This window comes from Arvicola amphibius, chromosome 9 (assembly GCF_903992535.2).
Source record: "Arvicola amphibius chromosome 9, mArvAmp1.2, whole genome shotgun sequence".
In the NCBI taxonomy this organism is placed as follows: domain Eukaryota; kingdom Metazoa; phylum Chordata; class Mammalia; order Rodentia; family Cricetidae; genus Arvicola; species Arvicola amphibius.
Window position 1 is genome coordinate 56,005,137 of NC_052055.2, and position 283,393 is coordinate 56,288,529.

The following is a 283,393-nucleotide window of genomic DNA, read 5'->3' on the forward strand; positions in this document are numbered from 1 at the left end:
AGGCATACATACAGACAGAATATTGTATACATAGTAAATAAATAAATAAATAAATAAATAAATAAATATTAAAAAAAATAAAAATAACATGTCTTATTCCATATGATATAAATATACAAATAACATTGCTAATTTCACATTGATAGTAGCTTTCTCATGTTACTGTTGAAGATGCTGATCTGAACAAGAAATTTGTCCATGTGGTCAGACCCTGGCTAGACACACACAACCTGACTTCAGTATCTGCACCTTGACCACTATGTCCCACTAACTCTTCTCTTGCCCAGGAACACTCCTGGGGAGGGCAGGATAACCTGCTTTATCCATCCAGGTCTGTACTACTAGGAGTTAGTCCTGCCTGATATCTTCCTCAAACTGTGGCCTAAATAATCTGCGAGAAGTCGCTCAGGAATCTCCTCCCCTTCCGTAGTCACAGACGCTGTTTCCCAGTGTTCTTCTTCTCCTCCCATGTGTGATCAAGGGGACTGGTACTGGGGCCAAAGCTCCCAGTCCCCATTCTTCCCCCACCCCACGTGTGATGCTCTTTATTCATGTTACAGGTACCAGGAAGACTTCTTCCTCCTCCTGGCTACAGAGTCTTCTGAGCCCCAGTGGCTTCACCCAAGCCCACACTCTGTGATCCAGGCTGCAAAGACCTCCACTCCTGCTCCAGGGAGGAGGCCAGAAGACCGACAGAGTCAACATATACAAGGATGAAACACATTCAGGTTTTCTCCAGTGCCTTTAATTGGAAACATGATGTCTCTAAGCTTTGGTACAAGGCTGGTGCTGTGGGGCCACACCTGGCTCCTGAGCATCAGGGGTCAATAAATATATCATAGAGATGGAAACAGGAGCCCCAGGGTCCCTCTTCTACCAGCCTAGGATGTTCCAAATTATGGCAGCTGGATAAACCTTAGTATAATTGCCAGTGACACCAAGTGAGAGAGTCTTTTCTTTTTTGGATGCCCAATCTTCCTCCTATGAGGGCTGTTCTTTTGAAACAAAACAAAGCTCTATGTGGGATCAAAACACGTGTCTGTTACTGCACTAAATGTCTGCAAGTGGGAAACGTCTAGAAGCAGATGCTGATGTGGCCATACAGACATCTAGGATCGAAGAGGCCACCTGCCCTAGCCCACTTACAACCGCGCAACCCCTGACTCCACACGCTCACAGATTTGACTCTCTGAGACTTTCCTGCTTGGGTCTAAGACCTGCTTCTTTGGGGCCCAGCACAAGGCTGAGTCTCAGTTGCAGAGACAGCCATTTGGAAACCCCGAATTTCTACCACTGGTTCTTCCTACAAACACCAGAAGACACCTCACAGTCATAATACTGTCTGCATCACCCTCTCCCCAAGCCCCATGCAGGAAAAAAGGGAAGACCCTCCCCTTCACATTAAAGGGAATATGAGGCCAAGGACTTGCTCATGGCCCCACTACACTTTAAAGAACTCTTGAGGGCTGCTACCTTTGCCAGACAGAGAGGGGCTCTATTTCTTAGATCATGTTACTAAAATATAAGACAACAAAGATTTGGCTGATTCTCTACATTTTTCCAATTGTATCCTTTCTTCTCTCTCCCACATGGGCATTTCTAGAGTTGAGATCTCTTTCATAAAACTGGGGTTTGGGGTTCCTCCAAGACTAGTCTCTCCCCTCCCCAGTAAAGGGCAAATAGCACCTGGATCTGGCTTGGCCCCCTGCCCTCATTGCCCATCTGGCTGCAAACTCTATTGGGTAGACGACACTATGTAGGCTGTCGCAATGTACTTCTTGCCATTTCCGTAGGTGGTCTTATCCCACGTGTAGGTCTGGATGCTCAGAGGATAGCCACCCAGGCTTAAGTGGCACCTGTAGGGAAAGATCATGAATCGAGTCAGAAGAGCCCACCACTTCACCCATCTCTGTTCCAGATGGAAAAGACCTCGTCATCCCCAGCAGAAGCGTTTCAGCCTCCCAGACAGAGTGGCCCGCATTCCGAAGCCTCTGTCCCAACTCCCTGAGCTTGGCCAGCTTTCCAAATCTGGACTTTGGTGTCTCTCTGCCTATGGGACAGTGCTCCCTGTCCTTCCCAGAGAAATACTCTGAATGCCTCGAGCTGAATGCTTTGGAAATTAGGTGTTTGCTTTCTGCTTCAAAAATAATAGGACCAGAGCAAGGCACTTGGGCACATGTCCATAAACTCAGGATTCAGAGAATCTACAACCCCAGCTACATAGTGAGACAAAGCCCCCAAAAAATAAATAAATGAAAACAAAACGTATTAGGACCCAAACAAATTCTCAAGTGACAGAGGCCAGTTATTATCAACTGCTCTCTTTGGGACTCTGTGGTTCTCCCAAACAGCCAATCAGGGTTCAGGGATCCGGGACAACCGCACTACTGACGTCTTGGTAGATTATGATACTGAATGCTTCACTCGAGGAGGGAAGAAAGGAGCTACATGGTGCTGCTGCTAGGGTGAAGACTGGCAGCGACCAGTCTAATCTGACCACTTCACTGTGGAAGGGAAGAGCAATAGTTTCTCCAACCTTTCCAGCCAGAGTGGAAGCCCTAATGTCTCCTGACGCCACCCTAGATGGTGATGTACAGTCAGACTCCCATGCTGCTCTTGTCTCTCGGTCGCCCCAGTACTCACTTTCTGCCTGGCCTGGTGATGAAGCACAAAGAATAGAGGGCAAACTCGAACTCGGGGCTGCTGCCAATGAAAGCTGAGCCCACTTCCTTGTAGTAGCCATCCCAGTTGAACTGCATGGCTAGCACATCAGGGTAGGAATCCCACTGCAGAAGAAAGGACAGCAAAAGTCACGTGATAGAACCGGGCACCGTCAGTCAGCTAGTATTTATGGGAATTCTTGAGGAGCCTTCTAGAGACACTTGCTTTAAACAGACAGAAGGGACAGCCTACCGTGCAAAGTGCCCGAGTCCCACTCAGACCCACTGTCTGAAGCTACCAGTGGCAATGGGGCCAGAATGACACCCACGTGATCAACCAGAGTGAAGGGAAACAAACAGGTACTCCCTATGGCCCTCCACATGCAAGAGACCAGTTTATTACCCCAAATCATTTTCTGGCCTAGGGCAGCAAAAGTTTCTTATAAAACATGGAGTTTAGCTCAGTTAGCCAGGGTGGACATCACTGCCACCCTCTGAGGATGACATTCAGGCAGGGAGTAAATGCACAGCTTTGTTCTATGGTCTAAGAATCAGGCCTTGGCCCCCAGCTGAATGTGGTACCCTCTATCTCCTGTCCCTGGCAGTTTTGCAGGCTTCACTGTTGGGACTTGGGGTGGAAATCTGCTCTCTAGCAGATGAGAACATGGTTTCTGTTGGGTGGCTGTCTGTTGGGTGGCAGTGAGAAGCAAGTCTGATGGCTTGACAGCCAGAGGAAGAGCAGGAGGTCTGGGCACCCACCAGGCCCCTCCAGCCCAGGGACTTACAGGCCCATCATAGTTGTGACTGTAATAGTCAAGCAGACCCTCCTTCTCCTGCAGGTAGAAGCGGATCCAGTTGTGGAAGCCAGTGACCTTGCCCTTTTTCACTTCGCCTGTAATAAAGAGCCCAAAGTGGGTGTCCGGGCTGCCTTCCCATCCCCTTCCCCTCCAGTTTATCTCTACCATTCCACGCCAAGCCTGTCTCCCATCTCCAGGCTCTCTTACTTAGCCCCTTGCCTGATACCCTCATATGACTGTTCTCTCTGGCTCAAGACTCCAGAAGACTTCCTCCTAGACAATCCTCTGCTCTGACATACTCTTCTGACTGCTTTCGCAGGATCAAGCCAGGCTCAGTGAGAACCACAAGGATGAGGGTGCACAGTAGCCTCTGTAGGAAGCCCCTAACCAAGCCACAAAGCAGAGGATCATTCAGAGGCAGACATACCAGCCAACAGTCGCTCATGGAATCCTGGGAGCGCCTGGACTGGTTTTCTTTCCCACCTAGATATTCTAGATGAACTGTCATCCCTCAGCGTGGCTTCTCAGATGCCCCTCACACTTGACCTGGGAGTCCCTCCCTGCCAGCGGCTTGACTACCTGTTAACCAATGCTCAGGGCTGACCTGCCCCTAAGCAGAGCCATTCTCCTTCATCTTCATCTCTCCCACTCTTTCTCTGCCAAGCAGAGTGAGCCTACCTGAGAAGACATGTTCAAAGCCACTCGAATCCCTTTCTTCATTGCCTCTTGAGTACAGCCCAAACCACATGTTCTTCAAATCATCCACAAACTCTTGTTCGGAGCTGTAGCGGTCTGTGGAGAGAAAAACAAAGGACTCTTCAGCAAGGAGCTAGAGCAGTCCTGGGAAGCAAGGAAGGGTATCTGCTCCAGTGCATCAGGAGGCATTCACCAAATGTGACCAGACTTTCATTCTACATGGTCAAGGGTCTCAGGAGTACACACACACACACAGAGAGAGAGAGAGAGAGAGAGAGAGAGAGAGAGAGAGAGAGAGAGAGAGAGAGAGAGAGAGAGAGAGAGAGACAGAGAGAGAGAGACAGAGACAGAGTCACAGAGAGAGACACACAGAGAGAGAGACACACACAGAGAGAGAGTCTCTACAGCTTGCATTCCAGGGAAAGACTTGAATAATAAACAGAAATTATAAATAATATCTCAGATAAGTATGAAGGGCACCCATAACAACTAGAGGATGATGTGGGAGCAAGGAGTACTATGTGTTTGGGGATTTGGGGTATTGTTTTTAGACAGGGTTTTACTAAGTAGTCCTGGCTGTTCCAGAATAGAATACATAAACCAAACTGGCCTTGAGCTCACAGAGCTCTGACTATTTCTGCCTCCCAAATGCTGGAATCTGAGATATATGTCATCACACCTGGCAGAAGTACTTTGTCTTGAATGCGCCTCTCAGAAGTTTGTAAGACACTTGATACCTCCTTCAAAATGAAGATGTAGTGTCTCCAGAGGTAGTTAGGGTGATGGATGTGGTGGCTCACGCTTTTAATCTCTGCACTCAGGAGGCAGAGACAGGTGGATCTCTGTGAGTGTGAGGCCAGCCTGGTCTACACAGTGAGTTCTAGTACAGCCAGGGTTATATAGAGAGTCCCCATCTCAAAAAAAATAAATAAAAAGGATAATTGGGCTATGAAGTTCTGTCCAATGAGTGAATTGATGCCATTCTGTGGGGGTCCACACTGAGTGGATGGTTTCCTTTCAATTTTAAAGTTTAGAAAGATGAGTTTAGAGCTGGGTGTGGTAGTAAAAGCCTGTAGTCACATGAAAGTTGAAAGTCACCCTCAAGATAAAATGAGTTCAGGGCCAGCATGGGTTACATGAAACTTTGTCTCAAAATAAGTAATAACAAAAATAAATTCAGCTCTCTCCTTAGCCTTTCTCACTCAATCGATCTCTGCATTATGGGATGTCACAACACAGCACGAAGGCCCTCGTGAGATGCTGCCCTACCATTTCTAGAACTGTGAACAGTATTTCTATTCATACTTAGACACACACACACAAACACAGAAAGATACACATACACAAACATACAAACAAACATATACACAGAGATTCACACACACAAGACCCTCAGACTCATATGCACACATACACACAGAGACACACACACATACATACACATATACATACAGGCACACACACATACAGGCACACACATAGACACACACAGACACACACAGAGGCATACACACATATGCAAACACAGAAAGATACACACACACAAACATATACAAACACACAAACAAGCATACACACACAGACTCACACACACAAGACCCTCACAGACACATGTACAATATGCACGCATACACACAGAGACACACACATACATGCACATATAAATACAGGCACACACACAAATGCACACATACACACTTACAGAGACACCAGACACACACACACACACAGAGACACATACACATAGAGGCACACACAATACACAAACATAAACACACAGAGACATTCACACAAACATACACAAACACACACACAAGCATACACACAGAGACTCACACAAATAAGACCCTCACAGACGCACATACACATATGCACACATACAAAGACACACACACATACACGCAAAAATGCATACAGGTACACACAGAGACATACACACACTCACAGAGACACACACATACACACACTCACAGAGACACACGCACACATTCCTAACTCCTGGACTTTATGCACAAGAACTGGATGAATTGTGGTGATGATCAGGAGATGAGGTGACCTAGAGAGGAGCAGGTATGGGGAATAGAAGGAACAGTGAGTTCCTCTATGCTGTGTTATGTAAATAACAGATAGCCAAGTGGAGCTGTTGAAAAGGCCACTGGGCCCCAAGGGAAAAGTCAGAGCTGGAGTTTTAAATCAGGGACTTCCAGAATTGTGTGGAGGATCCAAAACAGATACCAGGAATATTCTTTCCTTTCAAGGACTTAAAACACTGTTGGAAAACAAGACTGAGTAGACATGAACAGAATGGTTTCACAGACCAAATAGTTACCCTTATTAGTACTTGCTGGGTGTCCCCTTTTGATGTTTTGCAAGCATCAACCTTCAAAGACCTTAAGGCACAGATAAGACCAGGAGAGGTCACAACAGCACTGTGCAGGTGTTTAACTTGCCTCATGTTGCTAAAACCAAATCCCTGCAACTGCAGTTTATAATTTTTTTTAGATTTATTTATTTATTATGTAGGCAACATTCTGCCTGCATGTATGCCCACATGCCAGAAAAGGGCATCAGATCTCATTACAGATGGTTGTAAGCCACCATATGGTTGCTGGGAATTGAACTCAAGACCTCTGGAAAAGCAGCTGCTGCTCTTAACCACTGAGCCATCTCTCCAGACCCCTGCAGTTTATAATTAATAGAAGTTTAGCTGCCTCACATTCTGGAGTCTAGGAAATCAAACAAGTCCCGGCATGTGAGAAGGGCCAGGCAAAGCAAGCATACTACAGAGTCAGATTCTCTAATAGCGTATTCTCAGTGGTCCACGGATCCACAGTTGGAGTCGCCTCCCAAAGTTCTCACCTCTAGACATCATCAACATACGGCACTAGAGATTACATTTTTAATACGCGAAATTTGGGAGATGCCCTTAAACTATAAGACCAGAATTGCACCTCTGGTAACAGACCCAACTGTCAAACCAAGTCTGTCTGGCTGAGCTATTCTGGGCTGTATTCTGATCTCTCAAAGGCTGAAGAGATGTGGCAGGAGCTGCTGGTGCCTTTGTAAATGTAGCAGGCTAGTGGGAGCTGGAATGCGGGAGCTGGGGTGAGTTCCGGGACGTCTGTTCTGAGTACTGGAAGGCTGTTTCTGGCTACTTGTTCACTTAGGTCTTCCAGCCTGGCTAGACTTCTGATTCTCTTACTGAAAAAAAAAAAAAAAACTACGGGTTTAGTTCAGTGGTTCTCAACATGTGGGTTGCAACCCCTTTGGCAAACCTTTTTCTCCAAAAATACTTACATTACGATTCATAACAGTAGCAAAATAACAGTTATGAAGTAGCAAGAAAAATAATTCTATGGTTGGGGGTCACCACTATGTGAGGAACTGTATTCAAGAGTCCCGGCATTAGGAAGCCTGACAGAGCATTAGCATGCCTCTGTCTCTCGTGTGTTTACCACAGAGCAGACACCAGGGGGCATCATAGGATTGCATGTATCTTAGAGAACCACTCCGGTGTTTCACCTCTAACAACAGAGTTAGTAAGTTACTCTGCTGTAGTCTAAGGCTGCAGACCAAAAGCAGCAGGTCTGCCTGGACACGGTCCCCGGGGGACAGCAAAGGAGACCTGTACGGATCCGCCTCCGAGACCGTCCAGCTTGCCAGAGTTCAGAAAAGGAATCTGGAGGATACTAACAAACAGAACCAGAGCCAAGAAGTCCCAAAGCCTAAACCTTTTTTGGTCTGATTTGCATGTATCTGTTTCTGGAGGTGGTCCAGTCAGACCACTTCCTAATCAGCCTTTGCTGATTCTCTGTTGCCGTCCAGGAGAAGGAGGTATGGACAGCCCCACTTACCCAAACGTAAGGCTTCTGACATGACTCTGGGATCCATGGGGTGGCTGAAAAGTGCCCAGAGTATGGATAGAGTTGGGGTGGGGAGCTCATTCCCTTCAGAAGGTAGGAAACTCACAAGATGACTGACGTTCAGTCTAAAGATGGGTGATCTAAGCAACAAGCCAGTCAGAAGGTCGTTCAGCTCCTGCTAGGGTCCCCAATCTCTATAGATTCTAGCCATGTCTTTGATACCTTCAGGCTGATACTGGTCTCCATGCAGAGTCTCTTTGCTCTATTACCCGTTCTCACACCACCACCACCACCGCCACTGCAGCGGCCACCAGAGACCTCAGCAATGTCTGGCTTTCCTGGAGTCACACCTCATCCCATAGCTTTGTGGCTCACTCACTCTGCTGATGGAGAAAACCATAGAGCTCCTTCATGACAGCTGTCTTCATGACCTCCCTGAGGAAGAGAGCCTGCTCCTGCAGCTCTTGGGCACTGAAGTGCTCCCCGTGGCCGGTGGCCCGCTGGTAATTGTTGAGCAGGTTGATGAAAGCTGCGTAGGTAGGCTTGGTGAACAACTGCTCGTTGACGTAAGTGAAAAGCCTGCAGCAAGCGGATGGAGAGCCATTAGGGGGCTTGCACATGCCGTAGACACTCTCCCAGAATCTTCCAAACAGGCCAGGGGCAGCACATAGAGATGGACGGGTTCAGGGTTCAGAAGCAAAGGCAATGTGAGGGGCTTTTGAAAGGCAACTCTGAGGTCTGTCTTAGTCTACCTCACTGATTGTAAGATCAGCATTATCTCAGCCTGGCCAGCCACAGAAACCTTTTGGCTATCCACCCACCTACCCTCAAGGTGATTTCTTTGTTTCTGGAAATTAAATTGTCTCCCTCTCCCTTTGAGCTTGCTTGACTTGTGGAGCAAGACCTGAAAGTGAGGGCGGAGGACAGATAGAGTGAGGGTTGTGAGGGGTGAGGGGCACTCACGGCTCCGGACAGCGGTCCACTTGGTTCCCTGTCTCTGATGGGGAGACACGGTTTTGACTGTTGAGGACAATGTCTTCCTTGTGGGCTTTATTGGTGTCTACCCTGTAGATGGTCTCAGAGATACTCTGAAGGTCCTCGTTGGTTACAGCATCACTGCGGTGGGAGAAGCCCTCTAAGAGGAATTGGGAGAGGGGTGGTCTGAGAGCTGGAGGAAGGCAGGGCACTGTCTGAAGACCAATAGCATCCCCCTCTTGGCCCCTTCTGGAAGGAAGCTTGCTCTAGTGAGGGGGAACACCACCCAATACTCTGCAGTTAGAGGGCAAGATAGAAACAGACCGCTAAGGTCAGCACGTATCATTGCCACGATGCGCACAGAAAGCCCACATCAGGTTCCAAACTGAAGCAGGCATCGGAATCCCCTGGAAGATTTAATCAGAGGGGTGAACCCAGTCCAGAGTTTCTGAGCAGTTGGTCTGGGGCACAGGCCTAGGGCTGGTCGCCTCGCCTAAGGATTCTCAGATGCTCCTGATGTCGTGGGTCCAAGGACCACACTGGGAGAACTCTAGAGAGTTCCCGTGTGTGGGGGGCTATGCTGCCAGAGCAGACTGACCATGGTCACCACACAAGCTGTAAAAATCTTCACAGCAGTTCCCAAACTCTTGGCATCGGTCATTGCAGTGGCAAGGCTGGTGCTTGTCGTAGGCTTCCCGGCAGCGGCCCTGGCAGGAGTTTGGTGCAGCGTACAGGTCTAAGAGGACAGAGAAGAGAGTGTGTGTGGTGTGTGTGTGTGTGTGTGTGTGTGTGTGTGTGTGTGTGTCCCTGGCAACCTCGAGAGGGTGTGCTAGGAGCCTAAGGACCAATTCTTCTACCCACACCCGTAGCTGGGTTCCTTGCTAAAGGTCTCCTGGGGGCAGGGGACTAATCACTTGCACACCCTGCAGTCAGGAAGTTCTTTGCTTTCTGATGTAGGACTCTACTCTCTGGCCTGTTGTTTTTATAATCTTCCCACCCTAAAAATAAAACCTCTTCTACTCCATCCCCCCCCCCCAGGCCTCAGACGTTTTCCTGGTCACCCTCCCACTTGGTTGCTTGGATCACACCAGGGTCTCCTCTGGTCAGATGCAGCCTCATTCTTCTGGCTTGGGTCTAGTTCCTTGCCTCTGTTGTGGCACCCTCTCCCTTTGTCACCCCCTGTACTATCTGGAGTTCATGCTTACGGCTGACTGGGATCTCATCCTCTGGATCCAGGAACTCCTTTGGCTCCGGAGGGTCTTCTTCAGCTGTAACGTAGGAAAATAATGTCACCAACCATCCTGGCATTTCCAGCCTCAAAGCAATTGTGTATGGACAAACCCCTCACATTGAAGGCTCAGGACGGGAAATGTGAGGTATTTCCAAGGTCAGATTACTGAAAACTTAGGGGGAAAACAAAACTATTTCCCCCAGGTGACAAAGGTCCTCCCATTTTGGCATTTGGGGCCCCGCTGTGCTCAGAAGGACTAAAAAGAAAAGTCCATAAAAAGCGGAGGAAGAGGCGGGCGAGTCCCACCAGGACTGCAAACCAATTCAAGTTACCACATATGAATAGAGCATTTCAGCATTCTCCAAATGACAAGGCTGTCGGTTCAGAACATCCTGTTCCTATTAAGAGAGCTGGGGAGGGGAGGGACCCACGACTCCCTGGGGGTGGGCTGGGCAGGTGTTAAGTATTGTTGAAGCACTGTTAAAATCTGTTTAGAATCAGTTAATGGTCGGGATTTGTTCTTCTAGTTCTTACTGTAAGCACTCCTTCGGATGTTTTCCTGTAAGCCAGCGGGGGATGGGCAGCTTGACTCCCTAACTGCCAGCTATTGGACTCTCTTGCTGTCTCAGATGCCCGGGTTAAGCAGCTAGCCATTCTAGCCACCTGCCAGCTCCAGTGTGTGACGGGAACTACTTGATGGTGGCAGCTGCTTACCCCGAAGCCACAGTCCCAGGCACGACCATTTCAAAGAGTTTACACCACAACTTGGTTCAATCGCCAGCGTCTGTGAACTCTAGCTGACTCTGCCACAATTGCCACCCAAGCCAGAGGCCGAGCATTTCCCCTGCGGGCCCAACCTAGCTTTACTGTGGGTCCCAGCCTCATAGGGGGGTCGTATAACTGAATGTGTCACGAAGAATTTGCCAACAGTAAAATGTTTCTGAACTGGAAATGGCTGAAAATTAAACCCCCAAATCAAACATAATGAATCTGAGGTGTTTCTGGCAGGATCCAATCATGTGTCGTGTGACCTCTCTGCATCTTTGGTTCTGAACATACAACATACATCACGCGTGTCATCACACCACCCAAAGCCACCAATCACACAGGTCTGCTCTGGTGCAGAACTGCAGTATGTTGTGAATTACAATGTCCTTTGTTTGTTTGTTTTAATGTTGTGTGAGACAGGCCCTCAGGTAGCCCAGGCGGGCTCTGAACTCACTAGGTAGCTGAGGATGGTCTTGAACTACTGGGCCTTCTGTTTCTACCTCCCAAGTGCTAAGGGTTACAGGCATGCACCACCGTATGTGGCTATAACAGCAAATGTTTGATATGCATACCTGTTGTATATAGATAGCTATGTAACATAGGCATAGGCTCTTGGGCATAAAGGAGTCCCAAGCAGAGGGAGGAGGGATTGTAAGAATCTCAAAAGGACAATGCCATGACTGGAGTAAACACCGAGCTTCGCAGCGTGGGCGGTTTGCTGTGCCTGGACACCTCTTCTCTAGCTACAACATCAGGTTTTGGGAGCTAGGGAGAGAGAGAGTCGCCCATCCCGCTGTTGTGATTAAACCCAACAAAATGTTTCTCTGAGCATTTTCTTTTCCGCTTTCAGGAGAGTGAGCTGAGCTGAACCCAAATTAAAAAGGCAGCAACTGGACTGGAAAAAGACATAATCTGCAGCAACCACCAGCACCGGAGCACCTCAGCAGCAGCTGCCACCACCACAGCAGCAGCAGCAGCAGGCAGCAGCAAGAGAACAGGTTAAGCTGCAGAAGTGGTGGGCAGAAGGGAATCATGGGAAATGTGCAACCCTTGAGACGGGCACTAGCTCCCGGAGGTAAGGGCAGGGCCCATTGTGGATCAGGAGACCTGTGACCATTCCTTTGACTGGACCATTAACACAGGATTACCTTTCCTGTGGAGCTCAAGAGCCATGCATAAGGTATGTGAACTTCTCGCTGGCTAGCCAGCCCTGCCATGTGCTCAGAATTACCAGTCTTAATAAAAATGACCTCAGTTCTAAGTTATTTCCCACCCTAAGTCTCATAAAACGTCACCAATAGGGCAACAAGGCAACCTGGCAGTATCCTTGATCCTTGGAACCCCTCCCACTTTCTATTTCCTTTCTTGCTTTTTCTTAATAAATCCACATTAATTTAACTTAATAAGTCCACATTAATTTACGTTGCTGGCTCCTTCTCAGCCTTTCCTTACTCCTCTTAAATGCGAAACAATGAACTAAACAAGGAGTCTATTAAAAAGTGGTTTTTCAAGGTCTGGAGAGATGGCTCAACAGTGAAGAGCAATTGCACTTCCAGGGGAAGTTGGATTTTCCCAGCACATGCGTCAGGTGGCTCTCAACTGCCAAGACTCCAGCTCCAGGGGGCCCGAGGCCTTCTTCAGAACTCCCAAGCTACAAGTACATACACACCACACACAGACACACACACACACACACACACACACAGAGAGAGAGAGAGAGAGAGAGAGAGAGAGAGAGACGTGCATGCACACACTTGCACATGCACACAAATAAAATAAATATTAAAAAAATGATTTGTCAAGAAGTATTTCCATAGCTGGGCCTGGGCATAAGGGTCTGCAATCCTAGCTACTTAGCAGACTGAAGTAGGAGGATCACAAGTTCAAGGTCAACTTGTGTTACATAGTGAGTTCAAAGCTTACCTTGGACACTTAGTTATATCCTGTGTCAGAATAAAAAGTAGAAAATGAGCTGAGAATACAATTCAGTGGGTGAGCACCTGCCTCATATATCTGAGACCTATGATTCGATCCTAGTACAGAGGGAGAAATGCCTTTAAATCTGTATCGATGGAGAAACAAATGACCCTTTGGGGATGGGCATATGTTGTGGGAATTTCTTTCTGCCAACAGTTTTTGGGTACCAGCCTTAGTGGCTTCTGTGTGTGGACATGATCTCTTTAATCAGATATCCGATTGCAGCTTCCAGCTGCCCCTCAGGGCAGAGGACCACAGTGGCTCCAGTGGCTCTCTGCCTTGTTATTTGTGAATGTCCCCCAATAAACATTTCATATCCCTATATTTCAGACTCTCATGGACTCACCCACGCGTACAGGCATGCCTTTGTTTTTTGTTTTGTTTTGTTTTGTTGCTATTTTGAGACAGGTTCTCACTATGTAGCCCTGGCTGTCCTGGAACTCACTATGTACACCAAGCTGGCCTCCAACTCACAGAGATCCACCTGCCTCTGTCCCCTAGAGTGCTAGGAATAAAGGTGTGTACCACCACGTCCCACATGGGAAGGACAGTCTAAAGCAGTGGTTGCTTATTTCACTCCCGGGAGAAGAGTGCTCTGTGCTTTGACAGCCACAGAGGCCAAACGGTCTTCCTCATGTCATGTAGACTGTGAGTGCTGCCTACCACTTATGCGTGTGCTTCCCAGTGTGACTAATAGTGAACAATATCATATATACTAAAGTGTTGTTTTGTGGCTTAAACTTTCAAGACTCTGTTTTTGGGTTTTTTTTTTAAGATTTATTTATTTATTATGTATATGATGTTCTGTCTGCGTATATGCCTGCAGGCCAGAAGAGGGCACTGGATCTCATATAGATGGTTGTGAGGCACCATGTGATTACTGGGAATTGAACTCAGAACCTCTGGAAGAGCAGCCGATGCTCAACCTGAGTCGTCTCTCCAGCCTTCCCCACCCCAAGATATTGTTAATCCTGGTTGTTCCCTCAGATCTTCCAGGTGCTCTACTTTAATTTAGGAACTTCCTAGAAAAGCCGAGACTAGTGATGAGCCAATCTCTGACCCTCGTCCCTGCCCTCCACACTCTGCTCCTTTGCCCTGAAGCCCTCTCCTCCGTCTCCAGCCTTGCTCTGGACTTCTGGACACTAGCCCAGACTTGCACACAGGCTGAGATGACATGTGTCCCAACCCTTCATCCCACATGCTGCCTCACCAGTGCACAGATGTTCATAGTCGTCACAGCAATCGTCATGTTGGGGACACCGACGATCACACTGGCAGTCTGCATCCCGGTTAAATTTCTCGTTACAGCGAGACGCACATGACTCCAGGTTTCCTACAACAGTCAAGATGACCAGTTCAGTGCTTCAGGGATCCTATGCTTTTCTTAAATTGTCCCTGCACGAGGGCTCAGGGAGGAACAAGGAAGGCCATCGCTGCCTACAGGACAGCCATGTTTATAGCCTCCTAGCTCAGTGTAGGCCTTTCCCACACTTAGGTGCCCTGCATGACCTAGGTTCAGAGTACCAACCAGCGGCTCAGACTCAGGTGCCTGTTGGAGGGACCAGTGACAGAAACAAGCAAAGAAGCAGTGTGTGAGAAGTAAGATTGTCACAAATTGAACAGGGAGAGTTTGACTGGAGTCTACCATCACTTTCCAGCAGCAGGAGACATAGCCGGAGCCTCCAGATTGCCCAAAGAACACCTCATTTGGGAGTGAAAATTTCTCAGATTTTAAACTTCCAGCAGGCTGAAGAAAGAGGTCAGTGGCCAAGACAAGTTTTGTGGGCCTGTCCCGTGGCTGAGGGAGAGTCGCCACTGCCACAGTGGTGCCTCCTGCCACTCCTGAGCCACCCCTCACTCTGCTCCTACCCTGTTTCTATTCTTTGTTCTCCCCTCCTTCAGCCTCTCTTCTGCACCCTGTTTCCCCATGTCACTCTCTGCTTCTTCCAGCCTCTGGAATGCATTCTGTGCTTGGGTGGGGAATGAGGCCAATGTGGGTGAGAATTGGGCTTTGGGACAGGATTCTGTTATGCAACCACAGACCACATCCCTTGCTCCAGACAAACCATTTACAGAAGCAAGCTTTTGGTCACAAGGGGCATATGACCAGAACTTTTGTTTTCTTTTGTTTTGTTTTGTTTTCTGAGGCAGGATTTCTCTGTGTAGCTCTGCTGTCCTGGAACTTGCTCTGTAGACCAGGCTGTCTTCAAACTCAGAGATCCTGCCCCTGCCTCCCAAGTGCTGGAATTAAAGGAGTGTGCAACCATGCCTGGCAATGACCAGAACTTTTGCAAAGAACAATACAAACACACTGCTACTATGAAAGAGAAACCAGGCCTCACCATGCCCACAACAGCTAAGAGTGCAGGGTAGAGGGTAGGAGAGGAGTCTTCTCACGCTTGACTTAGGGGTGTTTTCATGGGGGCGTCTGAGGCTTGGGTGTCAGGAACACTGGGTTTCGGAGTCAGGCTGAAGACTACACAGAAGTCAGGGCCAGAGTCAGAAGCCAGGCATGTTTGTAATGCCAAGATTTGTGAGGTAGAAGCAGGAGGATCAGGTGTTCAAGGCCAGCTTTAGTAGAAAAACAAGTTCAAAGTCAGCCTGGGCTACATCAAATTTTGTCTCAAAAAAAGCAAAAACAAAACAGCCACAAGAAGCCAGGCAGTGGTGGCACATGCCTTTAATTCCAGCACTGGGGAGGTAGAGACAAGCAGATCTGTGAGTTCGAGGCCAGCTTGGTCTACAGAATGAGTTCCAGAACAGCCAGGAAACCTTGTCTCGAAAAAACAGCCACAAGAGTCAAAGTTGCCATGAGCATCTGGATAGGGCCAGTGAGGAAATATAACCCTGACTTAGACCAGGGCTGCTATTAGCCTTCAACTTAGAGCTACAGTGAGGAGAAACTTGCACTAAGTTGATCGATAAACAGTTTTGTATTAATTGCTATTGGGTAGGGAATGGAGTAAGATTAAACTTGATTTAGGACTGAGCATGTACCAGCTCTAGAAAGGGAGAAATAATCTGAGTTTTGTCTCAGGTTAGACTTGGGGCTGGGATTACATCACACCTAATGGGGGTACGTAGCGGAGCGATGCTGGCCTCTGGTACCCAGCCGCCTGAGTTGGAATCCTAGCCAGGATGCTTCCCAGCTGTGTGATCTTGGGCAAGTTATTTCACTTTCTATGCCTCTGTTGGCTTATCTGTAAAAATAAGAAAAAACCAGAGTCTATCTCATAGAACGTGCATAAGAAGTAAATGAGTTAAGCTTGGCAAAGCGCTTCCTGTGGTGTATGACACAGAACGGGGCCACTTCAGTCTTTGTTATATAAATAAACAATGGCCACATTCCATGTCCATACCGGAGACCGCAAATATCCAGACTGGTTTCAGCAATCATCCCTGGTTAGGGAACCTGCCCACAAACGACTTGCCTGACTCCCTCCCCCAGTTCAGCTGGGCCATCCTGTGAGGAGCTGGGTTGTTTGCAGGTGTGCGTTCTGGGATGTTTTACCAGCTGATGTCATTGTCACTATGAGTCTATTTGCAGCAGAGAGGTGTCAGGTCAAGGTTAAATCAGGTCCTGAGGCCATTGCCTATTGTGTGCAGGGCCTCTAACACATCCAAGAAGGCAGGGTATTAGTCTGGGAGATTGTCCTAAAGAAGGCCAAGCCCAAGGCCACTTTTCCATCTGAGCACACAGGGAACCCTTCGTGAATCTTAAGTCATCTCACTTGGCACCTAAACGCTAAGGTCTTGAGAAAAAGTGTTCAGCTCAGGAGGAAGGCTGGGCCAGCTGCTTGCCCCACCAGCCTGGCAGAACACCCAGAGTCCAGAGGGAAAGTAAGTGAGTGGGGGCCTTGCTCTTAATGGGCCACTGAGACAGAGTCCAAGGGTGGAATTCACTGTTCTAGGGCTGGCAGGAGCTGAGAGAGAGGGAGAGAGTGTGTGTGAATAGCTGGCCGTGGAGCTCAGGAGAGCACTCCCCCTGGCCCCTGCTGTGTGGATTTGTCATCTGCTTCAGAACTTTGTCTCCAGTAAGAACTCAATGCCACCAGGTCTCACATTCCTCTGTGAGTGTCTTTTGCTTCAGAGTAACCTTGGGACATGGGGGTGGCTGGCATGGAGTTTTTCCTACAGGAACCTCACTGTGCTGTCCTGGGGACACTAAATGACTCCTCGTTCTGACTTCAGGTTCCCACCCTTTGATAAAAAGTCTTTGTATAAGTCTCACTCACCAAGCTAGGGCCCGTATGACTACTTCAGCAGCCTCTGCCCCTTGCTTCTCTGCCCAGTCTCTTCTTCTCCTCGGCCTTTCTTCATTTTACCTTTTCTCTTAGCCTCGGATTTTCCTACCACTCCTCATTTGGAATTCTGATTCCTTCCCCTGTAAAAAACTAGGTTTCTCTGCATCTTCAAAGACCGTAAGCCCGATACAACCTTAATACTCTTTCCCCACTGACCATTAAAAAGCTTAGCACCAAGCCTGGATGGTTACAGGATCCCTGTATGTCAGCCCTCAGGCCTTTTGACAACTGAAACATCCTCACATATTTTCTCTCAGGGAAGCCCAGATGTTATTTCCATGGAAACCTAGTGAGCTAAAAACCTTCATTTCCAAGACCAGCTTCCTGCCTCTGTTCACTTGAAAAAGCCAAGGCCTTGGAAGGCACCTGGCTGATAGGCCATGACCTGTGCCCCCATGACTCCTGGTGTGGCTCATACTTGGGTACCCAAGTCTGAAAATGCTGGATGCTAGGACAGAACTAACAGGAGTGTTGTTTTTTAGCAAAATTTCAATCATTCAATTTTTATCAATAAAGACTCGGCAGTCAGATGTTGGGGTGAAAGCCTGCTAGCTCGTAGAAGCAGATAAAGCACCCAGCTGACCTTCCTCCTCCACCAACATGCCAGAAGCCTTCCCTTTTTCTCTATTTCATCTCAAACAAGACTTCTTACACAGAACTGGCTTCCAGGTCCTTATTGTTAAAAACAAACGATTGGGATTTTGGTTAAAACAACACAGGAGCAGAGACTCGCCCCTACCTTCTGGGGTCTTTCCACTGTACCCTCGCTTCCCGTCCGCCGACAGCAGAGGCTAACCAAGGCAGTCCAGAGCTGCCTGCGCCTCTGAAACCGCAAAAGCCATGCCCTCAGGGACCTCCTGCAAGGACCAGATGTCTCCTGTGCCATCTTCTCCTAGAGCTGGCGTGTCCCAACCCTCTGATCACCCTAACACTGGTTAGTCCCACACGCTCTCCTTCATCCCTACAATGATCAGACCTGAGGTAAGGTCCCGTGCCTACCTACCCTTCCCTCTCTTTCTCTCCCTCTCCAGCCCCAGGACCCGGGCAGAGCGGAGTCCTCAAAGAGGCACATATAGTGTCATGGGAACAGCTTTTCTCATCCATTGCTTTTGTGTTTAGAAATCACACTCAGGGTCCCCCTCTACACACCCGGATGGAGAATGACACCAAAAGTCAGCACCTCCTGGAAAGATCCATGCTAAAACCCTGATAAGTTCCAAGGGGCTGAGCCCTTGCTCGCTTGCTCGGTCCTCCTGCTCTGATCCTGTAGATAGTCCGAGGCAGGAACACCCCGGGAGGGTGGAACTGCAGGAACTCTGACTCTCCTGGGGCAGAGGAGGATGCTGCCCACACCCCTCAGCTCAGCCCCCTCCCTTGGCCCTCCTCCCTACCACCCACTAATCACTAATTAACACCGCAGCAGCTTTTTGCACAGTTACTGAAGCTGTTGGGGGGGGGGGGGACTCTATTCCTCTAATCATTTGTGTAGTCCCAAGTGGGACAGGCCTCACTGCTGAGTCAGGAACTTAAGTTTCCTCCCGAGACCACCCATCTTCTAAGGCTCATCTATCACCTGGCGGCAGAGGAGGGAGTGACCTGAGACAATCAGGCAATCCCAACTCAGAAACCTCCTTCCCTTTTACACTGTGTGGTGGCCGTGGGAAAATAAAACCTGGGCCAAGTATGGAGTCTGGTTATTCCAGTGATGGTAGAGGTGATCCCCGAAGGCTTCAGCTCTGCAATTCCTCCACATCACCAGCCGACTTCAGAGACACAGATCCCAGAACCTCAACCAAGGCAGGCTCTCTATTCTCTAAGCAACCCATCCGACTCCCATGCCCACCAGAGCATGACTTACCAGCCCAGGCCAAGCCACAGAGCATGGCCACTATCAGGGAGACGGAGGCCTTCATGATGCCAGCTGCGGCAGACTGACCGCTGGACTTCCCACTACAATCAAGGTGAATGTCACAGTCCTCAGATGAGCCTTAGTCCGCAGGCAGATCCTTTTAAAGACACCAGGACTTGTGGATCTGGTGTGTCTAGATCCTTCCAGGAAGGAAAGGGGGAGGGAATGGATCGCAGATGGATGGGAGATGGAAAGGGGGTGGGGCCCCACAGCTGTTTGAAGCCAGAGAGAAGGTGACTAAGCAGACAGGTCACGTCAGATGTTGAAAACAGGTAATGCTGGCTATCTGTAGCTAGAAAATAGGCCACACTAGCAGACGCAGCAAGATGAGCCTAGTTTGGCAGGTTCTTTACTCAAGTTAGGGACACTGATGTGCTCATCTTCAGGTGACCTACACCCACCTACCCGCAGTCACAGACCTGGCCTTCCTGGAACTGCAAGCCTAGACCCAAGCTGGGATTCAAGGGACTACTGCGGTCACATTGTTTCATTTCACATGCATGTAGAAACCCCTTCCATGCTTGTTGAATTTACACTTGAATGTCTTCACCGCTGGCAAGGTTGGGGCACATCCTCTTTGGACAGCTCACCTCCTCTCACAGATCTCCTTCCCAACCCTTAGGACTTTTATAACCTAAGACGTGCTGGTAGAGACAAAAACTGATAAGGAATATTGGGGGTGGAATATCAAGTCCCTAAGGGAGCATTCATCAACCCATTCACGACTAGTGGAGGAACTTAGATTCTGTACTGGCTAGTTTTTATGTCAACTTGACACAAGCTGAGGTCACCTGGGAAGAAGGAATCTTAATTAAGAAAATGTCACCCCAGGACTGGCCTGTAGGCAAGTCTGTAAGGCGTTTTTTCTTGGTTGATGATGGATGTGGGAGGGTCCTGCCCACTGTGGGCAGTGCCACACTTGGGAAAGTGGTCCTAGGTTGTATAAGAAAGCAGGCTGAAGCCGGGCGGTGGTGGCGCACGCCTTTAATCCCAGCACTCGGGAGGCAGAGGCAGGCGGATCTCTGTGAGTTCGAGACCAGCCTGGTCTACAAGAGCTAGTTCCAGGACAGGCTCCAAAGCTACAGAGAAACCCTGTCTCAAAAAACCAAAAAAAGAAAAAAAAAAGAAAGAAAGCGGGCTGAAGCTGGGTGGTGGTGGCTCATGCCTTTAATCCCAGCACTCAGGAGGCAGAGACAGGTGGATCTCTATGAGTTTGAGGCCAGTCTGGTCTACAGAGCAAGTTCCAGGCCAGGCTCCAAAGCTACAGAGAAACCCTGTCTTGAAAGAAAGGAAGGAAGAAAAGAAAGGAGCGAAGGAAGGAAGAAAGGAAGGAGCGAAGGAAGGAAGGAAGGAAGGAAGGAAGGAAGGAAGGAAGGAAGGAAGGAAAGAAGGAAGGAAGGAAGGAAGGAAACAGACTGAAAACATCATGGAGAGCAAGCCAGTGAGCAGTGTTCCTCCATGGCTTCTGCTTCAGTTCCTACCTTCAGGTTCCGACTTTGAGTTTCTGTCCTGACTTCCCTCAAAGATAAAACCTGAGAATCTTAAGATGAAATAAACCCTTACCTCTTCAAGTTGCTTTCGGTTGTGGTGTTTTATCATAGCAATGGAAACCCTAACTAATCATATACAAGCACACAGAAAAAGCAGAACGTGTCTCCAACACTTTATCTACTGGCCCATCTAGACACAAACCCCAGTGTTCCTCATCTTTGGTTCTCCTTCGAATCCATGCTAACGTAGGCTTCCATCTTGACGAGTTCTTTTCAGGGAGCCCTCATGGAAATTTCACAAGACCGGGATCCAAGTGGGGAAGGGGCACAGGAAGATGCACAATGAAGGGTGATGGGAAAGGGGGGCCAACAGAGATGCTGAAGTTGGAGGTGGCGGACTGTGTCCTTTGTGGTGATGTGGAAGAGGAGGAAGAGGCTGAGTCTGCTAGAGCCAGCGCCAGGGGCCAGCCAGCTGCAGGGATGTGGGAAGTGGATATTCTGCCAAGTGATTTTTTATTTTATATTTATTTATTTTTATCTTATATGCATTGGTGGTTTGCTATGAATGTTGGGTTCCCTGGAACTGGAGTTACAAACAGTTGTGAGCTGCCATGTGGGTGCTGGAAATTGACCCCTGGTCCTCTGGAAGAGCAGTCAGTGCTCTTAACCTCTGAGCCATTTCTCCAGCCCCATGTATTTATTGAGCTGCCATTTTATGCTAAGAGCTATGCTGTAACTGGGTTTAGGCCATAGAAAATTCTGTATCATCCTTCCACCCGTCTGTCTGTCTGTCTATCTATCTATCTATCTATCTATCTATCTATCTATCTATCTATCTATCTATCTATCTCTGTCTCTCTCTGACTCTGTTTCTCTTTCTGTGTATGTGTATGTGTGTGTATGTTTTCATGTATGAATGCCAGCACATGCATGCCATAGTACACATGTGTAGTCAGAGGACAACTTGGGAGCTGGTTTTTGTCTAATAGTTTCCCCACTGTGTTCACCAGGATGACCAGTCCATGAGCTTCCAGGGATTTCCCATCTGCACCACCTCCCAATATCCTCAAAGGAGTTCTGGAACTGCAAACTCAGGTACTGTACTTGGCCTTTACATGCATCCTGGGGATCCAAACTAAGGTTCTTGGGCCGGGCGGTGGTGGCGCACGCCTTTAATCCCAGCACTCGGGAGGCAGAGGCAGGCAGATCTCTGTGAGTTCGAGACCATCCTGGTCTACAAGAGCTAGTTCCAGGACAGGCTCCAAAGCCACAGAGAAACCCTGTCTCGAAAAACCAAAAAAAAAAAAAAAAAAAAAAAAAAAAAACCTAAGGTTCTTATGTTTCCACAGCAAGTCATCTCCCAATCCATGGGCTCAGGCCTTCCTGAAACTATTGACTTCTGCTGGTACAGAGGACACACGATCTCAGATGTTGTTCCCTCGTCATTGGACTCATTGAGCTACCACTGGGAGCCACAGCCTGCCAGGATCAGAGTGCTGAGAGAGACTGGCTCCAGGAATATAAATGAGATACATGCACCTAGGCCCGCCTACTCCACCATGTTGGTCTTGTGAAACCAAGACCAAATAATGTCAACAGGGAGCAGAGCCTGGAAGAACTTCCAGCTGGCCCAGCTCCGGGAGATCTGGATTACATTTTTAAGGACACTCCAGATTCAGCTTCCAAAGGGATCCAAATAACCTAAAGATGCTGGCTTTCTAAGCTGCAGCCCGAGAGTGCCCTGGCGCTAGAGGAAGGCCCAGCACAGCCATCCACATCTGGTCTCACCATGTATCACAACTGGGCACATGTGGTTTCTCTCCTCCAGCAGTTTGAATGTTACACAGCACACTCGGCTTCCCACTTTTCCCTTTGAAGTTTGGGGGCAGCCTGACTTTCCGCAGCAAGCTTATTGCCTGGGCACACACATCTCAGAGTCCTGGGCTGTGCATGCGGCTTAACCAACCACACCCACGACTGACCTCTGCCTAAAACGCCCTCTGCTCACTAATGTCCATCTACCAGCCATCCTCCAGTCTCCAGGAACCCTCCCGCCACAGACTCTGTCCCAGATACCACCCGGTGCCTTTGGCACACTCTGGTCCCCTCTTCCAGGTACCAGTTAACGTCTGCAGTACCACTTAACCCTTTACCCACCCAACTGTTTCTGTAGCTCATCTCTGAAAGTCCTTCAGATGGGAATCTCATGTCTCCTCGGCTGTTGTATTAGAGAACTGTCGCTACGTGTCAGGAATTAACATAAGAACTCAGGAGGGGACTGGGCCACCTTCCACTTTGACCCTTGTCACTAAGGACTTGAGGGAAGACCCTGGTAAAACAGAGGTAGCAGGTGGAGTGTCCTGTGCCGTGAATTCGACAGAGTTTGTCCTGGAAGGGATTAGGTGGAAGTGGGGTCCAGGGATCCATGCTGAGGTTGTATTTTTATAAAAGAAAGAACTAGTTTTTGCTATTGTGTGTACATTTGTGTCTGTTTCTGACACAGAGTCTCTTGTAGCCCAGGCTGACCTTGAACTCACTATGAAGCCAAGGGTGACCTTGAATTCCTGATCTCCCATCTCCCAAGTGCTGGGTTATATATACCAAGTGAGAGCCTCCTGACATATGTATTTATGACCAATTGAAACTGTGGGTGGAATCTAAACCCTCAAGCACCCCCCCCCCCACACACACACACACACTGCCTTCGCAATGGCTCGGTTGTGATGTGTCCCTTGAGAGCTTGTGGTTTGGAGGTTTCTTCCAGGTGTGTTGATGGGGAGGTGGTGGGCCTTTGCGAGGTAGAGCATGGGAGGTCACTGGGATGGTGTCAGCTGTCAGCAGAAGGGACTAGGGAGTTCCCAGAGGACCCCCACGATTACTCTCCCTAGGGGGCTGTGATGCAGAAGGCAAGCGCAGCCTTTCCTCCTCTTCTAGAGCACAGGTATCTGGTTCCTACAAGGACTTCCTTATGATGCCATACACCACCTGCTCCTCCCCAAAGACTGAAACAACGGACCCACTCCATCTTGCACATCTAGCCTCCTGCTTTTTTCCTAAGCCAGACATAGCATGCCTAAAATCTCAGTACTCTGGAGGGTGAGGTAAGAAAATATACATATCAAGATGAATGTTTGTTAAACGATTCATAGCAAAACCAATAACGACAGCAAAAAAATTTTCCACTTCTTTTCTTTATAAACATATTCATTGTCCAGCGCTTTGCTGGAGCAGCATCAAACCAACACACCACCAGGGCATTAGTTTAGGCACTATGACTTCAAGGAGAGGTCAACACAGGGATAGACAGAACCCAGGATTCTATCGGCTTCTAAATTTATGACATAGCTTTGTACTCTTTTGGGTTCCAGAGTAATGACTTGAAACACTTGCAGAATGGTAGTCAACTGTGCCAATGTTTTTTTTTTCTGCCTCTCAACAGTGATGATGAAGTAAAATTACTATTGCAGGCTCCACCCGCTTTGGAAAGCACCTAGGCTCAGCAACACACAAAAACGAGGATGGGCCTGGCAGACAGAGATAAGGAGCCTCCAGGAGCCAGCAGGGCTGTGAGCAAAGGTGAGACAAAGAGAGAAATAGACGTGCCCTAGGCTGACCAGGAGCCAGGTGCTGGCAGGAGGCACCTTACCAGCTTCTTGCCCCAGGTGTGTTGGCACAGTAGACCTGCTCTGGCTTCTTAAGGATGGTGACGGTACACAGGACTGGCAGGAGCAGTTCCTGACCCACACATGAAGACTCACTCTGTTAAAATGACCGTGATTATTATGCTAGGGAGTTAGGTTATGAAGAATCTCGCCTCTCTCATGGATTCATTCATTCATTCATTCATTCATTCATGCAGATGGTAAGAATGAAGTGTCACTGTGCCAGACATGACAGCATAGCAGCTACAAAGTGAGCTAGCTGGCGTCTGAGAGATGGAGGACACTGGGAAAACATATCTGAAGCTCTGGTTTGGGCCACTGGGGTACAGTGTGAGGACACTGGTCACAAAGCTGAAACACCTCTGCCATCCCAGCTCTGCCGCCTTTCACGGCCTTGTCCAACCCTGCGCAGCTTTCCTGATCTTCCCGTCCTCAGTTTCCCTTACAGACGCAAAAGAAAGGAGGCAAGAGACCCTGGCAAGGCTGCCATAAGGACTGAGGGACTTCATACTTGAACCTATGGAACAGTGCCTCGTGTGTAACAAAACTAGGTTAAGTAAAATTAAAGAATAAAGTAGGGCCAGGGATGTAGCTCCGTAGGCACATGAGCCTGCCCTAAGCACTTCTTAAGCTGAGTGCCTGGGAGCCCAGCACTTTGGAGGCAGCAGCAGGAGAATCAGAAGTTGTTAGTGGAAGTGAGAGGGGAACAAGACCAGGTTATGGGGGTGATTATGATTTAAAAAAAACCATTTCATATATATGAATGAAAATTCCACAATGAAACCAGTTGTGTATAAGTAATGTATGCTAAGAAAAATGTTTTTTAAAAAAGTGCTTACTGATCTTGCAAAGGACCTGGGCTTGGTTGCTGGTCCTCACAACTGCCCATGACTCACCCCAGTTCCAGGGGATCGCATGCCCTCTTCTGACCTCGATGAATTCCTCTGGGCACAAAACTCACACAAGTGAATGTATATACAAATAATAAACACACAAACAAATCAATCCTTAAAAGAAATTTGAAATCATCCTCAGCTATGTATCAAGTTCAAGGCCAGTCTAGAACATATGAGACCTCGTCTCAAGTGAGAGGAGGCTCAATTTAGACAGGATGACTAGAGGTAACCTCTTTTTGAGAGAAGTAGAGATAGATAGATAGATAGATAGATAGATAGATAGATAGATAGATAGACAGACAGACAGACAGAAAGACAGAAGATGGATGATAAATAGACAGATAGGAGAGAGATTTAAAATAGAGTCACAAAGCATGATATGTATTAAAAATAAATATGAATTTTAAATGTAAAACAAGGACCCTCCATATTTGGTGTTCGGGTTCAACAGCCCTTCAGTGAGTCTCACTGCCTGACTCTCCTGGTTAGAGCCTTCCTTCCGACTTCTGAGGTGCAGCCTGCAGCCATTGCTTACTCCTTGGAAGTCCAATGTCCCTAACACTGCTGTGGCAGCACTGACTGTTTTCACCTGCAGCTGCTTGGTGTGAAGACAGGACACAGGAGGCACACGAGGAGCCTTTCCACCCACGGGCTCTCTGTGCTGGATGCTGGGTGCATCTCAGGTCTTCCTGGCAGAGTCAGGGGAGACTGGCTCTGCCTTGCCCCACCCCCACCCCCATCCTGTTAGTCCCCAGAGCTGCAGAAGCACTCCATCTCTCCAAGTGACACCCTGGGCCTTGCCCCAGGACCCCTCTACTGCTATTGCCTAGGAGCAACTCTGTTTGTCCCCAAGTGACCACTGGAAATATTCATTAGAATGTTCCTAGGCTAAATATCTACATATTAAGTCTTTCTCTGGACAACCTGATTGAAGAGTAGAAAAGCAAGCAAGCCGTCATCCATCCCTGCCCACTAATGCAGGCTTTGGGGAATATGATACCTAAGAGGTAGCAAAGGATGAGGGTCCTTTAAACACCATATCTTGCAGGAGACAAATGACACTTTGCTTATCAACCGCATCACTTTTAAGTTAGCAGATCGTGTAAGAATGTGAGGCTGGGGGCTGGAGAGATGGCTCAGAGGTTAAGAGCATTGACAGCTCTTCCAGAGGTCCTGAGTTCAATTCCTAGCAACCACATGGCAGTTCATTACCATCTATAATGAGATCTGATACCTTCTTCTGATGTGCAAACAAACATGAAGACAGAACACTGTATACATAATAAATAAAATAAATCTTTAAAAAAATGTCTTGGCTTTTAAAAAAAGAATGTGTGGCTGAGCTCTGATCTCTCAGAGAAAGGTGCAGGATCCCTTTCTGGGAATGAAAACTCAGCAGGACTCCCACTCAGAGTGCTCACAAGCTTGATGTGGGGCTATGCACGCTTCTGCACAAGTATACCGTTTTCTCTTTGCCAAATACTTTGAATTATGTGGTCACTGTTCTGAGACCCCCCAACCCATCTCTACCAACTGATCTGAGGGCCACACTGGCCCATCTCCGTCTGTACAGCAACCAGAATCCTTAGCACCCAGCACACCGAGCTATTTTCCCGCTTCCAGGGTTCCAAAGCCCCCCACTCTATGTTCCCTCCATCCCTCCTACCCTATCAAGACTCCTGCAAGGAAGTCCCCTCAGGCCTGAGAGAGAAAATGCTCCCGAGCAGCTGAGCCAGTGTGGCTTCCCACCATAGTCCAGCTTCGTCACCAATACAAGGGACACAACTCCTGCCCTGGGTTGCAAGCCCTTCAGCCTCAGGTGCCACCAAACTAGGCTAGGGAAGAACTACAGTTCATGGAGAGGGTCCAGGATCTGAAAGAGGGATCCCTGAATCAATTGGCATACAGACAGGTCTGGTTGAACAGGTCCACAGTCCCAGCAAACATGAGACCAACTCTTTGTCTGTGGGGCAGAACTTTAAAATACATATGTGGTTTCAGGTCTGTGGATGTGTGGAAGAGGGGACTTATGAACAAGAGCAGAGCTGGCACCAGCCACCGACAGCCACATCGGTCTGAAATTCAGGCAGATCCCACTAGTGGTGAACTGGGAGCATCTTCGATAAGAGGCAGGGCTCTGCAGGCTGATCCGGGGAGGGTTTCCATGCAAGAGCAGTTCCAGGCCTCAAGTCTTCTGGTGGGCGAGAGGTGAAGTAGGCAGTATAGGGCTTTTATTACCCTCTAAGTTCCTCTTCTGATAGGTGTGGGGGAATTGATCTATGAAGGTAGGGGCAACTGACCCCACTCACAGGCTCCCACTGCAGCCTTGAAAACCAGATCCCAGCAACAGAGACAGGAGAAAGGGCTCTACATCTGGGCTACTCCTACAGAAGACAATGGGATCCAGGGAGGTGACACTGGACACGCCAGGGACATGGCTGATACTTATGCAGTTACTTGACGCAGCCACCCTGTCATTGAGCTGTTAAGTGACCGTAGGCAAATCTCTCCGTGCCTCAGTTCCTCTGACTATGAAACAGGGTAAAAAAAAAATAACCTGTAGTTCCTATTCTGTCATCAGGATAAAAATAAGACCGTAGATGTGAAAGTGTGATGGAGAGAGGCCAGCGGCACTATTCAAATCTCAGACTATTATTACCCTGACAAATCTTACCGACAGCAGCGGCGACATCAAAATGTCTAATTTTTGCCACCTGGGAAGCAGAGTGCTCTTCCTTTCAGGACTGTTGGGGACACAAAGCCAATAAACCTGTGGAAGCAGACCCGTTCCCACCCAGCTGAATTCTGAGCTGGCTCACAGGTTTGTGCCAATCTTCCTGTGATGGGCAATAAGGCTTGAAGGACAGGGGAGGGCTGGCTCCAACCCCTCTGCCCTCTCACCAGGCACTGTGCACGGCTAGAGAAGCACAACCTCCCCTGGTGAAGTCCAAGCCTGGCCTAGCCCATGACTGTAGCCCTTACAGGGGACCACACGGGAGAGGAGGAGGGCCACAGGCATGTGCAATGACCACTCATGCTGCTTTCCCTCACAAGAAACACACACACACAAACACACACACACACACACACGCCTCTGTTCTACCTCTTTAGGTAACAAGTTTTTTCAAAGGCTAGAACTCAGGCCCCCTCCCTGTTCAGTCTCTCTTAAGCAGCCTGTGATCTTCCCCTCCTATTTTGGCCTCAGGTGCCTCCACCACCCACAGATAAACACAGTCTGGGAAGCCAGGGAGCAGGAGCAGCTTCCCACCCTCTGCCCGAACATCAGGAGACTGCCACCAGGAGCCTGGACTCTTCCTCAGCCCCCTGTGCCCTAGGCAGTGACCTGGCTCATACATCCACTCCCAAGGCTATGTCCCCTGTGTGTCCAGGGCATTGTTCTCCTGCCAGAATCTTTCCCAGCAGGGTCAAAGAGGTCCAGCTGACGTAGGTTGGCTGGAAGCTGCAGCTTGTCTCAGTTGGAAGACCCATATGGAGCCCAGGATGTTGGAGCCCAGAAGGTAACTGTGACCAGGGAGGAGAAATGAAAGCAGGTGAAGGAGGCTGGGTTGGTTTCACCCTGCAGTCTGTGGAGATGGCAAAGGGCCGAGACTGACTGGCACAGCCTCCACCGAAAACACTGACAATGGGCTTAGAAGACAAGAAAGCTTCAGGGACTCCTGACTCATTGGAGGCTTGGGCTCGGATCACGATTGCTCAGCTCAGGATGCTTCCCTCAGATTCTCCCTCCCTGCCCACGGGCAACGGAACTGGTTTGGTCATCCCACCAGTTGGTTCTAACCCCGAGAGCTGTCTTGGATTCCACTCCGGGAGATGCGGCTTGTCCTCCAGGTCACAGACACAGAACCGTGACAGTCACTCTGGAGGAGGCGAGACCTGCTGCCTTGTTTGTCACTGGTGACTGTACCATGTCCACCTTACAGCTGGGCAAATGAAGGCAAAGAATGCACACTGGTGTGCTCAGGCTCATAAGACCCGGGGGTGATGTCCCTGCGCTGTCTGTCTCCTTGCCAACAGCTTGGACCTCTCCTGGGATCAGCTGACATAGCCTCCGTGGCCTCTGGCTGAAGAGTCTGGCGTGTGCAGAGGCCAAAGGGAGGAGGAGTACGTCAAGTCTGAGCTGGCTGCTACACTGCAGGATGCAAGACAAGTGCGGGGCTGCCCTAGCAGCCTCCGGCCCTTCTATAAGCACACCTCCTCCAGATGCCTGAGAGTCCTGGCTGCCCTGGAGTTTACTCGGGGTCATGGTGGAGGCTGTGGGGTTTCTTTCAGATTGGCCTAGCACTTCCAGGCTCCCAACAAGGAGAGCAGAGAGGGCAGCATCCTGGAATGAAGTTTCCAGGCATGAAACTTTGCCTAGGCAGGTGCGGTTATGCCTTCATGTCTTCTGCCTAATGTCTCTTCCCTCACCCTCTTAAGGCCTCTGCTTAGCATACACAGCACCCAACAGGATCAAGGGCAGATGAGGGAGCAGAGCCGGGAAGAAGGAGGTAGAGGATGCTAGCTGCATCTGGACTTTTATAGTCTTTTTTGGCAGAGAGCTGATGATCCCCCAGAGTGCCCAAGACAGCACCGTAGCCCATCTGGGTAACAGTCGGCTTTCCTGGAGCCCAGCCCTAGGTGGTGGGGCTGCTTTCTGTACCCAGGGAACAAATTCCTCCTCCACCGGCTTTCCCTGTCACACGCCCAGGCCATAGAACACACATTATCTTTGTTAATTTATGGGAACAAGGCTGCTCCACAGGGACCACCACTCTAGGCCACAGCCCTGCCTACACCCAGCTGTTTATCTCAGATGTGTGGAGAGAAAAGCCAAACTCCCCCACCCTCTCCTAGGCAAGACCCCACCCAGTGCACACACATGGTACAGATGTGAGCTCTCTGACCCCTGTGGAAAACAAGCACGGGGCCTGGCGACCACTGGGCGGCACAGCTGTATGGACAGATGGTGTAAAAAGCCTGGTGGGAGAGCTCTCTATTGAACCTCGGAGTCCTTGCACCTCCCAGCTCCCCTACCCACTCCAGGGCCTCCATGTCCCCTTTTCCTTGGCCTTGTGGCCAGCTCAGTTCCACATCAAAGATCTCCTTAGCTGACAGTCCTCACAGGGGCCAGCTGCCTCTAGACTGCCCACTGCAGGGCCTTCAGTCCGCTCCACGGAGAGCCCTGCCCAGCTGTGGCTGGCCTCTGGACCTCTCGGGGCCCAACAGCTCGGGCCTTCTCTGAGAGAAGTGCCTGCTCTGTCCAGTCCCTCCTCATGGCTCCAGCTCCCGGGAGAGGCGGGACAGTTCCCGCTGGTTGTCGATGACCTTCAGCTGCTGGACGTAAGCCCAGGTGCTGGCTGGACTCCGGGTGCTCAGGGACTGCTCAGAGCCTGGGGGAAAGGAGAGCCATCAGGGGGGGCACCATTGCCACCTCACCAAACCCACGGCTGCCCTCTCCAGGGAGCAGCGTCAGCTCTCGGGCTTCCATTCCCAACCCTACCTCCTCTTAACACTAGTCCCCACAACCACCACCATTGGATTCCAAGGATATAGTACCCGTTCTCTAGTTCAAAGGGAACTAAAACAGGTTGAATGTGGTGGTGCATGTTTATAATCCCGAGCTTCAGAAGCTGAGACAGGAGGATGGACAGTTCCAGGCCCCATTTCAAAAAGATAAGAAAAAAAAAAATGGCCACAAATAGTGGTATGTGCCTTTACTCCAGAACCAAGGAGGTAGAGACAAGGGGATCTTTAAGAGTTTGAAGCCAACCTGGACTACATAGCAAGTTCTAGGCCAGCAAAGACTTTGGCTCAAAAAGGTCAAGAAAACAAAAACAAACCAATCAAACAAAGGCTGGATGGCTAGCTCAGGGTGTGAACTGTTTGTCTTGCAAGCACGAAGACCTGAGCCCAAACCTCAAAACCGGCAAGAGTCTATGATCCCCATGCTGGTGAGGTAGAAGGAAGCAGATCTCTGGGGCCAGTTAGCCAACCTCGACTACTTGGTAAATCTCAGGCCAATGAGAGGGCTTGTCTCACAAAAAGGAAAGGGTGGGTACCTGAGGAATAACCCCCCAAGGCTGTCCTCTGACCACTGTATACATATGTATACATATACATGTGCATATGTGCATACATGAATAAGTAAAATAAAACCTGAACGAAGTTTATTATAATATGTATGAAGCATGTGGGTGTGAGATAAGGCTATTTTAAAAAGCAAAAGCACAGGTTATGGCACAAACTTGGAATCCTGGCCTGGGCTACAAGGTAAGACTGTCTCAAATATCAATCGATCGATCAACAAATAAAATATAAAACACAAGACAGAGAGAGTAACTCCAAATTCACCAGAGTGGCAGCTGTGTGGGGCAAGGGAGTGGACAGTGGAGAACCAAGCTGTCATCCGTGTTCTACCTGGACTGAGCCACAGGCTCAGTTTATTATCAGCAGGAGTATCTGTGAACACGGGATGGGCATCATGATACGAACCGTATGCTATGACTATTCTTTAACCACATACAACTCATATCAGATAAATACACAGGCCAGAGGTAGCACCTGTCCCATACAGTGCCAATGGACTGTACAAAAGCAGCCGGCTCCATCCCTGGCTATGCCAACTACTGCCAGTACCCCTGACCCTTCACTTACATGTGGAAATCCTTGATGCCTGGCTGTCCTCATGGATGTGGGAAACTCGGCTTCTGAGTGGTGACAGAGGCACTGGGTAGGATGAAAAGGGCAAGTCAGGGAGAGAGCCATGCTGAGCCTCCCTGGGAGCACTGAGGGACCACTTCTTACCCGTGCTGTGGCTCCGGCAGTGGTGGAGCATCCGCATGGCTCTGGCCATCATTCGCTGTGGGTGACACAAAGACATGAGATCTGCCTGTGAGCCCAGAGCGTGGCCTGCATATGGGAAGCTGGGAGTCAAGCCCCCTTTAAACCGTGTTCCTAGGGACTAGGGGTCTATAAAAGACAGGGTGAAGGCTGCTTCAGCCCAACACACCCAGATGCTCAAAAGCAACAAGGCAGCAGCTGGAAGACAGAGAAGCAGATGGTGATTAGGGAAGGCTAAGCGATAAGGGTTAGAAGGGACTCTCTTATTGAACAGTGTGATGTTTGGGACTGTCATCCCACTAGTTCCAATAGGAAGGCAGACCCTCCCTCCCATGTGCAGTAGAATAAGGGAGGAGTGATTTAATAATAAGTACTCTGTTCTAAGAAAACCAGCCTACAATTCACAATCCCAGAGAACCCAGACAACAATGAGGACCCTAAGAGAGACATACATGGATCTAATCTACATGGGATGTAGAAAAAGACAAGATTTCCTGAGTAAATTGGGAGCATGGGGACCATGGGAGAGCGCTAAAGGGAGGGGAGCAGAGAAAAATGTATAGCTCAATAAAATCAATAAAAAAGTTAAAAAATAAATATTCTGTTCTAATTTATTTTTTTGAGACAGGATTTCCCTGTGTAACAATCGTGGCTCTCCTGGAACTCTCTTGGTAGACCAGGCTGGTCTCTAATTCATGGAGATCTGCCTGCCTCTGCCTCCCAAATGCTGGGATTAAAGGCATGTGCCACCACCGCCTGGCAAAGATTTATTTATTATGTATATAGTGTTCTGTCTGCATGTATGCCTACACACCAAAAGAAGGCACCAAATTGGCATTATAGATGGTTGTGAGCCACCATGTGGTTGCTGAGAATTGAACTCAGAACCTCTGGAAGAGCAGCCAGTGCTCTTAACCGCTGAGCCATCTCTCTGGCCCCTTTAATTTTTTTGTGAAACAAGGTCTCTCTATAGCCCAGGCTGTTCTTAAACACTGAATCCCCCTGGCTCAGCCTCCTGTGTACTGGGATCACTTGCATGCACACCTGGGTTCACACTCTATCAGCTGACCCCTACCCCGACCCTTCTTGGGCAATTGTCATGCTGCCAACCTACAATGGAAGTGGAAGCCCACTTTCTTCACACTCACCATCTTCTCAAAGTTGATGAGGTTCTCTACGAGCGTGTGGTTTCCCTCGTGGATGAAGGTCATGTCTGCAAAGGGATGACTTCACTTACAGCTTCTCCCCAGGAAAGGTGAGGGGCCAACCACAGGGATTACAGGGATCACAGGGCCTGTCCCACCCACATCCTCGGCCTCCAGCAACCTCCACGTCATCCCCAATGCGCTGACGTCTCTTGGGATTTCAACCACAGCCCTCGGTGCAGCCCTACTATGCTCCTGTCCTACCTCCTAACTTAGCTCGGTGCTCCCCGTATACCAGCCCCTCAGCTGTCATCACCAGACAGTGCTGAGGGAACATGAATGTTCCCGGGATGGAAGCAGAGAAGAGAGCACGGGTCCTACCTTTGAGTAGCAGGGGCATGAAGGGGATGACAGGAGGGGAGAGCTTGGTGAGTGCCAATCGATACACTCGGTGGTTCCATGACGGGTCCTGTGAGGAGAAAACGTTTCCCTGAGGGAGACCTGTGCATGAGGGCCTACCACAGATCCATCCTCTCCTGGGTCCCAGGCCACATAGGAGAGGCCCCAAGCCAGCTTCCCCCTCCTACAGGGTCTCACTGAGGCAGGGTCTGTGGTAGGACAAAGGGAGACAAGGACTGGCTTTCTAAGTTCCAAATGCTCCCAGGGAATCTTCATGGTGATTAGTCAGAGGCCTGGAGGTTTCTGGGAAACATCTCCCAGCCTCTCTGTCTCTCTGGTGGCTGTACTCTTCTGAACCCCTTGGATTCCATGAGGTGACCAGTTTTGTAGAGAACTCGTAAGACTTAAAACACCTTGGCGCTCTTCTCTCTAGACTCTACAAAACCTTCAAAGGTTCCAGGAAGCTCAGCAGACGTCATTCCTCACTTTCGTCTTAAAGGTTCCGCCAGCAAGCCCTTCGAGGGTCCTGAAGGGGACAGCGACCCTCCTACCTGACATACAGTGGGTGTCCTGCTCACAGCCTCAAGGAACAGAAGACCACAGTCCTGTCTTTGCTGTCATGCTTGGCCATCAGTCTGAACCCACGGACAGAGGAGCTAGTCTGGCATCCAGTGATCCCCTCTCCCCCACCCCACACCTGAATCTTAGACCCAGGACATCTCTGGACCTGCCGTAGTCTCATATCCAGGGCAAATGCCCTTAGGTGAATACCAAGGGGTACAGTATATCACAAGGCCCCCCATCACTATGCCACACACCCTCCGCCAGCCGCCAGCTTCCACAACCACAGGCCAGAGGGATCCAGGCCCTCGGTGGGCACTTAAAGCTGTGGAAGGCCAAGAGTCAGTGTTCAGAGATGGCAGAGATGGGCCCAGCACGTACCAGCAGCCTCTCCAAGGCAGAGTACAGCTTCCGTACTTTATGGGGTAGACGCTGTAAAGGTAAGACAGATGAGGGGCCATGACTGGGAAGAAAGAGACACCCTAGACATCCCCCAGGAAGGCAGAGGCCTGGCCTTGGCATCGGATCTTCCTGGGCACCTACCTCCCAGGTGTGGGCCAGGCGGCTGATTGCAGAGTTGCTGAGGCCAAACATGACGGCAAAGAAAGAGTTGAGATTCTTCTGCTCCTTGAGGCTGTGAGCACAAGACCCAGGCACCCTCAGAGGAAACAGCCATGTCCCCAGCGCTGCCTTCGCAGGGTGGGTGGCTTAGGAAGCAAAGGCTCTCGGGGACCCAGGAACAAAGAGAAGGCAGATTGGGCAACACAGTGGGCAAGGAAGGGGGTTAAGAAAGGGCAGCCACAAGACTGGCAACACAGGGCCACTGTTTCCACACATCCCATTATCCCTCTATACCCGTCATCTCTCCACACAGCACACTGTCCCAACAGGCACTCACTGGGCCGCCAGCTTGATGAACTTCCGGAGCAGCTGAGCCCGGGACCCAGGAACGGAGCAGAGACAGAGCTCGGTGGCCACCCAGTACTGCAGCTCATTGAAGCGGCGCATGAAGCGCTCCAGGTTTGCGGTGGTGACATCCCGCAGGTGCTGGGGCCCCAGCACATAATGGATCAGCTCCACCTGGATGGGGTAGAGGCCTGGTCAGCATGCTAGGCCTGGCGTCCTGGCCACGCCCCCTCCTGGTCTCCACCTCCTGCACCTGGTGGATCCTGTTGAAGAGGCTCCAGTCAAGCTCTGTCAGCTGGCCTGCCAGGTCCTTGGCGCTCACTAGGTCCAGCATTTCAGAAGAACCCAGAGTGGGCCCCAGCTGCTCAGGATGTGGCGTCTGCCGGGGGAAAGAGTGCTCAGATAGGACCTGGGACAAAGGCTTTACCTGTGGTCAGAGGGGCAGTGGACAGACAGGGCACTTGAAGTGTAGGGGCTTCTTGGGTCTGGAAATGGGGGTCTCCTGGGGGGTCACTGTACTGACAACTCCCTCATGCTGGAGTTAGGGTAGCCCCTCTTCTCCTCGGACTCTCCACAGATGCTGAGGCCTTCCTTCTCTCTTCCCCGTGATGACATAGGAGCAGGCAGAGCCAAACACCTCCCTCTCTCCTCTGCGGCCCTCCCCCAGAACCCACCCTGCCTCCCACAGCTCCCCGGGCTCTGGCAACCTGCCCGTCCCTACCAGCTCATGAACTTCCTGTGGGTCGACAACAAAGAGCCGCTCGTTGAGCCCCAGGGATGTGGCCACACCACGGGCATCTGGCTGCAGGCCAACGACATCTGCCAAGGCAAGGGCAGTGTTGAGGGGAGGCGGTTGGGAGGGAGGCCAGCTGGAGGCCCCTGCCTATCTGAGAGTTTTCTTCTGGCCATGGCTGAGTAGAGACTCCAGACTTACAGGTGCACAGGCCTACACCTCAACACTGCCTGCAACACCAGAGACTGATCAGTCTTAGGGGAGGCTTCAACTTCCCGGACCCTCAGCTTCTTCTTTCCTTAATCAAAGATGGTAGGACTCACTCCAGCTACATCCTAGGTCACGTTTTTAAAAATTATTTTTATTTTATTTGCATTGGTGTTTTGCCTGCTTTTATGTCTGTGTAAGGGTGTCAGATCTTGGAGTTACAGAGTTGTTAGTGTGGGTGCTGGGAATCGAACCTGGGTCCTCTGTAGAGCAGTTAGTGCTCTTAGCCACTGAGCCATCTCTCCAGCCCCGGGTCAGTTTTAGAAGCATGGCTATTGCAAGTAAATGATGTGTATAAAAAGGCCCTCTGAGAGTTAGGAAACGCCCTATACACCTCTTGGTGTTGTTTTCATCAATTGTGGACTGGACAAGGTGTTGAGTCTTCGAGTCTCCAGGCCCTTGGCCAGTGGCTTCCCATACAAGACTACCCATGTGTCCAGAGAAGAAGCAGCTCCTCTATTTAATTAATCCATTTTCTCACCTGTTCTGCATTTCTAGTTTGTGTACAGTTTTATAATCACCGGTCGATGATGTGGGGTTTTTTTAGAATTTTTTTTTTAGATTTTATTTATTATGTATACAGAATTCTGTGTGCCTACGGGCTGGCAGAGGGCACCAGATCTCATTTTGGATGGTTGTGAGCCACCATGTGGTTGTTGGGAATTGAACTCAGGACCTTCGCAAGAGCAGGCAATGCTCTTAACCTCTGAGCCATCTCTCCAGCCCCTGATGTGGTTTTTATATGTGACTTATAAGCAAATGTACACTTAGGGAGATTTGTAATAGAGCATTGGTTACTGGATAGGTGTTCATCAGTGATCTGAAAATGACTGCCACACAGTAGGGTCTCAATACACTAGACTTTAGCCAGCGGTAATTCACCAGGTAACCACGAGGGGGCAGTGCTTCCTAGAGCTGCGCACACAGGTGTGCTACAGAGTCTGCTCACTCTGGAAGGGAGAGGACTTTTATCCTTACCTGCCACAGTTCCCTGAGGACCTCAGTTTCTAACTGCTGGGCTCTGGCCATCAGGCCCAGGCTACACTTTTCAAGGATAACAGTGGCTTTTTAACATACCAAATTCTCCAAAACAGGTCCTAATAACCTAGGTGACTGTCTAGGCAGAGATGCACTAGGTTCTGGGTGACATGCCTTATGGGTATCTGTAGTATAACAACTCCAGCTATCTCTCATAACAGTACAGGGATAGTGCCCACTGGACAGATAAGGAATGGAGACTCAGAGAGGCCAGGGTCCCCCAGCTGATTAGAGGTTAAATTGGAATTCTCACATCGCTCTGGGAGTCCAGTCTGTTGTCACCATCCGGCTGGTTGGTTGTGGTTTCTGTAGTAATCTGAGCACCTAACACATTGTGGCTACATAGCTGATTCTCAGAAATGTTTGTTGTGGGGGCTGAAGAGGAGGCTCAGAGTTTAAACACACTGGTTACTCTTCCAGAGGACCTGGGTTCGATTCCCAGCACCCACTTGGTGTCTCACAACTGTCTGTACCTCCATCTTCAGGAGATCCAACCCCCTCTTCTTACTTTCATGGGACTCAAACACATGTACGGTGGTGCACAGACCATACATTTAGGCAAAACACCCACACACATAAAATAAAAATTATAAAAAAGAAACTAATTTTTTAAATGTTTGCTATGCTAGTTGGTTTGTCACCTTGACACAAGCTAGGCCCATCTTAGAAGAGGGAACCTCATTTGGGAAAATGCCTGTGTCAGAGTGGCCTGTAGCAAGTCTGGGGGAGCATTTTCTTGATTAATGATTGATCTGGGAGGACCCAGCCTGCTGTGGGCAGTGCTACCCTGGGCAGGTGGTTCTGGGCGGTGTAAGAAAGGCTGAGCAAGCCAGGGGGAGCAAGCCAGTAAGCAGCACTCCTCTGTGGCCTCTGCTTTGGTTTCTGCCTTGAGTCTCTTCATTTCCCTTCACGATGGGCTGTAAAATGAAGTGTACATTTGCCTCCCCGAATTTATTTTGATCATGCTCTTTATTGCAAAAGAAAGGAAGAAAGAAAAGAAAAAAAACAAGAAGGCAAAATAGGAAGTCTGCTGAATGACTTAATGAATGAGGACTATCTAAAACCAAAGACTAGCCACATGCTCACTAATGCTATTAGCTCAGGGAATACGCCAAATTCTCTGAACTCTGGTTTCCATGGTTAAAAAATGGGATGAAATTTCCCCTTGAGAGATGGTGATTAGGAATAAATGAGTGTCCGAGAGTGACACATATCAGACACCGTTCTAAACACGTTCCTCATTCAAGCTTCACAGATGCTCTGAGAGGCACAGCATCTCACTATCTGTGCTTTACAGGTGATGAGCTCAGAGAGCTCACACTCCCTGTGCAGGGAGTCACAGCCAGAGGAGATGTGGTAATCTTACAAGCGCAAGGCATGAATATAACGGTCTGAATTCAAGGGTGTTGGTGTGGATCTGAGGGCGCCCTCCCAGGGTGGAGAGTCGATCCAGAGACACAACTTACCACCTGCGGAATTGACCTTGACCAGAACCTGCCCCTTGGTCCAGTGGTCCTCATGGGCCAGAGCTGCCATCACCTCTCTCACGGAGGCCGTCACAGGCAGCTGCAGAGTCAGCACCGAGTGGTCGGGTTTGCAGATGTCGTAGGGGACTGGAGAAGAGGAAGGACTGAGATGGGTCAGCAGGTGCCTGGTCTCCCCACCCCATGAGGAGCAGGGCCGTAGATCAGTAGCAGGACTCCCATAGGCCAGAAAAGAGAATTTAAGAAGTCCACTAGGCTAGTGGGAGGGCCCAGTGGGGTGCCCCGGGCCTAGAGAAGGAGCAGAGGTCCCCACCTGCTTGGCAGCTATAGCAAAGGTCCTGAGGAAGACCACATTCCTTGCCACCCCTCATGATAGGCAAGGGAGGCAGAGACAGCAGTGCTGACGTCAGTCCACGCCTGGCTTGCTCAGTCACCCACCTTTGTCCCCAACTCGAATGGCACCACCAGTGCTGCTTGGGAGGGGTTCCTCCTGGCCAGGGAGCCAAACAGGTGTGTTCCGGGCCTGGGACAAAAATAAAAAAAGGACAAGGCTCCAGCATTCAGAAACAACATGCAGGAAGAGACAGGGAGGGCCTTTGTCACCACCTGCAGTGACCCCAAAGCGTCCTAAGGCTAAAGGGGCTCTGCAGTTCGGTCATCTGAATCCAAGCAGAGGGAGGGCAGGGAGCCAGCCTGAAGGAGACACAGAGGTCAAATGCAGGCCAGTCATCCATGGGACGGGGCAGGGGAGGGGGACGATTCAGCCATCTCTATAAACAGGGACAGAGCTGTTCTGGGATAAAAATGCCTGGACCCAGTTTCTTCTCTCCTTTCCTCACTTAGCATCTGCTACAAAGTGGGCATTGTTCTGGGCACTGAAATAGTCACAGTAGCCCTTGGAGAAAAGTATTTTTAATCCTCATTTTATGGATGTGATAAATGAGACCCAGAGAAGTTAAATAATATGTCAAAGGCCACATAGCAACTGTTACGGGTTTCGAAACTTGCTATGCTCCCTCTGTGCCCTTGTCCTCCAGACAGAGTGGGCTGCAAAGACCAGATACCCTTTCTGATGGGCCAGCCTACGGTGAGTTCATCTGGCCTCGACACTCTCTCCAAATCCGGTACTTCCTCTCTGTCTCTAAATGGAGCTGGTCCCCTGCTCCCTGTCCCTTCCTAGACAGCTTCCTCGAGTCCCCACAGCGAGTGCCACCTGACCACAGACAGTGTTCAAAATGCTATCACCTGTGGGTTCACCAGGGCTCTGGCCTTAAAGTTATATTCCCATTCCTGCCCCCAAACTTCTTGCACCCAGGGTTCCCACATCCTGCCTTCACTACTTTCTGCAATTCTGGGTTCAGGCTCCTCCCTGCTCCCCAGACCTTGTCACTTCCTTCTGGGTTCTTCATTTAGAGTCGCCAGTGCCCTCTCTCCCACCCAGAATTTATTGAATATATGTGAGTGCTCCATCTGCATGCATGCCTGCACACCAAAAGAGGGCATCAGATCTCACTACAGATAGCTGAGCTGCTGTGGTTGCTGGGAATTCAACTCTGGACCTCTGGAAGAGCAGTCAGAGCTCTTAATCACTGAGCCATCTCTCCAGCTCCCAGGATGATCTCTTAACTACTACAATAGTTCACTAAACTCCCCCCAGCCCTCAGGTCCAGCCACTAACCCCCTGAGCAGAGAGAGGTACAGAAGTCATCACTGTCTCCTCCAACCTCTCAACGGTTCACAGCTGGGACCCTGGGAGGAGACAATCTGGCCTCTGCCCACCATCCTGGCTTCCTCAACTATCTCCAGTGCTGCCCTGGGGCCCTATCTCTCCTCAGCTCAGCTCCCGGGACACTTCTCTAAGCCCTCATGGTAAGTCAGTAAGTCGGATTTCTCCTCTTGCCTTCTCAGGCTCCATTGACTTCACACATCGGGAGACTGCTTCACAGCTCTGGCCCCTAAGACTGTGACTAAGTGACTGTGAACCCATGGCCACACCACCCAGCATCTCGTATAGTGTCTGACATGCTGGATGACTGACATTGACTCCCGGGTGTAAGTCACATGCCGTATGTAAAGCAAGTAGAGATTCTGACAGGATGTGACAGACAGGAACACACAGCACATTACGAGTTCTGCAGTGTGAGAGGAGCCTAGTAAAGAGTAGGATGAGGGGGCCCCTGGGTATAAGGAGTTTGAGGTAACAGTCAAGGTCCCTTAGCAAACAAAGGAAACAATCCACAGGTAAGAATACTTGGAAGGAACCAGAGAGGACACACATGTTCTGACTCTGTTCAGAACAAAGAGTGAGAAGGCAAAGGAGCAACCAAAGAAAGGTTTGTGCAAAGGCTAAATGCAAAGGTCCTGAGGTGAGGCCAGCTTTGACCAGAGCAGACATGAGCCAGTGAGAGCCTCTGGCTGACGGGGCTGGCTGAAGCCAAGGTACTGACTTTGTTCTCCTCCAATGCATCATTCCCCATTACCAACCCCTCCTTTCTTCTCCCCGGTCCTTTCTCCCACTAGTCTTCAACAAAATCTTAGCACCAGCCACAACTTCTCATCTGGGAGTGGGCTGGCCACCTGGACCCCAGAACGGGCCATCATACTTTCTAAGCTCCTACAATACCACCCACCAGAAACCCTTGTTCACCCAGGGGTGAATGCAACCTCCTGTCTCATCTCCCAGCTACAAATGCAGGCACAAACCATCTCCCAAAGGAATAAAATCCCCTTAGGGAAGGGATGAAAGTGTCCCCCTAAGCTTGTAGCTCTCTAACAGGACCTCCCCTGATGCACCCACCCATCACAGGTCAAGGACCCTCTGGGCATGGAGGCAGGAGGGGCAGAGGGAAGAAGCTAGACCAGGCAGAGGGAAAAACAAGAGGCAGGGCAGGTACCTTGATCTGAGGAGATGCATTCCCACAGCCATTCTCCAACCTGCAGAAAGGAGTGAGAGAGGAGGTGAGAGGGCCCCTAAGAACCCCTCAGGCAGGATGCCTCTCGGGGTCAGTGGCCACAGTGGTCTGGGTCCCATCTCGCCTTCCCCAGAAGCTCAGAGGGATGCAGAGGGGAGGGTACACAGGGCGGGGGCAAGATGCACTTAAGACCTGGATTAGCCTTTGTGATTTCCAGGAGAGAGAGGGAAGCAGGAGGGAGACACAGACTTCAGGAATCTGAATGAGCTCTTGCCCTTGAACCCCAGTTGCCCCCATAGGTGTCTGGGGAAGCAAGGTAAATAAATGCAAAGGAGTCGATGGGCAGGATAGGTAGAAATTGGTGCCATTGTCCATAGCAACTGGTCAGATGGAAGACGTGAACATGTGGGTGCATTCAACGTATAGATGAGCCTATGAATGACTGTAGCGTGTGCGGGAATAGAAAGGGGCTGACATAAGCCAGGTGGCCTAGACTGAAGGCCCGGACGGACCAGTGCCAGCCACTCAGCCCGGGCTGCATAAAGAGGACAGACAGACTTCAGTCAGAGGGTCACCTGTGATGCCGCCTCCTCTCTGGACACTGCTCCCTCAGCAAGTTGCTAAGTCGGGCATCCCTGCTCACCAGGTCTGAGAGTTTCTGTGAAAGGCTGAGCATTAGCCCCTGGGGTGGCTGCTGCTGTATCTTCACGGGCATCCCAGCCAGCCCAGCTGCACTCCCAGGTACCTGGAGGAAGCTGGTGGCCACGGGGTCTGAGTGGAGCATGGGGCTGTACAGGGCCACCCACCGGCTGACTAGCCGCAGAATCTGCTGCCTTTTGTTGCAGACGTAGGTGCTTCGTTCCTGTTCGCTGCCTCCAGCAGGCTCTGCCGGCTCCACATGGAAGGTGGGCACCAGTCAAGGGAACCACACCGTGCCACTAAGGCCACCCATCACCCCTGAGAAGAGGAGGGGCAGAACCAGACTGGGACAGGTATGTGCAGGGCATTGGGGAAGGATGACAACAGTCACGTGGTTGGGGATTCCTTCCCTCACCGCCACACACCATCCCATCCCCTACCCACATCGCCCTGGGGCTGGAAGGATATTGATGCAAGAGGGCAGTGAAGAGCTGGGTGCTGGGCATGAAGACACTGTGGGTCAGCAGGAAGTCACTGAGGAATGTCTCTGTTGGGCAGGGTTAGGGATGGGAAGGAACTTCAGAAGCCAAGTCATAGCACAGCTATAGGAGCAGCGGGAGCACACATCCTCAAGTACGGCACAAGCAAGGGAATCAATGCCCAGCCCCTATTACAGCGTTCTCCACCCAGACCAAGAGCACTTCCTGCCAACTGCCTACATAGGCCAATCCAGCCCCTGATGAGGTCAGGCCACAGTGACCTCCTGATGACTCAGAGAAAGGCAGTGTGTTCTGACTCTACCTGTTGGGTCATGAGCACTGGAATCTGGTCGCATAGCTTCCAACAGGAGTTCTAGGATCTTCTCTGGGGTGCCAGACATTACTGTATACCTAGAGGAAAACTAGTCCGACTATGGCACGTGCCCTTCCGCCATCACTCCGTCCGCATAGACATCAATCACTGATCCCATCCTGCCTCCTGATTGGCCAGCCCTATTCCATCTTGGAGAGGGGGCATTGATACACTCCCCCCCCAGTCCTTCAGTGCCTCCTACCGGCAGAACACAGCATGAGAAAGAAGCAAAGGCTGAAGGTGGGGGAGGTGTGTAAGTGGGGAGCAGTGGGGAGCGGTGTAGGGGGAGATACGGCGGGCTTGTTACCGATTCCTGCCTGGGGTCGGGGGGCGGGAAGGGCCGGTGCCCTGAGAGCTCCTCTCCAGAACCAGCACCACTTTGCCATGCTCTTCCAGTCTCATGGTTTTTGCTTCCACATCCTGGAGAAGGAGCCACACAGGAGTCCAATGCCCTAGGCTCCTTTCCTGACCTCCTATACCACCTCCCTTCCAAACCCTGAGCCTGCAGGCTCCTGAGGCCCCTCTGATCTTCTCAAGACTCCCCTTTATCAGACTTTCCAACCTCAACCCCTCCACAGACCCAAATCCCAGCCTCTGCCACCCACCAGTCCCTGGTCTCTCACACCACACTGAGCTGGATCCCAAGTCTGCTTACAAGCTCTCGCAGACATCAGTGACCCTGGGCCACACTACACCATGTCCTCACCCCCCGCCCCCACGGCACCTTGATGATGCGGTTGAAGTCCTGCTTGTCCACACGCAGAAAATGACAGTTATTTTCTCGGAGGATGATGGTGGCTGCCCGAGGTGCGTCGTTCACCAGAGCCAGCTGTCCAAAGTCGTCTCCCTCGTGCAATGTGGTCACCAGCCCCTGAAGCCAGGACTCAGTCACAGCCCACCCTACCACCAGCCCCTGTTGGGACAGACTCAGACACATCTGTGGGATCAGTAGCCTTGGGACTATCAAGAGGAGTGTCCATGAGGATTGACATTCCAGGGGACTGTGCTGGGCTGGAGGGAGAGCTTACCTTGCCGTGGGTCACCACATTGACAGATCCCTTCCAGATAATGTACCACGAGGTGCCCTTGTCCCCCTGGCTAAACACTGACGGAAGCACAGTTCACATCAGTTCTCTTCTGTCACCCACCACTGCCCCATGGCCCCTGACCTTGTGGCCAACCCGACTTACACACAGTCCCTGCCTTGCTGTGTGGTTCAAAGAGCAGAACGGCAGCTAATTCCCGCTTCACCTAGGGGTGGGAGAAGGAAGATCAATAGTGTCAACCTGGGGAGAAGAGAGACAGGCTGAGAGAGAAGGTAAGTCCAAAGACAAGGGACTGAAGGATGGCATGGGCCAGGCTGCTTATCTCTGGGATGTGCCAGAGACAACGTAAAGAAAAAAAATGGCCAAAGAGGTGGGGAAAGATTCAGACTGAAGGCTAACGGTAAGAAATTAGGTAGAGAGACTGGAGGGACGGCTCAATGGCTAAGAGCACTGGATGCTCTTCCAGAGGATCCGTGTTCAATTCCCAGCATCCAGATGGCAGCTCACAACGATCTGTAACTAGCCATTTCCAGGGAATCCAATGCTCTTTTCTAGACTCCATAGGCACCAGGCATGCATGGTTTATACAGACATACATGAGAGCAAAATATCCATACACATAAAACATAAAATAATTTAAAATTGTAATAAAAGGTGGGGGGGGGAGAAGCCAAGGTGTATGGCACATGCCTGCTATCCATGCACTCTGAGTTGGAGGCCAGGCTGAACTACAAAACATGTTCCAGGACAGCCAGAGTTGTTACACAGAGAAACTCTGACTCAAAAAAACAAACAAAAAACCAAAACCAAAACAAAACCAAAACAAAAAGTGGGGTAATTTTAAAAAAAGAAAAAAAAAAGCCAGGCGGTGGTATTGCATGCCTTTAATCCCAGCACTTAGGAGGCAGAGGCAGGCGGATCTCTGTGAGTTTGAGGTCAGCCTGATCTACAGAGCAAGTTCCAGGACAGGCTCCAAAGCTACAGAGAAACCCTGTCTCGAAAAAAACAAAACCAACCAAATAAATAAAATGAGAGAGAGAGAGAGAGAAATTAGGTGGAAATCTTCAAGCCACAGACTTGAAAAGGTGGGAACTGTTCACACACACACACACACACACACACACACACACACACACGCACACGCACACGCACACGCACGCACGCACGCACGCACGCAAGCACGCCCCCTCCAGCAGTAGGCGGTAGGAGCCCGGGGGCTTCCAGAGGAAGAGGTCTAGCTAAGGGCAAGCCCGTGTGTGTACTGACGGAGTTGGAGAGGTGGGCCACTGCCTTGATGTGCAGCAGCTCTTCGAAGATGAGGTCCAGCTCTTCATCTGTCCGCTGACCTGGGCTGAAGGAGCAGAGGAAGTCCTGAGAACTGGGGCCAGAGCCAGAGAGGAGCTACCCCACCTGCCTTCTGGGGCCTGGGACCTGGAGCCAGATGGCAACTCCGCAACTATCAGTCAATCCGCCGTTATCAATAACAGGCTTTGTGGGTGAGGCCCAGGTCCTGGGCACTGTGCTAAGCACCTTTCACGCACTATTTCATTCCATGCTCAGACTATGATGAGGGCACTGTTATCCTCACTTGACAGAAGAGGAAGCTGGCTGAAGAGGCCCAAGGTCACCTGTTGAGTAGCCGGTTGGGCTAGAAGCTGAACCCTGCGGACTCAAAACTCCTCACCCTCTGTCAGTGGGGAGGGGGTCTTTAGACCCTCTGGCCCAACACCCGCAGAAATAGGAGAAACAGCCTGGGATGTGGGGGCTGAAGTCACATGGCAAGTCCAAGGCAGAATGAGAGTTGAGTTCAGGCTTCTACTCCTTCCCCCAGGTGAAAGTGAGTGCCTTTGGGGTATAACTGAAGGCCACGTGAAAGTGGGGACAGAGGTCAGGGCTCTTCACTCACGGCTTCCGGAGGGCCACGGTGAGTAAGGCATCAGGCCCTCGCTGCGAGAGTAGAGCCATTGCCTCAACAAGCTCCTCTTCTACATCATGAGTTCCCGCAGGTTCTGGCTCTGATCCAGGGAACCTATAGAATTGGGCATCTCGGTCCTGGAAGGTCCAGTCATGTTTCACTGGGAAGCCAAAGCCCAGGCAAGGCAGAGAAGAGAAAATGAGGCCGGGTATTGGACTTCATACGAAAACCCTCAGCATGCCTTATAGCCCCTCCAAAATTCCCAACAGAGTCCAGTCCTCAGGTCAGCCCTCCCTACCCCCACCTAGTCCTAGTGCCCAATCTGAGCTCAGCTCACCATGGCAAAGGGCACCCTCATCCAGCAACACCTGGCAGACACCCACAGCTTGGCTCCGTGAATGGACGCCAAGCCCCAGAGACAAGATCACATCCACCAGCTCCCGGCCAGAGCAGCACTGCCTGTGGGAAATGGAAAGAGGCCAGAAAATCAAAGTGGGAGTGAGCAGGATCTCTATCCAAAGTCACTGTCCGGGCCCAAGCCCAGTTCTTCCCCTACAAAGCAGGGCTGGGCCCCAATGCATGGAGGAGAGCAGGGACAGAAACTGCTAGGGTAACCATCAAGGGCAGGCAGGAGTCACACTTGCCACTCACCGATATAGTCGGAGATGGTATTTTCTGTCTCGGATGAGGGAAGGGTAGGTGGCCAGGAGATGACGGTGGAGGAGCTTCCCAGCCTTGAGCACGCGCTCTGTGGTGGCCTGGGATGAAGTGGGGGCATGGCAAACTTAGGCCTGAACCCCACAGCCTGTTGCCCCCTCCCAGTTCTGCTTTCCTCTACTCATACCTGCTCCAGGCTCACACTGAAGTCCAGGGACTCCTCGCTGTTGTTGAGTGGTGTCTGAGGGCAGCAGGGAGAATTTGCAGATCAGAGAGAGGGAGGTAGGACCCGTTCCTGCCTTACTCCCTTCTTCCCTTGCCCGAGTCTTGGCCTCAATGTATCCAAGAACCTTTACGCCATAAATAAGCAGATGTTGTTTGCCCAGTGTGCAAGACACTGCCTGCTCCCATGCTGCTGTCTCTCTCAGAAGACAGTTTTATCCCACACCGGTGTGCTGCGGATGATAGCCCCCAAGACCCCCTACGCTGCTCACCCAGAGTCCACCCATGCTCAGGCTACCAGGCAAACAGGCCCTGTGTGTGGTTGGTGGGAGTGGCACTGGAGGAAGTTGGAACACACGATACAAGATTCATGAGAGGCCAGGGCAGGAACATCTTGGGAGGCCTGGGAACACCAGCTCCCAGCTGGGACTATAGGCTTGACCCCAAGCTCAGCTCTGTGCCCAAACACAGGGCACTCTGGAGGGCTGTGGATTATGTGTTAATGAACACATAAACCCTGGAGCCAGACTCTGCACTGATGGTGTGATCCTGAACAATAACTCTATGTACGAAATCTCTAAAGAGCAAATCGCAGAAACCCACGAGCTTTCGGCAGGCCCCGTCAGTCGCTACAGATTGCTTGTTTAACCATTGCTGTGCCTATGGCTGTGCATACGGTAGCTTCCATTATTCAGTGAGGCCCAGGTGGGGCTGTGGCTGGAAGGCTTGTTTCTTTCTAGGAGATACTGCGAGCCACAGCCCTCTAAGGGTGGGTAAAGCCTTGGCAGCCCATAAGACTGGTTTCCCATGGAAACATTGGTTAACAAGGGTCTTGGTAGCAATGTTGCCACCAGAGACTCCAGGGCATCTGTACCCTGGCATATCACCACGAAGACCCCTCACAACCCTCTTTTCCAACCATCTGAAAATGGAGAGTTTATGAACAGCTCTGTGCAGGCTGCCCTGCTCTCTATGAGCCCTCAAAGGCACCCTGTCAGCTCACAAAGCATATCTACCTCCCTGATAGCACTGCATCCTAGGTGTGGTAGGCAGAGTAGGGACTGTCTGCTCCTTGTGATTTACAGGTAAACAGTCTTGAGGTGAATTTGAGTAGCCCACAGAAGGCAGCCATGCACGTATAGGACTGCTAGCCAGTCACAGGTAGGCTGGAGCTCCCACCCAAATGGTTTCCTTACTAGTCCCATTCCAGCCACCTTATCTGCCAGCACCCAAGGATCTGGAAAAGCACTGGCTAGGGAGCTGGAGTCCAAGTCCTCTCCCAGAGACTAGCAGGTCTTAGGCACAGACATTTTGTCACTAGACCCAGACAAAGGCCTGGAGGTCTGGCATGGGTGCCTAGCCCAGCATGGAGCGGAAGTCACTAGGTGTCCCAAGGGTAGCCCTGCCCGGGTCATGGGGCCCAGACCAATGCCAGACACACAGCCCTAGAGACTTAAGGACAGGAAATGCGGAGGAGGAGCCAGGAAGGGAGGAAGGGCAGGAATGCTATCCAGCCAGGCTCTGTGTTGGAACAAACAGTGCCCGAGTGCTAATGACTTCTTGTTATTCATGTCAAAATGCCCAAGTCACCCTCGTTCCTGCCCCAGCTCCCTTCGGTGCCTACGGCCCAGGCTCTAGCGTGAGCTCCGTTACTGCTGTTAGATTTATTTGTGTGTGTTTGTGTGTGTGCATGCATGTATGTGTATGCATGTGCTCATAGAAGGTAGAAGAGGGTATTCGAGCCCCTGGAACTAACTGGAGTTACAGTAATTGTGAGATGCCTGACATGGTTGCTCGGGATCAAACTCAGGGCCTCTGCATGATGAGCAGATGCTCTTATCCACAGAGCCATCTCTTCAGTCTCAGGTGGTTGTTGTTCTTGTTGTATCTCTTCAATCTCTGGTCATTGTTGTTGTTGTTTTGTGGCAAGGTCACTTGTAGCCCAGGCTGAAGTCACTAAGTAGCTGCGGATAACCTTGAACTTCTGATCTCCTGGCCTCACTTCCTCAGTGCTAGGAAATCAAGAATTGCCACTATACAGGCTCCTGCCATGCTAAGCCCACACTCTACCCACTAAGCTCCATCCCTTAGCCAACCCTTCCTGGAATTATCTGACCTAGGAGGCCACATGACCAAGCTGGTCACTTCCTGCCCTACCCCAAGGGATGGGCATGGGAGTCTGAGGGCAGTAGCCTGAGAGTGCAACCGTAAGGCATGTGATCTTACTTAAAAAGCTGAAGCCCTCGGAGCCTAGGGTCACACAGTTGCTCAGAAAGGGGTGGTTCAGGTGTTGTCTCCATGTGAAGCAGGTGTTTGCACTCTATTTCACAGCCAGAAAAAGGTTGCATAACCCACGCTAACAGGTGGCAGACAGCATTCACACCAGAGCCTGAGTCCACAGCCTCCCCCCCACCCCTACCGTAATCTCTCGTGAGTTCAACCCCTGGACTTCCTCAGGGCAGGTCCCAGCCACAGAAACGGCAGAGGCATTCTGCCCTCAGGAACAAGGGACACTCTTGTTAACATAGCCCGTCTGTGCCCCTTCAATGCTCTTGTGAATGGGGACCTTGGGAACAGGCAGGGAGAGGACTGTTAATGAGCAGTAGTGGGCACCTGTGTGGCCATTGGAGCCAGATGCCTGGGTTCAAATGCTGCTTTCTGCACGGCAGCCAGGGTGTATGTGACCTTAGGCTGACTTAAGTTCTATGTGGACCAACTCCTTTTCCGTGAAGGAGAAACCTTTCCCAGAGAGTTATTGTATTATTGAAATAGGCTAATAATCTCAAGGCCATGGAATGGTCCCCGCCTTGCAGCCACTGCTCAGCATAAGTTAATGCAGTAATCCAGCATTCTACTTCTTCTGTGTACCTTCCTACTAACGTGGGATTCCCTGCTGTATGCTGTGAATATGTTTTATTAACATTGGTTAATAAAGAAGCTACTTTGGGCCTGTGGCAGGGTAGACTAGAGCAAGGCGGGAAAAACAAAACTGAATACTGAGAGAAAGAAGGTGGAGTCAGAGAGACGTCATGTAGCTGCCGAAGGAGACAGATGCCAGACAGAACTTTACCTGGTAAGCCACAACCTTGTGGTGATACACAAAGTAATAGAAATGGCTTAATATAAGATGTAAGAGTTAGCTAGAACTATGCATAAGCTATTGGCCAAGCAGTGTTGTAATTAATATAGTTTCTGCATAATTATTTCGGGTCTGGGTGGTTGGGAAACAAACACGCAGCCTCTGCCAACATCCTACTGCCTTGACATATGGGCTATGGCTGGCCCTGGTCTTGATCTCATGACCCTTGAGTATCATTTTGAGGTTCTCAGTTGGAAAGTAATGACTGGCGTGGGTCAAGTGATGACCCTCGGCCCTTGCCTATTAACGTTTCTCAGCTGAGAGCAGGAAGGATTTGAGGTGGCAGAAGGGTGCTGGCACTAGTCTGATGGCCAGCCCCATCCTCCCTCTCTGTCACTAAGAATCAGAGCTTGGCTGGAAGGACAGTCAGGGAACCAGACAGCGTGGAAATCCACCAGACTAGTTCCTTTGGACATGGCTAAAGACCTAGGCCAGGTGGTGTACGGGGCAGGGACACAGAGCGGGTCAGAACTATTCTGTAGGTGGCTCTTGGGTATGAAGCCCAGTTCAGCCACTCGGCAGCTGTGCAGCCCTTCTCCTGCTGCTTGACCTCTCTGTGCCTCCCTTTTCACATCTGTAAGACGAAACCATTAGCATTGACCCCACCAGGCTGTTGTGAGCATATTGAATGCAGCAACAATGAGCTGTTAAAGGGCATGGGGCATAAGTATTGTGATCTTACACTATCTTTATTTGGATGGATTTGTTTTGGGATCAGAGACACTTACCCCCAAACTGTCATATGAATGGAAGAAACATTCCAGGCTTGCTTGAGTCTGTGGGGCCCACCCATGGTCACCCCAATCTTTCTCCTATTCCCACATATAGTACAAGACCTCATCTCGCCCTCGTATTTTTCAAAAGTGCTCTTTACCCTCTGGCTGTACTGACTTAGCCATAGTTGATAAGTCCTTTCTGCGTTAACCGTGGCCTGGTCTCCGATGAACTCTTCTTCAGGCTAACCCACTTTCCCCTGGGCTTTTTGAAGAGGTGGGTGTAGCCTGAACAACCCAGCCCTGTCTTCTTGGGCTCTGGGCTCACCTTCTTCACCCTGTACATGCACACACCCTGCTGGGACTTGTTCCCTCACAGGAACACTTCATGAGTCAAAGGAGCCTCAAGAGCGTCAAGAGGTGCAGCCGCAGAGACAGCCAAGGAGCTCCGGAACACACGCGGTAGACTGGACCTACCTCACTCCACCCCTCAAGGACAAGCATGGTAGAGAGCTGGGGACAGCAGTCTCTAGTCCTAAACACTTTAGTCAACAGCCCTCTCCCACTTCTTCCGTGAAAGGCAGAGGTGGGTCTGCTTCTGAACCTTGACACTGTTTACAGTCCAGCAACCCTTATTTTTATGTTTTCAGCCTCCCGTGCAAGCTGGTCCTTCCTTTCTGAGGTCTTAGGGGAGCTAGGAGACTGACCAGCGACTTCCTCCACCCTCTCCCTGACTTTGGATCCCAAGAGAGTCCCCAGTGACCTCATTGTCCTGGCAACTGACCTTCTCCTACCTCCTACCTAGCTTCTCCAAGCTGGGAAGGGGACAGGAAATGCACAAGTAATTATAGCCTGAAGGGGAAGGCTGGAGGGAGGTTCCAGAGGCTAGATCCCAGCAGGAACTACCGCCCTGCAGTGACCCAGAGCTTGAGCTGGGGACGTGGGGTAGAACCAGTGCCCCTCCCACCCTATTTGAAAAATCCAGGGAGAGAAGGGCAAGTAGGGACTGGGCTCCAGTGCAGGGTATCTTCTCCTCTAGACACACCTGGGGCTTTCTCAACCCCGGCCCCCTTTATTAGAGAGTAGTGTTTGAACAAGTTAGGGAAAGGGGGCAGGGGTGATGATTTTACTCAAATGGACTTGTTGGTGAGAAATGATCCTTTCCAAGTTTGTCATCCTCTCCTGCTTTCTTTCCACCCTCTACTCTGTACCCCTTGCCCCTACAAACACACACACACACACACACACACACACACACACACACGTGCGCGCGTGCGCACATACACACACATACACGCACACACACACAGTGCCCTCCACCCAGTACCCTCTGCCCCTACACACATACACACACACACCACCCTCCACTCAGTACCCTCTGCCACACACACATACACACACACACACCACCCTCCACCCAGTACCCTCTGCCCCTACACACACACACACACACACACACACACACACTCAGATATACACAGCTTACAGACAGGACTGTCAAGCCTGGTGGTTGGGAAGAGAGAAGAGTATCCTGGGGACTGGCTTCTCTACCATGCCACCCCTCCGGCTCCCATCCTTCCCACTCCCTTCCTTCAGCAGACATTCTCCTCTCTGAAACCTCTTCAGTCTCCTATGGCCAGGTGCCAAGCTTTAGCTACACAAATGTCTCACCCCAGGAGCAAAAAACAGAATCAGCCCGGTTAAATTGTTCACCAAAGGAGACCGTTGCCACAGCGATGTGTCAAGAACAGTAACCGAGCTAATTTCACCCCCACTTGACCTGGCCCCACATCTCCCACTGCCACACAGAAAGAAATCACAACACATAAGTCCATGCCTGGTACAAGGAGGTGATGGATAAAGGATAAAGCCCTAATGGGGGGCAGATCAGCACACCACACACAAGGCTCTGATTATGTGGTCTGCCACACATACCAACTCCAAGCTGCCCTGCCTTCTCTCTACCCAAATGTTTTACTCGGCACCCCTAGAGCAAGCTGCCTGGCCCACCAGCACTGCAGTGCGGACTCTTCCAGCCCTGGTCCTGACTGGTAGATGGAGGGTACTCACCCAGCGAAGTCCCTGGATGCAGCTGGGCCGCCTGTGCTCAAACACCAGCTGGTAAGAGCAGCACCGGGGACGGTGCATTCTTTTCAGGACCATATTGAGCAGCGTGCCCTCTGGAACCACGTCAGGGAGACTTCCCACCTGCGGTGCCCCCACAGCTGGACTCTCCACCACAGCTGGGCCCACCTGCCAGTGGTTCTCACCTGGCCAGCTGACCTGTGATGTAAAGGAAAAAGTAGACAGCCATCGGCTGGAGGAGCTGGATCTCCACACTACACCACGTTTAGCGTGCTCCGCACTTGGACTGGTCAGGCGGAGATGCAGCAAGCCTGCCAGGAGCCGGGGGAGGGACAGGAAGACCTGCCCCGGGTCCTGCTGGCTTGGCGCACCTAGGGGTCTCCAGCTGGCTCACAAAGATGGGGCCCTTCTCAGTCCTTCCTGGAATCCTGCCTCGCCTCACTGCCCATGTCCTGCAGGCATGACCACCTCTCCCGGCTTGAGGCTGTACACACACTAGATCTTCAGAAGCAGCTTAGCCTCAAACTCTCCTCCCCACCACCTTCTCCCACCCAAACTCCCCACGTGTCGGCTTCCTCTCCCGCCCTTTCCAGCAGCTTTCCTTGGCCCTGACCCGGGCTCCACCTTACCCACCTTCATGTTTTTTCTCCAGCTCACACAGCGGTGCACGCTCTAGCAAGAGGCTGGAGGATCCCTGGCGCGCTCCAGCGCAGCTCCAACCTGGAATCCTGGAGGGGTGTGGGTGCGAGCGACACCCGGGCGGCAGCGAAGGGCCAGTTCCCAGCAGGACAGGTTGTCTGGAGGAGCAAGATGCAGGGCTAGGCAAAGGGGCTCGACCTGGGTGAGTAGAGGTCTGAGGGGAGTGGGGGAACCCTCACCCCTCCCCAAAGACTAAGAACTCCGAGCCTTCGCCTCGGTTCCAGATGTAAGCGCCAGCTGGCACAGGGCGCTCAAGCGAAGCTGCAGCTGGCACTGATCCGGGCGGGAGCTGTCACACCCCCTGCGCTGCCCGCCCCTTCCCCTCCCCTGGACAGGCCGAGGGGGCGGGGAAGAGGCACAGGCTTTACGGTAGGGGTGCTCATAGGGGAAGGGGCCGGACCCACAGTTGATGGAGTCCCTACCCGGGACTACGTCAGTGGGTTCAGCCTCCGGACCCGAAGCCCCAGCGGGTAGGAAGTGCTTTAGGGTGAATGCCCCGGTCTCGGCCCGGGCGCCGGTTTAGGGGCAGTAAAGGCTGCACCCGCCGCCACGTGGCCAGGAGGAGAAATGCAAACAAGGAAACTAGGGAAGGGGGAGAGAGTGAGTCATGGCCGCCCCACCCGAGAGGGAAATCCGGGCTGGGGCTGCTTCCTGACCAGGGGCATCCGGCCTCCCGTTTGGGTTCAGGGTCTTCAGCAATCTTCTTGTGGGGAATCCCGCTGTCTGGCTTCCCACCTTTGCCCTTCCAATCGCCCGGGTTGGGAAGTTGAGGCTGGAGGGGAGGGACCACATTCCAGATGGAGAGAGGGACGAGCAGATGCACTGATTGTGCCAGGGTTTAGATTTATGGTAGAGTTTCAAAGACAGGCTGGACTTTAGAGGGTCACGCCTCTCACTCCCTACCCACCCCCACCGGGCTCCCCTTTGCCGGGCTAGGTGAAAAACAAGCCTAGGCCCCACACCTCCCTGGGCCTCGTTTCCAGTGCCACACAGATGGCGGGCACTTCGTCTCACTCATGCCTGCTTCCGAGTGGACAGGGACTGTGACCTGGAACGGCGATTTCCGTGGCGCCCGATAATTGCTCAGGACATTAATGAGGATTTAGAAGGCACAGGCCCCGCCCCCAGCGTTCAAGGACTCTTCTCTTAGTCCATGCTCTTCTCCTTTCCCACTGCTGGGGGGTGGGGGGGGGTGCTAAATCCAGCACAGCTAAATCCATTTCCACCCAGAACTGCTTTCTTGATGCGAGAATTTTAATCATCATTAAAAAACCCGAATTTTAATGCGTGTGTGCCTCAACAGTTTTTCTCTCCCAGAGGCGTTTTAACACGAACGTTTTGACTCCTCCAATTCCGATACCATCTGACTGGCACGAAATGGAAAATCCGTACTTTGAACAAACACCCCAGGTCATCTGTGGCTCCCACCCTTCGAGACGCGCGAGTGAAGGTTTCACTGCTCCTCCGAGGAAAGAAGGGAACCTGGGAAGGAGTCCTGCCCACCACTCAAGTTCCTAGAACTTGGAATAATGACTTGGAAACTTGGCCTGAAAGGATAAGAAATAGATAGTCTCGGGAATGTTGGGGGGCAGGAATTGTGGTTGGGGGTGCCATGGTGGCACTCAGGATACCGGATCTGGCTTAGAAGGTCTTGCAGAAGAGGTCCCTGGAACTGGCTGTGGAGTAGGAAAGCCCCTGTTTCCTACTCCCGTTGCAGCACTTAGGGCAGGAGGGAACGATGCCGAGAGATGAGGCAGGACGCCTGCTTACCTGTTGATCTAACCATGTGCCTGACCCTGCTTCCTATCTAGTGACGATCCCATCTAGGTTGTCTGACTCTGCTTTACCTAAGGGGAAAAGCTCTGGGTACCTTTGGAGGTATTTTAGAGACAAGATGAACCTTGAAGGAGGACACCATGATCCCCATAGACCATGGTCCCTCAGTGAATGAAAAGTGGCCTGAGAGTCACATTCACCCTTCCTGACTGGCGTGCAATGTGACAGCTAATGCTCCTGTCGCCACGCCTTCTCCTTCGCAGCCTGGACTTTCAGACTGGGACTCCAACCGTTTCCTACGCTGCTTTTGTTTGTCATGGCAGTGAGGAAAGTAGTTAATACACAGGAAGCACCTGAGAAAGTCATTCAAACGGCAGCAATGACTGTCCCAAACACACTGGCCCCATCTTGCTCTCATTCCCTCTGTCCTAGGAAGCCACAATGCTGTTTTTTGTGCTTACCTAGTCAGCAGCGACCTGAGCCACCAAAAATAATTAAATAGCCCTTCTTGGCAGGAGTCAGGTTTCCTGTCGCCTACCCGTGCAGTGGGTCTTCCCGGGACTGATAGACGGAACCTAGCCAGTGCAATTACTGCTCGTTAGGTGTTCCACTAAGGCTGAGGACCACGGGACAGGGAAGGATGTCTGAAGAAGACATCCAGGCAGATGGGCCATATTGGAGGTGAGCATGCCATGTCCTGTTGCAGCATCCACCCTCCCCAACTGCCATTACATGCCTGGTAGGTGTCTTAGACAGAGAAATAATAATTATAGTTAACAGGCACTAGGTCCTGTTTTTTTAATACTTCATTTATATTCTCCTAATTGTCACAACAACCCTGTGAAATGACATTACCTTATCCCATTTTTCAGATGAGGAAGCTGGCGCTCCAAGATGTTAAATAATGTGCTCAAGACCTTCCGTCTCGAAAGTGCTGGAGCCCTGAGGGATTCTACCCAAAGGGTCATTGAATCTGTGTAGTTCCTACTCTAGAAACACTAGAAAAGCTCCTACAAAGACAAAAGCCTGCATCAGAAGCCATGCTCCCAACCCTGTCCATTCTGGCTCTTCTGGTGGTCAGAGAGGACCAGACAAGGGATGTGAGAGGCACATCAAATCCACTTGATACAGGCTGTCCCTTCAAGTGAGCTTCTGCCAGAATACAGGTCCCCTAGGACCCGCTGTCTCTCAGGTATGTGGTGGTTCTCCTGGTGACTAGGCATGGAGGTAGGAAAGCTTGGGGGGGGGAGGGGGACTGAGAACCAGGCTTTGACTCTGGACTGTGTCTCTTCCAGCTAGGCCTCTTGGCTGATCTTGCACACATTGAGCCCACAGCTTCCTGGATTTCTGCTGGAACCTTAAACGTGCCCAACACTTTCCTCCTGCCCCAAGGGGGCTCCACGTGTCCAACACTCTCTTCCTGCCCCAGGGAGCTCCTCCTCCAGCCAGCTTTGCCTCCTAGCTCAGGGAGTCCTGCCAGCGTCTAAGCAAGAAACCTGTAAGATAGTGCCCTTCTCCTACAGCCAATCAGGCACCTAGGCGGTTGGTTCAGCCAATAGCAGGCCTCTCCTTTCCCCACTGCTGCTGCTACCACCCAGCGGTGGCAGCCCACTTCTTCGTGTTCCTCTCTCGGAAAAACCACTTTTCTTTCCTTACACCTTTGATTTGCAGCTGAGGGAATTGGAGCACAGAAAGGTGAAGTAATCTGCCCAAGGTCACACTGACAGCAAATTGTAGAGCCATACTTGGGCGCGTAATGACAGCCCGTGTTCCTATCTACTGTCAACCACCTCTCCCAGCCCTGATTGTTACCTCTGCCTCACCTCCCATCATCCTCTCAGTGTGATGCCTCAGCATCATTAATGAAAATCTTGAATTCGTTTGACATTTACCGGAGTTGTCAGGAACTGTGCTGTAAAACCTGGTAGCTGATGCCACCCCCAAATTCTGGGCGCAGGCTGGTGAGGTAGCCCAGCTGATAGAGTGCTGGCCTTGCATGTACAAAGCTCCAGAATCCACTGCCAGCAGCAAATAAATGAGTGGTGGTACATGCCTGTAATTCCAGCCCTGGAGACGTGGGGGCAAGAGAATGAGGAGGCCAAAGTTGTCATCAGCTATATAGCAAGTTCAAGGTCAGCCTGGACTACAAGAGACTGCCAGAGAGAGGGTGGAAGAAACAGAGAGAGAGAGAGAGAGAGAGAGAGAGAGAGAGAGAGAGAGAGAGAGAGAGAGAGAGAGAGAGAGTCAGATAAAACCCAACCAACCAAGACTTTGGGAACATAACGTCCATTGGGGTTATCTTTCTGTCTCCCTCGCCAGCACAGTATGTGGCATAAATAGTTGCTTGCGTCGTGATTCTGGATGGAGATGAAGTCAAGGGGAACGCTGGAAATCAGATGCCGCCTGCTGCGGACCCACGCTGTGCAGATGTGGGTCAGTGAGAAATGTTGATCCTGTCGGTTTGTTTTCAAGGTGTCGCCTTCCTCCCCATTCCTTATTTCTTCCTCTTGTCCTGTCACAGCATTGGAGGTGGAAGAAGCTGCTAACGCGTGGCCTTCAGTGGAACTGCAGAAAAGAGGCAGCTTGGAGAGTGACCCTAAATAAGCAGCAGAGGAGTTAAGGTCCGATGCCAGCCCTCTCCCAGGGTCCCTGAACTTCTACCTTGGCTAGAACTAAGCAGTCATGGGGAAAGATTAAGACAAGCACCCAGCCTGCCCCACCCCCTTGTCTGGACTCTGCCTCTGGGCTCCGGAAAGTCCTCTAAATCTTTTCCTAGGCTTCTTCTCCAAGTAGTGGTTCCAGTTCAGTTACTCCTCTCCTCTCCTGCCCATTCCTGGGGTGGGGGCAGAGGCAGGGAGCTGGAATGTTGATGGGCACGAAGCCAAACCTTCCTAGGACTAACAGGTCAGAACCGGTCACTCATGGGCCACTTTGGACAGGGACGTGAGCAGAAGAAGGCTGGTCCCTGCCTTCCCTAAGTTGGGGAAATGAGCAAGCAGGGTTTACAGGCAGGTCTGAGGACTAGCAGGGAGCTTGCTGGAACAAGAATAGGGACGACATGTTTCCTGCTGGTGCTCAAGATCCCGGTGGGTGGCAGAGGGGCAAGGAAACACTCGCTGAAAAGACCTGAGGTGATGACCAAAGGGTGGAGAGCTGGCGGGAGAAGACAGGCTCACAGAAGGCATAAGGCTAGGTATAGAGGGGCCTGCGGTGGAGAGCAGGCCAGTTACTCAGAAAATGTGTGTTACACTAAAACACATCAGATAGCCTGGCTTCTGCTTCTCAGGGAGGAGGGAAGACAAAGGGATGGACACACAAACACATGCACATGAGCATGAGCGAGTGTCAAATGTCCAGGAGACATCCCATTTGACCTTGAATGGTCAGTACTCAGAAATGGCTACTCCAATTGGAACTCGCTTTCCCCTCCTTCCAGTACCTTTTGCCTTCCTCAGCTAACATCTCCTCACGGAAGACCACCTGGCTATCTGCACACCACTACTCCTCCCAGGGACCCTCTTCCAGTGTTTCCAGACTTTATTAACCTGTTCCCATCCTCACCTATGCTGAGCCTTTGGACTCTGTCCAGCCCTCCCTGATGCTTCTTTTGGATACTGGCAAGGTGGTGGCCGCAGGAGCCTGGGAAAGAAGTCCTGTTGGATAGGCCTCCTGCGTCCCAGGCCTGACTTCTGGCTTGCCCCAGCTGTCCTGAGTACTGGCTAGGGTGGAGGAGGGGAGGAATAGGGGAAGGAGTGCAGCTTTGCATTTAGGCCAGGAATAGAATCTCTTTCCAGCATCAGACCTGCCCCAATCCTGCCCCCAAATCCTGCTCAGGAAATGCTGGGGCCAGAGAGGAAGCTGCACAGTCCAAGACTTCCTGGCACCAGATCCACTGCCCGTTTCCTCCCTTCAGAGAGGCCCTGATCAGAGACCAGGGGAGGTGCAAAGATGGAAACCAGAGAAGGAAGCAGAGAACCAAAGGGATGTCCACAAATCCAACTGAGAGACCGCCATAGACGACTTTGCCTGGGACGGAGAGCGCCCTCAGTTATTCAGACTGCTTCCTGCTCCCCAGCCTCTCCCTCTTCCTCCTCCTCTTCCTCAGGATTTGTTACCTTCGGGGGAAGGGGGTGTGCCAGTCTGATGCTCTGCATAGACACATTGCAGGAGTAGCCAGAATTCTGGCCTGATCCCTTGACTATCCAGACGCTTCAAGCCTCCATGGAAGCGCCCTCCCAAATGGGCCTGGGAGTCATTACAAACTGCAGCCACTGCCCAGTTGCTTTCCCTGCAGGTGTTCTACCTGCAGTTTTTGTACTGACTGGTTTTCCTGTGTCAACTTGACACAAGCTAGAGTCATAAGAGAGGAAGGAGCCTCAGTTGAGGAAATGCCGACTTGAGATCCAGCCATAAGGCATTTTCTCAATTAATGATCAATGGGGGAGGGTGTAGCCCATGGTGGGTGGTGCCATCCCTGGGCTGGTGGTCCTGGGTTCTATAAACATGCAAGTTGAGGAAGGCATGGGGAGCAAGCCAATAAGCACTCCCCTCCACGGCCTCTGCATTAGCTCCTTCCCTTCAGATTCCTGCCCTGTTTGAGTTCTTTTTATCCTGACTTCCTTCAGTGATGAACAGCAATTCAGAAGTGTAAGCTGAATAAACCCTTTCCTCCCCAACTTGCTTTTTGCCCATGGTGTTTCATCGCGGCAATAGAAACCCTAATTAAGACAGACTTCCCTTGGAGTTCCATATTCCCTGCCCCATTCCTGACACTCACCGTGCTCACTATTCCAAAAGCCCTCTGTGGGAGAAATCCGTGGCCACTGAGCAGGAAATGGCCTTGGGATCCCTGTAAACCTCTCACCCACTACACTGGCTCTGCTTCAATCAGGTTGTGTCCCTCCCATACTCAGAGCAGCGTGTGGGGGGGATGCCCTGAGGTGAGAGGGGTCAGTGAGGTTCCCCTTTCCTTCCACTGGTTCTTTCCCCCTCCCTTTGGCTCCCGCAGAGATCTATCTTTGTGCCTTTCCACCCTGCCCATGGCTTAGCTGCGCTTCTACTGCCTTCCCGCATCGCTGATGCAACCTTTCCTCCTCCAGAAGGGGTCATCAAGCATGGCCACCTAGACATCCCTCGGGTGCCATGTTTGGGTCCCTACTCTGGAAGAAGCCAGAGATCAACCAGTTTTTAGGTTTTACTCACCACTGCCCTCATGACCAGGTATCTGCCTGCTTTGGAGGAAGCCTCCGGGGGAGTTCCTCGCGTAATGAACCCATCCCAAATTCCAGTCTCAGCGTGAGTCTTCATCATTCCTTGTGCCAGGCTTTAGTGGCTGCCCTTCCACCTCATAGCTGCAGCCTGACGCAGCCTGACTCTTCCTCCGCCCGCTTCAGCGAGCGACTCACCCAAGTGAATCAGCACCATAGGCCCGAGGCTGCAGTCCTGCTGAGGTAAACACAGGATGTACCTGACCTCTGTTTCCCATACACCAACACTCCCCACTCCCCAGGAGAGGAGAAGGAGAGATTCAAATAGGTCCTATGACTGGGGCCTCACCCTGCTCTCCCTGGGCTGTTACAATGGTAACATCATCCCCTTCCTTCTAATGTCCTTTTAGATTTTGTCAAAATAACCGTGGCTTCTGCCTGACATCTTCTCACCCATCATCCTGGCCTCTGAAAGAACCTTTAGGCCAGTGGTTCTCAACCTGTGGGCTGTGACCCTTTTTTTGGGGGGGGGGGTCAAATGACCCTTTCATAGGGGTCGCCTAAAGAGCATCAGAAAACTGATATTTACATTAGGATTCACAACGGTAGCAAAATTGCAGTTTTGAAGAAACAATAAAAATAATTTTATGGTGGGGGTCACCACAACATGAGGCACTGTATTAAAGGGTCGTAGCATTAGGAAGGTTGAGAACCACTGCTCTAGGCTCTCAGGTAAGCAGAGAAATGGGGGCTAGCTGTGAAGGGAGACTTCAAATAATTCTATTCCAGCACTAAGACCCTGTTCTAGGGGCAGAAGGTCACCCCAGACCTGGGGATCAGATTTCTAGGGCCAAGATAATCCCTGTGATGTGGGATTTCCCTCTTTATGCTATGAATATGTTTTATTACCATTGGTTAATAAAGTGGCTGCTTCAGCCTATAGCAGGGCAGAATATAGTCAGACTAGAAGAGATAGAGAGAGAGAGTAGGTAGAGTCAAAGAGAGATGCCATGTAGCTGCTGAAGGAGAAAGACTCCAGAATAGAAACTTACTCTGTAAGCCACAGCCTCGTGATGATATACAAGTTAATAGAAATGGGTTAATTTAAGATGTAAGTTAGTTAATAAGAAGTCTGAGCTAATAGGTCAAACAGTGATATAATTAATACAGTTTCTCTGTGATTATTTGGGTCTTGGCGGCTGGGAAATGAAGGAGCAGTCTCCTTCAACACCTTGAATATGGAGCCTCAAAACCTCAGTGATTGGGGCCCTTCTTGCAGCCAGGTACCTGCAGCTCACCTTCTAGATCAGTTCTTTCTGAAGTTTTCTAGTCCTTAGACCTGACCTCAGGATGAAGATGGAGATGCAGAAGTGGAGAGAGATAGCTGGGCAGTGGTGTCGCATACCTTTAATCCCAGAATTTGGGAGGCAGAGACAGGCAGATCTCTGTGAGTTTGAGGCCAGCCTGGTCTACAGAGGGAGTTCCAGGACAGCCAGGGCTACACAGGGAAACCCTGTCTCAAACAAATAAAAACAGAAGTAGAAAGAGAAATTTAGGTCCTCTCCCCTGTGTCAGACACAGCCTTGGGCTGCCACTACCAAGGGCTTCAGTTCTGAACTCCTTGGGGATAGGGGAGGAAGGGGTGATGAGGTAAGATCTGGACAGAAGAAGCTAAGAAAACTCACAAGCTAAATTTAGGTCTACAGGTTTTAGTGGACCTGCATAGCTGAATATGAGGGTTCAAGGCTGCTGGGGAAGGTTGCCCCCTAGAGCCAGGATGGAATAATTCTGTATGAACAGCTAGCTTTTCTTTCCCTTAATTATTGCTGAGTTCTTCCTCCCTGGGCCCCTGGAAAACAGGAGGACTTATCATAGGACTTGCTCTAGACCAGTGGTCCGTAACCTTCCTAATGGGGCAACACTTTAATACAGTTCCTCATGCTGTGGTGATCCCCAACCATAAAATTATTTTTGTTGCTACTTCATAACTATAATTTCGATACTGTTATGAATCATAATGTAAATATCTGTGTTTTCTGATGTTCTTAGGTGACCCCTGTGAAAAGGTTGTTTGACGCCCCCCCACAAGGGATCATAACCCACAGGTTGAGAACTACCTTTCTAGACTGAGGGGCTTCCTGGGTTGTATGGCTTTTACTTGTAAAGCAGGAAAAGTCAGTCATCAAGATGGCTTACAGATTAAAGATATTTGCTGCCTTGCCTCCTGATGAATGAACAAAGTTCAATTCTGGAACCCACACAATGAAAAGAGAGAACGAAGTTTATTCTCTGATTTAGGTGCACATGCCTAATCTCGCTCTCTCTCTCTCTCTCTCTCTCTCTCTCTCGCACACACACACGGTTAGACTGTATAGAAAGAACTTAATAGACTGGCAAGTGTTATGGGAATGTCCTGTTTTAGAGAGGGGGTCCAAAATAGCCTTTCTGAAGAAGAAACATTTGAGCTGAGACTTGTACACATTAATCCCAAAGATGGGAAAAGAAAGATCACTAACTCATGATGGCCAATTAATTAAAGGAAGCTTCTTTTTATTATTCATGTACAAAGACTGCCTCCCCCTAAGGCAGGGTTGGAGAGGTCAGTATTGGATGTGAGGGAGACAAGGTTTTTATAGCTCAGGGATAGGGGGTTTCTGTCGTTGGGGGGAGCTGCTTGTTTGTCCCAGCTGCTTAGCTCCAAAATAATCACACAAAAACTGTATTAATTAAATCACTGCTTGGCCCATTAGCTCTAGCTTCTTATTGGCTAACTCTTACATCTTAATTTAACCCATTTCTATTAATCTGTACGTCACCACAAGGTTGTGGCCTACCAGCAAAGTTTCAGCACGTATATCTCCAGCAGCGGATCCATGGTGTCCCTGATTCCACCCCTCCTTCTCCCAGCATTCAGTTTAGTCCTCCCCACCTACATAAGTTCTGCCCTATCAACAGGCCAAGGCAGTTTCTTTACTCATTAACAGTAATCACAGCACACAGAGGGGACTCTCACATCAGGTTTCCAGATGGGTGGTTTAGCTGGCAAAATAGGAGGGGTTACAGGAGCAGAACATAAGCAGAGCAAGTGAGTCCTAATGACCTCCTGAAACAAGGGCATGGTTGCAAGGTGAGTATGACAAGGTAGTCATGACAACAGGTAGTCATAGCAAGATAGTCATAGGTGGAAAAATAATGTAAACAAAGATATAGTTGCAAGATGGTTATAAACAACTTTTTGAAACAAAGACATGGTTGTTATTCCTGGAAAAGACACTACAGGGCCATTCTAGTTAAGGTTACAGGTGGGGCATAGCCCAGTCCTTGAGAAACAGATTTAATGATAAAAAAAAATGATAAAACAGGAATGAACATAGTTTTCCTTTACTATAAAATGGCTTTTAAGCCTAAAATAGGAGGCAGGCTGGCTCTTCAGAATGATGGCAGAACAAACTTAGAGGCATTCAAAGAGCTTTCTGGATACACTGAGCAAAGGCTCAGGGCTGGGAACAAACGCAATGCTTGAAAGAAACCTCAGTGAGCAAATGAGGCTGGTAGGAGCTGACATGGTGCTAACCGGTTTATTGATGAGCTATGGGAAGCTATGCAAGGAGTGAAGCTGGGAGGACTATCCTGTGGTGTGGGGTAGAAGCAGAGTTAAAGGGAAATGACCAAATGGGGTTAGCTAAGTGGTCGTGGTGGGTGGTCGTGAGAGTGGCTGGGATGCAGACAGAGAACAAGGTGGATTCAACTGGATTTGCTAAGGTGTTGCACAAGAGGCGGAGGGGAAAGGGAGACTCAAGGTGCGGAACCTCAGTAAACAAGGATGAGCCCTCAGAGAGCATCTGAGGTTCCTCTGTGAGGAACTAAGGAACAAAGAGGAGGCCCTCAGAAGACCGTGAACTCAGTAGTCTCGAAGATAGCTCAGTGGGTGTAGCCCTAGCTCTGTGGAGAATGAAAAATGTCTGGTATGTGCCTTGGGAGTGGGTAAGGAAGGAATTTCTTAGGAGGCAGGGATGTCTGCAGAAGGGAGTTGCCAACATTGGTGGGAAAGTTCAAAAGTGACTTTAGAGCCAAAACAAGTGTTTAGGATCAAAACAAGTGTTCTTTAGATGGCTGAAGTGTAATGATGATAAAGCCGGAGGTAAAGGCAAGGCCCCAGTCTCAGAGGTGTCACTCAGTAAAGATGCACCCCAGCCATTGTTAGGCTCCAGTGACGACCTGGGGAGGCAGAGGGGCTGCATCTGCCCTATTCGTTTACTCCTGCCCGGCAGAGTCAGACTTTCAACACCCCGCTTTTGCACAGCCTCTGGGCTCATCACAACAGAAGGAGGGATTCAGGGCGTAGAGGAGATTTTTCTGAGTCTTGCCTAGAAATGACATGTGCTGTTTCTGCCTGAAGTCCATTGCTCAAGAATCCGTTGCATTCATTAATTCAACTCAGTTGCACATAGCAGGTGGGGGTAGAAGGGCCTTGGTGGGCCTGGAAATATAAACATGCCTTTACCAGAGTCAGCTGCAATGATGACTTTTAAAATTTAAATAAGTGTATATTTAAATATATATTTAATTTAATTAATATATATTTAATAAATATATATTAATGTATTTTTATTATATTTCGTTTAATTAATTTAATATTATTTAGAAATATATTTTAAATATATACATAAATAAATAGACAGACAGACAGACAGACAGAGAGAGAGAGAGAGATAGAGATAGATAGATAGATAGATAGATAGATAGATAGATAGATAGATAGATATTTAAGACAGTGTCTTTATGTATCCCTAGTTATCTTGAAACCTGTTATATAGGCTAGGCTGGCCTGGAACTCATAGAGACCTGCCTGCTTCTGCCTCTGCCTGCTGAGTTCTGGTATTAAAAAGTAGGTGATGTGTCCTGAAGAGGCATATGGATATTGGTGGTCTCTGCTTTAGATGAGGAGAATGACTGTCTTATAGGGGACCAGGGTATCTGTCCTAGTTAGGATTGGCATCTGCTCTCTGAATGACACAGAAAAAAAGTTGATGTGAGAAGTGTGTGTATGTGCGCGTGTGTGTGTGTATGTGTGTGTGTGTGTGTGTGTCTGTGTGTGTGCGAAAGAGAGAGAGAGAGGGAGAGAGAGAGAGAGAGCGAGAGCGAGAGCGAGAGCGAGAGAGAGAGAGAGAGAGAGAGAGAGAGAGAGAGACCCATCAATGTGCTCTGAGGTTCCACGGGCCTTCTTGTTTTCCTACTTCACGGTCTCTCTCCAGAGCTGATCTCAATTATCCTACACTTTACTACTCTTGCTAGGACGAAACACCAGGACCAAAAGCAAGTTGGGGAGGAAAAGTTTATTTGGCTTACAATTACACATCACTGTTCATCACCGAAGAAAAATAAGGACAGGAACTAAAAACAGTACAGGAACCTGGAAGCAGGAGCTGATGTGGAGACCATGGAGGAGTGCTGCTTACTGGCTTGCTCATCAGGGCTTGCTCAGCCTGCTTTCTTACAGAACCCAGGACCATCAGCAGGGATGGCTCCATGCACCATGGGCTGGACCATCCCCATCAATCACTAATTAAGAAATTGACCTGGAGCCGGGTCTTATGGAGACATTTTCTCAGTTGTGATTCCCTTCTTTCAGATGGCTCTAGTTTGTGTCAAGTTAGCATAAATCTAGACAACACACCATATAAATGGCCGTGCAAGTGTTTCTCCTCTACAAGACGGCTTCTGTAATCTAGACACGGCGGTCTAATTTATCTCCTCACGGCACAGCTCACGTCATGTGACCCCTTTTAAATAGTGACAACAGGCAGTCTTCGTGGCAGCATTAGTGACTTGCTACATTACTGTGGTGAGCTCCTGAACAAGTGCTTAGGAGGGGTCATCGTCCCCTCTAGAAGCACAGAGCCACAGGAGTCCTGAGCGCTACAAGCCACGCTGTCTAAAGTTGTGACCCCTCAGCCATATGCAGCTATTTTAATTAGGCATAAGTAAGAAAAACTCAGCCGCGTATCTCCCACTCAAAGGCAAGGTGTGACCAGGGCCCCAGTGCACAGCACAGATAGAGACTGGCTTTCTTTGTGGCCGAAAGTTATTTTGGGTAGCTTTGAGTTATCAGAAGGACCCAGCTTGGGAAACCGTGAAGCTAGACCTCTGACTCTACCCGAGTCTCCAGACTTTTAACAGCCCCTTGCTTTCTCCACATTTCTCTACACACGTACATTTCAGCCTCGCCTAGTCCCCTTCGGAGAGCCCGGGGCCCAGGACTCTGTTACATAATCATCTCGTTATTTTCTTGCACAACCCCACTTTCTACACAAGCTCCTCTCCAGTCCGATACTCACGGTACATTTGCCATCCTCATTCCTGCCTACCGTGCAAAAGAGTTAACACCTGATCGTTCAGGTTAAAATGACTTTAAATATTTCTAGAATCAGTTCCTTCTTTCCCTTCTTCTCTGCCCGAACCAGCTCTTGCCAGGGCAGCTGTTGGCTGCTACTAATTACACTTTCTGGCTTTTACTGAGAACCCATGGTGCGCCAGGAAGTTAGCCAAGCACCGACGGCTCCTCAGAACTCTTTGAAGTGGGTATGGCGGCTGTCTGTCTCCATTTCATAGCCACAGTAAGCACTGTACCGAAGTGGGAAGGACACGTCCCACTGACCTTTCTGCTTCTAGGCTTTCCCAGGCGGTCCCTTTTCACATTACTACCGGGCTGTATCACTCCAGGCCATGGGAAAGGAGGTAGATGCCGCAAGGCCCTGGATACTCAGACTCAAAGCTCAAAATCCACCCTCAAATCCAACAGTCCAGCTACAAAAAGCTGCTGCTGTTTTCAGAACATTCCCTTGTGCATTTTCCCTAGGGTTGTCTTCACGCAGACGGCTCCTGATTCCTAGGATATTGTCCATCCTTGCCAGCCCTGTGGGTATTTACAATGGTGCCCTGGGCCTCTAGGCGCTGTTCCTGAGTGACTAGCACTTCATCTCCACCGGCCTTCCACAAGAGGACTGAAATGAACCCTACGTCAAAATCACTCCTTGTTAAAAATATACGCCGAGCCAGGAATGATGGATCACTCTACCACTTTGGAGGCCAGGCTGGAGGTTTTGACTTTGAAGCCAGCCTAGGCTACAAAGCAGTGTCAAACCCAGCCTCGGCTATATAGTGAGACCTTGCCCCAAAGTTCGAAAGGCACCTAAAACCAATCAATCAAAACGAACAAACACTTCAGCATTCAGATCTGAGTAAGCAAGAGTGGCACTGGAATTAGTTTGGATATTTTTAAAGATGCACCTCCCCCTCCTCTCCCCAGATTATTTAGAAATAAGGCAAATGCGGTTTACACCACTTGCTTGGCAGTTACGCAGTCCTCCTTAGGCTGCCTGTGTGTAATGCATCGCTCTTTACCGCTCACCTCCGTCCTTCAGCATCATCTGTTCGACAGATGTTCATTAAGGGAGTTTGGGGATGTCTGACACGCCGCTTGGTGTTGATGCCGAGGAAACTGGCACCGCCACTGTTCATGGAGTTGAGATTCTAGACGGGCGGGCGAGTCAGGCAGAACAGCAGTCCTCGAGACATATCTGAGCCCCTGTGAGCGGCGAGTACCTTACAGGAGTTTTGCTGAAGTAAGGACATTAAGGATCTAGAGATGGAGAGATTAGTTTGGATTACTGTGGTCCTTGCGGGAGAAAGGGAGAAGGCGGTCTGGAGTCTTAGCATGCCTGCACCGCCCAGAAGCTGGAATAGCCTGCAAACAGCAGCTCCCTGCAGCCTCCCTGGGGAGGCTGCCCTGGTTCCCCTTGCTTTCCGTCCAGAGATACTTCTCTTTGGACCCTTGACCTCTAGCTTGTAATACATTTGTGCTGCTTTAGACCTCAAAATTTGTAGTAATGAACGGAAATAAGCGCGCGGAATTCTAGATACTGACGTTGTGGGGTGTGGGGGTGTGGTTGGCCCTGCTAGAGGATTCTTGGTCCTGGGATGCAGAACCTGGCTTCAGTTTTGGCGTTCCCTGTTAGCTGTTCACACTTAGGAAGCTGGGCTAGTCGGAACAGTGAAATTCTGCCATGGATTCTCTGCAGAGACTGGGACATGCATGCAAGGGATTTGGGGGTGGGGAAGCGGGTTGTGGACATGAAACGGAAGGAGACGGGTGTGTGGTACATCTTGTGTGATGTGTATAACTCTTGGAGGGAAGGCATTCACTGGTTAGGAATATGGGTAGAAAGAATTTTTTGGTTTTGTTTTGTTTTTCAAGACAGGGTTTCTCTGTATAGCCTTGGCTGTACTATAATTCATTCTATAGACCAGGCTGGCCTTCAACTCACAGAGATCCACCTGCCTCTGCCTCTTGAGTGCTGGGATTAAAGGCCTGCGCCACCACCGCCCGGTTCATGGAAAGGATTAATATATTAGTTGTATATTGTATTATTTTAGGTTTTTCTACTTTTTAATTTTACTTAATTAGTGTGGGGGGAGCCAGAGAATCAAACCAACTCTGTTCAGGTTTTTTTTTTTTTTTCCATCTCCTTATCTTGGTCACTTCCCAAGTGCCAGGACTATATGTGTGAGCCATCATACCTAATCTATGCTTTTTCCTTATTTTTTTGTTTCTGTTTTGTGACCGTATCTTATTGTCTAGCTTTGGTTGCCCTCAAACTCACAGCGCTCTGCCCGCCTCTGCCCCTGCCACTTTAAAGGCATTTGCCACTACACCTAGCTAGATTTTGTAGTTGTAACTAGAAATTTTAATCTTAAATTTTATATGCTGATGAGTTTCCCATTCAAAATTTAATCCCGGAACTCGGGAGGCAGAGGCAGGAGGGTCTCTATGAGTTCCAAACCAGCCTGCTGGTCTACATAGCGAACTCCAAGACAGCCAAGGCTACATAGAGAGACTCTACGTCAGAAAATTCAAAGATATTTTAAAATTAAAAAAATAACCATTGCAGTTACCTGGGGGTAAAGACTGATTTCCAGGCACGCCGAGGACCCACTAAGTAGATGGAGTCTGGGGATGATGAGCCCAAGACCTTGCCCTTCCACTAGGGGTCGCCCGCCTTTGCAAAGCCTCGGTGGCCGGGTCAAACTTGTGTCGCGAGCGGCCTCCGGCCGAGGAGGGCGCTGTGCCTACGGCACCGGGGGGGGGGGGGGGGGGGGGGGGAGGAGGCGGGGAGGAGGACGGGCTGGGGGCGGAGCGCGGGACGCCGGCGGCTCAAGCTCGGGCTCGGGCTGGGGCTGGGGCTTGGGCTCCAGCTCGGGCCCTGCACCTGTGACTCGGCGGCGTCGCTGGTCCTCCGCTGCGGCGCTTGCTGCCCCATGGCCCCGTCCCGGCTGCAGCTCGGCCTCCGCGCCGCCTACTCCGGCATCAGCTCGGTGGCCGGCTTCTCCATCTTCTTCGTCTGGACGGTGGTCTACCAACAGCCCGGGACTGCGGCAATGGGGGGTCTCGCAGGTATCCTGGGGGGCGCGGGGCGGGCTGGGGTGGGGTGGGGTGGAGTTGTCAGTTGCTGCGCACGGCGGCTGGGGCGGCGCTGTCCCCGGGGCAGGAGCGTTGTTTACCCCAAGAGGCCACTGGCAGCGCAGGCCCGGGTTCCTGGGCATTGCTCGGGCCTCTGGGACTTGATGCCTTCTGAACGTGGCGCGACTTAGGGTGCCGACTGCCGGACTCCGTCGTTTTCACAGTTGTCGCGTCCCGGCACCCTGTCGATCTACCCTTTGCCCAGGGGACACTACAGCGTCCTCAGCGCGCCCACTCCCTGGCCACCCTCGCTCCTGCAACAAACACACCGCTTCTGCGGGATTCCCGCGCCTCTTATAACAAGTGGGGGTTCGTGGGGAAGCCCATCAGCCAGCCCCAGAGGTCCTCAGCGGAGGCCAGGACTGTGCTATGGGACCTAGTGTTATTGGACGTTTCCTCTGCATCCGCGTCCATCTGCCGAGGTTCCTCAGTGGGAATTTGCTAATCCCCCAAGGAGGGAACAGGAGGCATGAGTGACGAAGGCCCAGTGTTAGCAGTGTTCAGTTCCTGACGTGCAGTTTTGGTCATGTCATTAAACCTCTGTGCCATAGAACTGGTGTGAATGCCAAGTATGTTACCTGTACTTATTAACATAATTTAATAAATTATGCTGCGCGAAGCAGTCTACTCCCTTATTTCACTTAATCCTTATATTAGTCCTCTGAAGTAGGCATCATGGTACCCGTTTTACGGTTAGAGAAATAGAGGCTTAAGGTAAATAATTTGTCCCGGGTTACAACAGTCACACGATGGGCTCTAAGATGGCCTAGCTTTGAAAGCCTGCCCATCTGAGTTCGGAACTTTGAAGTCAGATGGAGATTTGAATCCCTGAGAGTTGTTAAAATTCAACCTCGCTTGCTAAAGACATTAAAATTCCTGCTAAGAAAATTAACCCACCAGGTGGTGGTGGTGGCACACACCTTTAATCCCAGCACTCACCCAGGAGGCAGAGGCAGGTGGATCTCTGTGTGTTCGAGGTCAGCCTGGTCTACAGAATGAATTTCAGGACTGGCTCCATAACTACTGAGAAACGCTGTTAAAAAAAAAAAGAAAAAAGAAAAAAGAAAATTAAGCCAATTGTATAATAGCCACATGAAGCAATAGTATGGGTAAGGATAACATTTTAGTGCACAATGATCTTATTCCATGACTAAAGTCCTTGGCAAAAAGATCCGTAAATGGAATAACTAAAAATAACTAATTCACACCAGGCACGCTGGTACTCCTCTTTAATCCCGGCATTTGGGAGGCAGAGGCAGGTGGATCTCTGAGTTCAAGGACAGCCTGGTCTGCAGAGTGAGTCCCAGGACAGCCAGTGCCACACGGAGAAACCCTGTCTCAGAAAAACAAAACAAAACCAAAAATCAAAACCAACCAAACAAACCAACAACAACAAAAACCAAACCAAAAAACCACTCATTTCCCCTGTATACGCTGAGTGCCATCCTGAGGTCGGGGAACCATGGGTGTTTGTTTTATCAGAGGGCATGCATGGCTCCTAAGCCGAAGCCATGCCAAGCAAGGAACTGGGGTCACCAAGAAGGTTCAGTGTGATGTCCTGACTGGGAGTTCCCAGGCCTGCCACCTGTGACCTTCCGGGGACAGCCAACACTGCTGGCTGATTTGTGTACACTTCCTATTGGCTCTGTTGCTCCTGGGTTTGGAAGGCACTGCCAGGGCCCGAGGCTGGATGCTGAGACTTGAGATAAGTTCTTTGGTTGCGGGGAGGAGGGAGGGCATTCCTGGGATCAGCTGGCTAAGTAAGAGTCTGCCCTGTGGAAGCAGGGGTGATCTCTACCTAGCTGTGCGAGGCGGGGCAATGCCTGCTGGACTTCGGCTTCCTCTTCTAGGCGTTGGAGGAGATGCCACTTCTCCTCTAGGTCTGTAGGGCTGTGTGCTGCTGTCCCCTCTCTCAGGCTTTGTTTCTAGCTGCTTATTAAAGGGCAGGGGAAGGTTCCAGCCCCCCACTCCAGGCAGCCACCGGGGCCTCCCTCCCACCCGTTTTTTTCTCTTTAATGGCCTTTTCTCACCTTGATGGCCTTGCTTGACCTGAAGCAGGCTATCTGTGGAGCTGCCTTGAGAGGCAGGCACTTGGCATCAGCTAGCTGGAGCAGAGGCTTATCTTCCAGCTAGTCTGCCTCTGGCAACCACCATCATGGAAGAGCCAAAACTGATTGGTAGTGGCTGGTGGGGGAAGAGTTGTCAGGCCAAGGCCGTACTTTCCCCACCCAGCATGGGATGTAATGAAGGGGTCCACGGCCATACTTCTTCCTCTTTTGGGGTGAAGTGTCAGCTGGCTTCTGACTTGCAAGCACTCCACTGCTGACTCAGCATTTTGCAGCCCAGAAATTGCTGAGTCACAGAGGTCCATCCCAGTGGGTTTTGTACAAGTTGATCAATTGTGGCTGTTGGGCACGCTGACTTCTGGAACAGGGTATGTATGAGCGTTTGGGGTGGGGACACCCTTATCCTGGCTGGAATCTGAGAGGAAGTGACTTTGCAAAAAGGCAGTGACCTAAAACAGGGTGGATTCACCAGAGAGACCTCATTGAATGCCCTCCCACCCCGACTCTGCACTGGGAGCCCTAGCTAACATGCCTGTTCTATGTCTGGAAAACCATGGAAAATAGGGTATTCGTACCCCACATCCAAACAGCACCATATTCGTTGTAATTGAGCTTTGACAGAGAGGAGCTCTGGTATCTTGGATCTTCTGTGTCCTGTGGGCTGGGCAACAGGACTAGAGTGTGTCCTCAGAGCCACATACCAGTGTCTGTAGTATTTATTCCACAGGCGTCCTCGGGTACCGCCAAGCCTCTCATCCAGCCCAGCATCTGGAGATGCTTTCCCTAACCAGGCCTATGAACCCAGAGGTTCATAGCCCTGGAGTGGCAGAGTGGAGCCAAGATGAGGCTGTGCTTGCTCCTGCAGCCGGGTCAGGCTGGGGACCAGTCCATGCTGCTCCAAGTTGTATAGACCAGGCATCCTGGAGCCCTTGAGTATCCTAGGAAAGGGAACAGAGCAAGACAAGGTAGAGTTGCTTTCCTGGAGTATAGGAAGGGGTGGGGGAGGGACTCTTCATCGGTAATCCCTTGCGGAGGAAGCATCTCTCCCAGGAGGCCAGGGTGGGAAGTGGCCTCCCTCCTGAGTGTGTTTCACTGGCGTGAGTCTTGGAGCTGGGTTCGGAGGAAGGGTTTAGCTACTACCTGGGACACCTTGAGCCACCCACTTCCTTCTCTTCTCGTTCCCAACGCTTGTGAGCAGAAGTGGAGGCGAGCGTTTGGGGGAACCCCTGGGTCACGCTGGTGGTCTGAGATGACGTCTACACACTTCCTAGTTCAGCGTTTTCTAACCAGACATTGCTGAGTCACAGGAATTGCTTTGACCTTCTTTTTCTACTTTAAGCTGACTTCTAGAATCTTCAAGTGGGAAAGGATCGTAGAACTCAGTTATTCGTGAGAAGAGGAGGGTGGACAAGCCACTGGAAGGATCTGGTCTGTCCCCGAAATACTCAGTGACAAAGGCTTCATCTCTTGGGGCCCTTTACGAAACCACATGCAAGTCGTAGGGGTGGAGCTCACTGTGGTAGAGCAAACCCTATGCTCAGAGCCCTGGGCTTTAATCCCAGTGCCCCTAACGTGAGAATCCAACCAACTCCCTGCAGGTGAAAACTTTCCTTCAGGTGAAAACTTCAGAAGGAGCGGGGAGACTGGTGTGGAGGTTACTGGGGTAAAATCCGGACCACTAAGGGCAGAGCAGAGATTAGTATTCTGGCTACCTCTGGCCCGCTGCAGCTTCCTGCCAAGACAGAGATGGGAGCATGTTTGTTTCCATCCACCCAGACAGAGCCCAGGAGTTATGGGAACCCATTCCAAGGAGGAAGACTGAAGGCCAGATCAGGCTGAACTGAAAGAATGGGAGTGAAGGAGATGAGTGTCAGCTTGGTGGGGCTGGGGGAGGGGTAAGCAGGGTGAGATAGGTTAGTGGGCTCATGCTCACACAGGGAGGAGTCCAGGTTTCCCTGCTTGGCCAGGCTGCAGGACCACAGGGCACAACCATTTTTACATTTGGCAGCCTAACAGTGCCTGTCCCGAAGTCTCCGGTTTGTACTATCCCGGTTTAGTTTTTGTCCTGATTGTGATAATTAAGCTGGTCACCATAGCCCCATGATAACCAGATTCCTCGGCTTGCCGCCCCAAGCCCATGTCTCATAACTTTATGCCAAGAGGAGGAACAATTTAACAAACACTTGTTCTCACTACCCAGCCTAAGAGATGAATGCTTGGTGGCTGTCAAAGAGTCAGAGTCCCTTTGCTTCCCTCTGTCCCTGCGACCTCCTGCCCAGTCAGATGTCTGTCCTCTGAGAGGTCACAGCACTTGTGCTATAATGCAGCTGATGATTTGAAAGGGCTCCCACTTTCTGGATGCTGGCAGCCTGAGGGGCCAGCCTGCACCCCATGGCTGTACTGAGAGCTTACAGCTGGCCATCTCTCTTCTCTTTCATCCCTTGCCTGGCTTCAAGGCCCTGCTCTACGTCCTTGCCAGCGGAATTGGTATTTGTTTCATTCTTTTTCTGTACCAGCAGGCACTGCCTGGTACTGAGGGTTGTATTGTGTTCTGTTGTATTGACTGAGAGTATCATAGGAGAGTTGCCCACCAAACCCAGAAGGGTCTGGGATGGTAGCCTGCCCTTTGCCTCAGCCTGGAGGGATGGCATCAGGCCTAGCCCAAAGCAAGTAGGGCATGTGGGTGCTGGGTGGCCTTGGGGGCCTCATGACAAGGCTTTCTTTTTCTGCAAGGCCAATGTAGAGTTGCAAAGAGCCTGATGCCCAAGAGTTAAGCTGCAGGCTCCAGGACCCAGAGGATCAGACAGAGGAGGAATGCAGGAGGGGGCATGCTTCTCTGCGTCTATGCCTTTGGATAGGTGGCAGGAAGTCTCATTTCAGGAGCCTTAAATGTAAAGTTCTCAGAGTGAACGCCAAGTAAACTCTGTTTGGGTAGATTCTACCTATAGACATGTGCCATATGAGAAACTAAAACTGAGAACCTTTTGAGCATTTTATCATTTATTTTGGTTTATATAAATATGTAAATTACTCATGTGTTAAACCTTTTGTTTCTTTATTTGTTTTTTTTTGAGACCCCTGTGTAGCCCTGGTTTCTCTGTGTAGCCCTCCCTGGCTGTCCTGAAACTCATTCTGTAGACCAGGCTGGCCTCGAACTCAGATATTCGTGTGCCTCTGCCTCCCAAGTGCTGGGATTAAAGGCATGCACCACCACTGCCCAGCTAATATATTTCCAAGCTGAATATGGTGGCACTTGGGAGGCTGAGGCAGAAGGATCACAAATTCAAAGCTAGCCTGGGCTATATAGGACTTTGTCTCAGACTTATGGCGGTGCACACCTTTAATCCCAGCACTCAGGAGACAGAGGCAGGTGGATCTCTGAGTTCGAGGTCAACCTGGTCTACATAGTACCTGGACAGCCACAGCTATACAAAGAAAACCTGTTTCAAAAAAACAAAAGGAAAAGAAAAAAGGACCTTGTCCCCCTCAGAAGAAGTAGAAGAGGAGGAGAAGGGGGAGATGAGGAAAAGAAGGGTTGACAAAAGTAAAAATGACAAAGGGCGGCATGGTTGTGTTTTCCACGAATCTCTTTAATGCCTGGCTTTCTGGAAGGCAGCTTAAGTCCTGTGCTTCCATGTTCAAGTAGTAACATCACATCCCATAGACATCACATCATTGCCATAAGGACCAGTCTTCTCTGCATCACGGTCTGAATAGATCTGGCCTGGTGGATGTAAGGGTCCTAGTATCAGTGCCACCGGGCTAGAGGCCAAGCAAGAGGGAGCTGCAATGTGACAGGCAGGTGCCTGGGTCCTGCTGACCGACTCTGTCCCTGCAGGTGTCCTGGCACTGTGGGTCTTGGTGACTCATGTGATGTACCTGCAGGATTACTGGAGGACCTGGCTCAAAGGGCTGCGCGGCTTCTTCTTCGTGGGTGTTCTCTTCTCGACTGTCTCCATCTCTGCCTTCTGCACCTTCCTGGCATTGGCCATCACCCAGCACCAGAGTGAGGACGGTCCAGGGAAAGGAGGAAGGGAGAGGGCTCGGGGGTAGGGAGCAACCTGGGAATATACCCTGCCTGGGACTCCTGTCTAGTTTCTATAAGTGTGATTCCAAATGGCTACAGGGACTGAATGGGTCACTTGGCTTCCCCTGTCCGGCTTCCTTACTGTTAAAGTAGGGAGAATGAGATCCCCCACCTCCTTAGGGGCAGGAGGATTCCAGACTGGTATGAAGTATTTGACAAGCCTGGCCCACATGAACACCTCCCACCCCAGAGTTGCTGGGGTCCTTTAGTCTCTGCCTAGCTCCAGGAGGGCAGCACCCCCTGGTGGCTCTAGTAAGAAGTAGCCAGAGGCCATCTCTGTTTGATGCAGGTTAGAAGTGGCCTGTGTGTCACAAAAGGGGAGTGGACGTCAAGGACCTGCTGGCCAACTCTGACCTCTTCTCACGCCTCAGCTTTCTGATAACACATGCAGGAATGCTCTAAACACGCGCCACACACCAGTCTTTAATAGCACTGGTTCAATACTCAGAGGCTATAGGGATGTGGAGTGGAAAGGAAAGGGGGTGGTTCTAGTCTTGGCTGGTGGTGGTGCTTTGGGTAAATCTCTCAAGTTATCATTGGTTCCTCTCCCCTGCAGGTCTCAAAGACCCAACCAGCTACTACCTCTCCTGCGTCTGGAGCTTCATCTCCTTCAAGTGGGCCTTCCTGCTCAGCCTCTACGCCCACCGCTACCGGGCTGACTTCGCTGATATCAGCATTCTCAGTGATTTCTGACCCAGGGAATGAGGTCACTCCAGCCTGGGGGCCCTCAGAACCTGTACTCAGCTTCCGAGTCAGCATGTGAGCCTGCCCCAGACCCTGGGGACTCCAGAACTGTGGCAGAGCATATACGGCTGGGGCCAGCTCAGTTTCCCAGGAACTATGGAAGGGGCACTGCCAACCTGCCCATCAGCCTTTCCAAATGGATCTATTTTTCTTAGTACTCTGAGGAATCTTTGTAAGTACGGCCATGATAATGAACTCAAGGTGTCAAGGGGTAGGGTCTGAACACATGACTAGTGGCAGGGTTAGGGACAGGCGTCTTTGCTGCCCCAGACTTCATTAAAGCCATGGGGATGGGGCAAAGCATTTGGAAAGGTTTGATCAAATGAGGAATCTCTAATAGAGATCTCCAGTCCCATTCCAACACCTCCATCCTGTTGTCTCAAGGGTCAGGTATCTGAACTCACTAGTCCCTGGGGAAGTGACATGTTGGCTTTTTTCCCCACGCTGCAAAACTGAACAGAATTCAGTGTCTCTCCTCCTACCTTCCCATCCGGAGTTTGTTTCCCATGAGGGTGCTAGAGCCACCAACCATTCCTGTGTGTCACACATGCACACATGACCACACATCACCAGAGCCGGACTCCTCGGATGAGGCTGGACCCGAGGACCACAGGAAACACACCCCTGCACCTAGAAGGGCTTCGGGAGAGGGGGCAAGCTGGTGGGAGCCAGAGAGCTCTCCTTCTGTACTCCTGAGTCTCTAACCTTGCTCTTCACCTGCCCTTTACTGCACAAGACACACCCAGCCATGAGGACCTTCTCCCATTGATCTTCTTTATCTCTCTGCTGAATGGATACAGGCTAAGGCCTTACCTAAGCACAGAGGCAGGGCCGGGGCTGCTACATATATCCTTTATGTTAGGTTGCCATTTTGCACGTCCACTCTTCCACCAGGGTCCTGCCCCTTGCTCTCTGACTTACCTGTGTCACTGTCACGGTAGCAGAAATACAGCGGCCGTTTTATCAGCCTCAGGGTGTTTCATTGTGGGGGCTCTTGAGAGGGGACTGTAAGAGTGGGCAAGGAGGGGGCTCTACCTATCTAATTGTTTCTTTAAGGTAAGCTCTGGGCTAGTGGGCAGCCTGCCCTCTTGGCATGAGACCACTAACTCAGACCTCCCCTTTCCTTTCCCAGTCCTGCCCTATGTGACTAGGATGCCCACAGTCCCAGCATCCCCTGCAATCTCACCTCCACCCCTTAGCCCGGAGAAAGGGATTTTTTTTTTCTCTCCTAAGCCTAGACTGCTCAGGGCTCCAAAGTATATGGTGACCAGGCTGGGCAGACTTTAAAGCAGAAAGGCAGGAGCTGGCACCCCTCTGCTTGTTCTGGGCACACTTTTTCTGGCCTGCCGCCTCACCCATCCTTTTTCCCTTACAGTAATGCTCACGATACCATGGTGCTTTAAAGCAGGAAGGAGCCAGAAACCATGTCCCCATCTAGAATCTTTCCCTGAAGGATATAGGAGGCAGCAGCGACTCAACTGAGTCCCAGCTAGGACCTAAGCCCAGGTGTGTTTGCGTCAAGATCTTTTGGGGTATCTTGGCAAATTGAGCCTGAGAGCTTGTCCCCGTATCCCACAGGCCCCAGTGTGTAGGGCTCAGCCCAGGGTCATCGCCCTTTTCTCCTGGGTTGGTAAGCTGTATCTAGAGTGGGCCCTTCCTGCATGCGGCAGCCATGGGAGGGCAAGGGACTGGAGGGCCTGAGTTCGGCCCACACTTGCCCCTTTTCTTAGCCCATTGCAGGGTGCGGGGTGCACACCCCTGCACTGATGATCTCTCACTAACATCCAAGAGGCGTACTCACAAGAACTTTAAAGCAAATAAAACATTTATTGTTCAGTTTTTTTTTTCCATTTTTTTCTTTTTTACAAAAACATGCATACATACACAAGGTATGGCAGGTCTTGGGGAAGACACACACGCGCACACTCTTACACGCACGCACGCATACACACAAACACTTTCATGGCCCCAGGCCTGACCTCAAAAGTCATGAAGACTTCTGGGGTGGCCTCCCCTCCCCCACGTCTGTCTATTCTCCCACCTTATCTCCCCTCAGCCAAGCTAGTCCTATGTGGGGCAGCAGTCATAGTTGAGGTGGGGGAACCCCAGAAACAGAAGGCAGGCTCATTCTGGGGGCAGTGACCAGGCATCCCTGGGCTTGTGTTGTGCTTCTAAGGGGAGATGAAGGTTTGGCACCATTGGGTCAGGAAGCACAGGACTCAGCACCTGTCTGCTGCACCAAGGCACTGAGATGGTCCACATAGGGTGGCCTCTGGCAGGGCGGTGACCAGATGGGAGGCTTGCTGGTGACTGCTCACAGAGAGAGCAGCTCAGAGTGGCTCTCAGAGCCCGGGGCTGCCAGGAGACAACTGAGGAAGCAGGTGAGAGGAACTCTCCTGTCCTCAGGGATAGGGGACCCCTTGGCTCCTCCTACTCCCTTAGCCCTACAGAACCTGGGAAGGGCCACCCTGGCTGAGGCCAAGTTCACATTTCTGTATGGAGCCTGGGGTGGTGTGCAAAATCTGGGGCCTTCGGAGTTAAGAATAGTGGTAGTTACAGGTCCACCTGAACCAGTCCTCCGCTGTGCAGTCCTGAGGGCTGGAGGCCACAGCTAGGGGACTGGGTCCATTCTGGAAGAGCCCAGCTGGGCCCTAGTGCCCAGCCTGCCTCTTCCCAGGATCCTTCCTGGTCCCCATCCCAGACTCAGTGGCCTTCTCAGTTCCCTGGGCTAGCTGTCAGGGTAGCTGTGCTCTGGACCTGACTACCTGCCCAGAGGATCTCTGCAGACCCAGGAACAGGGCTGACAGCAGAGGTGAAGAGACGTCTGAAGGGCAGGTAATCTGCTCTGAAGCCCTAGAGATTCATAGGTTCTTCCTCTTCCACCAGCTGCTCTGAGGGCCTGGGAGTGGAACAAGGGCAGGATGTCGGAAAGCCAGAGGGCTGTGTCAGCGTTACCCTCATAGCCATAACCCTACTTCAAAGGCCTGAGACTATTAGTTACATGAGTCTGGGCTCCTCCAGTTGGGAGGATCCAAGGGGATTTGAAGGCATGGGCCTAGGATTGGGGGTCTGGGAGTACCTGTCTTCAGCCAGGATGCCCACAGAGAGGGATGCCAGTGCAGTCACGGCTTCCACTTCTGCATCAGCCCCTGGTACTCTGGGCAGCCAAGAATCTGGACAGGAGGCCAAGCGCTGCATGCAGCCCCAGTATTTCCCTAGGACAAGAGGCTGGGTCAGTAGGGGAAAGACAAGCTGTTTGAGCTATATCCTAGATTGATCCCATGGCTAGGGACACAGGTCCAGAGCCCAAGAATAGTGGTCATGTCATCAGTTTGAGGTGAGTGCCCCTTCCTGCCCTCACCTTCCAACTTACCCCTTCCCTACAGCCCTGGGTAACAGAGCAGATTCAACATGGCTATAAGGACATCTTCACAGATAACCAAGCCCCTCTCGCATCCTTCTTGGCATTCTATCCTAGTGGGCTAGCAAGATAGATCAGCAGCCTCACTGGTTGCTCTTCCAGTGAGGACCTCAGCATACAATAATCTGAAACTTGGGTTCCAGGGATTCTGATGCCCTCTTCTGACCTATAAGGGCATTGTATGCTGGTGTACAGCCATACATGCCGACAACATACCCATACACATAAAGAATAATTTCAAAATAAACCAGACACCTTTAATCCTAGCACTCAGAATGCTGAGGCAGTTTGATTACTGAGTTCAAGGCCAGCCTAGTCTACATAATGAGTTCCAGGAGAGCCAGGGGTTACATAGACCCTGTCTCAAAAAATCAAAAATAAAGACCACTCCATAGATGTGTGGATTCTAAAAGCACCAGGAGGGTTCACTCGACCCTACATCAGGTTTATGACAAGATTTGCCCACATATACCTGTGCCTTGGCTTCCTAGAGCAACAGGGTACCCCTCATGTGACCTCCATAGTGCTTAGCCTACCCCTAGGAGGCCAGGCATGGTAGTAAATTCCTGTAATTCCAGCAGACAGAGACTGATGTAGGAGGATCCCACACACACTGGAAGGTAGCCTGGGCTACTTAGTGAGACCCTGTAAAACTAAATAACCCAGAAACTGGGTTATTTAGCAGCAGAGTGAGCCTAGCACATGCAAGACCCTGGGTTCAATCACCAGTATTGATGGGGGGGATTAGCGGTAGGTAAGACAATCGTGGTACAGAGCCAGGGCAAGCATCTCCACACCTGCTCTGCACAGCTAGCTCTGGTCCACGGAACACTCATCATCCTGCCGTTGTGAGACAGGGATGGACATGGACCAGCTCAGTGCAGAACCGGGCCCATGAGAGGTTCTACAGGTAGCTATGCTGTGGGTATATGTCTGTTTCCCCAACCAAGCCCCGGATATGAGGAAATCTACTTTATTCATCTTTGTATACCAATGGAGATCCAGGGCCTTCACAGAAAGTGCTCAACTTAATTGAAGTTGAATCTTTAACATGTTCTCCAAATGTGAGCTCTTCAATATGGTTATATTCTGAGACCCAGGTCAGCCCTCCCCACAGCTCTCCAGTCACTGAGGAGGCTAGGCCAAGCCTTTATAGCAAACAAGGCCTGAGTGCTGTTGTCAGCCTGGCCTCTGGCCCGAGATTATAGCTAGAGATGGAGGCCAGTCCCAACCATAAGGAAGCCACTGTTGTGTCCATGCTGGGTCTAAACTGGAGGGTTAAGAGGTCACCCACTCATGGGGATATGACCACCATTACTCCTGGCATGGTTCCTGGGAATCCTATTTGAGACCGTCAGTATGCCTCTGGCCTGGCAGGCACTGGGCCTCTGAGACTTTGCCAGTGGGATGGTGAACCCTGGAGGCATTCCCAGGTTTGGATCCAGCAAGTACCCCAGGTCATAACTCACTGTGCACCCTGATCACAGCTTCCAGAGAGCGGAGGGCATTTAGGTTGGGCTTCTGTTTCCAGCCTTCTTCTGAAAGGGGATCCACCTACAGAAACATTCCATCAGGGACCCCAGGCTCAACCTGCGTGAACAGGCATGAGCTGCTGACCCTAAACCTAACCCGAGAAGGTTTCCAGCCCCACCCCTTCCCCTCTTATCTACCTACTCTTTGTCTTGAACTGTGAGAGCCAGGGGTGTATAGATAGCTGGGGGCCGAGCTTACCTTGTTGCCCAGAAGAGCAGCCACACAGGCTTCAGAGGCGTCACAGATGGCTGTGAGGTCATGGCCACCCTCTAAGGCCAACACCACGGCACCTCCTGCCAAGTTCATCAGCTGCTGTGTCATGTACCCAAAACCTACATGGTTGAGGTGGGAAAAACTGTAGAGGGCGAGAGGAGAGGGAGCCCCATTCCCTACACTGTCGTTTCCCTGCTTGCTTCCTCCTTCGTAGACAGTGTCTTAAAGATGCAAATCCCATCTGTACGCTTCACTCCAAGGTCTGAAAAGTCAAGGGTCTTCTATACAAGGCCCCTCAACTAGCAGGTGGCAGGGGTGAGACTTGAATCCCAGCATCACCTCCGGCCCGAGTCTCTCTCACTGGGCCACCAGCTCTTTGTTCCCAGGCCCCATGGCATAGTGGATGGCACTGACATTCTTTTCTGAGAATGCTGCTCTTCGAAGTTCCGCTGAAGCAGCCGATGGCCCAGCCTGGAAGCCTGGCTTCTACAGCTGGCAGACCTAAGTCTCCAGGGGTCCGGTCCTGGGAAGTAGGCTGTGCTGTGCTAGGCTGGGAAAACCCAGGGAATTCCAGGGCCTACAGCCCTGCTCCTGACCTTACACGTGGCCCTGGACTGTGGCCGCTTCCTACCCCTTTCATTCTGGCAGGTGCATTCCTGTCCCCACACAGCCTGCTCCTACTCCCCACGTCTCCCCCATAGCTAGGGCCCCCTTACATTTGGCAGAAACATGGTAGCCACCCAGCGGAGCTGGGTGACCCTCGGCAGCATCAAATCCAGCGGACACCAGGACCAGGTCTGGAGCAAACTCTCGGGCAATGGGCATCACCACTATCCTGAAGTTGCAAGAGGAGGCGTTAATCCACCCGGGGCCCAGCACAGCCCAGCCTCACCCCTCCTGCCAATTTCACTGAAGGCACCTATCCTTATGGGATGCCCCGATCTCCTTCACCCTGGCTGTGGCTCTGGTCCACCAGCCTCAGAACTCAGCCATACAGAGAATTTAGCCAGCAAGGGGCAGAATGGAGACAAAGATCCTATGATGGGATGAGAGAAGTGCATGTGTGCATGCTTGGTGTGTGGTTTGCACAGCCAGCTGCATTCGAGCTTGCTCTGGTCACTAAGCCTCAGGGACTCTGGCTAAAGTTGAGCACACTATGTTTAGAGCTGACCTGGGCAACTTGCCCCCTAAAAGTACACCAGGGTGACCAGACCTGAAGTCCTGGGCTGCCAAGCTCCATCCTTCATCTTCTTCCCCCTGCCTGCCCCTAATGCCCCAACTCAATGCTGGTGTCCACTTAGGCATTTAGCTCGACATAGACACCAGGGAGTAAAGAATTAATTCTCATGGGAGACCTCCAGAAAAGGACTTCCAGGTTTAATTGTAGAGTTCCATTTTCCCTACAAACAGACACAGGGGTCCGGAATGAAGGAGACAAAGACGCCTTACAAGAGTCCAAAGCTCTTCCAAGAACAGTTTTCTAAAGTAAGCCCATCCCTCCATGTGGACAGCACTTAAGGACACCAAGTTTCTACTCTCGCCAGAGACCCCACCACCTCCAGGCAGTCTTTGACTAAATGTGGCAGCTTTGTTCTCCCCAAATCTCTCCAGATGTGTGGCTCTGACTTTCTCATTCTTGTGTGTGTCCTGTTTCCTTATTGGAGCTTGCTTCCAGTGTCGCGTAACCAAATGTGAGCTGATTGATAACTGGTCGCTTCTAACCTAGGGCTGTGGGAAAGGGAGGAGAGACAGTCTTGCAGGACTGACTTCCTCTAGACCCCAGAGTGCTTACCTGAAGGCAGCAAGGTACTCAGGATCCCCCATGGGTGGATCCAAGCCCCCAGCCCAAGCCACATTGACATTGAAGCCTTCACCATTGCCAGTCCCCACCTGGAAAACAAGCCGCAAGGAAGACGTGAGAAGAACAGAGTCCCAAGCTCATCCAGGTTCTTCACTTCCAGACTGGGGAGTTGAGGCTCAGAAAACATAAGCCACTGCTCAGAACCACACAAGACAGGGGCAGAGAGGGTCCAGGAGGAAAATCAGTACGTGCCGGAAGATGCTGAGCCAGCAGTTACCTCATCCACAGCCCCACTGCCTGGGAAGAAGTTGCCGTCATCATGGCGGTGTAGGGAAATGTACAGCACGCTGGGGTCCTGGTAGAACGTTTGCTGTGTGCCGTTGCCATGGTGAACATCCTGCACAACACAGCAGACAGATGGTTAGGGTGGTCCAGAAGCAGAAGGACTTCAAGGCCTGGCACACTAGGCTGGTGGAGTCAGGAAACTACAGTTTCTAGGCTCATATGACTGAGTTGCCCCAAGTAATCTACTGTCTGGCAGTGATCTCCATCTCCACATGGAAAGACTTCCTGTCTTGAGATAGGATCTCAATATGCAGACCAGGCTGGCCTTGAGTTCACAGAGACCCACCTGCCTCGGCCTCCTGAGTGCTGGGATTATTGTGCCATCATATCTGGCAAAAATTCTATATATAGACTGCGTGTGTGTGTGTGTGAGAGAGAGAGGGGGGAGGTATAAATCATCTCTGTGGACATAAACTCTTCCCACTGTGCCTTGTGAGTGAATGAGTGAGTAAGTGTGTGTGTGTGTGGGGGGGGGGTATAAATCATCTCTGTGGACATAAACTCTTCCCACTGTGCCTTGTGAGTGAGTGTGTGTGTGTGTGTGTGTGTGTGTGTGTATGAAAGTGGGGGAGGAGAGGCAGAAATCATCTCTGTGAACATAAACACTTCCCACTGTGCCTTGCACAAAGTCATGAGGCATAGCATGTGGCCAGTGATCAAGTTTAAAGGGACCCAGGCCTCTAGGAAGTGCTGGACTCTGCCCCTGACTCACAAGACCACACACAGGTTCCCATGTGCGAAATCCCCCAGTGTTCTCAATGTCTGCTTAGAAACGCTCCTTTCACACCTGTCCACGCAGCTGAGACATGGTAGTTAGAGACGCACACCGAGAGCTAACTGGCCTGGGCTCCAATCTTGGTCTCCTATCTCCTGAGGTGAGTGACTATTAAAGGCAGTAATCTCTGTATGTACTTTCCTCATCTGTGAAATGGGCTAGAGTCAGGACCAGATAGAAAAGAGTCAGCCTCTAGATATGACTGATGATATGCTGATGCCATCAGATATGGCTGCTATGGTTACAGTGTGGAGGGGAAATGGCTCACTCTGCCGAAAAGAAGCCAACAACAAATTCAGACATGCAACCCCATCTCTAATGCAAGGTTTAGGGTTCTGCCGGCAGGCATGGGTCCCGTGTCACCAGGAACCAGGACCTACCCAGTCAACAATGAGGATCTTGCTGGCCTTGCCTTGTTGCTGAAGCTGTCTGCAGGCGATGGCCACGGAGTTGAAGAAGCAAAAGCCCCTGGAGGAAGAAGAGATGGTCCTGCCAGCCCATACCCACCCTTCTCGGCCTATAGGGAGGCTCTGGAGGCTGCCCCCACCTCATACCACATAGGCCCGCCTCCCTGACGCCTTACATGGCTGTGGAATGATCGGCGTGGTGTCCTGGGGGCCGCACTACAGCAAAACCATTCTGAAAGAGCAAAAGACACTTATCACTCCAACAGCCATCTCTAGCCCACATCTGCCTGAGCCCATTCTTATCCTGGCCTCTCTCTCGAAGGAGTGAAAGGTGTGAGTGGCAGCATGTCGCACCCCAGTGTCCAGATGCATCATATACAGGGCAGGCCTCTCGCAGTGACTCTAGATCATAAACGTCATCGCCCCAATTTACAGATGAGAAATCAAACGGCAGTGAATTAACCCAAGTTATATGGCTGCAAACGGTAGTGCCGAGAGCCCTTATGATGCCAAGGGCACACTGATCGCCTTGGGCTATGAGCGCTCAGACGCTGGAGCTGTGTGCTTCAGGCAGATGACCCCGAGGCACCTGTCTGAGAGCAGTGAGCATAACCCCAACCTAAAATGCAGGATCCCATCACTAAAATGAGTCAACCGGCCTGTGGTACTCAAGAGTGGCCATGATGCACCCACAGCTGTAAAACAAGTCTTAAGAGGTCTCGGATGGTCAGGACTGTCTAAGACACCAAGGTGCTAGTGCCCGGTGGCTTGAGTACCTGCGACATGAACTTAGGGGTCAAGCCTTACCTTGGTTTCAGCCCCGATCTCCCTTTCAAAATCTTGTAGCAGTATCCACAAGGAATGAGAGGTCTGAGGCTGGAATCCAGAAGCCCCACCCCACCATCACCCGGGCACCTTCTCCAGAGTTTAGCAGCCTCTAATCTAAACGTCCTACCTTCAGCTCTCTGGAAGCAACTCTGAAGGCGAGGTCAGTGACGCTGCCTGCGGCCCAGCGGGCTGCATTGGAGGAGTGCAGCTCGTTCCAGATGGTGTCAGTATCTACCTGTGGAGGCCAGGGTCAGGGATTGCGTCATCCTATGCTTTCCACAGGAGACAGGGCCCCGTGAGGCAGTGCCCACCCCATGGCCAGGACCCCAGGGGCAGGGAGCTGGGCAGACAAAGCTGCCTCCCCAGTGCCCCACCGCCCAAAGGCAAGGCCTCCTGAGTCCCCAGTCCCAGCAGGACTTCTTCCCAGCACCAACTCGTGTGTGGCCAGCACTCTGCCTCCCCACTCAGGGGAGGGGGCATGGCGTTACCTGGGCGGGATTGGGGTATGGGCCGGGAGGGGTTTTAAGCCCCAGCTGACTCTGCTCAGGCCCTGCGGGACGGTCGGAGCTGGAGGGGCCGTCTGCACCACTGTCTTCCACTCAGGGCCCCTAGCCCAGGCTGGGAGGCCCCCCAAACCCAGTCCCTGGGCCTCAAGGCTAGGGAGGGGCCGGGGGCCATGATGGGGAGATGGGAAGGGCGAGGCGGACCGAGAGAGGCCAGGAAGGCAGAAAGAGTCGCAAGAGGCTGGAGAGAGAGAGAGAGAAAGGACAGAGAGGGAGAGGAGGGAAGGGAGAAGAGAAGCAACAACAGTTGGAAAAACCAGAAAGTGGCAAGAAATGGGGAGTTGTGAACAGGGCACTGACTGTCTCCCCAACAGCCCCCCTGGCAGTTCCCACTGCCCTCCTTGCTCAGCCTCCATCTCATTTCCACACACCTTGCCTGGCACCATGACAGGGACATTCTGAGGCAGGGAGGCCATGCCAGAGGAAGCAGAAAGACCTCCGACAGGTGAGGGAGAAACTAGCAAAGCTGGAAGGCTGTGTCCTGGGCAGGGACGTTTGAAACCTCTAAGTACATGGGAGGCACCCCACAGCCCCACACTAGGCCATCCAAAATCTGGAGGTCAAGTAGGGGTACACCTGGAGCAAGCACCTGAGACCTGAGAGAGACCCACTCCTGGGCAGGCAGAGCTGCCAACTCCTGGGACACAATCTCAAGCCCCAATGTGAGCCTGTCTTGAGCCTCACTCAACATCTACCAAATACCTTCTAACTGTGAGGCACTGGGCTCCACACTCACAGGACACTAATGGGACTGGGACCTATCTATCTATCTATCTATCTAATCTTATCTATCTATCAATCAATCACATGGAGCTTCCAGCCAGCAGGACATACTGGGAAAGGCCCTGACCTACCCAGTCTGGCAGAACCACAAGTCCCAGGTAGCAGAGGGGTGGGAGTGGGCCAAGAGAACCGAACAGAAGGCTGAAAACCCTTGGCAATGCCCACTTGAGATCTCTGGGCATACTTACCCCAACCCCGCCACAGGGTAGCATCACGAACATCCGCTGTGCCAGGAGGCCTGTGGGGAGAGGATCCAGGTCACATGAGTGGGGAGCACAGAGGCCTTAAGTGTAAATATGGAGGGAAAAGCAGTACAGGGAGATATGGCGATGGGCAGCAGGGTGGGGGATGGCGGGCAGACGACACACGGACAACAGCAGGGCAGCACACTGGCATGGCGGTAGCTAGGCAGCTGGGCACAGCTGGGGCACGAGTGCAGAGGTGAGTGAGGTGGGTAAGCACGGGATGATTCGGGGCCGACATCACCTGTCTCCCTCTCCTACCTGTCAGTTTCCCGTTATCCAGTTTGAGGCGGCTGAGGGGGTTGGTGCCATAGAGAAGCACGTGCCTTTCAGAATGGACTGACTGCAGCTCCTCTAGGGAGGCCTTTCTACCCCGGAGACACTGAGGGAGGGTCCACAGAGCTCCTGAGGTCTGCTCACCCCGCCCTTCCACCACTCCTCATCCCTTGCTGACCTCAAGGCCTCTCACCCCCTTCCCGTGCACAACCCCACCGCCTCACCTCACACTGGCTGCGGAGACCCCTCTCCTGCAGCCGGGACCAGATGCTCTGGATGCGGCCTGCGTGCTCAGGGTGCTTGCTGTTGTCTCCACAGGAGCACTGGTGCTTCAGCATCAGTGAGTCATAGACCAGCCCTGCGAGAAACAGCTGTCAGGGCCGGCGGCGGGGGAGGGGCGGCCCACCATGGCTACAGATGGAGAAGAGCCCATTCCCACAGAGCCAGGCATGTACACATCCCTTGCATTCCCTGTGTGCATTCCCTGCCCAGTCCTCATGTGGAGAGCCAGCCCTGTTTCCCTACGCACACGTCTAAATGCCTCAGACAGCCTGATGTACACACCAGGGCAGTACTAGCCTACCTTGCTCTGTATGATCCCTGCCTTCTTGGTCCTCTTACTCCTTCCTCACAAGGCCCAACATATCTCCTGTGCACTTGAGAGTTCATGCCTTAAACCGGAGACTTAATACAGGACATCTCCCTCTGGGTGTCCCGACACAGAGAGGAAAAGCAATTCCAAGGAAACCTCAAGACTGGGAGATGGGATACCCACAATGCTACTGGCCATGTGGTCAGTCTCCCAACTGCATATGGAAAACACTCAGAAAACTGGTTCACCTTGTAAGCAATATGCAAACAGCATGAAAACTATTTACATAGCATCTACATTGTAGGAGGTATTAAAAGCAAAACAGAAGTGATTTAAATATGTGGAAAAATATGCACAGGTTAAACGCAAATGCCATTTTACATGACAAACTAAAGCATCTGTGGTTCTGGTACCTTTATAAGGTGGGCTGGGGTCCTAGAATCACCTCTCGGAGGGACTAAGAAACTGTATTTCAGCCTATGCCAAGGGAAGTCTCCAGAAACAGACCCTGTCCATGCACACTGATGTGGGACGGTCAGTGTCTGCACATCTCAAGATACCAGAGACTTTCAAAATGTTCACACCATTTGACCCAGGAATGCTACTCCTTAAGAATGACCCTCAAGAGACAATCCTAGACAGAAAACGTAAGAAAATTAAAGGTCAGGTGTGGTGGCACACACCTTTAATCCCAGCACACAGGAGGCAGAGGCAGGTGAATCTTGTGAGTTCCAGGCCAGACAGAACGTCAAAGTAAGAGTCTATCTCAAAAGCTAACAAACAAAGCAAATTAAAACTACAGCCAGGTGGTGTGGCACATGCCTTTGATCACAGCACTCAGGAGGCAGAAAAAGGAGGATCTCTATGAGTTCAAGGCCAGCCTGATCTGGACAGCCAGGGCAACACAGAGAAACCCTGTCTCAAAAAGAAAACAGGAAAAAAAAAAAAAAAAAACCAAAAAAAAAAAAACCAAAAAAAAAGAAAGAAAGAAAGAGAAAAAAGAAAAAAATAGAATTAAAACAAAAATAAAATAAAATTAATACTGAACTGGGCATGGTAAGTCACACCTACAATTCTAGTACTTGAATACCTGGCACCATTAGCAAAAAATAAAAAGGACTCAGTCAAACAGGATGCAAAATATAGCTGGCACGTCTGTGACATTAGACAGGTACGGAGGCTAACTTAAACCTATAATGAAATACACAGACCTTAGGGCAACAAGACTCTAGGTGATTTTTTTATTCCTCTATTTCCTTGAATTTCTCAAAATGTTTGAAATACTTCTGAGCTCTTTTTACAAGTACAAGTAAGTGATGTTTCGGCTTTTGTTTTAAAAGGGCTGGTCATGGTAGAAGGAGACCAAATTCCTTCCTGGCCCAACTGCTGGTTCTGTCACTTAACCATAAGCCAGTCACTGTCAACTTAGGTTTCCTGAGTCGTGATGTGCTCACCTGCCTCACGGGCACCACGGAGCTCAAACAAGATTGAGGCGTGCTCTATGGTCTCTGGAACTGTCTGAAAACTGGCTACAGACATGGACACACACCCCAGCCTCTTCCTTCTGCCTCCCCGAGAGTCCCCTTTCGGTCTTACCTGTGGCAGGTGTCTCTGAGCTGTTGAGGACTTGGGTCTGACAGGTGGGCTCTGGGCTCAGCAGGGAGACAGGAGCTGCTGGGGAAGACTGGGTTCTGGACAGGGGCCGGTGTCCGACCTGGGCCAGAGGTAGCAACACAGAGTCGCCGGAGCTTCCCTGGAAGAGCCGCCCAGTTAGATGCTGCTGCTCCCAGGGCGGCACCTGAAAGAAACATGGCCAGTCTCCAGTTTCTCAGATTTGACCACCCAAGGACTAAGCACTCTCCAGAGAGACCCCCTTTCTAGAAAAATTCCAGATATGCACTCTGGCCTTTCAACTCTCCAGCTCCCTGAAGACCAGCACACAGACCAATGCCCTGATTTCACAAGAGCTCCTCGGCTCTGAGTCTATGCTGACCAAGATCACCTCTCCTGGACTGTGCTACTAATCACACAGAGACCTGCCTGAGACACTAAATGCATGTGAACTGTCACCACCAAGTGCCGCCGGTAGAATCCCATTTTCCAAATTCATAAAGTCTTAAGCCCCCGTCTTTGGAGGTAAGGTCTTTGCAGGGGGAATCAAATCATCATTGAAGAGGCTTGCCATCCCTCTAAGGAGGAAATCTGAGCAGAGGCCTACAGACAAGCCTTCCTCCACAGCTCAGAGTACGCACTCCCACCCCACCCAACACACACACACCTTGATTTCACCCTGTCAGCCTTCAGAGCTTCAAGGTGATCAGTATCTGCCTTTCAAAAAACCTGTGTGTGTAGCTCCTGCTGCAGTGGTCCTGGCAAATGAACACTGCCTTGACCCCCATGCTATTAATCTAAAGCCCAGATGACTACTGTTATCCGCTTTTTGCCCCAGCTACCTTAGGATAAAAGACAGCCAGTTGTAGGGAGAAGTGTAAAGGGGGAGAAAGTGTGGCTCTGTGAAAGGCCAAGAAGCAGGCAAAAGAGTAGGGTCTACTGGGGCTGGAGAGATGGCTCAGAGGTTAAGAGCATTGCCTGCTCTTCCAAAGGTCCTGAGTTCAATTCCCAGCAACTACATGGTGGCTCACAACCATCTGTAATGGGGTCTGGTGCCCTCTTCTGGCCGGCAGGCATATACACAGACAGAATATTGTATACACAATAAATAAATAAATAAATAAATATTTTTTTAAAAAAGAAGAAGAGGGTCTACTTGGGAAAGCAGGATACTGGTGTGTATGTGCACATGAACACACACGTGCACACACGCACACATGTGGGCATCTGCACCTTGGTGTGGGTCTTATGCTATCCCCCTTCTTTCCCCATTATGTCAAGCCTTCTGACTGAGCTTTGCAGAGCCCTTGGGCCCAGCCATACCTGCTGGTGCTGTTGCAGAGAAACAGGGCCTCTGCCCTCAGGAGGCCCGTGGCCTGACTCCCTATGTTCCCGGCCATTGTTCACCACAGGTCCCACTCCCCCACCGTCTGTCTCGAGGTCCTCAGCGGAGGGTATCTGCCGCAGTCGGGGCTTCTCACTTGGCTTGCCGGGCCTCTGGGGAGGGGAGATGGCTGGCTGAGAAGTGGGATAGAGAGGAGGGTGGGTGGCAGGGCATGGGTTGGGTGAGGTCCCATTCATCTGGCTAGGTCTCCAGCAGCCACCTCTCTTGTCTGCCAGGCCTTTCCTCCTCCTAAGCACCCTTCTTCCAACCCACAGGGGCTCACTTAGGCATGCCCTTAGCACTTCCCCTACCCAGTTCCTCTCACCTTGATCAGCTGGACGTGAGGTTTGAGCCGATCCTGGCGGGGTTGCAGGGGACCCAGCAGAGGGGAGGCAGTGGTGCTGGGGGGCAGGGGTTCTGAGCGGGTCCGGTTAAGTGGCCGGTGGAGGCCTGAGCCGGAGAGCCGCTCGGTGGTCAGTAAGGGCTGGGCAAATTGGAAGGGCAAGGGCCCAAGCCCAGGCACTGTAAAGAATAGATGTATGTAAGGAAGGGATTCTGGGAGCCAGGAAAGAGATGGGGGGGGGGGAGCACAGAGTGGAGGTAGGGCTTGTGAAGAAGATATAGACAATAAGGGACTAGAAGGTGGGTCTTTCCCAGAACTTGGCCTCTTGGCAGGGTGCATAAATCCTGCCCATTCTGGGAGAAGCAGCAAGACTCACCAGTCCACAGTGGGGCATGGGAGACTGAGGGATCCAGCAGGAGAATGGGCTGCAGGCGAGAGGGTAAGGTGCCCCCAGCCTCTGGCTCCAGACTATGGTGCAAGAAGAGGGGAGCATGGGGGTTCCCCAGGACAGGACCCCGAGGGCCCAAAGTCGAATGGGTCCTGCGGTCACCATCAGCCTGAAAGAAAGGAAAGAAGTCAGAGTTGGACGGGATTCTGGGAAAGGAAGGTAAAGGAGAGGCAACAGGACACAGGCAGGAAAGAGGCTGGAGAAGCGCGGAGTGGGGGCAGGTTGCCCCAGCCACTCACCCTGGCAGGGGCAGGCAGCCCCAGTGTGATTGCGGGCAGCAAGGACATTGTCGGCAAAGCGAACGGGGCCAGAGAAGTCTCCTGCAGCCGCAGCCGCTGGCCCAAGAGCGCCTGCCATGGGGAGCAGGGTGACGGGTCACCAGTCCTGGAACTCTAACCCTGGTCTGCCTGTCCCCAGAACACCCAAGAGGCCCTGCTAGGGACTCCCCAGACCCTGAAGCCTCAGGCCAGGCCACATGCCGGAAAAAGGCCAAGACTCAGAACTGCCCCCCCAGGAAAGCCCAGTCCCACTAAGGCCTTACCTCTGAGCCCAGGGCAGGGTTAGGGCCATGCTCGCTGTCATTGGGGGAGCTGCACCCTGAGGCAGGTGTGCTGCTACTACCGGGGGAGGAGTCTGAGGGGAGAGAAAAAAGAAAGGCATAGTCAGGGTCAGGATTCCTGGCCACAGTTCCTCTCTTCCGGGATGTGTTTCTGCTTTCTTCCTGGAGGAACAGAAAGCCTCCAGACCGCCACCAGCCTGCGGCATCTCTGGGCAGCTGTTTTCATGCAGCTCCCAATTCCCCTGCAAATGCCAACTTAGCAGACCCAACAAGGTTAGGGCTTAGCCTCAACTTGCCCTCTCCCAGGCAGGTGTGTGGGATACACCCTGGACAACACTTAGCAGTCCCACTGGGTGGAACCTGGCCCAAAGGAAGAACCCCTGCCCAAAGGGTAAGGAGGGCAACTCCACGGCCCGATGGGACCCTACCTCCAAGGGTCTCGGCAGGCCGCCTCCGAAGGCTGGGTGGGGCACTCTCCTTTCTGAGCAGGGGATTCTTGCGCCGCTCCAGGGACTTCTTGGGCTTATAGCGCAGCTTCAGGTTGGGCTCAGACACTGCAGAGGAACCAGCATCACTCCATCGCTATGCCAGCTACCCCGCTCCTCTCCACTCTTTTTTCTTAAAGGGCCTCACTACATAGACCAGACTGGCCTTAAACTCACAGAGCTCCGCCTGCCTCTGCCTACTGAGTGCAGGGACTAATGGCATGCACTACCGACAGGCCTGCGTTTTCTGTGCCCTTTACCTTCCCTTTAGGCCACCTTTATGGGTTAAAGAGAAAAAAGGCAAAGCCAGAAGGAAAAAAAAAGTAGTGTGCTAACTGCCCCAGCAGCCCTCCCTCAACCCCATACTCCTGACCTAAATCTAAGGCCCTTCACCTGCTCTGATCCTCACAAAGGTCTGCCCTGCTCACCTGTTTTACGCAGGGGAAAGTGTTCCGGGGCTTCAGTGGGCAGGCTGGGAACCGCAGGCAGGAAGCTGCTAAGCACCGAGCGGGCAGCACCCTCTGTGTCCAAGGGCTCAAGAGTTCTGCAGGGTGAGCATCAAGGCTACTTCAGAAGCCCAGGATGCCCAAAGGCCCTGAAATCTCACTGTGCACAGATGCCTTCCTGAGCACAGCTGCCAGGAAAGCAACCACCAACAAAACAGAGTTGGGCAGTGTGGAGCCAGCACGACAGGCGTCGTCTCCAGGTGGCAGTAGTGGGTCACCCGTGCTAATATAGCTGGTCGGCTCCAGGAATAAAACCCAGGCCTTGGAGCTTAGGGCCCCCTGGAGACTAAGTGCCTCCTGTGGTAGGAACCTTTTCTAGGAACCAGGGCTTCCAGAGCCTCAGGTGAGACACGGGGAGAAAACTGAAGGGGAGAGGACGACAGGTCCTTGAGGGAGACTTGGGGGGATCATATTAGGGGTGGAGTAAGAAGCAGGTGGTAGATATTAGGGAGGAAGGGGCTATGAGCCAGGTAACTCACAGGTGAGTATGTAGGGCAGAGGGGGCACAGAAAGGACCAGAGGGACAGTGAGCTGCTACCTGTAGGGAATACTGGGGCTGCTGGGATGGACTGTTCTCTCAAGGGCTGCCTGCTGTTTTTTCAGGATCACCTCAGCCAGCTTCTGCTTGACCACACTGCTGGCTACAGCACCTGCAGAGGCAGAGAAACAAGAAGGCTGGCAATGGGGAGACAGGAAGCCTCTCGGGTTCATTCTCTGCCCTCTGTCCAGGTCCCACTTTCAGCGCACCACGTCTCAGGGGCTCCTCAGGCAAGAAAGGTAGGCCCGAGCCCCCAGCCCTCATGTGAAACCTCTAGACACTTCTGCCCCCACTTCCGTTCACAGGCAGAGCAGAAGGCATCCTAGAAAATGGTGACCCTTCGACGCACCCCTTCCAGACCTATGGGGGACCCTGAACAGCAACCAGAGAACAGGGGAGACAACCCCCACTCTTACTTCGCTTGCTCTTGTCTTTATTGAGAAGTTGCCGAAGTTCTTGTTCCTGCTGTCCCCCCTGCAGCTCTGGCACTGGCGCGTCCATGGAGAGCTGTGGACAGAGCAGAGCGGGCAGCTCAGGGAGGGCGGAGAAAAGGACAGAGCTAAGGTCCGGGGAGGCTGGGGTGTGTCTAGGGAGTTCTGTCTTTACCCTCATCGGCTCCGCTGAGCGCTGTTGCTGTTGCAGGCCTGCCAGGAAGAGATGGCGGTGCAGGCGCTGGGGGTGCTGCAGGGCCAGTAGTGCAGGCTCTGGTACAGGCTCCACTGTGGGCCGCTGGCCCACGCGCAGATCCATGGGCTGGGACTGGCAGCCTGGTGTGTCTGGCGGGAGGGCAGGGCAGCCTGGGGACACACAGCAGGATCAGGTGGATGGTTAGTCTGCAGGAACACGGTCACAGAAGACTGAACCCTCAGGGGCAGATTCGACATCGGTAAAATCACCCTGAGGGGGCCTTTTCCTCACAGAAGCCTATCAGTGAGCTACAGGTGGGATCCTGTAGATTCCAATCTATCTATGAGGAAAGAGGTCTACAAACTACAGACATGCTCCCTTTCGATTGCAGATGGCTAGCACTGAGCCATAGGACTGCAAGCATGGTGTCTTCCCCCTAGAATGCTTTTCCACTGGCTTGGGGCTAAATCTATAGTGTTTTCTGAGATGGTTATGCAGTTCTAGGCTCTATACTCTGCTTCCCTTTGTCTTTCTAGGAATGAGGCCAGGCCAGCTCAGGATAGGAGAGACCAGGGAGGTAACCAGGCCCACTCAACTCAGTCTCTTAAACCCTCAGCTGCCACTCTCTTATCCCCATGATCTCTCTGTACCACTCGGGTCCTTGGGATCAGACATCGTGCCTGGAGCTCACAAGCAGCCCTGGCTGGTTCCTCTGCTCACCAGGCCCATGAGCTGTGGTACAGACTCCTGCCTCCCATTGGAGCCAGCTGTGGGCCTGGCAAGGCCAGCAGGCTCAGCTGCTGCTTCTCCAGTGTCCTCTGCACCCACGCCAGGAGCACCTTGCCAAGACCGTGGGTGCAGGAGCTATTTATAGCTCGCCAGCAGACCAGGGACTGTGCCAACATAGCCAGCTGGCCAGGCTGGGCTGAGCAGTCAGGGGTGCTGAGATGCTGGGAGGTGGGGCTGCTGCAGGGGAGGGGGTCCTAGGGAAGGGAAGGATAAGAGCACAAGAGAGGGAGAATCTCTCCACAGGGGCCTTTTTCAGGCATCCCCTCACAGCAGCCACAGCTATCCTTAGGGGCTGGCACTGATGAGGAACGGGAAGATTCCCCAATGAAGCACCAATGGGACAGTCAGGAAATGTAGTCTGTGGTCTGAGGCAGCCAGAGGCATCATGACCTTAACATCTGTGGTGCATGCATGCAACAAAACCCACTCAGCTCTCAGGCTACCTGCCCTGGATGCTAGTTATTGCTATCCTTTATCCCAGAATGAGCCAAGTGAGATCCCGGTGTGAGGGGGATAACAAGGGGCAGAGAGAAGCTGGAGTCCAGTCCTCTTAACGCCAATGCTACATTTCCCCACCAACGCTCAGGAAATCACCTCCCTCTGGAAGGGGCTCCCACTGGGCGAGGGAAGAAAGAACTCATGGGACACTGTCACTAAGAGGTGTCACTCCAGCACTGTGAGATGGCATGAAGAGTTGAGCTGGGCCTACTGTGGCCCTCCAGTTACTTAGCAATTTGAGAGGGTGACTGTGTATCCAGATGCCCCCACAGTAAGCAAACACCAAGATTTGGTGCCCTCACTCCTGTTCACATGGCTACCCAAGAAATCATTCCGGTTGAGGATGGGCCTCCATTGGCAGTTATTCCCGACCCATGAGAGGCCTGTCTTCTCAAGTTCTGGTGTACTGGCTTCCTCAGGCAACTCCCTTGGTGGTGTAGGGATCAGGAGCACCTGAGGCAGGGCACTATACCTGAGGCTTGCAGCTTCAGCCACAGCAAATTAGGAGCAGCCACCTAAGGGCCACCAGCATCTTCACCCAGCATCACTTCCACCAGCGCAAAAGGATGCCAGGACAGAGGCTGGACTCTGGTCAGAGCTTTGGGAATGCCTGTCGGGGTGCCTTAGCATTTTGCGGGGGAGGGGATGCTCCATACGGCAGCTACAAGACAGGGAAAGTTCTCTGGGAAGCCTTATTCAGGCATTTCCCAATGAACACCCACCTCAACTTGGTCTTCTCCATGTGAACAGAGCCACCAAGAAAGACAGTGACCTCCCCCCCCCCATAATAGACCCAGAACTTCTTATCCCCTGGTCTTTGGCTCGCAATGTCTCCTGCCAGTGCTGTCCTCTACTTCCCACTTTCCCAAACCAACTGCTCAAAGCCCAGCTGGACCTAGGTCAGCGCACAGCACCCCTTCCTCCTGGACTCCATGTTGGCTGCTCATAGCACTGTAAGCTGTCCAAGGTCAAGCCTGGGTTAAGCTCCAGAGGTTGGCTTTGGTTTGCCATTGCTCACCATTCCGGGACTTAGGATACTGTAACCGGACATAAGGTAGAAAATAAACACCGACTCGGAAGGAAATCTTGATATTTCTCCTCAGTGACTTAGGACGGTGGTTCTCATTTATGCAGTTCATTAACGATTCGGAGCGATAGGATAAACTCATGAGTCAAGTGCTCTCATTAGCACAGGTCATGTGTTACTACCTACCCACCCCCCTTTTCTGTCTTGTCTCCTTTTGTGTGTCCTGTCTTCCCGAGCTTTGGGACAGCTGAACTAAGATCCTCTGCTCCCTTCCAGTTCTCCCTGCTATGTGCTACGTGGTGGAATCCCTACATACATCATTACCCGTGGGAAGTCAGGGAAAGGACAGCTTCAGACCTCCATTTGAGACCTAGGTAACAACAGGAAGTCCACTGCAACCCAGGCTTCCAGGAAGAGCGAGTGACAGCAGAGGCGGTCCAGGCCAGTAGGGAGGACCCAGAGAAAATCATCTAACCAATAAGAGACCTCACTCTTCCCTGAAGGGCCCATGAGAGGACAGAATGACTTGAAAACAGGAACACGTCTCCTAACCTGGATCCAAAGATGCCTCTCCTGTCCTTATTCTTCTGGAGGCCCAACTTTGTCCCTTCCTTAGGACCCCCATTTTCTAACTCTCTGGTCCAGCAACATCCCCACTTGTTCACACCCTTGGGGTCTCACCTTTCTCAGGTAGTTTCTATTCTTCATCCTCATCTCCCACCTATCTCTCTCAGGCCTGACTTTTACCTGTGCCAGGGTGAGTGGGGCATCTGTAGAAAGGAGAGAGCTGAAGGTGTATTGGCGGGGGGGGGGGCAAAGAAAGAGGGCTACTGTCCCTGGAGAGGGCAAGCTCCCTGCTGCTCCAGGCTGACCAAGTGGGATCTCCAGCTTCTGCAGCCAGCTACCGAGTGCCTTAGCTAGTTACTCCACTGCTTGGGCACAGTGCACAACAAGAACTCAAGGAAGCCCCAGTTCACCCAACAATGCCCTCAGCCCTTCCTGATGTGGTCAGATACCATCTTCCCTGGGCAGCCAAAGCACATTCCCAACAGCCTGAGGGGGAAAAAGCAGGTTCGGGGGTGTGGGACCAGACGTGGGAGCATGAGGCTGGGGAGGGCAAGAGCGAGCTGGGGAGAGCAGGCCTTGAGAAGCAGTAAATGTCAGGAACAGGAAGAGTCTTCAAAGCAGGAAAGGACTGAGCTGTGACTGCAGGCAAGGGAGAGCTGGTCGGAGCTGTGAAGTAGGGGAGATAGGCACCCCAAGGACCCCAGTGTAGGGCCCCCTCATCTAGCTGGCCCCATTCTTGATTGTCCAAGAAAAAGTCCCATTAAGCCTTTCTGAGATAACCTGGGTTAGAAATCTTTTCTTTGGAAATGGCAACCTCTCCCAGGCTTCCAAGCTCACTTAGAATCCACAAAACTACGAAAGGAACGTGGGTTGGTTGGTTCAGAAAGACCCAGACATGCTAGGAGCGGGGAGCAGACATGAGTTCTCACACTACCTGTTCACAGTGCCATCCCAGCTCGGGGCCAAGGGACTGAAGGCTCTCCCAGAAGGGTCAAGGAAACTGAGGGCTTTCTAGAGGCAGTATTTAGTGGCTACGCTCCTCAGACCAGACCCAGTGCACAAGGTTGCTCCCTGGAGGGGGCTGGGTGCTCCTTTTTGGACCCATGCTTAGTGGGCGGCTCCATGCATAAGGGACTCAAACCGACGGCCCATCATACCATCCATGCCTTGGTACACAGTTCTGTGAGGACATGCTGCCCCACCCATTAATTCAGTCACCTCTGGAGGTCTGTCTGAACCCCCATGTCGGGGCGGGACTGGTCCTATCTGCTCTCCTCACTTCTCATGCACTCCTAGTGTCCCCACATCTCAGCACAGCATTGATAATGGGATCAGTGGTGGCATTTATCAGCCATCCTCACCTGCAGTAACACCTTCTGAGACACAGGAGGCCCTGTTGGTACTGATGAGTCACACAGTGATCATCTCCAGACTCCCTGCCTAAAACATAAATATTTCTCAAGTTTTGTAATCCCCAAGAAACAACTACCCCAGAAGCTGCCTCCTCTTTCTAGGGCTAATCTTTATTCTGGATGTCTTATGACCCTCTTTTTCTGGGGGCTCTGGTCCTGGAAGGTTTTTGCACTGACACTTAGTGTGTTCCCTGTATAACAGTTAATCTTGGTTGTCAACCTGACATATGGGAAAAGACACCTCAGCAGAAGAATTACCGCCATCAGACTGGCCCGGTCTGCTCCATGAGGCTTTTTTGGTTTTAATTGCTAACTGACAGAGGGGAGCAGTGGGACCCCAGGCAGGTGGTCCTGGGTTGTACAAGGAAGGTAGCTGAGAGAGGCAGAGAGCAAGCCGGGAAGCAGCACTCCTTCATGGTTTCTGCTTCCACATTCCTGCTTGAACTCCTTCCCTGACTTCCCTTAATGACAGCTGTACTATGATGTGGAACCATAATCCAAACAAACCCTTTCCTCCTCCAAGTTGCTTTTGGTCATGGTGTTTACCACAGCAACAGAAACCAGATTTTGCCCTTTTTTTTTTTTTTTTTTTTTTTTTTGAGACAGGGTTTCCTTGTGTAGCTTTGGAGCCTGGAGCCTGTCCTGGATTTCACTCTATAGACCAAGCTGGCCTCAAACTCACAGAGATCTGCCTGCTCCTGCCTCCAGAGTGCTGGGATTAAAGGTGTGCATCACCATAACCCAGCTCAGAAACCACGCTGTCAGGTCCAGAGGTCCCCTCTATCCTGGGAATTAACTTGCACTTCCCCTCGGCCCTTGCCTTCACCATGCCCCTGGTAACCACAGGTCTGGACACTGTGCACTCTGTGGAAAGGAGAAGAACTAATAACCTTGGGCCTTGTGGCTTGTGACGACGACTACAGGAATAGTTTGTGGCGGTGACCTATGACATAAGCTCTATTCACTTTAGCCACATGGATGTGTGTGCCTGCAGGCAGGCAAGGAGGCTGAATCCAAAAGCACTTTCTAGAAAAAAACCTCTCTATTCCCTAACTCTCTGCTAAGAGCCATGGAGTTCAAAACACCTGGGATAGTTCTCTGAGTGAAGATGGATGGCATCTCATGGTGCCATGAAGAGGTCTGAGCTGAGATGAGAAAGGGGATATCCTGTACCCCAGTTCTTGCCTGAATTTGGGGACCCCCCGTCAGTGACCTTACTACCTTTCTCAGAGGCTGGCTATAGGGTCAAACCACATGGAAAAACAAGGAGAAAATTGACCCGAGGGACCAAGTACACTGTCCAGGGCTGGACCTTTTACCCTTCACAAGGCTCTTGGTTGGGAGCTCCTTAGGAGCCAGCCTTCCCCCCACCCACCTCTACCACCGTTTCCACCTTTTTGGGAAGCAATCGTAATCAGGCTTAAGGAGTTCACTCAGTGTGGGGAACTTGGACTAACAAGTTTCCTTCCTGATCCCGAGCATCTAATCTCACCCAGAACCAAGAGCCTCAGCTACCTGCTCCTGTGGGCACATCACAACCCTGAGCATCTAATCTCACCCAGAACCAAGAGCCTCAGCTACCTGCTCCTGTGGGCACATCACAACCCCGAGCATCTAATCTCACCCAGAACCAAGAGCCTCAGCTACCCTGCTCCCGTGGGCAAATCACAACCCTGAGCAATTTCCAGACTAGGCCCGAATACCGTGAGGTTCCACCCTGGGCCCCCAAGACAGCTGGGTTTCTGGGCCTTACATCACTAACTCAGGCCCCAGTTTTGACCTCATCTGTCTCACAAGGTGACAAGAAGCCTGAGCCCAAGTTACACTCAGCTCCTGGTCCCCTGCTATTGGCTAAAAGGAAGCTGCAGGAAGATCAGGCCTTAGCTGCAAGGGGAAAGCAGAGAGAGGCTGCAGGCCAAGGTCCTGGGTTCCAGGCTGAGCCCCCTATACTCCAGGTTGCAGACTCAGAGTCTCTGGCCATGACACAGGAAGAACAAAACTTGACTACTTGTAGGGACTGGCAGAGGAGGGAAAAGGACCTCAAGAGAGTACAAAATAGCAAGGAGACGGCCCATGGTGTCAGGCCTCTAAGGCCAGTGAGAGCCAAAGGAAGACAGCTCTTCTTCCAGGCATCTGGCTGAACCTAGGACCGCTCAGGCCGATGCTGTCGTGGCAGAGGGAGGTGACAGGGCACTACATCACCAGCAGGAACCCAGACAGACCAAACAGGTGCTGACACCCTCCAGAGGCCACCGAGTTGGGGGGCTCGGGGCCATAGCTTCTGAGCACCCTGTTTCCTGCTTTCAAACAGTGAGCAGGGTAAACAAGAGGACACGAGCTGACTCTCCAGCATCCACGTAAAAAGCTGGGTATAAGGGCTGGAGAGATGACTCCATGGATAAGAACACTGGCTGCTTTTTCAGAGGACCTGGGTTGAATTCTCAGCACCCACATACTGGCTTACAACTGTAACTGTTTCAGGGGATTAGACTCCTTCTTCTGGCCTCTGGAGGCACTGTACACACATGGCACATACATGCCAAACATTCATACGTATAAAATAATATAAAAATTTAAAAAGCCGGCTGGGCACAGTGGCCTGCGTTTACAGTTCAGCAGTAGGGAGGCAGAGACAAGAGGATCCCAGGGACTCACTGGCCATCCAGCCTGGCCTAACCAGCCCCTAGTAAGAGACTGTCTCAAAATGACACCCAAGTTGGCTCTTGCCTCTACGCACATGTATAACCCATACACATAAAAACACTCACACACCTGCACATGTACATACACATGCCATCATGTGTACACACACATGAATACATACACACCTGCTATGCACACACAACTTTTTTTTTTTCTGAGACAGGGTTTCTCTGTGTAGCCTTGGCTATCCTAGAATTCATGCTGTAGACCAGGCTGACCTTGAACTCACAGAGATCCCTCTGACTCTGCCTCCTGAGTGCTGGATTAAAGGAGTGCACCAACACTACCCAGCATACACACCATTTTTTAAAAATGTATTACTACTCTATAATCTAAAACATACTCTATAATCTAAAATATAATCTAAAAAAATTTTAAAATGTATACTAGTTACAGTTACTAAAAAATTCAAACAGCCTAAAATGTGTGACAGAATATAATTTTTCATTCACCCCAGACCCCCCCAAAATTCCCTTGAATCAGACCTTTCTTAAACAGTTTCTTGAATCCACCCCCCATCCTTTCAAAACTTTATAGTCTTGGCTCTGATCTGCTTCTTGCTCGGATTTATTCAGAGCCTAGGGGACAGAGAGTGGGCTCTTAAATGAAGCCTATGAGGCAAATGAGGCTCCATAGCATTAAGGACCTTGGCTAGGAGGTCAGGTGGGGAGAGCCAGCTACATGACAACATCCGGTAGAGTTTCACCTGCCCCATCTGAGATCAAAAGAAAGGCCAGCTGTGGTCAGCCATACACCGTCACAGCTGCCCATTATTCCCGTCCGCTCCGAACCTGGAAGAGCCCCCATCCTGGCACTAACAAATAAGTATCTAATCCCAGTACACCCTTCCTCTTCAACCACAGGCGGCTGCCTCGTACTCATCCTCGGCTCCATTCCTTTTCCCTGCCAGTCCCAACAACAGAGGCTTCCCTTTCCCTCCCTCCCAAACTGTTGTGAGGGAGCACTAGTTGCTCCAAGTGCCTTTCATCTGCTAACTGACCCAGAGCTCATGCAAAGCCCCACGAGATTACTGCTTTTATCTCTAGTATAAAGATGGGTAGACTAAGACCCAGCAGCATTAAATATCCTGAGGTTAGGGACTGGAGGGATGGCTCAGGGGTAAGGAGCACTTACTGCTCTTGCAGATCACCACTGTCTGTAACACCAGTTCCAGGGGATCCCATGCCTCTTCTGACCTTCACGGGTTCCTATACTCACACTGTGCGCATACATACACTGAGGCACATTTTGCATGTGAAAAACACCTGAGGTCACATAGCATGATGACTCTAGAATCCTGCACTCAACACACGCCTCTCAGCTGGCTAGCGCAGGGCAAACATAAGGTAAAGAAAGCTCTTCGTCTCCAGGATGTGCCAGAGGCAATCCCAGCTCTGCGCAGTCCAGAGACCAGAGGCTGTCTCATTTACCTGTGGGTACCCATGAAGACAGTCCCAAGGAGTCACCTGCAGAAACTGAACTTGGTAGAAGCAAGGACTGTTAGCCACAGGTTTGGGGGCTCAGGGGGAACCCTGCCCCATCACATTTCTTCTCCAGAGCATCAGTTCTCAACCTTCCTAATGCTGCGATCCCTTAATACAGCTCCTCATGTTGTGGTGACCCCCCCAACCATAAAATGATTTTCATTACTACTTCACAATTGTAATTTTGTTACTGTTATGAATCATAATGCCGATATCTGTGTCTTCCAATGGTCTTAGGCGACCCCTGTGAAAGGATCATTCAACCCCCCCGGTCGTGACCCATAGGTTGAGAACCCCTCTGCTCTAGAGGCTCCTAAGCCCTCCCATACCTTCTTACGGGAGGCCCCAAACAAACCGCACAGATCCTCTGAGGACACAGGCTCAGCTGGCAGAGCAGCAGCTTGGGATTGGTGCCTACCCAGATGGAGGTCCGGGGGTAGCTGCAAGGGGACAGGGAGATGGCAATGGCTGGCATGGCAGCTGGACACCCAGAGATCAGAGGGCTTGAGATGCAGGGTTCGGGCTGCCTCTGCCCCCGCAGTGAACAGGCCCTTTCCCCTCCATCTCTGGGTGGCTGGGGCTCTAGGGCAGTTATTTTTAGCTCTTGACACCTGGGTATTTTGCAGCCACAGGATGTCCGGTTTGGAGTCCCTTTCTGGGAATCCCACATGAGGCTGTTGTAAACAGCCCCACACAGTGGTAGCCTGAGCCAGGAGCCAGTCGTTGTCCCCCCCCCCCCACCGCCACCCCCGTTTGAAAATAATCAAACAGGAAGTAGATGTAACCGTGTCATTGGCAGCTCAAGTAACCCAGGAGTGGCAGTGTCCCCTCTTTAGCTCTCGGTCACATACCCAGCTCTTCATCCCATTTTTGGTGGACTCTCTCACAAATCCTGAGGCAGGAGTCCAGAGTCATTTCTGTGAAGGCATGGCACTCTTTAGAGCCTTGCTGCTCCCTGCTAAAGAACAGGGAGATCCTGCAGCCTCTGCCACCTCCTAGGGCCCCCTGGACCACTCCTTAGCCTTTCTGAACTCCCTCTGTGGAGCAAGAGCACACACCTCCGCAGGGTGGCTCTCCAGCCTTGCCACCACTCCCTATTTTCAGGGCCTGTCTTGCAGCCTGGCCTGCTCCGAAAGGCCCTGTCCACCTAGGGAATTTCTGAGCAGACGGGTTGCCCCGTCCAGACTGCCCTGCCATTTCTAGGCACTGAAAGCCCTCAGGCATGTAAGTTCTACGTTCCCCGGCAACCCCCTTGATCCGGTAGCTCTAATCTTATTGGCAGTTCACTATAAAGTCTACTCACTACTTATTTTGTTACCTAAGCAGGCAAGATCTGAGGCCCTGTCTGTGGGGCTACAATGTGGGGGCTACAAGTTTAGCATCTGTCAGCCTCTGCCTTGCCCCCCCCCCCGCACCAACACCCTGTGCCCACTTCACCCAGCAGCCAGTCCCAGCCAGCCTTTCTCAACTGCTTGCCCCAACAGGAAGCACAGTCACCACCCCAGTGCTGCCTCTGGGGGCGGTGACTTTTCCCCCTTGAGGGTTGCTGTTGGGTTGGGTCTATCTGTGCACCCCACTCCTGTTTGCTCCTAAGTCCTGCTTCTCCTTGCTGTTCCTGTACCCGGAGAAGTACTTTCTTAGAACCCCCACCCGCGCCACCCAGAGGTCTCCCAGCCTCGTTCTGAGAGGGCAGGGGAGAGGTCCAAGCTATTTGATATATTATTCTAACCATTAATATTAATCATTTTAACCACTGATATTAATAATGGTCAGCAGGCATATATTAATGCTGACAATGCATTCCTACCACAGCCTCACAAAGTCAGTGCTATCACAAAAGAAACTGAGGCTTCAGGGATTAAAGAAACATGCAAAGGGTAGTGTGGCTTAGCCATGGAGAGCTTGTCTACCAGGGGAGAGGCCCTGGACTTATCTCCAATACCACAAAAGACAGAAGAGAAAGGGGAGAGAGCAAAAGAGGGGAGGGGGAGAAGGGCAGGGAGGGAAGAGGGGAGAAAAGAAACTTGTCTGAGCTTGCAAAGTCTAAGTTCATGATCAGCACACTGGCATGGACACCTCCTAATAGGTGGTGAAGGGAGGCCACCAAGGGACACAAAGGACAGTAGAGTGGCTCCCAGCATTGGCATGCTTCCACAAAGCATGGGATGCTTTATCCAAAACATACCAAATAACAAACACCATCTCTGCCAAGTCCCTCCCGCGCCTTGTCTCTAGGAGGCTCATCTTCACTTCCTTGTTCATCTGTTATTTCCCCAGTTCCTTCAATGTGCATTTTACCATTTTATTGGCTTCCTGTAAGCTGCCTCCAGCTGGGTATAACTGAACAAGCAGACCTCTCAGGGTGCCTGGGAGGATCACATGCTGTGAGAGCACTCTGGAAACTGTCAAGTCCTGTAGAAAATTCCTGTTGCATAACCAGAGCAAGTCACCCTAAGACTGGTACTCAGACAAAATTCTTTTGGAAGGATACAGCTTCTCCCGCAATCCCAAGCCTCTGCCCTGGGCAGACATCGGCAGGTGGAAGGGCTGATGAGGTGCAGAGAGGAGCACCCTCACTCAGGACAGCCAGATTAACCCCAGCTTTGGGCAAGGTGGAGGGCATTGGTCACAGACCCTGTCCTCCCACTGGCCTGGGGGTGGACTCTTAGTACTAACCAAGCAAATGGGAGGCATCTGGAGTCTGTGAATAGCAACAAGCTATGAATGCTGGCACTCACTGAGATGCCACATTAATATTAATGACTGTAAATACCCCAGACATCCCCAAATCCAGTCATGTCCTAGTAGTCTCTTTTTGCCTGTTATTTTTAGAAAATGGCAGAAGTCTATCAGGCAGATTCTCCTGGTGATTCCCATTCCCTTCTGTGGCCAGGACTGCCCTTGACACTTATCAAAGATCTTTCCGGACCACAAATTCAGCTAGGGTGCTTACACAGCCTTCACGGAGTTCAACAGCCAGATGTATGTTCCTGAGCACCTGGTGTGAACAAAGTCACTTCAAGGGCAATTTCTAGCTAAACGGGGACTGGATGAGATGAGGATAGCTCACAGGGAGGTCGAGATGGCTGACCGAAAAATCCAGCATGCATGGTGCCATCTCGTGTTAGAAAAAAAAAAAGACAGCTTTAAGGGGCACACAAGAAAGAGAGAAGGCATGTGCTGAGGGCTCAGGGACACCTCATGTAGAGCTTACACCATGTGCTGTGTCCATTAATGCTGCTGTCCTGTGTTGTCTGTTACTGCAGAAGTTCCTTCATGGTAACAATTCATACATGTGCACACCCTGGAAGCAAAGTCTACACATGACCCAGGGCCCCCTGGAACTAGGCTACAGGGCTTTCAAGAATGCCACATATTCTCGGGCCCCATATCCTCAGGGAATCCATGTGATCTACATGCTCTGGGTATCTGCCTCTTGTGAATCACGCCAAGGGCCTAGCCCAGGCTAGGCAAAGTCAGGCCTTGCTTAGCGAATGCCTGTTGGCTGAATAATGATATTTCCTGAAAGCAATGCCTCATGTCTCCTCCAGGCCCAGTGCGCTGGGAATACTGCTGATGTCACTGACCTGCCCACCCCTCCTCTGCTTCACCCTCCTCCTAAGGGCTGTCAGGGAGGAGCTAAAGGAAAGGTCACCAACAGCAGATGTTGGGCAAGGTACTCACAGAGGAGGTTATTAAAGGGCCTATCTGCCCGGCATGTCCCTTTGACAAGCCAGCTGGCTATGAAGCCTGGGGTCCCCTCTCACCCTTCTTCTCTGGGAAGAGAGTGAAGAGAGAAGCAGGGGTCCACCCCATGACTGTTGGCTATAGACGCCTGCTGTTCCAGGCCCACAAGGGTGGAGGAATCTAGAGCAGGGAATTTGGCCTGGTTTTTCATGTGAATTGGGGCTGGGCCCCCGCTCTGTCATGTCTCCAACATTCTCTATTTCTGACCTTCAAAAATATGAACAATAACAATAATAAGGATGAGTATGCAGCGTGCACTGGTTTCCTACCAGACATGGCATAAGTCACGTACACTATCTCCTTTAATCTCTATAGCAACTCTGTGAGACTGAAAACATAATTATCTTCACATAGCAATAAAGAAACTGAGTCTCAGAGAAGGAGGTGCCCAAGCTTAGCCTGCTGCCGGAGGAAGAGTCAGCCCAGACCAGCCATTCTTTCCTCTTGTCCCTACTGGAAGCACCTCTTGCTGGGTTTTGACACTGGCACAGGGCAATAGGAACTGACATCTGGGGGATGCTTTAAGTTTACACCGCAGGTGAGGACAACTCCGGAACAGACAGGAGGAAACAGACTTCGTCACACTAGCCCTCACAGCTACCCCATTAGCACTCAAACCCAGATCTTGGGCCTCAGTTTTTCTTCATTTCATACAACCCTCTGGCCCAGAGCCTTATCTCCTCTGAGCGCTGGGCTCCCTGCGTGCAACCCTGTGCTGAGCGCCTGGTAAGGGTGCTCAGTCTGCTGCCTCACCAGCTCTGACTCACTTCGGGACCCAGGGGAAGCACAGCCCGGTTTGCCGCGCCTCCAGCTCCCCGCCTCCACATTTGCTAACCGAAACCCGACTGCTGCTATTTTTAACCCTCCAGCTCCCCCTTGCTTGGGGCTCCCCCCTTTACCCCCACCCCCTTGCCCCAACCCGGTGGCACCAGTCTGTCATTCTGAGAGCACTTCTACAACCTGAAGGCCCCGGAGGGCGCAGCGGATGCCCCGGACGTGCAGGTTTGTGGGGCAAGCAAAACAAGTCGGTTACAGCCCAGTCTCCGAATTCCCCCACCCCGACTCTTTCCGAACTTGTACCTCCCAGCCTGCCCTACTCTTCCCTACCATCCATCCAGAGGGCTGCAGAAGGGGAACCGGACTTCTGGGTTGAGGGCTACTGTAGGAAAAAGGATGGGATCCAGCTCCGCAGGGAGCAGAGCTGACGGCAAGAGCAATGGGAGTTCCCTGGTTAGTCCCAGCTTTTGAAGCCGAGAGTTTCGGACCGCCAGAGTTTCCCATCTCAGGGTGGCAATGTAAGGACAAGGAAAGTGGCCTGGGAATAGGGTAGGGACACTGAGTCCGATCTGCCTCCTCCACTCCCCCAACCCCAACAGGAGCCTGCAGCTGGGGCAGGCAACGGCTGGGAGGCAAGGGCCAAGGAACTAAGGCACTTGAGGTGCCTGAAGAGAGGACTAAGCCAAAGGGGGAGGGAAGCAGACCTCTTTCTTCTAGGCTCCTCCAATCCCTCGGGGCTGCACTTTCTTGTGCCAGCTGCCAGTGGGAAGCTCTGGGTCTCCCAGGGAAAACCCTCTACTGAGGAGACCGAAGAGATCTGAAGGCTACCAGCCGACAGCAGGAAGGTGAAAGCGAACCCCTTGAGAGAGGGGTGCAGGGGCAGGCCTGCAGGTGGACCCAAGAGGGTACTTCCTTCTGGCGGAAGTAGAGCAGGTGGCTTGAACCAGACCCCTCTGCCCCTCTGGTCGAAGAGTCATCCAGCTTAGGGCACAGATGTGAGGGCACAGATGAACCTCTTAAGCTCAGGTCTTCTACACACTCTTCTGGACTGGGTACTGCTGGGCAGCTTTCTCCTGAGTATCTCCTAAGTGTCTTCCCTGCACATGGCCCCTCCCCTTATTTCTAGTTCTGTTATCTCCCAGGACCCAGGCTGCCTCTGAGCGTTGACCAGCCCCCTCTCCTTGGTGACCCTGAACTAGATAAATAAATCCCAGTGGCCACAGAGGCAGCCAGCTACACCCAAAGGGGAGGGACCTGGCACAGTGGTTCCCCAGGTTGGGAAGGTAGGAAGAGAAGGAGGTGGGAGGAAAGTGAAGCAGGAGGGTCAGGAATGGAGCTCCTGACAGTCTGCCATGTTCTTAACCTTAGCCTGAGCCCTATTTGGCTGCTCCTACTTCTCTGCCCCTCGGTCAACCTGTGGGGGGTTCAGTTCCAACCCTCAGCTAGAGCTCAGGCCAGATCCCTCGCCTGGCTCCAGGGAGCTTCATGTGTGGTTTAGCAGACTGTGGACTCACTTTGAGTCTGGGAAGAAAAGGTGTCAATGTTGCTCAGGCCTCCCAAGGCCACCTTGTCTGAGGAAGTCCCACCTTGTTGTTTGTTATTGCTTCACCCAGTTCATTTCCTTCACAGGACTTATCAGCCCAAGCTTTTTTGCTCTCCAGCGGAGTGGCGGTGCCCTGAGGTCAGATGCGTTCACCTTTGTGCTCACTGCACATCTGTGTCCAGTGCACAGCACCGAGCTCCGCAAGTCCGTGGCAAATGGATGCACTGTTGAGTGACCAGCTTGGCAAATGAGTGTCTCTGGCTGTCAGTGTGATTCTTGAGGGTTTCAAGGTAAAAAGAACAAGGCCAGAAAGGCTGGAACCCCCCAAAAAAGTCAGTGCCCCTCTGAGGCAGCATCTACACCAGACGGCACCACCTGGTTCCCTTCACCATGCCAGGCATGAGTGTACACACAGGTACCCACATTAAACCATGGACCAGTCTTAGGAGGCTTGCACTGTGTCTGAGTTCTTCCTCTAAATATCCCGGTGACCTCAGACATGCCACACACCTGCACGTCTGTCTCTCCCACAGAAATAAATGAAAAGGTTGGCCCAGGTCTGTGCCTGAAGAGAGCACAGCTTGGCACCTGAATCACCCCACACATAAACAGAAATGCAGGTTCCTCACCCCACTCCTGCAGACTCTGACAGATGGTGGGGATGGGCCGGAGGATGTTCCTAACATATTCATCACATGATCCCGACGCATATGGTCCAGTAACCAGCATTTACTGACCGACCATGGACGGATGGGAGACCAGACATGGTGGCACATGCCTTTAATCCCAGCACTCAGGAAGCAGAGGCAGGCAGATCTCTGTGAGTTCGAGGTTTACAGAACTAGTTCCAGGACAGCCCGGGTTACAGGGAACAACCCTGTCTTGCAGAAAGGAAGGAAGGAAGAAAGGAAGGAAGGAAGGAAGGAAGGAAGGAAGGAAGGAAGGAAGGAAGAAAAAGATACAGAGAGAAAAGAGAAAAACCATGGACAGTGCTTTATAGGTTAACATCTGGACACCTGTGGAAAAGCAGCTCCTACATAGGTCCGCATCCCCTAAAACCCGCCCATAGGCTCTATATACCCCACACAGTGCCATAACTCACAAAGGTGCACAAGACACAGAAGACACACATCTGTGCCACATGTGTGCATACCCCCAAACAGCCAGCGGAGCCAGCACACGGATCACAGATTGCTACAGAGCCACCACATCGACATCTACAGCCCTTGGGCAAACACAGACACCCACCACACACCCAGCGCATACACACATATCACAGGGAGACTCACACTAAACAGATGCTAGCCTGAATTTATTTTGCCTCTGGGAACAAGTCCAGAACCAAAGGAGCTATGCTCTGCTGATGAAAACATCCCTCCCCCTGCCTCTGCCATCCCCACCCCTTGCCCCAGGCAGCTTGCTGTCCACCACCCCTTGAATGACTGGAGGAGGGCATGCAGAGAAAGAGCCCCATGAGAGGAGGCAGCCTTTTCACTGAAAGTCAGTGTTTTCAATCTGCTTGGAGCTTTCCCCAAGTCCACCCTACTTCTCTTTCCTTGCCTGCCAAGAGATACTGTGGGACCACTACTCAGCCCCCCAGTCAGCGCTTGGTCAGGCCCCTTGTCTGGATTCCCAGGCCCTGGTCCTACAAAGCCAAAAGGATTAGGGAGTAGCTAGACCAGGGGACTCCCAGTACGTGAGCCACTAAGGAAAAGGGCTGTCTGGAGCGCCTTCCTGAAGCCCTAAGGCCTAAGGCCCTCATGGAACGTTACCACAGAAACAGGGAAAATATTATAAGGAACACAATACCCGGCAGGGTCACCTGCTGACCATGCTTCCTGCTGGGCTGCCCACCCCCATCTCATGGCACTCAGAGCCTTCTCCAGCCTCAGTCTGGGCCTCCTAGCCAGACCTCTCCTTCCTGCTGCCCCTGGATGAGGGAAACAGCCCTAAGCAAAAGCTCTGCCCTCCTGTGGTTCCAAACAACATCAGGGATGGCCCAGTGGGCCCCCCACTCCTAGTCCCTACTCCCCCAACACAGGAAATCAAGGCTTCCTGCCCCAGAGGAAGTGCCCCATCTAGTGAACAAATCCAACATATACAAATTTGCAATCCTGGAGCTGGTGCCTCCAGGGGGACATGCCCTGGAGCCTTGCAATACCCCACACTCCTCTGGAGGCTCCAGACCACATCTGACTAAGGAAGAGCTTGGGCAAGAATAAGTACTGGCAGGGACAGAAGGTCTGATGGGTGCCATTCCCTGGCTGGGTGACCCTGTGTCTTGCTCATCTTTCTCTCAGGCCTCTGCCAGCTTCAAACTACTGGTTCTCAAAGAAAGGCCACGGGGAAGAAGGCAGAAGGGATGATGGGTTTCGAAGTTTTCGTCTCCCCACTCCTAGGATGTATGCCTATAAAAGGTTCCTCATTCCCCATCCCATGGCAACCAGGCCACCAGTCACTATAGGTGACAGCCATTATTCCCAAGGCAAGGACATAATACTCCCCACCTGTCCCCCTACTCCCTAAAGGACACTGACTGGTTACTTGGGGTTTGTCCCTCTGGTTCTGAGCTCTGGAAAGAGGACTCAGGATTCCCTCCACCCCCATGATGTGAATTGTGGGGGACAGTGAGCATAAGTGGGTTAAACTTAGGTGCAAAATCTTCTTCAGTTCAAAACCTCAGTTTATCCCGATATGCAGACAGTGCCCATCCAAGGCTGAATGAGCGACAGAGGGTGCAGGTACACAGTTCCCAGCCTTTCCAAAGCACAGCTCTAGCTTGGGAGGGACATCAGAGGACTAAAGGCAGGGAGACAAGCCTCAGTGGGTCCAGGACTTGGTCCAGTCTCACTTATCTGGGTACCACACAGTGGAACAGCTCCCAGCCTCAGTTTTTCCTCAGGAATGAGTGTAAAGAAGAAAATGAGTTACAGAGGGGAGCGGGCAGGGGAACGAGAGAACAAGGGGTACGGGTGAAGGCATGATTTGCTGCAGTTGAAGAAGCTGGGAAAGTGTAAGTGTGTTGCCATAGAGGGGGGCATGGATGGCATCCTACTGGGGTCCTCTTGGGAAGAAATGGATCACTTAAATACAAATTAGAGGGTAGGAACCAACCAGAGTTATAGTCTCCAATGGTTGGGCAAGGAATTTGAGCAAAGTCCCATACGTTTACGTAAAAGTCTGGGGGACTAGCTCCTGATTCCAGATGTTGAGCTCCCATCAGGGCCACGGAGGGCCAATGTCCTATTATCACCCTAAAAATTGGCAGGCAGAGCTGGGCCTCAAGCAGATGCTGAGCTGGGATGTGGGAAGGGATAGTTAGCAGCAAGCCAGCCAATTCCAGATGCAGGAGGCTTTTGGAAATGTTGGACAGCCAGCAAGAACAGTTAAGGGCCACAGTGGCCGGCCCCGGGTCGATCCCAAACTGGCAGCCGTTGGGAAGGAAGTGGGACACACTAGGTGACCTGCATGACCGAGGTTTTCTTCCAACTTACTGGCTGAGAAATTGTGGCAGTGGAAAGACAGCTCAGATTTGCCCGAGTTCTCATACTTGTCGGCACTAACAGACCTTGGGGGGGGGGGGCACACATTCAACTTCCCACCTCCCTACGGTTCAATACACAGCCTGCAGCCCCCACTTTCCCACACCTTAAGGGCACTGTCCTCACAGCTCAGTTGGGCACAGGTGTCTCTTCACTCCAATGGGTGATGAAGGATAAGGGTTGATGCTCAGAGAAATCTCCCAGCCCAATACCCCCCTTCAGGGGTCATTTTCTCTGGTCACTGGATCTGAGGAGGGCCCTGCCCGGCTACGCTAGATGGGGGCGATGATGTCCTGCCTCACAAACACGGCCCAAGTTCAGTGGGTCCTACCATTTGCCCTCCGGCTCCCAAACCTTCCGCCACGGAGCACCGCCTCCTGTCCGGGCCTCGGCGGCCGTCCGTGCCTCCCGGATCCCCAGGAGGAGGGTGACGGGACGCCCGGCCCATGCACAGGCGGCCCCAGGCCTCCCACTGCCTCCCCAAGGCCTGTCGCTGCCCCGAAGCAGGCGGATGTGGGCACCCCGCAGGAGGCCGGAGTTCTGTGGCCCCGGAACCAGCTCGGGGCTCCCGAGCGGGCCAGAGCCCCGCCGAGCGGACGCGGTGGAGCGCGCTCGGAGGACCCGGGCAACCGGACCAGCCGGAGACCCAGCGGCAGCCGCTGCCGGAGCTAGGGCGGGCGGTGCAGGGTGCCGCTCGCAGGGCGGGGCGGGCGGGGCGGGGGCGGCCGCCCGGTACTCACCCGCGCCGGGGCTGTGCATCCAGGGGCCGGGGCCCTCAGAGCCGGGGGCTCATGGCGGGCGGGGGGCCGGGGCGCCGGCCTCACATCCCCCCGGTCGCCGGAGGCTGCAGAGCGACTGTGAGACGGCGAGAGGAAGGGAGGGGGCCGGGAGGGGGAGGGCCCTGGCAGCCTGGCCGGCCGGGTAGGATGACAATGGAAGGAAATGCTTTATCTGAGTCTGAGAGCGGGCCAAGGGGGAGGGGAGGGAGGGGGCTGGCGCTCGCGGCCCTGGGACACACCACCCCGGCAGGCTTTGCTCAGCGGCACACAGGCTGGCTGCAGACACCGATCGCGGCGGGGCGCGGCACACCGCCCCGGGAGGCAGCGCCGAACCCGGAACGCGGGACGCTGCCGGACCCGCGCGCGGCCGCCGAGCCCCAGCCACCGCGCGGCGCTGCGCCCAGCGCACAATTCCCGGAAACCCAGATACCTGAGTGCACGCACCCGTGCATACACAGCGTACACGAGCGTGCATCCATGTTTACACAGGCCAGGGTGATTTACACTTCTGGGAAGGACTCCAGTGCACACATCTACACAATAAGAAGTCCTCGAGAAGAGAGCTACACATAGAAGAACAGGACACGCTTAGAGTCCCAATCAAGGAATCCCAGACGACACCTCCCCCCCCCCTCCCCCGCGCCGCGCCTCCTCATTCCGCCCCTCACACACAAACACAAGCAGGACTCGCCTCGGGAAAGCTTCAGGATCTGATTTGAATCACTGCCCAATCCAACCCCAGTGGCACCCCCCCCCCAATGCCTGCTGAGGGGAGCAGAAGGGTCCAGCCTGTTCCTATTAAAAGAAAAAAAGGGGGTGGGGTGGTGCAGTTTTTGAAAGTTTTCTTTTTTCGAAGGCATTTCTCAAGGGATTTCTTTCCATCCTCTCCTCTTCCTCTCTTCCATTCCTCTTCCTCCACAATAACTCCCCTTGCTCCCCCCCAGTCCCTATGAGTCAAACTTCAGCAATGTGCCCAGTGTCCCCCAGTGCATTACAGTGGATCACAGAAATGTTCCAGTCTGTGAGTCGGAATGCAGACGCCTCCAGCCCTCCCTCAGCTAATAAACTCAGCTGAGGACTGGCTTTGCAGCCCTCCCTGCATCTCCCCCAATCTCTTAGACGAGACTGCGATGATGGAGGTCAGATTCAAGGGTCAGGGGCTGAGGACCTTCCCACTGGGCTGCCTGCCTTGGCCTATCAGTCCGTTGCCTCCAGCAATCTGTTGGGTCAGAACACCGGGGCGGTAGAGGTCATCCTCCAGGAACACTGGGCTCCCCTTCCTCTGAGGTACCCAGCCTTTGACAAGCAGCTTCCTTCTGAACACAAGTCCTAGGAACTTGAAGAATCTTTAGAAATGGAGACAGCGCTAGAGCTGTGTTGTCATGGAAGCCAGAATCGTGAGTGGTCTAGAGGGTCTTCTTTCACCACGCTGCTAAACACCCTCAGTGACAGGTCAGGTCTCACTACCTGTCGCTCCCTTGATTTCAGCCGCTGACTTTAACAGCTCTGTACCTTTCAATGTGTACCACAAACGCTTTCTCTAGCATCGACAGCCTCTTGCGTGGTACCACATGCATCCCTGCCCGGTGCTTCCTGCAATTTTCCTCCCCAGCAGTTACTATTAGTACTGCTTCAGTCAGCCCTGACTGCTGTCTGTTCCCTATCATGTCCTCCGACTTACCCACTTCCTAACCTTGGCCTTAGACGAATGCCCTCAGCACCCTTTCTCCCGTGCTGAGAATCCCGATGAGAAACATTTCATGGTTCCTGTAGCCGGAAGGATTTTCCTATTCCTTGAAGGACCCCAACCCTGTAGGTTTTTCTCTACACACTGACCTTCACCCATCTAGTCTGCCTGTCGTGACCTCATCTTCCTTGCAAGCACTCAAGGAAAGATGCCAGGCTTGAAAGCACTACCTCAGCCGTGGCTGCATTTCTCATAGCGCTTTGCACAGAGTTCAAACTCAGAATGTGCTTTGTTGAATCATGACAGATATTCATGGCCTTCAAGGATCCTTCTCCTGCTGGACATCTCGAATACACCCTTCAGTCCATTACCCATATGGGCTCTGAAAGACATTCTTGCCCTTCTACGGAGCCCTCTTTCCAAAGCAGATCTTCCTCCTTCCAAATCCTGCCTTGAGGCCTGTAGCCCTTCAGAAAAGCCACCGGTGGTTACAGCAGACCGTCAGTCTCTTTGTTGGACCCATACATTGCGCCGACACTATGGACCACACCGGTTCCAGCCGTCTACACGTGCTGACTGCAGCTGCATGTCTTCCCCCAGACTGCACTGACTTTCACATGTCTCATAAAGTCAACCAGAGTGTGCTCATTCCCCAAAACTCCCATGAGACCTCAGGGGACAGCACTGCGTGGAATTGGGATTGAGCCTAGGATCAAATGCCAACTATTTTTGGGCTTGCAGATTAGCAGAGGAGGTTAAGCCCTCAGCTCCAAATAAAGGGTTTCCTGAAACTAAAAATAATAAATAGAAAGAACAGGAAGAGCAGTTAAGAAAGACATTTGTGCCAACCTCAGGCCTCCGCACGCACCTGCACATGTGTATACCGGCACCTGCATACATATGCACCCGAACACCAAGCACACGTACACACACGTGCCCAAAACAAAATACAAAGAATTAGGGGCCAACTCACAGCTACCAGGCCCAGGGGCTCAGACACCTTCCTTTGGCCTCTGAGGGTACTCTACACATACATACACACACAAATAAAACTAAATCTCAAAGGGAAGGAGCAAAGGAGGGGGAAGGAAAGTGATTTAGGCTTTGTGGAGCACCTTCTGTGTTTCCTGTGCTCTTCAGGCCCTTTTCGCTTGCATCTCAGTATCACACCATTGTTTAGTGGGCAAACTGAGTTCAGAGAAAGGAAAGGATTTTCCTAAATCCATAGACCCAGCAAGTGGCTTATCCTAGTGTACCCGATTTGGAGCTGATGTAATTTCTCCAGTAGAGGAGCTACGCCAGGCTCTTACACTCTGGCCTAGGTTTCTCTTGATCTCTGTATACCACTCCAGATGACCAGTTCCCGGCCTCACGGGACTCAGCCATACAGACTCATCTCTGACCTCCACCTTTTCTCTGTCACATTGCACAGGCAGGATCAGCAGGTGTGTGAGTGTTCTGGGTAAAGTTGGGAGGTGTGTCTTCTGGTGCAAGCACACAGGCAGATCCCACTCTAGGAGTTGAAGAAGTCTGAAACAAGAAATGTTGCGTGTTTTCTAGACTGGAATTGGGTGGATGAATTAGGAAGACACTACAGTCATGGCTACCAGTCCAGATAGCCCAGGCTGGGAGGGCTGATGATGGTGGGGAACAGGCAGGCTGAGAACTACCCAAGCCTCTTCCCTCATCCCCTTCACCTCCCTCCAGAGTCAACAAAGGTGATGTGGTTTCTCTTGTGGTCTGTTGCCCTAGACACCTGCAGTTCTGAATATACGTGTGTGTCTGTGTGCCAGCAATGCGGTGGGGAGACACAGGGAGAAAGTACTGGGACAGGATGGGGAGGGGCAGGAAGCTAGGGACAGAGTCTCTTCAACCCAAGATGAAGGTGAAATGCATATAAATGTTGGCAGAGGTCACCCCTTGATTACCCCAACAAAGAGCATAAGGAACCTTTATTCCCAGAATCCGGGAGAGAGAGAGACAGGTGGATCTCTGTGAGTTCAAGGCCAGTCTGGTCTAAAAATCGAGTTCCAGGACAGCCAGGGCTATACAGAGAAATCATGTCTCAAAAAAAAACCCAAATAAATAAATAAAACTAAAAACAGAAAGAGCACTGGGAGTGAAGCATTGTGGATATTAGGACCATCGGCTGAGAGTAGGAAAACAAGTTTTAGGTGAGTTTAGTCATGAACTTCTTGGATGCTGCCTAGGTCTCAGTTTTCTGCTCTGTAAAAGAGAAAAATCTTGGCTACTTACTTCATACAGATTGTTGGAAATCACATGAATAAAAGGTTCACCATCTTGCAATTTATGTCTTGGGTGGCTTGAACAGTACCACCGTAAGCTTTAGAGTCTTTGTCACCGTAGACACCATACGTAGACACCATAGTGTATGAGTGACTATAATTGTTTACTGTAGTTCCTGGATAAGCCACACACACACACACACACACACACACACCACACACACACACACCACACACACATACACACACCACACACACACACCACACACACACACACACCACACACACACACACACCACACACACACACACACACCACACACACACACACACCACACACACACACACACCACACACACACACACCACACACACACACACACACACACACACTGGAATGTGGAGATAACATTAAAAATAAAACCATCCCTGCGCTTATATTGATTACAACGTGTTGAGGAAACCAAACGAACCCAGCGTACTTGAAAGCCTCTTACAAAGTCAACTGTTTGAAATATCTCTTGGTCTGCATGATCTTGGGTCAATCACGGCCTCTTTGGCCTCAGTTTTTTCCTATATCACGTGAGTGGGTTCCTTCGGACCATCGCTCCTTTTCTCTGAGTCTAAGGTCATTTTCCAGTTCTGCTATTCCAAGTGTAAATGAGTACGTGGCAGAGAGGAGAGGCGTGAGATCAGAGTTAAAAGCAGCCTGGAAAAAAGAAAGCAGTCCGGAGCTGAGTTGGGTTATGATGGAGCCCAGAAGTGTGAATCAGTGCAGGAGAGCGGGCGGGGTGGAGGATGGGAGATGTTGGGGGGGTGACATTCCAGGTAGGGAGAATGGCATGTGCAAGGGCGAGGCTAGGAGGCTGAGGGGTGGCAAACAGATTAGCAAGGCTCAAGAATGGGGTTGGCAAGAGCTGGAGGGAGCCTGGGGAGGAAGTCGGGAAGGGGCAGTCCCCAAGTTGAACGGCTAAGCTGGGAAAGTGGAGGAGGAAGGTGGGTGGGGGAAGAGGCTCTCTCAGCCCAGAAATTGGTGCCAAAGCACATCTAGCCAAACTCCAGTCACCCCTGCCAAGAGGACCCACCCACCAGGGAAGGCCCTTCCCACCCCTCCCTGCTCTGCTCTCTCAGCCCCACCTCCAACCCTGAGGTGAGCCAGGACCCCTGAGGCCAGGGCCGCCTTCACCAAGAAGTAGATGAGGCACCACCCCACCCTCAAGGCAATAATGCAGCAATAAAATACTAATCGTGGGTAAGAATAATGACAGAATAAATTATCTCCTACCCACCCTCTGATAAAGTCGGTCCCAGTGCAGCAAAACCTCATACTGTGACTCTTGTGTTTACTAGGATCTGCTCCTCTGAGTTACAGGAGATTTATAAGGTCATCTAACCTACAAAGTCCCCTGATTGGACACGACCTTAAAGCTGTGAAATACTCCTAGGCCCCCCTGTATGACCCGAAACTCTCAGGTCACTGTAAGTATGGCTCAGTTTGGGGCTCCCTGAACTAATCCGCGACACTTCATGCAGATGAAGAAACGGAGGTACAGGAGAAGAGAGCTTGCCAGCAGTGCCATGCGGTTAACTAGTGATGGAGCCAAAGAATCCTGCTTCTGTCTTCTAGGTCAGTACTTCTTCCGCCGGCCAGCGGCCCAGCCCCAGCCGCCAGTGCCAGCAGCGATTACGCTCAGAGAGGCAGTCACTGGGCCATACTCTAATCATGAGAAAAAATTTATCTGAGTTGCAAAATGCCTTTCTGCGTCCAGTTTGCAATTACTCGCTCCAGTGGCCCCTACAGAGACACTGGTCCACCCACTGGCCTGCTTGACATTGGCCTTGTGGTATCTCCCAGTGTGACCCTCCGCTGCTAGTGGATGCATTGGCTGGAGATGGGGCCCATCCTGTACAGATCTCTTTTTGGGGGGCCATGGATTTCAAGGCTCAGAAAGTTAGCAGAGAGGAAAGAAGATCCTGGCTCAGGCTCCATTCTCTTTTCCCCCTAGGAGTGTCCTCCAAAATGAATTTGAGTTGTGTTCGTGTACGTCAGTGGAGTGGAGACAGCAAAGAGAGCATGAAGTTAAAGTCATGGGTAAATGGGTTGATGATGACCAAGCTAGGAAGGAAATAAGGTGTCCATGCTAAGTTAGTACGATACCTCACCCAAGTAGACACCCCCTGTCTCTCCTCTCCATCTGCTCACAGGAGCACCCAGTGTGGCACACCCCTCCAGTATACCCCTCCAGGCTCTTCCACGCAGAGGCAGGATGACTGCCATCCACCATGGAGGAAGCCATCCTCACCAGAGGAGAGTACAGTACTGACTAGGAAGAATGCCCAACAAGGGACACCAACAACATGGGTGACTTATAGAGACCCCAGAGTTCCCTGCTGGAAAGGGCTCTACCAGATTATTATGCTACTATGGGCTGGATCAGGGAGGGGTTTCTGCTTCCACCAAACCCCTGGGCCTGGTTATTGGAGGGAGGCTTTAATAATGAAGCTAGCAGTCGCTGCCCTTCTAGATCTCTCTCTCCTGCCGGGCCTAGGGGGTCAGGGTAAGAGGGTTGGGAAGGCTGAGTATAGACAACACCTCTTCCCTTCAGGGGCCCTGTATGTAGTCAGGACTCTAGAGTCACTCCCACCCCGTGTGTTTGAAGACATAGAGGGCTAGAAAGACACGGAGGTGTTGCCCTGTAACTAAGAGTAAAGATCTGGAGTCCTGGGCTGGAGCCGGTCTCTTTCCCCAGTATGTAAGGCATATTGTTTAACTGGAGGAGGTTTAGCTCCCTCTCTACAGCCCAGGGCCCGTGGTGCTGCCATATTAGGGCTGCGGGGAGGCTATGAGATCAGGACATGCAGTGCTCACTCAGCACAGTGCCTGCTGTAGGTTGAGCTCCGCTAGGGCTGGAGCGTGGATGCCAGCATCAGGAACAGAAGAGAACCTCTCGTCCCCTCATCTCTCTCAGCTGTGTTTCCCTGCAGACTCAGTCTCCGACGGGTACTGACCTAAGTTTTGCAAGTGAATCCAGTTGGGTATGTAGGGTCTGTGCTCCCAGCACCCTTCTGGGGGAGACAGGGTAGCCTAGCAAGGCTAGGGAAATAGAAAAAATGGTACAGTACGTCTCACCCCTTGGGATACGCAGGGCTTTTCTTGGCCTTGAGGGGAGCCTGGTCCAGACTCAGGGGCACCGTATGAACTGCAGAAGGGGCCTGGCCTCTTCTCCAAAATGTTCACTGCACATCTGCAGTGCTCTTCCCATCTGGCTGCATCCCTGGGGCGATGGCCACAGCTGCTGACATTTGAGGGAGGAGAGGCCAGTTCCTCAGTGGGGCCTGGGGGGGCTATAAATAACCAGCTAAGAGGGCCAAGGGAACCAGGTTGACCTTTGGGGGGCAGGAGCTACAGGCCATGTCCCCCTCCCCCTTGGGTCCAGAGCCAGAGTTTTAGCAAAACAGGAAGAGGCAGTGGCAGTTGCTGGGAAAGTAGGAGTGGCTCCCCTTCCCCCCACTTGCCTGGAGCCTTAGGATCCCAGCCAGGACCTGAGAAAGGTGGAGTCAGCTAGGCTGGAGGGAGGGGCAGGCAGGGCAGGCAGGGCAGGCAGAAGGGCCTAGTCTCTGCCCTCCTGTGGCTCAGCTGGGCACAGGCAAAGGGAGAACTGACCGAGAAGGGCAGCCTGGTGGGGTGCGCCCATGAACCTCCCTGCCTCCTCCTCCTCCTCCCTTTCTATTCCCTATCAGAGGATGAGAAGGTTAGGTGTGGAGCACAAAATGCACTGAAGAAGCAAGTAGTGTATTTGGAGGCTCAAGGTCAAGGTGAGCCCACCTCTATCTCTCATCCCCAAGCAGCCTGTAGGTAGGCTGAGACTAGAGAACACGAGACAGGAGGAAAGATGCCCGCCTGGCTTCTGGAGAGGAGGCTAAAGGAGAGCCAGGACCTGGTTCAAGAGGAATGGCAGAGAACTGACCTGTGAGCTGGTCAGAAGCTGGGTGGACCTTAGTGCTGTGCACGGGACAGACTCCTGTGCCAACTCAGAAGCAAGTCAGGCTTGGAGGAATTCTCCAGCAAATGCGGTGCTCTGTCTGGAGGAGGCTGGCCACCGAGAACCTACAAATATCTCCAGGGAGCTTGGTATCCATATCCACTAGGTCATCACCAGCTACAGCCTGGGTGTTGTGGAATATTTAACTATATAAAGATGTGTTGCATTTGTTTATGTTGCAGAATGTTACTTAAACTGGGTGAAGGTGTTTATGCGGCATGTGTTTAGTTATGAAAAGATATCTTGCTGTTTCACCTTGCCTGCCTAAGGCACTTGATTGGTCTAATAAAAAGCTTAATGGCCAATAGCTAGGCAGGTGAGGGATAGGCAGGGCTGCCGGGCAGAGAGAATAATAGAGAAGACAAACTAGACGAGGGAGAAAGAGAAGAAGCCCAGGACCAGCTAGTTAGACAGACATGGAAGAGGAAGGAAAAGTAGGTCATACAGAAAGAAAAGGCAGATAAACAGGTTAATTTAAGTTAGAAGAGTTAGCCAGAAATAAACCTAAGCTAAGCCAAGCATTCAAAATTAAGAAGTCTCCACGTCATGATTTGGGAGCTGGTTGGTGGCCCAAAAGAAAAAGCCTGCTATACCCGTGTTTCCCCGCTGGACAGTCTAGACCAGAACTGTCCAGTAGACGCAGAGTAAGGGCAGCACTTTCAACCTTACATATTCTGGTTGCCATACCAACAACTTCAGAAAATAGATGATTAAATAGTATATTAATATATTAAAAATATTTCATATATAATCAAAATATAAAATTATCGTCTTCCTTTTTCATATCAAGTCCTTGGAATCCAAGGTGTATGTTCCATTTACAGCATATTTCAGTTCTGACTGGCTGCTATGGCTCGGGCTATGGCGCTATGGCTGGGGCTATGTCTTTTATGGCTGGGGCTATGACGCTATGTCTGCTATGGCTGTGGTTCCTGTGGGGACAGCAACAGGTTTATGATTTTGATCTTAAGCCCTTTGTCTCTTCTTAGTAAGAACCCAGGAGGAGGCCAGCAAGGTCAGCGTCATGGGTGGGTTTACTTTAGGGGAATGGCTGCTCATCTGGGGTTCAAGTGTGTCTTCTCTCTAGACCTGAAATCAGTTCTAATACATATGTAAGCCAGGAAACTGAGTCAGTCAGCAGTGGGGATTCTCATTCCCTTCCTAGGCCTCTTCCTGGGCTGACAGTAGGTAGGATCTTACTTCCTCTTTAAGAACACAAGCCTTGGGTTGGAGAGAAGACTCATTGGTTAAGAACTCTTGCAGCAGGGGCTGGAGAGATGGCTCAGAGGTTAAGAGCACTGCCTGCTCTTCCAAAAGTCCTGAGTTCAATTCCCAGCAACCACATGGTGGCTCACAACCATTTGTAATGGGGTCTGGTGCCCTCTTCTGGCCTGCAGGTATACACACAGACAGAATATTGTATACATAATTAATAAATAAATATTTTTTTAAAAAAAGAACTCTTGCAGCTCTTCCAGAGGACCCTTGCTTGGTTCCCAGCACCCACAGGGCAGCTAACAAACACCTATAAAACTCCAGTTCCAGAACATGCAACATCCTCAACATCCTCTCTCTCTCTCTCTCTCTCTCTCTCTCTCTCTCTGGTTTGTTTTTCAAAACAGGAATTCTGATAGCCCTGGCTGTCCTGGATCTCATTGTGTAGATCAGGCTGGCCTCGAACTCACAGAGATCCCCTACTTCTGCCTCCTGAGTGCTGGGACCAAAGGCGTGCACCACCACTGCCTGGCAAATGTCCTCATCATAACCTCACAGGTGCCAGGCACACATGTGTTGCCCTTACATATACACAGGCAAGCTAATACAAACAAAAACAAATCTTTAAAGAACAATACCAGCCTCTCCTTCCTCTTTCTCTTCTCCAAACAATCTAAAACCAAGGGCACCCAGGTGGAGTTAGGAACTTTGGGGATGGGGAGACACATTTGCAGAGAAATCAAGCTAGGTACAGGTACTAGGAAGATAACCAGAAGACATGGAGAGGACAGGTGTTCTGGAACTCAGAAGAGGAGGGGAGACTAAACCAACTGTCAAAGAATGGAAGCAGGAGGAGGCTGAGAGGAGTGGGCAGAAACTGAAAGAAAGCAAGTAGTGCCGGGTCAGCATCTGTGGGGGGATGCACAGGAGAGATTCACAGGTCAGTATCTGAGGGGGGTGCACAGGAGAGATTCACAGGTCAGTATCTGAGGGGGATGCATAGGAGAAATTCACAGGTCAGCATCTGCTGGGGCGATGCACAGGAGAGATTCACAGGTCAGCATCTGGGTTGATGCACAGGAGAGATTCTCAGGTCAGCATGGGGGATGCACAGGAGAGATTCTCAGGTCAGCATGGGGGATGCACAGGAGAGATTCTCAGGTCAGCATGGGGGATGCACAGGAGAGATTCACAGGTCAGCATCTGGGGGGGTGCACAGGAGAGATTCTCAGGTTAGCATGTGGGGGGGATGCACAGGAGAGAGTCAAAGGTCAGCATCTGGGGGGGGATGCATAGGAGAGATTCAAAGGTCAGCATCTGGGGGGGATGAACAAGAGAGATTGCAGCTCAGCTGACATCTCTTAAAGCCTTTCCCACAGAGAGAGCACACAAACTGACAGGCAGCCCCAAAGCATCAGTAGAGTGAAGTTCAAAGCATAGAAAAAGACTCTCCAGGGAAAGAGGAAACACAAAGTTAGGGGGATGCTCAGCCTGAAGGCTCTCTCTCTCTCACACACACACACAGAAAAAAACAAATGCCAATCAAACAAAGAGAAGACAGGTGCCATTTCAAACACCAGCGAGAATGGTGACAAGTGCATGCCGCTGGTGGTGGCAGACCTCTTTTGAAGTCAGCTTGGCAGTAGAAGGTGAGAGCTATGAATGTTTTCCCCCCATTGCTGTTACCCCACCCAGTGTACTCTGAAGCAAGCAGCTATGGTCAGAAGTCAGGCATGGGGGTAAAATATGTGTATAAGGGTGTTCACCATCAAGCCACTCGTAATACGGAAAATTAGGCAGAATTTGAATCCTACAATTGGAAAACGATGAGGTAGAGTACGGTCTTTCCACTCAGCAGAAAACGACCAAGCAGTTAAAAAGATGTTTATGAATGTAATACAGCGTCCTGGGAGAAGACAGTTCGAGGCCAGCCTGGTTTACAGAGCAGGTTCCAGGACAGACTCTAAAGCTACAGAGAAACCCTGTCTTGAAAAACAACAACAACAACAACAACATCAAAATGAAGTTATGAAATCATCCGTCAGAAAAAGTCTGTTTCTTCAGCTCAGTTCTCATGTCCTAGCACATGGATATGAGCTTCACTCTTTCTTTCTTTCTTTCTTTCTTTCTTTCTTTCTTTCTTTCTTTCTTTCTTTCTTTCTTACTTTCCTTCCTTCCTTCCTTCTTTCGTTTTTTGTTTGTTTGTTTGTTTGTTTAATGGTTTCTCTGTGTATAACCCTGGCTCTCCTGAAACTCACTCTGTAAACCAGCCTGGCCTTGAGTTCACAGAGATCCACCTGCCTCTGCCTTCTGAGTGCTGGGATTAAAGGTGTGCACCACCACAGCCTGGCTGAACTTCACTCTCTTGATGGCAGAAAGCCCACAGCCTGGGAGTGGCCCAGGACTCACCTAGATTCCCTGCCTGGTGCTAGGATGCTCTGATCATAGGCAGGAAATGGAACTTGAGTGTCCCTTCTGCCACTGCTGAGGACAAGGCCATGGCCTGAGCTTCGAGGGACAGGGTAGAGGATTCTCTAGAGGAGGTACTGAGGACCCGTGTCTTGTGTCTGTAGCCGTGGCCACAGGGAGACCAGGGAAGGACTAGGGGACTCACCGAGGAGCTGAGTGGCTAGGAGGGCTACGGTGCTCTGGGGGAAGGGTGGATGGTTGTGGTTGACCACCTGCTGTTTCACATCGCCCTGAAGGTGACAAGAGATGTGTATGAACCATCACTTCACTGTTCCCCACAGGAACTCTACCTGGGCCCCCACCTACAGACGCCATCCGGCCTGAGAAGCCTCGGGTTCCTCCCTGCTCACCCACCTCCTTATGACAGAGAGACGGGGCCTTGAAATAACACATCTTTATTTTCACCATCATTTCCACTTCATTTGCCTATGATTCATTTGTTGTTAAGAGGCATTAAAACCTCCAACCCCCAGCTCCTAGGCACCCACCAGTCTCTGTCCCTTTTTCCTGTGTCCCAGCACTCTCCTCCCCATAATGCCTTGCAACCGCCAACACACCTTCTAGAAGCCCCTCTTCTTACAGATATGGCCTCCGCAGGGGGTTAGGGTGAGGGGGCTGAGGCTAACTCCAGGTTACCTTCACCTACGTCCCTGACCAAAATTCTGGCCTTAACCTTGGTTAAGCTCTGATGGGAAGTTTGGGCTCGGGACTAGTCATGAATGCAAATAGCCCCGGGAAAGATAGAAACAAATTGTCTCCCTCATGTAGACAACCCCCCACCACCAGAGCTGTGCTTTTCCGAGAGTCCCCACCCCCTCACTTTTATCTGACTGGGTTTCCTTCATACCTTAAGGCTTGGACTGGGGTCCCTTCCCCATCATTGTTTCCAACTGGCCCAGAGTACATTTCCACCCTCGCTGTGCAGCCTGCACATGCCGAGGCGGACCGGGGTTGACTCTCACACTGCCTTTTCCCATCTGGTCTTTAGTTTCCTGGACCTTCTCTAGGGGCTATCTAGGTGCACCAGAAGGTAGAAGAGCCAGGGGAGGAAGAGGGTGAGGGGTGAGGAGAGGGTGGGAGTAGGTCGTGTGAGGGGAGCTACTGTGGTTGGGTTATCTGATGTGGGAGCCAGGTGTGCAGCTTCAGGGCTACAGGGTGGGGGAAGAGCAGTCTGAGACAGGCTACGTTGCAGAAGCAACAGCAGCAGTAGCAGCAAGGCAGAGCAGAGAAGACTGGGGGCAACGAGAGCAAGATGCCCTTCTGTCAGACCCCCTGCCATCCTGGTCCTGTCCTGGGTCTCCTAGACACTGGGGTATCCCCTTCCTTCCGGTCTTCTTCACTCCCAGAGAGACAGTTAGCACATTCTCAGTACATGTGGCAGGGGGGGTGGTGGCGATGAAATGTGTGGCAGTGGGGCCAGGGTCTAACCTTATCCTGAATCAGAGCAGTTGGAGACAGTTGCTGAGCTGTCATCTCGGTTGGGGGTTATGGGTGGAGAGGGCTTTGCAGGAGGAGATAATGACGCTCAGATAATAGTGCCCAGGGCTAGATACCCCTCAGCAAGTTCCCCATCGCCAGGTCCTCCAGCCTCTGCAGGGGCTGCCCTGGCTTCACCCTGATTCTGGGACACATGGCGTGGCACTGGGTGTGCCCAGCTTCCTGGCCTGGTTGAGTATCCACTTAGCCCTTGACAAGAGCGTCCTGGAGAGTGGAGCTTGTGAGTGCCAGCTCCTGCCCCCTCCAGCCCTGGTTTGGGGAGAAACTTGTGGGAGGTGGTTGGAAGGAAGACATTACTGGGTAAAGAAGAACATCCCCGGAGGATGAGGGAAACGTCACAATAAAGGCCGACATTTCTCAGGCACTTGTGATGGATCAGGTGCGATCAGAGCTCTTGTTTCACCATCACAGCTCCTTCCTTCAGAGAACAATGTCGCTCCTTACAGAAGTCAGGGAACATGTCCTGAGTGCAGGTGGGGCTGGGTCCCATCCTGCCCCTGGATGCTGTTTCTGCTGCCTTAGACAAAGCCCTACCAGGCACCATGCCACAATCCTTCCTTACGTCATCTTTCTGTCTTTAGAAAGACTCTGTGTTGCCATTCGCAGGTAAGGAAAATTAGGCTCAGACAACCCAAGCCATTTCCCCCAAGGTTATTGGACACTACCAAGATGACCACCTCTTTCATCATCATCATCATCATCATCATCATCATCATCATCTAGTTTTTATGAAACAGGGTCTCACTGTAGCCTTGGCTGGCCTGGACCTCGATACATAGACAGTTTGGCCTGGAACTCACAATGATCCTGCAGCCTGGCAAGTGCTGAGATTTATTTGTGTGGGGGTGGAAGAGGGTTGTGTGTGTTGGGGACGGGGATAGCAGGTAAGCACGCTACAATGCAAGTGTGGCAGAGAACAACCTTTGAGAGTCTGTTCTTGCCTTCTTCCATGTAGGTCCCGGGGACTTACCTCATCAGGCTTGATGGTCATCTCACAGGCCAAGAAAGACCAACCCTTGAAGCCCATGCCCTGATTCACTAATTGTCCTTTCTGCCAAAGACGAGAGGAGGAGGGGGTGAGAAGAGCACAGAGCTCATCTACCTAAGTGGTCCTCATGGCCTGGTACCACATTCAGTGTCCTGTAGGAAGAGCTGTAGTGAGCATTTACCAAGTAAACCAGCAAATAACCATGTGACCAATGACCGCTGATTTTTCCAGGAAAGAACTGTGCAGGTGTTACCTATCAATCTCCTCTAAGATGAGAACATTCCAGCCTGAAGGCGAGCGAGGGCCTTAAGCAGGAAGGTAAACAACAACAACCAAATAGTTTCAGCAAGTCCCTGAAACCGACCAGCTTCACTATGCCCCGCCCTGCCAGAGCAAACAGTACCCAGCTACAAAGAGTACTCTCAGACAAGAAAGGCTATGAGGAAGAGGCCCAAGCACAGAACTGCTTGCATGAGATTTAGACCATCTGAGGCACCCGGCAAGGACACTCTCCGACCTGTTGAGCACCCGCAGGCTACACAGTGTGCTCCAGGTTCCCAGCTTTGGGAGCTGCCACCTATACTGGGGTGGGCTTACATGATGGAGCTGTTTTGGAGTCATTCCTGCTCCTGTAAGTGATCCCTCACCCACACTCCTATAAACCAACTCCAAGCAAGTTGGACTTTGTTGGTGTCTGTACTTTGGTCTGTCGTGGGTTCCCTGTCTGGGGCGAGTAGATGCCTGTGTTGCATCTCCATGGGAGAAGTTTTGTCACATAACAGCAAGAGCCACCAATATCCCGTCTGCCACCCCTTTGTTCTCTGCTCCAGCACCTCAAGCCCTTCCTGTAAACACAGCAGAAAGCAGGGAGTCCCTGAGGGTGGGGTTTCTATCAGAGAGGAAATGGAGTTGGCTTCTCCCTATCTCTCTCTCTCTCTCTCTTTTTTATCATTTCCCCCATCCCCTTTTTATCACCCAGGGCTGATTCAGAATCCACTCTCTTGTGCCTACACGGCTTTTGGGTGGGAGAGGGCTCCGCACTGAAGTCAGCTCGACTGGGCAGGACCAGCTTCTCATGCCTGGCCCAGTTGCTGTCAGTTCTCAGACCTCATCAGGACAGGCTTGCCCGGGGTTCACTCTCAGGATCGCTGGATCTATCCGGTCATGTGAGAAGGCAGTGGGGGAAATGGTGGTCAGGAGCCGACTGAGGGTACCACTTGCCCTGTCAGCTGCCCAGTTGCCACAGGTGTTCACATGGCTGCAAGGATTTTAATTAAATGGGTTTGCGTGAGGGTGGGGTGGGCCTTTGCAGAGTCCTGGGACTGAATATCAGTGGAAAAGGAAGAAGGGAGAACTCTCTCCTCCTCCAAAGCAAAATAAGAACTGTCAAGTTGGTTACTCCCCTCCGGGTTCTGGAGTACTAAAGAGAGCTCTGCCAGGAGCCTCAGGGCTGCCTGGGATTCCCTCCAGCATCTTTTGATCGGCAGTGAGGGCCTCGCAGGCTATACCTTTCTTTCTAGACCTGCTCGAAGGAGATTTGCAGCTTGGGGTTTGATAGTTGATTTTTCCCTTCTTGAGTGCCTTGCATCTCAGATCTGATCTAGTTAGGTATCTGTATAGACCTGGGGAATAATGGCTGGGCCCCGAGAGCATGGACAAGCTCCCCACATTCCTGCAGGGGATCTAATCTTTCCAAACATTCTCTTTACCTGAGAAGCCACCTCTCCTTACCCACTCTTTCCTCACCAGCGCTGTCTTCAGCACTGAACCGAAGAGTTCCCAGCTAATGCACAAAGGCTGGCTTTCAGGGCGGTTGGCTTTCAGGAGGGTTGGCTTTCAGGGGGATTGGCTTTCATGGGGGGTTGGTCTTGGCTCCATCTCCTTCAACACTGACCTAAGTTTTGGAAGATTCAAGGCCCGGAGAAGTGTCACGAGCTTTAGATGGGGCTAGAGAAATAGATTAGTGGTTAAGAACACTTGCTCTTGCAGAGGACCCATGTTTGATTTCTAGGACCCACATGGTGGCTCAGAGTAATTTGTAACTCCAGTCGCAGAGGATCTAATGCCCACATCTGATTTTCCTGGGCACTAGGCAAGCACATGATACACATGGGTACATGCAGACAAAATATGCATACACACAAAAAAATAAGAAATAAAACAGAGAATACTGGATGACAAAAGGAGGAGTCAGAAGATTCAAGCAGCCTAACGTGGGATACATTGTCAGATTGATATGAACATCTGAATGCCGAGTCCTCAATTGGTACAAAACCCAATAAGGCCAAATAGAAAAGGAGAGAAAAACAATGAGGTTTTATAGAGAGGGAGTTGGCGTATGGGTTTTGAAGCCACATGAACTTAAATGTTCAGTTTCCCAAGTTCAAGGGAAGGGTTTGAATTTGCATAAGCATTTCCATTTCATTTTCTTTCGGGGACCCCAGCAAAATGGTTGGTTGGTTGTTTTGAAAAAGTTTCTTGATACAAAGCTCTGGTTGGCCTGGTCCTTGGAATCCTCCTGTCCCTGCCTCTGGAGCACTGGACTTACCAGACCTGTGACACCCTGCTGGCTTCCAGAAAACTCTTTAAACGTGATGATTATTGTGAAAAACAGATCTGCCCAAGGCTTATGGAAGCGAGTGGCACACTGTGCTATGCTCATCCATCCGCATGTTCAGCTGGCTCTATGGAAGCTTTACTTTGTTCCAGTCTGGTAAACATGCTGGAAATACATGCCACGCTTCCTTCTATGGCACGGCGAAAGTGTGATTTTACACAAATGGAGCAACAGGGATGGGAGTACTGATGGTGAGGGGCAGGGATGGGAGGACAGGATGGTGAGGGGCAGGGATGGGAGGACAGGATGGTGAGGGGCAGGGATGGGAGGACAGGATGGTGAGGGGCAGGGATGATCTGGGAAAGCCATGAAGTCTGAGCTGGAGATTTAAGGAGCAAAGGGAATTTGTCTTCTTGGGGAACTATGAGTTCAAAGAACAAGGGGATTCTGTGGGGGGCAGTGTGCAGAAGGAATACAGCAGGGGCCCCAAAGTGTAGTCTGGGGTCTCTGTGAGTCTTGGAGACCCTGCAAAAGCAAATGTTGCAACGCTTTTCATAAGAGCACTACCAAGGCACTATTTACCTTTTTTATTTCTGTTCCCAAATTTACAGTGCCTCCCCTTCCCCCAAAGTGGCTGCCATGATGACCATGATACCATGGTGCCACACCAGGCTGAACACAGAACCCGATAAAGAATGAAGCTGGCTTCTGTTAAGGCCAGCATTAAATAACTTTGAGAAACAGCGTCTTTGTCATTAAAATAGTGCTGCTCAGAAGAAGGCCATTTTAAATAATATTTGCTTAATATTAATGTCTAAGATTCATTTTTTATTATATTTAAAACTTAATAAATATGTACTTTAAAATTTTTCAGTTTTGATTTCTAACATCATAAATATTGCCAGATTTTATTTATTTATTTATTTTTGAAACAGCATCTCATGAAGTTCTCCTTGGTCTCAAACTCTCAATGTAGCTTAGGTTGGCCTTAAACTCTTAATTCTGTTGCTTCCGTCTCATAAGTGCCCCGATTACAGCTATATACCATCATACCTAGCAGCTAGGTATAATTCACATAAGTAAAAGTTCCCAGGGTTCCTTGTTTTTAAGAGGCAAGGGAGTCCTGAGAACAGCCGAGAGCTTCTGGACTGGCAGTCTCATGTGGCGAGCTGGAACCTGTTGGATACAGCAGTGGCTCAAGTTCCAACATCTGGCACAGGGACCCAAGGACCCTGGAGAGATAGAGGTGGGAGTTGCACTGCACCCTGGGATACAAGAGCGAGCGTAAGGACGACAGATCAAATCTGATTCCTGACCCTTGTGCAGTCTCCTCTAAGCACGTGTCCCTGTTCACCTCGGTTATGGGTGTAATCCACACGTCATGAAATCAGGAGATTAAGGGGTACTGGTTCTGGTTTTGGTTCTCCTTCGTTTGTTGGTTTGTGGAGATGAAGTTGTAAAAGAAAAGATATAACTGAAAGAAGTTGGTGGTGGCAGTAACCATAATTCTTTGTATCTCAATTTAGATTCCACCCCTCCAGCCCCGACAATCTGCTTCGGTTGGGTCCAATTTGGCTCATTAAATGACTCACTGCCCCCTGGTGGTCAGATGGCCTAATGACACCTTTTTTAGATCCTGACAATCAGGGAACAGAAGCCCCTAGCAAGAGGCTGAAGAAGAGGCTATAGACAGAAGTCTGGGGACAATCAAGCGACCCAGAAAGAATCAGTGGACAGAGCATGGCAACAGTATCACCTTCTTAGTAAACATTTATTTGACCACCCTGCAGCCCAACTATGACGCTGGCAGGCCTTTCTGATTGATGGCTTTGTGCCAGATACTGTGACGAATTCTTTACACAGGGTGATCTATAGCAACAGTAACCTATCAAGGTGGCTACTGTTACAGCTGCCATTTTATAGAGGAAGAAACCAAGGCTGCAACCTCAGGACAGGGTGTAGTTTCCACCCCTAACTGTTACTCTGGCTTTTGCTGCTAGTCTCCAATGGCCTGTTTTGTGGGCCTGTACTTGGAAACTTCGGAAAGAACACACAATCACCGTGGACAATCCCAGGCTTCTCACCCTCAGCACAGTTGGGGCTCAGAGGCAACAAAATCTGAACCTGGGGAGACCCCTGTTTGAGGTGTCCAGTGTACTGGTGTAGGAGGGAAACACATCAGGTGACTTCAGCAGCAGGACCCCAGGGCCTTGCTGTAGGGTAGTAACTCCCCCTAGTGGTGAGGCTCAAGATGAGCCTCCAGCTGAGATTTCACTGCTGGAAGAGGCTCAAAGAATCACCAGTGGGGTGGGGTGGGATGGGGTGGGGTGGTGGTGTAGGGGGAGTTGAGGAGATGGAGGGATGAAGGTGGGGGGTGTTTCCTTCCCCAGAACTACAAGGAAGCCCTTGAATACTTCTAGCTTCTTCCCAAGCTACAACAGTCCTCTGAAAAAGGTCCTGCCTGGTTTAGATAGAACGAGAAAAAATATGCTGTATTCCTACCAGCCCTTGGCATATCTCAAGGTCACATCAAGTCACCCTTGATTCTGGGGACAGCCGCACCTAATGGCTCTCTAATGTAAAAGTAGAAAATTGGGGGCTGGGGGTGAGGAGATGGGAGCAGTGGAGGGAGGAAGGGAAACCTGCAATTGGGATGTAAAATAAATGAATACACTTAATTAATTAAAAAAACCCCATCTTTCTCAACAGGAGGCCATCCAAAGTCCAGCCCAGCTCCAGGCTCCCCTTGAGCGGTGTTAGGACTTTCATTGGGATTGTTATGCTCAGATCACGAAGTCCTCCCAAAACCAACAAGGAGACTGAGTCCTGTATGTAAAAGCCATGAACCTTTATTCTTACACGAGTTTGTAAACTCGGACTTTCCATGTGTCAATCGTATTAGAGAGATCAGAGAGCCTCGAGTTCAGTTGGGGTTGGGTTTTTATAATAGCAAAGGTGGGGGTGAGGGATTTCTAAGGTTCAGGACCCCTAATTGGCTGACATTTGTCTAGGGGTGTCCTGGTGAAAAGTGATGGATGTGTGCTGGCAGGTGAGCCTATCTACAATGGTTGGAACATTAGGAATTTCCTTTGTATGGTCTGATCCTGGCTGGTGCCTGGATAGTCTAAGTTTGTGACCTTTCTTGGAGCCAGGTATTGTCTTAGGGTAAACTATTGACACTTGGTCTCTGTTGAGCTTGTCATGGCTGGGTCCTGTAGGATTATTTCTCAGTCCAGTTCCTCTGTCTCATGCTATTTCACACAACCCCTCTCCAGCAAAACTCTGGCCTTCAAACTCCATTTTAGGGTCTGCTTCCTTTGAACCGCCCTCACAACACTGTCCAACATATGGCACGTGTGTACAGCCACTCAGAGCATATGACGCATGTGTATGGCCACCCACTACAGAGCATATGACATGCGTATACGGCCACTCAGAGCATATGATGTGTGTGTACGGCCACTCAGAGTATATGACATGTGTATACGGCCACTCAGAACACATGACGTGTGTACGGCCACTCAGAACATATGATGTGTGTATACAGCCACTTAGAACATATGACATGTGTATACAGCCACTCAGAGCATATGATGGTGTATGTGGTGACTCCGAGAAGTTGTCTGCAGCTGTGAGCCCTGCCCCACAACATCCCTTCTCTCATCCTACTAGAAGCATTGAGTTTGAAGTAAGTCCGTGATATAAAGTAAGTTCCAGGCCAGCCTGTGCTATACAGTAAGAGTCTATCTCCAAAACAAAAGCACCAGGGCTGACTGCTTGGGGTAGACCACCCTGTGACGATAAAAATGTTCTGATACACGCTGTCCCTCATGGTAGTTCTGAGGCCGCTGAGCACTGGAAACTCTGGGACCTGGCTTATTCAGTTGCAGAATTGAATGCTTATTTTGGTCTGGCTTTTTTTTTTTTTTTGATAATACCTAGTAGAAGTTTTTTTTTGAGACAGGCTCTCTCTACATGGTCATTGCCATTGCCATTCTGGAACTCTCTCTGTAGACCAGGCTGGCCTTGAACCCACAGAGCTCTGCTTGTTTCTGCCTCTCAAATGCTGGGATTAAAGGTGTGCACCACCATGCTCCACTGTTAATTTGATTTTAGTGATTTTAAATTTAAGAGGTTCAACGGGGCATGGTGACTCATGTCTTTAATCACAGCACTCAGGAGGCAGGGGCAGGTCGATTTCTAAGTTCAAAACCAGTCTGGTCTATAAGGACGGCTAGAGATACACAGAGAAAACCTTTCTTTCTTCCTTCCTTCCTTTCTTTCTTTCTTTCTTTCTTTCTTTCTTTCTTTCTTTCTTTCTTTCTTTCTTTCTTTCTTTTGACAGGATTTCTCTGTACCTTTGGATCCTGTCCTGGAACTAGCTCTTATAGACCAGGTTGGCCTCGAACTCACAGAGATCCACCTGCCTCTGCCTCCCAAATGCTGGGATTAAAGGCGTGTGCCACCACTGCCCAGCTGAGAAAAATCTATCTTGAAAAACCAGTGAATAAATAAAATAAAATAAAAGTAAGTGGTTCAACAGTGAGGTATAGACCAAAAGCTTGGCGTGTAAGAATGCATCACTTTGGTCTGCTTTTTGTGTTTCCTGGATTGAGTGCTAGTCTGGACCATCTCTGAGAACACTGGAGATGTGTGTCGCTCAGTTTCACACTCCCACAGATGGGCCTGCCATAGGTAGCTACGTGTTCCATTCTCTAGGAAAACCCTCCAACCTCTGTCCAGTTCCTCTCTCCGGTTCACTCCACTGGGACATCTTAGCTTGTGGCTTGAGATCTTTTCAGATGTTTCTGTAAATTAAGGTAAATTGTGCCCCAGGTTTCTGAACCCACTTAAAAAAAATATGTGTGTGGGGCTTAGCAGTGCTGTCTGCAGTTCTCAGAGCGGAGTCCTTGGCTGGACATTCTTATTAGCTATGTCTGTCTTCCTCCTCTGGGCCCCTAAGGAGTCATATTGATGCACAGGGGTACTTATAACACTCTGAGGCACTGGCCTAACAGATGTCTCCAGTGTAAGGACTTTCTTTATCAGTAGTCCCTTGGTTTCCTGGTGATGTTCTTTGGCAAGTACCACACCTGACTGCGGCCAACACATTAGGCCAGATGCTTCTTGGGGAGAGAGCACTCTGTGACCCAGCACCTCCAGTTTCACCATCTCTGAATGGAAACCTCCCTCATGTCCTCCCTAGGGTGGCAGCAAGACTACTTATCATCTGTCACAGGGCTTAACTCCGTAGGAGGTGGTAGAACATTACAATTAATTAAAGGCTCCCGAGATGGCTGCCCAGGTCTGAACCTCACCTCTCCCTCACCACCAGTGTAGCTGTGGGCAGCCGACCCCCTCTGCCGTGTGAAGGCAACCTTCATGGGTCCTTATGAAGAACAAACAAGTTGGTTTTCACGAGGCCTTTATTTACAGCGGTGCTTGTCACAGAGGGAGCGCTGCGCAAGCGTGAGCCGTCTGGTACCCTTGGCAAAGCCTTCTCACGGTTTATTTGACAAGACCTTAGAAAACATTTTTTTCCTCTATGGGAATCTCTTTGGAGGCTCTTTAGATGTCTAATGTCCACCAGATTTGTCATTTATGTCCACCATCACTGTTGGCCCGGCTTGGACTCCCGACTTCCCTCCTCGGAGGCAGCAGGAGGATTCTCCTATCTCTGGAAATCTTGCTGCTTTTCCATTTTGGTGTCTGTCTAGTAATACCTTTCAGAAGTGCTATCTCTTTCAATGCCGACCTTCGTGTGTTCAGAATGAACGGACTAGACATGCTTCTCAAACTTTCTTAGTCATTTTGGTTTCCTCCTGCTCCGAGGATCCCTCTGGGCGCTGCCTCAGTGGTGGGTCCTTGGGCTGATTAACTAGCCTGCTCTGGAGGCCCGTAGAGTTTTGTGGAGAGGGCAGGAAAGGAAGAGGACAGAGGAGGAGGTTTTCCAAAGATCGACACGTGTTATTGACAAGACAAGAGTAGCACACAGGGCTGAAGTGGAGAGTTCAAAAGCCAGGCCTTTGCACGGGTGGGTGGGTTATTATCCGGGGGAAGAAGGAAGTCCCAGATGTAGGTTTGCTCTAAAATCCAGGGCTTCCTCAAATCCTGGGCCATCTACCAGAGCAGTGGAAACAGGCTCAATATAAAACAGCCCAGGGCCATAAGTTCAGTTTCTCCAGGCCTGGGGATGTTTCTGAGTATAAAAGCCCCAGTAAAGCATGTTCTTCTCTAATGGCAGGTTCTTGTTATAAAGGCGCTGAAGTACTTAGCAATTTCCAGACTTTCCCTCCCATTGAACAGCGAGCTGGATCGGTGTGTTCTACAGCTAAAATCAAAAGTCTCTCTGTAGTTTTTTAAGCAGTAACGATCAATCATCAATGTATAATATTTTCACACACACACACACACATACACACACACACACACACACACACACACACACTCTGCTGATTCAGGTGCTACCACCTTACCTCAGTGGTAGGACACAGTCTAAATGGGGTCTAATTCTGAAAACAACCCTGATCTAAGAAATTTAAAATGAAACCTTCTGTATGCCGTTCTGCAATATGGGAATGTGGCCCCAGATGCTTTCCACTTGAATTCTGGGACACGCAGTGCAAGGTGGATACTAATGGTTCTTGCAGTGTTAAATCTGTCTTGTCCCAGGGTTTCCGGGGAATACAAAAAATGTAACTATGTTCCCACTGACCTTAGCATTGTATTGCTGCTTTCAATGTGGCTGTGTTTCCTAAATCAACATTTACCTAAGGACCTTCTATGAGTCCCCCTATGAGAACCTCTTCTGTATGGGTCCCACACACCTACAACCCATGATCAGAAAGGGGTGTACTTGGGGTGAGCAAGATCAGGGCTTCAAGCTCCTGGGCTGGGCTGCTACAGAGAAGTGGAGTTTAAAGATGTGCACCTAGCCCATCGCCTGTCTGTTTCATAAGCCTCCCTTGACATTGGGTGGTGGGTGGGAATCAGGGAACTGGTCCCATATCTTTGCACTCCACACACTCTGATCACTCCTCTCTATCTCCGGAGGTGAGGAGTGCTCCTGTCTGGTTTTCTCTCTGGATAGCAGGCTTGGAGCGCCACTCGGGCAGCTCTTGGCTTTCTCCCATCTCCTTCTAACAGGAAGAAAAGGTAGCTCCCCTAGGCAAGTGAGCGGAGACATTGCTGCTCCAATGGGGGTGACGGGGAAGCTGAGATGACTTCTGGAACATTCTTGGTGAGCTCCTGGGAAGCCAGAGAAAAAGGGGGCTTTTCTAGGTAGGTGGTAAGGCACTGGCAGGGTAAGGGGTGAAGACAGGACTGGGGAGTTTCTGAAAGTTGGGGACATATGGTCTTGACACATGTGTAGGTGAGAGGAGTGGTCCCAATATCTCCAGGCTGAGGGACCCTCAGCTTGATGACAAGGACGGGGGGGGGGGTCTCATTCATTGTCCTGTGCGAAGAACAGGCTGGCTCTGTTCTTCTTTACTTGGCCCGTGTCCCATCCCCTGGGGCCTATCCTTAGGTGCTCTCTAGGTCAGTGGTTCTAGGATGGGGAAGAAGCCCCCTGGTGCAGAGTTGCTGGCCCCCGGGAATTCCCATGGCAAAATCTCAAATGTGGGAACTCTGGAGCTAGGTGAGTACTCATTGGTTAGTGTGGTAGTGTATTTGGTCATCTTGGCAGTGAACAAGTCCATGAGTATAGTGGCAGAGGAAGGGGGCCCCACATTGGGCCCTGGGATGGAATAGCACACACTGGCGGCAGGATGAGATGGGATGCAGGAGATTGTGGGTAGGTGGGTACCCTTTTTTGGCAGGGGTAGGGAATTTCCCACTAGGCTCTGGGTGGGTGGGGCCAGAGTCGGGGGAGATACAGGTACCTGTCCCTGAGACATGAGCACATTTCTCCTGCCTGCCTCCCTTGGCACAAGCAGTAGCCTGTTATAATGGGAGCATCCCCAGGCAGGGCCCTGCCTTCGTCCTCTGCCCTCTATGCCCGCTTGAGTTTCTTTGTCAAATGAGTAGCAGTCTCTCCTTAACTGAAGTCTCAAGGGACAGGGCCAACCTGTGGTGTGCAGGAAAGGGAGACAGGCTGGGCAGGGGAAAGGATGGGCCAGACAGACGTGGGCAATGGCAGAGGAAGGACTGAACTCCAGAAGGGGGCAGGAGACACAGCTGGACTGCAACCTGCCCAGAGCCTGGACACGGGGCCCTGGAGGAGCGGCCCCACCCAGGCACCACTGCAGGCTACCCTGGTCAGGAGATCTCATTGCCAAACACCTCCAGCACAAGGGGTGTGAGCTTCATGCTATTCTCAGGCTGGAAGGAGATGGAGCGATACTGTTTGGAGTGTTCCTCGTTGAGGCTTCTCAGGTCAGCCAACTTCTGGATCATTTTAGCGTAGAGCTGGTGGCTGCCTGGCGGTGGGTGGCGGCAGCGGATATAGGTCTGCAGCGTGTTGGATAGACGGTCCTGAATAGCTTCAACCAGCTTGGCGTCTTGTACCCCAGGTCGGTCTGTGTCACAGGGGATGGAGGAAGACACAGGGGCACTCAGCTGTGTTCCTTGCTCCTCACTTACACAGCCAACCATCCAGACAGATACCCATGTCAGTGTTCCCCCCATGACATCCCACTATATTTGAGACCAAGTCCTTCCATGGGCTCCTCTGGTCCTGCCCCACATCACCTCACTCCTTCTGTCTCTAGGTTCAGTCTTTGGTATTCAGATCTTCCACACTGGCATCCTCCCTCTGCCTGGAAATCAGCTCTCCACTCTGCCTGCCTGACTGCTCGTCAGGGCACAGACTCAAAGCCCTTCCTGAAGAAGGCTGTGCTGATACCCCTTACCTCGCCTCTCCAGATCTCCCTCAGGATCTCTCTTGTAGTATCGCATCATCTTCATATTCAAAACTCTCATCATAATGAAAATGAGTAGATACTAGCATTCATTTCCCCGCTAACCTTGTTGAGGGAAAAGTCTATCCTGTTTGCTACGATGCCCTGATCCTTGCCTAGTGCCTAGCCATAGTAAGTGCTCAGGAAATCATTACTGAGCATGTGAATGAGTGAGTACATGCCAGCTGGGCATCAGGAGGGAAACCTATGCCTATTCCCTGGACCTTCAGCCTGGGAAGTATTCCTGGACACAGGTCACTAGTTTTCCCCTGTGCACACGTGGTCCAGGCTGAGCCAGCACTGTATTCCTTCGACTTTATTACCAATATAACATCTCTAAAACCACAACAACTCCCTTCTTAGTCTTTTCCCACCTTGGGTCACGGCCCACAGCCTCCAAAGTCAACTCAAGCAGAAGCATCCATTGCTCCACAAGGGTTTGTTCCCTGCCTCCAAAGAACCTCGGGTGACAGGAAAGTTCATCCCAGTTCAGACAAGAACAGAACCTGAGTACTGGCAACACCCAAGCCCTATGTGTGGCCTGTGGAACCCTGTTCATCTGGTTCCTCAAAGTCCTCTGAATCACCCTGGCCTCCATGGGATAAAGTCACGTGTGTTGAACGACCCCTCCACATGCCATATGGGCTATGCAAACCCAGCAAAGTGAGCGTTTCCTTATTTGCCTTTCTTGTTCCCTGCTCTCTCAGACTGCCCCACTGACTCTGAGCAGGGCTTTTACCACATGACCATCCCCACTATGCCCCAAGTCTCTCGGTGCCTCCCTGCTCAGCTCCATACCTGGGGAGACAATGCAAATGGCCATGAGCAGGACGTGTTCCTCCTCGTGTAAGTTCAGCTTCTTCAGCCCCACCTGGAACTTTATGAGGGGCTCAATCAGCTCCAGGGTGTGCCCAGCTGTGTGAGAGAGAGAGAGCAAGCAGCCAGCGTGAGAGCAGAAGCATCCACCCTGCCCGTCTTTCCCTGCTGTTGCCCGCTCTTCTTCCAGGTGCCTGGTCACAACCCCAAGCGTTCAGAGACTATAGAGTCAGAGTCTGGGAACTGGGGAAAATAGAGGAGTCTAACCGCACCTTTGGTGACGTCAGTGATATCATACTTGTAGTCCTGGGTGCCACAGTCCCATGTCATGTCATCCATGCTGAAAGACTGGTTGGAGCGTAACATGATAACCTCAATGGCGCTTGACTTGAGCAGTACAATCTGGTCGTCAGAGGTGAGATCCCTGTTGGGGAAGGTGGGAAGGGAGAAGTCAGGCAACCAGTAAAAATCTGCAGGTCACAGGCACCTGTTTGGACAGGGATACCCTGGAAGGTGAAAGAGGGTGTCTGGGAGGCGAGAAGAGACCAAGGCTTTCCCAGTAGCTCAGTGACCGACGGCAGAGGCTACTATGGTCAGGAGGAAGGGACAGCCAAAGAAAGCTCCCTGTGTTGTGGTATGTAACACAGGTTTGCAGAAGGCATTGCATTTCCTTCCCAGTTGTCCATCTCTGTACCAAGCTTAGCCACCTCTGTTCCCAAGACACATGTTGAGCCGTGACTTTATTCTTGTTCTCACTAGGACAGCTCTGACTCAGAACGCCATTGTTTTTGTTCTTGGTCTGTGTGTCTGTGGTGACCAGAGGTTGATGTCCAATGTCTTTTATTGAATGCTGTGTCTGGAGATCAGATCACTTGCTGTTTCAGATTGACTGCCTGGCTAGTGAGCCATAGGTATCCACTTGCCTCCCTTCCCTAGCACTGGGGTTACAGATGCATACTGCACATCTGGCTTTCACGTGCATGTTGAGGATCCGAACTCAGGTCCTTAAGCTTGCGTAGCAGGCACCTGATCTCCTGAGCCATCTCCTTTGCTGTGGTGGTTTGAATGAGAATGGCCTTCATAGGCTCATATATTTGAATGCTTAGTTACTGAAGAGTGGAGTTGTTTGGGAAGGATTAGGGAGTTTGACCTTGCTGGAGTAAGTGTGCTCATATTGGAGGAAGTGTGTCACTGAGGGTGGGTGAGCTTTGAGGTTTAAAGAGCCCAAACCAGGCTCAGTGGTCCTCTCTCTGCCTGCTGTGGATCAGCATACAAAGCTCTCAATTACTGCTGCAGCCATACCTGTCTGCTTCCTGCCATAGTGATCATATAAGCAAGGCCCCAGTTAAAATGCAAGTGTCACATTGGTCATTGAGTCTCTTCACAGCAATAGAGCACTAAGACAATGGCTCTCTCCATGGTTTGTGCAAGGGCCTCCTACTAGAATCCCAGAGTCTCACGTCTCTCATTCGACTTTCCCATTGCTGCTACAGGACAATGACATTGTTGTGCACGAGATCCTCCCTAGGATCAAGCCCAGACTCCACAGTTTGGCTCCGCTTTCCAGGCCTCTTTCCCATTACAAATGCCACCACCTCTCCATTCTTGCAACACGACACCACTCTGCATTCAATTGCTATGCTCTCCTACACAGCATGCCTTTGAGGATGCACGGTTTCAGCTAGGAGCAACTCTTCTTTTCAATTTTTTTTAAATTGCGTTAATTTATCTTGTGTGCATGAGCCACAGTGCATGGGTGGAGGTCAAAAAGGGTAACTTCAGAAAGTGTCTACTCTCCTTCTACCAAGTGGGTCCCATGGATAGAACTTGGCAGCAAGAGCCTCTGCCTTTTGAATCATCTCTCCAGGTTCAGAAACACCTCCTTTAAGGTTCCATCACACCTTTCTGGTCTCAAAACCAAGTGTGATCTCGCATGGAGTCTGGCGGAATCAGCAGAGCGGGTTCTTTCTCTGTCACCAGTGCATACTGATGGTGCTCACTTTCCCCTTTCCCTTCATGTGCTTGCCTCTGCCTGTGCTAGTTTTGTGTTCTGGACTCCGGGGTTCTCCGTAGCCCAGGCTGGCATTCTCTCTGCCTCCTGAGAGCTGGAATTACCACTCCCAGCTCTAAGCTTTGTTTATACTTGAGAGCCAACACCATCTCTTAATTGCGCTATTGTTTCCCACAGAATCATCACTGAACCTTGAGTACAAGAAGATCAATAAACACGTTGATGTGACAGGAGGCCAACCATTGCAGGCTTCTGAGTCAAGAACTGGGCTTGTCTGAGCAGCGGCAGAGAAAGACAGTTGATAGGCCAACTCACTCCTGGCTTTCCCTGCTTTCTTTTCCTGACTGTCTAGACGCCTCTGTAGGAGTCTTCTGTAGACAGGCTAAAATGCTTTCTGCAGCACTCTAGTGTGTAAGTGCAGGAAACGGACAATAGATGAAGGGAAGTGGAAGGCTTCCACGGTTAGGCGGCAGGCCAAGGAGCAGGACTGAGAAATCCCAGAAGCACTCTAGCTGGGAGTTCCCACTGGAGACTGCGTGGCCAGCTCCGCTCCAGCACGCTTGATGAATGGTGGTGGCATGGCGGCTGCAGATTTCCCAAGAGCCGAGCTCACAGCCTCTGGATCCAGCTGTGAGGGTCCAGCTTCTACACCAATAGCCTCTTCTTCTATTGAGCTATAACCAATAGGGCCATATTCTTGTGCAATGTCCTAATGGCACACAGAACCAGCAGACTTCTCTATTAGCTGTGAGGACCCCTAACCAGAGCTAACTGAATGCTTTTATTTTAAATTTTATTTATTATTGTTTATTATTATTATTATTATTATTATTGCGTGGCGGTGCATGTGTGATATTACATACTTGTGGAGGCCAGGGAAGAATTCTGGAGAATCAGTTTTCTCTCCTCTTCCTCTACCATGAATTCTGGGAAATTTGAACTCGGGACATCAGGCTCAGGCTGCCAAGCACTTTCAGCTACTGAGCCATCTCACCAGTCCTGGTTTTTTGCTTTTTTAAAGGGAACTACTGTGTCCTTCTTTTGTCCTTTTAATCTCCGACAAATAGATTAACAACATGGTATCTAACTGCTCCTAAGTATAAATACTCAATGCATGTCAAAAAAGCAAAAACTAACCAGGTGTAGTGATTTATGTCTGTGATAACATTTAGCAGACTGTAGCTGGGGAGATTATTGTGAGTTTGAGTCCAGCCTGGGCTACATAGTAAGTTCCCGACCTCCCTGAGCTTCAAAGTGAGAACCAGTGTCAGAAACAAACAATCAAATGCTAACACCGCCTCCATCTGAGATTTAGCTCACTATTAAATCTTTGGAAATTACAGAAAAAGAATAAGAGAAAATAAAAATTCTTTAAAAATAAGAAGAAAAGAAACCCCAGCTTAGTTCTCAGTAGGCTGCGTCATGCTGCACCCCAGCAATATACAAGGCGTCTGGTCACTTCTCACTCTGACAATTCCCTGTGTCTGTGAGGGAGGTCTGTGCTCAGAACAGGTGTCTGGAGGTGAGCAGGCATGCCTGCTGTTTTGAGGATCGGTGTTTACTGTGGTCCAGACGTCCACCTGCCCTGAGGAAAGCTACGAAGGGCCCACACTCTACCCATAACAGAGAAATGCGCAGCGTTCTGAGATCGTTCCCAGGAAACTGAGAAGGGGGGTTGTTCTGCTAAAGTGAGTACCAGCCCAGGGCCTGGCCACGTGTCATCTCTCCCAGCCTAGTCAGTCACTATTCACATCTGTGATCACTCTAGGCACCCGAGGTGTGCCTTGGAACTAAGCTGCTGTCTGGCAGCCCCTCCCTGCCTGTCTTCCCACGGTGTCTCCAGCAGGTTTCCAGCAGAGTTCTTATCTCTGGGCAGCCTTTGCTTACATGCTTATCTCTTCTATCAGACACCGAGTCCCTGGGGGCTAGAGATGGTGTCCTAATCAACTTCCAACCCTCACAGTTTAGACAAGGAAGCTGCTGGGTGGAAAGATACCTGGCTGTGCTGGAGAGGGTGAAGGGAGCCTCTAGGGTCTGTCTGTGACTGGAGGGCCCTGGAAATGGAAGAGACAGCAGGGCTGCAGGCAGTTAGCTCCTGAAGCTGGGTTTGGGCGGCTGTGGCCTTGTAGCCTCTTCACTGGGTACCGCAGCCTGTGTGTGCTTAGCCCTGGTAGCCACCACTGCTCCCGGCAATTTAGAAGCTGCTCCTGACCCTACCTCCTCCAGGTACTTCTGCAGTGCAGAGAGGTTTGTGGGTGAGCTGCAGCAGAGGAGGGAGAGGAGGTAGAAGGAGGGAGCAGAGCCAACGGATCACTGTTGTGCTGTGCACGCCCAGAAGAGCCCAGGAACTGCCGCCTTGGGCTGGTTCGGTGCCCATGCTGGAGTCTCATCCCAACCCTGGTCCCCTCACCCACACAGACATCTCATCTTGCCTTCCCCACCTGTCTCCCTCGCCTTCGGGCAGCAAGATCAAAGCTGCCAGGGACACAACTACTGTTCTCAGGAAAACACAGCCCCTTGGTGTGGAAATCACAAACCCAGAGAGCTACTGGGCTAGCTCCCATCCAGGTACAGCACCACTTCTGCCTAATCAGGGTATCCATATTAGCATACTTTCAGAGCTCTGGCAAAGGCCTGGCCCATTTTTCTTATAAAACAATCTGCTGCCTGGCAGTGCTGGTGCACGCCTTTAATCCCAACACTCGGGAGGCAGAGGTAGGCAGATCTTTGTGAGTTCAAGGCCAGCCTGATCTACAAGAGCTAGTTCCAAGACAGGCTCGAAAGCTACAGAACCATGTCTCGAAAAACCCCCCAAAAAACCAAAACAAAAACAAAAAAAAGAAAGAAAGAAAGAAAAAAAAAAAAAAAAAAAAAAAAAAAAAAAAAAACCCAAAAACCAACCAAAAAAAAAAAAAACAAAAACAAAAAAAAACACCAAAAAAAAAAAAAAAAAAAAACCAAAACCAATCTGCTGAGCTGTCACAGGCCATGCTGAAGAAAGAAGAGCAGACCTGAGGGTGTTCATCATCAACGTAACCCATTTTGCAGCAATACCTGGGTGGTTCTCGCGTCTGCCTATGCGTATCTCACTTTAGCCATGACTACAGGGCTAGGCTAGTGAATCCTGTGGGGAAATGGAGCCCGAAAGGAAAGGAAAGGAGAAGATCATCTCTGCCTTGGAGAGAGAAATGGAGGAGAGAGTAATAATAAGAGCTAAATAATAAATAATAAGATATAAGGGCGGGGGACAGAAGCTGGGGTACTCAAGAGAGGGGAGTATTAGGTGGTCTCAATGCATGATGGTTTTCTATGCATTCAATGAATGTTGCCTCTGCCTCCTCCAAACACCAAACTTGAGCACATAGAGGGGGCTCAGGGGCCGCCTGTTCAACCCTGCCCCTACCAGAGTGAGGAAAACGAGATTGCTTCTCAGATTCAGGTGGAAGCCAGCTGCTGCCAGGACTTCGGTTCCTTGGGGTGTTTCGTTTTGTCTTGTTTCTAGTTGTTTACACAAAACAAGACTTTGGAAGGCGTGGAGCTACCAAACAGCAGTATGTAGCACGGTAGAAGGAGTTGGAACTTGTACTAAACAAAATATGTTGCCAGTTCCACGGCCAGACTCTGAGGGTGAAGCAGGCCTCATTCCATACAGGAGACAGGTGTGCCCACCTGGCTGACAGAAAAGACCCTGGCCCTCTCAGCCACAGCTGAGGGTGCAGCGCGGTGGGGCGGGGAGGGGGTTCTCAACAGAGCCTGTTCTGTTGCTCTTCTACATGTTAGCCACACTGACTCCATCAGAGCTGGTGAGAGCTACAGGGCAACACACAGGCAGCTGTCTCCCCGCAGAAACCAACCGGGAGGTGCTGCGTTAGCTCCGTGGACTACCCCTGTTGAGAGGATCGTGTGGAATTTCGACAATAACTAATTGCTTTCCTTCACAGGGAAAGATTGACAAATCCACGAGAAACACCTCATGTTAGCTTCTGTCCAAAGGCGGCCAATGTTAAAGTCACTTGCAGCTCCCAGGACTCAGCACCGGACCCTAGTTCAGCACCTGGAAGCAGTCTGGCCTCAGTTATTGCAAGCATGGGAAGGGATGACAACATTGATTTGTGCTGACTGACTTCTTCCTATTTCTTGACCATGTTATATACAGGTTTTATGGAAATGTACCCAGTGAACTTTTGGAAACAATGAAGAGATTGAATATTCATAAATACAGATCTAATCATATATATATATATATGTGTGTGTGTGTGTGTGTGTGTGTATACATGTATACACACACACACACACATATATAGAGTGACAATACTGTATTATTTTAAGAATATTTATGGTGTGGTGGCACATGCCTTTAATCCCAGTACTTGGGAGGAAGATGCAGGCAGATCTCTGTGCGTTCAAGGCCAGCCTGGTCTACAAAGTTAGTTACAGGATATCTAGGGCTGTTACACAGAGAAACCCTGTCTCAAAAAAACAAAACAAAAAAGAATATTTAATACTGCATGGATATTCAGATATAAGTATTATACATGCCTATATATATACACACGCACACACACACGTTGTGTATGTGTGTGCATGTTCAAATGTGTACAGATGTATGAGCCAGCATGTGTGTGGAGGCTAGAGATTGGCAATGGGCAACCTGATTGATCTCTCATTGCTTTATAGATTGAGGCAAGGTCTCCCTGAGTCCTAGAGCTGGCTGATGTGACTAGTCTAGGTAGCCAACTTGCCCTGGGGATCCCCTCTCCCTCTAAAAGCCGGGGTTACAGGACTACTAGTTATGCTAGCCTGAATTTTTTTTACCTTTATTTTTATTTTATATGTATGGGTGCTTTGCCTGTATGTCTGCATAGCATATGGATGCAGTACTTGTGTAGGCCAGAAGAGGGTATTAGATGCCCTGAAACTGGAGTTACAGACAACTGTGGGCTACCATGTAGATACTGGGAATAGACTTGGGTCCTATGGAAGAACAGCCAGTGCTTTTAACTGCTGAGCCAGCTCTCCGGTCCTTGGATTTCCTATGTGAGTACTAAGGATCTGAACTCTGCTCTTCACGCTTGTACAAGTGCTCTTAACCCCTGAGCTATCTCCCCAATTCCACATGTAATTATTGTTAAAATAAATTTGACATGAGTGAGCAAAATCTGTATGAAGGAGTCTATAAGGCAGGACGCTTACTCTAGCAGAACTCTCTGTCTCCACCTATTTGGTCATGTATGCCAGTGAACCTGTCTCCAGTTTTCTAGGATTCCTGGATTATTTCACAAGTCCGGAAGTCCTGACGTCGTCCTCACTGTCACTTCATCCTGGCCTCGGAACTGGATATGCAGGAACCTTCTAGGCTGAATCTAAAGGGTTCATGTGAGGACTAGTTTCGAGCCAGCAGGGCTCTAGTGGGAGCCAGCGGTATGGAACTAGATCACCTTGGCCTGCTTCTGACACCCTTAAAGGATCCTAGCTGGTCGCAAAAGCTGGGTGGGATGTCATCTCATCATCCAGAAAGCGAGCAGTGGAGTTGCTCTCAGAACTGTGTCTCCACGCAATGCTGGGGGGGCTACATGTGCTAAAGGACTGGCCTGCCCTGGTCCTGAGGTCCTGCGGGGATGGGGGCAGGCATTCTGGGATGGGGGAAGCAGTAGAAGATGGCCGGGTATCATCTAGTTCCACCCAGAATTCTGACAGCTTCCCACACATTGCAAGAACTTCTTACTTGAATCCGGGGATCATCTTGGCAAAGCCGATGACCTTTTGGATGCTGTAGCTGACCAGGTCTGCCAGGTGGGGCAGCATGGAGAGCTGCGAGAGATCCAGGCTCACGGAAGGGTCGACAGAGTCCTCTTCATTCAGATCCAGGTTGGAAAAGTTGGACGGTTCCATCATGTCTGGGGGAGATGATGAAAAAGAGGGAGCTACTTAAGGACACCCCAGCCAGGTGTTTCTGTGAGGAACTCCTTGCATGACCCCATCGTAACTGCCTTTCCTAGGGTTGCTCTTCCTTCCTAGGCTCTCTTTGGGTCTCCCCCCATCTCTTATTTCAGTGTTTTGAGACAGTAAATGAAAGAAGCCAGAGACACTCGAGAAGTGGGGGAGTCCTTCTTAGCTATGATTTTGCAAAGCATGAAGTCTTCCTAAGAACTCAATTAAAACCCTAGGGCAAAAACTCACTTCCTCAACCCATGGGGCAAAAAGCTCGTGTCTGTTATGATCAAGGAATTACAAGGTAGAGAATATTTACATTTTCCAACTCTACGTTGGAGACAAACATAAAGTCGATGCTAGTATTTGTAAAGTCTGAAGCATTGAGGACGCTCTTATGCAGCGATGGGTGCAGCAGGACAGGTGAGGTTGTGCGGGGAATCTAAACTATCTGAAACTAGGAGCGAAAAGCCTTCAGTTGCCGAGTGTGGTCATGTGTACCTGTAATACCAGCTCTCAAGAGGTGGAGACAAGAGGATGGACAAATAGGGTCTCACTATGTAGCTCTGGCTGGCCTGGAACTCACCACCTGCCTCTGCCTCTAGCACCTGAGTAGAGCGATTAAGGGTGTCTTCCCCGCCCAAGAGAGAGAGAGAGAGAGAGAGAGCTTATCATGTATGTAGTGATCCCACTTGCATGTATTCATTATAAGAAAAAATTGGAATAAGTATAAATATTTTTACCCAGGAGAAAAACTAAAAAAATAGGAACCAATGCAGATATCTAGTAGTTGGAGATTTTTGATATGTTATATGTCATTATATTTCAGGACACTATTTCGTCTTTAAAAACTTTAGTCTTAAGTTTTTATAATTTTATTATTCGTGGGTGGTGGTGTGTGCATGTGTGTGTGTGTGTGTGTGCGCGCGCACACACACACACACACTACAGTTGCATGCAGAGGTTAGACAACAATTTGTGGAGTTGTCTCCTTCCATTTTTACATGAGTTCCAGGGGTTAAACTCAGGCTGTGGGCATAGCAAGTGGTTTGCCCAGAGTCACTCTGTGGTCCTCAAGCCATCGTCCTGATACATATTGAATGATATCTAGAAATTTTAGACGTGTTTATCCTATTTAACTTGTATGACTGTTTTGCCTGTGTGTATGTATGTGTGCCACATGCATGCCTGGTGCCTGAGGAGACCGGAAGAGGACACTGGAGCCCCTGGAAGTGGAGTTGTGGACAGCTGTGAGCACCATGTGGGTGCTGGAAACCAAACTTGGGTTCTCTGCAAGAGCAACTGGTGTTCTGACCGGAGCCAGCTTTCCAGTCTCCACAATGTACGGCTAAGAGAAGAGAACAAAGCATCAGGCTACATCACCAAGTTCCACTTCCGAAGGGAATTAGAAAGACATGGCCAGGTGTGAAGTCTCTTCCTTTGAGCAGCAGGGGCGAAGATCATGCTATGCGAACAAATGTACTCATCTCCATTTTCTAAGTATCGATGCTGAATGTGTGTGACTTTTGTATAGTAACTTTTAAATGGCCTCATTTTACCTTTCTGAATTTGTAAATATACTATACTGAACATACCACTGGTAGGTGTAAGGACCTTGGAGCAATGAACTTATGAAAAGTCTAAAATCACCAGCACCCAGGAGGCAGAGGCAGGTGATTTTCTCTGAGTTCCAGGCCAGCCTGGTCTACATAGTAAGCTCCAAGACAGCCAATGTTACATAGTAAGACCCTGCCTCAAAATAAAATAATAAAAAAACTACCTAAAGGACATAAATGATTATTAAAAGCTGAAGTATTTCTTGTCCCTAATTAGGACAGTGACTATGTTGTCAGATGGAACACAGAATGAGTATTTGGGGTGGGCGTGGGGAAATCCCAATGGGGGGAGGGGAGGGAGTGCCAGTCACAAGTCATGCCCAGTGCTTTTCTCCCAAGTCTGACCACCTCTCTCCTTTCACTTCCGGTGGGTAGGCACTGTCCATGCTGTTATCTCAGAGCACTCGGCACTAGCACCCCGTCTCAGTCTGTGCACAGGGGTGTGGAAGAGTCTGGAGCTCTCGTGTCCGAAGGCTAGAGTTACCCAGGAAGTGTGTGCACGTGGTGGTGGGGGTTCCATCCCCACCTTCTTCCAGGCCCCGAGAGGAGGACACCAGAACTGGGTGAGAGATAGAGGCAGAGAGGACAGGGCACCATGAGGTAGGGACCGATGGGGCAGGAATGTATATGAGAGCCCAAAGAGAGAAGTACAGCATCCCAGACTCTGAGGAGTTGAAGGCCACTGGTTGTCCGAGGTCACAATGCTCGGTTCCCCCAGTGCTCCGGCTAGGGCCCTTCCCGCATCATAGCTCATCTTCCTACATCAATTCTACCTTTCAAAGAGTCAAGGACCAAAATATTGGGTAGTGACCTCCGGGTCATTCCAGGGAGGAAGTCAAGGATAGAGCTTGGCTCAGAGGCTGAGCTTGGACCTAGATTTGTACAGCTAGAACCCCAGCTTGGCTCTTCCCAACATGCATCTTGCACAAGACAGCCAGCCCTCTTTCTGCGAAAGAAGGGCTGTGTCCCACCCACCGTATGCAAATGGAAGATTTCTGTCCCTCCCCCCTAAGGACCACGAGGTGGATGCTTTCCCCCAGTTTGCTTGGTGGAAGGGCTTCTTACCTAGTGAGGTAGTGTACAAATCGGAGCTGGAGGAGGAGGAGGACACCCCGGAGAAGCTGAATGTGGGCCTTTCAGGATAGCTCTCTTCACTCCCATTCGCACGAACTGGAGGCTGGAAGGCAAAGATGAATTCTCAGAGGTCCCTATTTGGGGGTCACTCTCCTGCCTCTGAGAGCATGATCTCCATCTTTTCCCAGCTCCCTGGCCCCCCATTCCTGCTCCCCACGCCTTGGCTGTATCTGAATCTCCACTACCCCGGCTCAAGCCCCGGACCAGTGGACGTACCCGGAAATCCTTGAAGTAAGCGTAGGTGGGGTCATAGGTCTTGTGGTGGGCATCCAGCAGGATGGCTATGATGCGCTGCTGTTCCTCAGATAACTTCGGCCTCAGACTGTCCTTCAAGGCTTCTTCCTCTTTTCTCTTCATTATCATCTCCCGTTTACGCTGCACCTCCTCATCTGTTAGGATGACTGTGGGGGCGAGAAAAGGAACCCAAGGGATGGCCCAAAATTCCTCCTGGAACTCTTCCTCCACAGCTAAGGAGCTGGCATGGGAGGGGCTGGTCCATGGGACTCAACCATCATGTTAGCTCCAATGCCACGACGTGGAGGAAACTGGATTTTCTACGGTGAAAAGGCAGAGGCACGTGGGAGGAGTGGAGGTTTGTCTGGCAACGGGAAGTCCATATTCTCAAGGACAAGATGTGGGACCTTGGGAAAATGGCAGACTCCCTGGCTTCCTAAAAAATGAGCGGTTTGAAGCATGTGGTCTCGAGAGCACCACCCACTCCAAGCTACCTGCTTTGAGAGCTGGATGTGACTGGCACAGTTACACGCTAGTCCTTGCTCATGCCCCACACTCCATGGCTGTGTGGGCCTTTCCTTTCCTGCTGCGTGGAAGCTAGTGAATGCTGAGAAGAACCCCTTGAAGAGGCCATTTGCGTATTCTCATTTCCTGACGTGGAGCTCAGCTGCCCGCTCCACTCTAAACAACACGAGAGTCTGATCTTTTGCCCCTCTGCATAACAACATCTCGGTCTTTGAATCCGGTCACACTTGGGACTTCTGCTCAAGGAATGCTTGGAAATCCCTGAAGACTGGAACCTGATTGCTGGGGCCTGGGGCGCTTCTTCCAGTTGGCAGTGGATGACTGGTCATGGGAGATACTTTGTCACCTGCAGGCTGGTATAGGGGCATCTGCAGTGACCCCTGCACGCTGTGTTGGGGCAGCTGCCTGCAAGGACAGGTTGGGAGCAGGGATGCCTGGCACAGCAGCCGGGCAAACAGACTCCCTGGCCAGGGCTTGCAGAGCCCTGATGGTAGGAGTGGGCACTAGGGCCTCAGCCTGTACCTACTTGCTCTGTGCTCAAGCTGCCAGGGCTGCCAGGGCATCTGCCCACAGAAGTGTGGGGTTTCACAAGAGCTGGGGAAGGAACCAGAACCAGAGAGTAAATGGGTTCTGGGCTTCGAGAGAAGTCCATTGACCTGAGCCTGTTGTGAAGGGAAGGGATGAGAGAAGTCAGTGGGGGCTGAGGAGGAAGTACCTGTGGGAGGCAGGAATGGAGAATCAGAGTCCCAGGCATAGCAGGAAAGGGAAATCTTAGAGAAAGACGGTGCCTTCTTCCCACAACCAAGGTGTACAGCCCAAAGAACAGTGCTGGAAGGAAGCCACGCCCAGGTGGCTGACTCATCCACCCAAAAGAGCTGCCAGCCCTCCTCTCCCAGAAGTTGTCTTTCTGATCAGCCCCTAGGAGGTCAGGCGGGGTGGGGGTCAAAGGAGCTAGGAGCATCCCATGGAAAGGAAGGCCCAAGGAAAGGCCTGTGGAGCCATGCCAGGTGCCCCGTCTCTCCTGCCCATGTGAATGGTGGGCAGAGTGAGAGATGGGAGCTCAGGAGGCAGGGCTCTTCATGCCCCACTGTGGGCGTCCACAGGCATGTTAATCAGCCTGACAGATTTTGGTAGCCCTCCCAGGATTCCGTGGTGTTATTCTCCTACTTAGGAACTGCCGCATCTTTCCTGCTTGCCAGGACCAAATCAAGGGCAAGGCCTTTCATGATCTGGCTTAACTCTTTCCAGCCTCATTCCTCAGCATCCTTGGACACGGTTTCTGTTCTAGGCACGTCAGCATTGCCGAGCCGTCAACACAACCTGCTTACACTTGTGCTGGATGTCCGTCCCTGCGTCTTCTCTACCTGACACCTACACACAGTCTCGTCTTCCCTCAGAGGCTAGCTTTTGATCTCTTTTCCAACGAAGCCCTTTCTTGATTGCCCTGATCTGCTCTGAGCTCTTGTTCTCATTCTTCATTCATAATTTGTGCTTTCCACACGCATTGGCACCTGAGTCTCCCACTCTTTTTTTAATATTTATTTATTATGTATACAATATTCTGTCTGTGTGTATGCCTGCAGGCCAGTAGAGGGCACCAGACCCCACTACAGATGGTTGTGAGCCACCATGTGGTTGCTGGGAATTGAACTCAGGACCTTTGGGAGAGCAGGCAATGCTCTTAACGGCTGAGCCATCTCTCCAGCCCGTCTCCCACTCTTTGAGACTCATAGCCGACACAGGTTTTAATAACTGTTGACCGAGAAACTTGAGAGATTCAAGGCCTCTTTTCCTAGCACACAGGATGCCCAAGGACAGGGGCTATGGCTTACAATTCTGTGTTCCCTCACAGAGGTCAGTCGGGGGGTTCCCGCCATGGAATGTGACAACAGCTATCAAGAATATCAGCACAGAGTGTGTCTTCTCTGTAAGTCATTTTCATGGGCACCGAGAGGCCTGCACTGGGCTATCTGCATTCTCGTGCTAGGAATAACTCTCAAAGCACACAGGTGAGTAACCCACCGAAGCCAACCTCTTTGATTTAAGTAACTGTGATTGAAATACTTCTAAGACAGACTGATCTGTCAGGGACCACCAGAACAACACAAGCTTTTCTCAGATGATGCCTTCAGACCCTGCAAGCTCAGGGAAAACTCCAGAACTGTACGCTTTGGAGTCTTTGTGTGATTTGGCACAGCACCTGTCGACACCTCTGCCAAGTTATGTGTTGTCTGTGGCTTTGGTCCTTGTCTCTAGAGATATGGCTTTCTTGCTCTTTGAAATTTATTTTATTTTTTTTAAATTTTATTTTAGGAGTGTTTTGCCTGCATTGTGTACCATATGAATACCTGGTGCACACAAAGGCCAGAAGAGGGCATCAGATGCCCTGGGACTGGAGTTACACATGTTTCTGGTGCCAGGAATCAAACCCAGATCTTCTGGAAGAGCACACGGTGCTCTTACCCCTGAGCCATGGCTCCAGCCCTACCTGCTGTTTGTTTGGTTTGGTTTTGCTTTTTGAAAGGGTCTCACTATGTATCTCTGGATGTTCCAGTACTTGCTATGTAGACCAGGCTGGTCTCAAACTCAGAGATCCATCTGCTTCTGCCTCCCAAGTGCCGGGTAAGTACCACCACATCCAGCCTTAAGATTACTTTTGAACTTTTGGGACCTAGAATTTCTGGTGATCAAGTTTGGCATCATAAGAAGATAAGATTAATGGGTGACTTAATTGGTTTTTAAATGTACGAAGCATTAATTATAACTACCTTTTGGGCCTGGCAGTGGTGGCACACGCCTTTGATTCCAGCACTTGGGAAGCAGAGGCGGGAGAATTTTTGTGAGTTTGAGGCCAGCCTGGTCAACAAAGCAGGTTGTAGGGCAGTCAGAGCTGTTATACAGAGAAACCTGTTTCAAAAAACGAAAAATAAAGAGGACCTTTTGCACATTGGCTCCCTAAAACAATCTTTTAGTATAAATATAATCATTATTCCCATTTTGTAGAAGAGGAAACTGAGGCCCAGAGAGGTTGTGTAGCTTGCTCAGGGTAACACAGCTAACAACAGTAGAGCCAGCATTCAGACTTGAGCAGTCTGGTTCTGGGATGAATGGTCATGCCAAGTTCATCTGTCTGTGATTGTATTGAGCTGTAACTGATCAGAGGGACGCTCTCTTAGACATGGAGTCCTGACATAAACTGTCCCAAGTAAAGCTAGAGTGGGAACAACTAAACGAACAAAGTTCGTCAGTGATTTACTTGAAGAAGACAAAGAAGATTCAGAATTAACTTCAGAGACAAAGCAGCGTAGTTCAGTAGGAAAAGTCACAGTGGGTAGAGTGCTTGCTTGCCAAGCTCACGACTTGAGCTTAATCTTGGGGCCCGCCTTGCGGAAGGAGAGAACTGACTCCCACAAGCTGTCCTCTTACCTCCACGTGTGAGCTATGACACACGCCCCAGCCTAAATAAATAAACAAATAATTTAAAGTTCAGCATCAACCTTTACCACCTCTCTTCCCAACTGCTTGCGCTGAATAGCAGCCATGGCCTCTCTGCTCAGAAGGACTGGTGAAATCAGACTCTCTGGTCACTGTCCAGAGCTTCCAGGAAGCAACACCAACTAGAGACAACCATTTCTCATTCATGTATCCACATATACTCTTGTGATTTGTGAAATAATTAGTTCAAAGGGCTTATTAACCTGTAAGGAATTCTAAAAATAATTTTCTTGGTGAATTAATACTTAGATGCTACTACTACAGGTCAGAGGACATGGTTATGAGATGCAGCCAGCAGCCTGGTAACAGGGTTCTGAGGAACTCTGCAATGGACGAGATTGAACGTCAGTAGTTGGCTTTGGTAGCCTGTACAGCCCCAGAGTCGCTTTCTTCACTTCCTTGCAAATCCCTTGAGGAGAAACATGAAGTAGTTTGGCGTAAGTTATTTGCATGTAAAATATGTTTCCTGTCCAACAAAGCCTAGACTCGAGTTGGAAAGCCAAGATCTGCAAACATGAACAGTTTTAAAATGTGAAGATGTCACTAGTGACCTCAGAACACCAAGGGAGAGAGGATGTAACTCTTTCCCCCAAATGAATGACTCAGACAATATCAGATTTAGGCTAAGCTTACTGATCTCTATAGACCGATGAGGATCTAGAAGAAGCGTGTGGAGAGCTGATATTCACTTAACACATTTACTGGGCACCTCCTATGGCCCAGGTGCTGTACAAACAAGGAAACTGGGGAGGAAAGATACATATCTGTGAAAACATTGAAGTTATCACAAGGGGGTGGTTCTGTGCAGGACAGATGTAGCGCAATATAAGAACTCAACTCCCCAGTCAAGACCTTGAAGTAGAGAGCTGAGGCCAGCCTGGGCTTGCATAGCAAGACCCTACATCAAAAGCAACAAGAATAAGAAACAAACTTCAAATATGAACCGCCCAGGACTTGAGGACAGAGAAAAGGACTCTTTAGAGGGACAAAGCTCTCATCAGTCTATTTATTCCTTCGGGCTCCAGGCAGAGCGTGGGAATGGAATAAGCGCTGACTCACTAGGAGTGCCTATGGGATTTCCCTCTATGGAGCCCGTAGGCCAGACCTAGGGCAGAATAGATGCAGATAGCATGCTAGGTCAGAGGTATAACAGGTTCATTCTCTTTGACTTTTCTTATCTGCTAAAAAAGTAATATTCACATGCTTAGGGGTTGTTGTGAGAATCTAGGAAGAAAACACGTAGTCTCTGTGCAGAATTTGGTACCCGCAGGTTGTCAACAGACACTGGTTCCTGCCTCTGTCACCTTTCCATAAGCCTCCCCTCCCCGGCTTTCCTATGAAGGCCAGTTCCCTGCTCCGACTAGAAGGAAGACTGAGTAGTTCCTAGTCTCTTCCAAGTAGTCTGAAAATAGTGAGATACTTGATTGTCTCTGAGAGGAGAGCAGAGGCCACTGAGGGCAAAAGCCACTGCAGGGGGTCAGCTCTGGAGGGTTCTAAGGCAGGGATTTAAGCCTGGAGATGTGAAACTGGGTGACCCAAGCCAGGAATTGCATCTCTTGGGAACAAGCTTCCCTCCAGAGCAGTGAGAGGTGGTTCCATCCTAGTTGGAGCTCTGCCTGCTCCCCCTTCCCATCCTTCAGCTCTGCACAGTTTCCCGCTGGGAGAACCAGGAGGAGAGCAAGACAAGGCGTGTGAGACTCCACAGAGGACCAAGATGAGACCCAAAGCTGCTTTGGAGGAGACCAGCAGCTCCTGAATGGATGGATATTGCATCATCGTGTGATATCATGTATGGGGGTGATCTTAATTCAGCACCTCATTGAGGGCTGGTGCGCTCCTTGTGGTGCCCCTGTGGGTTCTAGAATGGGAGCTGAGCTGAGTTATAGCCCCAGATCACCAACCAGCTTGATTTTGGATTTCAGCCCTGATGTTTTGTCCTTTCTGGGTCTGAGAGGGTCTCCAAGTGTAAGCAACTGTGTCTTATTGAATCCCAACAATGGAACTCATGGCCGTTCTTGGATGGCAGAAACCTTAGGACCCTAAGGAACCTTAACAAAGAGGCACCCTGTTCCACAGAGGCAGGGCACTCCTGTGTGCTCACTTGAGCACAAGGCACAGAACAGGCCCCATTAAGAATGTCTGAGAACACCTCGCCAGCCTTGGGCCTCCACTTCTCACTCTCCAGTACAAACACAGGAGGCGGGGTGGGGCGGCGACTAGGTTGCACCATGGCATGCCCAGACCTGCACATTCCTGTGGTGTGAGCAGCAACCAAGTCTGGAAACTCCTTCCAGGGCTGCCCGTGTTGGCTGGGAGCTGGGATCAGGATCGAGGAGCCTTGGTGAAGGCCCTCGATGGAGGCCAAGGTGACTCTCTGCCTCTGCTTTGACCACCAGTGCATTTTATGTCCCTCATGAAAGACCCTTGCTTCCTGAGACCTCCTGTTCTAGGACTTGTGTCCATTCCTGACTTGTCTTCCTGGTTCCTCTCCTTTGCCCCTTTCCTCACATTCCCATAGCCCAGGCTTCCCAGGGTGACTGTAGGCCCTCAGCTTGGCAGGGCAAGGCCTCTGTTCTAGAGCCAGGGTTTAGGCTCTGGGTGGAAATGCTGGCGGCACTGTGCGAAGGGAACGGGGGTGGGGTGGAGGGGCTTCTCTGAGGACCCAGACCCTGTGCCCGTGCTCCAGCCCAGGAGGCCCAGATGAGCCCTTCCCCAGCATCTGCTGAATTCTATGGGTTTCTTCTTTAAGCACACCCCCTTGATATACTCCAAACTACAGCCTCAACAGCATTGCTTCACCCACACCATCGTCCCTGGTCCAGGATCCGGTAGAAGCAGGCCTCGGTGGAGAAATGTGCATGATAGCGACCGCAGCCATTGTGTGACGGCAGCTTAGCCCTCACTCCCACCTGTCCCCGGTCACTCACATTCCTTCATCATGCCAATGTCCACACAGCGTTTGAGCCGGCAGGCCTGGCAGTGGCGGCGGTTGTCCTTGGTGATTCGGCAGTCTCCGTTGAAGGGACAGGTGAACAGTGCCTTCCTCTTCATGCTCCGCCTGGCGAAAGAGCACAACTCTGCACTGAGTCACTGGCCTGGAGCTCTTTCGTCCTGCCTGAGAATAGCCCTCAGGGGCTGTCACTATGGAGACCTGACCACAAGGCCCTCAGATTCCGGTTTTCTGTTCCCTTGGGCCACTCTCAGTGACCCTGAGCCCTGGCCTGAGCTAGGTATACCAACCAAAGGCTCGCAGTTCACATTCACTAAAACATGGGGACTGAGACAATGACAATCTTCAGACAACCAGACTGACTTGGCCCAAGGATGGGGAAAAGATGCCAGAGTGAGCTCCGCAGCCTCCACAAACAATCACAGACCATTGGTGTGACTACTTCACTTAATAGATGGGGTCACCGAGCTTAAGAACTGCTCAGTAAGAAACTGAGGCTTCAGATCTGAGAGTCGTAGGGATCCAAGGCTCAGCTTTCAGCTCCTTGGACGGCTTTCAATCCTAGAACTCAGTGTTCAGTAAAGCTGAGCCCTCAACTAAATAGACCCGGACAGTTGGCCTTTGAGCGTAGCTCAGTACCAGATGGGTCCAGGATGAAGGGCCATCTGTTGCTTCTGGACTTTGGCTCTGGTACCCTCCACTGATGACACTTTATACCCAAGGGGGCTACAGCAGACCTAGGGCAGTAGGCAGTGCCAGGCTGTTAGGGACAGTGTGGCCCTAAGATTAGGCCACCCTGTCGGCCCTGTAAATGTAGGAAGAGACTGGGTGGTGGGTCGATGTCCACCTCTGTGGGGACAGAGAGCTTTCAGCTTTTGCCTTTATACCTCTACTGCAGGGACAGTCTTTTCCTAGGGGACAGAAAATACAAAAGCAGTTTGGGAGCCTTCAGGGTTATCCAGGAATGATGAGATCATCATTGCCACATTGGTCTATTCTAGGCTGTGAGCCACGTGTCCCTCTCTTTCTCCTTCCTCTCTTTCCCGTCATGGTTCTTGAGGCCTCACCTGTTACCACAAATGACCACGGCTCTCTGAACCTACTCAAAGACTGGATGTTTCTAATTCAGAGCAAATTCTCATTTCCTTTTTGTTCACAACTAGGCATTTTGTTCCAAGTCTTAGTGGGAATGCTTCCTTTTCCACCCACTGTCTTGTCTAGCTTAGGAGTCCTTGCTGTGAATCCACCATCTGTACCTTGGGGACCAAAAAGCCCTCCTATGTGTGCCCTTCACTGTGGCGCAGCAAAGCCTCAGCCAGTCTCTGGCGGGGCAGAGAGCTTCCCAGACACCCGGTGGAGTAACCAGAGCCTCAGGCTCTAGGGTCTTGCCTATGACCTGTGACTGAGGGACTGTCTTAGTTTCTTTCTTGTCACTGAGAGGGAATACTGTCAGCAGCACGAAAGCAACGCCAGAGAGAAAGGGTTTATTTCAGCTTGCAGTTCCAGCTTACGGTTCATCAGAACAGGGAGTCACAGCGGCAGGAGCTGAAAGAACAGGTCACACCGCCTCGGTCCCTGAGTGTCGACACAGTTTACAAAATGCAATAAGTGGCCTATAAATGTGTAAGGCCTTTAAATTATAGTTATTATTTTAAAGTATGATACTCAGTTCTTCCTGAGTTTCTCTAAATACGAAACTGGGGGAAAGGAATGGTGTCTGGGAAGACAAAATTTGGACTTTATGCTCTAGGAGCGGCAGAAAACTCACTAGCTGGTCACTGGCTGGCTCATTCTCAGAACCAGAACCGATCTGGAGCTGGATGTTTGCTGGACCACAGGTTCTGTTGTCTTGGAGGCCAATTTACTCTCTGTCCTGCTGCCTTCTAAGGGTGCCTCCACATGTGACTGTCATCTAGCGTCTGCCCACAAGGAGTCGGGGCAGCCAGCCCACCAGCCCGCCAGCCCTGGCCACGTGCTCTGTCCTGAGGACCCACACCCTCCCCTGCCTTCCTCCCAAAGCTAATTGCCTAGGCACTAGTTTGGTTTTGAGAAACAAGAGCCTTCCCATTCCACGGGAGCCCAGTGTCTCTTTCTGCTGCTTCTGAGTCTGAACCCTGTCATTCTCTGGCTGGCTGGCAATTATACCCTAGTTCAGGAAGGGGAACGGGGTGGTGCAACTCCGCTAAATAAAGAGGCAGTTTCTAGAAAGCCAGGGGTTATAGAGGACATTGAGCAGTTCTCATGCCAGAGACCAATTCATCAAAACATGGAAAAGACAAGGAGTTCACAAAAGCTTCAAGTGCCAGGGGCTAGGGCCTCAGGCCGGCACGTGGGTGGCTCCTGTCAGCAGCATGGTGTCAAGTGCCTTCTGAGTTTTGTCTGTGACTGAGTCTTAGAGAACTTGGTGCCTGCTCAGGACACAGGGGCTGCATGGAGTCCTAGACGGGGAAGATCCATGTGAGATCCATGTGAGAGCAGTGTGAACAGTATGAGATCCGTGTGAGACCCGTGTGAGAGCAGTGTGAGATCCATGTGAGACCAGTGTGAGATCCGTGTGAGACCCGTGTGAGAGCAGTGTGAGATCTGTGTGAGATCTGCATGAGATACATATAGATCTGTGAGAGATACATGTAAGATCCGTGTGAGATTCATGTGAGACCCGTGTGAGAGCAGTGTGAGATCTGTGTGAGATCCACGTAAGATCTGTGTGAGATCTGTGTGAGATCCGTGTGAGATCTGTGTGAGATCCACGTAAGATCTGTGTGAGATCCGTGTGAGATCAGGGACTCATTATCTAGGCTGATTGTTTTGATCACCCCAGAGTATGGTGTGTGTGTGTGTGTGTGTGTGTGTGCGCGCGCACGTGCGCATGTGTGTGTATGTATGTGCATGTGTGTGTGTGTGTGTGTGTGTGTGTGAGAGAGAGAGAGAGAGAGAGAGAGAGAGAGAGAGAGAGAGAGAGAGATTGCATTGTATACCTTAAATATAGACCATATCTCCTTGTCAAATAGAGCCCAGTAAACTGGAACAAAGGTTAGGTATGTCAATGTCACCTGACATGGATGTTCTCAGAACTCTGAGGAAGGTTAACAATGGTCAAGACTGCAGTGCTGCTTTCTGGAGGACATGGACCCTTAAATGCCTGCGCTGTGGATCTATCCTGTGGGTAGGTCGGGAGTGTGAAAACTAAGCCTGCCGTCCATGACAGAGAGTAGGTTCATTATGTCAGGACTGCCACGCGATCTGTGACAGGAAAGTCAGGGGGCAGTCAGAAAGGGGAATGGGCTCTCACAGATAAAGATACAGAATCACTATGGCGTCATCTGTTCACATGTGCACTCATGTGCATGCACATACACCAACATGTGAACACACACATATGGACACAGACTTTCATACACATACAGAGAAGCGAGTAGAAGGCGCTAGTGACGTTAATTTCTGCCAGGAAGAAATGGGGCCTGAAAAAGTGGGTTGAACAGGAGACTTTGTTTTGTTTATATATTCTTTTGAACTATTTACGTTTTGGGTTATTTTTGTTATAGTTCTTTGAGTTTTTGTTTTGTCGATTTTTTTTGAGCCAGGGTCTCATGTAGCCTTAACCTTGCTTTGTAGCTGAGGTGTGCCTTGAACTCCTGATCTTCCTGCCTCCATCTCCCAAGTGCTAAGGTGACAAGGGTGGGCCACCCCATTCAGCAATCTGGTGTTTTAGAAAATCAGCTTTGTTATAATTTTGGAAGTATTTATATAATACAACTATCGAAAACCAAAAATTAAGCACAGTCTTTGTCTAGGATGGTCTATTAGGGTTCAAATATTAACACATACAACCTTGGTCAAGTTAGTTAACCTCCCATGCCTCAGTTTCCACATCTCAGAAGTGGAAGTAACAGGTGGAGTCATTGTTAGGATTAACTAAAGAAAGGGAAAGAGAACATAAGCAGATGAAGGGGAAGAGAGAAGCTGCTAGGGAGGGACCACCAAAGGAGATTGAAGGCTGTCAATTTCACCTGTTCCCAGGAGACCCTGATACCCTGGAAGGTGGTATCAGGCCTCACACCCACTCTTTAAGTGCCCAGCGTAGGGCTCAGCAGACAGCAGAGGCCAAAACATTGCAAGCCACAGACATGACAGTCACCACAGAGCAGTTCCAGGGTCTTTGATCTCTGTAAGGTTCCCCTAGAGTCCGTTGGCCCATCATTCCTTTTTCATCTGATGTTTAGTTCTTTCTATCCTGAGACCCCCCCTTTTTTCCCAGAGACCCCTGGTAACAGATATTCACACACATCCAAGTCAACACAGTAAAGACAGAGAGGAAATGGTTCTCTATCTTCAGAGGTGAGGCATTACAAGGGAGCAACATTAGCTTTATCACCAAGAGTTGCCCATGCCAGCATTTCACGTTTATCTCCAATACCCTTAGTACTTTTGAGGAATACATAATATCTTTATTCTACAAGCAGCTCCAGAAGGCATAGTGAAGTCAAACAGCTTGCTTACTGCCCTGTAGTTAAGAAGTACGACAGGGTAATATAATTAAGATCTATTAGATTCCAAAATTTCTGGAGTTCTTACACTCAAAGCTCTTCATCATGAATCTATCACCTTTCATTTCAAAATAAAGCAGCAAAGACCCGCCTTCCCAGCACCCAGGAATAGAAGCAAAGGCCGTCTGAAGGTCTCTTCTGGGGTGAAAAAGGTTGACGGTCCCTAGCTGGATGTGTTGGAAGTATGGGGTAACACCTGGCCACACAATCCTGCGGAGAGTGAGCTCAGATTAGAGCACCAATTCTTAAAGGCATACAAACCGCGACCAAAAGGAAATGGAAGCATCTTTTTATATCTCCGCAGCTGTCTTTCTTGACAGTCCTACTGCCCTTCCCTTCCATGTTCTGCCCTCCTCTCTCTAGCACATGACTCTTGGGCCATCTATCAACAACCACACTGACGTTCTTCCTTCCACACCCTATGGCACGGGTAGGGACAGCATCCCTGGACAAAGCTTTCTTCAGCAGCACGGGATATCTAGTAAGCCATCTCCTTGCGTCCATAGAAGACCCACAAGTTCTTTCCACCCATATTTTCTATTCTTTGACTTCCTTTAAGTACGTGGTGTTTGGATCAGCTGGACATTTCCCCATTTCTCTGCTTCCTTCACAGCGAATTCTTAGAAGAACTATAAACGTCAGATGAGCGAACTTCCTGAAAGCAGAATGTTTCTCTTGTTCCTGGACTCTCACTAGCCTGCTTTTCACCCCTGTATGCTGGAAGACCCATAATTAACAAGGCCACTGAGGACCTTGGGGCTAGCAAGTGAAAACACAGATCTCCGTGTTGTTTTTTTTCTGTCTTGGAACTGACAGCACTCGGCTTTACAGTGTGTTTATTTGATTACAGAATCAGGGTTCAATCTAGTGCCTCAGACAAGGCATCCAAGCACTCACTGAGCTACACCCTCCAGTCCACAAGGCTTTAGTTAACAGGTAGAAATATGGTAGGAGAAGGCAAAAAAGAGATAAACAATGAACTGTTTCTCAATCTAGTTTCCAGGACCTCTGTTAGATTTCCTTATAAGCCTTGATCTCTTCATCAGTGGGCCCCTGGGTCATTCTGTCTTACACCTTTCTTTTTAGATCAGACCTTAGACAGAGCCACTCATGATCAAAAATCCATCCACTTCCATCTGTATGTCATCCCTGTTATGTATGTCCTATAAAGTATCCATGTTTTCTCCTTCTGGCCCTTCTTACTAGGGTTCTGCTTGTTGATACATAGTCAAGCAGATTTGGACATTCACAAACTTAGTTTTTCAGGTCTTTAATCTATACCGTATATCATCTTTGATGTTCATGTGCTCCAGAAGGGCAGGAAGCACATAGAACATGGAACAGACCAAAGGAAGACCTGGCCAACACTGGACTCTAACTCCTGACTACAGATCAACTAAACCATTTCAAACTTCAAAATCACCCTTGGACTTGAGTCTTGGCCTTCCTGGGCTCACCAAAACTACTGTCTCTGCAGTTAGAAGCCAAACCACTAATGGCTGAAGAGGACAGCCTGGGCTTAGGGGGCATCCTGTGAGCCAAGACCAGGGCAAAGGTCTTCCATGTAACTGCCATGATGGGGCAGGGGAAGCCTCTGAAGAGCTGCAACTTGGTAACATCATCTCTGTAGACCTAGAGAGATGGTGTCTGAGGAGGGGACAGCACTAGTCACTGCTTAGCGTGTAAACAGATGTGTGACTATGGGGTACTCAAGCAGCATCTGAACTGGATTGTACTGGAAAAATCCCAAAGGAAATTTAGGTGAGTCAAAGAAAGCAAAGAAGGTGGCGGGAGACCAAGGAGAGGAGAAAGGATGTAGATGCAGACGATTCTTGTTACTGCAGGACACTTGATTTATCTCTGACGTCACCGTGAACACTGGAGTCCTGAATGCTATACTGTCTCCCGGGGGAATTCCAGGGTCAGGTTCCTGTGAACCTTGAATTGCAGCATTTTTCATCACTTTGACTCATGTATGCTTGTTCTTTAAAGTCTTCAGTTTAAAATATAGTGTTGGTGCATTAGCATTGAGCCAACAACAACCGGCATTGCTCATAGAGGGAAGTGCGCTAACGCACCCATTTAGCCTCTCCAGAAGGCACACCATGGCTTCCTGAATTTAACAGCACACAACACTTCAGTACTAAACTTAAGAACCATTTTAAGTAACAAAACCACCGATAACTATAACCCCCCAAGCCCCTCAACAATAACAACAACAAACAACCTAGAAGAAAGTCAGCAACTGCTAAAGGAACACTGCCCACCGCGGCTGGAGGTGCAGGGTAGTGGTAGAGCACTTGCCTAGCATGCCCTCCAAGTCGAAGGTTCAGCACCACAGAGGGGCAGCAAAGACACAAAGACATTGTTTAGAGTGACAGCTGGAAGCAGAGGCGGCGTGATGTCCTTGCTCAGCTTTTCTTGGCATGTGCGTCAGGATGACTCAGTTTGGTACAGCTCCGCATCATCCATAGACGACAACTAAGGTGTGGCAAGGATTAATTCTGGTAAACTTTAGCAGCTGGGGACAACTTCAAATACGGGACTCACACACAGTACGTTTCAACTGTATGAATATGAACTCATTTACAGATCAAGCATAAGCCAAGGAAAACCACAGTAGTCTCTCTGGGCTCACTGACCACAAACACATCAGAGTTCGGGTTCCGCAAGTGAGAAATCAACCTTCACTATCTCATGATCAATCAAGTAGCCATCTAAGGGCCCATTTTCCACAGCTGGGTCCCAGGGGGAAAGGCAAACAGGGAGAGCCAGGTGATTTGGGGCATGGGCTCCATCACTGAACAAAACAGTTTCGAGAGCTGATGGAACGTTGTGGTTACAGATAGTGACATATGACCTTTAGTGAGAATACCAACTTCAGCATCTCCTGGCTTTATGTTCATTCAAATTTGGTGAGTGGGTGAGCAAAAGAAAACGCACCAGGAGGGATATTGGGAGATGGCTAACAGAAACTTCTGCTAGGGCAGAATTCTACCAAGGGCATCAGCATTGGACTGTGTAGCCAAAAAGTAATATGTCACACTGTACTCTATACCTTCCAAATCTCTCTATTGATACATCATCTCGTTAAATCCCAGATTAACACTGCACAGCATCAGGGTAAGATGTTGGCACATGTGAAGAGTTGGTTAGCTGACACTCAGGGATGCTCAGGATGCAGTGAGGCTGCTGAGTAAATTGAGGCCATGGACAACACTTCAGACCACGTACTTCTGAGCAGTTTTATGACAGGGTTGGGCCCCTTGTGCACCAAGACTCTCTTTATCTCCCTGAATATGGCTGCCCCACCTGCCCTGGCAGAAGAGTCCAGGTGGCACTTGGCACAAAGGATTTGCGATCTGGACGGCCCATTCTCCCAGCAGTATGGACCTCATGTAGCCATGGGGACTGATGGATGGGATTACAAGAGTATAGCCAGGGACATTGTTGGTCTGGTTCATTAGGGAGCAGTTTGGTAATATGCCAAGAGGGCAGCCTGTGCCAGGCCAAATAGGCAATTAGCACCAACAGAAACCCTAATGTCCAGAGATCAAAATCGCTCCAGGCCATGACACTGGCCTATGGCTCCTGAGTAAAGGGTCAGTGAGCCGGAAGCCTCTGAGATTGAGAAATGTCCCACACTGTGGATCTGCTTGCCACTTCCCACCGCTTTGGACTGCCAAGCTGACCGAATCGCCTGGTTCTGAACTCGACTTGTGGTTGCATTTCCTAACCTCGCTCTGTTCTTCTGTCTATTTGCAGCCACTCGTTCTTTTCCAAATAGTTGCCTCCAGGCTACTCGCTTTCCAATATATGCTGAATGCTTATTTTTCAAACGTCCTGCTTCCGAGATCCTCTCTTCCCATCTACCCCTTTCTAATCCTCCATCTCTGATTTGGATAAGATCATCCTTGGACCTCATTGATGTGGGAGAGTCTTCTGTTTGTGTTGATTTCATTCGTTAATAAAGAAACTGCCTTGGCCCATTTAATAGGCCCGCCCTTAGGTGGGTGGAGTAGACAGAACAGGAAGAAGGAAGTGAGGTAGATGGCTCAGTCAGATGCCACGCCTCTCCTAAGTGAGGCAGATTCCTCGGGCAATTGCCATGCCTCTCCTCTCTGAGATGGATGCATGACTCTCCAGCCCAAGATGGATGTACACTAGAATCTTCCCAGTAAGGCACCACTTTGTGGTGCTACACAGATTATTAGATATGGGTTAATCAAGATGTGAGTCAAAGGCTGAAACTAATGGGCCAGGCAGTGTTTAAATGAATGCAGTTTGTGTGTTGTTATTTCACGTGTAAAGCTAGCCATGCGGGAGCCAGGTGGCGGGATGCAGCCCGCAGCTCTCCCCACTACACCCCATCAGTAGTCCCTATGTTGTGCTTGCAATCTTAGACTCACTGAAGAGAACTGGAGGAGACACTGGCCCTGAGTGAGCTAACAGGATTGGTGCAACCCCCTGACAATGACTGGCTGGCTCCTGCTGATTCACCTGGGTAAAGCAGGCTATGGGTGAAGAACCTAGCCCAGATCAGGTTTGGTAACCAACTGAGGTGTTCAATCTCTTTTGTTCCATGTAAGCTTTTAGATTAGATGAAGAGGCAAGCAGAAAGACATGCTTCCCCAAAGATATGCCTATCTTTTAAATGAGGAAGCTGCAATCCCTAGCGAGGAGGAGGTTCACTCTCAAGAGCAGACATGACACTCAGTTCAGCAGGTCAAGAGCTAGTGAAAAGAAAAATCCACCTCAGGAAAGCAGTTTCTGAGGGTCAGAGGACATAGGTGGAGCTGAGAGGGTGCAGGGAGAAAAAAAAAATACAACAAAACCTCACCAAGCCCCTATTGCTTGCAGTAAATGGAAGAGCTGCAATGTTCCACAGAAAGCATAGGGGTCCTCTTTTTTTTTTTTTTTTTTTTTTTTTTTTTTTGGTTTTGCGAGACAGGGTTTCTCTGCAGCTTTTTTAGAGCCTGTCCTGGACCTAGCTCTTGTAGACCAGGCTGGCCTCGAACTCACAGAGATCCGCCTGCCTCTTGAGGGACAGGTTTGCTTCTCTCTTCCCCGTCCCTCTGGAGAGGAGACTCACCTGAAGAAGCCTTTGCAGCCTTCACAGGTCATAGCATTGAAGTGGAAGCCCGTGGCTCGGTCTCCACACACTCCGCAGATGCGAGGCACATTCCGGTCAAAGTCACCTGGGTCAGGCAGGGACGTGCTGGCTGCCATCGCCTCCATCCCTGTAGGAACAGCAGGCAGGTCACAGCCAGGGTGAGAGTCAGTGCCAGATAGGGCTGGCACCTGTAGCATAGCCACCGGCTTAGGAGAGCCCTTCCTGGAGACAGAACATAGAGGAAATTCCTTAGAGCCCTTCCTACATGACTGTCTTCACCAAGACAACACCAACAAGGCTCAGGATCACACTACATTCAAATCCTACACCTTCCAGCTCCTTTGCAGGAGGCAGTGGGCCTCTCTGTACCCCACTTCCTCATCAGAAGAGATGGTCTACTTCTGGGGGTGATCTGAACAAATGTGTGCACACACACCCCCGGCACAGGCTCCAGCCTAGCTGACTTAAACAGGTCAGTGCTACTGTCCAAGAAGAAAATGGGGTACACAGTGGCATGTAAATCCAGGCTCTTGCTACTCTAGAGCCTGGCCCTTGCAGCCATGTCTTCAGCGGTACCATTTCTATTTCCGTCCCTGATGCACTTTGTGTGATTTTGGATGTCCTTCTGAGTAATCTGAGTCATAGGCAATCAGCTGATTTTGCTTTTGGAGATGGTTTTCATAAGTAGGCATTATCATCTGGCCACGGATTTCACACCTGAGGAAAAGCGAGAGACAGGGAACAAAGTGTGGTGGCACTGGCACGCCCTTCTCCAGAAATGGCTGACCTTTCTCTTCCATGAGGTAAATACGGCCATGGGCTTTGCTTGCTGCCTCTAACTGTTGTCAGGCTCAGAGTTTACTCCGGGACACCTCAGGTCTCCCTAAAAGGTTCTTGGACTCAATCTCCTCGTTCTTGTGAACCCTGCCAGAGTTTTTGTGTGTCTGAGTGGCCTCTGTGACCCAAGACAAGTGGGTCACCTGGGTCAGGAGGAGAATAGCAGAGGCAGGGATGAGGGGTGTGCACCTGCTTCTGCCTCAGACCTGGGTACAGCGGGCGAGGGAGCTAGGTCTGCGCACACGGAACCTCAAAGCCCATTAACCAATTTTGGGGTGTGGGATCCAGACGGTTTCTCTGAGTAGCCTTGTCTACCCTGGAACTTGCTCTGTAGTCCAGGCTGGGCTCGAACTCAGATTCATCTGCCTCTGCCTCTCAAGGACTGGGGTTAAAGGTGTGCACCACCACCACCCGGAACTTTAGTTGGATTTTACTGTATCCGCACACCAGCCCCTCCAGCGCTAACCTTAACAGTGTGGCTGTGACACTGCTCACAAGGGAAGCCTAGGGAAGCCCCAGCCTTGAGGAACTCTCACAGCCACTACTGGCAAATGGATGGTACAACTACTTCATGACAAAGGAAGAATGGGGAGCAGGTAAGTGAGGACATGACATTGTCAGCCCCCAAAGACAAGGGTGTGTCCACTACACAGATGGCTTCTCTTTGGCGCTCTATTCCAGGAAACTTTAATATAATAATGGTGGCATAACTGGTCTTCCATTTGCAGGTAGTTTTAGACTTGTGAATTATGACACACACATACATAAATATAACATAATACACAATTTGATTAAAAAAAACTTCTGAAGAGACAAAGCTGTTGAGGAACAGGAATGTACAGCATTATGTAGGAGCACTGTTGTTTCTTTGAGTGGCAGGTATATATATATATATATATATATAATTTCTATTAAAATATAATGTTTTATGTGCACTTCTATACATATCTGAAAGTTTTTTTTAAAGGATTTTTGTTCATTTTTTGTTTTGTTTTTTTGTTTTGTTTTTGATGTTTTTGTACTGGTTTTTGTTTTTATGTTTTTGCTTTCTTTTCAAAACAGGGTTTCTCTGTGTAGCTTTGACTATCCTGGAACTCACTCTGTAAAGCAAGGTGGCCTCAAACTCATAGAAACCCATATGCTCTGTCTCCCGGGTGCTGGGATTAAAGGTGTATGCCACTACATCCTGGCCCTTTTTCTAAGTTTTTAAAATTATATTTACTTACTTCTTTTGTGTGTCTCTGCGTGGAGGTTATGTTTGGCTCATGTGTGCCATGATAAACTTGTGGAGTCCAGGGGACAACTTGAGAGGTTGTCCTCTCTTCCCCCATGTGGGTTCCAGATACTATATCTGATCATCAGGCTTGGCAGCTAGTGTCTTTAAGTGCCAAGCCATCCCAACAGCTCCCGAAATACGTTTTAATCTCAAAACAATCAAAAATAAAGGGAAAGGAGCCCATGTCTGGCAACACTCTCTATACACAGATGTGTCCAACCTATTGTCCACGCACCAATGTGGCCGAAGATAGTTATAAATGTAGCTTAACATGAAAGTGTAAACCTACTTAAAACACGAGGTGTGGGTGTGGATGTCTAATTTTTTTTATTTTAGTTTGTTTTGTTTTGAATTTTTTTGTTTGTTTCTTAATTGTGTGGCTCTCAAGCATGAACTTTGCAGCTGGCAATGTCATGTTGCAATGTCAAAAGGCCGAACACGCCTGTGGGATAGATCCTAAGTCCAAGGTGACTCCTATGAGTTTCTAGAACATAGCTCGCATCCAAGATGTGGGCATGGATCCCAGGGCCCAGTATCATGACGGAGTATTAGGAGAAGCTGTTTAGGATGCATCTGGCTTCACCCCAGGTCCTCAGAGACGCTGCTGCTCTGAGTCATCATCAGGTTGCTACAGAGCTGGGGTCAGTCAGGCTCCCAGCATCTTGTGGGTCTGCTGGGAAAAGAGAATTTTCTAATGGGAGATTGGGAAGAATACTAGTCAGTTCAGTCCAGCAAGATGAGCCCAGCATCACATGACCTCACTGAAGAGGCTGTGAAGCGAGTCAGTAGGAGCCGTGGGGCCACAGCAGGAAATAGTGCAGGTGAGACACGCCTTCACATCAGGGAGTCTCCTGAGGGGCCGGGAGCCATCGCACTAGGCTGGATAGCAAGGCTAGATCTGGCTGCAAGAGACACAGAGCAAATAGGATCCTCGCAGGAGAGCAGAGAGCACGCCCAGCTCCGCTTGGGGTTATTAGGTGCCACTAAAAAGTCAGCCCTTCACCAGGATCCAGATGGAGAGAGGAGGCTCAGGGCTCAAGGGCCTGGAAGCAAAAAGTTCCAAGAAGCACTGACGGAGAACTAGGTGGGCAGAAGGAAGAAAGAGAAGGCAGGACACATGTCTAGGATAGACCAGGCTCACTGAAGTACCCCACTGACCAGAAGTTCTAGTTCCCATCCTACCCCACGCACCAGAGTCTCAGTCACAGATTTTGTTGTTATGGGACTCACGTGTGCAAAGGCAGGGCAGCATTCCCGCCCTTCCTCTGCCTGCTTTGCAATGGTCCCTCCCTCCTTGCCCATCAAACACAGAGAGCAGGCTAACGAACTTGTGGCTGCTGAGGACACACCAACCTGAAAAAGCAGGGGTGAGCAGGGTCCAAGGATGCTCTCCTGGGAAGTCTTGCAGATGTGTCCGACCAGCAGAACTCTGAAGTGAACAAGGAGAGACATTTTATCTAGAGAGTCTTCGATCTCCCAGCCAGTCCTCTAGGGAGCCCAACATGTCATACAAGACTTGCCAGGGGAATTAGGTCCTGAGACAAAACCAGGAAAGAAGTGACTTCGGGGCATGAGGGCTGTTGCTGGCACGGAGGAGGAGGGAACCAGCAGCAGTCAGAATGGCGTCCCTCAAGGCAGAGGGCCAGCATCCTGAACAGTGAGAAGTGAAGGTCGCAGCTAGAAGAGGGCAGGTGCAAACAGCTTCCTCCTGCAAGGCCCCCTCTTGCTTGTGTTCCTCTGTCTGAGGGAACCCTGGTACTCTGCTAATCTCCCTCCAGATTTGGGGCATACTCTGGGGAGTAGAACACAAGGCAGCTAAGAATGTGGTTCAGGGCTGGAGGGGACCGCAGCCTGGGGCCCTGGCCTCTCAGGTTGGGCAGGCGTCTGTGATCTGTCTATGGAGAGTGAGAGTTGGTATAAGGTGCTGTGGGGGTTAAATACAGCAACACACAGCTCTCAAACCGGATGTTTCCTACCACTTTTAGCTCTTTTCCAGACATGCAAAGCCTGAATAGGTCTGACCCAGGGGCTAGACTCTGGGTCTTAATGGTATGACTGGTTACCAAGGTGGGGCTGGCAAAATTTCACCCTTCTTACATCTGTCCACATGACAGATAGGCAGATAAATAGACACACACACATACACACGCATGTGTCCTCCCTGTACCAATAGGAGGTAAATGTGGACTTACATAGATGTGAGGGTACTGGAACCTGAAAAAAGCCAATAAGGCAGACCCCAAGGGGAGCGGATCCAGTCACTCCCCATTGTTGATGCTCTCCAGAGATCTCTGTTCCATTGTGGCCTGATTAGGTAGGAAAGGGAACCACTAAGGAGCCTCTAAGACCGGAGCCCCGCCCTAGAGTTGCCAGCCCTCAAGCCCTTTGCCACCCTTGGGTACCACCAGGTCCTAGGAATAACAAAGGAAAGGCGGTGAGTGTGGAGCTAGGCCCACCCACTGCAGGCTGTGAGTGGCTGGAGCTGTAGCGCTGGGGAGCCAGGACACTTTGCCCCAGGCAAGCGCTCCCTCTGTTCCCATGGTTCATGGCGGACCACACTGCCCAGCAACATATGGATTTGCTAGGCTTCCTCCTTTCTTCTTAGGAAGGCTGGGATGAGAATGTGGGTAAGAAGGGGCCATTGCTTTCCTGTCTTCAGCTCAGAGGTCATCCAGGTAGTGCATCACCCTTGAAAAGTCTGGAGACTACCTAACATTTCCTAGGTCTGCTAAGTGATACATACCTAATTTCATTTAATCCTCACAGTGGTCTGTGAGTCAGGGAGCACCCCCAATTCACAGATACCAAAACCAAAGTTCGGAGCTTCCCGAGTGACTTGCCAGGCAGTGGGTGGTACCCAAGAGAGGGCAAATGAGGGCAAGCTGCTTCGGGTGCCCAGGTTGCATTCTGCAGACTCCGCCCATCCCCAGTGACGTCATCAGAGCAGACACCGATTGCTCTGTACTGGGCTGCGCTCCAGGACCCTCATAGTACTCACTCATTTAAGTCTCGCCACACCCTCATTAGTCAGGCATTGTCATTATTCCCGCTAGGGATGGGAAAACCGAGGGACGCGGATTGTGTTTGGAGCTTAAGCTGAGTCTCCATTCAGCCTGCCACACTCCCTGTGGGAAATCTCTCAGTCATTTCCCCAACCATACGCGTGTCTACTAAGCCAGAAGGGGATACAGAAAAAACAACAAACCAACCAACCAACCAACAAACAAACTAACTAACTAACTAAAAAACAAACCCACGGTCATAAAAAGAATCATGCTGATGCCAAAGCCCTCATCCGGGCAACTCTGTCCAGCACACAGACCTTTGTCACCTGTTCAACCACAGGATGGTCCTTTCAGGAGAAATTAGGCTCGAGTCAGCTGCCATGTCCAAGTGCAAGTTGGTAGAAAAGTGGGTCGAAGACATGGGCTTAACATGGGGAGCAGCGGAAAAACTACTTCATGTCTCCACACACCTACAAGCAATTGTGTTCTGAGCACAGAGAATGTCCTACCGCTTCTGCTGGGGCTGTCCCCAGAGCAACCTACTCCTGACCCTGACCTAGCCCTGACCTTGTCTTAGCAAGAAATGAGATCACACAGTTCCTGCCCGACACGGGTGTCACAATCATTGCTCCCCTCCACCACCACTTGCCCAGTTCCCACATTCCAGCAGCAAAGACCCTGCCTGAGCTCAGCCTAAGTCCAGGACACAGCACACACCCCAGACCCTCCTAGGGTTCTGAGAGCAACTGAGCTGAGAGGGTGTGGATGGACGGCCTGGAACTGGGAAGAGACTGAGCACGGATGTCTTCTCTAGTTCTGAGAAAGTCTCGTTCTGACCCCTGATCTCTTAGATAAGCCCAGACATGCGTGCCTTAGGTGACACACTATTCTTCCCATGAGCAGGAAGAACATAATGCCCTGTGAACTATGATCCCTCCAAACACCCCCAAATGTTGGATTAGTACTCAGGAGAGGTGCCTTCAGCCAGTGTGGGAACCACAGTGATCAAACTTGGCTTTTTAGTGATTGACACTGGCTGAAAACCCCTGCTTTTCTAGAAGAAAATGGGAAACCAAGGCATTCCCCACGGAGGAGAGAATTCTTCCTAACACACACCCACAGAGAACCTCACATCGGGCTCCTCTGGGGTAAGTAGGCCTATGCGACTGCCAAAAGCTCTGCGTGCGGACTTGTGTGCACATGCCCACTTCTTGCTGTTTCTTTAATGTTTACCATCTTCCTGTGCCCAGGATGAGCTCTGCATGACCCTTCTGACTTTTCCCTTGTCATCTTGTGTCAGTTGGGCTGGCCACAGCGACACATGTCCGTCAGCACCGTTCCCGCTCTATACCCACTTTCTTTTTCCAGAGCAGCCTCGGCGGCAGCGGCGTTATCTCCCAGAAGAATCTGGGGCGGGAGGGGGTGGTGTGCAGAGTGAGCATGAAGGAGGGGACAAGGTGAGCTGCATAAGCAGATTGCATCTAAATTTCCCCTGGCCTCACTGTCCGCCGTGTGCAGCTCAGTGTTGAAAGGTGGCCTATCACGACCTGACCCAACCACCTTCGCTCCTGTCTAGAATATTCTGATCAGTTTTCCTGATAGAGAGCCATCGCTCATGGCAATCCACTCTCTTTGGATGAATCCCTGCTTAGAAAGTTCATTATGCAAAGAAGCCATGTAGCTTCCGATTGATTGCCGCCCTACTGGGCCAGATCCTTTTAGAGGAGCCCAGGAAGTCATTCCTTCGGGGTCTTTTGGGGGGAGGGTTTGGAGAGGTTGCCACATGGGGTCATTGTGCAATTTAAAGAGATTTTTTTCTGCCACCAGTCAGCAAATTGTCATAAAATAAAAAGACCTACAATGTTTTGGTGTGAAAGGGGCAGGAGGGGAGGCGAAAGGAAGGAAACTCGAGATGCATTTAATTTCTGATTGAGCCCAGGTATGCTCATGATTGGGACAAAGGCCTTCCCAAGGGACGAAAGGACTGGTGGAATCCTGCTGGGGCTGCATGTGCTCCAGCCAGGACTGTCTGCCGCCCCTGTGCCCCGCACTACAACTCTGTGCACCGTTATTATGCTTACGAAGCATATTTAGCCACTCACTGAATAATAATAAACTCTGTGACTGATGGCCCTGGCAGTTGACAGGAAGGAGTTTATGCTTTGGGGTGGTTCTTTTGTGTTTTCTTTTTCTTTTTCTTTTTCTTTTTTTCTTTTTTTTTTTTTTGGTTTTTCGAGACAGGGTTTCCCTGTAGTTTCTAGAGCCTGTCCTGGAACTAGCTCTTGTAGACCAGGCTGGCCTCAAACTCAGAGATCCGCCTGCCTCTGCCTCCAGAGTGCTGGGATTAAAGGCGTGTGCGTCACCATGGGGTGGTTCTTAATCAGCCATTTGGGAAATACACATCTCTGAGAACCTGTAAAAGTCATAGATTTGTACCCCATAGCATCAGGGGTAGAGTCATGCCGTAGAAACTGGGCTACAAATTCCCATTTTTTTCAAGAATCTCTTGGATGACTGTCCTATCATCTTTGGGTGTAGAAGCAGTGTCTTAACGCTGGGCAAAATTCAGAGTTAGGAGCCCCAGGCAACGGGAAGGACACGTGGCTGGCTCAGATGGATCCCCACTTCTTATCAGCAACAATAATTCCTGCAAGCTGCTTTTTTTTTCCAGTGGAAACGCTGGCCTCAGCTTTGTCAACAAGATTTCTGGGCTGATTACTGCTCTCCAGGTAACAGGCAGGAGGCCCCATCATTGCTGGAAAGCGTGGGCTGCCATGGTGGCTGGCAGAGCACACAGGGAACCAACCCTGTCATAAGACACAAAGCCAATCTCTCAGGTTCCACAGCCGAGGAAACCGAGACCCTCAGGAAAGTAACTTATCTGAGGCTACCTAGCAAGAAAGTGTGCTTCCTCTCTGCCACCCTTGAGAAATGAGCCCTAGCATGGGTTCATCTTTGAAGGCGGTTGAGGGACGGCTACTGTAAAAGCCCTGATAGGATGCTGTGATCATTGAAAGTCAATCCTCTTCTACAGCAAATACAGAGAAACAGAAGGGTGGATGAGGTCTACTCTCTTGCTGCATGTCCAGTTCTTGGATTCAGCCTTCATAGCCAACAAGCAGGGAGTTGATGTGACTAGAAGGCATTTAGATGGATGTGGGGTACATCTGGCCTGATCTTTTGATACTCTAGCTGGGCCTTCCTAGGATATTAGAATGGGGCATTGCTTAGGGGTGTCAGGTATATATAAAAGTTGGTAGGACAAGGATTATTTGCCCAGTGACTTGGAAACCAAGAAATAAAAATTGGGATAACCCCCCCAAAATATAGGGAAATTGAGATTTCTGTGAGGATCCAACCCCAATATTGGTGATAGCTAAATGGAGCTTTGTTTTTTTGAAAAGTCCCAGTAGACACAATATGTTTCTTCTCGTAAGACACCCCCAAATGCAGCTTCCGGTGCCCTCCACACCACTCTCTGGGTAGAATCATCTGGTGCTGGGACTCTTGCAGAAGTTCTGGAGGCCGGTTCACTGGCACTCAGAGAAAGCTCGGAGGCCCACCTCTCCCTGCCCTAGCTGAGCCTGGTCAGGTTTCTTTTCCTTCTGAGACCGATGTCATCTCAGTCACTCAGATCCTACCTGCATCAGGGGACAGGTCAGAACTCCATGTCCTGTGGGCTCTAAGACATCGGTGGTCGTGGTGGTCCTTGGCATCAGACCTCTCGTTTGCATCCGGCCTCTAAAGCCAGCTGGATGGCCACCCAATCACTGTCCCTGGTTCTGCATCCACAAATAGTGACATAGATTGAACATTGGGGCTGCTGTGATGAGCAAAAGAGACCCCTGAGAAGCCATCATCACAGAACTGTGTGTGTTAGATCAGTCAGAAGACTGAGAAGAGATGCAGGTTCTAGGCTGGGGAGGGCAGGAAACCTGTGCTCCATCTTAATCTCTCCATGCCAGATACTGTTCAGGGTGTCATGCATCTGCAGGGCTGAGAAAATAACTAGCTAGTCTATCCATTCACACAGCTTGCAAAACACTGGCTGCTTGGAGTGGAAGAAAATGAATCATCCTACTCTCTCCAAGTAAGCAGAGAAACTGGTCTACACATCTAGACTCCCTCCATAAGGAAGATAAAGCCTGTGGCTTCCCAGTTTTCACTACTTACTAACCCTTGATCTATCATCTAGCGCATGTCCCCTTTTGTGCCTTTGCACTAACCATAGAGGGACTGAAATCACTGCAATTTCTCCATTGCCCCCTCTCTACTATCAGGACACAGGCAGCCCACTACTGTGTATAGGAGCACGGGAGAAAGCAGGTTCGGGGATTGGAGCAGGGAGGTAGCACTGAGAGACACCCTGAGACCCTGGCTGCCTCTGCTCCTGGGACTTCCTGTAAGAGGACCTGATCCAGGCTGTGGTGAGACCTTCACTGGCTTTTCCATTCTTTCTGGGGATCAGTGAAGGGCTCTGGGCTTCTCTGAGATAAGCAGGTTTGGCAAGGTCCAGTTCTATGAGTAACCAATTTACTGTAAGGTGTCCTCTGTATCTTCTGGGTCCTTAGTGAGGAGAGATGGCCCCGTGTGTTCATGGAGCTCCTAAAGGCCTAGGCCAAGTGGTGGAGTCTCAGTCTTAGAGGGTACCCACAGTTACCTCAGTGGGAGAGTCTCAGTCTTAGAGGGTACCAACAGTTACCCCAAGTGGGAGAATCTCAGTCTTAGAGGGTACCAGCAGTCACTCCAAGTGGAAGAGTCTCAGTCTTAGAGGGTACCACAGTCACCCCAATTGGGAGAGTCTCAGTCTTAGAGGGTACCACAGTCACCCCAAGCAACACTGGCTGCTCACTAGCTTTTGATTAGCGTTATCTCTCCATAGATAACCCATACCTTTGATTTGCTCAGGCGTTTGTCATCCCTCTGTGTAGATCTGTGCAGATCCCTCTGGGGGACCCATTAGGGGGCAAGTGGGCAATAGCATTTCCTCTCGGTCTCACAGCTGTGGGCATTGGTGTTGGTTTCTGCTTCCTAATGTTTGTACCGAGGACTGAATCTCGATCCTTGAGCATGCGAGGCAAGCACTCTACCACTGAGCCATCTCCCCAGCTGCTACCTGAGCTTTGGTGGTGACCTCTGCCTTGCCCTACGCACCGACTCCAAGGCAAAGCTGGAACTAGAAGCTGGAGGCATATGGTGAGCAAGGTGTAGTTCTGGCTTTCTTGAAGCTTACAGTACACAGGAGACGACAAACAGGATCCCTTGATTCCGTGTGACATGTATTAGGATGCAGGCAAGCACAGGAAAGGACAAAAACATGTAGGGGAGCTCCTGTTTGCATCCCCGTGGGATGTGGTATAGACCCTGAGTCATAGGGGAATTCTCATAGAGCCGTTAGTCACTGGGCTACAAGAGTGAGGCAGAGGAGAGAGGGTTCTAGAACATTTCAGCCCAGTTTAAGTGACCAACACACACACACACACACACACACACACACACACACACACACACACACCAAAGCTTTCACGGGAGAAAATGGAAGAAGGAATGATTTAACCAGGGCGGAAGGAAGCTGATGAACAAGGCAGCTCTCACGTCACCGGTCAATCTTCCTTCTATTCATCAAGTCTCCTAGGGCACTGAGATATGGTTGCTGGGCACAGGAAGAACAGACACTACCCAGTTTCCAGATCTCCAAACCTGCCTTTGCCAGGCCATTCAGCCTACCCTGGCCCTCCTGGCCGACAAGTCACTTCCTCGTTGCCAGGAGTCACTTTAAGGAAGGGGACTGGGTGCAAAAATATGGTGCTCACAAACAGCTTCCATCGTGGATGGGGTGGTGAGCACTGTCTTTTAAGAGGCATATGCCAAAACACATCGAGGCCAGATGTACAAATTCACTAGTGCCCATACGCAAGCCTCACCTAACCCGAAATCTCTAATGGACAGTAATGCTTGAATTCAATATACCAGGCCAAATACTGTTGGAGAATTCTTCCCCAGGACCACAGAGACGTAGGAAAGGTCAGCTTATCCAAGCCATTGCCCACGTTGCCCAGCTCCTGCCCACAGGCTATCATTCTCCTCTTTTTTTTTTTTTTTTTTTTTTTTTTTTTTTTTTTTTTTTTTTGTACCCCTGGCAGAGGGAGATGAAGCAGATTTAAATCCTAGCACAGCTTTTGATAAATGCCGCCTCAGGACAAAGGAGTTAATCGGTGGGTCTCTAGAGGGATGGATTCTCTCTCCTGGTAGACAGCAGCTGTGGCCCACAAGCAGGGACCTAAGCAGAAGGTGGCCCATAACCATCTTCCTCCCAGATTCCTAGACCCCCCTGTACTACGCAGAATTCCCCTTTGTCTTCCAACTTGCCAGCAAAGGCAGATATCCTACAGAAGGGGTGGAAGAGGCAGTTCAAAGCTTGACTCTATAAAGACTTCAAGGAAGAGCCTTCTGTGTTTAAGCCCCCACCCCATGCCTCTTGTCCCTTGGAGCCAGGCTTTGCAGAGAGGTGGGAACCGTGATCAATGGCATTCACTTATTACTGTCTTTCCTACCCGGCTGGCTTTACTGAATCAGCTGGAGCCGCTGCCAGCTGAGCAGGCAGTGTGTAGCTCTCTAGGCGAGGCCAGTGGCCATGGTCCTTCCTGCCACGGTACTTCCTGGGAGTAGAGGTGGTGACCCCTCCACCCACCGTTTCCCCTTCTGTCCCAGAACGCCTCCTGACCTGAAAAACATCTCTGTAGCCAGTTCTTCAGGAGCTCTGGATTGAAGTTTAACAGAGACAAAAATAATTCTCTTGAGTGAGCTATTTTCTGCTTCACTTTTGGAATAATAGCTCATGGTGACAGGCAGTGGGGGTGGAAACTGGCCACAGCCCACCATCCTCTTAGGTCCTTCCACATGCCCACTGCCTACCCTCCGGCCCCCGGAACGAGGTTTTGAAGAGACACTCAGTCACTGCCTTCTATCACAACCTGCTTCCACTTGCCCCCACCTGTGGACTCACCTGCTTCCACTTGCCCCCATCTGTGGACTCACCTGCTTCCACTTGCCCCCACCTGTGGACTCAGGCTGGGAAGTGAAGGTCAGCCCTTGTGGGAGCCAGGGGTGGAAAGTCTTCATGCATAGCTCTCTTTGAATGGGAAGAGGAAAAACAAGGCCCCTTCATTGAGCCTCAAGTTAAACTATAAACATCTCACAAAACCGTTGAATCAGCTGAGATGAAACATTTTTCAAACGTGTTATAAAAATTGTCCCACTCCATAGAAGCGTTAGCTGTTACGTTACTATGATTCTCCCGGGTACTGAAGAGGGGGAGAAGGAATAAATTCAGGAAGAAGGCAGAGGATTTGAGACGCGTGACCGGCTCTCTGCTGGCACATCGAAGCACCAAGTCCAGCCTGGCAGAACTGAGTGTAGAGCAGGGGTTGGGATGTAGCTCAGAGGTAGACCACGGAGGCCCAGGTTCAATTCCCAGCACTGCACACAGGCACAGAGGTAGTTTGTAGTATATGCTGAGCCCTGGTTTTTTTAAACAAAGATCCACTGTTTTCATGGTATTGTTTTGTTTTGCCTAGCGACCCTTTCTTTAACTGTTAGCTCCTTGTGGTTTCGTTGGCTTGTTTTGTTTGGTTGAGACAGTGTCTTATGTAGCCCCCTCCTGGCCTCAAAGTCTCTACAGAGCCAAGGAAGAGCTTGAACTTCTGATCCTCCTGCTTTTGTTTCCCAAGTGTTGGGATTTCAGGTACAGATTACTAAGCCCAGTTTATGCCGTTTTGGGGAGTCAAACCCAGGGCTTTGAGGCCACTAGGCAAACGCTCTGCCAGCTGAGCCACAACCCTAGCCTTAGTAGCTGCTTTCTTACCTTCTTTTCATGACTTCCCCCTAACGCTCATGGGAGAATCACTGACTGGAGAGACAATGTTTGGGAGGTTGAAAGAGAGGGAGGGGGAAACTGGAGGGAAGGAGGGACCTCAGGGATCAGCCGAATGCTTTCTGGATCACTCAACACAGACAGTGGTTCTATGGAAGGGCCAAGTAAAAACTTCTAGTGGGATTCTTTCCCATCTTCTATGCAGTACTCACCCACTAAAATGAAGTAGCAGAGGATTCCTTAGAGAGCTGAGGGCCTCAGGAGGCCACGCGTTCTGTTGCCCACCCTATCTCCAACTGAGAGCACACACCTTTGTTTGTTTGGTTTTTTTTTGTTTTTTGAGACAGGGTTTCTTTGTGTAGCCTTGGCTGTCCTAGAACTCGCTCTGTAGACCAGGCTGACCTCAAACTCACAGAGATCTGCCTGCAGTCACTGCCACCCGACAAGAGTACTAGTCTTAAAAATTCATTATCAGGGCTAGAGAGATGGCTCAGTGGTTAAGAACACTAACTGCTCTTCCAGAGGACCCGGGTTCAATTCCCAGCACCCACATGACGACTAACGACTGTCTTGTAGCTCCAGTTCCAGAGGATCTCACACCGTCACACCAATGTACATAAAATAAAATAAAGTTAAATAAATTTAAAAATTTATTATCAGTATTTAACAACAGAGCGATTTAATCTGATATAAAGTGCTCGTCATGCCTAGGGACCCGGGTTTGGATTCTCAGCACCCATGTAAAAGCCAGCACGGTAAATTGTACCTATAATCCCAGCGCTGGAGAGGAGACAGGAGGATCCCTGGGGCTTTCTGGTCACCCAGCTGGTCTGGCCAAATTGATGAGCCAGTAAGAGATAATGTCAGTAAGAGATAATGTTCAGTAAGAGATAATGTCTCATCAGAACAGGGGTAGGGAGCAGGGCCGCACTGGAGTACACCCTTAATCCCGGTCTGGTCTACAGAGAGAGTTCCAGCATAGTCAGGAATATACAGAGAAACCTTGTCTCAAAAAACAAACAAAACAAACAAACAAAAAACCCAAACCAAACAAACAAAAGGTGTAGAAACAACAGAGAAAGACACCCAAGACTGACTTCTGGCCTATCCCGGTGCTTACACAGCCCCATCCCTCTCACACACAAACCCATCCCTCACACGCACAAACCCATCCCTCACACGCACAAACCCATCCCTCACACGCACAAACCCATCCCTCTTACACACAAACCCATCCCTCACACGCACAAACCCATCCCTCACACGCACAAACCCATCCCTCTCACACACAAACCTATCCCTCACACACACAAACCTATCCCTCACATGCACTGTACAGAAAAAGAGTGAGTAGGGGCAGGAAGAGGGAGGGGGGATTGTACCACATACAAACAAAAACAAAAAAACACCCAGAATGCATGTCTAGCATGTCTAGCTTGCTTGCTATAAAAATGTAATTGGATCATGAGGCCACACTGGGCTGTAGCACCAACAGCATTCTTGCTAGCTTGAAGTGAGCCCCATCTTTATATCAGCCTGAAGTCCTCTGGTCCATCTCATGCCATCCCTCCAGCTGTATCTCTGGCCTTGGCCCCTGCACCAGACCGCTGCGGCAGAAGAGCCCTCTGGTCAGAAGACACAGCTGGAAGAGGAGCTCTGAAGCCAGCCTGAATAGCTGGAAGAGGAGCTCTGGGGCCAGCCTGCCAGCTAGCTGGAAGGGGAGCTCTGGAGCCAGCCTGCACAGCTGTAAGGGGAGCTCTGGAGCCAGCCTGCACAGCTAGAAGGGGAGCTCTGGGGCCCAGCCTGCACAGCTGGAAGGGGAGCTCTGAAGCCAGCCTGCACAGCTGGAAGGGGAGCTCTGGAGCCAGCCAGCTCAGGCTCTGGTTCTTCCCTTATCCTTGCTGTGCTCGTAATTGCCTACACTCTCTCAGCTTCTGTTCCTTTATCTGTGAAAGGAGAAAAATAATAGTACACACCTCCTCAGCCTGTGGGAAAATTCGTGCTAACCACTGAGTTCCACATCTGGCACACAGCAGCTGCTCAATCAATTTTGGTGCTGGTGATGGTGCCCGAATGGTATAATCACTGGGGAAAATTCACCCAAACTTCAGTCTGGCTTTTGAAGATAATTTAACCTTGCAAACACTGCCCCTCACCATTTCTTTTTACTTCAGCCTGCTCAATCTATCCACATACATAGGAATTTCTATTTAATAAGAGACTTCTGAAGGACTCTGTTATGTATTTGGACTCCGTTGTCGAGTTGAGACTTTTGATGGCGGGATTCTGTTCTCAGGGCTCAAATGGAGTGGGGATAGTGGGTGACTAAACACAAAGTCATGACACTGTTGGGTCCAAGATCTCCTCCCCAAGCCGGTTCTCAACTCTTCAGGCATTTGGTATTCAAAGGGGTTCTGCTACAGATTTGACTGTTTCTCCTCTCAGGATCAGAAAATCGTAGGTCCTCCTTGGGAGATACCCGATTTAAATGCTCCCCCTTCATCTCCAGTTTCTCAGGCTGCACATGGGATTGTAACAAAGGCGTCAGATCTCAAATGGAGTTCACTAGGATGGAATTTTACCCGAGGCAGCCCCTCCTCCACTTCTTAACACCATGGCACCCAAGATATGCATGTGCTTGCCAAATAGGCTGGGCAGAGGTAACTTCCCATCCCTGGCACAAGGCCGGAAATTCAGAACCATTTGGAACAAAGAACTCTGCCCTGAAGGTGTTTTCCAGCACCTCCGGGCCAGCTTGGAGCTGCCCTGCTCCCCCTGGTCCGGCCACATTGGTCATCTCATTCCCAGCCCCCATGAACAAGAAGGGGAGGGGGCACAGAGCTGAAAGACCTCCACGAAAGAAGAGAGAGCCACCCCATGAAGAGGGCTCCTCTCGGTCCTGGAAAGACTGTAACTGAGTACTGGTTCTTTCCTAGTAACTTAATGACTTTGAAAGGGAGAACCAACCTCCTAATCCCTTTGAACCTCCGTTTCCTCTTCATAAATCGGGGAGAGGCTTAAGTGAGAAAACATATAAGAAACATTTAATAGAGTGCCTGGAACATGGTAAGTCTTAAAACCTTTGGTTACTATGACTTTCAGCTATTATATAATATGGTAACCTCCTAAGGGTCAAAGGTTACTGTAGGGAGAGACACTGGCTGGAACTGGCAGTGTGGGCAGCATGGGGGAGAAGATAGGCAGGGCTTGGCTATTAAGCCCTGCTTGGACCTGGCAGTCAAGGTGAGTGAGGCTTGAGGCAGAGGTACTTGTCTGCCCTTGGAGCTGACAGGCACAGACTGGCTGGGGTAATTATAGAGGTGATGGCTAGGGTGGCCCATGCAACTGCCCAGCCAGCCACATTCTTCAGGCGGGTGGGTGGGCAGCTGAGTGTTTATGTGGCTACCAGGGTGCTGAGCAGATAGCAAACCCTTTTCCTAGCATCCCCAGGTAGGCTCCTCTCCCCATGGCAACTTCTCTGTATCCCATCTTAACCCTGCAGCTGCTCCCTGCTTCCTAGACAGGACAAGTCAGAAAGCTAAAGAGGCAGGTCAAACTGAACAATTGACCAAGTATCCTAGAAGGATCCTAGAAGCCCTGTAAGAATCTCATCATAGCCCAGCTGTGATTAACTAATGCTCATGGCTCACATATTCCAATCCTTTTTGAAAAATGTACGTCCAAGGAAATAGGTACTTCTCCTGAACCATTTGACAAAAACGCAACCCAGGAGGTGTTAATTGAGCATCTAAGCATATATGCTCTGGGGAGAAGTGACGGGTTGTGAAATTTTAGCAAGCTTGCTGGTAGAAAGCTAGAAAGATAAAACGACAGCCACACCCAGAGGTCGGGCACAGTGGTCACAGAACCAGGGTCCTCCTGTCCACAGTGCCTCAGACTAGCACACCCACCGGCCAGAAACCAGGTCCCTGGACCCTGACAACACTACGGTAGCTAAAAGGGGCTACAGAAGCATGTCTAGCATGACTCTATCATTTTAAAGATGAAGTCGGTATTAAGTCAAAAAACATGAGGAAGAATGGAACTTCCACGCACAGCCAAAGGGAGAATATTGGACTTTATAAAATATCATCAGCCCCAAACATAAAATTCTGTGTGCATCAGCAATGATGAGCTAGGGAGCAAGCATGTTATCGTTTCATAGGAGCCCCAAACAGGAAACAACCCAGATGACTGCCCACAAGAGGGAGGACATACAACACGTGGCATTTTCACGTTGGAATACTCGATCGCGGTGTTAGCTAATATGCGTCCATGTGGAGGAACCTCAGCAATAGAGCGCCAGCGAAGGAACATGCGGCAGACAATGATGCGTGCAAACCTCAAGGCCATGCAACCCAGCACCGCACACTGCTTCAGAAACACACTTAAGATGAGCACTTAGAAAGAAAAGCAAGGAATGATAAACCCAAATTTCCCTTGCGCTGGGGAGTGAGAGGGGTGCCGGGAAACAGGGCAAGGCCAAGGGTGACAGAGAGACCCTATGGTCTGGAGAGAAGACACAGTGGGTAAAGTGTTTGCCCCCAAAGCATGAGGACTTCAGTTTGATCCCTGATTGGCAGGGAGTTTGTAATCCCAAACCAGGAGGTGTAGACAGGCAAATCCCCAAGACTCACTGTCTGCCACTCTAGCTTTATTGATGAGCTCCAGCCAGTGAGAGGTGGCCATGTTCCAGAAGCTGACACCTGAGGTTGTCTTTTGACCTGCATGCCTGCTTGCCTATGTGCGCGCCCACGCGCGCGCGCGCGCACACACACACACAGAGAGAGAGAGAGAGAGAGAGAGAGAGAGAGAAATAGAGAGAGAGAGAGAGAAGAGAGATGAACACCCACACGCATGTGCACACATTAAGATTTTTTTATATTTATTCATTTATTATGTGCGCATGTGTGTGTTCACATGTGCGGGCACCACAGTATGGATGCGGGTGTCAGAGGATAACTTGTAGGATCAACTCTCCCCTTCTGCCATGTGGGCTCTGAGGACTGAACACATCTTGTCAGTGCTGGCAACAAGGGCCTTTACCCACTGAGACCTTCTGTCAGCCAGACACACATATACTCTAAAAAGCTTAATTAATTACTGTAAATGCTTTACTCCTAACGGGTGATTAACTCCTATCAGTTGCATAACATCTGTAAGCATGTCATATACTCTTGTATGCTATATTATTTCTCAATTAAAAAACAAAACAAAACAGAAAACAGCTAAAGAACCTGGATCACACAGAATGCTCCCTCAGACTCACACCCAGCAATGCTCCTGGGTTCCTTGTCTAACACATGTCAGAATGAGAAATCAGTTTTCCAAATCTGTGTTCTGCCAGGCACTAGGACGGCCATTTCTGAGTTCCCACAGAAACTTTCACAATGCCTGGGTTTTTTGTGCTATCAATTTGGAAATGGCTTGATAATCTTTCTTTTTGCTGTTAAACTCCTGCTGTCTTAGCTCATGTCCGCCAAATGACTGTGAGCCTTTCAAGAGCCTACTCTTCTGCCAGGCACTTGACTCTGCTCAGCTAATCCTCAACAATCACGAATCTACCATCACCCCCAATTTATAGAGAGGGAAACAGGAATTTGGAGGGATTAAGAAATCTGCCTAAGGTTACTAACTAGAAAGTGTCAAATCCAGAAATCCTGACTTTATTTCTCCTGCTCCTCCCAGCTGCTTGCCCAGCCTCGAACCCTCTAGCCACACACTAGAGAACACTGTAGCATGTACTGCTCAGGGGAAGCGTGTATGTGAAAGGGTTTAGGTGTTCAGCACAGGGCCTGACTGGAGGCCATCAGAACAGACGAGAGTCCATTTCTCCAGGTAAGAGAGCTGGGGTCAGAAGCCTAAAAGGGACAGTAGGGGCAGGGGCAGCGTAGTTAAAGGAGAAGAACTCAGATGGCTGGCGGGACGGTGGCCTCTAACCTGCTCACTTGGGCACGCCGCAGAGATTTGCTTCAAACTGAAAGAAGACTTCTGACTTCCTTGCCTTCTAGGCTATCCAGGCCTTGCTGGATTCTGCGCAGCTTCTGCGCAACGTTACATTTCTCAGGTTCTTTGAAGCCTCTGAAACACGGTGTGTATCTCAGACCACAACAGAGGCGTAGACGTTTAAAGGAGCCTTTTTGAGACACCACCATCCCCGGAGCAACCTTTGGCCAAAGAGAATTTACTCTCAGGTCAGCTTGTTCAAACTAGTTAGTAAATCTAACCCTACAGCTCACAAACATGTATTATGGGCCTATAACATGCCAGCCACTGCTCTAAGTGTCTGCGACTGCCCTGGGAATACAGACGCGCAGAGCTCCTGGGGCTGCTAGCGTAGTCTCAGCATCCTGCAGACTCGAGTTGTCAGTCCTGCCTCTCCTTTTCATGTTGCAACCTCACCAAGCCTCAGTTTGCCCCATTACAGAGTGGGCACAGGAGTCTCTCCTTCTTAACAAGGTAGAGTGGCGGAGCCAGGAGGCTGTGCTTATTAAGGACATAGAATAGCATCTGGTGTCCAGTGCGCAGAGAGCCACTGCTCCTGGAGTAAGGACTCCGGCACCAGCAGGTGGCACATGCTAGACCTGTCACCAGCAAAGGCTGGAGAGCTCCACAGTGCCTGGATTGTCACACTGTGCAGAACACCTCAAAGCTTCAGCTTGGCATCAGAAGGCCAGTGAGAGGCGGTAGCTTCCCAGGAACTGGTACTAAGTCCTGCCCAAACTCCACTTTCCCGCTGGTACAGCTGCCCACACCCTGCAAAGGACCAGGACTCTCCCCTGTGCAGAATGAGGACTTTGTGTGGCATCTGGTTCTGGGAACATTGCTTAGTCTATTCTTTGGCATGAGACCTGCAGGGCAGGTTTGTAGAAGCACGGTGCACACTCAGCCTCTCACAGTTCCTTCTGCTACTGCCTCTAGCCTCTGCCATTTGCCCACCAGCCACCCTGTTCTCCCTCAGCCAGGCTGGAGGGAGGTCTCACCCCCTACACACGAGCAGGTGGGACTTCCAAAGAGGTCCTACTGGCTCTTTTCATTTGCGGTGATGAGAAAGAATGACTTTCTGCTTGCCAGAGTAGACAGTCATCCCACAGTCTCGGAGGCTCCGCTGCCCCGTGTCTTTCGCTCTAATCACTCAGATGCTCAGCCTCTGGGGATCTCCAGAGAGGCTTCCCAGAGTATTTGGACCACAAGGCCCAGGACTAAGCACAGAGGGCAGTTTCTTTTCCACATGTCACTACCACAGGATGCTGTTACTGCCGCCAACGCCTATCGCTTAGGTTGAGCAAGAAGTGTCTGTCTCCACCCTGGGCTATTTCTCCAACAGTCAGACAGGACACACAAACGCTAGCATCCAAGGGCATCAGTTCCATGCCTTGCCTAGCAGCTTCTCCCAGGCCCTTCTTTCTATCTTGGTTTTCATTTCCCTAGATCTTGATTCCAAGTGACCTGTGTCCTTTATCTACATGGACAAGGTCTGACTGCCGTTGCCTTCCTGGTTGTGCACTCACTTCAGAGCGGGACTTCTATGTGGGACATGAGAGTCCCCAGAGGTCTGGGAAACTGGAAGGACAGGGAAGAGTCTAAAGGAAAGGGGAGAGAGGAAGGACATGGCAGAGTCTTTGCTTCACTAAGTTCACCCCCCCCCCCCAGTTCCCCTGGGAAAGCTGAAGAGTTCACAAGTCTTCACGTCCCTGTCTGAGGTGGGGTGGCATGGGACAATCCAAAGTCAAGGCCAGCAACTAGTGAAAGATGAAAGGTTGCATCTGGGGACAGGGTGACTAGGAGCAATTCTACCCTCGAGGAAGGGACTGGAAATGGCTGACTAGGCCAGAGGGCAGGCTCGGGTATTGGGGTTACCTGAGAATTATGTGGCCTCACCTTCTCACCTCAGCATTAAGTCTCTCCCACCCTCCTGTCCCTTAATCACTCTGTGTGACCTCTCCTTGGTTTGGATGATGAGATCCTCAGCTCGCCCTGGTTTGGGTTTATGTCTCTACATGGCCATGCAAACCCCCCCTTTAACTCATGAGCATCCCAGTTTGAACAGTAAACCATACAATCACTAAAAAGGTTAAGAACACATGAGAGGGGGCTGGAGAGATGGCTCAGAGGTTAAGAGCATTGCCGGTTCTTCCAAAGGTCCTGAGTTCAATTCCCAGCAACCACATGGTGGCTCACAACCATCTGTAATAGGGCCTCTTGCCCTCTTCTGGCCTGCAGGCATACACACAGACAGAATATTGTATACATAATAAATAAATAAATAAATAAATAAATAAATAAATAAATGAACATATCAGAAAGAAGTAGCTAGAAGTGAGGTTCTGGTGGTCTTGCGAAGCTGCTGGGCTGGCTTCAGTCCCGTCAGAGCCTTTGGACAGGACAGCAGTGGAGATAGCACCAGGCTGCTGTTCCCCATGGGGCTCTTTTTGGAGGCTGAAGCCTGGTTTACTGGGATCTGCTTGCTGACATCCCTTGGCAGCCTGGCACCACGCTGGGGCACACACTAGGCTCTTAATCAAATCTGGTCATGTCGTTATTCCCTCTACCTGCATCCAGAATGGACTCCCAGCAGTGACAAGCAGAAGCTTGAGCCTTCTAATCCACTATCCAGCTACAAATTAGAATGTGCGCCAGGTACCTTGGCCTTGCTATTCTGCATAGACAGCAGCAGCCCAGAGACTGGCCTTAGCCAATTTCTAGGATATAGTGTGAAAAACTGAACAACAGAATTATCCTATCTTGGATAACTTCTTGGTCTAGCCCACCAGACCCTAGGCCAGTGGTTCTCAACCTATGGGTCATGACCCCCACAGGGGTCACATATCAAATACTCTGCATATCAGATATTTGTACTACAAGTCATAAGAGCATCACAATTATAGTTATGCAGTAGCAATGAAATAATTTCATGGTTGGGGTCGCCACAACATGAGAAACTATATTAAAGGTCACAACATTAGGAAATTTAAGAACCACTCCCTAGGCCTTCCTCTATTGGAGGCCCAGGCTTTGGATACCTGCAATCCATGCTGAAGGCAGAGGTCTTTGTGGGCTTCCTACGTGACTTGGTCCATCAGAGAGATCAGGTCAGAGACAGACAGGGGAGGGAGACTGAGAAACCACATTACAGATAAGCGGAGCATCCCAAAGCACAGGCACGTTCAGGGCCTCCAGAATATCCAGTCTTATGATTGTATATGGAGAAGCATGAGTGGTCAGCTGGGCTGCCTGGCTCTCTTCCTTTCTCTCCGTTCCTAGTCCTTCCTTTGTCTTGGTCAGGAACCAAGTCATGGCTGCTCAAGAACAGCCAAACCTAAAGCCATGAGCCTTTGCCAGAACACAGAATGTATTCTGCAGTTTGAGGCAATGTCACAGTGCTGGCCTCCCTGGGTTCTTCTCAAACAAGTTAGAAGACGCTACTGTGTGGGGGCCCAGGTCACCTATTTCTTCCCAAGGGTCTCTGGTATAAAAAATAAAACCAGCAGAGACTCACTCTTACTACCTATTCTGGCTGCTTGCCGGTACTGAAAATTATTCCAGAGAGATCCACAGAGTTCTCTCCAGTCTTCAGCTGGGGAAGGAATACAGACAGTCCCCCAAATGGAAAATACCCTTAGCTCACAGAGTTGAGGTTCGTGGGTCCAGACAATCCCTCTCTGCCTCTCAGCAATCCATTCTTACTCTCTAGCCTGGGGAAAGCAGTCCTTGCCTTTTCTGTTGGCAAAAGTTTCAGATTTCTCCTGTACGCCTGACTTACTAGGCAAGACGGGTAGCTTGCACGGTAGAAAAGGAACCAGTAGCCGGTAAGTCCACAGTATTGGGATGTACCTCCCATTCCAGAGACTAGTCAAAGTCCCTTCATGGCCATCTATAATAATCCCATGGCCATCAAACAACCATTGCTGACACTCCCACAACCCCCGATGTCCAGGAATAAGACAGCCTTCCACAGGGCAATAGGGCAGAGCTGAACCCTGTCCAAGGGAACTTCTAGAATGCTCAGAAAATGCCTGCCCAACTGCTTGCCTGGGCTCTGGCCCCTCTGCTGCTCCTGAGCCCAGACAGGAGGCTGACTCACTCACCACAAGGAGGAGCAGGAGGAGGAAGAGGAGCGTGGCCTAGGATCAGAGAACCAAGGCTCCCCCAGCACAAGAAGACAACCTCAGGTCGGTGACAGTGGTAGTGGAGATGGGGGGACCTGGAGATCACAGGCAGTTTCCTCTGGTTCTCACTCACCACGGAGTTCAAGATCCCTCACTCTCCAAAAAGAACCTATTTCTTAAAACCCCTCCCTCAATTTCCACGTCTGTCCCTGAGTTCCTTGGGACATTTGTGGACAGGCTCTTCTGAAAAAGTAATCCAGTACACTAGGTCTCAAAGCACCGGTGGTTTTAGAAAGTCAAGAAAGGAAAACTCCATTTAAAAGATTCCACTTCGTTCTCACAGGTGATCACACAAGAGCCCTACATGGGAATAAACAAGCTACACACACTCCACCCCCAGAGACCTTAGCTCCATTGACAGTCAATCACTCCCTTTCTTACTCCTCCACTCCGCGCCAAAGCGCTGGTCCGAGGAAGGAAACAAACGCTTGTTGTCCAGTGCAGAGAACCGTCTTAGCGAAGGACTCCTGCGCTAAGCCGCCCGAGCATCGCGGAGGTGGCTGCCTCCTCGCCAGGCTCGCATGAATTTCGGCTTTCTTAGACCTGGGTGCCCTCTCAGAGTCCCAACCTCATGGCACCACAGTCCGGATCTCAGGCACCAACTTTGCTCCCGAGACTTTGACTCCAGTGCTTACGCCCGGGCACTCAGACCTCTGGATCCCAGACGCCTGCCCCCGAGTTTATCCCTCACCCAGGACCCACTTCCCACTGCTCTCCGATCCTCACCTGGTCTGGCGGGTGGACACGCTGCTTGGCGCTCCCGGCGTTTGGGGCTCGGCAGCCGCCTTTTGACAAGCAGAGACGGCTCAGCACCTGGCCCCGCCCCGTAAGGACCCGCCCCTATAAGGGACCGCCCCATACGGCCCCTCCCCGGGCCACCCTAGCCTTAGCCACGCCCGCCAGATCTAGCCTCTCTTGCCTTGAAACCTTCTTGACTTGGAATCAACCATTGCACTGTCGCCTAGGAGACCCTACCTTAAGAAAGGGTCCACGACCTGCGGCCACAGCGAGGCGCAGGCTTCTGCCCTCCGTGGGGCAGTCTTCCATGAGCTCGTGTGTGCAGATCCACATTTCTGCCTGCAGTGATCCGTGATGTATCCGCCACCCCTGCCGCCGCTGTGGTTCTACCCTGTCGGCTGCAGACGCCTCCGCCAGGTGCGTCACCCGCACCTGAGCTGACCCGGGACCCCGACGCCCGCGGCGCGCTGCGGGGAGCCGTTCTCGGTGCGTCCTTGGGAAATCGCCGGCAAGTTTCTGCTGCAGCCGGACTGCGCTCAGCCGGACTCCACCAGTTAGGATAAGCACAGGGGGACCAGAGCGGAGGCTGGAAATGCGTCCTCTCTCCTACCCGGTGTTCCACTTAACCACCGCAAGGGAGCACGTTCCTGGCTAATTGCGATCTCATTCCTGCCGGCTTTGCCTTAGCTTCTGTATTCTGCACCCCCAGATCTTCCCTTGCCAGCGAGACTCTAATGTGAAGGAATGAAACAGGCACAAAGTACACCCCAAGAACTGGAACTGTGGATGGCTACTGAGAACTCCCTGTAGAAAAATGTGAATAAAAATTACTCTCTACCATAATACATTCTCCACACTGCACCAGATGCTGAAAGATGATGGGGTCGATAGGGCTTCCTCCTTTCAGTGGGAGGATGTTTGAATAAATAAACGTAAGAGTGTTCTAGAATGCAAATACCCTCAACGTCACCCAACAGTAGTCAGGGAGTAAAATTGAGGAAGTTCGGGAAAGGACAGGGAGATCAGGAGCCTAGGCTCAGGGAGGATGAGAACTAGTGATTTGCCCATAAAGACCCAGACAGAGGATCAATGAAGGACGAGAGCCCAGTTATCATTTCTCAAATAGAGCATTAGAGCAGGAGAAATTCAGTTCCTTTCTTCCTGATGACTCACCCTAAAAAACCGACAGGGGCTAAACAGAAGGGAGGGCATCCAGACAGTGGGACGCTGAGGGGGAGCCGTGAAGGGTCTGTCATGGGAACGTTCTGGATAGGCTTTCAAATTCCAGAAAACGAGAGATACCCGTTGAGTTTGGGGATGGACAATCTATGTCAAATGAATGAATGGAAGTGGTTCTTTGAAAGCCCTATCAGTCAGGTGGAAGGGTTTTCTATTCTAAATGAATCACTTTCAATAGCATCATGGAAAATCTGACTATCGTGAGAAAAAAAAAAAAAGCCTAAGAGGAAATCTCAACACCCAACACCTTAGGGCATTCTGAAGTCCCATGAGCCTCTGGAAGAGGTGATGGAAGATAAAAGCCTACATACTCCATAGTGATCAGCTGTGGCTTTTCTCACAGCAGTGAAGCTGGAAGTTAACATATGTATAAAAAGAATTCCCTGGGGCGGGATGGTGGGGGGTGCAAGCCTTTAATCCCAGCACACAGGAGGCAGAGGCAGGCAGATTTCTTTGAGTTAGAGGCCAGCCTGGTCTACAGAGTGAACTTCAGGACAGCCAGCTGTTACACAGAGAAACCCTGTCTCGAAAAACAAAACAAAACACAAAAATTTCCTGGAATGTTTTATTTGATCTATGAGTCAACCTTTTAAGACAGAGTAGCAAAACTTGTTGACATCTTACAGCTGGGGAATGACAGTCACTTGAACACCTACCTAGTCTTCTCTCTGAACAAACCCCACTGCTTCATGCTGCCCCTCAAAAAAAATTTCCACGCCCCCATTTCTTTTTCACCCATTGGATCAGAGTCTAGAAAAACCAGCCACGAAGAACTCAGAGGTTCTAGATTTGGCAAATTTGCCTGGTGATAGATGTCATCGCTGTGTTTAACACACTGTGATTGACCCCATCATCACACCCCTATGGATGGACATCCTCCTCATCCTCCCCCAATTCCTGGACCACCACCTCCCATCTGGCCCTCCAGACTCTGTTCCCTCCTTCATTTCTCTGGTCATCTCATCAAACCTCTGCCACCCTCTCCAGGCAACAATGATCCACCGTAGTGTGTACTACTCTATCATACGGCTTGTTAACTTATAACAAGACATTTAATATCGAACAAGGATTTTTCCTGCTCCAGCTTTATTTCCAGAACAGTCATTTTATTTTATTTTATTTTATTTATTTTTTTTTTTTGGTTTTTCGAGACAGGGTTTCTCTGTAGCTTTGGAGCCTGTCCTGGAACTAGCTCTTGTAGACCAGGCTGGTCTCGAACTCACAGAGATCCGCCTGCCTCTGCCTCCCGAGTGCTGGGATTAAAGGCGTGCGCCACCACCGCCCGGCCAGAACAGTCATTTTATAGCAGTGACAAAAGCAAGATTCCTTTCTCCTCTTGTTTTTCTAGAACCTCTTCACTCCTGACTCCACATCTCCCTGGGTAGGTCCTCGAATAGAGGTGACTTTCTTATACTCCCTTTTCCAGAAACCTCGAGGCCAGGAAGCAGTGTTTGGTAACTCTATTTCAGAGCTAATAGCCTTAAACTCGTCTAGACTAGCTAGGTGGTGGTGGAGCACACCTTTAATCCCAGCGCTCAGGAAGCAGAGGTAGGTGGATTTCTGTGTGTTCAAGGCCAACCTGGTCTTGCAGAATAAGTCATGGCTGCACAGAGAAACCCTGTCTTGAAAAACAAAACTCCTCTAAACTGATGCAGGAGCTACACACCAGAACCTCTGTATGCATAAGGTGTGATTTTCCCTTTTCTTTTCTCTAAAGATAGCATTTCTTGAATTCTCTTCTGTCCCCAGGAAGGGTGGTATTGGTCACTTGGTCAGACTGCCTCTGCTCATTGTTTTTCTCTGGTCAGTTTTCCCAGGGAATATTTGTGCATTTTTTTCCCACACAAGATGCTACATTAAAGTTGTTACTTAGCCATTTGTACACTAACAAAAGATTCCTGCCAGGTGCATATTTCGCCAAGGATTCCAGGGCCCGGAGGCCACCTTGTGCATTCCATAAGGCCAAGCCTGGACTCTAGGCATCTCTCCCAGGTTCTGGGTGCCTGTGGGAGCCTTGGACAAATGTGGCCTGTCCTCAGTCTTTAAACCCCCTTTTCTGCATCCTGGGTAATCAATGTCTCTGAGATTGGCTGGCCCTCTCTGAGCCCCTGGCCACAGTGTTAGAACTCAAGAGGATCACTTGGTCTCTTTGAGGTTCCCACAGACCCTGCTCTTGGGACAGAGGGTTTCCAGATAAGAAAGTGCCCCTGAGCTCTCAATGGAATCCTGCTCTCTGATTGGTTGCCGTCTCCCTTTTTAGGTCTCTTTCTCAGTCCTTAATATTTTATTATTATGGGCATAGGAAGACTGACAGCAAACCTCACTCAACAGATGCCGGAAGAAAAATGCCCCAAGCCCCAAGAGCCATGGGGGATCATGGAGGCCAAAGACACAAGAGCATCTTCTCACTTAGTTCCTCTTGTAGATGCTTTTAAGAAATTTAGTTCTGGAAGGTTAACTTGTCCATCTTTTAGGACAAAAAGGACCTGGAACTATTCTTGTTTGTGTTTAGGTGGAGGAAGCTGTAAGCAATGAAAACAAACCAATTGAAAGGGGCCTTCCAGGACAATGGTTTCTGAGCTCTTGACTGCTGTCCAGCAAAAATGAATATTCACCACGACCAAGAATACATGCATAAGTTCTCGTGAAACAAGAGATGCCCTGAAATAGATAGGTTTTCTCTCTCTCTCTCTCTCTCTCTCTCTCTCTCTCTCTCTCTCTCTCTCCCCTCCTCCTCCTCCTCCTCCTCCTTCTTCTTCTCCTCCTCCCTATCCCAGCTTCTGTGACCTTAAGTCAGGTGTTATCTTATAACTCTCCCGCCTTTTCTAGTTTTGGGTCGGCCAGCCACAGGTCACTACAGCATCTTGACTTGCCCAACACAGGACAGCTTTGGGGAGTCATGAGTGAGAGCTGCAGCTTAGTCTTTTCTAGAAAGAGTTGGGTACTACCAGGTGTCCACTCGAAATCTTCCTGGCTCCACTTCTCCATTCCCAGCAGCCCAGCTCATGTCTCTATCCTTGGGGTTTGGGGTACTTGTTTCCCATCTGTTCCCACATCCTTGAGTCCAAATTGCCCATGCACTGGCCCGCACACAGTGTCAGTTGGCATGGTGATGAAGAGCCTGGGGGCCAGATGGAGAGATGTAGACTTCCACCTACAACTCCAAGCAGAGGCAGCCCAGAGCTCTCCCAACTCTCAGGTATTTACTAGGCTCCTGTCCAAAAATGCAGCAGACAGTGATGACTGCTCTCCAACCCCCATATCCAGCCATTACTACCATCAGAACAAATCAGAGGCTCAGACGCCTCTCTCATCCTGTCCTGTCTGAGGGTTTTGCAAGGATCATGAATAGTCTTGCAGGAGACGATGAGAATCTCATTTACAATCCACTTGGGAATTTGTAGTTTGTTCCTCTAAGGAAGAGAGTCTTGTGGAAGAGCCTAGAGTTGGGGAGGCTGTGCGGTTTAGAACTGAGCCACGTGGAAGCAGGTGACAGAGGAGTTACTGTCATAGTGCTGCTGGAAAAGTCAATAGGGATAGCTGGCTGCTTTCAAATCCCCCCTTTTGTAGAGGAGAGTCTCCAGGGAAGGTGGTTAGGCAACCATCTCCCTTCCTTCATTCCAGTGAGCAAAAGCCCCAGAAACCAGGTCCTGGGCACGCCTCGCGTTTCTCCAGAACAGGAAGGACATGCCGTCAGCAGCCCAGGAATGCGTTAAACATCTCTCCCCTGGGGCCCCCAACTCCAGAAAGATGCAGCAGTTGACAGTTCTTCTCTTTCGCCTTTGGCCTTTAGCCTGGGACAAGCACACCACAAATCCTGGCTGCCCCAGTCTGTAGCATTCACTTTATTGTTCTCGGTTGTCAAAGACGTCAGTGTGGTTCACGCTTGTGTTTCTGCTGCCTACCTCCCCTTCCAACCAGACTTACGACGGACAGGACGTCTGTGGTGTCTCGTGCTGTGCACTGTCGAAATGTCCTACAACCGACAAGTGATCTCGAGATGCTTTAACTGTAAAAACCTACTGGCAGAACAGAAACTGTTGTGCCTGAGTAAAAAACAAAAATAAAAAGGTAAGGACACAACTGGTCTTGGGTTTCAGAAACAGATGAATTTAAAAAAAAGACAGAAAGGAAGGAAGGAAGGAAGGAAGGAAGGAAGGAAGGAAGGAAGGAAGGAAGGGGAAGGGAGAAAGGAACCAGATGCATCAGCCAGGAGGTCCAAAAGAAGAGTAGACGAAGAGCCAGGTAACCAAAATGTTTGGATCATATAGGGAAGGACAGCTGGGGGAAGAGAAGCCCAGGCCCTGGACTGGAGAATTTGGGGTAGGGGATGAGTATATCAGCCAGGAGGGCTCTGTAGCAGGGAAGGACTGGGGGATGCAGGGAGAAGCTAGCCACCAGGTCCACTTTGATATGATAAACATGGCACCCCAGCTGCTTGTTGGAAAGTTGTTACCAGGAGCCATAACTCTGGGTGGGACTCATCCTCAACTAACAAATATCAGCTCTCAGTTCGAATGGTATACTTATCAGCTATTGTTTCGAATTTGTACATCTTGAGACTTTTGTCCTGACTCCCCTGGTATCTATTCTTTGCGCTCAGATGTAGTGTGAAGCGGCGGGCTGCGTTCCCGCCACCCGGCAGCCGGCTAGCTTTATACCCGAAATAATTACACGGAAACTGTATTCTTTTAAATACACTGCCTGGCCCATAGTTTCAGCCTCTTATTAGTTAATTCTCACATCTTCCTTTAACCCATATTTAGTAATCTGGGTAGCACCACGAGTTGTGGCTTACCAGGAGAGATCTTAACCTGCGTCCATCTCGGAGAGGAGCAGCATGGAGACTCACTATGGCGAATGCCTGAAGCGTCTCCCCCACTCTACTTCCTTGTTCCCACAATTCTGTTCTGTCTACTCCACCTACCTAATTTTCTGTTCTTAAAGGGCCAAGGCAGTTTTCTTTATTAATTAACCAATGAAAGAAACATAGACAGATAACTCTCCTCCATCACTCAGATATTTCACAGAACAGATATAACACTTGGCTCTTGGGGGGAAGAGGTCAGAAGATGGTGTTGATGTCCCTGTAATGTAATCAACATATTAAAACTTCATTTTTTTTTGGTGATTTAAAAACAAAACTTAAAGCCAGGCTTGGTGGTGCAAACCTCTAATTCCAGGAACTCAGAATGTGGAGGCAGAAGCATTGGGAGTTCAAGGCCATATTCAGCCACCTAAAGAGTTTCGGGCCAGCTACATGAACCCCATCTTAAACAAACCAGCAGGCAAAACTCAAAAACAGCTCAAATAACTAGACAGAATATTGCCTCCCTGTGCCCAGAGGACCACACAGAACATCTTTTCTTCGAGGCAACAGCTTTTGAGAAGAAGGAGCAGCATCGAGACGCAGAAACCTCCTATGAGATGTGCGGTCATCAGTCATGTTAGATGATGAACTGTCAAAGCTTGTTCTTCGTGAGCGACCAAGCGGGGAACTCACAGGCTGAGCCTGCTGTCCATCTTTTGTTTGTTTGTTTCTGCACTGCTCTGTCCCACCTCTTCCTGCTGCTGTTAGGAGCAATAACGACCCTGGTTTTAGGAGAGGGACCTAGATGCACAGCCTTCAATTCTCTTCATGTTTGGACAGTCTCTCTCTCTCTCTTTCTCTCTCTCTCTCTCTCTCTTTCTCTCTCTCTCTCTCTCTCTCACTCTGGAAGTTAAGTTTCTACATGTAGGATGATCTTGCTGGAGTCTTAATTTGGGCCATTTTCAGGCAAGTCTGAAATGGCCTTACCTTTGGAAAATACAGCAATTTAGATTTGTGATGTCCACAATGCCAAGGGATCTCTGCGACACACTCCTATAAGGTCCTAAGGACTTGGAGTGAAGGGAGTCAAGGAGGCACAGGTTTGGGTGACACCTCTCTCACTGGCTGAGTGACTTGGGGCAATTGCCAAGGCTTTCTGAGCATCTGATTGCCATCAACAGAATGAGACTAAATCCCAGTCACAGGGCTGTTGACTCCAGGGGGCTGCAGGTGGGTACGTGGAATATTAACCTAGTAGCTAACTACAGTCATTAGCAGAACTGCTTAAAATATATTTCCTTGATCTTTGTTTTTAGACAGAATCAAGGCTGGTCTGGAACTATGTAGGCAAGACTGGCCTCAGACTCAAGATCCTCCACCTTAAACTCTCAAACGCTAGGATTACATGCTTTCTTGAACAACAACAACAACAACATAGTGATAATTATTATTATTATTATTATCATTATTATTGTTGTATTATTTTGAGCCAGGCATTCTCCTTGTAGTCCTGGCTGTCATGGAACTCACTATGTATATGAAGCTGGCCTCAAATTCACAGAGATCTGCCTGCCTCTGCCTCCCAAGTGCTTGAATTATTTTTTAACTTATTTTTACTTATTACGACTGTGTCTGTGGTGTGAGTGGGACTGCAGGCTACAGCTCATATGTAAAGGTCATGGGATAATTTGCAGAATGAGTTCTTTCTTCTACCATACATAAGCTCTGGGGATCAAACACTGGTTACCATTTTGTGGGGCAAGACTATTACCTCCTGAGGCATCTTGCCAGCCCTTTGATCTTTCTTATCTCATAGATTAAAAATAAAGGGACGGAGGCAAGAAAGGAAACATAATCTGGAGAAGAAATCGGAGTGCTTGATCTTACATAATTAAAAAAAAAAGTCTGTAGCTGTATCATCAACACTGCCCTTTAATCTCAAAGCCGAGGCTATAGTAAGTACTGGTTAACGAGGTATCATGGTACCAGACACAGAGTTCTAGTTTATTTTTACCTTTTACATAATATGCTCTAAAGTTAGGCTAACTTAGAGATCTTTGGCTTGAGGCAGTCAGCTGTGATCAACAAGGAACTAGCAGACCCCAGATGGATGGTTTGTGGCGGGGACAATGACCTGAAGAATCCTTTACTGATCACCTCCTACAGGTTGCTTCTATCTTGTGACACACAACCAGCCCAGAGAACGAGCTGGAGAGAACTGCCGGAGAGCTGCCCATGTGCATCTTCGGAGGAGTGCACACTGATCCAGCACACTTTGGCTGCCTGATGTTGCTGCAGCAATGACAAGCTCAGAAATAAGAACTTCTTGTACCAGTGCAGGAACAAGAACATTTAGGATCATTGAGTAAATCACATAAGTCAGTTGCTTTTGCTTTATGCCAACTGTCTAGAAAGATTCTGCACTTTGGGGGAATTCATCTCTTGGTCTCAAGAAGTAAATGGCATTTTGTAGTCTGCTTCTCACAGATGAAGGGGAGGCTAATGCAGAAGATGAAGATTGAATTGGAGAAAACTTTTCTGACCCATGAATGACTGTTGTGCTTGCTTTTTGTAAGCGGTTTATGAATAGCCACCGGGGCTTTATGAGGCATGTTCTCAGGCTGCCAGGCTCAAACAGCTAGCATCAAGCCTTAGACTACCTTATCCCCAAGAATGGCCCTATTCATGCAGTGGGAGACCATCTGCTTGATACCAGGGCTGTTTGTCAAAGCCTGGATGTATTGCAAACTGTAAAGCTTTGATTGCCCGGTTCCACAAGAAGATATATTGACACTCTAAACAACAATAGGCAGCAAGCTAAAGGGCCGACCAGGCTCAAAAGGAGTCCCTGCTGATGTGCTGCATGGGCCCAGGCCATGTGGATCTTAATGGAAGGCAGGATGCTGGCATCCGTGATGCTATAGACACAGCAGGACTCTCCATCCCATATGGGACTTAAGATACTTGGAGGATGCCTAACAAATTCCCAAAGTACTCTAGAAGCATCTGTTTGGACCTTTAACCCCAGAAAAGAGATCTCAGCAGGTTAGGCCTCTGCACCTTGTGTGGCTTGTGACAGCTCAAACTGCCGTGTAGGTTCATCTGGAAGCCTGGGGTGTGCACCACTGGGTCAAAGCTAGAACAGGAGCTATGCTGGGAAGGAGGTGGGAAGTCATGACCAGGACAAGCTATTAGGGGCCTTCTGTGGTATAGGTCCTGGCTATTTATTGGCCTGGGTACCAATTATTTGTATGCATTACCTTTATGGGAACTCACCTCATTCTTCACTTGAGATCTGTGGTCTTTGCTCTGTGCATGCTATACAGCTTAATAGAAAGCTCATCTGAAGCTGAGTTCCCGTGGGGTTCTTGAGAGACCATCTCTGCAGTGTCCTTCATTGCTCTCCTTTTGCAGGTGGGGACTTGATGTTCAGAATGACTCTGTGTCCAGCCATGGTATGAAGACCTGAGATCCTTCCCATAAATGCAACCGGAAGGTAACTGACAGCAATCTACACTGGGACCAGGAGTTCTTTTTGGGCAAAGCACCACATCCTTGTGTGCTCTAGGGCCTGGAGCAGTGCTGACAGTCTAGAACCAAAGGGCCTGGGGGCTGGAGAGATGGCTCAGTGGTTAAGAGTACTGACTGCTCTTCCAGAGAATCCGGGTTCAATTCCCAGCACCCACATGGCAGCTCACAACTCTCTGAAGATCCAGTTGCAGGGGATCTGACACCTTCACACCAATGCACATAAAATAAAGTTAAATAAACCATAAAAAATATTTTTAAAAAAAACCCAAAGGGCCTGACTGGACTGAACCAGAGGCGACAGATAGGATCCCGGGAGATGGTATGGTAGCCTCTCGAGGACCATCAGAGCAGAAGAAGAGCCATTCCATTCTTAGCTTGGCCACTGCCAAGGACCTTTCTTTAACCCACCTACATCCTGTAGGGCAAATGTCACTTAATTGGGGTTGCTGATCTCAGAAGAGGGGGTGTCCAGCTTGTCTGGCCTCAAGTGGTAGCTACTAGGTTAGGAAAGAATTCGGCGATGAGGGCTTTGCAATCCTTCATGGGTGCCTGACACGTAAACTCTTTCCTCACCCTCTTCTCCTTCCCGTTTGTTGACCTGCTCTTCCTCCACTCTGGGTTTACCTCACTCACGGCTCCTCATCAGTCAAGTGGTGTCCCAGGCACCGTCAGAGCCAATAGTCAGTGAGTCTAGGACTCAGACCTACCTGGGTAGGAAATAATATCCCAGACACCATATTCTCCCGCCTTTCCCTGCAGAGGGCTCTAAACCACAGGTGGAGAGAGGTAACAGAGCACATTTATACTAGCTGCTCAGGTTTCTAGAAGAATAAATACAGCCTGTGGGTTTCCTAAAGAGCTGGGATGGAGGGGGTGGCTTAGGGATTAAGAACGTTGGCTGTTCTTGCAGAGGACGTGAGTTTGGCTCCCAGTATCCACACGGCAGTTCTTAACTGCCTGTTAAGTATAGTTTCACCCAGTTTCAGGGATCTGGAGTCCTCTGCTGGCCTCTATGACCCCTTCTTGTGGTACACTTCCATACACGCAGGCAAAACACCCATTCACATAAAATAAAAATAAGTAAACCTTTTAAAAGAGCTGGGATGGAGGTTCTGAATAGGACATCCGACCAAGAACAATGAACCCCAACAGCCGAATCCTTCATGTGATTTTTCTTGGTCTCCACAGGAATTAGAAGTGAAACTCAAAAGGGGAAAGAAAGCAAAGGACCCCTGTGCTTTCTAAAGATGATAGAATTAACGCTTTCGTCTGTACTGGGTGCTGAGAATCGATGGAACCCAGTGTGTTTCTGTCACCTGAACCATCACCTTTCCCCTGATTCCTTGGATCTTAGACTTTGGAGTGATCCGGTAAGTCCTGCAGCTGCCCCAGGCACTCTGGCCCAATAGTCAGGCTCCTTCGGTGTTTACAGCGAGTTTATCTCCTTTTCAGAACTCTTCAGGCCAGAGATACAATCCCTGCTTTGTGCTTAGTAACAGTCTCCCCCGTTATCATTTGTTATCTTACTTCATTGGATGATTGATTGACATTTGATCCCCAGCAATTAAGGATTTATTGCTGTGTTTCTTTCTTCCAAACAGTACCTTCCCTTAAAGGACAGAGCATCTGGGAGGAAGCAGCCACAAACAATTGCACATGTCAAGGTTGAAAAGGTTCATTTCCAATAGCAGAATGAGTTAGGTATCCTGCATGGTTGTCCTGATTGAGAAACAACAATCTTCTAAAACCCTAGTGCCACCAAACTGACACTAAAAACAGATGTCTGTGGAGCTCAAAATGAAGTGAGCCCATGGTCCCAGAGCTCAAAAGGAGCCTGACTATTGGGCCAGAGTGCCTGGGGCAGCTGCAGGACGTACCGGAGCGCTCCAAAGTCTAAGATCCAAGGAATCAGGGGAAAGGTGACAGAAACACACTGGTTACCATCGAGGCTCAGTACCCAGCACAGATAAAAGAATTACTTCGATTATCTTTAGAAAGCACAGGGGTTCTTTGGATTCTTTACTTTCCCCCTTTGAGATTCACTTCTAATTCCTGTGGAGACCAAGAAAAAAAAAATCACAGACGGTCACTAAAGAAAGACATCTGTGGAGTTCAGAATAAAGTGAGCCTGTGGTCCCAGGTATTCAGGAGGCTGAGGCAGGAAGGTAAGAGGACCAAGGGCAACCCAGATGATGTAGCAAGAGCCTACTTCAAAATAGATTAAATAAATAAATGAAAAGGGCTAGAGGTGTAACTCAGCGGTAAGCACTTGCCTAGCATGCATGAGGCTGTGGACCAGATCCTTAGTACTGTAAAATAAAAAGATGAAATAAAAAGATTAGAATCCATGAGCTTTCATTCTGATGACTTCACAGGACACGGTGATGGGGAATAAAGCCCAAGAACTGCCTTGTGTCAAAAGGGACCCTCAAAGTGGACCCCACAGCTGTCTATAAGAAGGGGCAGTGAACCTCTGTAGAGATGGGGAGACTGGCTTTGGCCCTTCTAAATGGTAGGAAATAACATCCCCTTAAATCTGCCATCAGAACCCAAATCAAAGCACTTCTTTGGGCTTACAATTCAGAATCACAACCATCTGACCCTAAAACCTATAAGCATAATGTATTTAAAGTGAGCCTAGAAGCCAGACCCAGCGGCACAGGTGTGTAACCCAGCTGCTGAAACAGAGGACAGAGGATCAAACGCTCAGCATCAGCCTGGTCTACACACTGAGGTCAAGGGCTCTGTGTGTGTTGAAGTGAGACTGCCTCAAAATAAAAAAATAAAAAGAAGTCTGGGGATAGAGCCGAGTGGTAGAGTGCTTGCTTAGCAAGCGTGAAGCCCTAAGTTCAATCCTTTTTAGTGCCCCCCAAAAAGAATTACTGAAAGGACTGGTGGTGCTCACTTTTTATTGCAGCACTCGGGAGGCAGAGGCAGGCAGATCTCTGAGTTCAAGGCCAGCCTGGTTTACTGAGTGAGTTTCAGGAAAGCCAGGGAGGCACAGAGAAACCCCGTTTTCAAAGAAATGAAATGAATACAAACACAGTGATCCTGTGTTGCTACTGGCATGACCCAACAGAACCAGCCTCTGAAAAATCTCAGTCTGATGCCAACTCTCAAATTCTGGCCACTGGTGAATTCCAAGATGTTATCATTCGCTGTCAAAGACACAAAACCCACAGACACAAATCACAGTAAAAAAAAAAAAAAAAAGGAACCCCAAGAACTTCCAGTATTATGATTTTCAGACATAGTACAAAGTAAGTTTAATTGGTTTAAAGAAATAAAAAAGAGGGGCTGGAGAGATGGCTCAGAGGTTAAGAGCATTGCCTGCTCTTCCAAAGGTCGTGAGTTCAATTCCCAGCAACCACATGGTGGCTCACAACCATCTGTAATGAGGTCTGGTGCCGTCTTCTGGCCTGCAGGCATACATGTAGACAGAATATTGCATAGATAATAAATAAAAAATATTTAAAAAAATAAAAAAGAAATAAAAAATCAGGTAAAAAGGAAGTATAAATAAGAAAAATTAAAAAAGAACCAAGATAAATTTCTAGAAAGAGAAAAAAAAATACTGTGTTGAATCTTAAAATTCTTTGAGTAAATTAAGTAGCAGTTTTGGTATAACTTCAGAGAAAAACGAGCAAACTGAAAGTTCTAGTCCCCACAATGACAGAAAGACACAGTCATGGCAACGTGAGACATTGAAAGATGAGGAGAGAATGAGGAAACTGAATTGTGCCCAGCCAGGACCGGGGTTCTAGAAACGAGGGGTCATATTAAAAGAGACAATGGCTAAGGTGGCTCCAGAACCAGGGAAACGCGGAGCTCAGTGAATGTCAAGAGGAGAGCTGCCTTTTAAAGTTCACGGCTCGGAAAACCACGAGGTACAGAGGAGACTGTGAAAGCAGTGGGAGAAAGGGCCACCTAACTCGGAATACTGACTGGGACAAAGGCAGGATAAAGCACTTAATAAGGTGGTAGCAGCGAGTCAAGGTATGCCAACAACCACAGTGATTGGTCATCCAATAAACATTCGCATGAAGGATGAAGATTGATTTAAAATTCTAGATGTGTATGAAGAGTCTCAGATCTATGCAGAGATCTCAAATGGTTCCACACGGATGTACATTCTGACAGGGCCGCAAATATAGGCAACAAAAGGAAGGGGTTTTGTCTTTTCAGATGAGACATTCACAACCACTGAAAAATGTGTTACTCAATGCCAGGGAGATTGAGGGGGCAGAAGAATAAGAAAGGAGGCCACAGAGATGCCTCAGTGGCTAAGAATGCTTCTGCTCAATCATGAGGATGGTGGTTCAGGCCCAGGACTGACAATGGGCAGTTCACACCCACCGTAACTCCAGATCCAAGGTCCCACACCTCCTTCTGGTCTCTGTGCATACATATGCTCACTCTGACATGTAAATAAAACAAAATAAAAATAAATTTTAAAATAAGCCAAGTTAAAGAAGACAGTTGACAAACAAGTTAAGCTACAAGTACAGAATGTTCCATCCAGTAGTTAAGAGACTAGGGTTTTTGTTTTTTTTTTTTTTTTGAGCACTGGTAGGATGTTTGTGAAAATTGGCCATGTTAGGGCATAAATGTAGTCCTAAGATTTAAGGGATCGCTTTCATTCTAATTGCATTTTCTGACCACAGTCCAACTAACAAGAAGCAAGACCAAGCAGGATAGGATAGATTGCTCCGGGAACATGAAACAGTGATTAAACCGGGCATAGTGGGGCGTGCTTGTGGCAGCCCTTGGGAGACGGAGACGCTAGGGTCAAGGTCGAGGCTGCGAGGACGTCTTAGTGAGTCAAAGTGCTTGCGGTGCAGGCACGGGACCTGATTGACATCTCCTCCCCTGGAAGCGTCCATAGCCCTTAGTGCTGTGGGAAGTGGAGGCAGGAGGATCACCGGGACTTACCGGCTGCAAGCCAGTTTAGTGAGAACAACTTGGTGATCTCCTCCGGCCTTGGCTAAGGCACACGACACACATATCCATATACCCACCCCACCCCCACCCTCATTCCCACCCCAAGTTCAAAGTCAACCATAGCTCCATAAGGAGTTATAAGAGGCACGCGCGCAACAACAGCAACAAGCAAACAGGAGAGATGACTCAGCCTTTAGGAAAATGGATAGACTTGAGTTTGGTTCTCAGCACTTAAGTCTGGTGACTCACAACCACTGGTAACTCTGGCTTCAGGCGATCTGACACCCCTGGCCTCTGTGGCACCTGCATACATGTGCACATACATCATATAGAAATTAATCTCAAAAAAAATACCCAAACACCTAAGAGTAACAACAAAAACCCTAAACTTCCTTGATCATTTGACCTAACCAAAATTTCTTCTTTTGTTTTATATTTTTGTTCTCATGTTTGCAGACAGTCCTGCAGACCACCCATTGTCTATCCAGCCCAAGGTTCTGGATTGCCGTGATTTGTATTTTGTCTGTTTTGGGGCAAGAATCAAATACTATTTTATTCTTACTTATTTACTTTTATTTTATGTGTGTACTCTGCCTACATGTATACATGTGCAATGGATGTGTGTCTGGTGCCCTGGGGAGGTCAGAAGAAGTCACCAGATTCTCTGGAATTGGAATAACAGACAGTTTGTAAGTTGCCATGTGAGTGTCAGGAGCTGAACCCGGGCCCTCTGCGAGAGCAGCAACTGCTCTTAACTGCTGGGCCATCTCCCCAGTCCCGTAAGCTATATTTTAAAAGTTTGCTATACTTAATGGTCAAAACAAGTCACATGACCATGACCAACTTCTGGCCATTTTACAATATAATCCTCCCCCGGGCCCAGGAAAGGAGGAGGATGGAAACAGCCATGAACACCATGCCAGGCAACACCAAAGGTGGAAACAGCCACGGACACCACACCAGGCAACACCAAAGGTGGAAACAGCCCGAACACCACTCTAAGCAATACTGTACAAAAAGAGTACAAGAGAAATTCTGTACAGTGTAAAGTTCTAAGACAGGTTTTTGAAAAATAAACCACGATGCAAAAGAGAAAATATTTAAGTCAATATGTACATTATCATACATTGAAATTTGTAAATGCAGCTAACATAGGACTCGCATGAAAACATATAAGACTAACAGTTGCTTGGCACGTGCTATGTGGTGGGCACTATTTTATGGATTTTGTGTATTGTACTCTTGTGACGACCCATAAAGCCGGTACAAATGGTGTGCAGGCTACTTTTATATCAGCTTGGCACAAGTTAGGCTTGTTTTAAAGAGGGAACCTCAATTGAAAAAAATAGCCCCACCAGATGGGCCTGTGGGCAAGCCTGTAGTGCATTTTCTTGACTGATGGTGGATGGGGGAGGGACCAGCCCATGGTTGATAGGGCCATCCCTGGGCTGTGGTCCTAGGACCTATAAGAAAGCAGGCTGGGCAAGTCATGAAGAGCAAATCAGTAAACAGTGCTCCTCCATGGTCCCTGCATCAACTCCTGTCTCCAGGTTCCTGCCCCAAGTTCCTCTCACAAAGACAGTGTTTGGGATGTGGAAGATGAAATAAACCCTTTCCTCCCCAAGTTGCTATGGTCACGATGTTTTATCACAGAACCGGGAACCCTAACAAAGAGGCAGGCTGAATTTAAAGCAGTTGGCTCCAGTCTTGTAGACGGTGATGGCCAAGCTAGGAAATGGTTTCTCGCACCAGCTCTGCAGTCCAGGGGCTACAGCTGAAAACAGTTGCATTAACATATTTCTAAATTTCAAAATTAAAGATGAGTGTCCTGCATAAAAAGTGTGTGTGTTGGGGGTGGGAGCAACGGATCACAAATTTAAAAAATTTAAGCTATATAACACAGAAATCTAAAAATTGGATCTTAAAAAAATAATATAGGTAAACCTACGGCAAGATTAACTGATGCAGGAAGAAAGAAGAAGCAATTTTTTTAGGGGTTTGATGGGATCTAACTAAAGATGTTATAGAAATTAAATGTTTGAAAACTAGAATAAACTTTATGCCAATACATTCTAAAAATGGATGCATTCTAGGGAATGGAATTTATTAATGCTGACTAAGACAACAGTCTGAAGGGTCTTACGTCTAGACTGGAGAAAGAACCAGAATTGACTCTTCATCTGCTCAAACAGCTCAACAAAAGGTAAAAGATTGTAGCCAGGTGCTCCTGGGAGCAGACCCTGAGTCAAAGGCTTGGGTGCAGGTCATCTACTTGGGAAAGTAAACTGTTTTATTATATGGGGACAGGAGGAACCAGGAAAAAATGAAAAACTACAGACAACACAATTAAGACTGAGCAACCTGGGTAGAGTGTTCCTCTGCATCCTGTGTGCGAGGGCTGAGAGAGGAGAACGCGAACCACATTTCCGTTCCTTCTTGGCCAAGAGTTACTCTGTGGGCTATTAACTGCCTTGAGCTTTTAGATTTCCAAACCTTTGAGTACCAGGCCTTGAAACTGGGGCTGCGAGAGGCAGATGTGGGAGCTGAGGAACATGCATTCAGGTTACACCTGTGCAAAGCTGGTGGACACAGCGATGACTCCAGTAAATGAGACGGCAAGAGGGTGGGAGCTCACCTCCCAAGGGAGCACAGGAGGTGATAATTATTTATATATATCAGCAAATATCCAAGATCTCCTTCACTTTACTTTTAATTAATAAAAATCTTTAGCAAAAATATTAGCAAACTAAATTCAGTAGCAAGAAATACTAACAAATTCAAGAGGAGAGATGGCCACATAATTGTCTTAAACAGGTGCCATTTGTTCTTGTTTTGTTTTTAAGATGGGAGGGTCTCACCAACCTGGCTTGGAACTCACTAAGCAGACCAGGCTGGCCTTGGACTCATGGAGTTCAGCCTGCCTCTGCCTTTTGAGTACTGGGATTACAGATGGCTACCACAGCTGCTTAACATTTACAGGGGTTCTAGGTTCTGAACTCATATTGTCAAGCTTGTGTTGCAAGTGCTTAATCCACTGAAGCATCTTCCCAGTCCAGGTACCATGAAGAGGAAAATAATGTATTTAAGGAAGCTGAGGTAGAAGGATTTGTGTTTGAGGTCAGCCTTAGATACATATCGTGAGAGCCATCACAATATATAATAATAATCAGCACACAGTGCATAAAAAGGACTAGAAGGTTGTGAAAATGTAGGGCACACTTGTGAATACCAGTCATTATTTTCTTCTTTCTCTTACACTGGCTCTGATGGTTGAGCTTGCCATAAGGTAAAACTATCTCTTCGCTTTCCTAGACTCAGAAATGGTCCTTTCCCCAAATGTCTTACTCACCGACTTTCCCTTTCGCTGCCTTGAATGAAAATGAGATTCCAGAGCTGGAGAGATGGCTCAGAGGTTAGGAGCACTGACTGCTCTTCTAGAGGTCCCGAGTTCAGTTCCCTGCACCCACATGGTGGCTCACCACCATCTGTATTGAGATCTGATGCCCTCTTCTGGTGTGCATGAAGACAGAGCACTGTATACATAAAATGAATAAACAAGTCTTTAAAGAAAATGAGATTCCAGGAATTAACTGAAGATCTCCTGAGAGAGAGGAAGACTCTCCCACATCCTGAGTGGCCAGAACATTCTTTTATTATTTAATTTAAAATTTTTATTCATTTTACATACCAATCCCACTGTCCCCCACCTCCTCCCCAACCCACTCCTCATCCACTCCTCAGGAAGGGTAAGGCCTCCTATGGGGAGTCAACAAAGACCATTCTATACCACTTTTTTTCCACACTCACTCACAAGGCCACACTCCTCTGATAGTTTTAAGGCTTTTTCCTGCTTTATAATTTCAGTTTCTTTTACGAGGACCCTGCCCATTCACTCATGCAAATAAAGACTAACCTTTAGTTGAGCAGTTGCTGAAAACGCTCACCCTGTATAAACTCAGGATAAGATAGCCCCAAGGTACGGTTAAGGGGGAGGTTTTCATTGTAGAGATGAGGGGGCATCTGATAGAGTCCGGAGTAGGGCGATAAAGGAGTTGGGTGGACGAGGACAACAGACAGAACCTGGCCATGAGAAGAGGGAGGTGGGGGGGGGCAGGAAAGAATGCATAGCCAAAATAGCAGGGCTGTAAGAAAATTGAGAAGCTAGGGGAGGGGGAGGGGGAGGGAGGGGGAGGGGGAGGAGTCAGGCAAGAAGAGCCAGGGTACCAGCATGGACTCTGAAATGTAGAACAGGGAATCCCGGAGGCCAGCATGCACTTGGCTGTGCTAATAGCCACCGTCACAGCCATTTGTCCCTTCTGCCAGTGCTAAGTGAGAAATGGCTCCCTTGGGTTGGACACACCCCTCTTATCCCTTTAGCGACCTAGAAGGATCTTCGTTTTATTGACCATTCTATCACTCGATCCCACTGATTTTCAAACTTTCTAGGAAGTAATAAAAAAAAAATCCAACAGTCAAGAAGCAGTTGGGCAATAAAATACTTAGAACTTTCAAAAATAATCTATGTGAATAACTTTTATAAACATTGGAAATAACCGTTGACTTCCAGCACATATTTTATAATTAAAAATAAAAATCTGCAGCAGAAGGGAAGTACTACTTTCCCACTTGCTAGCAGCAGCCTACAGCTCTCTGTTAGAGTTCCAATCCACCGAACCACTATTAGGACGCAAAATCCTCCCAAAGGGAGCCAATAACCTGAGGAGGGAAACACTTGGGGTTCAGGTTTTTTTGTTTAGTTATTTTTGTTATTTTATGTGTATGGGTATTCTGTCTTTCTGTATGTAAGTATACCACATGCTTCCCTGGCACTCATGAAGGCTAGAAGAGGGTGTCGGATCCCCTGGAACTAGAGTAGTAACTATAAGACAGTTGTGAGCTGCCATGTGGGTGCTGGGAATTGAACCCAGATCCTCCAGAAGAGCAGCCAGTGCTCTTGACCATTGAGGCATCTCTCCAGTCCCAGGGTCTGTGTTTTACAAACATGCATTCTCGTAACGTGGAGCACATGGCAAATGTCCTACCCTGAGCCTTACTCTTCCTTCTACTTTTATTGTGAATCTGGGCTCCACTAGATTGATCATGCTGGCCTTGAACTCACTAGGTGGCCCAGGAAGGCCATGAACTTGGCACCCTCCTGCCACAGCCTCTGAGTAGCTGGGATTATAGGCACGCATAACCAGGTCTGGCTAAGAGAGTTTTATGCTGGAGAAAATGCCTATGATCAGTTAAGGCTGGGGGAGGCTGGAGAAAGTAAACATCTCGCACTAGCCAACGAAGTCTTGAGCGAGCCTGCACCTTTCCCCTTTTCAGATCTCAATGACACACACATGCACACGCACATGCACATGCACACACGGACGAACACACACACACACACACGCACACGCACACACACACACACGCCTTCTCTAGCCTCGGCCCTTTGGTATTTGCTAATTTCTCAGGTGGGATGCCCTTGCCAGATCCTCACATAGCTTCCTTCTCCCCTTTGTCGTTCAGGCTTCATATCAGATGTCTTAGCCCAGAGAGGGCCTCTCCAGTCTACCTCATCCAAAGTGTGTCCCCACCATATTGCTCTCTGGTTTTTAATTTTATGTGCTTGGGTGTTTTAGGTGCAGGTAGTCAGTGCACCATATGCCTACATGGCCTTCTGATGTCAAAAGAGGACATCAGATTCCTGGAACTGGAGTGACAGATGCTTGTGAGCTACCATGTGGGTGCTGGGAATCCACCCAGTTCCTCTCTTAACCACTGAACCATCTCTCCATTACTCCATCACTCTTTATGCCAGTCATTTTATTTGTGAATCCTCTTCTCATTATGACTGAACAACAGGTATCTATCCTACTCATCGACATCACTCTGGTACTTAGGATAATACGCGGTATGTGGTAGGAACTCAATAATCATGCCAGTAAGAGAAATTGCGTGAATCAGAGGATTTTTAGGACCTTTAACGCATGGATCGACTAAAACTCTACAATTAAAAGAAATAGTATATAGTGTTTTCCAAACCCAATGGAAGTAGGCCCTGAAGCATCCTGTGGGAAATTTTGTAGTTCTCATGCTTCTGGAGACACGCTCTTAGGCTGCACAGCTAAGTGAATCTTAGATGCTGTCTGGAACCCAGTGTGGCGAATCGGAGAGTCAGGAGTGTGGGTGAAGACGTATGACTCACAGCAGTGGCCACGGAAACGATCCACAGTAATCAATCAGTAGGGGAAGACCTCTGCCCAAGGTTGTCCCTAATTCAGAAGAGTCATTTACAGATGTCTCTGAATTATGGTCTTTCTCAGGCTGCCTATTCCACACACTGGACTAACTCCCTCTGTTGAGGCTTCCTTACACACACACACACACACACACACACAGAGAGAGAGAGAGAGAGAGAGAGAGAGAGAGAGAGAGAGAGAGAGAGAGAGAGAGAGAGAGAGAGAGAGAGAGAGTATACAATTTCAATAAATGCTCTAAAGTTCATTCTAACAGGTAAATTACAATGTAACTACTCAGAATGTTATTTTGTAACTAGCAAAGGTTCCTGGACCTGGACATTGTGGCTGTCCCCTGAATGACTCAGTAATTGTCATCTTGCTGTATCCATTAAGGACCAAAGCTGGGGCAGGTTGGAAGAGTGCCAAGAAAGCTGTTTTGTCCACTCGCTATCTTCCCAGGGGAGATAGGGACAAGACTTTGCAGGAGTCTTCTGGAACCTCTGGACTGCTTTCATCAGGGCAGAATGGTGAACTGGGAAGGCAGGAGGGCAGGTGGCGGGAGGAAGAAAGGGAGCCACTGTTTGGGGGGTGGCAGTGGGGAGGGGAGCAGAGGGGGAGTTAAAGTAACTAACTCCTCATCTTCTTGGATGCACTGCAAACAAGTTCAACAATTTACGTGAAGATAGTTTTTCTAAATGTTCCTAAACTAGCTTGATAGTTCATAGGAAAGAGAAGCAATCTTTACAGAAATAAGGCCCCAATTAAACTGTGTTCTAGCTGCAGAAGTACTGTGATTGGGCTCAAAATTCAGGCTCCGTAAAAACTGTGCTCTGTAAAGGGGGATAAGAAACTGTCAACAGTGAGAAGAGCTTTGAAAAAGGACTTTCACTTTTCATCTCTAGCAGGCAGGGTGGGGTGCAGGCTTGGGGCCACTTGCTTTCCCAGAGGTGCACAGGTTAACATGTCTTCCTGCTAAAGAAGGAGAAGGGTGAGGGGCGCCCACTCTTCGGCCAGTGGAGTCAAAGCAAACCATCAGGTACCGTGTGGAACCACCTGATTTCCCAGAGATGAAGAGATGGGACTTCCCTCGGTCCTCTCAAAGCCTTACGCTGCACAGACAGCACCCAGATCCTATTCCCGCGCTCTCCAGAATTGATCCTTCCTGGCCTTTCCTTCTGGTACCTGACCTGTGGGTGGGGGGATGACTATGAGTCTTGCACTCTTAAGGATGGGTGTCCTCAATGGGTTCTTTCTGTGCCTAGATCATGCATTTTGCTAGGGACTGAAGGTGTGGAGCATGAACTCTTGCTTCTAGGCTGGTGAACAGGGATGAGTCGGAAAATGTTTCAAACGAACCTCAAAGAAGGAAAGAACAAGCAGAGTGAGAAAAAGGAGGAGGAAGAGGAGGAAAGGAATAAGGATTTATAAAAGCACCAAGGACTCTAAGTATCTCTATAGCCATGTGGGCCTTCATACCAGGCTTAGGGGTTAGAGTCAGGCCCGGGAAGGTACATCAGTCTGGGAAGTGCCTTCTGGGCAAGCACGAGGACTTGAGTTCAAATCCCTAGGACCCATGTGAAAATCTGGGTGCAGCAGGGGCATCTGTACCCCCAGCCCTGGGGGAGGACATGGTGGATCCTGGTGACTCATACAGTAAAGTCCAGCTCAGGTTCAGGGAGAGATCCTGTCTCAAAAATTCAGGTGGAGAGCAAGAGCAGAAGACACGAGATGCCGAGCTCCAGCCTCTGTGCATGCGCACACAGGCAAACACCCCCCCCCCACACACACACGAGACTCTGAATTCTCCTCCTCCCTATGTCCCCTCTTCCTCCTTCCGTCCTTCCCTCCCTTTTCTTTCTTTCCTTCCTTCTTTCCTTTCTTTCTTTCTTTCTTTCTTTCTTTCTTTCTTTCTTTCTTTCTTTCTTTCTTTCTGTTTATTAAGTGTGTACAACTGCAGACCTGGGTAAAACACAGCTTATGCCCCAAGAGCTCATTAATACAAGACAAAACACCCCATAGAGTGTCATCTGAGAGTGAAGAGCGCTCCTACAGCAGAGACGGCTTACAGTGGCCAAGGGACAGAAGGTGTGCTGAGCAAGAGTTCAGGGTGGTTCTCAACCTTCACCGTCTGATGCTGCCCTCATGATCACATGGCAAAAGGGAGCACACCCTTTCATCTGATCCCATGGGTGCTTCCAAATACAGCCTTTTACCTGACTGGTGGCAGAAGAATAAGTCAGAGAGACTGGGGACACATGGCAAAGAAGGTGACTTAAGACCTGGGGACAGAGAGCTGGCAGACAGGAATGAAGCAGGGACTTCACCTGAATCTTGCCATCAGCCCAAGTGAGCAGGAAGGCAGATTCCGTCCCCGAACCTTCTGATAAGAGCCCACCTGGTTATTGATTTTGGGGGGTGGAGGACCTGATGAGAACTAGACAAAGAGCCCAGGGCAACCTGCCCATTCTCCTGAACTCTAGAGCAGGGACATAGCAAAGGGAGTTGTTTTCTGTTGTCTGTGTGTAGTGACTCGGAGCAGACAATGGAAATCAAGGCAGGAGGGTTCTCTGCTCAGAAGAGCATGAACCTGGTATTACCGAGAACTCAGAGACTTTGGGGATGACAATTAGTTCAGTAACTTGGGGGTGCCTGGGTGTGAGAGGATTGAGATAGATAGCGTACAAACTTGAGCTTAGAAAAAACATCAATTTTCACATATGCCAAGGAATCGGGCCTTGATTCCTTTGTCTGTTTTTGAAACAGGATCTTTTGTAGCTCAGGTTGGCTTTCAACTTCATCTCACTCTGTAGTCAAGGATGATCTTTATTTTATTTATTTATTTATTTATTATTTGGGTTTTTTTTTTTTTGAGACAGGGTTTCTCTGTAACAGTCCTGGTTATCTTGGAATTTACTTTTTAGAGTTGGCCTCAAACTCACTGAGATCCACTGGCCTCTGCCTCCCAAGTGCTAGGATTAAAGGTGTGTGCCACCACTGCCCAGCCCTTGATTTATTTTTTTGAGACAGGGTTTCATTATGTAGCCTTGGCTGACTTGTGCCTAACTATGCAGACCAGGATGGCCCTGAACTAATAGAAATTCACCTGTCTCTGCCTCCTGACTGCTGGGATTAAGAGCGTGCACTTTTGATCATCTTGCCTTAGCCTCCTGAGTTCTGGGATCACAGGCATAACACCACAGTGCCAGCTTTATGCTTTTCTTTTGAGACGGGGTCTCATGTAACTTAGCTTGACCTTGAATTCATTGTAACCAAGGACGAACATGAATTCCTCATCCTCCTGCCTCCACTCTCACCCATTGACAAATGTTCATCAAGGATCCAGGGATGAAAATGGAGTGTGGGAACAACATGAAGTCCCTACCATCCTTGCCAGCATGGCCTGATGGGTGAGGACCGGACAGGTAACCAGAGCCTAGTGGGTGTTAGAAGCAGAGAAAAACATGGTACCAACGGGGGCTGTAGCTGCAGCCGTGGAGACCGGCCACAAAGTAGAAGGAGCAAGACACATGCTTCTTCCGCTCTCAGATCCCAAGTCATGTGTCTTTGCTCCAAGACCCATTCAAGCTATGCAGCCAGCTCAAGGAGATCCAGCTCAGATGAGAACACCTGCTACAGCTCAGAAAGGACAGGAAAAGGTTTGTGCAAGGCACAAACGAGGATCAGAATAACCAGTGTTTAAGTGACACGTGCATTTTGTCTGCCCATGTGTGGACTCAACCAGGACCATGTTTAAGCCTGGAACTGTCACTGTGGCTGTCCCCATGCTGAGGAGTGCCAAAGAAGGGACAATCTGATTAGGGAAAGCATTCCTTGACAACAAAGCTCACCTACTGACCCCTCAGCTCAAGGACCCTCCTTGTGTACTCTGTCATCTCCTGAGTCAAGAGAAGGACTGGGAAAATGAACTTAGGGCTCTCATGTCATTGTGGAAGCTTCTAGTCAGGAACATTAGGGGCTTCCCAGAGATGAGAGCGTGGGCCTACATCTGCATGATGGGAAACCATGCCATGAATTGCGGGCCGCTGAGCCACTTCTGCCAGGGCTGTGAGGCTGGGTTCAGAGCGAAAGGGACAGGAAAGAGACTGTGTAGGGGAAGGATGTGGTTGAGTTTTTCTTTTAGAGAACAGTGTGTTATCTTTTGGGTCGAGAAAATTATAGGGGATTGATAAATTTACTAGAACAGCAAGAATCACGCTGATTTTTTTTTCGGCTTTAAATAAGGACATTCTTCTCTCAAAATATCCTCCTTAGCCGTGAAGGACCTCAGGGAAGCTTGGGGCCAACCAGATACTTAGAAGTGACTTCTGGCAAGAGCTAATAGCTATTAGGATGGCAGCAGCCCTTGGGTGACTGCAGTGACCGCTCACGAGAACATCTGTCTGCTCTCGGGCCCCAAGAGAGGGCCCCAGGGGGCACTAGGATGAGGATTCCCCAGGTTGTGGGACTTTAAGGGTCATATCACCATTTGGGGGCAAGGAGGCAGATTAAATTCCAAAGGCTGGGGACCACATCTTTTGGCTGAAGATCAGCCTGCAGATGACTCTGTGGGGCCTGACCAAGGACATTGGGCCCTTGCCTTCAACCTCACGCCACTGGTAAACATCGTTCTTCCCAGAGATCCTACTTGTTTACTTACCCTGCGGCCTACATGTCCCCTTGACCTAGAGGAACCCCCCTCCAAGAAATCTGTCCCCAAAATTGCACCGTAAGTGTCTCTGGTCTCTACAGGAAGGACCAAGCCACGATGGGGTTAGAGACCCAGGTCAGTGTGGCCATATGGGGGCGAGGGATGTTGAACTCAACACCCCATAGACTCTGCTTGAGCCCACAGGCTAGAGGGACACAGGAAAGATGGACCCAGGCATCACGGGCCCAAGCTGTCTAGTTCCCTCCTGACTTCCTAGGGACTTCTGGAGCCTGTGAGTCTGGCATGAAGCCTTTGGTCAGACCTTTGCCCCACTCGTGTAAGCAGGAGAGGATGATGATCTTAGGCAGGGGCCTAAGTGCAGATTGGTAGCTACCATCCGGTCCTCCCTGGCTCGATATCCAGAGACACTACAAGCTCAGCCTAGAGTTTGTTCCGGTCAGCAGAGAAATCCACAATAAACAAGTAACCTGAATTTAGAGATTCCGACCCAATGTCAGCTCCACCTAACCCCAGTTCCAGATGTTCCTGGTGCAGACGCTGCTGCCCAGAGGCACCAGGTGCAGGAGAACTGTCGGCTTTCAGTTTCCTAGACTCGCTGGGGTAGATTTAGGTCTGCCTCCCACCCCACCCCGGGAGCAATTACACAGCTCACCTGCCATAGTGGTAATCAGCAATCGGCCCAATTAGTCTAACTGCTGGTGCTGGCAGGAAGGAACCCACCCACACAACACTGCTGAGAGACTTTCTTCCGTAGCTGTTTACCTATCTATACCGAGTGTCACCGTTGCGGCACACTGGGAGAACTCTGTGCACCCCGCTCCTGGTGACCCTGAGCCCCGTTCCCAGCGGAGGAGATAGACAGAACTGTGGAAAGTCGGGCAGAGTGCACGTGTGGTCTCCGCTAGGCTGCAGTCCCGCCTCAGCGCTGTTCTCAAGCAGCGAGTGACACGGGTAACGGCGATAGGGAAGTGAAAGGTCTAGACTGTTCTGCAGCCCCCAGAGATCTGAGGTCCAGTAAAATAAAGGGTCTTGAAATTCAGCCATATGCCTCTGGTGCTGAGGACAGGGGGAGGATGAGGAGTGAGGGTGAGGGCAGCTCATCACTCCTGCTACCTTGCTCCCCGTGGGGAATGTGCCACCTGTAACCAGTAAAGTCTCTCTAGGCTTGCTTATAAGCAGAACAGGCTGTACGGTTAGCTAAAATAAAGGATGGGGTCACCTCAAGGGAAGATGTGCCTGGTTTCTGTTTTAGGAGGCTGAGGCAGGAGGATGTAAGGCCAGCCTGAGTTAGCAGTTAGTTCTAGGTAAGTCTGGTTTGTATAACAAGATCTTGTATCAAACACACACATACATACACACACACACACACACACACACACACACACTAAAATTGCAGCTATTATAAAAACTCTTTTTGTTTTTTTTGTTTTTTAAGACAGGGTTTCTTTATGTAGCCCTGGCTGTCTTAGAACTTACTCTGTGGACCAGACTGGGCCTTGAGTTCACAGAGATCTACCTGCCTCTGTCTCCCGAGTGCTGGGATTAAAGGCGTGTGCCACCACTACCCGGCTGGAAACTACTTTTAAATATATTTTAAAATGTGTTTATGTTAAGTATAAATAGGAGTAAATTCTAGTTTATATCAACGAGTCAGAAAAGATAATTATAAACTCCAAAGCTGGTTTCCGAGATAAACTTTAAAAAGCAGCAAGGTTTGTTTAGGAAGGAAAAAAAAAAGATGTGGAGGGAGACACTCAGCCAAGGAGGGGGTCTTAGTCAGGGTTTCCATGGCTGTGATGAAACACCATGACCAAAACACAAGTTGGGGAGGAAAGGGTTTATTTGGCTTACACTTCCACATGCCATTCATCACTGAAGGAAGTCAAGACAGGAACTCACACAGGGCAGGAACCTGGAGGCAGGAGCTGATGCAGAGGCCATGGAGGGGTGCTGCTTACTGGTTTGCCCCCCATGGCTTGCTCAGCCTGCTTTCTTATAGAACCAAGCACCACCCACCATGGGCTGGGCCCTCCCCCATGGATCGCTAATTGAGAAAATGCCTTACACGTGGATCTCATAGAGACATTTCCTCCGTAAGGCTCCATCCTCTGATGACTCTAGCTTGTGTCAAGTTGACACACAAAACCAGCCAGTACAAAAGGCTCCCGTCAGAGGGAGACAGTCAAGGATGGATGGCTACCATCGGATACCGGCTGCCATTGGATACCGGCTGCCTTTCCTTTTTGCATCAGGACTCTGTCTTCTTAACCTGAGAGCTTCAAGGCTGGCAGCCTGGCACACAACAGGTACTGTGAGTTTGTCTCACAAAGGCAACAACCCTTTGTGAGCAGGCTGTCCATGACCCTAAGACTGGAGCACACACACTGTGTATTGCTGCTACTCGTGTTTGCAAAGAACTGAAGTTTAAGGACAGTTAAAAATGATAATCAGTCTTCTCTTTATAGTAGTATTTTCCTTTTACCTGGGTGAGATTTGCCTGAGTTAGAGAGAAGAAGGGGGGGGCTATAACTGCAGAGGGAGAGTGGTTATTTCCCAGTATGTACATACACACTTTAGTTTGTATGATATTTAATATGTGTAGTAAATTCATTTCCCCTAAGTGTCCCTAGGAATATCGGACGGGCCTGCAGCTTGGCTCGTGTCTCTTCCAGTCACAGCAGGGGATCTCTGTCCCACCCCCGAGCGCCGCCGTCCACTGTGGTTAGTGACATGGAGGAGACTGCAGACCATGACGGCTGTGCCCAAACTTCTGGATGGTCAACAGAGGCAGAGGCGCCTCATTTTCACCTCAGCCTACGAAAATCAAAAGAACTGGTCCCAGTTTTCACGAACACACCCAAGTAGGTCGAAAACAAGCTCCAGAGTCAGCAGAGCTGGCAAGGGCCTGCTGAGAAAAGAAGCAGCAAGGATGGGGTTTCAGGACAGTGGAGTCTTGGACCTTCAAAAATGCTGCCCTTTGCAGATGAGGAGGCCTCAGTTGTTGGGGCTCCTCACTTCACTTTGTCCTCTAGGGTGAGATTACTCGAGTTCATACAGGGGTTGTGTTCCTAAAATAAGGAATTACTAAGGGTGGGTTGACCGGGCAGAGGGCACTGGGGCATGAGGGTACTGGACATCCTTGGACAGAAACAGAAGAAAAACTACACACCGCAAGGTTCCCCTCTGGGCCCGCCTCCAGCCTGTGGTGAGCAAAAGGGAGAAGAAGCCACAGTTGGGAGAGGGAGGAATGTGTCCTGTGTCCCAGCACAGCTGGGAGCCATGTGGCGTCTCTGGGCCAGGGCCAGCAGCATAGGCAGACTAGCAATCAGAGGGTGGAGGGAGAGACACAGAGCATCTGGCTTCTGCAAATAACAGCTTCCCGGAAACTGCTTCCCATGAGCATCTCTAGAACAAAAGCAAGGATGCAAGCTGCCATCATTCCATCAGTCCCTTCCATCTGCCAGGTCAGCATCACCTGCCGCGAGCCTTTGAAGGTGAAGCCCAGCAACCCCCGGACAACACTAACAAACACGTATGGGCACTTTATAGTGTCAGGGCTTTCAGATATGCTGTCTCCCATGAACCTTATGATAACCACTAGGAAGTGTCTATTTAAAACTTTCTGTTTTGCAAAAGAATGAAGTGTGGCTCAAAAAAGATAAACAGCAGCCAGACTGGGGACTTCTAACCCAGACCCACCTTGCTTCCAGTCTTTGCTTCTTGAGGTGTGGTCCATGCCTCAGCAACACTGGCCCGCCCTGGGGTCTTGTGAGAAAGACAGTCTTAGACCATGTGAACCAGAATCTGTGTTTTAATAAGATCCTCGAGAAGCTGTGTTTTCTACGTATTTTGATGTTTGAGAAGTGGTATTTGCTCAGATCAGGTCTCGTTAGCACCCAGTGATCTACTTGGGTGACATCCCCAGGGATCCCAGCATGCTAGGGCTCCTCCCGAGAGTACCTACTCTACTCTGTCGTGGTACAAATGAAGCCTGGCAGAACGAGGCAAATCCCCAGTCTCTCTGTCACTCACAAGGCTTACGCATGTCTTCCAGTTCTTTATGCTTCTGTTTTCTGTGTGAGACTCAGCTCACAAGCAGATTTTTCTTGGTATTGCAATTCAGTCTGATAGTAAACATGGCAACCCTTACAGGGCACACATTAACAGAGAAGGAAACAATAGTAGATGTGACAACAGCCTTTTCCAGCTGTCCCACCTTTCTATCTTCTTCTTCTCCTTCTCCTCCTTCTTCTCTCTTCTTCTCCTCCTCCTCCTCCTCCTCTTCTTCTTCTTCTTCTTCTTCTTCTTCTTCTTCTTCTTCTTCTTCTTCTTCTTCTTCCTCTTCCTCTTCCTCTTCCTCTTCCTCTTCCTCCCCCCTCCTCTTTCTTCCTCCTTCTCCTCCTCCTCCTTCTTCTCTCTTCTCTCTTCTTCTTCTTCTTCTTCTTCTTCTTCTTCTTCTTCTTCTTCTTCTTCTTCTTCTTCTTCTTCTTCTTCTTCTTCCTCTTCCTCTTTCTCCTCCTCCTCCTCCTTCTTCTTCTTTTCTTCTTCTTCTGATTTTTTTATTGAGCTATATATTTTTCTCTGCTCCCTCCCCTGACCTTCCCATCTTCTACATCCATGGTGAGACCACATGGTCACCAGCCTGGTATGAGAGATAAAGCCTGATAATCTGAGGATAATCACCAAGTTGGTTATAAATATGTATTAGATGTAATAATATGTGGGGTGATATACTTAATAGTAAGGTATGGAGTGAGTGGTATCTTCGAATCTGTAAGGAGGTGACATGATAAAAACGTGCCTGTCCAGCACACATCCAGGGCTTCAGCCATCTTCAGCTTGATTTTCTAACTATTGGTGGCCAAACCAAGTAATTCAAGCTATGATAGGATTCTATTCCTACACATTCTGCTTTGGGTGTCTTCATTTACAGAGTTAACCAGACACTTGCCCAATCACTCTCATTCATGTCTTATATAGGGGAAATATTTGCTGGTGTGTGTACAGTATTTAATATATGTAGAACGTCCCTGCAGCATCCCTGGAGTGTCTGAGGGGACTGGAACTTGGTCTGTCTCTCTAGCAGTTACTTCTGGATGTAACTTTCTGCTTCTATGAAAACTTCCCTTCTATGTGTCTTGCCTCTCATGCTAGTTCCTCTCTGCACTTGCGTTGGCTCAAATGTATGATTCATCCATATTTCTTGCTAATATCTTGGAAGCATCATTGACTGGGGTAAATGGATGTCTATCGCCTGTGGAAGCAACTGAGGGTGATTTCTGGCTGCACAGAACAGATCAAAATTCTTTGTCATTAGAATCTTTATCCTTGAAAGTATGAAATCTGTTCTCTCTTTGCATGTTCCCCCCACATTCTTCTACTGGTGCTCAAGCCTTCTTCCACGAGGGACTCCTTCCAATCCCTCCCCCAGTTCCTATCCCAATCATCTTGTCATCTCAGTCAAACCCATCCCACTCAAAGGTCACCTTCTCCAACCAGAATGGCTGTCATAATATCCATTCAACAATGTGTTCAAGGGTGAACTTTCTCCACCAGAAGGCACTGGATCTTTTTCTGACTGTATTGGAGTTTTCTGAAGGAACAGAAGTGATAGAATGAGCGTGTGTGTGTGTGTGTGTGTGTGTGTGTGTGTGTGTGTTGGTTTGAACAAGAATGGTCCCATAGGCTCATAGAGTCATAGTTATAATCACCAAGGAATGGCACTATTTTGAAAGGACTAAGAGGTGTGGCCTTATTGGAGTGGATGTGGCCTTGTTGCAGGAAGTGTGTCACTGGAAGGGGAGGGTGGCTTTGAAGTTTCAAGGGCTCATCCCAGGTCCAGTGTTCCTCTCTCTTCCCATTGCCTGTGGATCCAGATGTGGACCTCTAAGGTACTTTTCTAGCCATGTGTCTGCCTGTGTGCTGCATGCTCCCTGCCATGCTGATAATGGACTAAACTTAAAAACTTTATGCAAGCTGCAGTTTGATGTTTTCTTTAAAGAGCTGCCATGGGCACGGTGTCCCCTCATGCAACAGAACACTAAGACTGTGTGTGTTAAAGGGGATTTGTTAAACCGACTTTTACAATACCATCCAGGTAATCCAGCAATGGCTAGCTGTCTCACACTGGGAAGGCTGAGAATCCAGGAGCTGTGCAGTTGAATATCTGAGCAGCCCCACTTTGGCACTGAAGACCTGAAGGGATTCTGGAGAGGGGCTGGTCTTCAGTCTGTGTTGGGAGCTCAGAAGCTAGTTCTGATATCAGTGAAGGATGCTGCCCCAGCAGGACAGAAGACCTTGCCTGCAAGAGTGCGGGAAAGCAGAAAGAAAGCAAAAGTTTCTTTCTTCAATATCATTTTACCTGGGCTGTCACCAGTGCCCAGAAACTACTGTTTCAGTTGATTTCAGATCCAGTCAGACTGATAATCAAAATTAGCCATCATGCCAAGCAATAGCCCAATGTCTTCAGTTACAGTCAAATTGACAATGAAGATGACCCATTTCTCTTCCCTCACTTCTCGTGGGCTGGACACATCCTCAGAATGCCACGTTTAAGCTGAGAGCCAGGGGAGGAGGGACCTCAGAAGGGAGGATAGCTTGGAGCTGGGGAGGAGGGTTAAGGGAGGCAGAAAGTGAAGTGTGGTTTCTGGGAAACAGAATCCAGCATGGGGTCTGGGGAAAGATGGCGGAGAAAACAAAAAGAAGCAGCGAGGACACTCTCCTTCATCAGGAGACAGCAGTGTATGTCCAAGGTAACGCAGACAGGGCTGGCGCAGGCCTTGGAGGGGGTGACTTTTAAGACAGAGGGTAGAGCTTGCTGCATGCTGGGAAGCAGCTGGACCGTGGTGACATAAAGGAGAACAGTGTTTACCCTCTCCCCTGCATGCCCTGCTCACTTTGGACCTGGACTAGGTCCCAGCCTTCGGTCCTGCCCCTCCCCAGACTGAATGGAGGGGAAGCACCAGGAGGGTGTGTGGAGGAGGAACCTGCCCTTGCTCTGGAAATAGAAAACCGGCACTGTAACTGAGTAACTTCTGGAGAAGAGGGCAAGGCATTGGCAGGATCTGCAGTAAGGAAAATAATCTATCCTGCTTAGGGAGAGAGGTAGATGGGAGGTGGTGAGTGGAGACCTGGTCTGCAGGGCCAAGCAGGGAGCTTTGCAGTCTAACCCACCCGCTAGACAACAGCAATGGTTCCCAAAAGGTACATGGCATTGCCACGGGGAAGCCGGCACTCAGCGACAGACCTAGGTATGGAGCAGGGAGCTTGGTCCTGGGGCTGGGAACTGAGGTCCCTGTCCTTGTAAGGTCACAGAGGAAGCTGCCAGACGCTGACTTCTCCATAACCTTCTGTTAAGTGTCGTTGATTTCAGTGCTCGCTTATTGGAGGCCCTACAACAGGCTGATGCGGTGAGGTACAGGGACAAGGGACACTTGTCACTGTCCTCAAGTGTTCAGTGTTGGAGCTCTGGACAAGATCCCACCTTGATGGAAAACCATCAGTGGCCCAAGGCCAGCAAGATCATAGCTAGTGCTTGCTCCAAACTGCAGCCAAGCCCACAACACACAGACAGGCAGGTGGCAGAATGGGGCCAGGCCCCAGCTAGCCTGAGAGGGACAGAGTAGGCCTATACACCAAGATCCAGAAGGAACTTCCCAACTCCTTAACCCCACGTCCCTTCCAACTCTGACCACACCCACCAGGCAGCCTCCCTCACTCCCAGCCTTCCCAGCAGGTCCTGGCCATTCCAGCTCCTCTAACTTCTCTGCCGAGGCTTGAAGCGCACTGACCCCAACACGCACACCCCACACTGTACATCGCAAGCCCTCCTCCCTGAAATGTCAGTTTTTAGAATTTTTTTAAAAAAATATGCCTTATCCTATTATCATTGCATGCAGGCATGATGCAGCCCACATGTGAAGGTCAGAGGGCGGAGTTTGAAGGAAGCGACTCCTCTCTGCCTCTACCATGAAGGTTCCGGGAATCAACCTCCGGCTGTCAGTCCTGGCAGTAAGCACTTTTAACCCGTGAGCTCTCTCACCCGCCTGAGTTCACTTTTCTCACAAAGCTTAGAGTTTGAGTCATCGAATGGATATTGCTAATTGTGTGTGTAGTGTGGAGGTGTGGATAGGAATTGAACCTAAGGTCTCTGCTTGACAAATACCACTTAGCCATATATATTTTTTAACTTTATATTCCAAGACAACACAACGTCTCCCTGAGGTCCCAGGATAGCCTTGAACTAGCTCTACAGCTCGGGCTGGCCTCAAAGCCTGTAGTGCTGTTGCTTCAGCCTCCTAAGTAGTACAGATGGCAGGGACCAGAGGCTCTACTCCAGCAAGACTCTCCAGTTCATGCCAGGAGCCAGAGCAGGCCCTGTTCTGGGTTCAGTCCCAGCTGCATTTACGTCTTCTGGGCAGGGTTGTGAGGGAAAGAAGGTACCAGCCTGAAGGAGGGAAGAAAGGTGAGAGCTACTGACCCAAGAAGTTTCCATGAAGGTGGCGCATGAAGGAGCAAACCGGTGAGAGGCAGAGGGAGTGAGTGCCCTCACAAAACAGCTTCCTAGCCATAAACTCGAAATTAAATTCTGTGGTAAACAGAAGCCAGAACTGCCCAGAAGGAGGAGAAGGGCTGGGAGCCTATTGTCACCAGGTGTTAGAGGGATAGGCGGCAGCTCTGGTAACAAGGGGTCAACCCAGGGCACAAGGAGCCGGCTTGCCTAGGAAGGGCAACCAGGACCGTACAGTACCCATCCCTGCTCCCGGGGCCTCTGGCACAGAAGGGCAGGCTGTTGGTAGGTGAACTGTATGAGCTGTGGATGTGTGAGAGAGAGAAGAGGTCATGCTGGTCCAAGGAACTACCAAGTTCCTACACCAGCTGCCCACTCAGCGTCCTCCCTCTCTCCTTCCCCCTTCACTCCTCCCTCCCAAGCCGATGGGAACAAAGATGCCAAGAAAGTTTCCAGCTATAAAAGCCAGAGAGAACAATCAAGAACAAAGATCAAGGCTTCAGATTTTCCATGACATTGGCACAGGGGCGGGGACACCATGCCTACCTGGCACGGTCCCCACCCCCAGTGCCTTCTGGGAAACAGGAAACTGTCATGTGCACGTGGCCATGCCTGCCTCCCCCCAGGACAACCTGGAGGGAGCTGTGTGCCATAGACTTCTGAATGGATCTTCCTATTTCGAGGTCACTCAGCCCCGATTCCTTCTGTCTCTTTGAAGTCAGGTGCAGGGGCCAGGGAGCCGGCCCAGAAGACCCCTACAGGCAGTCGGGTGCAGAGGTCAAGAATCAAGAGGCGAGAAGGAAGGGAACAGAAGACCCAGGTCAGGGGGAGGAGGCATGGACTTTGGGTAGGTGGAGTTGTAAGAATATTAAGAAAGGCAGAACTGGACTCTGTAAGAGGTCAAAGGGCAGCTAGAACAAGACTGCTTCTGGGGTGCGGTTGACACTCTGAAGTCAATCTACTGGTTCCTCTCTCAGTCCCCGCCAAAGCACACGGTGCCACGTCCATTAGTGACACTCTTCAGAGTAAGACAAACCCTTTTGTCAACAAGGTCTAACCAATAGAAGAACACACTGAGTCCGGTGTGGTGGTGCATGCCTTTAATTCCAGTACCCGGGAGGCAGAGGCAGGGGAATCTCTTTGAGTTCAAGGCCTGACCTGCAGAGTAAGTTCCAGGACAGGCATGACTACACAGAAAAACACATACTCTCTCTCTCTCTCTCTCTCTCTCTCTCTCTCTCTCTCTCTCTCTCTCTCTCTCTCACACACACACACACACACACACACAGACACACACACACCCCACACCACACAAATAAATAACCCTAATTCTACTACATTTGGTTATATGTTCCCAAGCAATGTAACTATACCTCTAAATAGCAGAGGAAGAAATACAGAAAGATAAATGGTAAAGTCTTGTAGCGGAGATGCGGATTCAGATTAGAAGAGAGGATTTTATACTTGAATCTTTTATGAGTCCTGGGAGCTCAGGGCACACCCACAGCCCTGGGCGCTCAGTGCACACCCACAGCCCTGGGCGCTCAGTGCACACCCACAGCCCTGGGCGCTCAGTGCACACACACAGCCCTGGGCGCTCAGTGCACACACACAGCCCTGGGCACTCAGTGCACACCCACAGCCCCGGGAGATCAGTGCACACCCACAGCCCCGGGTGCTCAGTGCACACACACAGCCCCGGGCGCTCAGTGCACACCCACAGCCCCGGGTGCTCAGTGCACACACACAGCCATGGACATTCTTAGCTGTTTCAGCCTATACCCAAGCACTCTCAGGTACCAATCCCATTCCTGATCAAACCCAACTTCTCTTGTTTCCTACCTCCATTGCGTCTTCCCTAGGCCTCCACTCTTTCTGACTAGGTGCTCACCAAGCAGGAGAGATGACAGTTTGGGGTGGGCTAAGGGTAACTGTGTCCAGAGCCCGGCCTGCCCTGGAGCTAACTATAGACTTTTGTTTGACAGACAAGGCGTCCTAGGACACCAGTCAATGCTAACTATGACTCGCTCCTGCCACTTACTTGGCCTTATTTTAATTTAAGCCTCACTTTCTTCATCTATAAGATGGGAATAATTAGGCCATTGTGAAACCCAAAGATGACAATATCTAAGAAACTCTAAATGTTTTGAAAGGTAAACAAGGAAATGACAATCTCCAGTCAGAGTGTGCATATGGGATAAAAGGAACAAAGACAAGGACTTCCAGGATGAGGTAATGGTTGATCTCGACCTGGGTGGTAGAACATAGCTGTTTCGTTTGTGATGCTTTTTAAATGATACGTATATATTTCACACACACGTGTTCTGCTTTCACAGTGAACAAGAAAACGTACTTTCTTTGGAAACTTCACACGTGAACTCTAAGTGCAAAATAGTGTCAGGAAGCCAACAGTCCCTTGTTTGTTCCCTCTGGGAGTCTCTAGGATGCTTGATTTTTGCCCAGCTTCCCAGGGTGGAGAGTCACAGGGTTGTAGCCTGAATTAGCTGAGTGGCAAGGGTCGGCTGAGTTAAGCTGTTTCAAATTCAAAGGCTGTTGTTTTACCTTGCTGGACAAGGTAGTGGGGGCTTAAGGGGTATAGACCACATGAGGAGAGACTAAGAAGGCTGTCATTGGGCTCAAATTTGTGTCACTTTCCCCAGGGCTAGTCCCCAGGGCAGACTGCTGGGCATCCCTCTTCCACCCTGACTGGGTGGCTGAGCTTGTCCTGCTGCCAACTGCCCGACCCCAGATCTTCCAATAGCCCCCCTCCCCACTGTGTCCTCAGGGTCAGCACTTCTTGCTGCACTGGCCCCCCCTCTTTTTGTCAGGGGTCCTCAGATGAAGATCCCCAGCCTCCCCATATTAGGTTGCCCTAGACTGTGAAGAACCCACGACTCACAGTTTCTCAAGGCTCCCAAAGTTTGCTTGTACAAGGTCCACACCCACTTTCTCCACCCTAACCAACAGGCTTTCTCCAGCCAAGGGAGGCTGTCCCTAGAAGACTCAAAATGTGCAGGGCAGGCCCTCCTGCTACCCTGGCCAGAGACCCCATGCTGGGCCCCCCACACTGGCACCAAGGAGCCCTCAGGGCTGAGCCCACCCTGCCATCAGAGGCCACAGGAATGTCCATGTGGGCCAGCCAGGGCCTGCTTGGTGACTATCCTCTCCCTCCCCCACAGCTGACTCCCCCTCTGTCTCTCCCTGACTCTGCTTCTGTTTGACTATGTGATTTGGTTTCTCTCCCATCCTGGATTTTCTGTGGAGCTCTGTGTCCACGGTCCATCCCAGCCATCTTCCTGTGGGGTGGCCAGGGATTCTGATCCAGGCCCTTGGCCTGCGTCCCTGCTGGCTCATTAAGTCTGCCCCTTAGAAGTGACTGAGGAGAAGGTTTCCTCAGACAACCCCAAAGCCCAGTGCTGCGATGAAGAGCAAGGTAAAGAGGGAAGAGGAAGCCGATAAACCTGAGGGAGGAGGATGGAGAGCAGAGGAAGCTGAGGGGAAGTTTTACGCTGTTAGCTGCATGAAGAGCCACTGGGCCAGGTGGGGGTTGCCTGAGGCCTTACAGAATGAGAGTAGACAAGGAAGTTGCGTTCTGGGGAAAGACAGGGTCTTGGGTAAATACCTGTGGTTTGAGGCCTAGATTCTGACAATCAGTTCTCCCTGGTGTCTAACCTCAATCTCGTCTACCTTTTCCCTCACATACTCCAAGTGCAAGCACTTCGTTTCACAAGCAACCCCACAAAGTGCTTGCAGAGGGCCCAGAGTCTTTCTCCTGGCCTGGGAAGTCACCAGTGTCCCCTGTATCACCACCAGGGACCAAGCTGTGGGCAGAGACAGCTCGAGCCATGCAGACAATCTTCCTTTCACATGCTCATTTATGATTCTCTTCCCGCCTCTCCACCCCTTCCCCACCAGCTGCTTAAAATATTTCTCAAATAGAAAAATCTAACCGCAGCTGGAAACAAACCCCAAAGTTGGTCTGGAACGTGGGAGCTGGCAAGGCAAGCTTTAGCTGGCTGTGGGAAGAAGGGCCTCTGCCTTGGAGACAGGCCTCCTGCAGGGCTGTGCAGGTGGTACCCAGGCCAGAGAGGGCAAATGACCCATCTCCAGTTCCACAAACAGCCAGCAGAGACGCCATGCCACAGGTCCTGTACCAGGCTGCAGAGGACACATAAAAAGAGTAATGGGCATAACAAGGACGTTAGGACTTAGCTGCAGACTCTTTTCTAGACAGCTGGCATTAGGGCGTGTTCACAACCCAGGAGACCTTGGCCTAAGCATTTCTAAATATAATGGTTCATTTTAAGTCTTAGAGTGGTAGAGACAGGCAAATCCTCAGAGCTCACTGGCCAGCCAATCCAGCCAATCAGTGAGCTACAGGGTCAATGAAGTCCTTAGAAATAAATACAGTGTGGTAGAGAAGGATACCAATATTGACCTCTGTCACTCACAGTTCACACCTACTCGTGTGCTTGGACACTGACACATACAAGGAAATAACAAAACCTTATCTACGGCTGGTTGGATGCTCACACCCACTGGACTTGAGGATCAACCACATCTGAAACAAAGTTCTTGTTAGCAATACAGTATAACAATTACTTATATTGCACTATATATTATATACAGTCTAGAGATAGTAACAAGTATGCATAGGATACACGTGGGCTATATGCAATGACCATACCATTTTACACAAAGGACACGAGCATCCTCGGGGTTTGCTGCCTGCAATCTTGACACCAACCCTGAGCATGCTGAGGGCCTATTGTACAAGCAGCCTGAGATCTCAGGGTAAAATGATCCCCAGGGAAGGTCTGTACCAGGCTTTCTTTTGGGCCATCAACCAGCTCCCAAATCATGACATGGACACCCCTTTTTTTGTTTGTTTGTTGTTTGTTGTTTTCCAAAACAGGGTTTCTCTGTAGCTTTGGAGCCTGTCCTGGAACTAGTTCTTGTAGACCAGGTTTGTTTTGAACTCATAGAGATCCATCTGCCTCTGCCTCCTGAGTGCTGGGATTAAAGACGTGCACCACCACCACCTGGCTTGACATGGAGACTTCTTATTAGTTTTGAATGCTCAGCCTAGCTTAGGCTCGTTTCTGGCTAATTGTTTTTAACTTAAACTAACCTATTTCCCTTTACCTATCTTCTGTATCTGGGCTTTTTACCTTTCTTCTGTATAGCTTTCACTGCTTCTCTATGGCTGGCTGGTGACTGCCTGACTTCTTGTACTGGGTAAGTCTCTCATTCTCTCTTCTTCTTCTTGTTCTTCCTTCCAACCCTAGATTTCTCCTTCTACTTATTCTCTCTGCCTACCAGCCTTGCCTATCCTTTCTTCTGCCTAGCTATTGGCCATTCAGCTCTTATTAGACCAATCAGCTGCCTAAGGCAGGCAAGGTGAAACAAATGCAAGACATTTTACGTAATTAAACACACATCCTTGCATCGTTAAACAATTGCAGCATAAACAAAAGTAACGCCCCTTTACACAGTTAAAGTCATATTCTGCAGCATAAACAAATTTAACACATCTTTGCCCAATTAAAATAATATTCCACAATAAGGGTCAGTGTCTTTCCCTAGGTCTTCGTGGAGAAAATAACAGCTGCATCTGGCCGCACAGTGAGTCTTCTGAGCTCTACCCACAGGCAGATTTAGAGAGATGAAGCGGAGACAGGACCCAAAGGGCATCTTCCAATGTAAGGTGTCAAGCAATAGGAGCGCCATCCTCACAACGCCCCAGGGCCCATAAAGGATGCTGCTCCTAGGAAGATGTCCAGGTGAGTGGAGCCCAGTCATGGCAGTGCAGCCCCTGGGATTTGTACCCCCTTTCTCTGGTGTCCTGGCCTTAAGCCTCAACTTGTCTTGTTTGGGATGGTTGGGCCAGCAGGATAGCCACACAGCTCTAAACCTCAGGACTCAGGAGAGAGTGTCCTGGGCCAGGAGCTAGAGTCCACCCCCAACCCTGCAAGTATTCCTCTTCTGTCCCCCATGACCTTTCTCGAGGTCTCTAGCACCTCTGGACACATACCCTTTTAGATCTGAAACCTCCAGGAACTCTGGATGGGCAGTGTCCTGAGATGCCTGAGAGCCAGCCGCAAGTGCTCTACCTGATGGATACCCAAGACTAACCCCAAAATTGTGGCAGAACTGTCAGGATGCTAGCCTGGCTGACTTGTGGGTGCCTTAGATGTGGGTTTCTATGGACCTGTTGGTGGACAATCAACATAGTGAAAATAGCTGGCCTTTCTTTCATGCCACTGTTCGAGAAGCTTTTGTGAATTAATTTTTTATGGTTTCAACAATTATCCCCAAGAGGATACCAAGGGATGGAAAGGGTTAAGGACAGTGAGGGTCATGCAGCTGGTGGCTTGCTGGGGCCAGCACTCACATCTAGGTCTCCAGGTTCGGGAGCCTGCACTTTTGAAGCTGGCAGAGTTCTGTCTGCTGCCTTTGTTGTTGTTGTTGTTGTTGTTGTTGCTTTGTTTTGTTTTCCAAGACAGGGTTTCCCAGTAGCTATGGAGCCAGTCCTATTTGGTTTTGGGGGGTTTTGTTTCATTTTTTTGAGACAGGGTTTCTCTGTATAGCTGACCTGGAACTCGCTCTGTAGACCAGGCTGGCCTTGAACTCACAGAGATCCACCTGCCTCTTCCCAAATGCGGGCTTAAAGGTGTGCGCCATAACTGCCAGGCTGTCTGTTGCATTTTGAGTGAGGTGCCTGGAGGGCAAGGATGTGTCCTGTTCCTCACTGTGTCCCAGGGCCTCACCTAAGGCTGGTTCTCAGAATGAGAGCCAGAGCTCAGGCCCCTGGCAGACAGAGTTGGCCCTGACTAGTTCAAGGTAGAAGGTGTAAGTGGTAGGGGTGGATTTATAGAACTCCGTGCGAATAACCTCCCCATGGCTCATGACATCATGGGTAAAGGAATTCGAGCCCTTTTCCAGTTCTGGATCGACTAGACCCCAGCAGTAGCCTCCAGCTGCAAGAATCAACCTGTTTCAAGGTAGACTTGCCAGCGGCACCAAAATCCCTTCCTGCCCCACTGTGCCAGACAGATGAAGCCAGCCCGCGACCTGCAGCTGCAGGCGAGTCTGTGTTGTGTGCTTCCTCTCTCTGACTACGCTGCTTCCTTTCTGTGGAGGGGTACACTGCCAATCTTCTTGAGGATTTTGTGGGAGTCTCAAGGTGCAGTCTACTAGCCTCCTGCGCCCCCTGGTGGAAGGAACAAGGAACTATGGGTCCTCTTCTTTGCAGTCTTGACTCCCTTCTGCCTTCAGTCCCATCTCTTTTTACTTCCATTCAGTTACCCTTGATTCACTTCCTGTTCAGTGGCTTCCGAGAACACAAATGCGTTGGGGATACTGTGTGTAAGCGTGACACTGTCCATGTTCCAAGATTCTCTCTCTTACACGCACACACATGCATACACACACAATCACACACACACACACACACACACACACACACACACACACACATGCACTGACTTATTCATTTCTATTCTTTACCATGCTCTTCAGAAGATTCGAGTGCCATCATCCTAGGCCTTAAAGACACACAGCCTGGCTGACTAACAGGATGCCACAGGAGCTGGAGTTCCTAGAGGGCCAGGACCCAACATGGACTGACCAGATGTCACAACAGCAACCTGGACGGGGAAAGTTCAGTGTGCCCTAGGCTAAACAAGAGGGGTCTTTCTGTGGCCTGCCTCCTGGGGTCAAAAAAAAAGCCCAGAATTTGAGTGACCTTGGGAAAGGAGAGTTGACCTCAAATAATCAAGGAGTTTTCAACTCCAGGCTACACTTGGGGGTGGTTCTGAATTGGACTTCTGGGTTCCCGAGGTTGGGGAGGGATTTCTAACACCCCTTGCAGCTAGGATACTCATGAGACACCCTTGAGCAATGTGACAGCATTTGCAAGTGGGGCCTCCTTCTTAGTGCTACCAGCAGCGGCTGCTGAATCTGGCAGCAGACTGAGGGAGCTTGGCTTGGGTGGGGGCTTGGATGTGTTATCAGTTCCTTGACAGCGTTCCTTCCTTTCCTACCACCGCAGCTGGGGCCGTCAGCTTCCCTGTTCCCCAGCTGCTTCCCACCCCAGAGTTCTTAAGTACAAAGGATTCTCTCCTTTCTTCACGCACACTCTCCCTCCCTTCCTTGCCTTAAAGAACTACCCTTGGCCTTCACTATGGAGACACATGAGCCCAGGCCTCAGAGACCTCTGGTTCATGTGAGAAAAATGACAGCACAAACAATGTCAAAGGACTTACATGCCCCTTCAGTCTGTGTGTGCCACAGTGGCTTCAGCAGAGGGGCTAAGGCTGCCGAGTAGGCAGGCCCCTTTGTAAGGCCCACCAGCAAGGAAGCAGCGGGCCTATTGTTTTCTCTGACTGTCTTTAATCTTCCACAGATTTCCCATCTATGGATAAACAAGAGGGGCAGAACGAAGTACCCTGAAGGACGCTTCCATCAGTGCAGGGGAACATTAACTGCTCAGAACTCTGCAGCATCCTGCTTGAGTAGTGGCGGTGGGGGAGGTGGAGGGGGGGTCAGGGCTGCGCCTTCCCTCTTCTAGGCCCTCCAGAAAGAGCAGCATTACGGGCTCTTGCTATCCTCAGTCTGTAGAGCTAGGTCCCATCATGGTTGTGGAGAAACTGGGAAGGCTGGGAGCTCGGAGATGCTCGGGTGGCCCCACTCAGCCCTGGCCACCCGAGAGCCCCAGTGAGCTCACGTCTACAGCTACTCTGCTACTTGTAAATCGATCAGATGGTGAGACAAATCTGGAAGCTAGACACAGGTGAGAAGCGATGGCTGTCTCCTCAGGAATGTGCTGGCCAATTACGACTTCCACAGAGGGCTCAAGAAGATACAGGGACTACTCCCTCAGGCCACGCTGGACAGCCTCCAGGCTGGGGAGTTGTGCAAGGATTTACTGAGGGCCTACTGCACACCTGGATTCCAGGTGTGAGTTACCATCGACCCAGGTGTGTGGTCCGTCTGTCCAAGCCACACTTTTAGGAGCAGACAATCAAAGAGCCTCAGGCTTCTACTGGTGATTCCCCAAGCTACCTTTTTAGCTCACTAATCCAAGCCCTGCCTCTTCCTGACCATAGGTTTTCTGCTCTCAGCCTTTCTCCCCCACTGTGGAGCAGCCCCGGGTCTCAGTGTCCTAGGTTCTTCTTCCTCTCTAGCTGGCAGGTCCAGTTGCTACCGTCTGCTTCTCCCTGTTCTCGCCATTATGCCCGTCCACGGTGTGGACTATCAGGTTTATCTGCAAGTTAGCACCAGCAGGGTGTCCAGTAGAGGCTACATATGGGGACACCTTTGTGAGGATGGGCTTCTTAGAGGTACCATTTGATCTCTTGGTAGAGAACAGGGTCATTCTACAGTGAATTACTTACCAGAGTCTTCATGTAGGAAAGCCTAGGCCAGGCAGGCCTGGATTCCTCTCTCTTGAAGGGCAGGTGTTCTGAGAGCGGAAGCTGGCAGAGCTTAGGAACTATGTGGCCTACACTGTGTGGCTAAGGCAGTCTGTACATACCCAGTCTTTGGCTGGGTATGGTGGCACATATCTTTAACCCCAGCACTAGGGAGGCAGAGGCAGGAGGATCTCTGAGTTTGAGGCCAGTCTGGTCTACAGAGCAAGTTCCAGGATAGCCAGAGGTACACAGAGAAACCCTGTCTGGAAAAAGAAAACAGCAAACAAAACAGAATAGAACAAAACAAACGAACAAAAAACCTGAAAACCAAAACCAGCCATCCAAACAAACCAAGACTTTGCTCTTTATTTGCAAAGTTTCTGCATTTGTTAGGATTCCATCCCACTGTGAAGACATGAAGATCCAGTAGCCAGGTATTCTTTCAGGGACTAGACTTCTTTTATCCTTCTGACACTCCTCATGCCCTCATGATCACAATACGGCTGCTCTAATCTCTAATATCAAGCTCCAAGTGCAAGTAGAAACTGTCAAAGGATCCCTTGAGTCTCCACCTCCTTTAAGGGTGTTTCCTAAATTCTACGCTCTTACCCCTCCCTGGCCAGAACAGCAATACATGATCAGCCAACTGCAAATGGGAACCGAGCAGTATATTTTTAGCTGAGTGTTTATTTCTCCAACATCATCCAACTTACTGAAGTAAGAAATATATAGTGGCATACAAATTTCAAAGAAAGAGCTGTGTAAAGACATTTCAGGGAATGGCTGAGGACCAAAGGTGGAAGTGGGGTGGTGGCTATTGTTTTCACACTACAGGCTCATGCTAACAGTGGTCAACCGATAAGGTCTAGACAGTTACAGGAACTGCCCACAATTCCCGCAGTGACATAAGGAGGTGTGGGAGACGGAGTCTCTCATTCATCCAGTTCTAGGCTATCAAAACAAGTCTTTTCTTTCTATGTTTTGCTTTAAAAAGGGTGTCACTTTACTGCGTGGCCTCAAGCTCTGGCAAGCTAGTCTTGAACTTGTGGCGATCCTGCCTCATCTTTAGCCCTCTTCACCTGTTTCATTCGTTGCTGTGGCACTTGAGCTTGAGCTTTGGGAAGCTCTCTCGAACCCTTTATGTCCATTACACCTTTTCCCCCACCCTTTTTTTTTTTTTTTTTTTTTTGTGGATGGTAGTCCTGAAATAGGGCCAGCTTGCAATCCTGAGCTTTGGGCTTCGTTCCCGTGACTAGCTAGCGAGACTCTGGTGGAAGCTTCCTCTAGTCAGGTCTGGTGCCCCTGTCACAATGGGTCTGCATATGCTCCAAGGCACTCAGATCATCGCCAGAACCGGAACGGAACCTAGGGCAGGATCTGGGTGCTGGGTTTCTTTACTCTCCGAGTCCCTGTGCTGTGGGAATGGCTTTGGCCACAGGAGACGCAGTCCTCCGCCTGCACAGAAGCGCTCGGATCCGGAAGCTCTAGCAAGCCTTCCCTAGCGTTTCTTGGGTGCCGAGGAGCATCGCCCCTCCCCCGCCCGCCCACGAGCGACTCCACTGCTCTCTGCCGCTATCTACCGGCAGCTAGGTGCATTGCAGCTGCGCGGCAGTAGGGGGGCGCACCAGAGCTCAGAGCGCAGGCGCAAGCGCTCGCCAGCGTCCTCTAGCCACCAGCTTTGCCATTGTGCGCCTGCGCACAGGGAGGCGTGCGGAAGAGTCGCTGGAGCGGGCAGGTGGAGGGAGGATTGGTCCCGACAGTAACTGCCCGGAGTTGGTGCGCCTCAGGTCCGGGGGCGCCCGCGTTCCCCCGGCCCGGGAGACGTGAACGCGTTCGGAACGTGGCTTTTTGCGGGGGTCGTGACCTGAGCCTGCCTCCTCAGCTGGGAGTGGACGAGAGGGATCGCTGGGGCCTTTTATTAATTTGGTGCCTGTTGTTTGTTTATCCGGAATGCAGCCTGTTCGCCCTTAAGAGTTTGCTAACAGGGTGGAAGACAGCGAGGCTGGACCACGGAGGAGCTGGGTTTCCCAGGCAGTAAGGGGTGGCCTGATCCAGCGAGGGCCGGTCCCAGTTCCTAGCTACCTGCGAGGGAGGAGGGTGGACGGCACTGGACACTTGCGAAATGAGGGCCGCAGTAGGAATTACAGGGCACATTTAGAATAGCAACTTGTCACTTAGTATTTTACATTTCTTGTAGAAGTGATTTTTTTTTCCTATAGTGGCCGGGTATAGACACTAACACACGCTCATTTACTGCTCCCCCTCCCCATGTAGGAAATGACACATGGGGTCTCAGCATTCCTCCTCTGCCCGTACATTTTGTCAACGAAAGAAGGATGGCAATCCGGAGGACTTGCAGGCTGAGAGAGAGCAGGAGGAAGCCATCGCTCAGTTCCCCTATGTGGAATTCACTGGGAGAAATAGCATCACCTGTCACACCTGCCAAGGAGCGGGCTACGTCCCAGCAGGTGAGACCTGTCAACTATCCTGGAGAGCTCTGGTGTCTGCTTCGGCCAGCCCTCCCTCTATAGTCACAAGACTGCCCTGAATTGTCGCCAGCCAGCCCGACTGACCTGATACTCTTGGGCAGATTGCAGGCTTCTCTTGATCATATGTTTGGAACATTCGTCACTTCTACTATATAATTACTTCCTTCGTTTCTTTTCCGGTAACTGTGATAAAATGCCCTAACGGAGCAGTTTAGGGGAGGGTTTTTTTCTGCTTCACAGCTCCATCACTGAGGGGAAGTCAGGACTGCGGAATTTAAGATTGCCGATCACATTGTAGTCATAGGAAGCCGAGAACAAGGAATGCTTGTACTCGGTTTCCCCCTTTTCATCCAGTGGAAGATCCAGCCTATGAAACGGGTGCCACCCACATTTAAGGAGGGTCCTTTCAATTTCAGTAACCCCGTTAAGAAAATCGCTCACAGATGTGCCTGCTGGCCAACCTGATCTAATCTAGGCAGTGCCTCACTGAGACTTCCCAGGTTCCTAACACAGATCGACACTACCATCCTGGTCCCTTTCTGGTTTCAAACATTTGCTTCTCTGCTGTGGGATTAGTTGACAAGGCTGATTTTCTATTGCTCTTGTTCATAAGGAGTGGCACAGCATTGTGGAGGAACAGTTCTGGAAGCTTCTTTACAAAAAAAGGCATGGGTCGCTCAGTAGCCTGAGGTCAACAGAATACCAGGAGGTAGGGAGAGAGGACAGGCTCAGGAGTGGAGCCTGGGTTATCTCTAGGAACAGCTATTACTAAATTGACCCAAGGGTTGGGAGTCCCAGCGTTAGAGCTATTAAGAACCTTGGAAGCCGTGTACTCCAGAGCACCAAGTGAAAAGTGAAGAAACGGCGGTTTAGGACATTCTGTGACTGCCGAAGACAGTACACGTAAGGCCAGATTACGATCCAGGTCTCCCGACATCAGTGCCACAGCCCTGACAACACTGATTAAAGTGTTATAATTTGTACCGTTCCCTATAGGTTTATGTTTATTTTTCCCCAGCATTCTTTTCTTTTTCCTTTTTTTTTTTTATTTCTACATTTATCATTTTCTTGTTCCTGCCATCAAAAATGTACTTTTTAGTGTCTGGTCCCAGACAAGCCTTTGCTGTGACCGTTTGAAACATATGTGAAGGAAGGGCTTCCAATATGTGGGCTTTACAGAACATGTCTTTGCTGCTTTTCTAGAGCAACTCAGTGAGTTGGTGGCTTTGATCCCCCACAGTGACCAGAGGCTGCGTCCTCAGAGAACGTGAGTTGACCTGCTCTCGTCCCCTAGCACCTCTTTCTGTCCCCGACTCCTTTTTAGGAAAGGCTACCAGCTAACTATTTCAAAAATATGTCTGTCCTTGTATCATCTACTTGTTTACTGTCACTACTTACGTGTGTGCATGCGCATCATGCTGGGACTTGAATCCAGACTGGCTTGCTAGACAAGCAATCTTCCTCTGCGCTGTACCCTAGTGGCCCCCTCCCCATCCCCGTTTCCTTTGGTGCTTTTGCTTAAGTGAACTGTCCCTGTCTCTGTTACAGTCTGGGGAAAAAAATGTGAGTCTAGAAATATGTTGAGGGTCAGATGGAAGGATAGGATTGGAAGGAATCGGGGAAGCAGGGTGTCCTGGGAGATGAGCAGATGCTTTAGGAAGTAAAAAGACCTGTTCCTCTTCTCAGAGTAAACAGTGTTGAAATGGGTTAAAAGTCTTCTCCTGCAACCTTCTTTCTTGCCTAGTGAGTGGTTCTGGGCTCTTTGCGCTTCCCCTTCACCCCCTCTGTTTTGCATTAATTATGACCGTTTCGAGTTTGATATCCAACTGTCCAACGTTGCCCTGTGCTGTCATTTACAGTAAACAGTATGTCCTCCTGTCGGTCCTGCTCTGTCTCCTGGCATCTGGCTTGGTCTCTTTCTTCCTGTTCCCACATTCCGTCCTCGTGGATGATAATGGCATCAAAGTGGTGAAAGTCACATTTAATAAGCAGGACTCCCTGGTAGTGCTCGATGTCACGGTAAGATGTAGGGCCTCACTTCCTGGGTTGTGCATTTGCCAGCCTCGAGACCAGGAAGCTTAACATTCATCTCCTCTCTTGCCCCTTCCAGGCCACCCTGAAAATCAGAAACTCCAACTTCTACTCCGTGGCAGTGACCAACCTGTTCAGCCAGGTTCAGTACATGAAAGCCGTGGTTGGCACATACATGACCACTAACGTCTCAGTCATTCCCCCTCGGAGTGAGCACCTGGTATGTTGTTCTTGAAGGGCCTCAGCTCACATACCAAGGAGGAGAGAGTAGGTGCTGTGGGAACACTGTGAGAATGCTGGGCTCCTTTTCCTCTCCTCTCGTTTCCACCTGAGGAAGGCCTGGTAGGACCTAGAATGATGAACAGCTGGAAAGAGAGAGAAACAGCTAGCATTTAAGTACGTGGGCAGTAAAGTAATTGATGAGAGAGAGGCAGTTACCAAGTCAAGAAGAGGTGGAATTACAGCCAGAAGCCCAGAGGATTGGAAAGGGATGGGTTCGGAAGTACTTCCTCGGGCTCCCTGTCTAGGGAACGTGCTTTGGATGTGATGGGAGAATGGTCCAGTGTCTGTAGGTCGCTAGCAGTAATGCTGTGATGTCAAGCTTGCTTATCCCAGACTGATGCCAGGTCTTGTCTCATTTTCCAGGTGAATTTTACAGTGAAGGCTGAGGTGGGAGGACCATCTTCGTACTTGTAGTAAGGACAGAGTTCTCTACTGTGCTGTCTGCCTGGAGGGATGCGGAGTCATCCTTGGTTGGCTGTTTCCCTGGCTTTGCCTTAAGCCCCAGTTTTGGCCTGAGCTCCGGCTTTCTGGAGAGCTTGGGGGAGGAGGTATCAGTTGATGTGTGACTGAAGTGCTAGGATTTCTAAAGAGAAATATGAGCAACTCTAGCACTTAAATACGCCATGGCTTCGGAAAACAAAGAGCACGGTCTGGGACATCGAGAGTGACACTTTGAGGGTCTCAGAAGTAGTGTTCCTTGGCAGTATTTCGGTTTGAAGGGGAAGCGAGGGAAGAGAAGGTACCCCAGATGGTTTGACAGTGTCACTCCACACTGTCCCGCTGGCTCTCCTGGGAGATTGGGTTGCTCCTGGTTGACTGTTCCCAGCCAAGTGACCGTGTCCGTGTTTGTGGTTGTAGCTTCTTCTGCACGGTACCTGCCATCCTGGTGCACAACATCATGATCTTCATGAGGTATGTCCCCTTTCCTCTCTCCTGCTGGCTTGGTGTCACCAAGCCTCCCGAGAACTTCCAGCACTCTCTAGAAACACGTGGCTAAGAGAGCCGTCACCTGCCTTGCAGCACAGACCCAGCAGACGCTTGATGCCATCTAGAGGTAGAGTCCAGAACCCCCGCACAGGTTGCCAGGTTCCTGGCCAATAGTTAAACATAATGTGCTGGGGGCTGGAGAGACGGCTCAGCTGTCAAGAGCTCTAGCTGCTCTTCCAAAGGATCCAGGTTTGATTCCCAGGGTCCATCCACATGGCGGCTCACCACTGTCTGTGTCTCCAGTTTCAGGGGATCCAATATGCTCTTCTAGCCTCTGTGGGCACCACACATACATGTAGTGCATAGACATACATGTAGGCAAAACACCTATATACATAAAATAAGAAGTTTTTTAAAAATTATAAAATAAATGTTTCCTGAAATGAGGTCTGGTTTAACTAAGTGTGTGGTCCCGTCAGAATCCTCAAGAGTAAAGAACAGATCAGCTTTCTCAAAGTGTGAGTATTAAGTATTTGACCAGTTTCCTCTCTGGTGACAGAGTTACCAGTCTTGAAACTATGTCTGTTAAATGTAAAGGTGACAGACTTCTGAAATCTGAGGATTTAGTGAGGTTTCTCAGCTTTGGCACAGTTGACATTTGGGCCGGGGAGTTCTTGGTTATCCGTGACTGTGGGTGCTTAGCAGTGACATCCCTGTCTCTGTGTGCTGCTGGGAGCACCCCCTCCACCTCACTCAGCTGTAACTACCCAGAGATACCCAGATATTGCCAAAAGCTCCGTGGGGTAAAATCATCCCTGGTTAATAGCTGCCCATCCGGAAAGTGACCTCGTGACACAGCATTTTTGGATGTAGGTCCGCTGGCCTTCTCGTTACATAACCATGGAGATAGTGCCTGGGACCCAGATGCTTATTATCCCTTCGACTTGGAAGAAAAGAAGTTTTTCCTGTGTAGTCAGTCTCTTCGTGGTTTTCTTCTTGCTAGGACTTCTGTGCAGATTTCATACATTGGCCACACGTCCCAGAGCGCCGTGGAAACACAGCATTATGTGGACTGCGGAGCGAATTCCACGGTCGTTTAGAACCTGCCGTTGGTTCTTCTGTGGCTGCGCCTGTAGAAGGAAGCTAACATCTGTCCTCACAGCCCAGCGTCTGTCCGTGTTTGACCCTGCATGGTGTCAGCGGAGGGAGCGGTTCTCTTGACCCACAAAAGCATCCTCCCGCACTTAGGGGAGAGCCGTCTTCACAGCAGCACCGTGTGCTTCTCTTGGAATCAGCAAAAATCACTGCCCAGTGCCTAGTCTGTGCCTAGCAAATGACACTCAATCACAGTTTGAAAATTGAATACAGATATTTTTGACTGTTACTGAGTCTTTATAAGTTGGGATGAGCCAGGGTTTTAGCTTTTCAGACCAGAGTGCCATGAAGGTGGGGTGTTGGTGCAGCTGTAGATATATGGATGTCCCCTGCTGTGCACAGAAGCACCAGCAAGAGGGGCGTCCAGAGGACCTGCAAGGAGCCCTTAGTGGCTGCATTTATTTCCGTCTGCTCCCCAATGCCCAGGGGCTTTGCAGAAAGGTTTTAGTGGTTCCCTCCCTTTTTTTCTGACAAATTTTTATGTCCCCACCCCCACCATGGTTTATTTTAGGGATTGATGTACCTTTGATCCACTGGCTGGACATGGATTGGGGATTTGATAGAAAAATAAACCATGCTTTTAATTGATGTGCACTGTCTCTGATTGCCTGTGTGCCTTTGCAGGTTCCCAGGAGAGAAACTTGGAAGAGTTGTTTCCTAAGGGGACACCACAGGGTTTGCTGAGGGCAGGAAAGAGAAGGTGAGGTGTCAACTGTGTGTCCTCCTTGGCCCCAGGAGTGCCTTCAGAGCAACTTCTGTGTGCAGAGGGGCAGGTTGCACTTCCAGATCAGAGCACACAGCGCCCTCTGGAGGTTGGAAATGACAGGCAGTGATGCCTGAGGAATGAGCCTAGTATGAAGACCTGGTTTGAGGTTGGAGCTTTCTCCATCTAGTCCCAGAGGGTAATTGCCTAGAGAGCTTGTGGCAGGAGGTGGCCAGGCCCAAAGCTCAGCTAAGGTGAACTCCAGCCTCCCACTGCAGGCCAGCTAAGCAGCAAAGGGTGACGGGGCTTCATACTAGGTTCTGTCCCCCTTCTCTTGGCTTCATTTTCAGCATTTGCCTAATTACCCTCACCTTTGAATCTTCAGACTACAATAACTAGTTTGCAAATAGCCATGATCTAGTGAACAAATACAGGGTTTAGCCCTGCAATTGTGCTAATTAGGTTGCCAGCATGTCCACGGTGCTGGTGACAGTGACCTAAAGAGCGAGCACACTGTTTTAAAAACTGATGCTCTCAAAATGACGCCCTTAAACAGAATGCACCCCGTGAATAAGAAAATGTCCACGCCATTTCCCTTCCTAGATTGTGTGTGTGTGTCCCTCTGTCTGTCTGTCTGTTCATACGTGCACGCGCGCACGTGTGTGTGTGTGTGTGTGTGTGTGTGTGTAGAGGCCAAAGGATGTCAGGTACCTTCCTCAGCTGCTTTCTACCTATTTTTTGGGACAGGGTTTCTCACTGACTCTGGAAATCATAGTTGCCTAGACTGCCTGACCAGAAAGCCTCAGGGGTCCACCTGTCTCTGCGTCCTGGGTTATAGTGGGTCCGCTCCATTGTGACTGAAGGTCAGAGAGCTTAAGCCTATTCTTGCTCTTCAACGTTATTGACAAGAAGTCTGACTTAGGAGTGGCTACAAACAAGAGATCCTGACCTATGGTGTGGTTACTTGGTGTTTTGGATATTAAAATGACCCATAGAGGTGGATCTATTTCGTCTTGACCAAAGGTCAGAGAATTCAAGCCTATTCCTGTTCCTTCAAGAATATAACAGGAGGTTTGACCCAGGGAGTAACTGCCTAAAAAATGTTTAGTCTAAGGTGTGGTCTTTTCATGTCCTACCTAAACAGAATACCTAGCTGAAGGATATAGTTGCGCGATGCTTCAGGTATCAAAGAGGTAATTGCTCTGTTTGTCCCTTGTGTCATGGTAAAGCAGTCTGTTGCCTTCTCCCCCTGCTTTTGGATTGGGGTATATAAGCGCATGGAGAATAAAAGCAGGCAGATTCAGTATTCACTGGATAGCCCTCCTGATTCTATCCTATGCCTCTGCACTTCTTTTGCCTCTCTGGTCCTCCTACCTGATTTTTCTAATCCACACACCCCTACCCTGGAATGTGCAAACCCCGTCGAGGCTGGACCCTGACAGATGTGGCCCCAATGTGTGGCTATGACCATAGATGAGCACCACCATGCCCAGTTTATACATGGGTGATGTGGACCTCTCATGCTTCAGTCCATCCTTGTGCTTTTGAAGCATGGTCTCATGACTTCATGAAGTGGGACAGGCTGGGTGTGCAGTGGGCCCTGGATCGGCCTGTCTCCTCCAGCACCACTATACCAGGGCTTTATTTTTTTTTTTTATTTTATGTGCATGCGTCTTTTGTCTGCCACCTGTATGCAGTGCCCTGGAGGGTCCCCTATGACTGGTGTTAAAGATGAGCATGAACTGGAACTTGAATCTACGTGGGTCTTTTGGAACTGAGCCATCTCTCTGGCCTGGTGAGGTTTTAATTGTGGGTTCTGGGGGGTTGAAATCTTTGCCCTTGCAGGCCAGCTCAGTCTTCACTGTCCTCTCCCTTAACCTCACACTATTGATGAAGCCATCTGGGGATCCACTACATATGGAAGTCTCCATTTATTATATATCCACACATTCTCCCAAAGTGTTGAGGGCTGCTGTATGCATGGCTTGCAATTTCTGACACATTTTACCAACCACAGAAAGGAATTTCTAACTATCGCAGGCCATTTGCGCTCACCAGGCCCCACATAGGTCACAGGTGATCTCCAGGAGTTATTTTGCCATCCTAGTTACCCCACCAGAGGACCTTCAAGATCTCTGTCAACAATCCGGAAGATTCTGGGGCCAAGTATGTAATCGAGCGTTACAAGAATCTGCCTGCTTGTTAAGAATCAACGAGCCACAGGTTGTTTCCCCCGGGACAGAATAATCTCTCTCTCTCTCTCTCTCTCTCTCTCTCTCTCTCTCTCTCTCTCTCTCTCTCTCTCTCTCTCTCTCTTTACAAATGAAACTCTTCTCTACTTTGAAGATACCATGTTCCTTTGGTTATCTAGGGGGGGAAACTCTCCAGGGAGTGTCTTTCAGGAAGAACTGAGGAACTTAAGTTAGCTCCAAAGTCTTCTAATGGCAGTTGCTTCCAGAGAGAAGAACTGCAAGATGGGAAAATAATCCAATGGAGCCCTGGTCACAGTAGGTCACTCTGCCCAGCCCTGCTGGCTAGGGGATTTATTGGTGCATTATTCTGTCTGGAGAGACCTCCTGCTTTCCCTGGGACATCAGGGATCCAGGACTTAATAATAAGCCCGCTTGTCCTCGCTTACCTCCCTGGGCCAGATGGGGATGCAGAACAAGAGGCCAAGCAGGGCATTTTCACTTGGCTTTTGATCCTCACTCCGCTCCCCACCTAGCCCCTAGCTGCTTCTCTCCACTCCTGGGGAGCAGTTGTATTTATGTCTGAGTTTCCCTGGGCTACAATGACTGACCCAGGTACTCCACAGCTTCCTCTAGAGCTTTAAGCCAGCCATCAGGGTCTGCTGGACATTTTATTCAAAGTGGTCACTGTTGAGGGTAGTGGAGTGAGCTGGGAAGTTCTGATTCTCAACTCAGGGCAGCTCTTCACTGCCACCTGCTGTCGGAAACAAGTTTCACATGTGCCCAGTGGCCGTCACTAGCTTTTCATTGATGGGAATTGCTAATTTTTCCTTATGATACTTCTAATTACATGGGAGGGTATGCATGACATTGGGACTCAAACCCAGGCAGGGGTTTGCATCATGCTAGGGAAACATTCTACCCCTGAGCTACACTCCCAGCACCAATCGTGTGTTTTTAAATGTCAGGTTGTCGTTTTGCTTCCTTGGTTGCCATGAGTTAGCCCTGTACACAAGTTATGTCACAAGTTGAATATTAATGCAAACAATCCCCCCCTAATTCTCTGATTTATTTTTCTTATTTCTCTAAAAGAAAAACTTCCAAAGGGACCAAGATGGGTAAAAGGGTCAGAGACCAGCATGGCTGTGGTGTTTATGAGATGTTTTGAAATTTGTTTCACAAATCCTGCCGTCATGGAATTTATCTCCTGCTCACTGCACCCATGACCACCATCACAGCTTCTAGTGGAGAGGGGAACAGTGTACTCATTGCTGCTGTGCACACCCAAGGCATTAGAAGCAAAGGATGCCCGGCCTGTAGGACAAGGCTTTCCCCTCCTAATCTGGAATTCAGAGATCTGTAGCCGCTTCCAGCGCAGGTCTAGAGAACAGAGAATGGGGACGGAGTGAGGGGGATGGGGACAGAGAACTGTATTTTCCGCTCAACTTGCCCCGGAATCTTACAGACGGATGCAGGTAGCCATCCAGACCGTTTGCATCAGTGGCCCCGGGGGTTTGTTCCCCCTGGCCACCCCACTTTCCACGTCTCCCATCTAGCAGGGCGTAACCACACACACTAAGATCCCAGCGCACCGTAGCTTTGCTCCAGCATGCTGGAGAGATGTGGCCCATGTTTAAGAACAAACTCATCCCTCTGGTTCCCCAAACTTCCCAACAGTGGATCTAAAGTTTGAGTACAGTGTCCCTAGAGTTGTGTGTGCTGAGCTTTGGTCCCCAGGGTGGTGCTCTTGGGTGGAACCTTGAGAAGTAGGGCCTAGTGGAGGTCCTCAAGTCACTAGGTACAGCCTCTCAAAAGGCTCTGTGGGACCTCTTCCCCTCAATCTGCTTCCTGGCTGAAGGCATGAGTAATGGCTTTGATTGTGCCCTGCTATGACACTCTGCCAAAATCAATATGATTACCTGATTTTGTAAACAAACCTAACAAGTGAATCATTTTCTAATCCTATTTTGTATTTTTATCATTTTGAGCCTCAAAACTGTGAAACAAAATGAACCTTGCTTTATTTCTTGGGTACTCTATGTTAATTTGTTTCAGTAGCATGGGGATAACTAATTCAATTTCGTCTCTGGTCTCAGGTCACCCTGGATTCCACAAAGTGCCAAAGTTTACAAAAGAGGTGTGTGTGTGTGTGTGTGTGTGTGTGTTCACCAAACCACACAATGTGGCATCAGCGACCTGGACTGAAAGGTCAGCAGACAATCCTGGGACTATATTTCTGCATGCCTGCAGGATCAAGGATTAACAGAAACAAACAGAAGAACAAAACACAAGTCAATGTGTCCTTTCCAATAATTTTTTGGTTTTTTAATATCAATTGATGTTTTAAAAAATACAGAGGTGTTTGACACAGAATAGCACCATTGTGTAGGACGCACAGTTCCTACGCCCAGCACCTGTGGGGGGTCTTCTGGCTGGGCTGGGGGCAGTCACTCAGGGGGCGTTTGACTCACACCAGTTAGTTCCCTGCCTCTGCCTTGACCTAAAGGTCTTACAGGAAGACAATAAATAAATAGAACACCGAGATTTTATTTTGCAGTCTGCCCAGTTCAGGTCTCTCAGAAAGGGGAAAACAGTCCGAGCTGCGAGGGTCGGATGAATGGATGTCAGGTCAGGTCAACCATTCAGTGCAGATCCTAGAGTGACTGGGGTTGGAAGGTCCTTGGGTCCTTTGGGTTCGCAATGGATTGTGTTGTTTTGGGGTTCAGGGTTTTACAAGAAGCAGACAGGCCCTATGTCCACACCAAACTCCTGATCAGGGCCTCCTATGTCCATGGGTGCAATGTCAACAATGGGAAGGCGTGAGGTCTTCTGTGACCGGTACTCGATGACAGTCTTGCCCCACTTACCGGTGTGTTTCTAGGGAGGAAGGGGGGAGATGTTATTCAGTGGATATCTTGCAACCAAGGCCAGTTGCCCAGTACCCCCAAACCAAGCAATCACAAAGTGTCAACTACACTAGGGGGGCTCCTTAAGACTTTTCCTGGTTGCCCAAGCCCTCTCCAGTTCTTTCCTTAATGGCAGAGCCTTCCTCTACCCCTTGCCCCCCTCTCTTCCATTTCCACAAAGGGTTTCCCACCTGTGATAGCCTCTTGCCTCTTGCTGGTGCTCTCATACACTTTTTAGGAATACTTTGTGTCCCTGAGCACACTAGTCTTTATTCCCTCTAACGGGAAGTGGACAAGCTGATACAATATATACCTCTCCCTCATCCCCTCACATGTCCCCCTCGACTCAAGCCTCTGCTGACCCATCACTCTGGGAACATGACACTTGCCACAGCCTCAGCCCCACTCACCGTGCAGCCGTCCTTCAGGGCCGTGTACGTGAACCTGCTGTTGCCCTCAGCCCTCATCTCCACGTCATTGGAGCCCTGGATGAGCAGGGCCTTCTTGAGGTTGCCAGAGGCTTCGTCCAGGTAGGCTATGCTGTTCTTACAGTGGTAAGTGATGTTCTGAGAGCCCTCGGTGGACAGTAGACGAAGGAAGGTCATCTGGACGTTAGCGGTGTTGGGAGCCAGATTGCCATCACCATAGCTGAACTGTAGTAGGCAGAGGATTCTGGGTATGAGATCTGAGGACTGGCATTTGCTGGGATCGGGGGCTAATGAGAATCCAACTCTTGGGGTCTCAGAGCATCTGTCAGGGTGCTAGGGTGGTGTGGAGGACTCTAGGGAGTAGGACGAACTCAGAGGGCCTCTTCTCCAGCTACAATAAGGAAATGCTCTTTTTTTTCCCCCTCTTTCCTCTAAAGCCCAGAGAACACTGGTGGAGAATGTGGGGAAGGTGCTAAAATATCTGAGGGGAAGAAGAGCAAAGGTGGGGGAGGGCCAGCCGGGCCTAGAGTACCAGGCACTCAACGTGGAAGCCACCGTTCATGGTTTCTCCAAACCAGACATGCTTCTTTCCTTGCCCTTGCTGCTCCACCAGTTTCTTCTTAGGCACAGTCGCTGGGTTGGGGGTAGACGCAAGTCTCGCCTGTCTCCATGTTGCAGAAGAAACTTTCATGGCGTCCAAGGTTGCAGCCCTGGTTGGGGTCAATCCAGTAGTCTCCTACGGGAAAGGAGGTGGCACCCATCAGGCAACTCAAAGCTGAGGGCCAGGCTGGCTGCTAACAGCAGGGAGTCTACTGGGAAGCTAGATCAGGGGAGACCAAAGGACCAGGGACAAATCCACATGGGGAACCTAGTGCCAAAGAGGGGGCCAAGAAACAGGGGCAGAAGCAGTGCTGGCCTGGAGTCACTTCTGCCCGCGGTCATTCAGCAGAAACCTTCCAGAACTGATCCTGCCCCCGCACTAAGATACAATGGGTTGGGTCTGCCTGGCTACCGAAGATAGCCATACTGGTGGGCTAACTCTGGGCCCTCTGGGGGAAGGGGACCCTGTGCTCCAGGCTCACCGCTCTTCCACTCTGGATGGCAACAATTTCAGGTCCTGGCAGGTTCGAGCGGGATTCTTGCGGGAAGCCGTCAGGGCTGCGGATGCTCTCAATCTGGTTGTTGAGTGATTTGAGGGTGGCATCCACCTCCACGTCGTGCTGTCGCAGGGAGCTGGCTGCCTCGTCGGCCCGCATGTTACTTGCAGCGGGTCAGGGCCCTTCTCTCTCTGGCCTAAGCCAGCGAAGGCTGACATGTCAATGCCGGGACCAGGAGGACCGGGAGGGCCAGGGGGACCAGGATTTCCGGGAGGACCCTGCATCAGGAAACAGAGACGTCAGCACGGAACCGTAGGGAGAGGTCTTCCTGCGTGTCCGACCTTGTGGTGGGGACAAAGGGCAGCAGGACCAAGAAACCCACAGCAGCTTCTCCTTTCCTCCCTGGCCCTTCTTTCCTACTTCCCAGAATCCATCATGAGCGGTGCAACCCTCTAAAGGGTCCCCAGCCTCCAGGACGCCATCACCACTAGCTGCCTGCTGATCCCTCAAAGGTGTCCTAAGCACCTGTAACATGCTAGGAATACTTCCAGTGGCAGGGAGGGGTCAGGAAACTTACAGCAGGGCCTGTTTCGCCTGAACGTCCACGGGGACCGGGAGGCCCAATGGGGCCAGGGATTCCATTGGAGCCATCTTTGCCGGAGGGACCAACGGGGCCAGGTGGACCCTGCAGTCCAAGAAAGAGGAGACCGTGAGAAAACCGTCCATCCCAGGAGCAGCTGCAGACCAGCCACGACTGTATAGGTGGCCATCGAGCAACACTGGTCATGCCACTCTGGCCCCAGTCCTATGACTCGGCCACGCGCCCTAAATCCATCTCCATTTAGCCAAGAACCAGCAGGCATCTCCATGTTTCTCTGACCCTCATAAGTCACGTTTATGAGATTTTTTTTTTATCAGTTTGTCTTCCGGTCACTATGACTTCAGGTACTTGTGTCCATGGTCACTGTAAGAAAGTCCTCCTTTTCTCAGGGTACCTCCTGAGTGAGGACGGCTCAGTCCAAGACTCCCCACAGAAGCAATGGCTACCCCCATCCATCCCCTGACCAAGGCCTCGGCCCGCCAGCAGAAAGGCTTATTCCATTCCCCAGAATCATCTCACTTACTCTAGGGCCAGAGGGACCAGCTGGGCCAGAAGCACCTTGATCTCCAGAGGGACCCTGTGGATAAGAAGAACATAGTCGATGTCAACACAGCTGGATATAGAAATCTGTCTCCTTCAGAACGGGAAGCAAGCATGTGTCCCCTGCCCCTCTCTCCCACCCCTTCCACCTGGCAGAGCCCAGGGGCTTCTGAGGAAGACCCCAAGCCTTTTTAGAAACAAGAGAAGCTCAGTGGACCTGAAAAATGGGAGGCCTTGGGCCGTCCCCTCAGGGACAATGACATGCAGTGATACCCACCGGAGGGCCAGGAAGACCCTGAAGTCCAGTGAAGCCTCGGTGTCCCTTCAGTCCCCTCTCGCCAGGCTCTCCAGATTCTCCTTTGTCACCTCGGGGGCCTTGAGGGCCCTAGGAACAAGGAAAACATGGATTCAGTCAAGTCTGGGCTCGTATGTATCTCACCTAGTGTCCCTTCTCTGCAGGGACTCAGTTCCAGATGCTCCAATACTCACTGGGATTCCACGGGCTCCAGCAGGTCCTGAGGGGCCCATAGGACCTTGTGCACCCTGTGAGGGGAGAGTGCGGACAACATCAGGACATCAGGAAAGATCAGGACATGATGGCTCTTCTTCACACCTGCCAAGGGCCCCGAGGCCCCCAGAGCCAGGCGCTACCTCTAGGTGCTCAACACGGGGGAAAGCAAACATGAAACCCCCCCCCCGCCGCGTCTGAACTCCGTATACTCACAGACTCTCCTCTGTCTCCTTGTTTGCCAGTTGGGCCAGCAGGGCCAGGAGAACCTGGGGGCCCGGGAGCTCCAGGAGCGCCCAATGCCCCAGTCTCTCCGCGATCACCCTGTAGGAGCAAGGTATCAGGTTCAGCCAAGATTTCAGAAGAGGTGGGAGGAGATCTATTACTACTCAGACTGGCACGTTAGCACAGTCCCCCAGCTCCTCTCCCAGGACAGACACCTGTCACTCACCTTGACTCCAGCTGCACCATCTCTGCCAGGGGGTCCATCAGCACCAGGGCTGCCCTGGACAAGGGACATGAGAATTCACTTAGATCTTCTCCCTGTTTGCTCTCTCACTCTGATCTGAAGCCTAGGCCTATTCATGCCTGCCCAGCTAAGGCTTTGGGGCTCACACACCCTCTGTGAGCTTCCACTCCTTTCTCCTTGTACACTTCCTAGTCTCTGTGTGTGTCCTTCCCTCCAGATCCTCCCACCAGTGACACCAAGCTCACCTCTCGTCCAGGTTCACCTGCAGGACCTGTCAGGCCAGGAGGCCCCACGGGGCCGGGAGGACCTCTGTCTCCAGATGCACCAGGTGCACCCTGCTTGCCAGGTTCACCCTGAAAGGATATAGACAAGGACCATGAGTGTCCATGCTAAGCAACCCTGCCAAGACTCTACCATCCCTTTCAGAGGGTACAGCTGACAGAGGGATGTTTCCAAGGATACTGAGTCGGAGGAAGACTTAGGGTGCCACTATGACAAGAACATTCAGTTAAAAGCCTTGGGACTGAACCTGAGCCTGAACCAGGCCTGGCCTAGCAGGGCTGAAGGGGAAAATGCTCTTCACTCACCGATGGGCCAGGAAGGCCAGGGAATCCTCTCTCACCACGCTGTCCAGGAAGACCAACAATGCCCCTTTGACCAGCCAAACCCTGGGGACCTGGAGGACCGTCAGAACCCTAGAAGAAGAAAAAACAACTGAAACAGAGGCTTGCCCTGACCCTTCCCACCCACTGCGTGCATTCTGTGTGGCTCCCTTCCCACAATTCCCACAGCACCGCACCTTCCTCATGTTTAAAGGAAGGCGCCTCTCACAGGCCGGATAGGGTACTTACAGGGGGACCGTCGTCTCCAGGTTCTCCTTTCTCGCCAGAAGGTCCTGCAGGGCCTTGAAGTCCAGGGTCACCAGCTCGGCCAGGGGAACCTGTGTCTCCTCGAGCACCTTTGGGGCCATCTTTTCCAGAAGGACCAGGGGGACCGGGGGGTCCAGGGTTGCCCTAGGAGGAGCAGATATGGGAGGTGGTGACTTGTCACCGTCCTCATTCATGCTATGGAAGCCATGTGGCTCGGGGGCCAGGCATTCCAAACTGCCCACTTGTGCTTTTCTCTCCCCTGTGACAGCTCTGGGCAGGCAACTGTGGCTCCGTCACCCTGCTTTGACTTTACTTACTCATGTGGGGTTTCTCCAGAAACAGCTCCAACATTGCCCCTCTGACCCTAGCCTCCTATTCACACAGCACCCCTTCCTCCATGCCCAGTGATGGCGAATGGAGTTTTTCCTTATCTCCCCTCACTAAAGACCCTCCATCCCCAAGTATCTGGTTTGGGGCTCATGGGCTTCTTTACAGAATGTGGATCGAACATGCTTAGGACATGTGTCCCAGATGAAAAAAAGGTATCATGCCAACCCTCCCAACATGCCAAGTGGTCCCCTCCATTGCTCCCACCTGCCTAGGGTCAGTCAGCTGTGCCTCCCATTGGTAAGAATGGAGGAGTCAGGGCTATAGGCTTCTGACACCTGTGTTTGGTGGACTACTCCAGACGGTGCTGATCCTAGCTGGGTCTCCCATGCCAGGAGTAAGATAGCTCTAAACCAGGAATGACACTTACATTAGAGCCTGGCGGTCCAACGCGGCCAGCAGCTCCGGGGAATCCGGTGGCTCCCTGTGGGCATGGAGGGGTGGGGAGGCTCTCAGCAAGGACGAGAATCAAGTTGGTAGGTCTAGAGCATATGTCTCAGGTGGGGAGTCAAGAAAAGGTCAGGGGCTACAAAGCAGCAAGTGAGTAGCTAGAGGGAAAAGGGGCGCCATTGTACCTGGCCACATAATCTGGCCTGGGCTGGAGCCATCCAGCCTTCAGGGAGCTGAGTGGCAGAGCTGAGAGCTGGGGACTTTGGGAGGACTAAGCACACAGCAGAGTGAGATGCCCTCTCCTGCCAGGCTTACACTCAGGGCCTGGTTAGGGCTGGAGAGGGAGGATATGGAGGTTCCTGAAGCTAACCCACTGCAGAAATCATGGGCCAGAACTCTTTTACAGGGGATTCACTCACTGGGGGGCCTTGTGCGCCTCGGGCTCCCTTCGGACCAGTCACTCCAGTAGGACCCTGGGAAGAAAAGAAGACGATGGTGGGGTCTGGTGGACCTGGGGAAGGCAGTCAGCCTTTTCTGAACTTTAATATAGGACTCTTGAGAGCCAGGCTGTCAGAGTTCAGCTTCTCGACACTAGGACCCCAGTCTACAAACGCTATCATAGGCATTCTGTGTGCCACAGCACAGGGAGACCCCAGAGCCTGACTCGGCAAGGCTCTTAGAGACAGCCCCGGAGCTCCAGCCCCTGGGAAATCTGCGCTCTACTCCTCCAGGGAAGCAGCTGCTTTGTCGCCTGTGGTCAGGGGACACAGCCTATACTTGGTGCTGGTGACCTAATATCCCACCTGTGTGCCCCCGACCCTGCACCTAACCTAACAAAAGCTTCCTCTAGGCTCCCAGTTCTCTGCCAGCTCCCGACTCTACTTGCCCCATCTACCAGGGCCCTTCTCCTGGCCTGGCAGCCTCTGCTTCATGAACTCAGCAATACTCACCTGAGGCCCAGGAGCTCCAGAGGGGCCTTGGGGGCCGGGGGCACCAGCATCTCCTTTCTGTCCGGCCTCTCCTTGATCACCCTTGGCACCAGGCTGGCCATCAGCACCCTGTAATAGGAAGAAGGGATAGATGAAGGAGAGGCAAGCTGACTGCTCCAGGTTCTGCCACAAGGTTAGATAGGACGTGTGCATGCACCTACCTAGCAGGGGCCTGAAAACTGGGGTTAAGATAGTGTTGTTGTGTTGCCAAGGAAATGTGAAGGGAGGAGAAGAAAAAGTCCATTTCTTCCTCTGTTACCTTCTTGCCCTCCCTTCCTCTCTCCCCCATCAGAAGATGCCCCTGAGTTCCGGCATAGAGCCAGACTATATGCAGTCAGGCGGGAGTAGGGTAGACAGAGGTACTCACAGGAGGCCCAGCGAATCCAGCAGGTCCAGGCGGCCCAGTTTCTCCGCGTTCACCCTGTGAGGGGACCAGGAGGTGTCAGGTCCTGTTTCCCTGCCTCTGTGCTCTTCTTAGAGCCAGAGCCCAATTTCGTGTCCAGCCTCTCCCAGACAGAGGTATCTGAGGCCCAGGGACCAAGAACAGGAAGTCTCTCTAGGATCAAAGGTCCTGAGAACTGGCTGTGCCTGGGTCTCTGTGACTTTCCTTTGGGTCTCTTCTCTCCTCTCACCCCTAACCCCACAGCACAGGGCCAGGTGGCAGGGCATGGCTGGCTTCCTCACTGCTGGGGCCAGGGAGAGCCTGATCAAGAGGGGCATGCTCACCGGAGCGCCGCGAGCACCAGTACTTCCTGAAGGGCCAGGAGGTCCAACTTCCCCCTAGGAGTTGAGAAGGCAAAGGTCAGGGTGGGCCCCAAGGTGCCAAGTGCACTGAGAAAGCCCTGACATTGAGAAGGGCACTCTGGGTCCCTCTGAGCCCCGCCCCCACATCCAGCCCTCTTCTGGGCTCAGCTGCCCCATCTGCCTCTTCAAGACCTTGGCTGAGGGTCTTTTTCTACCAGGCTGGCTGCCCCATGTTAAAGACCACACAAGTCATACGCTAACAGGACTTCCCGCCCCCCCCCACTTCACTCCATTGAGGAAGGTGATGGTTGATGAGGAAGATTTGACTGTGTCTAGGAGGAGGTAAGAAGAAGGTCCGAAAGAGGTGGAGAGAGGGAGGAAGGTCAGTCACAACTCACCTTCTCGCCATTGGCGCCTGCCGGGCCTGGGGGCCCGATGGGCCCAGTCAGACCCTGGAGAGAGAAAGAAGGCGGTAAGGGAGGCAGGCAGGGTCAGGCCAGTATCATGAGGTTCCTCAAGAATTCTGGGGACCCCATACCCAATAGACTTTGGTGGACCTTCCCATGGTCTCAGAGCCTCCCACTCACTGCCTGGTCCCCAACACTAGGAAAAAAAAAGGAAGTCTCCATGGTTTCCCATAATCCCCTTTTTTGAGTGCTAGAGACTAATGGGAATGCCTGTATCGGTCCCCATGCTGGCTCCTAAGTCCCCATGCCGGCTCCTAAACCAGCATTCACTTACTCGTCCACCATCCTTTCCAGGAGCCCCCTCTGGGCCTTTCTCACCAACGTCGCCCTGCGGGAGAGAAAATCAAGTATTTTAGGGGGCCCTTTGGGACCAGCTGCCAGTTCAGCCCTACCTGGCTGAGGTTCTGAAACCCAGTCTTTGCCTAAGAGTTGTTTTTTGTGGCCTTAGTGCTGGTGACAAAGTAACAAGTAGTGACAGAACACAGAAACCGCTGTCACCGTGGCAGAAAGGGTTTGTGTGTGTGTGTGAGGGGGGGGATCTTCTAGTTTCTCAAAGAGCAACCAGGACTCTCGTCTTCAGAAGGACAAGGAATGGGTGTGAGGGGCAGAAGTGTGGCAATGTGGCTTTGGGTAAGCCCAGTACTCACTCTGTCTCCCTTGGGCCCAGCAATACCAGCTGCTCCCCTCTCGCCAGGCATTCCTTGTAGACCTGGAGGACCCTGAGCCCCAGGGGGGCCATCTGGACCAGGTGCACCCTAGAGCGGAAGACAAGAGGAATCTGTAGTGAGCAGTACCTCTCTCATGGCCCCACTGTGCACAGCCCGGGAAACCAGTGTCCCAAACCCCTTTCCCTTTCTTCTATCGTCTCCTTCCCAGCATCACCTCCTTCAAATCCCTCCTGGTCCTCCTTCCTTCTGTGCTCCCTTTCCTTCCTCCCTCCATCCCTCCCTCCCTCCCTCCCTCCCTCCCTCCCTCCCTCCCTCTCTCCTCTCAGCAGGTCTCCCCAGGGCTGGATGGAAGACCCTTGCAGGACTTGGCATCACTTACTTTGGGACCATCAGTACCAGGAGTACCAGGGAGACCACGGGCACCCTGAAGGCCTTGTGCACCAGGAGATCCACGTTCACCTGGGAAACCTCGTTCACCCTGTGAGAGGGACACCAGGCAGTACTCAGGCCAAAGCGGTAGGGAAGATGAGATAGGGAGGGGTGCCTATCCCCCAAAACCCTAGGCAGGCTGCAGAGCTGAGAGGCAAGGGCAACTGAATGGGGGAGAAGGCAGGCCCAAGACAACCCCAGCAATAGCTGGCAGGACACTCACCCTAGGACCCACAAGGCCAGGAGCTCCTGCTTCACCAGGAATACCCTAGAGAACAAAAACGTAGGAAGAGTGAAGACTGCCTACCCCAGACCCCAGAACATCCTTTCCACAGTGGCTGCAATAGCTCAGACGGTTGTTGGGAGAGCCGAGAACCAGGCCTGGGACACTCCCAAACTTAGTGGGGCTCTTGGTTCCTGGATGGCAGCTAAACAAATTCAAAGAGCTCCACACTCACCTGGTCACCTTGTTTTCCACCTTCACCTGGGGGACCGGGAGGGCCAGGAAGTCCCTGGAAGCCAAAGTGACATGGATTAGCAAAGAGTGAAGTTTGCTGCTTCAGCCTCCAGGGAGGCACAGCACAGGACAAACTGTAAGGAGATAGCAATGAGGACCAGGCAGGGGAAGCCTCACATCCTGGCTCCCCATGAGAAGAGTGCACTTGCTACCCATAGTGCATGCCCAGAGAGCTCTAGACATGGGGATGGATTACATAGAAAGTCTGGTCTAGCCACCTACCTGGAATCCTGATGGCCCAGGAGCACCCTGTTCGCCTCGTTCACCAGCAGGTCCCTGCAGAAAGAAAGAAAAGGTGAGCCAAGTCAGGAGTCTGGAGAACCTCAGGCCCTGGGGAGTAGATTAGAGAAGTCTTCTGGATTGACCAGCCAAAATGCGGCTGGACACTTCACCTCCCTCGTCTACCCCCACTTCCCTCCTCTAGGCAGGCCCCACTGCCTCTAGAACATCCTCTCTCATCTGGGGATGGTTCAGCCCAGGTCCATGTCTGTCACCTCCATTACTCAAAGGATGTTAGGTTCTTTGTTTTAGCTCCTAACAAAGACACCGGAGAAACTGGGTAGGTACTTACGGCAGGGCCAGGGGGTCCTGCGGCACCTGTCTCACCATCTTTGCCAGGCAGACCCTATAGAGCAGAGGAAAAGGAATTGTCATGACTTATGTCCTATGATGTCACCTAAGACCAGCAGATGTACTTTTGGGTTAAGGTCCCCGATGAAACTCCACTTTTACCCCCGTCTCTGCACTTCTTGCTGCATCTGCCACTTCCCTCGCCTTTCTCTCCAGAGACATCTACCTGTACCTGAGCCTTGTTTCTGTAAGCACTCAGCAGCCAGTAGTAAGGCATAGCCTAGCACATGCTCGGCCATAGGAATCAACTCTTGATAACCAAGGCTCTGAGGACCATGCCTGGGGCTCACCCCTCCCGTTCCTGATAGGTATTCCACCAACACCAAGCCATAGGCAGTAAGGAGAACACTTACTCTCAGACCAGGAGCACCAGCCAGTCCCTTCTCACCAGCTTTGCCAGGCTCGCCCTAAAAGAAGGGGAGGAAAAAATGTGAGGTGGACGGTTCAGGGTGGAGTGAGGCATAGAGTAGACCAAGGAGCCTGGCGTCTGAAGCCTCATCCCGGTGCAGCACAGAAGAAACATCAAACATCAGCCCCTTCTCTTATATTCAGAGGCATCCAGGCCACCAGGTTCTATGACATAATGTCAGAGAGATGACGTCCTGAGGTTCTAAGGCACACAACTCTCTCCCAGATCACACGTATCCATGGTAGGGCATGCAGGACAGAGATGTCCATGACACTGAGAGCCCTGCCCTGGGTTAACTGTTCAGAAACCAGCCCTTTCGCCAAAGGATAGAGAAGACAAAGGAGATGACAGAGAAAACTGTTACTTACATTGGCACCTTTGGGGCCAGGGAAACCCATGACACCAGGCTGTCCACGAGCTCCCTGAGGACCAGGAGGTCCAGGACGACCATCTTCACCAGGGGCTCCCTGAAAGACAGGATGCCATTCTCTGAACATTGTCCCTCCAATCATCTTTCCCCATCAGTATCTAAGTGCCTGGTGTGTGGCAGACATGGAACGAAGTACTAGCCATGTACAGACATCTAGGGTTGACCAACCCCACACAGATGGACCCATCTACTGGAAGGTGCTCTTAGCTCAGAAGTCTTCCCTGAATCTCTAATCTTTGTCCCCACTCTTCCTCCTAGAAGATGCTCAAATGCATTATGTGTGCATGCATGTTGTGTGTGTGCATGTATGCATGTGTATGTGTAATTTTCAGAGCTCATAGTACAAGTCTCATCTGGCCATCAAACCTACTCATGCCATTCTCAAAATGTACTGAATCTAGCCACCTTCCCCCAGACTCCTTTCTCTCTTCCCACCGTCTCCTGAAGGATATCCCCTACTCTCCCAGGAACCCCGCTCGGATGATTGACTTACAGAAGGACCGACTTTGCCTTGCGGACCAGCATCTCCAGGACGACCCGTAAGACCCTTCATGTGGGAGAGAGAAGAGACTGATGTAAGTCAGAGGCAGACCCCAAACCTCCAGTTCCAGCAGCAAGACTTAGATGATGTGGGGTTGGAGGGTGTGAGGGTCTGTGTAGCATCCAAAGCCAAGAACAACAGCAGTGCCCTCCTCCTTACCCGGGCTCCAGGAAGGCCAGGTTCTCCAGGACGACCAGGGTCACCATTGGCTCCCTTGGGACCAGCCAGGCCACTAGGCCCTCGTTCTCCAGGGGCACCCTACACAAGAAGAGGGAGAAAGTCAGTGGAATGCTTCTTAACAAGGGAAATGGGAAGAGACCAAGTCCCCCTCCCTCTCTACTCACCTTGGGTCCTGCCAGACCATCTTGACCGGGGAAACCACGGTTGCCAGGGGCACCCTAGGGAGAAGTAGGCAAGAGGCAGAGGGTGAGGATGGCAGCTCACCAGCATGCCTGGAAGGTGTCCTACCAGGCTCAATCCCATCCACCTCCTGCCACAGTATCTGTGGGGCAGCAGCCATAGCCTGCAAGACTCTGAGAACCTAACCTACTATCTAGAATCTGTTCCTGTCTCTTTAGGAAGAAGCTCACTGTTTTATGCCACCCTTGGGGCAGGGGGTGCAGACAGGTTAAAGATGCCTGTGCCCCTGGCATTGGAAGGAGCAGAGAAGAGAACACTATCCAGAGAAGTCATTAGGCATGGCCAAATCAGAGAGCCCCAGGACTGGACTTGTGAACACGGGACCCCTAGCTTACTTACTCTTTCTCCAGGGGGACCGATGGGCCCAGCACCGCCTGGTTCTCCTCGAGCGCCTCTTTTACCTTCCTCACCAGCAGGACCAGGGGCTCCCTGGGGCCCAGCAGGACCCTGATAACAAACACAAGAAAAACAGGGTAAGATTTTCACCTTACCTTGAGAAAAGCACTGACCCAGTGTGCAGAGGAAGTGGCCTTGGGACTGTTCTTTTGGTGCGGGGAAGGACTTGGGCAAAGAGGGGCCAGATAGGATCAGCCACAGAGGAGCAGAAGTCCCAAGTGGAATGCAAGCTATTCAAAGTGGGAGAGGAAGCCATAGCAAGGTCTCCTCTACTGTATTTTGCTCCCTTCTCCAGGAATACCAGTAGAAGGCCTAGGATGGGGAATGGCTTGGGGCAAGGGGCTGTGGGTCAAAAGGGTGATCTGTGGGGTAGAACTACAGTAAGGACAGACTTGAAGGCAGATACTCACAGTTTCTCCCTTGGGGCCTTGTTCACCTTTGAAGCCAGCAATGCCAGGCTCACCCTAAATGAGAGAAAGAAAAGTGCTTACAAGGGTTCTCTCCAAAGAGCTGGCCTTCTCCTCCTGCCCCTGAAATCTACTGTGGTGAGCCAGGGCAGGAGGGCACAGAAAAGAGGGACATGTGGGTAGGACATGGGGATCATTTCAGGCTCTTACCATCTGACCTTTGGGGCCCAGAGGACCAGTTGCACCTTGGGGACCAGGAGGACCACGGGGCCCTGGGAAACCAGGGGCACCAGCAATTCCAGGAGCACCCTGTCAGTATGAGCAGAAGAGAGGAATGTGAGGAGAGAGGATGAGGAGGACCTGAGCATCCTGAGGACTCAGCCTAGGGGCAGTACTTACAGCAGATCCTTTGGCTCCGGGGATGCCATCCGTTCCTGGGTTACCCTGGTGAGGAGACGGTACTGCCATACATAAACAGCCAAGAACCAACCCAACCATCCCACCCACTGGGCCAGCCGCAATCTCAGGGTCAGGGACGAGTGCTGACACACAGCAGCATTCCTGCTGCGCTGTGTGTCTCAGGAGGCGGGCTTCAGGTGGAAGGAGACAGATCTAGGGGCTAATGGGAGGTGCCTTGCCAGCATGAAGGTTTAGTGGTTGGGCCCCAGGACCCCTTCAAGGGACACATGCACTCAAGATGGCCAAGGGCACAGATGGCAGGCCTTCCAGGCTAAAGAGATGAACTTACAGAAGCACCTGCGGGCCCAGGGGACCCAGGATTGCCAGGCTCGCCACGAGGACCTTGAGCACCTTCAGGACCACGAGCACCAGTGGGGCCAGCTTCTCCCTGGGAAGAGAGTGGGAGGGTGAAGGGAGGGAGGGGCAGCAGCAGTTCAAGGCCAACTGTGTGCACCACTCTTGCACGTGCTCACACACCTGCAAGTGGGCAGGCCTGCTTGCCTGGGAGTCTGTCATTTCTGCTCCCACCCGGCCAAGCAGCATGACGAGATGACACCCCACACCTGCCTTCTCTACTCTGCCCTCCACCTCTGCCCTGTGAGCCCCATGCAACTATGCAGATGCCTAGTGGGTTCCAGCAACAGGCAGCTTGTTGGTCCTGTCAGCCTCTGTCGGGAAGCGTGGGTTAGGGGATGTTAGGGCCATGGGATGATGGACAGATGGGAAGTCCCTTCCCTGCTCCCTTTGTGTATTCTCTCTGTTGGAAGAACAGAAGCCAGAGGGCGATTCCCAGGTCTTCTGTTTCCTTCGGCATCTCAGCTCAGAAGTGGCTTCATTTCTGTCTGACCAGAGTGATCAGGGCTGCTCCAGGATTTGGCCTCGGCTTGTTTGAAGTGCCAGTAAGCCAGGGCAGAAGCAAGCTGGGGCAGGCTCCCCAGTTCTACTTTTCTCTAAGTTAACTGGCAGGCCTCTCTCATATAAAACCTCTTTTTATTTTCATTTTTTCCTAAAAGTCACAGCGTGCTACGATCTGTTCTCTGGACTGGAGTCCCTGGGGAAGGCTGCTGACCTGGAGAGAGGTCAGAAACTCCTCAGGTTTCTACACACAGCATTCTTACTCCACTTCAGTTATTATTGTTTTCTAAAGGTCAGGCCCTCTCACCTTCCGCTGTCCCTCCTCACAATGGGTCTCCTTCACCCGGCTCCCAGAGGCCTCAGACACTGTCTGGTTGCCATGGAAACCCCCAGGAGTGGAAAAGCAACCTGATGCCAGTGACACAGGGAGGCTCCTTATTTATTCCCAGGAACGTTCACACTGGAATCCCTCCTGGGCCACGGGGGCCTTCCCCTGAACTGGCTGGCCTCCCACTGGCCTCTATTAATCCTTAGAAGAGCCATATTAACAAGGGCCCAGAACCCAAGTGAAGGAGAAATAGGAAGGAGGTAGAGAGCACAGAACTGAACCATCTTCTTGCCTCTGTCCCTCCTCTCTACCCCAAGCTCCCTCTGGGTATGTCAGCTTTGGACATTTGGACACTCCAGGCTCATTTTTTTTTTCTTTCCTTTCCTCCCCAGTCTTCTCCCGAAGATCCCTAGGTTCCCCTCTTTCTCTACAAGGCAAACCTCCAGCCTCTGTTGTCAAACCTTGCTTTGAGAGAGAGAGAGAGAGAGAGAGAGAGAGAGAGAGAGAGAGAGAGAGAGATTCTGGAAATACAGAGGCTAGGAAGGAGGTGTGACAAGGGACCTTAGCAAGGGCTATGGGTGAGAAAGTGCCTTGACTCTGAGATTTTCAGTTTGACCAGCACATCACACACTCACTCAACCATGCATGCATGCGCGCACCTTGGCACCAGGAGCTCCAGGGAAGCCGGGACCACCTGCAGGACCGACAGGACCCTGGAGAGAAGAAGGTGATAAAGGGTGAACGCTGTCCACACCTCAAAGAGAGACACCGCATCTCACACTCCTTCCTCGCTTGGGATTAATTTAATTTTTGCTCTCATCCATTGTGACTAGAAGAAACTGTCCCAGCTGCTGGCCCCAGGGAACTCCAGAGAGATGCCTAGCTTTGCCTGGCAAGTTTCTCAGTCTACATATCATAAGAAGCCACAAGGCTTTAACCTCTTCACAGAAGAGACTTCTGAGGGCAGCTGGAGACGCAAGCTGCTTGTGGTCTTTCCAAAACTCTTAAGGGATGGGCCACCTCCTTCCTAACAAGTACAGATCTCAGGGCTGCTCTTTAGGCTATACAGGTACCGTCACCTGCTAAGGATGAGGGGAACTTACCGGAGGTCCAGCAGGACCTGGCTGGCCATCGTTGCCCCGAGCACCCTGTGTATGAGAAAAAAGGAGCCAATGTGAGAGGTACCCACAGATACAGCTGTGCCCACTTCCGCCCACCTTCACATAAAATGTGGGAACATGGTGTTGGGGTGCCCCGGGCTGAGCACAAGCAAAGTGTGTGTCTACGGCAGGGGGACTCCCTATGGGACAGCGGCATGACTTGGTGAACAGAGGACAATAGGGGGCTTGTTCTTGGGGGTAATGAAGCTTGGGCAACTTCCCGGTAGCCCTGTCACTTCTAAAACTTCAGCTAGGTCCCAACTTAAAACTGAGTGACCATTCAGAAAGCCATGAACTGGGCAAAAGGAAAACAGCAGAGGCAAGCAGCAACCTGCCTCTGTGCTGGTAGCCTGGGTTCGGGCTAAGGCAAACCTCCTCTCCATGAACTTCAGGGTAACCTCTGGCTCCTCCCAGACAACTGCAGTTCAGGACAGTAGCCACACCCACAGGATGCCTTCTCCTGGCCTAGGAGCCCCAGACAGGCAGGCACACCTAGCTCTTATCTCTAAGAGACTTGTCTTTGCCAAGTAATCAAAGCTGTTCCTTCTTGGCAGAACTTGGGCTTTGAGAGTTCCACTAGTTTGGGAGCCTCAAAGGTTCTCTCTCAAGTGCCTATGAAGAGTTCTACTCTAACTCCAGGAGCCATTACATTGGGTACAGCCAGGCCTAGGACCTGGCAGGGGACCCAGAAGGCTAAGGCAGTGGATCTCAACCTTCCGGATGCTGCGACTGTTCAGAACAGTTCCTCATGTTGTGCTGACCCCCAACCATAAAATTATTTTTGTTGCTACTTCCTAACTGTAATGTTGCTACTGTTATGAATCATAACAGCTTTTAGAGATAGAAATTTGTTGGGGGTCATGGCCCACAGGTTGAGAACCACTGGGCTAAGGGGGAGACTTTCTGCAAGCCTCTGTTTCTCCTCAGAAGCTTGAGGAAAGGATGCTCTGTGGGACTCAGCCTCCTTCCTGGTGTGGGCCACCTCTCCTCACAGAGCTTCCAGCCTGGCAGTCAGGGGAAGGGGGCAGGAAAGCAAGACTCGGTGGACAAAATGGCAGAGGGACGGCAGAGCCTACTCTCCGGCAGCGCTTTCTGGCTGAGCCAACTGCTCTGGCAACCTTAGAGTACCTTCCCTCAGGAGTCAGGCAGCAAGGCCTGCAGGAACACCTAGGCTCACAAGGCCCCTGGAGAGACCAAGGCAGAGTGAGGAGGGCCAGAGAAAGCATCAGCACAATGCAGAGAATGTTCTAAACTGAATCTCATAATCATGCTGCCAGCATGACCACTATGTGGACAAGAACCACCAAAGAGAACCAAGACCCGGACCTGCTGCGTCAGGTAAGAAGGAAGGATACCGCGAGAGGGGGCAGGCTCTCTTGACCCCTTCACAAGGGACCCCCTGTAGTTCTGAGTCTCATTAGAAGCCCCAGGCTAGGGTTCCCTGACTCTCCTTCTCCTCATAAAAAATGACTCTGGGGTGAGGGCCTTGGGCAGCTCTTGTTGATAGTAAAGGTCATGGCTGCTCAGTTCACAGACCTAATACTGAGAGACGCCCCTCTGGAAAGCAGCAGCATGCAATGAAGCTGATTTATTTCAGCTGCCCTGCAAGGACCTAGGAGGAGGGGCCTCTGAGCTTGGTTGACTGGGGCACAGACCAACAGAAAACCGAAATCTTTCTTCAACACCCTTTTCATCACATCACTCGCCTGACCAAGCACCCACAAGGCCTCTCTATTGCCTGGAGATCCAAGCTGACTGCTTCATCTGGCAGCTATCCCCGCCATTGCCTGCCAGTCCCCCAGCCCGTGGTTTCCCACATTAACTAGAGGTAGCAGAGACTGGGCCCTCAGTGTGATCTGCTTATTCTTTCTGGGCCTCGATTCCCTCTTCTCTAAAATGAAAATATCAGATCCTACCTCACAGGAAGAGGGGAAGATTAGATTAAAAAAAAAAAAAAAAAGCATGCCAGGTCCTCAACCAAGGAAGGGCCACGAGGTGGAGGCCACTGGTGTTGTATCACGACACAACTCAGGGAGATATCAAGCATGGTGAGCCAAGGCTAGCCTCTTTTTCTCTTTTTCTAGGGTACTGTCATGCAAATCAAGAGAAAGGGCAGAATCGATAGCTTAGACAGCTACCATGAGCTAAGCCTGTTCCTGAACTCTAGCTGCATGGATTGGGAAGAGGTAAAGGCTACTAAAGGGGATGAGCTGAAGAATCCAGACTGCTGAAGAGAACCTTACTCTTACACCCCACTCTCCTGTAGCAACCCCTCCTTCTGCTCTGCAGGCCCCACCCCACCTGAAGCTCGAGAGTGGGAAGACTTGGGATGGAAACTCCTGGTATAACAATGCTCACTATATCACACCAAGCTGGATTTTCTTTGTTAGGAGTTGGGGAAGGCTGAGAAAAGTCTCACTGAGTGGCCCAAGCTGGCCTCCAACTTGCGATTCTCCTGCCTCGGTTTCTCAGGTACTAGGATCATAGAGCTGTACCTTCTAGCCCAGCTTATCAGAGAGTTGTTTGAGAGTCAAGAGAAATCTACTGGTCAACTGTCAAGTGTTCAAGTGTTTAACGTATGGTGGCAGCTGACTTTGAAGGTTACTCACGGCAGCACCAGCAGGACCAGTCCGTCCTCTCTCACCAGGCAGGCCTCGGGGACCCTGCAACCAACATAGTTCAAGCATAAGTAGGCACAAAGTGATGACTTTGACAGGACGGCCCTTCCCACCCACGGGGGCCCTGCCTGCTGCACCAGGAAGTGAAGCTGAGCAACCTTGGTGGTACTGTCCTGCCCCTGGGTCCTGTTCCCAGGGCACAGCAAAGCACAGAGCTTCCTGCAGGCAGACCCATGTGTGTTCCTGTTGCTGCCTGGGCTCATTTCTTGAGACAGATGAGTGCCCCCAAAACACTGAAGACAAACAGATTTTTTTAAAAATTGAAATATACTTTAAGTGTGTCTAACAGCTCCTGTTTCAAGGAAGTGCAGGCAGGTGAAATTCTTAACAACCTGTCTCCTGCAAGTTGGTTTTGCTCATGATCAGATAAATCTGCAAAGGCATATATCTGCTCTGCACGAATGCGTGAAGGGATGCTGCGGTTTGCGGTGTGGCCCTCTGACAGCTGTAGGGGGTCTGAAGAGTTTGTGGTGGCTTTCCCATGGGCGACTCAGACTCACCATTGGGCCCGGAGAACCATTCTCCCCAGGAGAACCACTCTCGCCCTGGAAGGAAAAAAAAACACATAAGGTCAATGCTTGAAGTCATAGCTCCCAGAAACTTCCCAGGTAAGTCACTGAGAGATCTGTGTGATTCAGTGAGGGCTGAAACAAGCCAGTTTCAATTCTAGGGGAGTCAATTCCCTCAGGCTCCAAGGCCTGCTGTTCATCTACTAAGATGTAGACTTGGGTGTTCCCAATTATGCTCCAGCTCCCTAAGCTCTTCGGCATCTCCTCGACTGTACAGAACGTCTCCTGCCCTTCATCGCCAACCCGTGTGTCTCCTGGTTCTTTACCTTCACACCTGGAGCACCAGCTTCTCCCTTAGCACCATCGAGCCCTGGGTAACCCTGGGAAACAAGAGAAAGCTTCTGTCACACATCTGGGAACCCACAGAGAAAATAACATGCATACCCCCAACGTTTCCTCTTCAGGCAGCCCCTGCTCTCCAACACCCTTACCCCTGATACTTACTCTGTGACCTTTGACACCAGGAAGGCCTGGGGTTCCGGGGAATCCGCGAGCACCCTGCAATGCAAAGAGGAAATACTCAGGGGAAAGAAGAAACTGGGCGAAGGCTGCTGCTGGCTGCTGGAGAGCCCGCAGGTGCAGCTCCCTCCGGCCACCAGTAAGAAGCAGGCATCCAAGCATCTCCACAGCTTCCTCAGCCAAACCCAGACCATCACCCTGTGCTCACACAAACACGATCGCCAACTTGAAGGCAGGATATACGAAGGAACCATTAGTACCCAATTTCACACTGAGTTAATCAAGCTAAGTGAGCTGTATGGTCACTGTATGGGGAGAGGCTGGAAAAGCCTTGTGGGGTTAGGAAAGATGGGGCTTTACCTGAGGGCCAGGAAGGCCTCTTTCCCCAGCTTTTCCAGGTTTCCCAGCTTCACCCTGCACAGAAAGAGATGTCATTTTTCTTGGTGATCCCATGAGCATAAATGGTGTGTTCCCCGGCCGTGCGTCTGCCCACCTCCTGCAAGTGCCCCCTCCCTGGATGCCTGTCCCAGGTCACGGCTTATTCTCTGGCACATTCATAGATCCTCACTAGTCTCCAGCTTCTCCAGCAAGCTTTTGCTCTCCTGCCCAGAGCTCTGAGGGCTGTCCTGTATGTCCTGACCGCAGGAGGTTTTACTGTGTGATGCCAGTCATGAAAAGAGTTCAAGAAAGCCGGCTCCTGTCTCTGCATTTTTTCATCCTCTGTAGACATCTTGGCTCAGGCTGAGCTTTCCTACCTCATTACCAATTGAGATGATGTGCGAGTGTTTGGTGAACGATTCTTTCTTTGTTTATCTACTCTACAGCTTTGTACCTTTAAGCCTTACGTTTTCCTGTCCCTTCTCTGACTTCTCAATTTCTCTTCTTGAAGTTAATGATGTTTTAATTATTCTTCTTTTCATAAGATCTGAAACAGTCCCCAGAGACCTGGCAAGCTAAATCGCAAGCGGGTGTGTGGGTGGTAGACAGCTGAAATTTAGGACTGGCCAGCCTTACTCCTCAGGAAATCTCTCTACCCAGAAGCCTCAGCACACACCCTCCCTGAGGTATGGGGGCTTCTCAGGCCTACTCACATCGTCGCCAGGTTTTCCAGCAGGGCCTGGAGGACCACGGGGACCCATGGGACCCTGCAAACAGAATTTAAGAGATCGTTGGAAGGGAAACACAAGCAACAAAAATCAGGATGGTAGTTTTGAAAGCTAGTTATCCTATGGGGAAGAAAGACAAAAAGGTCAGGACAAAATGGTAAAGGAGATTATGGTGGGGGGGAGGGGACAGCACAGGCTGGTGGTCCCCAGAAGGGGAAGTGTCATGATGGAGTTCCTGCCATACTGGTTCTCTAGAAGAATGCTCCGTAGGTGGGGAGTAACCTCTACATCTGGATTTTCTATGACCTTCCAATCGTGGGGAAGAGCTGGCAGAGCATGGAAGTGGGTTGGTAGACCATTCCCAGAAACCCCTGAGAGAGGGCAGCCTATGGTACTCACAGAGACACCAGGCTCGCCAGGTTCACCAGGATTGCCTTGAAATCCTTGAGGGCCCTAGAAGGGAAAGTAACGACACCGTGTTGATGCCCCAAACTGTGCCGTCGAAGCTTGATGGGCATCTGTAATGATGCCAAGAGGAAAAGAATGAACACTTACAGGGGCACCGGCAGGGCCTGGGGGTCCTCGAGGTCCCATGGGGCCCTGCATTGGAACAGAAAAAGGGGAGAGTTACTGAGTCTGCGGTATCATCAGCTTCAGGATTGCATCTTCTCCCACCCAGCAGCCAGACAAAGGACAAGAAGATGCTGTAGGGGCAGGGGCCAAAGGCCTCCATGGCTGCTCGCTCTTCTTTCCCACCCCCACTCAAACGTCTATTTTTTATTTATAGGCACCGTTTGAACTGAGAAGCTGGCCTTGCTTTCTCCTGGATGGCAGCCATGTTTACTAAAGTCTGAAGTTCATTTAGCATGTGCCAAGCCAGCACTGCAGGGTGAGAGTTCCTGCTGGAAGCCTTGTGGATGCTGGAGAACAGTAGCTGCTGTCTACATTCTTCAGTTCTCATTCCAAAAGCAATAGCAACTGGCCTTCTATGCATCTCTCCATCCTCATCCTTCCTACTCACTCCAGAGCGTCATTCAAACCGGCATCCATCACCGTTAAAAAACCACCGAACTCCTCAGCTAACTAGATGAGAGGTTTTACAGAACCGATGGAGATGCTCTGGACAGTTATCCACCAGGCAGAGGACCAAGGATGACCTCCTCCCGTCTGGGCAGCTAAGAACGGCTGTCTTACCATTGGACCTTGCATCACCCCCATCTGGGCACCTCCAGCCTTCTCATCAAAGCCTCCAGCCATCTGGGCGGCGAAGTTCTGCAAACCAACACAACAGTGTTAGGAGGCTGCGGGGCCCCGGGTCAGTCTTGCTTGCCAGGGAACTTTATGTGGAGAGAAAGAATCCAACATTGTCTCTAGTTATCAGAGACCTGCTGTGTATTGATCATAATTACGGAAGAGACACTGATGAAATTTCAGGACCGTGTTCTCGCCGCAGTGGCGGAATCACTTCCCTGGAGAATCAAGTGTTATTTGTAGTAGTCCCAGACCATCACACTCTGTAAACTTTTATATTTTAAAATGCTACATAAATAAAACATCAATTTTTAAAAGGCATTCTTTGTTCTCCAAAACGCTGATGTCTGGCAAGGGCCTGAAATCTGGTCTTGAAATATTTCAGGAGGGGCTGTCGTAGGCGTCTGTGAGCCCACTTAGATTGAAGAATTTAAAACTTAGCAAACTTCCAAATGGCACACCTACAAAAGCTGGGCAGTCATATAATTTTGTTGATTGGTGTGATTCCAAACACGACAGTAGCCACACACCTTCACTCAGTGGGGCTCTTTCATGAGAATGAATAGTTGCTTGGAATGTACTTGGCAAGGACCACGGACAAATGTCTTCCAAGGACAGTGGTCAGTGCTCTCCCAGAGAAATACAAGTGCCCAGTCATCCTTTTCCCGCACCCCTACACCCACTCCCAAGACTCAACCGCATGATGGATGCCAGGAAGCCAGGTAGCTGAAGGCCTTCTTTACAGAAACCCAATGAGAAGAAAAGCTAGCCTTTAGCGCCACAGCCTCAAGCCTCATATGTGATCCCACTCAATTATAGGCCTGAGGCAAAGCCTATGAACAGACGATGGACATACTGCTGGCAGTCCTGGGGCCAGTCAGGTAAGCGAAAGTGGCAATTTAGAAGCCACAGTTCTGCAGGGACTGCCAGGAGAAAGGAGAAATAAGGACACTTACTCCAGTGAGCCCAGGGGGACCAGGGGGCCCTGGAGGGCCAGGAGGACCGGGATTTCCAGGGGTACCAGGCTCTCCATCTCGGCCACGAGGTCCAGGTGCACCCTTGCCAGGAAGAGAAAAAGGCATCAGTGGAAGGGATGTTTTTAGACCCATGCTCCCCAGGCACCTCCCACGAGGTGATCAGGGGATACAGAAGGTACATTTCATCGTGGTCACTACTCACCTTTTCTCCCTTGTCACCACGATCACCTCTGGGTCCTTGTTCACCAGCAGGTCCCTGGAGGTGAGGAGGAGCACGATGTGATGCCATGAGGCCAGAGACCACGATGGCTCAGTTGCAGTAAGGGAAGAATGGAGCAAGGGATCTTTTCCTTTCTTACCTGAGGGCCAGGAGGTCCTTTGGGTCCTATGATCTGTGTGAGGGAGAGCCACAGACTGTTGGTTAGAGGGGTACATTTCAGACAGCAGATGCATGGGTTGTGGTGGGGATAACGTATACTTACATCCTTGATGTCTCCAGGCTCTCCTTTCTGGCCCTGCAACAGGAAACGTTGACAGGAGTAAGCTGAGTGGAACCGATTTGCCCCAACAAAAACCCCACCCTGCCACCCGAGCCTGCTCTTGTCCTCTAGACTGACATCTTCTGAGGTCTAAAGAGCCACAAACCAGATTAGCATCTCTGCTTCTGAAGAACATGGGAAAGCAAAACACAGAGCCAGTGAAATGGCCCAGTGACTAGAAGCTCTTGCAGCTCCAGCCTGATGACCGGCAGTGGAAGGAGAGAACCAGCTCCTCAGGGTTATCCTCCTGCCACGCATGCACCATAGCACAACTGTGGTCACACTCACATACATCACATGGGGGAGGGGGACGTAATTAATCTGAATTAAAAACAGTGTGCCTTACCTTTGGCCCTAGTTGTCCTGCAAGGGAAAACAGAAGAGGAGGTGAGACAGGAACCATTTCTATCATTCAAACTCTCTTTGGAGGATCAAACAAAGGAAAGGACCACAACCAAGGAAGGGAGCAGATTCCTCTGCCACTCCCCCAATCCCTCTGTGGGGGGCTTAGGGTCCCAAAGCCCTTTTGTTGCTGAGGACTCACAAGGAATGGAGGTGTCTCTAACTTTATTAGTCAAAAAGCATGCATAGTGTCGAGGAATGGTTGAGGGCAAGAAAGAGGCCACGGGAGCAAAGCAGAGGAGACCCAGAAGTCAGGCCCTTTCCCAACCCACACCCTCCCAAAGAAGAGTTACAGCTGAGGAAGCCTTACATTAGCATGGAGTCTCCTGAAGCAAGCACAAAAAAGAGCAGGACACAGAAGTTACAAAGAGCACTGCAGCCAGGGCCATCCCAAACTAACAAGTCCCTACCCCACCATAGCAGCAAAGGCCTATGGGCCATCAACACTGCACTGGCATGGGCCCCTCAGACACTTGAGGATGTCTGAGAGTCTGCAGCCATACAAGACATCAGTGTTGGGGAAGCATTCAGGAAAGGCAACTTCTCGACTCTCTGATCCTCTGCCCAACTCTCCTCTACTTGAGTAGGAAGGGAACAATGAGCCATCCAAAAGGCTGTGCTGGTGTTCCCACCATCCCTGTAGGGGGCTGGGGCACTGTGTGAGTGCTGGGAAGCAGTCACCTGTACTCCTGGTCAGCACTGGTTCTAGCTGGGAGTTAATAACAGTCACTAGCTTAAGAATCAACTCCCAGAGCCCAGGGGGCTCCTTCGGTTTTTCTGCTTCTTAAATGGTGGTCAACACCAAGCAGAGGTCAGTGCATAGAGGGAATACCACCATTTTACTCTTCTGCAAAGTAGGAGCCCACTCTGTGCGCCTGCTTCCTGACAGAGGTTTCTCCACATTGACAACCATGCCCTTGAAGGTTTTCTATAGAGAAGACAAGATGTGGGTGACACTGGATGAATTAACTCGTACTGTAGCTAGACAGAGCCCGATTTCTGCCGTGTGGGTCTGGTGATTAGCAGGTTTGACTCATGAGGGGAAACTTTTGTGGAACCATATCTGTAATTCCATAAAGTGTCAGAGACATACTCCTAAGGTGTTAGGTGCGGGGAGGATCTCTCTCTCCCTCTCTCTCTGGTGACTCAGTCTCACCAGGTTTCAGCCTGCAATCGAGAAGAGAAGCAGAAGCGGCCTTGCCTTCCTGCCCCCTGCTGATGGGATCAGATGGATGAGCAGCTCCTCAAGAGAAGAACACCATCCATGGAAAGCTAGCTGCTGCGAGTAATTTATTTATGTTGAGTAATAAATAAATAAATTACGACCACTGGCAGGGGTGAGGTCAGCTGGGCAGATGGGACAGCACTCTCCGAAGGGGACCTCGGCGTTGAGGCAATCCTTTTCTTCGCAGTGAATGTCGTCGCAGAGGATCGTCCCAGTGTCGCACACACAGATGCGGCAGGGCGTGGGCTTCCATACATCCTTATCTTTATACATTTGCCCATTCTGAAAGCAGCTGCCAGCATCCTCTGCACCGAGTGGGGTGGGAGTGGCGAGTGCCAGAGCAGGGAGGGAGTGGAGCCAGGGAGAAAGAGAGAAAGGTTGCCATCAACTTGACATGATTCAGCTGCTAAGGGATGGTGGCAGTCAGACCACACCAGACAGGCTAAACTGACACATTGGTTTTGGAAAACGTAATTCGCCTTTCTGCGTGTTCCAGGGTATCTCTTTATGTGTCTTGTACTGTGCAAGATGGGTATGTTGGGGGCGGGGTGGGAATCACGACCCACCAATACAGGAGGGCTGTTACCCTACTACACTCTTTTCATCTGGCCAGCATGGGAGGAGGGGGGCTGGAGATAGAGAGGGTGAGTTGGGAGGTGAAAGTGGGTGGTAGGAGAAGGTGACATTCTGAGCAGGAACTTAGGGGCAGTAAAGATGGAGAGAAAAATGGGGAAACACTCTGGCTGAAGAAGAAAAAGTATCGTTTTTTTTTTTTTTGTCGTCCTCTAGTAATAATTAGATTTCCTAAATACGGTTGGCAGCTAAAACGCAAAGGAAGTGCATGAAAATTCTACCCACAAACTTTGGAGACATGAACAGTATATAAACAATAACATAAAAGGCAAGCTGGGCCCTCCTGCACTGACACTCCTGCCAGAAGTCTTGCCTTAGTCTGAAGATGGCAACTCAAATACGAGGGGCAGGAGGCTCTAAATGCCTGGCCTTGGCTAAGAGCGACCAGTCTAGACCTGCATCCTTCAAGAATGCAAAGGAACAGCTCGAGCTGGACCCTCTCCACCAGTGCCCTGCCGTCTGGAATTCGCCCTTCACTTGTAAACTCTGCTGACAAGAGAGCTTCTCAGAGAGCCAGAGCCTGAAGAGCCCGCACCACGTGCTAGGCAGCGCCCGGCGCTGTTTTTCTCATTAAAATCTCAAAAGCAATGGCAAAAGCTGAGGATGAATAATAGCGAAGAGCCACAAACCCAAGGGGCGTGGATAGAAACGGGCCTGCCTTCTGCTCTTCAGGAGAGCGACAATCCAAAGATCAAAGTCTCCCTTTTCTTTTCCACTGGAAGAAACCCTTCGAACCTTTAGGCAAGACTATCAAGGGGAAGGTGAGGGGATCCCAGGGGAAAAAAATGTCGAAGCTGCAAGATTACTCCACCCCCTCCCCAGCAGGCACTAAAATAGCTGGAGGTGACGAGTGCGTAGAATCGGCTAATGATGTCCAGTCCTGACTAAGAAAAAACACTCTATCGCCCAAGACTGCCTAGAGGAGCCTGAGGAAGGCCGGGGGAGGGTGCGTAGTGAAAGCTGATCGGGTTCCCCAGGAAGGGCACCCCGGCGGCGAGGACCAGGGGAGGGGCGGGCCGCGCTGGGTGTGAGAGCCGCTGGCTGACTCTTTGTGGCTGGGGTTCGGGACACTGCCCTTCGGCAGACAGACACCCGGAGAGTAAAAAGTGGAATTAAATGACAGACCCCAGAAAGGAGCCAACAGCGTAACTAGATCCTTTAGGTGCGGTTGGAGGAAGCCAGCACCACCCTAATTGTGGCACGAAAGGGACTTCAGATAGCATCCTGGCCGCCCGATCGGGTTCCCCTAGTTACCGCCGCGCGGCATAAGTGATTCTTTGTGGCTGGCCAATTAAAAAGCTACCTCTTTCGGGGAACTGTTTTGCTTCGTCGCCGCTGCGCGCGCGGGGCCGGAGCCCAGGAGGTGGCGGCAGGCGGGCACAGGGGGGCATTGTGGGAGAGGGGGTCGGGGAGTGCGGGGGGGGGGGGAGACACCGGGCCTCGCCTCTCATGAATGGGGCTTTTCTCGAGCGCATACAGAGCCCGATTCACGGGTCTCCGCGAGGAACCAGTTTAAATAAATACGGGCAGGGTTTCAGCCCATCTGGAAGCCATCGCTGCCAATCCCCCAACGCAAACACGCTTCACAAAGGAGGACTGAGGTCTCCTTCCCCCCCCACCCCAGCTAGGAGCACTTTTGGAAGCTAGGGCTGAGAAATGCAGATGTAGGTCAAAATCTCCGCGGCCAAAAAGTTTCCCAAACTCGTGGAAAGATGGAGAGGAGGAGCGTGGTGGACTCTAGGTTTCTGACATTGCTGACGTCCATGCAGGCTACTGCCTTTCCCCACATCAGGTCCTGTGAAACCATGGAGTGTGGGGGTGTTTGCATAGATGGGACAACCTGGGGTGCAAAATCAACCGGTCAGATGCAGAATCTATTTCTCCTAGAAGGAGGAGACTAGAAGTTTTAGATTCCCTCCAAAGCTGCAGAATTCACTCTGCCAAGAAGGATGCGCCAGAGAGAGCTCTTCGCCACTAAAGCGAGAACCTTTACTATCCGCTGGAGAATTAGGGGAGTAGTTTAGACAGCTCACTCCATTGCTCGCTATAGAGAACACCAGACAATACCACAACTTTTTGGATGTGTGCTTTTACATTTAGGACAAAAATATAGTCAGGCAGAATGAACGAACATTCGACATTCCCCTAGAGCTCCAGCGCACGACCCCGGCTTCGCTCGCCACTCTGAGCAGCGGCGGGGCCGGAAAGTGCTATCCTAGGGCTCCACATTGCTGCGCTCTCGGATCCAGCCCTGTCCCCGCTGCGCCCGCCGGGCTAAGGAGAAGAAAGTCTGCCAGGGCCGGCCGCCTTCCAAAGCATCCCTCGAGACAGCCTAGTGGCAGGGAAAGCGCACAGTCTCAGAGGCAAAAGGTCTTTGATACCCACCCACTACCCAGTTTCACCTGCAATTGATTTACAGTCTGTAACATAAAAAGACAAGGCTGGAATCCTAGCCGGCGGAAACGTGCCCAAACACGTGGAAGAAAATTCTCTCTAACTAATACACTTTCCAGGCTTCGTTTGTCCTGAATATAATCCCAGACAGTGGATCTTACCCAGGGAGGAGGTGGAAAGGTGCGGGGAACCGCCCTTGGACCAGGGCTGTAAGGCTGCAGCTATAGCCATATGCAGCTCTTTGACCTCACCACCCTCCATCCGCTGGTACACACACAGTAAAGTAACTCATTGTAGAATCCTCAGGAGGTACGGGTTAGACAGTGGAGGGGGTGCTCTTGGGGGACCATTTGGAAAGCAGGTCTGGTTGGAGTGTCAACGTTTTTCGGAGTCTCAACGTTTTTCAGACGTCAAGTTCCAGCAGCCCAAGGGAAGCGAGAGGAGAGCGTAGTTTTAGAGAAAGGCCGGCTGGCGGCACTTTACCCTGGGCCAGCCTGGAGGGGGAGGGAACTGAGAGCGGCGCTGAGGTCGCCGATAACCTCTTTTCCTTTGTGGCCTCAGATTTCAACCCATCAGTGTCAGAGTTAGTCCTTTGTCTAGGGCCTCTTAGAGCCCCGCAGCCTCTAACCCCTAGACTAGGCTGAGAAGTCAACCCGTAGGCGTCTCGCGATCTCTCTCCTCCTGTTAAGTATGGGGCTTCTTGTGCCTCCTGATCAAAGCTGGTGGAAGGGGTCGCGTTTACATCTGTGTTTAAACCTGTCGCAAGCAACACTTTGCAAGTTCATATCCTTCCTTAACGCAGGGACCTGCAAATGTCTCCACTCACAACTCTCACGGAGGATGCTGCGACAGAGTTTCTCACTCGCAGAATTCGGCTCAGTGGACTCCTGTGTACTGCGCGCCTGGGTCTCGGCGCCCTAACCCGGACCGGCGCTGGGAAAGAGGAGGAGAAGGGACACACGTCAGGGAAACAGGTAGGGGACGTGGGCGACTTACCGGCGTCCTGGCCTTGACACCGAAGGACAGCGGCGATGAGCAGCGTCAGCAGTACCAGCGACTGGGAAGCCCCGAGGCGGATCATGGCTCACCGCGGGGCCTGGCAGAGCCTGGCCCGGGCGAAGCGCAACGAGGCGGCAGAGAACGGAGCGGGTCCGGGTCTCTACCGTGCCCTCATGCAGGAGGCCCTAGGTTCAGGAGGAAGAGGCAGGAGACCCGGCAGCCCAGCAGCTCTCTGCGTCTTCTCCCTGCAGAGGCTCCGGTTATATGCGCCCGGTTGCTCCTAAGGCTGGCAAACTGGCCCAAACCGCGGGCCGCCCCCAGCCCCCCGCGGGGCTGTAACCTGAGTCCCCGCCCCCGGAGCCCGCCCAGGCGGGACCAGAGCCCACACCTGCCAAGACCAGACTCCCCTCTCGTGAGCCCAGCTTCCCGCCCCCCATGTGCCCAGTGGCCTGATCGGGCGGGGCACCGAGACCGTACGGTCGCCCCCACTGGGACTGCTGGACAGCCCCCTCCAACCACAGGCGGGAAGGGGGGGGCCTCCTGCCCCTCCCCTCGAAGTTCTGCTGGGGTTACAGGGGAGGGGGTTGTTTGTAGAGGCCAGAGCTCTAGACCTGGGTCTGCAAAGACAGGGGAAAGACGAGCGACAGAAAGGGGCAAGGAAGGTGGGGTTGGAAAGTTTAGGGGACAGGGAAGTGAGTCGGGGGTATCCTAGAATGAGCCGTGAAGGTTGTTCGGAAGGAATCCTAAATCTGGGGAACGGTTGTCCAGATCTGCCTTCTAGCCCCTTTGCAGAGTACCTGACCCTGGACTCCCACCTGGAGGCTCACAACGACACCTTCCTTCACCCATTTCCCCCCCCCCCGCGCCCCCCTCCATTCAAGTAGCTATGAAAGGGCCTCCTCTGCAGTCTAAGTAGACGCAGGACTGAGCGGGTGGCTAGGACAGGGTCTGGTGTATTCCTGCACAGAGGGAGACCTGTGTGGAGTGGGAGGAGGACGGAGCAGGCCAGGGAATGGACTTAAGGAACCGCAGAGAACCAAGGCAGCAGGGACAAAACGGCGCATGCAACGGGATTGGAGACACAGTCTAGGTCGGCTCTTTCTGGCCCAGATCCAGGAGTCTCCGGGGAAGTGGGCGCTCTTAGCCGAGATGGAGCAGCGCTGGCCAGGGACTGTTGGCAACTCTGACGCCGTAGCCAAGAGTCTGGAGGCTGCTCCAGCTGGACTCGGTTTAGTGAGGGGCAGAGAACGCGCCAGAGTTTCCTAGTTGTCCCCACCTCACTCACTCCCCACGTAGTTCCCCCACCCCTGGGCTTCCAGCCTCGCTCACCTTCCCTCCCCGCCTCCTCCCCACACCTTAGCCGGAGCTGCCAGGGTCCTAAGCTCAACCCAGCCATTTTCTTTTGTATAATTTTCATTTTCTCCCTTATATCCACTGAATTTTCTTCACCAAGCAGCCTGGAAGGTCTGAGAACACAACCGGACCGAGCACAATTTTCAGCACAAAGGACGCAATTTTGGTGAGCTCTTGTGGACTACATTGCTTAGTTTAAAACACAGACTTTATTTTACATGTTTATTTTTCATGTGTGCATATACTGGTTCTCTCCTTCTAACTAACACACGAGCTCCGAGCATGGAAAGGTGGGAAGTGTCCTTATTCCTGAGCAATCTCACCAGCCTTTGCAAAACAAAATTTTATGATAGAGTAACACATAGTAGAGCTAGCCATTCAGACAACTGGTCTCCATGAACATGATCACGAAAACTCGACAGTAAAGTCCTGAAGAAAATGCTAAAGCAGAAGAAGAAAATGGAAGCCTATATGAAAACGATCTAGATCAGTAAGAAAGAAAAGTGGGATAGTCTTGATTTCTCCTCTAACTCTGATTCATTCTGACCAAAGGGCAGCATCTATGTAATAAGAACTCTGGATCAAGTTCTCTGTTCCCTTTAATTAAAAACAGAATTATCAGAGATGGGAACTGATTAAAGTAAAATCAAGTTAAAGTTTAAATTGACAGAGCCAGAATAAGTAGAAATTATTTAAATTCCACAGCCAACTATAGAATCTCATTATGCAGAGCATAGCGAGGCAACCGGAAAGAATGGAAATGCAAACATCTAAGTAGCAGGAAGTTATGCATCCTTCTTACTGGGTGTCCATCGGTTCATGTTAACATATTGCACCACAGGTAGTGTCACCTGACCTCACCAGTTTGATACACACAAATAAAGAAACTCTTTCTAGACAACACAGTGAATACAGCAAGAGAGCTGGGAATGTGGTTCAGAGGTCGTCTGCTTAGCGTACATGAGGTCCTGAGTTCTACCCTTAGCCTAGCTTACATGAGATCCTGAGTTCTATCCCTAACACTAGAAGGTAGAAAGAACTATTGTTGATAAAAACAACAACAACAACCAACCAAACAAACAAACAAAAACACCCACCAAATGGAGCCGAGACAAGACAGAGAAGCAACGTGACATTGACACGGAGATTATAAAAGATGAATGCCTAGGGCCAGCAAGGAAGAGGGTCCGTGGAGTGACAGTGGCAAAGGCTCTAAAGAAATCCTGATGTATAGCCTCCTGCATTGTCTTATGATGGAGACTGTCCTTAAAGCCTTAATCCTGAGGGCTAGTTTTCATGGTAACAGAAGGCACAGGGCAAGTTTCCAGATAAGAGAGCAACCCAGAGTCCTGAACACAACTATGATGGCTATGAACACAACGACCAGCTGGCATGATCACCTTAAGGGTGCAATGTGGCAAGGACACCTTGGCAGTAACCAGCCACTAAGTGGATTTAAGACCTTCTTAAAAAGAGGGAAATCATGCCTGGTACTGGAAATACAGCTAACTACCTAGGGCTAATGAAATCATGGATCTTGGAGGAGAGCCTACAACCACCACATCACTAAACCAGCGTAATTCCTAACTACATTCTAAATATTTGTCCTTATACCCACAGATAAGTGCAGTCTCCACCCCTCATCGAGGAAACTTTTCTTTGCAAGAGACAGAGACCATTACAGAAAACCACAATCAATCAAAATGCAGACCTGTAGAGCCCAGTCCCAATGGACACATCTACCACACAGCTTCCCTAAGACTAAATTCACCTAAGATCATTGCAGAAGAAGAGGCCTGACAGACTGTAAGACTCAGAGGACTGGGGAGCTGACTGTGAGACTGTGTGTCCTGAGGATGTCAGAAGCTAAGCTCAAAAAGTCTCCCCAACATGGCTAACTCAAGTTGAGCTGAAGGAGAACAATGATAGCTGGGCTAACAAGGGTGTGGGGGTAGGGTGAGGGAGGGTAGGGTGAAGGAGGGTGGGTGGGCGAAGCAGAGCCCAGGAAGCCCCAGCTCCCCACAAAAAAATACAGAACAATAAGGAGTCTTGAGAGTTGGAGAAATAGTCTTCCCCAGAGAACACACAAATGGTTATTCAATCAAATGGTCAGTCCTAAAAACATAACAATCAAGTAATGTTATACAGACTAAGCAAGTTATAGTTATGTATTTAAGAATATACATTCCTAATACATACACACACTCTTTGTTTTTTTTTTCAAGGCAGGGTTTCTCTGTGTAACCCTGGCTGTCCTGGAACTCACTCTGTAAACCAGGCTGGACTCAAACTCATAGAGATCCGCCTGCCTCTGCCTCCGGAGTGCTGGGATTAAAGGTGTGTGCTACCACCCCCCAGTTTACACACATTTTCTTAATATGAAAAACTTTTATGCCAACAGCAGATAGATGAGACGTCACAATCTCTAGATGGAGCTGGAACAAAGAATTTCTGTCTTCCCCATCCGGGAGGAAAAAGGCGCTGATTGTCAGAGAGTGGGGGGCTCCATGTGACACCATCATTTTCTTACACCTTTAGGAGGAGTACACACAATAGGAGTCTGGAAGTTAAAGAGTAAACAGACACAGTTAGTATCTACCCTAACTCAGACAACCCAACGGAGTAGATACTCAAGTCGGTGGCTTTGCGTTGCGTAGACAAAATAAGCAGCTCACTATTTTTTATTTCTTTTTTGAGGATATTAATTTAGACTTTTCTGTGGTGCTGGCGATTGAACTTGGGGCCTCACACATACTAGACAAGCACTCTATCACTGAGCTATATTCTTCTACCAAATTTAGACTTATGTAGACACTACCTTATTGGGAGAGGTATTAATAGGAATACTGTAAAGAAAAGATCTCTTTCTCTTCCTCTACCTAAATCCACTTAAAAATAGTGATAAAGTAAGGAAGGACCCACATTCCGCAGAGGTAAGCCCGCCCCAAATATGGCAGGTGGTGAATGACATGCTTCACACAGCCTTGGAGGAGGAGTGGGCCCGGCTCCCCCCGACACTCAGTCTCTGTTGGTTGGGCTGCGTTCAGACAGCCTTTCAAGGCGTGTTTATGTTTTCCTTTGGCATTTTTGGGCCAGTGTAACAGGATCATGTCTGTCCAGGATAGGGTTTTTCCAGATTTATGGTGTACATTCCATTCCATAGGAGCATAAATGAGCTACTATGTGTTCTCGGATGCAAATAGCGTTAAGAATCCCACCCAAACTCAGGTCTGTACCGGTGCCACACACATCTAGTTGAGTACTAACACTAGACCTCTACTTCTCCACAACACAGAGAGGCAGAGTAAATTTAGATGCTACCTCTGAATCCAAGGGGACACAAGAGAAATAAGATTATTAAAAATATAGGAAAGAAGGTCTGTGTCAAAGTGAAGGAAGGGAAGGAAGGAACACTGTGGCCAAGGCAGTGAGAAGTGAAGGGGTGACAAAGGAGGGGTCAAAGGAAGGGAAGGATTGCAGGAAACAAAGAATAAGCAGATGCCAGTTTCCTGGGGGAAGTGAGCTTGAGGATACCTGGGCTTGGAAATGCAGATGTCAGGTGAGAATACTGTAAAGTCCTGTGTGAAAGCACAGAAGGATGGGGCGAGCCAGAGGACATGGCAGGGGGACCAGAACAGTGTAAACTACAAAGGACAGGATGGGGGATAAGACATAGAAATAAGGGAGGAAATTTTATTTTACCCACTTCTATTTATCTCTTGAGAACCAGACCTTTGGATGGGGTTGGGGAAATAAAGATGGGGAAATAAAAATGTTTGGTATATTAGACTTCCTTTTTTGGAGGGTGGGAAGGGCCATTTTGCCACTTTTTTTTTATCTGTAATGATTTTCCTATGCTATTCATTTACTTATTTTTATTTATTTTAAACAAAACCCTTCCATACCAAACCTTGCACTTTCTTGAAGTAGGTGGCCTTCTGGCTTTAGGAATATGTATCTCTCATTGACTCTAGATGGTTCCAGGGGCACAAGGAAAAATACAAAAGCCTCAAAGAGGTGACTCCCAACAGAAGCTGGACATGAAGGAACTGGTTCTGCATAAAATTCACCTGGTTCCTAGAGCCAGAGAGCATCAAGCAAGCACATAGCATGGTGGATCCAGGACACACCTCCAAAGGGACTAAATAGGCAGCTACCTCCCTTCTCTCCAGCTCCTTTGAACTCTTCATGTCTTGTGCAGGGCAAGCACCATGGTGCTGTGCCTTAGTCGGCCTCTCTCCCTCCGCTCAGGTTAGTAAAATGCTTGCTATACAGCATGAAGACTTAAGCTCAGTGCTCTGCACCCATGTAAAAGCTGGGTTGACAGCCGGGCAGTGGTGGTGCACGCCTTTAAACCCAGCACTCTGGAGGCAGAGGCAGGTGAATCTCCGTGAGTTTGAGGCCAGTCTGATTTACAAGAACGAGTTCCAGAATAGGCTCCAAAGCTACAGAGAGACCCTGTCTCAAAAAAACCACACACACACACACACACACACCACACAAAACTGGGTTGGGGGCTGGAGAGATGGCTCAGCAGTTAAGAGCACTGGCTGCTCTTCCAGAGGTCCTGAGTTCAATTCCCAGCAATCACATGGTGGCTGACAACCATCTGTAATGAAATCTGGTGCCTTCTTCTGGCATGTGGGTATACATGGAGGCAGAATGTTGTATACATAATAAATAAATAAATCTTTAAAAAAAAAAGCTGGGTTGGGCGGCAGCAGTGTCTATAATCCCAGTACAGAACCTGGTAAGATCCAAGTTCAGCGAGCAACCCTGTCTCAAACAATAAGATGGAGAGAGATCAGTGATTAAGGAAGGAACTTGACATTAACCTCTGGCTTTCACACACATGCTTACACTCTTTATATGCACATCTGCACACTCACACATGCATGCACGCACGCACACACACACACACACACACACACACACACACACACACACCACGAGAACAGGTAGCAATGTGTAGCCCTGGAAACAGAGAAGATGTGGTCAGGATGGCCAGCAGTTACAGATCCCTGGGCTCATGCATCCTAGATGCAGACCAGTTAGAGGGTAAACGTGGGACTGAACTAACAGTGCAGAGAGGAGCTCGGGAGAGTGCTGTGGTTTGCATATGACTTCTCTACCTGAAGCTCATGGAGTCTGCCCTTGCGGCAGTGTTTGGAAATGGGGTGACCCCTTAGGACATGGTAAGAGTATGGGCTTATTCTCCCAGAAGTAAGCCATCACAAAGAGAGGATGCCTGTCATGTTCTGTCTCCCATACCACCTGCTTGTCTTCCCCTTCTCTGCTAAGGGTTGCAGCCATAGGAAGCCCTTGCTGGTACCACACACTGACTTTCCAGTCTTCAGAGCTGTGAGCCAAAACAGCTTTCCTGAGAACATCTCAGGAATTTTGTTATAGCAACAGAAAAATGAACGGACAGAGAGTGTTGAAGACAAGGCCCATTTCGGAGGAGTGGCTGTGACACCTCTCTCGACATTCCCTCCTTCACAAGTAGGTGACAGGTCATTTCCGTGCTCCATTTCTTCAGTGGGAAAGGGGAGGTCAAGGCTGGGAGAGAGACTGTCACAGGACGAGGCCTTGACTTGGGTATTCTACAGTGTCATGGAAGGAGGAAGAGACAAGATTCCGCTACAGTCCACTGTGGCCAGCTCCCCACAAATCATGTTCATCATCCCACTCCAGGGTGGGGCTGACCTTCCAGGAAGTCCCTAAAAAGCTCAAGGGAACATT

The 283,393-nt window shown here is 50.4% G+C and overlaps 7 protein-coding genes across 19 annotated transcripts; 2 read left to right on the top strand and 5 right to left on the bottom strand.

Moving 5' to 3' along the window:
* Window positions 1-1,735: 1,735 nt before the first annotated feature.
* Window positions 1,736-19,184, bottom strand: Endou (endonuclease, poly(U) specific). Its single transcript, XM_038344004.1, has 10 exons — window positions 19,130-19,184; window positions 14,178-14,300; window positions 10,197-10,259; window positions 9,590-9,727; window positions 8,980-9,151; window positions 8,396-8,595; window positions 4,136-4,249; window positions 3,446-3,552; window positions 2,644-2,786; window positions 1,736-1,856 (listed from the first exon to the last, which is right to left on the bottom strand). Exons 1-10 carry the CDS (start codon window positions 19,182-19,184, stop codon window positions 1,736-1,738), a joined length of 1,236 nt encoding a protein of 411 aa, XP_038199932.1.
* Window positions 19,185-29,951: 10,767 nt separating this feature from the next.
* Rapgef3 (Rap guanine nucleotide exchange factor 3) lies at window positions 29,952-53,798 on the bottom strand. Of its 3 annotated transcripts, none has more exons than XM_038343323.1 (28): window positions 53,415-53,798; window positions 52,767-52,979; window positions 46,810-46,863; window positions 46,617-46,723; window positions 46,303-46,424; window positions 45,957-46,125; window positions 45,317-45,401; window positions 44,195-44,255; window positions 44,033-44,109; window positions 43,729-43,875; window positions 43,312-43,424; window positions 42,954-43,042; window positions 42,621-42,699; window positions 42,259-42,418; window positions 42,089-42,171; window positions 41,496-41,535; window positions 39,040-39,124; window positions 38,584-38,730; window positions 35,801-35,898; window positions 35,333-35,458; window positions 35,072-35,253; window positions 34,717-34,807; window positions 34,555-34,605; window positions 33,595-33,682; window positions 33,217-33,281; window positions 32,033-32,087; window positions 31,883-31,935; window positions 29,952-30,618 (listed from the first exon to the last, which is right to left on the bottom strand). In XM_038343323.1, the coding sequence occupies exons 1-28, from the start codon at window positions 53,418-53,420 to the stop codon at window positions 30,601-30,603; spliced, it is 2,664 nt and encodes an 887-aa protein (XP_038199251.1). In that variant the 5' UTR covers window positions 53,421-53,798; the 3' UTR covers window positions 29,952-30,600. The 3 variants fall into 3 exon arrangements, with proteins under 3 accessions (XP_038199251.1, XP_038199250.1, XP_038199252.1); XM_038343322.1 differs by having other exon boundaries at window positions 31,883-31,954; window positions 53,415-53,783; XM_038343324.1 differs by lacking the exon at window positions 53,415-53,798 and adding an exon at window positions 53,153-53,295 and having other exon boundaries at window positions 31,883-31,954.
* Window positions 53,799-69,658: 15,860 nt separating this feature from the next.
* Window positions 69,659-78,716, top strand: Slc48a1 (solute carrier family 48 member 1). Its single transcript, XM_038341583.2, has 3 exons — window positions 69,659-69,917; window positions 75,888-76,055; window positions 76,693-78,716. Exons 1-3 carry the CDS (start codon window positions 69,782-69,784, stop codon window positions 76,827-76,829), a joined length of 441 nt encoding a protein of 146 aa, XP_038197511.1. The 5' UTR covers window positions 69,659-69,781; the 3' UTR covers window positions 76,830-78,716.
* Window positions 78,688-114,119, bottom strand: Hdac7 (histone deacetylase 7). 9 transcript variants are annotated; one of them, XM_038341576.1, is made up of 25 exons: window positions 113,990-114,119; window positions 95,140-95,330; window positions 94,950-95,040; window positions 94,534-94,645; window positions 93,918-94,033; window positions 93,433-93,558; window positions 92,987-93,078; window positions 92,685-92,795; window positions 92,374-92,554; window positions 91,980-92,176; window positions 91,594-91,767; window positions 90,256-90,457; window positions 88,292-88,425; window positions 88,053-88,173; window positions 87,738-87,787; window positions 86,331-86,438; window positions 85,552-85,607; window positions 85,349-85,436; window positions 84,126-84,245; window positions 83,840-83,937; window positions 82,764-82,882; window positions 82,033-82,166; window positions 81,771-81,855; window positions 79,960-80,095; window positions 78,688-79,779 (listed from the first exon to the last, which is right to left on the bottom strand). In XM_038341576.1, exons 1-25 carry the CDS (start codon window positions 114,006-114,008, stop codon window positions 79,734-79,736), a joined length of 2,907 nt encoding a protein of 968 aa, XP_038197504.1. In that variant the 5' UTR covers window positions 114,009-114,119; the 3' UTR covers window positions 78,688-79,733. The 9 variants fall into 9 exon arrangements, with proteins under 9 accessions (XP_038197504.1, XP_038197503.1, XP_038197510.1 ...); XM_038341575.1 differs by having other exon boundaries at window positions 91,594-91,788; XM_038341582.1 differs by lacking the exon at window positions 92,685-92,795.
* A 24,868-nt stretch (window positions 114,120-138,987) lies between these two features.
* Vdr (vitamin D receptor) lies at window positions 138,988-168,128 on the bottom strand. The gene is made up of 8 exons (XM_038343996.1): window positions 167,980-168,128; window positions 158,318-158,448; window positions 151,353-151,537; window positions 151,068-151,179; window positions 148,181-148,352; window positions 140,717-140,868; window positions 140,427-140,543; window positions 138,988-139,247 (listed from the first exon to the last, which is right to left on the bottom strand). The coding sequence occupies exons 1-8, from the start codon at window positions 168,123-168,125 to the stop codon at window positions 138,988-138,990; spliced, it is 1,275 nt and encodes a 424-aa protein (XP_038199924.1). The 5' UTR covers window positions 168,126-168,128.
* A 68,797-nt stretch (window positions 168,129-236,925) lies between these two features.
* On the top strand, window positions 236,926-242,718 carry Tmem106c (transmembrane protein 106C). Of its 3 annotated transcripts, none has more exons than XM_038342507.1 (8): window positions 236,926-237,033; window positions 237,521-237,714; window positions 238,939-239,002; window positions 239,595-239,754; window positions 239,846-239,986; window positions 240,412-240,461; window positions 240,907-240,960; window positions 241,979-242,718. In XM_038342507.1, the coding sequence occupies exons 2-8, from the start codon at window positions 237,531-237,533 to the stop codon at window positions 242,073-242,075; spliced, it is 750 nt and encodes a 249-aa protein (XP_038198435.1). In that variant the 5' UTR covers window positions 236,926-237,033; window positions 237,521-237,530; the 3' UTR covers window positions 242,076-242,718. The 3 variants fall into 3 exon arrangements, with proteins under 3 accessions (XP_038198435.1, XP_038198433.1, XP_038198434.1); XM_038342505.1 differs by having other exon boundaries at window positions 236,945-237,280; XM_038342506.1 differs by having other exon boundaries at window positions 236,945-237,172.
* A 5,034-nt stretch (window positions 242,719-247,752) lies between these two features.
* On the bottom strand, window positions 247,753-276,380 carry Col2a1 (collagen type II alpha 1 chain). Its single transcript, XM_038342172.1, is given in 58 exon segments — window positions 247,753-247,899; window positions 248,339-248,581; window positions 248,901-248,999; window positions 249,001-249,092; window positions 249,439-249,460; window positions 249,462-249,503; window positions 249,505-249,612; window positions 249,615-249,731; window positions 250,031-250,138; window positions 250,578-250,631; window positions 250,872-250,979; window positions 251,084-251,137; window positions 251,319-251,426; window positions 251,554-251,607; window positions 251,817-251,924; window positions 252,159-252,266; window positions 252,423-252,584; window positions 253,198-253,251; window positions 253,637-253,690; window positions 254,168-254,275; window positions 254,574-254,627; window positions 254,933-254,986; window positions 255,349-255,402; window positions 255,692-255,745; window positions 256,065-256,172; window positions 256,465-256,563; window positions 256,738-256,782; window positions 256,973-257,026; window positions 257,254-257,307; window positions 257,603-257,656; window positions 258,015-258,068; window positions 258,439-258,537; window positions 258,994-259,047; window positions 259,201-259,299; window positions 259,386-259,439; window positions 259,801-259,908; window positions 260,268-260,321; window positions 260,475-260,573; window positions 260,664-260,708; window positions 261,013-261,111; window positions 262,566-262,619; window positions 263,010-263,054; window positions 265,676-265,729; window positions 266,245-266,289; window positions 266,580-266,633; window positions 266,758-266,811; window positions 267,133-267,186; window positions 267,864-267,917; window positions 268,278-268,331; window positions 268,434-268,478; window positions 269,073-269,150; window positions 270,086-270,187; window positions 270,309-270,362; window positions 270,466-270,498; window positions 270,589-270,621; window positions 270,992-271,008; window positions 272,374-272,577; window positions 276,296-276,380. Coding segments are annotated over 58 exon segments (4,464 nt in total).
* Between the last annotated feature and the right edge of the window lie 7,013 nt (window positions 276,381-283,393).

Bases quoted from the DNA above. Each gene is read 5' to 3' on its own strand.
- Endou (XM_038344004.1), bottom strand. From the start codon at position 19,184: ATGAAGGCCTCCGTCTCCCTGATAGTGGCCATGCTCTGTGGCTTGGCC. The intron at 9,728-10,196 runs GTAAGCATGAAC...CTGTCCTCTTAG, and splicing joins GGATGAGATCCCAGTCAGCC to ACCTGTACGCTGCACCAAAC. The intron at 2,787-3,445 runs GTAAGTCCCTGG...TTTCTTCTGCAG, and splicing joins GTCACAACTATGATGGGCCT to TGGGATTCCTACCCTGATGT.
- Vdr (XM_038343996.1), bottom strand. From the start codon at position 168,125: ATGGAGGCGATGGCAGCCAGCACGTCCCTGCCTGACCCAGGTGACTTT. The intron at 158,449-167,979 runs GTGAGTCTCCTC...CTCTTTCGCCAG, and splicing joins GGCTGCAAAGGCTTCTTCAG to GCGGAGCATGAAGAGGAAGG. The intron at 151,180-151,352 runs GTACGTCCACTG...TTTGCCTTCCAG, and splicing joins CTTACTTCAAGGATTTCCGG to CCTCCAGTTCGTGCGAATGG.
- Hdac7 (XM_038341573.1), bottom strand. The intron at 85,437-85,551 runs GTAAGGCGTCAG...TTCTTCCTCCAG, and splicing joins GCCGATCATTCCACAGCCAT to GGGCTTTTGCTTCTTCAACT. The intron at 82,883-83,839 runs GTAAGCACTCTG...TTGCAACTTCAG, and splicing joins GAGTACCTTGCTGCCTTCAG to GATAGTGGTGATGCCCATTG.
- Rapgef3 (XM_038343322.1), bottom strand. The intron at 46,126-46,302 runs GTGAGCTGAGCT...TTGGCTTCCCAG, and splicing joins TGAGGGTGCCCTTTGCCATG to TGAAACATGACTGGACCTTC. The intron at 34,606-34,716 runs GTAGGTGCCCAG...TTACCTTTACAG, and splicing joins GCCTGGCCCACACCTGGGAG to CGTCTACCCCATAAAGTACG.
- Slc48a1 (XM_038341583.2), top strand. From the start codon at position 69,782: ATGGCCCCGTCCCGGCTGCAGCTCGGCCTCCGCGCCGCCTACTCCGGC. The intron at 69,918-75,887 runs GTATCCTGGGGG...CTGTCCCTGCAG, and splicing joins GGCAATGGGGGGTCTCGCAG to GTGTCCTGGCACTGTGGGTC. The intron at 76,056-76,692 runs GTGAGGACGGTC...TCTCCCCTGCAG, and splicing joins GGCCATCACCCAGCACCAGA to GTCTCAAAGACCCAACCAGC.
- Tmem106c (XM_038342507.1), top strand. From the start codon at position 237,531: ATGGGGTCTCAGCATTCCTCCTCTGCCCGTACATTTTGTCAACGAAAG. The intron at 237,715-238,938 runs GTGAGACCTGTC...CTGCTTTTCTAG, and splicing joins AGCGGGCTACGTCCCAGCAG to AGCAACTCAGTGAGTTGGTG. The intron at 239,755-239,845 runs GTAAGATGTAGG...TGCCCCTTCCAG, and splicing joins TGGTAGTGCTCGATGTCACG to GCCACCCTGAAAATCAGAAA.